Here is a 247656-nt window from a genome sequence, read left to right as displayed (position 1 = left end):
GTTGTAATCGGTGTCCATGAGTTTTTTTCCATGCAATTTTTTTTTTTAGATGCTGTTCACTTTATTTAAAATATGTGCTTGATTTGATGGCATTATATATTAAATTAATGCCATGATCAGCTATTAATTGTGACCATTGTTTGAAAAAGTTATCAAAGAGTGAATTAAACAAATAGTTTTTATTGTTTATGTTGTTCAGTCATGTTGGGTCTACAGTAAAGTAATTGAGTACACTGTCAGAAAAAAAAGGACAAAGTTGTTCCTTTTTCTGTCGCTGGGGTGGTACCCTAAAAGGTACCTGTTTTGTACCTTTATGGGTATAAAACACATTAAAATGGGGTACAATATTCCAAGGACCAATTGTGTACCGTGAGGAACAATTTTGTACCAATTAAATTTTAGGGGTACAAAACAGTTAACTGTACCTTTAAAGGTACAAAATAGATCCTTAAGGAACAGTAATGTACCCCAAAAGGTATAACATTGTATTAGGTTTATATACCTGTAAAGGTACAAAACAGTACCCCAGCGACAAATAATTTACAACTTTGTACCTTTCTTTGACAGACATGTTTATTTCATGTCGAGTCAATCAGGTGCAACCGTTCATGTACAGCCAAAGAGACTGTTATGAACTCTGTCTGTGTACCCTGTCTTGTACTCTTATTTTGAAGTCATGTCTGTGTCATCCATGTCTGTAGTTCTTTGTAGTTCTTTTGTTCATTGGTCTGTGTGATGATTGTTCCCCAGGTGTGTCTTGTTTTCCCTGATTACTCTGTGTATTTAAGCCTAGTGTTTCCAGTGTCTGAGGTCGATCGTTGCTCAATGTTATGGTGTTTTTTTCGTGTTCCTGTCTTGTTGGATTACCTGCTATGTTTTTGTTTGTTTGTTGTTATTTTTAATAAATCTCACTGCATTTGGATCCGCATCCTGTCTTACCTGGATTCAGCCGTAACAGAACGATCGACCATTAAGGATCCAGCAGCAATTCCTCGCTCCCCTGTGTGTTTCCCCTCGTGCTTCCAAGGTTTCCCTGTGTTTTGTCCGACCCCGCTCACAAGATGACTTCCGCCGTGTCTGAGCCGGTGCACAAGTCACCAGGTTATCCGGTTCATCCCGTGAAAGCCCGGGTCGGCTGCTTAATCTCCAGTGTGTTGGATTACCCGCTGATCACTGTCCGAGCGACCAGAATCCCTGGACCGCTCGTTCTCTCGAGTGAATCTTCGCCGAGTGAATCCCCGAGTGAATCCCCGAGTGAATCCCCGAGTGAGTCCTCGAGTTTGTCTTCGAGTGCGTCCTCGAGTGAATCCCCGAGTGAATCCCCGAGTGAATCCCCGATTTAGTATTACCCGAGTGAATCTTTCCCAAGTGAATCTCCGAGTGAATCTTTCCTGAGTGAATCTTCCCTGTGTAAATCTCTGAGTGAATCTTCCCTGAGTCAATCTCCGAGAGAATCGTCCCCGAGCAGATCCCCGAGTGAATCATCGGCCAGCAGGTGTGTTACATCACATGAGACAGCTACAGAGCTCTTGAAACTGTTTGTGCCCATTGATTCACTGAAGGCCTCGGAGCTCCCCGAACTTTTTAATCTGTGTGAATCATCAATGTTAGCACTGGCATTGTGCTATGTTTTTTTAGTGTGTGGCTCACCAGTTCAACGGCAGATCAACCAGACTCATGAATCTCCCGAGTCCTCTGAGCCGAGTGAATCTCCCGAGTCCTCTGAGCCGAGTGAATCTCCCGAGTCCTCTGAGCCGAGTGAATCTCCCGAGTCCTCTGAGCCGAGTGAATCTCCTGAGTCCTCTGAGCCGAGTGAATCTCCCGAGTCCTCTGAGCCGAGTGAATCTCCCGAGTCCTCTGAACCGAGTGAATCTCCCGAGTCCTCTGAGCCGAGTGAATCTCCCGAGTCCTCTGAGCCGAGTGAATCTCCCGAGTCCCCCGATTCCCATGAATCTTCTGAGTTCCCCGAGTCTTCTGATTCCCCTGAGTCTTCTGATTCCCCTGAGTCTAGTGAGTCTTCTGATTCCCCTGAGCCTAGTGAGTCTTCTGATTCCCCTGAGCCGAGTGAGTCATCTGATTCCCCTGAGCCGAGTGAGTCTTCTGATTCCCCTGAGCCGAGTGAGTCTTCTGATTCCCCTGAGCCGAGTGAGTCTTCTGATTCCCCTGAGCCGAGTGAGTCTTCTGATTCCCCTGAGCCGAGTGAGTCTTCTGAGCCGGGTGAGTCTTCTGAGCCGGGTGAGTCTTCTGAGCCGGGTGAGTCTTCTGAGCCGGGTGAGTCATCTGAGCCGAGTGAGTCATCTGAGCCGAGTGAGTCATCTGAGCCCCATTGGTCAGCTAGTGTGGTCACCGCGATGCCCCAGAGACTCTTTGTCGTCACCAAGACTATGGCCAGTGCTGAACTCTCTGCATGTCCTAAGAAGACTGTCCCCAAGCTCTTTGCCCTCACTGTCTGGTCTGAGATGTCAATATGTGAACTCACTGCCCTGTCTAACCAGGCCCAGAGGGCCTCTCTCTGTTCTCTTCTACCCAGGTTCATAATACCACCAGCACCACCCTGGTATCCAGTCCCTCTCTGGTCTCCGGCTCCGCCCTGGGTTCCCGCCCTGCCGGCTCCGCCCTGGGTTCCCGCCCTGCCGGCTCCGCCCTGGGTTCCCGCCCTGCCGGCTCCGCCCTGGGTTCCCGCCCTGCCGGCTCCGCCCTGGGTTCCCGCCCTGCCGGCTCCGCCCTGGTTGCCAGTTCTGCCGGCTCCTCCTTGGTCCCTGTCTCCGCCTGCGGCTCCTCCTTGGTCCCTGTCTCCGCCTGCGGCTCCTCCTTGGTCCCTGTCTCCGCCTGCGGCTCCTCCTTGGTCCCTGTCTCCGCCTGCGGCTCCTCCTTGGTCCCTGTCTCCGCCTGCGGCTCCTCCGTGGTCCCTGTCTCCGCCTGCGGCTCCTCCGTGGTCCCTGTCTCCGCCTGCGGCTCCTCCTTGGTCCCTGTCTCCGCCTGCGGCTCCTCCTTGGTCCCTGTCTCCGCCTGCGGCTCCTCCTTGGTCCCTGTCTCCGCCTGCGGCTCCTCCTTGGTCCCTGTCTCCGCCTGCGGCTCCTCCTTGGTCCCTGTCTCCGCCTGCGGCTCCTCCTTGGTCCCTGTCTCCGCCTGCGGCTCCTCCTTGGTCCCTGTCTCCGCCCTGGCTCCAGCCTCCGCCCGCGGCTCCGCCCTGGCTCCAGCCTCCGCCCGCGGCTCCGCCCTGGCTCCAGCCTCCGCCCGCGGCTCCGCCCTGGCTCCAGCCTCCGCCCGCGGCTCCGCCCTGGCTCCAGCCTCCGCCCGCGGCTCCGCCCTGGCTCCAGCCTCCGCCCGCGGCTCCGCCCTGGCTCCAGCCTCCGCCCGCGGCTCCGCCCTGGCTCCAGCCTCCACCCGCGGCTCCGCCTTGGTCCCTGTCTTTGCCTACGGCTCCGCCCTGGCCCTTGGACTTTCATGGCCTTGGCCCACCATCCCTCCCCCGGGTCCACCTCCATGCCACCGCCCTCCTAGACTGTTGTACTTTGGGGTTTTCTGGGGGGCGTCTGGAAGCCGCCCTTTGAGGGGGGGCTATGTTATGAACTCTGTCTGTGTACCCTGTCTTGTACTCTTATTTTGAAGTCATGTCTGTGTCATCCATGTCTGTAGTTCTTTGTAGTTCTTTTGTTCATTGGTCTGTGTGATGATTGTTCCCCAGGTGTGTCTTGTTTTCCCTGATTACTCTGTGTATTTAAGCCTAGTGTTTCCAGTGTCTGATGTCGATCGTTGCTCAATGTTATGGTGTTTTTTCGTGTTCCTGTCTTGTTGGATTACCTGCTATGTTTTTGTTTGTTTGTTGTTATTTTTAATAAATCTCACTGCATTTGGATCCGCATCCTGTCTTACCTGGATTTACCCGTAACAGAGACATTATTAAAACCGCCTCAGTTTTTGTTACCTACACAAAAAAAAGACTAACTGAGTTTAGGCAAAAAAACAAACAGCTCGGTATAAAACTGAACCTTCTGAGAGAATTAACTGTTGGTGTTTGACAGGCGATTCATTATTTTCAAGAGATTGAAATGATAAATATGTTTACCAGCAAACCAGAAACAAAAAAGTTGACAAATGGTGGTTTTAAATAAAAATGATGTTTGAATCCAATTACTGTACAGTAGAAATAGTGAGTTTTTAGGCATTAACATGCAGGAACAGTCCGATCACAAACATTACATTCACATCTTTATCTGTTATTAAAGAGACACATAATTAACTCATATATTGATTATTACAAAATTAATACAGTCTGATCATAAATGATACAACAGACAATAAACTTTACAAGTCTGCTATGATAAATAATAATATTACAATGTGCTTTTATTGTGTCAGTTTAATTAATTATCACTACAACGTTTGCAGTTTTGTGACTTCTGAAATGTCTCGTCACAGTTTTTATCATTTTATCTGGCAGTTTTCGAGTTGTGAATAATTTAAATCTGATCTCATTGCTGATGATCTTCATCTGAATCATTAGAAACACGACCAAATCACCTCAAAAACACATTTCTCATTCTTGTTTGGCTGCTGATACAGTACAGTATACAATACCAGAAACACCACAGTAAGTCTTATTATTAACCTCCTATGACCTAGATGTTCACATACGTCGACATCACATTTTTTTATGTTTGCATTCTGTGTAACTGGAACCTGTTGTACACAAACATGGACAAATACACTGCTTCATTTTCAAAGAAAAATATTTGGTTATTATTTTTATTGGTTCTTCCTAACCCCAAAATAGCTGGAAGAAATCTGAAAAAAAGACAAACCAAAGCTTGGGTCTTAGGAGGTACAATAACAATAACAATTGATTCATTTCCGAACAGATATCAGCTAAACTTTTAAACTGTTTTACACGTTTAAAGCTAAATAATGAGCTTGAGCACAGACAGTAAATGTGATGTTATTGGTCATTTAGTGACGACTACAGGAGCTCAACTTTACCTTCACTGCCATACATTCAGGTATTATTATATCTTTAACAGTACATGTACAGTATACAGTGTTCAAATTATGTCAAAAATTATGGGGGGGTCCCCTACTTAAGCCCCACCCACACCCCAGCTAAGCCCCCCATCATTATAGGGTCACCATGATTTCACAAAGAGTAAGATGTGATTTAAACAATGCATGTATACAATACAGAATCTAAATAATGAAGTCATCATTTATTCACTCATGTTGTGTTTCTGTAGCTCACTTTAGCATTGTGTAAGATTGTGGGTTCGATCTCTAGGAAACACAAACAATATTAGGATTAAAAGTAAGTTGCTTTGTAAGATGGGGTCTGAAAAATGCATAAAAGTAAATGTAAAAAGTTTATATATATATATATATATATATATATATATATATATATATATATATATATATATATATATATATATATATATATATATATATATATATATATATATATATATATATATATATATATATATATATATATATATATATATATATATGTAATAACCTGACACGCGTGAAGTCTGATTATAAATTTGACTGAAACCTAAAGATTTATATGGAGACTTGTATTGTATTGTTTGCTGTTCTGCTTTTGATCCTTGAATATTTCTTCATGTGTTTTCTAGTGAAGCAGTGAAAATGTGTTTAAATGTTCAGTTGTTTGTTTTCTCTCTGACATTAAACTGCTGTGTGTGATGAGATTTAATTACAGTAAGTACAGTAAAGCAGAGAGGTTCATTATTGAGGTGCTGATGTCAGAGAAACATTACTCAACGTAATGACCCTCCAGTAATCTCATTGAAGTAAGTGAGGGTACGAGTCGCTCCACACCATGATAGAAAGCTCAATAATGTTCTTAGTGTCCTACAAACCTGAGAGTCAACTGAGAGAAAACAAATCACAGATCCTCCCGTAGTGCCCTAACTAGTGTTAACTACAAACACTGCTAACTAACTTTATTTCACTACTGATGTCAATGTGATCACAGCGAATGTACAACGCTGTCTCATGCCAATTCCTATTTTACGAGGTGGCTAATTTTGATGAATTAGGTGTTAGGTTGGGGTTAGGTGTGGGGTTTTGTTAGTGTTTTTTTATGACCATCGTACTGTGTGTTTATTAGTACGAATGCATAAGAATTAGCCAACTAGTAAAATGCGAACAAATTCTTGTGAGATCAAACTGTAATGTAATTCAGTTCAACTCAAGAAGGTAATCACAAGTGTAACATCTTTACAATAAATACCATTTTATTTTGATATTATCTAATATACTGATATTTTCATTTCTGTTTGTGAATTCTGACGCCAGAAGTATGTCTAGTTAATGTGTATGTGTGTGTGTATGAGACAGCGGGTGTTTGTAGTTAAAGGTTTGTAAGAGCAGGTCTCAGAACAGCTGTATTGATTTGTTGCAGTGTTTTCTGGCAGACTGAAGCCTGAATAATTAACACTCCTGAGAAATATCAAATCGGGGGAAAAAACAACAATCTGTGAACTAAACGCAGCGACAATCTCACAGCATCAGAGGATCCAAAGAAATAATTTCATCTTCTCACCATCAGCTGTCTTCTGTCTCACTGCTGATGATTGTTTCACGCTAATACATAAACTGTTTCTCGTTTCAGAATTTATACATTTGGAATAACTTGTTTATAATTGTTTTAATATGTGCAATGTTTGAGGAGCTGCAGCGTACATACAACAGAAAAGTTACAAAAATAAATATTGATTTATGTTGAGTTGTGGGGTAATAAGACATTAATTAACTAGATTTCTATAACTAGCCTATACATAACATCACTATACTGTACATTGTATACAGCATTAATTAATATTATAGTTGATCCTACTGTCTGTAAAAGAAAAACATAGTCTAATCAGTTTTTAATAGTTTGATACTACGTGATATAGAAAAGGCTGCCTTATTTATGTGTGTAAGGTAATATTAATGTACCTTACTAAGAAAACTACTTAAAAACTTCAAACTACTTTTAGATTTAAACACCAGCGGTCTTATTTACAAAACTGTGCATAGGATCCTTACTAAAAGTTTACGTACATACAAAAGCCAAAAAAATATTAAGACTTATAAAACTAAGCAGATCACCTGCAAGTGTGTGTACACGAATCATCTTCAGATCCCACCCTGCAAGCCCATTCTTCTATTTTTTATAAATCACAACCTTTGCATGGGAACTGGTGTACACATGTTTCCTGCCCCGCTTTGTGCTTACGCACATTTTATAAATGAGACCCCAGATCTTCGCTAGTATTTACAACTGCCAGTGTGCCGAGTTACGTTGAGAAATGGCGTTGTTTGCAGCGATGCAATGAATTGTGGGTTATTTGCAGCATTGAAGGATTCGACTCGTGCATCCTCTGAATTTCTGTGAAATAAGGTCACATTCGGAGTGTCGTACTGGCTTTTCTGAAATGAGACAGCCTTCTGATGTATGCAGCTTTTGAATAAGACTTCCGGAGTACGCAGCCTACTGAAACGAGACACAGCTATAGTTTGAAAGGCATTTGGACATCCTATCATTGCATCAGGACCGATTGCAATGATTGGACGAACATTTTACGGTCCTGCATCTACTACAAAAGATAGATATAGACCACTTTACTTTAGCTGTTTTCACACAGACATTCCGGAAAATACATGGAAAATGCATCCTGGATTTTTCTGGGATCATTTGATTTTTGGTTCATTCACACTGCCAATGATTTGCCAGCATGCAAGGTCCTGGAAAGACACATGACCTGTAAAGTCCTGCACTATCTTCTACGCAGCGTCTGAAGTTTGCATAATATTTATTATTTCTCTCTCCAGAAACCACTCGCGTGCATTTTTGTTTATGATAAGACTATAAAGGAGCGCGTGACGCGTCGTTCTGTGCTGGTGAATGATCTCAGCTTCAGCTGCTTTAATCCAGTTTTCAGACATTTCTCATCGTGATTGTTAATATGCATTTAAATCCCTCATTTTAAACTTCATGCCATGACACGCGCGTCATTGTTTATGCGTCTCATTTATCATTTCCTGATAACTGCTTCAATCTAGTTTGCTGACATTTCTCGTGGTGAATGTTGATATGTAATCTCTCGTTTTAAAGAGCTGAACCATAACTTTTGTTGCGATGACGCTCGCATCCTCACTATGACACGCCCATTACGGCATTGTTTCAGCTTCTTGTTCACACAGAGGGTTTTTTCCGTGTATCTTGTCCTCTTTCTGGCAACGATCCCAGAAGATTTACGGGACGTGTTTGTGTTCACACAGGAGCTTGTCTGTCTACTTTACGGGTATTTTCTGGGACAAAAGGTCTGTGAGAATGGGGTTTAAGTGATTGATATCAGGATTTGAAGAGACAAACTCACCTACGCTGTCTTTAAATAGAATAAAAAAAATCCAATGAGCAAATAAGGTTAAAAACACATTACACAACACATCTGCGGGCTAAATTCTGAACTGTCTCTGAAATAAACTGATTTTAATGAGCAAAAACACATCTGTTAATTCAATTCATTTACTTGGCTTGTCAAAATAATCTGAACACTAAAAGAGACTTCTATACTTGTAAACATAACTTGTGTACTGAACTTATTGATCTAAAAGAAACTGTTCAATTCTCCCTCATTTGTAACTTGCATTGAATTAGATGAATAAATGTAAATGTTTATTAGTTGCACAATGATGTAACGCATCTCATGGTCCAACATTGACACAGATTCTCCAGCTGAAGCTCGGCTGTGTTGAGAAATAAATCAATGAGTTACAGTAGTGACCTCAAACAGCCAAACTCATTGAATGATTAAACTCAGTTCAACCAGCTGTTTATAATCTCAGGATCTCTCGCACGGACAATGGCACATTTCTGCACGAGTCCAGCAGGTGCAAACGTCTCATTAATCTCTTCTGGTCTTTCTGTGGTTTCTCAATCAATCAAATGTACATTTCATCCTCTTCTGAGGAAACCTTCATTTGTATTTCTGATGATACACTGCTATGTTTCTCAAGTTTGGACTATTTCGTGAAACATAGGGACGTGTTTGCGCTGGAATAAGAACGGGAGATTGGATTGAGCTCTGGGGAAATCTGCACTATTACATCAACACAAATTGGGAGAACGACGAAAGACAAAATCAATCGCCGAAAGCGTTCCATCTCCAATCTGCTTCGCTGCAAACTGGGCCATTTTGTCCGTCTATTAATGAGAGTAATGTGATTTTTAATTCTGAAACATCAAAGAGATTCTCATGCAGCTCTCGCTCAACCTCAATAAAATGATTACGGTTCAATTCATCAGCACATTTCCACAGAAAAAACAAAACAGAAATAGATAAAAAAAAAACGTCTGTCTGTCTCTTCACATGAGCACTGATGTTTTTATTGAAAGTTACGTCTGATTCACAAAAGAAAACTTTTAAAGCATGTGAAGCTCACGGGTCATTCAAGATCTACACATTAAAAGTCATCTGGACAGTGATTTTATTACAAAACAGACTTGATATACTTTACACTTATAAAGATGGATTGAGCACTGAAGTTGACTGAATTTTACCAGGTTCAAATCTTTCAAAGACTTCATCATTTTGTTTGAGTCAATAAAAAGTAAAACAGAGATGCACAAACAACCACAAATAATATCTTTTTGTGCTGAAATAATTTGCACTCATTCATTCTGGGTGGACATAAACGCTTCAAACATTTATTCTAATGCTATGGCATTGTTTTGGATGATGCTATTTTAACATTCATCAAATGTAAACACTTAACTGACCCCAGATCAGTGTCCTCTTCATGCATTATTCGAGTCAATTGTGTGGATGACTGTCCAGTTCAGGTCACAGCAGGTGAAATCAGATCTTCAGAACACAACAGATGGATCTGTCACATTCAGCCCGATGGGACGTCTGACCCTGAACACACCGATTCCTCCAAACCCTCAAACAAGTCACAAGCGAGACCATCAGACTGCCGACAGCATGAGAAACACTGATCTGAGAGCAGTATTCATCTATAAATGTGTTTGGGTATTATTGGCATGTATTAAAGATATGGAGTTGCCTTCCAGCTTACACAACAGATTTATGAACAATTTGCATAGAAAGGCAATTAAATCTTCAGTTTGATTTCTATTGCACTTTCACAGTGTTGGTTGTAGCAAAGCAACTTTACAGAAATCAAATTATTTTTACCACAAAATATTCCCCATTGAGCTTATTAAAGGCAACTGTGGGAATGATTTTTTTCAGCTCATTTTTCATTTTCTCAATATTCCCAAAGCATTGATATAAACGATTAAAACTGACAGGAAGATAATGCTCATAAGAAACCCTAATACAATAAAACAGCAGTGAACGGAAAAGTCCTTACAAATCTCACCTATAGGCTAGAAAACAATTACATGTTGTATTGAGATGAATCACATCAGTTTTGACAGTACGTGACCTCAGATGTGTTAAATAATGATTTTAAATAAATGATCTGACGATGACAGATAACTAACCTCTTGTGAAGAAGATGTCGTCATGTATACTAATGAGTGCATGCGGATTAACAGCACAAATAACTTTTCCATTTTCCAGGTAAAGTACACTTAATTGAAAGTATTGCGTGTGAAGCATATGAGTTTGAAATATGAAGACAAATATTCATGGCATGCTTCCCTAAAACTGAAAGTGTTTTCCTCATTTTCAACAATTAGGTCTCTCCATATCCCCAAAGAGGCCAATTAATTCTGCATTCATCATATTAGTGAACGTGAAAGAAAATCTATTTTTAGCTTCTCAATTCTCCCTCATAACAGCTCATCATGGTCTCCTTCTTCTATTTGCACCTCACAAGTGCTTCATTAACACTCTCGACCCGCTCGTGCTTCTGTCCAGTAAGTCTTCTTATAGATTTTGATTTCATTTTCACTTTGTTAGGTTTGGAGAATGATTCATTTTCATTTTCTCAAATAATACGCTTTTATTATATGAGAGTGTGAACTACAGTCGGTGCTTTCAGACCAAATGGCACACGAGTGAGATAAGAATGTAAACTGGATTTCTGCCAGACGACAGCGGCTGTGAGTTCAGACCGTCACTTGATAGATGATGAAGACTGAGGGCACGTTTAAACACATGGTGGATTTTAGTTTTAAACAGAGCGGATCGACACAGCAGTGAATTCAAATCTACAGCCCTGATCTGTGCTTGAAACACACGTAAATAAAGCTGCTGTCCCTCTCTCTCTCTTTCACACACACACACACACACACACACACACACACACACACACACACACACACACGCACGCGCACGCGCACGCGCACGCGCACGCACACGCACACGCACACGCACACACACACACACACACACACACACACACACACACACACACACACACACACACACACACACACAGTTGCCATGGTTACAGTCTCTGTGTAGCACAGGCAGAATCTCTGGATGCTGCGGATTCCTTTCAATAAAAACACTGAAGTTACTGTTAACAAACTCTTTGTTTTAAATAAATGTTTCACTTAAAAGCAAATCTATTTTTAAACACAATGACATGATTTAAAAGAGTAGAGAGAAAGACGGCTGGACACATCATCAAATGATCTTTCATAAATGAGGACTCGAGGTGCAGTGCATGCTGGCATCATTTCTGAACATCAGCAGTTTAAGATTCTGTGGACGTCTGTAGAGGTTTTGTCCTCATCCTTTGTTTTACATTTGTGTTATAACAAATAGGGACAGTTTCCTGAACAGGGTGTAGATTAATCCAGGACTATAGCCCTAGTTATATTAGAACATTTAAGAAGTTTTTACAAACAAACCTCACAAAAACAATAGTGGTGTGCATTTTGGGACAAAACAATGGCACTGAAATATGTTACGTCAGTGCGAGACGTTTTTAAATGAAGGCAGCTCAAACATGCATTTTAGTCTGGGACTATAGGATAAACCCTGTCAAGGAAACCGCCCCATAAAGTTATATCTATTAATGAAATATCTGTGGTCATTTACTCACCTTCACCAAGACTTATATACATCATTAGTGTCTACTACTTTTTTTGCTTTTTGTTGCTATGTGTGGTCATCTCACATTAAGTTTAAATATGAGTAAACTTTCAAAACAAATAAAATCTAATACTCACCTTTAAAGACAACACAAGTAGATTAGGTTCTGGTTGCCAAATTGGTGTTGTTTTAGTCCACACTGAAACATGAGCCGTTTCTCAATGTCAAGGAAGGATCCTCGGAAGCCAGAATTTCGAGAATGCTACGTTATCAACGTCTGTCGAAAGACTGTTCCAATGTCGAGGATCCTCGGAATTTCAGTCAAGGACTGAGTCCTTCGTTTGAGAAATATCCCATATACATGAAAGGATGCATATGTGTATCCTTCGCGCGCTGAAATCACCCACAATCCTATGCGCGCAGCACCGAAAGCACACCTTTCATTGACGCAATGACGTGCACTTGCTAGCCTGTTCCATTTAACGTGTTCTCCGTTAGAGCCTCATGTTCTCTTACGAGGAGCCCCGTCTAGCCTCTAAAGGAAGTGACTTGTAAGGACTAGTCCTGCCAAGGAAGTATCCTTGACATTGAGAAACAGCCATTAACTCATGAAATCCCATTCGTGTGGATTATACACTGTGAAAAATTTCCTGTAGAATTTACAGTAACTTACTGGCAGCTGGTTGCCAGCAACTTACTGTAAAATAACTTACAGTAAAAAATACTGTATACAATTTTACAGTACTATTTAAAGTACTGTATACAGTTTTACAGTACTATTTAAAATACTGTATAAAGTTTTACAGTACTATTTAAAATACTGTATACATTTTACAGTACTATTTAAAATACTGTATACATTTTTACAGTATTGTTTAACATGCTGTTACTGTTTTTACAGTATTTTATATTTTTTACTGTAAAATATACAATAATTTTACAGTCTGTTTCCCAGTAATATATACTACAATGTATATATTACAATGTGTATTTTACTGTAAAATTTCCTGTGATTCATTGTCCAATTTCTATTTACTGCAAAAAATTTAAATAGAGGTATTAAAACAGCTCTTAGTAAATAACAAAAATAAGCAATGACAACATGTTTTTAAAATTTCTTTTAGTTGTTCAAATACATGAAATCAGATTTTCATATTTTTGCACATTGAACTTTCAGCTTGCATCACAAACTGTTTTTCTCAAACCTGCAATAACATTTACTCATATCATATTACAGAATTTTAAATCAAGTCATGAACTAATTCAGTAATAATAACAATGTTCAAAACAATGTTCAAATACAAAATACTATCCAAAGTATTTTTCTGCTTTTTGCATGAGATGTCACCAGCCTCAGGTTTTTGGGGTGAGGGGATTAAACTCATCCTCTACTGATGTTCCTCACTAACACTACAATCCCAACATTAGGAAAGCTGCTGGATAATCCATTTACTGAGACTTTGAGTCTGATCAGGTCTGATGTTGTCTTGGCATCACTCTGTAGATTTCATCCAAATAGTTTAATGGTTATATAACATTTAGTTAAATAATTAAAAATGAAAATAATTGTTTACTTACCCACATGTTGTTCCAACCCTTTCTTTGTTTCTTTGTTTCTATTTTTCTTTCTTTCTTTCTTTCTTCTACAATTCTGTCAATAGTTTACAGTCTTTTTCTGCATAATCTCAGCTGATTTGACTTCAGGCATTTTATACTTATGGATGATAACACTGCTTTGCATGTTTATTGTAGATATTCATTAAAAAAATGTGCACTATTTAAAGCTGAAGTATGTTTATTTAAGAAAAGTTATTTATTTTTATCTTTAATTCATTTTCCACATTAAACAGAGAGCTATATAATAAGAGCAACAATCTTCAGTATTATTATCAGGGGAACGCTGCACTTTTATAACTCCTATATTTTAATTACTTCATAAAGACAGCAAACGGTGTGACGGTAAGCAATATTTTTGAAATACACTGTAAACTAAAAAGGTTCATTTCTCATAAAGATAATACACTTTCTTCCTCAGGAGACAATGAGCTATTCACTGATCATCCTGAGTGATTTAAAGCTCTCAGATGGATTATAATAATATGATATTTAAGTTTATACCTTTAATGTGTTTCTTCCATCCATTTATTGTTGAGAAATCAGGCAAAAGCTGATCAATGGAGCAATAAAACAGATGATATAGTAATCACAATAGACCTTGTTTATGCTCATACTGCATTGCAACCTGCATTTGCACAAGCAGAAAATACAAAAAATCTGCAACATCTTTTATGTTGTTATATATTTATAACTTCTATTTTTCTTTCTTAGTTACTGCCTGCACTTGCTTATTAACTAAACACATTTGTTATTTTTATTAAAAATCAATCACAATAAATTCATTTCAAGCAGATGAATATACAGTAGATTAGATTTGATGTTGACTTGTTTTTCAGATCTCTTTAAAAGCTATGAAGGTCTCATATTAAGCTAAAAGTTTGTGTCTGTCTGTGATTCACCTTCAGATGCTTTTACAATTCAATGAAAGCATTAAGAGGTAATTGCTCTACGTTTAGATAATTGATTGTTTTAAGTCAGCCTGAAGGTTTTTCTATTATCAATGCTGTGCAGTTTAATAAAAGAGTCAATAAAAACATTCATGCTGAACGCAACCACTAAAACTGCTGTAGAAAAACACAAAAATACAAAATAATGATTTCATAACCAATTAAAGTCAATATGAAACAGAGTTATTACTCTTACCCAACTTATAAACAACTTTTAAAAGCAGAGGATCTGTTTTTTCATTTGATATATTTGTATGTTTATAGAAGAACATTTTGTGAAACTTTTGTGAAAATCACAAAACATGCTGGCGAGCAACTTAAAAAAAAAGGCTGGCTGGGAATGAGTTAATATAACCATAATATGATATATATTGTGTCATGTAATAAGATAATTAAAATTAAAGAAGTGAAAGACATTTAAAAAGATAAGGTGTTTTAATAATCTATGCTTATGCTTCCCATTATTTTCGGGCATACAGTATAAACAGCGACAAAAATACTCCATATAAAGGGTTTCTGGTGGCAACATTTACAAGTTTTTTTGTTTTTGACAAATTCACTTTATTTTTCGATTTTTAAATAAAAGGCAACACAGCGCACACATCACTACAGCAAGCACCGGTGTTTCACTTGACGGGTCCGTCTTCAACTCCTTCCTCATTTGCAAGCGGTAAACCTCGCCGATCGGTCTGCACAGTGCCGCTTTGCATTTCTTATTAAAGATTTTAAGGGCATATTAATTTTTTTAAATAATGAAGCTCACAGATAAGTCATTTGTAAAAAAAATCACATATTCCAAAACAAATGAAAGTTTTTCAATACAACAATCTTTTGAAAAACAACTTTAACGAAACTTTTACATTTACATAATCTTCATGTTCAATTTCGTTTCATGTCATCAGATGACTGACCATCACCCGGGTAAAGTACAAGTAAACTTAACTAAAGTCACAAATTTTTATCTCATCTCATCTGTCTCTCACATACTAACAGAAAAGATTCATTGCACTTAGATGAGCTCATTAAAACTAATTATTATATAAGAATTATTCGACGCTGACAAATAAAGTGAGAATTTCTCATAACAGGACACATTTATTTACAAGTGTAAAATACAGCGTTAACAGTGAGTTCTGTTGTTCCCTGTTAACCAAAAGCCTGATATACACAGAAGATCAGAGTTATAACATCAAACAGAGTCACATGAGAGATCTTACTTAAATTATGCATAGAACAGAAATTCATTAGAATGATGTGTGTGAGTGTTTATGATACAATGAATATGAATATATAATATATCAGAATGATTGTTTTCAAATGTTCAGAAAATAAAATCTTATTAATTCAGCTGAAGGAACTGAAATGTATAAATATCTTCTACCTGCAACAAACTGTGTTTTACATCATTCTTTATTATAAATATAATATATGTTTGATTTTATGACAACTGAATTGAGTTTTTCTTTGCAGTGACCAAAACTACAGGGTGATTATTATCATGTCAGATGATTCAGTCTCTCTGTCACACAAACAACATTTACTTCATTGATTTGTTTTGGCCGCCTAATGTGAGACAATTCCAGTTTAGTTTAACTTGATACACGTTTCCTCTTGATTTTTCGGCATAGAGACACGGATCAAATACAGAATACATAAGAGATGTTTCTCACATCTGTTAAAAGTGCAAATTAACAACACATTACTAACTTAACTTCCAGTGTTAAACCAGCGCACATACTGTCATCTCTTGCCAGGGTTGTCATACTACAAGTTTAATCTTATCGAAATAAATCCCACAAAATATTATAATTATTAATAATAGGCAAGTAAAAATGCATGAATTTTTTGCATTCAATATCTTAATACAGATAAGGTTTTAACAATAAATGTTCAGATTTGCTCAGTGATGCCTTTATGAATCTTACAGAAAAGAGTTGACCTGATCTTTATTTGATTTTCATGAACACTTGTTATACATTAAGACTACAACAAACTCATGTATGTACAAACAGATATAAACTATAGTAAAATATAATAAATATAATAACTCAAGTGCACGGTTCAGCTGGCAAACAGTGACCAGAAACATATTGCACATCATCACTCAAATACACACCGCAAATAATGACTTTCTTTGTATTTTTGTCTTGTTTTCAGTAGAAAAAAATATCAAAATATTCTTAAATCAAGATGTGCAAAATGACCTAAGAAAATGAGTCTAGTTTTAGACAAAAAACCATACAATTTAAGTAAATTTGTTCTTATAACAAGCAAAAAATATCTGCCAATGGGGTGAGAAAACGTTTCTTGAATTAAGTGACTAAGAAAAAAAGTAAACTTATTTTAAGATTTCTTTTTCTCACCCCATTGGCAGATTTTTTTACTTGTTTAGTGATGCTCAAGATACTGAGTTTATTAATCCATCTTCAACAAAGTTTACATCATTTTAAGTGATTTATAGTCCAGGGTCACTTGTAGTAATAAATCTACCTCATCGTCCGTCTACACAAGACTGATCGATGCTTTTGTTGTCTTGATTGTTTGTATTTATCGCTCTGTAGAAGAATGGGTATGTGCGGAGGCGTGTAGTGTTTCTTTACAAAGTAACATCGCCATCTACTGGCCTGCCACATTTAATACTATTTGTTTTTGCATATTTGTGTAAACATGTATCTTTCTGACTTTGTTGTCATACAGAAAAAAATGCAAAGAGAAAACTCAGTATTGACTACATCCTTGTCATGTAAACGTAGCTTAAAACTGCACATTGCAATGCCTTGTCTAAGTGTTCATGTCTTGATTTGTGTGGAGTACAGTATATTTCTGGCCATACTCACATACACACTCATGCATACAGTTAACTAGATTTCACCTGACGTCATGGCAGTCAAAGTTGAAACTATCAACTCAATTTACAACTGAAAGTTTTGCCAGGATTTCGCTTTGACTCCTCTGTGTTTCTTCAAAGATCACAGCTGCTACAAACACTTGATGAAGAAGTCTGAAGGATGTGACGGCCAGCAGATGAAATTATCAAGAGTATATAAGAAAACCCAATAGAGATGTTCGGTCTCAGAGGGCTGAAAAACCGAATAAAGGCAGGCTGTGAATTCAAACCATAATTTCATCGGGTGAAATTCTCCACACTTCTAGAAAAACACTGAAAGACCGACACGTAGCTGAAGATGGCCAGAATCTGAAAGAATCAAGACTTTATAAGACGACATAGTCAGACATCTCAGTGGACTCGATTTTTACTCGACATGCCTGGAAAAGAGAAGAAAAATCTTTAAATCCGTTGGGTTGTGTCAGGACGCCGCTGCAGGAGATCTTCATGATGCCATCAAAACACGAAAAAAAGGCCAAAGACAAAAACGGCAACCCAAAGTGCTGGAGCCTTGAATACAAAGACCATCATAGATTTATCACAAAAAACTCAACTCTGTCCCTTTCAACATATTTACACGCCCATATCTTCATTATTCATCCAATCTGAAGGATTCTCTTTTCATATTTTTTCTTTTCTGGTTTTGTTCTTAGTTTGAATGGGCTGGGAATGTTCAGCACGGCCTCCATTATGCTTTACTGTCGTCGTGTTTTGTGTGAAGGCTGTTGTCACCGCGCACTTTGATCTCGATTAAATCCGGCTTCAGGACGTCTTTACCATTTTCTTCCTTTAGTGGGAGTTTCCTGCGTTAGAGAAGCGAGAAGACGATGTTCAAACGTGTTTGCTGTGATGGCCGTGATGTGAATGTGTAACAACACAGATGCAGAGAAAAACAAACATGCATTACTTTAATATGCAACTGTTCAATATTCAACAACAATAAATACAAACAATAAACAACTGACTGACTGACCAACCAACCGATCAATGAAATATAATCCAACTCAATTTCTCACCAATTAGTGGACCTCTACAGACAACCAACCAGCCAGAACAAACTTTGAAGTGGGCTTGAAAAACTTTCATTGTTTGAAAGTTGGAAAAATATTTTTCTTTTATGATTTTATGGTCTTGTTTTCCACTACAGTCCTTAAAAGCAGATATTTTTACGTCTAAAGCAAAATTATAGAAAATGTTATGTCTTGCAGAAAAATCTAACAAATAATCTTAATGCTTTTGCTTAAAAAAAGAACAAACTGTTTGGGTAAGAAAGATAATTACATTCAAAAGCAAAAACAAGATTATTTTTCTTGCCCTGCAAACATCTCGGTTCTTGTTTTAAAACATAAACTTCACAAAATTCTGTTAGATTTTTCTGAAATAAAGACAAAAAGGCTTTTGGTTCTTATGGAAATCAATTTTGTTTTAAGGATGTTTATAGATAATTGGCAAACAAGACTAAATAAAATTAGGATTTAGACTTATGGCTGCATCCAAAAGTTTTGGCGGCTGACTTTTTGCCACTTTGCAGTCTTATCACAGTAGAAAAGAAGTAAAGCAAACATTGCATTCAGATACCTTCCTATCTTTGTACTGTATTGTACTGTATTTTGACAACTTTCAGTACTGGATGTACCTGCATTGCAAATCTGTTGCAAACATTTTTTTTTGTTGTTGCTAGGGCGTAGATAAGAGACTATTAATCTGCTCTTGGCTGTGTCAAAAATAACTCTCTATACCCTTATATACTGCACTGAATTCTCCTCATGATTTGCTCTGGCCTCCTGTGGCCACCATATTAACATTTTCTGAAGGCACGACTGGTTATGAGATACACTAAACTGAGTTTAATTCCTGTCTTAATGTTATTTCTATATACAATTGACTGTCCTTAAAAGGCACCCCCCCAAAAAAACTAATCTAGACCAGCTGAAAAATACCTAAATCTCATCTAAAACCACTGTGCCATGTGACTGGTTCAAAACCAGCTTCAGGTCCAGCTAAACCCAGCATTCTGAGATTTGTTTAATGAAGAAATATAGGTCTGTTTAAGATGAATAAGATTCACACAACTCTTCACAAGCAAAACAAAGAGTTCAGGCATAAAGATGCAGAGACAATGCAAACCCAGTAACATAACATACAAGAAGCAGTGAAAAACTCACAGATAAGCTGCTTTTCCCTCCTCCATCTCTTTGCTCTTGCCGCTGGTGGTTGTTTTCTTGCTGCAGAACTTGCGACTGATGCACATGAGAAGTCCACACTGACGCAGGAAAAAACAACTGACGTCCACCAACACCAGCAGCAGAAGAAGACCGGCTACACCCAAACCCACCACAGCGCCCAGACCGAGACCACTGAACAGTGAATCTGCTGAGACCACAGGTGACATAAACACACTCGGTAAATGCTATCTGATCTCAGACCTGTAGATCTTAAAACACATCATAAACATTCAGCAGGTCAGATGTTTGTGTAATATCATCATAAAAACATCATACTTATCAATCTTAGATATAAAACATCTGTCTGGATTTGCTTTAGTGAAGTTTTGATGACCTGTTATCAGTTAAGCAACTACATTTATTAGTATATTTTTATACTGTGTAATATCTTTTGTGTAAAAGAGCCTACCCCCATGTCTCTACAATGTTATGATGCTGAAAAATAGGAGTTGTAAAATGGTTGCTAGGGTACTCTGTTTGGTTGCTAGGGAGTGAGTTGGCATCCACCAATGATTATACTCCAAGCCACAAAAGGAATCATGCATGATGAGTCACAATTTTTTTACAGTTTTGGAGTAGTTTTAAAGCAAAATAGCAATTTTTCATATCGAGACCCCTAGGTGGTGCTATAATGAAACGTGAATGGAACCTCAGATCATTCACACTTTAGTTTTGCGAAGATACAGCTGTTTTGTTCACTAATTAAGGCCAACTAGTGGCGCAGACACACCATCTTTTTTTAGTGGCCTCAGACTCTACATTAGTGTATCAAATCTGGTAAAAATATCTCATTTCGTTGAGCAGTTATAACCATATGTCTAAAAACAGAAACATTAATAATAACTCTTAGTTTTTTTGCTAATTTCGTCCATTTCCGATGTGAATTTTGCAGTGTCCTTATTAGCTTATAGTCCAGCAGTTATATGAATATGGGAAAAAACTGTCTTTGAGTCGGTCGGAATATTCTCGATTGTTTTATTAGGCGCTACTTTGCAGCGTTGGACTAGGCGTAAAGCAAAACCTGGCATGTTTTGTATCGTTGGACTTGGCAACAATTCAGGACTCTAATGAATCAAATCCAATGAAAATACAGTATGTCAATTGCTGTGAAAGTTCTGCATGTAAAAAATTCTGACCACTAGATTTAATGAAACCTTGTATGCATCCTCAGTTCCTGACTGCCATCACAAGAACCAAGTGTTGTGTAAATACACACAAGTTTGGCAAAAACACAGCCTCAAATCAGTTTTTTTCACACTCTACATAAAATTCGTTGAGGTGGTATCCAAAAAAGGATTTGCACATCAACATGATTTCCATGATTTCCATAACTGACTTCCATTTTGCTCTGAGTGTGTCTAAATGCTACACACAAATTTTCACTCAAATCGAACAATAGGTCTAGGATGAGTTTGAAAAAGTAGTTTTCAAAATGGCGGAAAAGTTTTCATGATGAAAAATGTTGTTTCTACGACTTGTGCATCAGAAGTTATAAGCAAAAATGTAAGTGAGACTTATGACTGTTGGTGGTGCTAGCAGGTTTGAGATAGAGACTCTAACGCCGCATTCAGACAGCCAGCGATGTCATCGCTGTGTGTCGCCCGTCTCTTGAGGCGTTTCTAAATCTGCTTGTCATACACAAATGAGTACCATCCACGCCAATAACTGACGAGAGAACGATGACGTGAACTCCACTGCTTTGTTCTCATTGGTAGTTGCTCCCGAAATTCGCTCGACATTTGCATAAAGTTAAACTTTTCTTAACTTTCTCGCGTCGCTGGACACGCCCATACGGTCGCCAACGGTCACTTTCACTCATACCGCCGGAAGTCGCCCGGTTTCCATTGAAATGAATGAGATCGCGTCGCTCTGCTAGTGCTGGTCGCTGGCTGTCTGAATGGGGGGTTAATTTGGTATGGTAACTTTTAGGACTGACCTCTATCTGTGTGCAAAATTGGTTAGGGTTAGGTTAACCGTAACTTTCCTACGTACGCTTCTGTGGGCAGCCATAGACGCAATGGTGGAAGAAGAAAAATAATAAGACGACTAACAATTACAAATAATAATTAACAGGAGGTTAACTTAACCCAATCACTTGTAACAGCTTTACTAAAGCAAACTAAATGCATCAAAACAAACCTTTTAAGTGACTTTTTAAAAAAAGTTTCTAGATGTGATGCTATTTCGAATGTGTGTCTAGTTCACATGTACACCGGTCTTAAACTCTTTCAAGTGTATAGTGATATAAATGAAGCTCTGAGGTTTGAGTTCTTCGAGCTGTTTGCGTCACATGTAAAGATGAAAACACAAATATAAACACAAACGGATGTCTGAGATGCTGACAGATTCAGACACTATCAATATGTTCAGTTTACATGAAGCGACCTGCAGCGTAAACACAATGTTCTTCTGTAAGGAGTTTAATGTGTGGAGAATCTCCTGAAGCCTGCAATGATTAGAGGGAAACTCTTAAATATGAGACGCCTGGAGTCGGTACGGATGCTGAAACATCTGAGGTTTTATTGATTCTTATCACCACAGAGCCCCAAATGTACGAATGCAAAGAGAAATCATAAGAACATGGATATAAGAGTTCAAAGCGGTTCAAAGCCTCAGTATTCACCGCATGCATCTGGACTTTGACTTTGAGGGTCTCTCTGGTTTACACTTTTAAAAAGGTGTTAAAGTAAGTGCCACCAAACCAGATATTCATTAAACCATCTCCATTTGTGCTCTTAGAAGAAAGATGTATGCGAGTGGCTGAACTTTAAATGCAATATTGTTAAAACTATGGCTGCGTCCGAAACCTACTTCCCTACTATATAGTAGGCAAAAAGCAGTAGTCGAGGTGAGTAGTTGGGAAATTTATGGTATTTGAAAAACAGCATACGAAGTGTGTATTCGATGGCCAATTTACTATATCGTGGACTCCCGTCATCCAACAAAGAAGAAGGAGAGGCGTCGTCATAATCAAAAACATTGGAAAGGGGTAACACGGCTCTATTCAAATTCAAATATATATAGGGAACAAGTCTTTTTTACGTGTTTTACGTCTCACCTGTGGTAATGACGATGTATGTCACGTGATGTATTTTAAAGGTTGATGAGTAGATACTTCATCTCATTCCCCATATAGCAAAAAAGTACATTTATCTGGCCAAAATATGTTTTAAATATATGCTAAATGCATTTTGTAGAAAGTGATGCTTAACTAAATATATTTTTGAAGGGCAAAATATATTTCATATATTTTTTTATTTCAAGGGCAAACAAATACATTTATATTTTTAAAACCCATATGGCAAAAATGTATTCTTGGCCAAAATATATTTTAAATATATGCTAAATACAAGTTAATTTTAATAAAGTATATTTTTGAAGTTGAAAATAGATTTAATTTTAACCTATTCAAACCTATTCAATCCTGAAGTTTTTTTTGTGATATGTTCTTTGGTTTGAATTAGGGTGATATATATATTAAATGCTTTCAAATATATTTATTTTTAAAATATATTTCAAAATATACAAAAAGATTGCAAAAAAATATTTGGTGAAAAATATATTTGTAAACTTATTTTAAACTACATTTCAGCAAATATATATTTTAACCATATTTCAAAATATATTTACAAATATATTTTTTAGCCATGTGGGTCAGTATACGTATACAGTATACAACATGCGGTTTCAGACACATGTTATGTCTGTGGTATGTTTGTATAGCCTGAAAAACAACTAAACAAGAAGAACTTTCATTCGAGTCCTATAAGTGTACGTCTGTATTGTTTTTCTCATTCAGAAAGGAGACTCTCACTATCGCTATCTGCCGATAAAGCACTAAATGACCCGAAAAACGCTCTCTCCGACAGCTCTTAGAGGCCGCGGCTACAATATGAAACACTATTATATAGAGCCAAATGTCCATAACAGCACATTTATGAGCAGAGAGTGTTGAAGAGCTGCTGTCAAAGCTTTACAGCACTGATGTCAACCTTTCTTCATGTCAAAGCACGACTCAAAAACTACAAATCTGCGCAATGAAACTGATACTCAATGTCAGAAGAGACCAAACGGAGTGCTCAATATACACTGTAATAAAAAAGATTAAAATAGATTTAATGAAATAAAAGGAGTAAACTATAAAATATTCATGCAAAAGTTTGCAAAATAAAAATTAGTTAAATTCTCCTTATTGTTTTTTCAGTGTAGACAGCAACTCATAACAGTACAGATTACAATAGTTTGACATTTAATACTTACTCAAGTATTCATAAAAATGTATAACACACAAATATTTAAAATGAGATTGAACTGTTTTCCCGGTTTGGTTTCTTCAGTATTTAATGAACTCTATTTATTGATGTTTCATGTTACTGCATACCGTTGGGAACAGACTTTGCAATTCCTTTGGGATTGATGATGACTTAAAATACTGCCTATGTATGCAGCTCACTTAGTGTTGGAGGAGAGCCCAAGAGCTGTGCATGATGAAATATCAGATGAGTGATTGAATGAAGCTATAAAACACAAAATCACCACCTACCAATCACAATAGATAGCTGATGTGTACATGCACGCAAGCACACACACACACACACACACACACACGCACGCACGCACGCACACACACACACACACACACGCACACACGCACACACACGCACACGCATGCACTGACTTTTGCATTGTAACATGCAAATAATAAATGCATTATTGTGAAAAATCACAGCAGTATGTTTGTACTGCTTTAATGCTAAATGTGTGTTCCTGTAACTTAGCTGGTGGAGGATTGCATTAGCAACATAAAAGGTCATGGGTTCAATTCCCAGGGAACACACATATTGATACAGTATACTGAGAAATAATGTATTGATTAATAAAACGTCTGCTTAATGCATACATTCACATGAAAAAATCATATTATCATTGAGTTTGTATGTAAGTCAAAGCAGAATATGAAAAAAATCTACAGTGACAACATCAAAGTTACACGAGAATCATAAAACTAACTTAAAGGTCAGATTTATTCTCTCCAGCGAGTGAAAGTCAAACTTCACATTCACTTTACTTTCACAATCAGATTTATCTGCCTGATGTTTTGCCTCAGGGTTTTTTCAGACATTTTTATATCTGCTTTAGGTTAATGGCTTCATATGTGTGCGTGGTTATTGGCTGGGAGCTACACATCCATTAGTCAAAGTTTTCCTCACAAGCACCCCAAAAATATACAGAAACAAGAAAACACAGGCAGAGGACACAAACACTTGTAATGCATCATAAGTAAAGTCCTGCATGTGTCCATATTTCACAATCCTGCATCTTATTCCTTTCAAAAAAAAAAAAAAAAAAAATATATATATATATATATATATGTGACCGGCAGTGTCTTGACTAGTTTGTGACTTTAAAGCATAAGTTTGTTTTGATAAGTCGGGTCAGGGCAGTAGATGAGTAACTGTTGGCTATTTCTCTTTAAACAACATCAGAGATTAAACTCCAGTAAGTCTCTCCGCTGGATTTGATGATCTTTATTTACTCTAAAGTCTCAGACACAGAGGTTCAGATTTGCTGGAGGCGTCTCATCTCTCACTACCTGGAGACCTGATATGTGGTGTGACATCATTTCAACATTTCTGTTTTTATCTAACACATGAGCCACAGCGAACATCTCCCAGCGTCGGCTTTTTGAGAAGGCCTTGAATATGAATAAGTTTTCTAAAGTTTAAATCCCCCAAGATGTATATCACATGTGCCAATATTGTGCACGAACAGTATTAGTGAAGGGAACGTAAATACGTTTGTGTATGCACTAATATAGAGAGATTGAGTGAGTGTGTGAAGATCTGTGTGTACCTGTGATGTCAGGTTTCTGAGGCATGAGGAACTGAAAGAAAGTGGGTTCTGACAGGCCTTTCAGATTGCGTGCTGTGATCTCCACGTTGTAGCGCGTGTTCCACTGAAGCGGCTGTAAAACGGCATAGTCGTTCAGACCGGGAACCAACTTAGTCATCCACTGTTCCTCCTTATCCTACAGAAACAACACAGAAACATTGATGTTTAATATACAGATTATTAACATACATGGTGTGAACATCCATGCTGGTCTTGGAAAGATACTGCTGCTGGTTACTGCTAGTATAGTTAGTGAATTAATACAGACTAAACAGCTTTGGAATGACATATGTAAGCAATAAGGTACGAGAGGCTGTGCTGTATCGTGAATAAGTAACGGCTGAAGGGCGTTGTTAGGCACGACGCGAAGCGGAGTGCCTGCAACCCCTTCAGCCGTTACTTATTCACGATACAGCACTTGCCTCGAGTACCTTATTGCTTTAATAAAACGGTTACCACACAATATTAAAGTAAAAAAAATATTAGTGCAACTTTCATGAAGTTAAATCAATAAAAGCATTCCTTCCGCTAGAAAAATAGTCCCTGACTGCGAACAACAACATGAAAGCTCAAATAAAAACAACAAACTGTTCTCAGACTTTGTCTCATTATATGTTTATGTGTTGCTAAGGGTGTTGCTAAGGGCGCAGTGATATTAAATAGAACCGTTGGGTGAAGCGGTCATAGCAGTGTTTTATCGTGAATAAAGCACACCTATTGACCAATCAGAATCAAGGATTGGAACTAACCGTTTTATAAGGGTAAATAAATAATGACAGTGTTTCCAATTTTAAGCTAAGAAGTCTATTATACTAATATCTTGTGCTCGTAATCACATCAAACATAATAACTACACTATAAAAAAATCACTTTCTTACACGGCAAAAAATGATTTTCAAGAAAAAATCCTTAGTATTTTTGTCTTGTTTCTCACTAAAAATATCAAAAAATTCTTAAATGAAGATGCTTTTCTTGATGAGCAAAGCAACCCAAGAAAATACGTTTTTAGTCCAAAAATAAAAAATGTAAGTGATTTTGTGCGTAAAACAAGCAATCTTAAAAAAAAAAATCTTAAACACAATTCAAGAAAAAGTGCTTACACCATTTGGGGTAGTTATTTTGCTTGTTTTATGCACAAAATCACTTAAATTTAATTTTTTTTTTTGGCTAAAAACTAGATTTATTTTCTTGGGTTGTTTTGCTCATCAAGAAAAAGCATCTTAATTTAAGAATTTTTAGATATTTTTTACTGAAAATAAGACAAAAATACTAAGATTTTTTTTCTTTGAAATGATTTTTTGCAGTGTACTTAGTTTTTTTGTTGTTTTCAGTACAAACATCTAAAAAATGCTTAAATTAAGATGTATTTTCTTAATGAGCAAAATGAGCTTAGAAAATAAGTGTAGTTTTTAGACAAAAAAAATCATATGTAAGTGAATTTGTCCAAAAAAATAATAATTTGTCTAAGACTTATTTTCTTAGGTTGTTTTGCTCATCAAGAAAAAGCATCTTAATTTAATCTTTAGATATTGTTTACTGAAAACAAAACAAAAACACTAAAAACATTTTTTCTTGAAAATCATTTTTGCTGTGTAGTACTGTAGGGTGAGAAATTTGTATTTAAATGTATTATTTTAAGTGTTTAGGACAAAAGTTAAGATTTTTTTTGCTTGTTTTATGCACAAATTCACTTAAACTTGATTTTTTTTTGTCTAAAAACTAGATTTATTTAGGTCATTTTGCTCAACAAGGAAATGCATCATGATTGTGAGAATATTTAAATATTTGTACTGAAAATAAGACGCAGGTGGATTAAAGAGAAAAGTAAATCATTTCAGTCATCTTCATTTTAGTCGTTCTGGCTCTTGATAAACACTCACAGCTCACGATCTGTCTGTATGACCTAATATGATGGATTTATTTTCTGAAAATCTTTAATTCCTTTTATCATTGGGTTTGCTCACAGGAGAACTCAAAAGCAAAACAATCAAATCTCCAATCTGCTTTTCTCTCGCTGCATTTAAGCAAAGCACTTTAAAGAGATTTCATTTCACAGAATTGTTTAAAGGTTTTGAGAAGTTCTTATACAAATCCCAGAAACTTTCTAAAGAGATTGCAGAAACAAACTTTCATTGTTTTGGATGATACTCTACTTTCATCTTCTTTTGTGAGTATTTTAAACACAACATTGCTGCCTTGTGGCCTGAATTTCTCCTGATTTTTCCCTCCAAGGGAATCGGGTCCTGGACCTCAATCGGTTCTGATGTCCGGCCGTCCCGATCATATAAACATGTTTGATATTTAGTAATGATTACATCATTACTTTCACAATGGCCAATGAGAGAGAGGGAGGTAAATGACAGACCTTTTGAAATAGTGAGGAGCCATTTGTACACTTAAATCTTTACAGAATACAACTATAAAATAACAGCCTCATGCAAAGCATTCTGGGAACCAGAAATCCTCGTCAACCTTTTTCTGTTTTTTCCTTCAGATTTTATTTCCCAGAATGCTTTGCATGAGGCTGTTATTTTATAGTTTTAGATAAAGATAAAGACTTGTTAATGTTTAATGTATTTCGGAAATAACATAAATTTAAATCTACAGTAGGTTAATGGCAAACAGCTGCAGTAATATTATAATTTCTACAGTAATATTTAACAGTGTATTGAAACAAGTTGCTGTACGGAGCCTCATTTTCTTTCTTTAGGGAAAACAATTTTTTTATTTTGAATTGGGGATGAAATGTGACCTGGATGTGTTTCTGACAGGTTCTCTTTCAGGTGTATCTGTAAACGTGTTCATTATTAATGTTAGCATGTGTGTATTCAGATAAACAAACACACACACACACACACACACACACACACACACACACACACACACACACACACACACACACACACACACACACACACACACACACACACACACACACACACACAGGTCAGGCTTCTCTGTTCTGTGACAAGAGGTGAATTTCTCCTGAAATCTGTAGAAAACAGAAGAACTTCAAAGCATTTTTTTTCTTTAAAGCATCTTTATTCTTCAGGCAAATGAGGTCACAGCTTGAGATCTTTCTTAGCCCACAGATTCACTGTAGACACCAAAGTAGGAGGAAGACATTTTCATGAGGACATTTCAGATTCAGCCACCCACAACACTGAAAGATATACAACTCAAGATTAACACTGACTGACTTTACCGCATGAATTACTGCAGTCAGCAAGGCAAATACAGTCCTTTATAATCTGATATAATCTCAGCTGAAATAACTACTTTAACACAACTCAATCAGAGGTAAACAACCAGGATATTAGAACAGTGCATCACGCACTCCTTTACAATCTTATCATAATCTAAAATGCACGAGAGTGGCTTCCGGAGGGAAAATAAGCACAGATAATAAGCAAATTTCAGACGCTGCGGAGGAAAAATACCAGGTGCAGGACTTTAAATATGTCACGTGTCTTTACGGGATCTTTACTGTATGTCTGTGAACGCACGCACAGATTCTGGAAAATCACTGGCAGTGTGAATGAACCAAAAAATTACATAATCACAGATAAATCCTGGATGCATTTTCCGTGTATTTCCCTGTATGAAAAGAGCTTTAGTGACTACATCATCAGACAGCTGAAAGCTTTGTTCTCTGCTGACAGATAACAGGAGTTTAAAGGAGTCATGTTATCTGACTAAACACATCTTTCACAAGTAACACATCATTCTGCTACTAGAGTTTAGTTGAACACTGCAAAAACGTCAGCAGATCTAAATTATGTATTTGTTTTTATTATTTATTTAATTAATTGAAAGCACATCATTTTAATTAAAAATTAGCCTATGTTAGTTAATGTCAATCCAATCCGTGTTAGTTCATGCATTAATTAATGTTAACAGTTATAATGCTTGATTTTATAAATGTATAAGTAAATGCCAAAATTAACATGAACTGAGATTAACAAATGCTGTAGAATTATTGAGCATTTTTAGTTAATTTTAATGCATTAACTAATTGCTAACAAATACAACTTTATTGTAAAATGTTATCTAGATAAAATTATTATAGGAATACATTTTTGCATCATATTTGACCAGAGCACATAATGATTGTGCGCCCCATCTAGATATACTGTAAACATTAAGAAATGGACTTTGAACTATCATCTTTGTACAGTTAATCCACGACCGTGCACAATGATGGTACAAGTGCTGTTATGTCTGGGTTTGAAATTTATTAACAATTCTTTGTGCCCACAATAAAGCATGTGATTAAAACGAAAAGAAAAGTGAAGATCTGATCATATTTTGCCTTTTCACAAAGTAACAGATATGCTTAGTTAAATGAGTTTGCCTACGATCTCTCTCAGTTACCAACCCAGATGATTAAAGCACCAGTACTCATGTCCTTCATCACTGGTAACTGCTCTCACCGTTTTATATTTGACGATGTACTCGACGATGGGCATTCCACCATCATCCTGTTTCATTAGACCGAGTCTGTACGCTTTCCCGACACCTCTCTGTCCGTGTACTGTAGGAGGACTCGGCTCACCTGCAGGAACACAAAACATCACTTTATGAGAACATAACCTTTAAACTATAAACCAGCATTATAATAAGCAAGAAGCTTTTTATACTTTATAATAAAACACATTCACAGTTCTGGATGAATTCACACACGGGCAAACTAAACAAAATGCATCCAGTCGACAGTGGCGATGCAGAACGAGTGAAGATTATAAGGAGGAGAAGGTTCTTACGGATGGGTAACGTCTGGAAGACGTCCGATCGACTGAACTCTCCTTGACCTTTTCCGTTCACCGCCGCCACTCTCACCTCATATGTGGTGTTGGGCTCCAGGTTCGCCAGAACCACCATAGTCTGAAACAGAACAAAGACAATCACACATCCAGTTTTATTACACCTGAAGTTTTCCACAGACTAACATATGCCCTCGACTCCCTTTCATGTACGAGCTTTAAAGTAAAAAATGTAACGTGTCATAATTTATTCAGTTTGGTGTCATGTTGGAAAGTGAGTTCTTTCATTTTTGTGATCTATATACTCATAGTTCTATAAACTCAATCTGTTCATGCTTTACAAGCATTGCTAGTTAAGTCATACCATACAACCATACCAGTATCACATACTAGACACCAATATCCAGAAATGAAAACATAATGGTTTCTGTAAAAAGATGGACAACATGTCTTGTTTGTCTTGTTTTCAGAACAAATATCTAAAAATTCTTAAATCATGATGCATTTTCTTGATGAGTAAAATGACATAAGGCAATAATTCTAAAAATATACAATTAAAGTGAATATGTGCTTAAAACAAGAAAAAAACATCTGCCAATCAGGGTAATTAAGTACCGAGCCCCTGAGGTGACATTGGAGTAAAAAAATCTAAAGTTTGTGAAACGCAAAAGTTTCACGTAAGCACAAAACTAAATTTTATTGATTTTTTGCTCAAATGTCCCCTTAGAGGCACCGTAATTACGTTTTTAAGAAAAAAGTAAACTTATTTCGAGATTTTTTTCCTTACCCCATTGGTATTAGATTTCTTTACTTGTTTTATGCACAAATTCACTTAAATTTTATATTTTTACTCTAATAACTAGACTTATTTTCTTAAGTCATTTTGCTCATCAGGAAAATGCATCATGATTTAAGAACTTTTATATATATGTACTGAAAACAAGACAAAAATGCTAAGTAAGAAATACATTTTTGGCAGTGTTTGTGCATAAAACAAGCGGGTAAGAAAAAAAAAAACATTCAAAGAAAAATTTTTTTACCCCATTGACAGATTTTCCCCCTTGTTTAAAGCACAATTTTTTTCTAAAAGCTAGACTTATTTTCTAGACTAGACTAGACTTAGAAAAAGCATCTTGATTTAAGAATTTTTAGACACTTGTACTAAAAATCAAGACAAAAAAACTAAGTAAGAAAGATATTTTTTTTGCAGTATGATGACGACATTCAGAGCTAGAGTCTGCATAGTAGTGATCGAGAGGTGAAGCAAAATGGTATCAAAGACCGTTTTCATATTAATATGAGTATGCATGCTTTATAAACTATAGTGTTGTAGTCAAGACCACCTAAACCGAGACCAAGTCATGACCAAGACCAAGACATGCCGAGACCGAGACAAGACCAAGACTTTAAAGGGTTGAGACCAAGTTAAGACCAAGACAGGCCGAGACCAAGTCAAGATCAAGACCATTCAAGTGACTACATTAAAACACTTATGATAAAATGTGGAATATGCAAATGATTAGGCACTTCTTGTCTGTTTGTGTGTGTGCCATCAGAAAACCTGAATAAACTGCATAAAATCAATGATAAAAAATTAATTTGTGATGTGCCATTTTGGTCTTGACCGGTCTTGAAATAAAATGCGAGACCAAGACCTTTAAAAAGTGGTCTTGAGACCGGTCTTGAGAACTACAACACTAATAATCGAGTCCCCAGGTTTTGTGTTACACTGTTGTGTTTTCAGAGTTCAGTATTATACAGTGTGTATCTCAATGCTAATAATTCACTAATCGGTTTTAAATTTATAAGGAAGTCTAGAGTTTTACATCACAGTATTATGACAGCACATCTCAGACCGTGACCTCTGTATGTGATTATAATGAGTGATTTACATGAGAAGGCAGTAACAGAAATGAACACTCAATAGCCGCTATTATTGTAACTTAATAAATGCAGTCAGTCACAGAACACTGAGCTCTTAATTAAAAATCCACAAAGAATATTTAGATGTAATTGTAATAATTACGCTGTGAATTTGAATAAATCCAGCACAAAATGTTTAATTCCTTCATCTGAAGGTCTGCTTTTGACCTCATGGCTTTATTTGATCAAAGCTTTGCCTGAAGCCCAACAGGACTGTGATTCAAAGTTCAGCCATATAACTTCTCATGCTTGAAGGTTTTTTATTTGTTATTTGATTTTTGTTACGTTTAGCCAAACGAACGTTATTTAAAAGCGCTGTTCGATGTCCTGCCTAATGGCCTTCTAATGCACAGAGAGAAATCATTGAGCGCCGACTCGAAGACAAAACTCTGAGTAGTTTAATGAACAAACTGCTTAAACTCATTATCTCTAGTGTGCCTTTAGCAAACCAAATGTGCTTTAGTTGCACCACACAAACCAAAATGATACTCGACACAATACAGCAAAAAGTGCTCGTTTCAATAAACCATAATGGATTTTAGAGGAAAAATGGCATTAGCAGAGACACAGCCTGTTTTTATTTCCATAAGTGTTTTACTCGTGCAGCTGGCAAAGAAAATATTGAGCTTATTGTTTTTCTAAAACAACAACGAGAATTAAATGAAGAGCAAAGTCAGAGACTCTAATACAAACTTAAATATTTCTCATTAAATTCCTCTCCAAATTATTTTATAGGTTTAAAGGTGCCAAAGAATGCAATATGTTAAATTGTTCTCTGAAATTTAAAAGGTATATCTGGATATATATCCTACAGAAACCATTTACAACACTAGGATTTGCCTTTAGAATGAAATGGTCTAATGTTGAGCTCTGCTCTGATTGGCTGTTTCTCCTTCAGTAGCTCTGTGTGTGTGTAAACATCTTTTGCTTGAGTCTGTATCAGATTTTGAGGAATAATTAATTGTTTAGAGATTGTTAATAGACGTTTCTGAGTGATAAGTTTGTGTTTTTTTCAGTATGGACCTGCAAAACGTAACTGTAACGTCAATAGTAGAACTTCAGCCTAAACGCTAGGATATAGCATTAACTAGCATATAGCATTAACTAGCATATAGCATTAATTAGCATATAGCATTAACTAGCATATAGCACTAACTAGCATATAGCGCTAAGTCAGCAGTCACAACTTTGTTTTTATCATTGTAACAACATTGTAATTAATTTAATGTGTAATTTAATGTTGTGTGTGTATATCTGGACTGTGACGTCACAGTTGGTGTTATGTTGAGATTGGTCTGTTTTCCAGCAGTTGGTCTTTTGCGTGCACGGGTTTTACATAAGAAGGAGGAAATAATCGTGTTTGAGGCTCATCATATGTTATTACCATGTACACAACTCTTATTATTCATTCATGCCTACATAAATACAATTTGACATTCTACAGCACCTTTACCTCTTACTGTATGCCAAAAATGGACTTGTTTCTATTTCTGATATCAATAATATTTTTCCTATGATACTTACTCTGAACACCATGTGATCTCACTGTCCTCCAATCAGGTGAGCTCGTGTCTCTGTAGTTGATGATGTAATAACTGATGGGCACGCCTCCATGTGAGTCAGGCTTTATGAAGGTGACGGTAGCGAGACGCTGAGATACAGCGGTCAACCTGACAGAGGTCGGGTTTGAAGGAACATCTGTAACAGAACAAACATCACATTTAATCAACAGCGACCACAAAACTGTGACCTTGCTCATATCTACTATGATAGCTATTTACTGAACTATACTATAGAAATATTTAAGTATTATGTTCAATCTTTACTTTGGCACAAAAAGATGTCATTTAGTTGAGCTTTGGACACAAACATTCATGATTTTCTCTCTTTTTAATTCAAAGACTCACAGAACAACCCAAATATAAGACAGGACATTATATTCATCATCACTCCTCATCACGAGTCTAACCTGACAAAACACATAAATGTCATCTCTCTCTCTTTCTCTCTCTCTCTCTCTCTCTCTCTCTCTCTCTCTCTCAAACACAACACTTCAGTACGTGAGTAGAGTCTTAATGCATCAGTTTATTTGATGTATACAGTTTCTGAGGAAAAAGTGTGTTGTGTTGATCTGACTTCTGGTTTCTATGGTAAAATTTTGTCATGCATAAAAAATTACCATACTTTGACCTTAAGCCTTTTGATGTTGAAAATTGCGTCATGCAGACTGTACGGGGACCCTCGCGTACACGTTAAAAACAGCCTGATCTCACAAAGTACCGTGAATTTTTTGCAAATGTTTCCGTGCCATTCTCACGGATCTCCGCTTTTTTCTGTGGCCCTGCCACGGACTGTCTTTTTCCGTGGCATTCTCATGGATCGTTACTCAACTGCTTTTTCCTATTTTCAAACCATTGTCGCTTCGGTTTAGGGTTAGATTTGGTGTTTGCGTTAGTATGTCACTTTAAGTATTGGTTTATACTATTTTTCTGCTTTATTATTTTATATTTTCTAAACTTTAATCAATTGTCGCTTGGCGTTGGGGTTAGAGTTGGGTTTGGGTAAGGATGTCATTTTATGTAAATCTAACCCTTAAAGGAATAGTCTACTCATTTTCAATATTAAAATATATTATTACCTTAACTAAGAACTGTTGAATCATCCCTCTATCATCTGTGTGTGTGCACGTAAGCGCTGAAGCGCGCTGCGACGCTACGATAGCATTTAGCTTAGCCCCATTCATTCAATGCTGCCATTTAGAGATAAAGTTAATAGTGACCAAACACATCAACGTTTTTCCTGTTTGGGACGAGTAGTTGTGCGAAAAAGTTTGGTGGTACAAAATAAAACATAGCGCTTTTCTAAGCGGATTTAAAAGAGTAACTATATTTTATGGCGTAATAGCACTTTTGGGAGTACTTCGACTCGGCGCAGTAACACCCTCCCTCTCCCATTATGAGAGTGAGAAGGGGAGCGGACTATTCAGGCGAGTCGAAGTACTCCCAAAAGTGCTATTACGCCATAAAATATAGTTACTCTTTTAAATCCGCTTAGAAAAGCGCTACGTTTTATTTTGTACCACCAAACTTGCTCGTATAACTACTCGTCTTAAATAGGAAAAACGTTGATGTGTTTGGTCACTTCTAACTTTATCTCTAAATGGTACCATTGAATGAATGGGGCTAAGCTAAATGCTATCGTAGTGTCGCAGCGCGCTCCAGCGCTTACGTGCACGCGCGCGGATGGTGGAGGGATGATTCAGCGGTTCTTAGTTGGGGTGGTGACATATTTTGGTATTGAAAATGAGTAGACTATTCCTTTAACCGAAGTGACAATGGTAAGAAAATAGGGTTAGGTAACCAATCCATAAGAATGCCACGGAAAAATTAGCAAAAAATTCTGTGACTATCCCAACAGAAATTCATGAGATCAGGTTGGTAAAAAATGGAATATACATTGGCCTTAAGTCTAGTCCCAGACTAAAATGCATGTCTGAGCTTAACTGACATATCTTTAAATAATATATAAGTGCCATTGTTTTGTTTTAAGATGCACATCAGTAATATTTTCATATTCATAAATATTTAACTAAGACTTCATCTTGATTAAATCTTAACCATGTATGTAAAACCAGGTTTTTGAGTCTGAGTACGTACATCTTAAATTTAGGGTTTAGTGTTTATATGTTATTTGTGCATGCATGTGTGTTAAGAGAGATGTGTGTGTGTGCGTGCGTGCATGCGTGTGTGTGTGTGTGTGCGTGTGTGTGTGTGTGCGTGTGTGCATGTGTGCGTGTGTGTGTGTTCTCTTGGGCTTAATGAAGCTCTGTATAAACTACATCTTTATGGCATATTAAACAGCTAGAGTAAATGAAGACTGTACTCTGGTATATTAGTGGAGTTAAATTAGTAATGGCCACATGTGAAGGATAAATCATTACAGAAGATTTTAATAAACATTAATGTTTAATGCATACCTACAGTTTTATAGCCACGATTCAATTATGTTAATTTGAAGAAGAACATTAAATAGAATAAAATCTGCAGCTCAGGCATCATATAGTATGTCTTAAACATCCCTAAAGTCATGAAAACATGAAAACTATTACATCCATAATATGATAATAAGATATAGGGGAGAGCGGGACACAACCTAAAGCTTTTTGACTTTGGCTGTATCATTCAAAAAATATTTAAATTAGATGAATCTTTTTTTAGACAATCAACAAAATGTTTTCATTTCATGTATCATTACAAGACAGTGATTAAAATAATATAAGGTTGGATTTGATGACTTGCATACTCAACTCAAAAAAGATGAAGAAATTTACTTCCATGTTTCCAAATCACTCTTTGTTCAACATCTTAACCAAAACACATCAAAACTTCACAGGAGATTTTCTGACAGTAAGAGAAATAGACCTAAAGCAAAGATTACTCGGCCCTGTAGAAATATGTCAAGAATTCATGCTACAATTAACCCTGCGTTAGTTTGTGCCCCACTCACCCCTATAATAAGAATAAATGTTAATGGTAGACTTGGTTTAGTGAGTATCTCTATATGAAAGATGATGGAGGTGAGGATTGTAAGAATTGAATTTTAAGTGAAGTTTAAAGATCAGGTAGAGAGTGTGAGTTCAACTAGACTTGTTCAGTATCTCCTGAGGTTTACTGAAGGTGAACACATACCTGCCTGTGCTAATATAAACTCCTGATATCGAGCGCCGATGTTGTTTCTGGCTGTGCAGTTGTAGCGTCCAAAATCCCTGTCGGACACTGGAGTGACCTGTGGATAAACAACAAGATATTTCAGCTGAATTTTAAAAGAGAGGCAAGAATAATGTGAAACACACACACACATATACACTTCTAAAGTTTTTTCCTTTTCAGCTGGCTTATACAGAAACAAATATTAATCAGTATGACATTTTGGATGCAAATTGTCAACCAGCTCTAATAGAATACACTTTTTTTGCTAAACCAGCAGTTAACTAACTCAAACAAATCTAAAACAAGACTTAATCTCTTTCATGGATGTTCGTTTTATGTGAGCAAAGGCTATGTTTACACAACACCAATATAGTAAAAAACTGAAACGTTTTCCTTAGCGTCTTAAACAAATTTCACAAACACACGACAATACTGTCAAAAAGATCCACGTGGTAGGCCAGCAGATGGCGATGTTACCTTGTAAAGATACACCTGCACATATACACGTTCTTATTAGGGATGCACCGAATCCAGATTTTTTAGGTTCGGCCGAATCCCGAATCCACCGTTTAAGATTCGGCCGAATCCGAAACCAAATACCGAATCCTACTCGCATCCTTATTCCAACACAGTAAAACACATTAATGAAGTAAAAAACGTCCACAGCAGTGTATTTTTCATTTTATTTAATTTTAACTGTACATTATGCCAGGATGACAAGTTGGAAAAACTATTTTGACAATTACCATAAGTCTATGCATAATGAAAGCGATGCGTTGCGACACGCTCGTTTTTCCAATAAGCAAGCAGCTCCGCGCTGAAAACTATATTTAACTTTGAGTGAGAAGCTCCGCTCATCAATGTCAGTCTTCACACGGCCGTCCAATTACAGTGGAGGAGGGGCGGGACATTACCACAGCAACCAACCAGCTCACAGCTGAAGCATCACAGCTACCAAGCGCTCGGCTGAAAAACAGCTGGCATTTGGGGTCCTCAAGGCGTTTTCAGCCGTGTTTAAAAGTTTTGGTGTGTCCAGCTGACCGAAAGAAAAAGCTCATCTCCACATCAGCACCCGATGTGTGTAATCAACAACTGCGTGAAGTCGACCAGTGTAGCGCAAGCCTAGGGTTCGGTTCGGTGGAAAAAAAATCTAGGATTCGGCCGAACCCGAACCCCGCCAAAAAGCCCAGTATTCGGCCGAATCCGAAACCGAATCCTGGATTCGGTGCATCCCTAGTTCTTATACAGAGAGATAAATACAAACAATCACGACATCAAGCAGTTTTCTTTAGATGGACAATGAGGTAGATTTTTTACTAGCCTACAAGTGACACTGGACTATAGACGGCAAAAACAGAAACAAACGGCTTTTGTTGACTAAATGCAACTTCTGATAGACTCACACACAGAATCAATAACAACAGAGTAATTTCACAGTAGTTTATTTCTGATAACAAGGGAAATAAATGGCAGGTAAATGACCTTATGTTATCAAAAATTAATATATAAAATGTTAACTACAGGTCCTTGAATTCTTGGCTAGCTGCCTGCACACTTGTTGTCTCCCCTCATCTTTAGCAAACCAAAACATGTTATTTTAAGGGAATTGTTTAAAAAATCAGTTTAGCCACTAGCCAGACCCATAAATAAATACAGACGGGAACTTCACTTCGCAAAGACTTTGCAAGATTTCATGTGTTCACAGCAGAGACTCTGGTTGAAAATCTGTTTGTGTGTGGTGTGCTGTCTTTGACACATCATGGCACACCACACTATAGGTGCAAAACGGTTAAATTTAGGATTTTTTATCCTCTTGTTTGTGATTTATAACATTTTGAAAACTTTATAAGATGTAAAAAATCTTTTGGTGTGTAGCCAGCATTAGTTAACATTGTTGACCTTTATTGGCAAACATGTTTGAAAACGATCTTCACTTGAACACTGAGGTTTTCTCAGGCATGATAACAACATTGCTTGCAATGCGTTGTTGAAGTATCAAGCTCTGCACATGCATTCTTCTGGAGATGTACTGTATGTGCTTTCCTAAACAGTCTCAAAACTCAGGACAATTTTTTCTGTCCTTCAACACATTTACTAGAACTAAAGGCAGTTAGCGATTTAAACTTAATCTATATGTATGTAATAATATGATGTTATTAAACCTCTAGAAGTGATCGTCCCTCTGCAGTGTGGATCTGTATGTTGCTGGTGCCCTGACTGGAGATGGTAAATCGATCTCTTCTCCAAAGCATCGTCGCTGGAGGATTAGATCTCACATCACAGCTGATGTTCACTGGATTTCCCTCCCATGAGTAGAAGATCGTCTGACTGGTCTGGAACTTCGGTGCATCTAATAATAAAAAGAAAGAGTTACATGTAAAGACATTTATTCAGTCACATCATTTCATTAAGCTGACATTAAGATGGTGGATCTACCAGCTCTAACCAAGAAGGTCAAGCAGGTCACCCTTGGCTTAGGCATCCAGTATACAAGCTGATAAACCATCTAGAACAGATTGTCAAATCTAATTACACCATGTAGAAATGAGGCATAAGAAGCTGGTTTAGTGTAAGTGTTAAAGTATAAATAAAACTAACAGTTTAAGCTATTCAGAAGCTTAGGCTGGTTTTACCTGGTCTGGCAACCTGGTTAAGCAGGCTGGTTAAAGAAGGGTTTTGGCCACTTCTTTAGCTGGTTAAGCTGGTCATAGCTGGTCAAGCTGGAAGACAACTGACCCACCAGATAAAACCCACTAACTTACGAGCTAAACCAGCTTTGCCAGGCTGCACTAAATAAATGAACTTTAATTTTTGACAATTTTAATGAATTCTTTCATGTTGTGATAACTTAAAAAAAATCAATTTAACAATGTGAACTTAATTTAATCTACTTCATTCAACAAAAAGTGTGTCTTGTTAGCTTTACTTAAAACTTATTTGTTCAGCCAACATAACATTGTTGCACAAAAGTATTAAAACCAATGCAGACTTGTATCTCATTGGCTGAGGATTTTGCAGTGTATTATGGGTAATTGTTGTTCTTGCACCCTCTTGCAGGCACCATTAGATACAATGAACTTTTTCTGAAATATTTTAGAACATAACAAAACAAAACACAACGTTTTGAATGTAACATTGCATTTGAAATATGTTTGATAAACTGTAATAATAACAGGTCTATATGATGAGTTGTATTAAACAGCTGCACTTTGATTGATTGATTGATTGATTGATTGGGTGTTATGGACTTGTTAATTCCTAACTAAAGGGGTGGAGTTTATAAAATGTCATTATTTAATTTTTTTAATCATTTAATCATTTTTAGTCATCATTAACTTAAATTTTCATGTACAATTAACTAATTTTTATTTGTTGACTCTAATAAGGTTTGTTGAGTTTACTTAAACTTCTTTTGTAAAATGAACTAAACGATTGTTTGTTGAGATTACTTAAACAAATTGCGTGGAACCCGTTGACATAATATTTTTAATTAAACCCAACATTTCATTTTTTTTAAGTGTGGGAGGATATGCTTAAACCAGCTACTTCCATCTTAAACAAGACCAGCCAACCAGCTTAGCCAAGCTGGCCAGGCATCCACCCTGGTCAAGGTGGTTCAAGCTGGTCACCAGCCAGGTTTTAACTTGTCTTTCAGTAGGAAATATATTATAATAACAAGTGTTTATAGTCTCAGTGCATGTGTTGATTATGTCTGTGGTGAACAGGTGCTAGTCATAAAGATGAAATGATTTTCTCCTCAGAGTGAAAGATTCAAAGAAGAGATTCAGCAAATATATCAACAGTTATATTTTACTAGCGAATCTCTTAATCAACCTTTAAAGAGTTTTCATGTGAGAAACAAACATGAAGTTGAATCTTATTTAACGTATGAGCTCAAGTGTCTGAGGTCATCAGCAGTATGAATGCATTAATTTTGTGTTACTCTGCAGGAAGGACAACATTACAGAGATTGATACTACAGAGTCTCCATACTAAATAAATGAGTTCATTAACACAACAGTAACGCTTGGCTGGATCCTGCTGAAGCGAACCCTCTCACACCATCACATAACGCCGAGATGTCACGGTCAGAGTCCTGAGTCCTGTACGATAGCTAAGATACATGAGACGTGTAATTCAATGAGTATCGAGCATATTTAGCATTTGATGTGGAATTTGGCTTTTAAAAAATAAATGGAGCACAAGTGCAACACAGCAGTAAATCACGACACTGTTGAGACACGTACGGTATTTGAGAAAAAGAAAGTCACAAGCCTGGAAATGAAGGAGAATCTGAGCAATAAATTACGCAGAATGAATTCTTTCAATAATTGGCCCCACACTGCAGGAGGGTTTTATACGGGCCAATATAAAAATGATTCATTACTTTAAGGAAATAATTATGGTGACCACTTAAAAAAATTAAAAAAGCCCTTACGAAAATTAATCATGGTTTTACTACAGTTAAAAAAACTTGTTTCCTACAGTGTTGGGTGTAACTAGTTAATAAGTAATTAGTTAGTGTAATTTAAATAAGGGATTACTCTTATTTTTACTTCTGATGGAATTGAAGTAAATACTGTGTATGGACAGCCCAGGCTCACGAATTTTTGTTATATAGTCACATAATTTTTTGATTCTTTTTTCGTGATATTATCACAAATTTCGTATAACGAATTCCTGTTTTCATGTGATTATCACGTATTGGTTACTCAACTGTTTTGTCCTGTTTTCTTACCATTGTCGCTTCGGTTTAGGGTTAGATTTACATAAAATTACCTCCCTACCCAAACCAAACTCTAACCCCAACAACAGGCAACATATAAAAAATAAATCCGAAAAAATTGTATAAACCAATACATAAAGTGACATTCTAATGCAAGCACCCAATCTAACACTAAACCGAAGTGGCAATGGTTTAAAAATAGGAAAAAAACAGTTGAATAACCAATGCATGATAATCACACAAAAACAGGAATTCGTTATACGATCACAAAAAAGAATAAAAAATTACTTGACTATATCAGGAAACCTTGTGAGACTGGGTAGCTATGGACTCTACTGTAGATCAATGATATATAATACAATAGTGGATTTAACATCAACATTAAAGTCTAAGGTTACAATGCATGTTTTTATGTATCCTTCTCACTTTAAATACTTTGGTTAGTTAATGATAATAATGCTAACACTTGTGCTAATGCTAACTCCAGCCGTTTTAAGCCTATCTTTGTATAATTTACAAAATAAGATTTAGAAGGTATTAGATGTAAGTAATTAATTAAATACTTTGTGGATAGAGTAATTTGTTCAGTAATCTAATTAAATGATTTAAGATATCATTATTAACTAGTAATTAATTATTTTTATTAAGTAACTCAGCCAACACCATTTACTACACTTTTACCACAAAAAACATGGTTAATAGAGTAGACCATGTTAGACGTTCACATCACTTCTTACACTCGATATCCAGGAACATGCTTTTCTGATGGCCTCCGATCCTGCTGAGGGCCTCGCAGTCGAATCGACCCCAATCTGAGAGCCGTACGTTGCTGATGGTCAACATGGATTTCCCGTGCCGTCCACGCACCTCCACACGACCGTCCTGACTCTAAACAAAAACAAACAAATTCATCCATATTAGTGAAATCTAGTTGGCGCTCTCTGGCTGAACAAAAACTTATACAGTGTTATTAGCAACACCGTGAAATACAGCAAAACGTTACAATAAACAATGATAAGGACAATCTATAACATACAGTACTGTAATTTGGTTTTGGTATCTGTGGTCACAGTATGATAGGGACTTTAGTTCCTTCCCTGCCAATCACGAGTTTTTACGGCAATCCATATTTATGCTATTATCCACCAGGTGGTGCTCTTACCCAACTTATAAAACACTGGATTCAAAAACAGTAAAAACTCTGTGTATGTCTTGATCATCATTCTGAATCTGATCTCTAAAAAAAGTCCATTAGTAAAATGTAATTATCTCTGTTTGCTGAAAAATTTGTACTTTTGAAGAAACCTACCCATATTTGAGAGGTGATAATAAAAGACAACACATAAAGATAGGAAATGCAGAGGGTCTGTTCTTTCATTTTTTTATATTGTATGTTTATATATTTGAAGAAGAACATTTTCAGGAAGGCATTAAACTTTTGTGAAAATCATAAACAAAAGCTGGCGCTGGCTGGCAACTTCTTTCACAATGCTGTTGGGAAAGAGTTAAATATAAAGCTATTAGAACGAGTTCGTCCCCTAACACCCACTTTACTGATCGCTCGTCCTCTTACTCCCTGAAAAAATCAATCTCTAGCTTCAGCTTCCTTTTATTGTCTGGTGTATAAGAGCACATCGCCGGCTTTACTGATGCCAGGTGACGAAAACCATTACTGTTGTCTCAAGACCTGAAGGTTCAATTCACACTAATGCATGAGACTCATTTCTATTCAGATAGCGAGAGCTGCCCGTGGCTCTCAAACGCCTGGAGAATATCACACAAATAAACAAACAAAAACTGAAACGCATTAAATAAGACACGAAAATACATCTTCTGTAGTTCTAGTGTGTGTAAAGCTCACAGTACAACACTACAGTAATATGGGTGGTTGTCACAGTGTTACTATGGGGTTGCTCACAGAGGCAGTCTTAAGATAGAGGAATAGGTAGGCGGCTGCTTGGGGCCCCCGATCAGCGGTCATATTAGGGGGCCCCCCAACAAACCTAATAAATAAATGAATAAAACCCTTATCATCATGAACACTTCAAAAGCATTGTAAATTGTATTAATCTTCTTGAAAATACGTTGAAACTTTGAAATAGTAGTTAAAATGTCCAGTTCACTACACACATACACCCCCTTCTTTCACAATGAAATGGACTAGTCCATAACGGCGCAAAAGATAAACACAAAGTGACAGGAGGACTGGGAAAGTAAAATGGGGCTTTGGTGATTGAACCGCCTAGTTCTGCTAATAATAGCCTTAGCCCTACACGGATAAAAATTATTTTGTGGTGAAGTAAATAATGTTACTACAGAAAAAACAAATAATTTTTTTTAACCTTTTATCACAGTTTTAAAAACATTGGCTTTGATGCATTGCTTGATGCACAGTTTTTGTGCAGCATCAGATTAAATTTTTTTCTCCGTTATTTACTGTTCGTGGCTGTTTTTGCCCCATTCACTTATTCTCTATTGGTTTTGTAGTGCTACACTTTGTGTGTTCTCTGCTTTTCATCTTCATTTTGGAGTAATTTTAATTTCCTTTTTTATAGATTGGATAGGGGGGGCCCCATACATAAATTCGCCTTGGGCCCCCAATTTGCTAAATCCGCCACTGGTTGCTCAGATGCTTAAGGGGGCGTGCACACCAAAACTTTTACGCTCGCGGCCAGCACATGTTTTCAATTGTTTCCAATGGAAGCTTGGCGTTTTTCAAATAAGCCAGCAGTTAGCGGTTTGCTTCCGCGCTGAAAACCAGCGTCCAGCGTTTTTTTCCGCACTCAGCGCTGAGCGCCGAGAGTTGAAAAATATTCAAGTTTAGGTAAAAAGCTCCGCTTGTCAATGTCAGTTCTCATGCGGCCATCCAATCACAGTGGATGAAGGGCGGGACAAGTATCACAGCAACCAACCGTCTTACAGCGGACGTATCAGAAGCGCTTAGCTGATGTTTAAAAGTTTTGGTGTGCACAACCCCTAAAGCTACAATCTGTAACTTTTGCCTCTCTATCGCCATCTCAGTTTGAAACATAAAATTGCAGTTACTTGTAAAGTATTTTTTTGTATAGTTTTCTTTTGTTGTTGTTTACGAATGTGACGTAATCACGCAATAAGTTTAAAAAGTTTTATTTCCCATAAAATCCTACTCGAGCAAACCAATGATAAATCATTATTATAAACTCAACATTCTGAATCGGGCTACGGTAAGGAGAGAGTTCTTCTGTATTCACGAAATATTGATTTTTTTACTGAGAAAAGTTTAGGTTTAATGACCTTAGTTTCTTTCTATTATTCTGTCCTCCATGAAATGCAATCGTTGTGAAAAAACGTTGTGAAAAATGAAATTAAAAGATGCTCAACAATCTGCTCAACAATCTCTCTGCATGATGATGTAAGTATCCTTCATGTTTGTAGTAGGATCAGAGTAAGATGAATTATGTGCTTAAGTATAATATTTCCAGTTACGGCTTTGTTCCGTTCACTAACTATAAGGATGGGTAGTAATGCTTTCCTTAGCAAACACACCAAACACATATTATATGAATGCATTTGAACAATGCACATGAATATAAAGTACACAGCATACAAACACATCACAGCTTACTGAAAACTAAAATCTTTCTGACTGAATGAATCTAATAAACCGCTAATAAAAGCAGTTGCCAGAATCATATTTTTCATTTTGTGGTGCAAATTTAACTTCTTGTTTGATGACCTCCAAGAAACAAATTAGATTTCAGAGCAGAGTCTGTAAGAGGATACATGAAGCTGTGTGTGTGTTTGTGTGTCTTCTAGTCTGTCTGACACTATCATGCCTTTGGGCCGATGCTTTCTGACTGTCTGATATGCTACTGTGAGACAAGCACAGCACAGAGAGAAAAACGACAGAAGAACTGAGGTAAAGATTGACAGACAGAATGTGTTCTCTCTACAGTGCAGATGTAGTTGATGATGTGTTTGTGTGTTCTTCACCTTATCTCCATCTCTGAATGTTTGTCCATCACTGGCTCTTCTCCATGAGATCTCAGGCACCGGTTCACCTTCAGCCGTACAGGAGATCATAGCAGCACTGCCCTCCACCGCTGTCACGTTACGTAACTGTGTGATGTGAGGCTGAACTGAACACACAGACAAGACAGATGGACAGAGACAAAGACAGACAGACAATTCAATGTTGAGTCATTTCTTTTAAATGGCTATAGTTTGTACTTTTCCTTAGAGTTGTATTTCAGTAGATAATTGCTTTAAATACATCTCAATTTTCAGCAATCTCAGTGTTCTGCCTGACATGAGTTTCTCCTTTGACAGTGAGAGCCAAAATCAATTCAACTCTCTTTCACCTCCTCACTTTTGAAAATAAAGATAAGAAATTACCTTTTGCATAAAGAAGTTAAACCTATTTCAAAACCACTTTACAACAGATTTAAGTTATTTTTAAATTAAGGAAATGTTCTCCTCAGAGTATAACAGCAATGTGAAAACAAACGTGAAGTATTTATTTATATCAGCAGATGTTGAAGTGTCTATAAATGATGCTGATGTGTAAACATTGTTATTGAATTGCTGCTGGGTAAATGAAGAGCAACTGCATGTGCGAGTGTTTGTGTGTACAAAGATACACAGAAGACGACTCTACAATCATTCAATGTTTTACTTTCCTGAAGTGAATGATCAGTGCTGTGCAAAGATTGCCGTCATGATGCCAGGGGGTTGTGTGTGGTTGTCCAGGTGTTTTGGGAGGCTGTCAAGGTGTTTGAATGTTGCCAGGATCTTGAGGGTGGTTGGCAAGATGTTTGAGGATTGCCAGGATCTTGTGGGTGGTCGACAAGGTGTTTGAGGAATGCCAGGATCTTGTGAGTGGTTGGCAGGGTGTTGTGGGTGGTTGTCAATGTGTTTAAGGGTTGCCAGGATCTTGAGAGTGGTTGTCAAGGTGTTTAAGGGTTGCCAGGATCTTGTGGGTGGTTGGCAGGTGTTTTGTGAGGTTGTCAAGGTATTTGAGAGTTGCCAGGATCTTGAGGGTGGTTGCCAGGGTGTTTGAGAGTTGCCAGGATCTTGTGAGTGGGTGGCAGGGTGTTGTGGGTGGTTGTCAAGGTGTTTGAGGGTTGCCAGGATCTTGTGGGTGGTTGGCAGGGTGTTATGGGTGGTTTGCAAGGTTTTTAAGGGTTGCAAGGATTTTGTGAGTGGTTGGCAGGGTGTTGTGGGTGGTTGTCAATTTGTTTAAGGGTTGCCAGGATCTTGATGGTGGTGGTCAAGGTGTTTAAGGGTTGCCAGGATCTTGTGGGTGGTTGGCAGGGTGTTATAGGTGGTTGGCAACGTGTTTTGGGAGGTCGTCAAGGTATTTGAGAGTTGCCAGTATCTTGTGGGTGGTTGACAAGATGTTTGAGGGTTGCCAGAATCTTGTGAGTGGTTGGGAGCATGTTGTGGGTGGTTGTCAATGTGTTTAAGGGTTGCCAGGATCTTGAGGGTGGTTGTCAAGGTGTTTAACAATTGCCAGGATCTTGTGGGTGGTTGGCAGGGTGTTATAGGTGGTTGGCAATGTGTTTTGGGAAGTTGTCAAGGTATTTAAGAGTTGCCAGGATCTTGAGGGTGGTTGGCAGGGTGTTTGAGAGTTGCCAGTATCTTGTGGGTGGTTGACAAGATGTTTGAGAATTGCCAGAATCTTGTGGGTGGTTGGCAAAGTGGTGTGGGTGGTTGTCAAGGTGTTTAAGGGTTGCCAGGGTCTTGTTGGTGGTTGGCAGGGTGTTATAGGTGGTTGGCAAGGTGTTTTGGGAGGTTGCCAGGGTGTTTTGGAAGGTTGGCAGGGTATTTTGGGAGGTTGGCAGGGTGTTTGAGAGTTGTCAGGATCTTGTGGGTGGTCGACTAGGTGTTTGAGGATTGCCAGAATCGTGTGAGTGGTTGGCAGCATGTTGTGGGTGGTTGTCAATGTGTTTAAGGGTTGCCAGGATCTTGAGGGTGGTTGTCAAGGTGTTTAACGATTGCCAGGATCTTGTGGGTGGTTGGCAGGGTGTTGTGGGTGGTAGTTGTTGTAGGTGGTTGTTACGGTGTTTAAAGGTTGCCAGGATCTTGTGGGTGGTTGTCAAGGTGTTGTGGGTGGTTGTCAATGTGTTTGAGGGTTGTCAGGATCTTGTGGGTGGTTGGGAGGGTGTTGTGGGTAGCTGTTTAGGTGTTCTGGGTGATTGCCAGTGTGTTGTGGGTAGTTGCTGGGGTGCTGGAGGTGGTTTACAGGGTGTCAGCAGGGATGTGTAGACGTCACAATCACAGAAAATCGTCATTTAGACCTTTTAGTCATTTAAATGCTTTATAAAGTCTTAATGCCAAAGTACATTTTTTTATGTGTGACTGAACGCAAAACTTTCACAGATTTTTTTTCACAGTTCGACAAACCATACTCAGGGCTTTAGAAACCAGCAGCATTTAAACTCTTCAACTAAATTCAAACGTTCAAGTGAAACGTTTATTGTGTCACTGTGATTCACAAACACTGGGCTTCTTATAGGACAGCGATTGGCTGCAATTTCACTACTTAGACACACGTTAGACACACTTATATTTTGTAGTGTGCACTTTGTCTGACACTACTTGTTAAGTAAGCAAGTATCTCACAGATAAAAACAACGTCATGTGTCAGCAGACACAGACCCTGAAATCTTAACTTCTCTTTGCTCTTTTATCCTCCAGTCTGCCTCGTGTGCAAAACACTGAGAATATAAAACTTCACGAACTCTCAACTGTGTCGCTTCCCGAGCAATAAGACCATCATATAAATGTGCATTTTGAAGAACAAGCCGCTCTGGCTTTGGACCCTGATGGCAGTGAATAAATCTCCATACATTTCCATGCAGAAGACAGAAGGTCCAATCAGAATAATCAGTTTTCCAATGTGCACACCGGCTTCATGAAAACATCAATTGAATCCGGGTTCCATAAAGAACCTGCTGGAGTTTTTTCATAATAATTGAAGGCTCTTTTATTTTCCTGTTTGAAACCGAGGTGCATTTACTGCGCGGGTGGCATCACGCGTGTGGTGCCTTCAAAGACGCATTGCTTCATTTTCTTCAAGAGAATTTGAGTGGAAAGCAACTAAATGGAAAAATGAAAGAAAAATGGGCTGTACTGCAGCCGTGAGTAAAGACTTTCACACTCCTACCAGGAGAAAACTGTTAATACTGTAAAATGAAACACAGTTTGTATGTGTGTCAATATTATTTGTCAATACAGTCAATGCATGTGTGTGTGTGTCTGGGTGCGTGTGTGTCTGTGTGCATTTCTTACCAAAGACTTTAAGGAAGAGTTGACCCTCGATGCTCCCGGCTTTGTTGCTGGCTCTGCATGTGTAGGGTCCACCGTCCCCCTGCCGGATGTTTTTAACCATCAGTGTGCTTCTTCCTCCATCCAGAGAGTTTAACACATACTGCTCTGAGCGTTCAATCACATGACCTTTCCTATAGACACATTCAAATCATAAAGACAAACACTCATGTGATATTGCTTCAATACTGTATGTCATGTAATAGGATTTCTTCATTATTTATGCCTGCTAAGCAGAATCACATATGCAATAATTAAAGATCATTCATTCAGTAATAATTCAGTAAACATCTGCCCTGATCTGTTCATGCTGAAAGACTGATACTGATAATAATGAACTGATATGATAATAATGAGGCAGAGAGTTTATGTGATGTTTACTACACAGGTAACACACTACATTCATGTTTTAGATACTGTAGATTGCAAAGCTGTTCACCTTATGCTTGTTAGTGATCTAAAGTACAGCAAGCACACAAGGCTTTGAATCAAATCTGAACGAATCACATATGCACAACAGTAAGACTAATGCCTGACATAGCAAAATACATTTATGACCATTTTTTATTATGTTATTAATGAGTGCATTTACATGCACAGTCCTACACCGATTATGCCTAATAAACTGATAATGTGTGGGGTCATGTAAAAGTGTAAAAAGATTTTCTTTTATTGGGAGACAGCTCATAAACAGCATAAACAAAAACCGATCAGCACAGGTAGTTTTTTGCTCATTACCCCGATTTTGTGTTTCTTGCAGTTTTGTTCATGTGTGAAAGATAAACATCACACGCGGAGGAAGTAAGGGCAAAGTAATGCATAAAAGTCTGTGCTCGACTCAAGCAGTTGCCAGAGAAACTGCAAAAATAACATCTTATGTTACATGTACAGGTTCTGCAGACATGACAAGAGATACAACCGTGTAGTGCAAGATATTTCCTGTCTGCATCCTGAACAACTATACTGTATGTACTATAGGCGGTGACATCACTGCCTGCGAGAAATCGAACAAATATCCCAGAAAATGCAGTTTTCTGCGTTGCTGGTTTATTAATTTGCATGTAAATGCATGAAAATAGATTTCTACAATAAGCTGAATTTTAATAGTTATCTGCTTATTTTGTGTTGTATTCATTCCTAAACAACTGGATTATAAACACAATGTTGACTATTCCTAATATGCTGCTCACATGATTATAAATAAATCAAACCTGTAATCATCTTAAGATCGAAAAAAAGCATTGACAGCACTGTATGAAATTCACTCATCCTGATTTAAACTCATTATAGAGTTCACTTTAACATCAGGACGTCTGTTCTTTAAATGACTGTAATTTTAAAGTTGAATTAAAAGAAATCTTTGTTATATTGCTGAAAGGTGCACATGCGGGCAAAAATACATCCAATTTAATTCACTTTAATGTCAGTCAATTACTAAACTATCATGTCAATCTAAGAAAGGTTTAAATCTGTGAAAACCATAATTGTGCTCCACTTTTATCTTTCAATATCAAGTCATTTTAACTCTCTGGACACATTTAGACCCTCTGAATCTCATTCACATCAAACTAAAACCAAAATGACACAAAGTATGTTTCTTATAGACATCACTCAAACTATATGGAGAGCAAGTGGATTTTTCTTTGGTCTCCTACAGATGTTCCTCTCGAGAAAAGACCACAATAATCTCATACGTGTCTTTGCTAAAGAGATCTTAACAAGGTCTCAAACTGTGATTTTTCATAGAAGACTTTGAAATCTTTGCAAATATGAACCCAATCTGAGCTCAAGTGCTGAGACTTCAACAGTAGCTGGGTTTCCAACACACTGATTTGATGTGCATTTTAAAGTATCGCAAAAGAAATGAGTGATGGAAACCCCAAATTTTGCATAAAAGTCCCTTACTTCACAAAAAGTTTTTACGTTTGCTTGAGTGGAGTTTGAATTGCGAAAAAGAGTAAATGTGAATAATGAGAGATGGAAACATATTTGCTGAATAAACTCTGACATAGCAAACATTAAACCCACCTGACTGATCGTCTAGCTATAACAGCTGATGTTGTCTTTACCACATATGGGTCATGATTAATGTCGACACAGTTAACTATCGTGAACATTTTTCCACAATAGTGTATCAATATTTCGATCTCTACTACCGGTATAAATATATTTATTTAATAAAATCCCTCAGTGTGCATCAAACGACCTCCTTCGCTGCTGCTGTAGTTGTTGCTGTCCAGTTGTTTGTCTCAGAAGTTAGCGGGACTGAGAAAATGGCAGAAAATGTAAAAACAACTGCAGCTTTCAAAGTCGACGTGTGGAAGCACTTTGGCTTTAAAAAAGTTTTTTTTTTAAGTCAGCTCTATTTTAAAAAAGTATCGCAATGTATCGCAACATGCATTGCACCGTATCGTATCACGACCAATGTATCGCGGTATGTATCGTACCGTGAGGCCCTTGCCAATACCCAGCCCTAGTCTTGATGTTGTTGCATTGTCCTTGCTGCTCGTGCCTGCATCAAAAATGTTGCACTTCTACTTCAGTTTGGCAATGACAAACTGCACTGCTAGTAAATGTATAACTTGTTTAATCGTAACTTAATGCAATCCTGTCTCCATTTTCTAAGCGTGAATTTTTTTATTAAACTTGTTGGTTAATAGGTTACCAATACCACCGTCATTCATTTGAACAACTTGATGATAACGCACTGAATTCACATTTGTTAGTTTTTTATTTTTTGCACATTTTGAAAAGATTCGCTTGAGATTTGGATGGAAACCCAGTTAGTGTTCACAATTCAAAGTCTTTCATTTTAAATATTTCAGATGTTCAGATGAAATGGTGTTGCTGTATTGTTGTGTGTTGTTTATGTTCACATGGTGTATGTGTTGTGTCTGATTTGCTAGAGAAATAATGCACAAATAAGTCCACATTAACATCAGTCTTGAAATAAACTCCAGCAGCGCACACATTGTATGATTTTGCCATGCTTATTAAGATGCTAAAAATATAATAACACCTTCATTTAAAGGGACATTTCACAAGACTTTTTTAAAGATGTAAAATAAATCTTTGGTGTCCCCAGAGTACATATGTGAAGTTTTAGCTTAAAATACCCCACAGATCATTTATTATAAGATGTTAACATTACCACATTGTAGGTGTGAGCAAAAATGTGTTGTTTTTGTGTGCAAATGAGCTGATGAAATGGAAACACTGATCACCATAATGGTGGTTTGTTGAAATTTAAACTTTCATTTTCTCTCTCTATCTGCACTTAATGTCAGTGCCGTGGTTGGATAGTGCAGATAAAGGGGTGGTATAACTGTAATAAGATCCCCTTCTGACATCACAAGGGGAGCCAAATTTCACTGACCTATTTTTTTTACATGCTTGCAGAGAATGGTTTACCAAAACTAACTTTACATTTTCTAGGTTGATATAAAACTGGGGACCCAATTTTAGCAGTTAAACGTGGAATAAGTCAGATTTTCATTATATGTCCACTTTAAGTTTACATGACACAGCACTACACCAAGTTGTTTACACCTGGTTAAATAGACTGCAGGTGGTATGTAAGAGATGTAAGACTTTTACTAAAACAAAAGTGTAGAAGTGAAAGAGCTGAAGAATTCACTCTCTGCTCATCAGGACAGATGAATGAAGATCAATCGTTCTCCTGAGCTGATGTATAAAGTGCTTAGGACAACTAATCCATACAAAGCTTTTGGTCTTCACACAATCACAGTCGGTGGTCTGAAAGCCTCTAAAAATCCTCTTTTCCATTACATAAGACAAAGATTCCCAGGCCAAGGGTCTCACTTCATTTATCCTGAATTGTCCGGGGAAACTGACCACAGCACATCATCAGTTCTTCACCGTAGACCGAGACCGAACAGATCATTAAAGACCAGCATGACCACTGTCCTGTATCTCACATCTACACAAATAACATTTAAAACAAACCACTCAACAACCATCACAGCCCAGCTCATGAAACACAACTGAAGAAGCTATAATCCATTTCTGAATATTACACGCTCATGTCTTTAAATAAAAAAATATATATGTAATAGTCTCTCAGTCTGTCTTTAATAGACATCTCCGTCCTTCTTTCTATAATGATATACTGTTTATCTGTCTGTTAGTTACTCACCAGTACCAGGTAACCTGAGGGTCAGGTGAGCCTGATGTGATACAGGTGAAGGTGACTGACTCCTGATAATCCGCTGTGGCATTGAAGGTTTGTTGTGGTACGATCAGAACCGGAGGAACTGTGAACGACAACAAACACTTTTATCATACATACAAAATCAGTTTATCCAACATGATCTCATGAGAATACGTGTGTATTTTTATGTGAAGTGTGGTTGTGCCACAAATACATTTCCTTACGTTTTAATATCAACGTGTTGACAGGAATAATATGTTAATTATTTACAAATTAACAGCAGTACAGATTTGCACATATTTATAATTATTATAATCATATTAAGGAAATGTTTTTTACTCATTTTATTGACTTATTTATTAAAGATTAAGATTCATTTACTAATGAAATGTTCATGAATTACACGATATTAAACAAGACTACACTTTGTAATCATTTAATCATTTTGTAATATTTAGTTTGTTTGCCATGACACACAAAAGGAGTTTTCTCCTATGCAACAATAACACAAAACAAAAACACAACATAAACGTCATTTTATTTATTTTAATACAATTTTAATAATTTGCTGTAATCCACATCTTTAAAATTCATATGATTGTGAGGAACAGATCTAAATTCAGCCCTTTATCCAGCGATCATGATCGCAGTTCTCATCAGCGACCATAAACATAAAATCTTGCGTTCGTTATGAATGTTAATTCAAATATTGCGCTTCAAGAAGCTTTATGGCACATTGCTTCATGCTTTACAGCAGTGATATCAAACACTTATTGGCTCTTTCGTGTTACGTCACAGATTTGTGACATTGCCATATTAAAAGTCGATGTACTTTTAAAATTTGAAATGCGTGTCTTCAGAAAGAAGCTGGATTAACGTTTTGGTGAATTACATTTTTTACACATTTCTGTCTGTTATGTTGCATAATACATTAAGTATTTTAAAAAATGTTTGTATAAAAAGTGTTTGTGTTTAGGGTAAGGTTTGGGTGGTAACATTATTAATAAAATGGTTATAAGTGAGATTATACAGCAATCTTTATGGTATGAAAGATTTGTAAATGTATTACGTTTTGTAGCTGTAAAAACTTAATAATGCTACGATTAAATGTAAATACGTCTACATTGAATGCTTCAGCATCTATTTAAACATACAAAAATATGTTTTGTGTTAATTAATGATGTAATAATAGTATGTATTAACAGTGAGACCAGGCTGATTTTTCATACATAGATATACTGTAACACACACATACGGTCCCAGTGTTTGAGTTTTCTTCCATAAGTTACAGAAAACATGGAGTTTTGTGGATAAATACGTCCATCAAAAAACCTAAACATGTAGACAGAATCAGGATATTATCAAGAGTTAAACAAAGACAAGAAACAAAAAGAAAACTAAATAGAGAAGAGAGACAGAATCATAGAAATTGAAAAGACCAAACAGAGAAGAGATTATAATTGATCTCTCAGCCGATCGATCCTCTCCAATCGTTTTGTTGCGGCTATTTTGTCTCAGTTCATCATTTTGTAGAAATTGCTCTTAAACATTTCTGTTATTTCACAGACAAAACACAAGAAAGAGAGTCTTACAAAGCCACTTGTTAAGAGCGTACATCTCTCTATCTGTCTACCAGGTCTATATTAACTCTCTCTGTCTGTTTGTCCATCTATTAGAGATTTAACTGTTAAACTATATTAATGGTTTCTTTACATTTAACAGATGCTAAAATAACATTTTCATTTGCAAACTAATTTCTGCCAGATTGCTTTGATGGTTGAATCAAACATCATCTCTGATCGTCCTCCGCAGGCTGAATCATTATCCTCCGCTCTGTCATTGGCTCACTGTCCACTGAGTTCAAAGGGTCTGATATCACAAGTCGAGACGAGAATGATGGGATGAGATGAGATGTCCTCTATCTCAATGACATTTCCTTTAAAGGATCAAGAGGACGGAGAAAAGAAGCCAGCAGCTCAACCCGCCTGATGCTAAAAGTCAGAGTTGTGAAAACATGCAGACGAGCACGACAGTGACTCCAAACACATAGATATACAAGACAGAAACTTAACAAACAAGATTTACTGGAATGGAAATAAATCTGTGTATCTTATACGACACAAGGCCTCGGTCTTCGTCTACTCAACGTCTGCTAAGTGATTTAAGCGGCAGGTTGTTCGGTTGGGACGGCAGACGGTTCTTGCCATGTCTTCAGGATAATAGGACGCGCCTCATTGAGCGAGCTTATTGGATCTTCCTGCTCGCTATAAGTGGTGATGCTAAATTGAATGCAACACACGTGTTTTTCTTTTTTTTTCCTGCTATTACATCAGTTTAAGAAGTATGAGACACTATTGTGTCCGTTCAGGCAGAGCTCGGCACGATCGAATCTTCACGACGGCTCATTTTGCGAAACGAGGTAAATGAGCTCGTTGAAAATAAAAGGCGGTATTTTTACGAAGCGCCTTTAAAGATAAGCTGATAGTTTGCTCGGGAGTCAGGCATGCCTGAAGTGTGACATAATTGAAACATTTAGTCACAAATTCAGCCAGCAGAAAATTAAGTGTACAGACATTCAGGTGATCAACAAACACAGTTACTTCAGTCAGAACCTGACCCACATCACAACATCATTTCTATCTTGGTAAAAGTTGGTCTTTTATTGCTAGTTGATTCTGGTCAGCTGATCTATCCAATGAAGTTTTTTATTCTTTTAGCACATAACTAAGAGTTGACCAAAGTGGTTTACATGACAGGATAAAAAACAAACTACAATAAAAATTATCCAGAACAATAAAATAGCATAAAAATCCTCTATGGTAGGACATTCACTCAAGGAGGTGAGGATTAAGCTTAATTTTAAACACAGGTAAAGAGGACGCAGTTGTAATTTCGATTGGATTTTTCCGAAGTGTGGGCCCAGCAATTGCAAAACCTCGGTCACCACAGTGTTTAAGTTTTGATCTGGGGATTGAAAATTTAGGGGAGAGCGGGGCGCAAACTAATGCTTTTTGTTTGTTGGACCTACCGCTATCGTACAATTACACAGAAAATGACAGGAGTCCAAACGTTACCCCATAGGTGAGGTTCATTGTAACTAACAGAGGGTTTGTAACACCTGCTAGAAAATTTAGTTTATACACAAATAATTCAATCAAATTCAGTGGATATTGTTTATATAGCTGATTATAATAGATAGATATATACACATTCATCCATCCATCCATCATCCTTAATAGAATCATCCGCGTATTAGGCAGCAACGAATAGGCTTTTTTGAAAGGCTGCACATTTAAAATCATAATAGTGAGTTATCTCCCCTGATATTCTATTAACAGTAATCATTTTAATGAATAGTATTTGCATTATTTTCATTTCATTATCATTGTATACCTGAGACTGTGTGACAATTAACCCCGCTGTGTAAAAATGTTTTCAATACCATCTATCAGTTACTTGGAGTTGATGACATGTTACAAAATGCTGTTATGTTTTAGGTAACAAGACAGAGATTAAAATAATATAAGGTTTGATTTGGTGATGTACACACCCAACTCAGAAATCGCAAACAAAACATAGACTAAGATAAAGAAATTTACTTTCATGCCTCCCAAACACTCTTTGATCAATATCTTAACCAAAACACATACAAAATTTTCACAAATTCACAGGAGGTCTTCTGACAGTAAGAGAAAAAGCACAGATTGCACGGCCCAGTAGTAATATTTAAAGTAACCGTGTTACAATTAACTACCCAGTCTCATGAAATTACGTACCTATAGTCAAATAATTTTTTGATTCTTTTTCGTGACACCGTCACGAATTATCATGTTTTTTCGCGATCGTATCACGAATTTATGTTTATGTGTCATGTATTGGTTATTCAACTGCTTTTTCCTATTTTCAAATCATTTTCGCTTCGGTTTAGGGTTAGATTTGGTGTGTGCATTAGGATGTCACTTTAAGTATTGGTTAATACTGTTTGTTTCAGATTAATTTTTTATATTTTCTGATTTTTAAACCATTGTCGCCTGACGTTAGGGTTAGAGTTGGGTTTGGGTAAGGATGACATTTTATGTAAATCTAACCCTAAACCGAAGCGAAAATGGTAAGAAATTAGGACAAAACAGTTGAGTAACCAATACGTGACAATGACACATAAATGCGATACGATCACGAAAATACGTGGAAATTCGTGACAGTATCACGAAAAAAAATTATAAAATTATGTGACTATAGGTACGTAATTTCGTGTGACTGGGCTGCAATTAACCCTGCGTTAGTTTGTGCCCCACTCACCCCTACTGCTACCAGATTATGGACTGATTTAATAACCAACATTAAGATCTTATATTCGGCTCTAAGTTTGACAGATAGCCACTGCAATGTGGTCAAAATAGGAGTAATATGCTGAAATGAACAAGTACCTTTCAAAAGCCTGGCTGCTACATTTTGAACCAGCTGCAATCGCTCCAAGATAGGAACCATCTCCGGTTACGCATGTAACCCTTGTTCCCTGATAAGGGAAGGAGACGCTGCGTCTCCCTTGCCATACCTCCTGCATCTCTGTTATATCTCTGTTTTCTGACGTTAAGAATATGTAAGATTGCAAGGGCGTTTTCAGGTCGTCTTTTATACTTCCTTGCTCACGCATCACCCCGCCGGTGACGTTACACCCCACAATTGGTTGAATTTGATATACACATTCAGACGCACTCACGCCTGGAGGCGTTCCCAAAGCGTCACTACGGCGATAAGTCGCAAGTTCCCTCGAAAGGGAAGAGCAGGCATCACCACGACCAAACATTATTATTTAAGTTTTAGATTCATTCAGTGACAGAAAATTAATCTTTAGCCATGCTTTGAGCTCTTGGAAACATGAACTTTTCTATTGCATTTTTATCACCAGGTTCAAAAGAAATGTACAGCTGAGTATCGTTAGCATATAAATGAAATGAAATATTGTATTTTTTTAAAAAAAAGAACCCAGCTGCAACATATAAATCATAAAGAGAGTTGGAGCAAGATTAACTCTGAGGGACACCAAAAGTCAGTAGAGCATTTGAAGATGAACATGGTTGACCAAGAAAGTCTTGCAGGTTAAACTAGTTAATTGAATGTCTTGAACAAGTCATGAGATTTGTATTGGTATATTATATAACCCATTGAACAATCTTGCGTTTTAAAAGACATTTAAAAAGACGTCTAATAGCTGTCAAACGCAACACAGACGTTGAGGTTAAAACAAGACAAAATTTGGTCGTCAGTGAAAATTTTACTGTCTAACTAAAGCCCCTAAAATAAGTAAGCAATAATTGATGACGGGCCATTGAATTATAAGAAAATAATGCACACCCAAGGTGCATTGCGGCCCGACGCGACGCGAAGCGTTACACCGCAGGTGTGCATTATTTTCAAATAATTCAAAGGTCAATTATTCCTCTTATGCCACGGTTACCACAAACATTGCTCTGGTGCCTTTTTTAAAGACATTTGACAAGTTAGGTGTGCGGTTATCAGAAATTAATGCATACCCACAGAACATTTCTCAGCCAATCAGAATACAGCATTCAACAGACCCGTGGTATAAATGAAATAAAATCAATAAATAATTAAAACCCAACAGCTTGCAATCACTGTTGACTTTGGTCAAAACAACATGTGACAAAGTTCGAGTTTATTTTGGCTAGAAGTGGTTCATAGCCGGACTATAGATTGGGTCTATAGTTAACCTAAACGTTGAAATGATGACTATTGCTTGCTGGGAATTCATTCTGCTTCAAAGCAGCGCACAGCAGCAGACCTAATACTAAATAATGATTAACACTTTATAGCTGAAATAAGAAGAAGTGCTTTTACTACATTTCTGTTTTTAAACCCACCTTGCCAAATAGACTTCCCTTGTAAATCCTTTAGTGTACATGTGATTTATGCATAATTTTATAAACTGAGAGACAACAAAGTCTCTCATACAGCGCATAAAAACATTTACAGGCTGTTATACTGTAAGTTTATAGTCAGCGTCTTGATGTGATCTTTATTGAATGTACTCAATTCATGGCTCTGTACTAAACAAAGTCATTGACTGAACTGCGTTAGCTGGATCACTTTATTCTGAAACTGTGAATACTAGCTAGACTTTGAGTTAATAATCTAAAGTGTCACTCATACGTGGTGTCACGCTATAGATGAATTCAGTACATGACTTACCATTGACCAACACAACAATGTCCCGGAAATCAATCTCTCCCCGCGCCTCAACTCGCGCCTCACAGCGGTACACACCCTCATCTGCTTTGGTCACTTTCAGGATCTGGAGGTTGTTGTTGGGCAGCACTTGGAGTTTGTCTTTATTATGAGAGAGAGAGAGAGAGAGAGAGAGAGAGAGAGAGAGAGAGAGAGAGAGAATGACATTGTGAACATGTTGGTTTGATCACAGTAGTGCATTATGGGCAGTTGCTATGCAGTTGCTATGGCGTTATGATGGGTTGCCAGGCAGTTAGGTTGTTTCGAGTTGTTGTTAGTTTTGGATAGTTTGGATTGATCAGTGAAAGCGGCAGGCAGATGAATTTCCGTAAGGTGTTCAAGTCAATATGTCATGTTTAAAACTTCTGACAGAAATCAAATCCACTGTGCAGAGAAAAGAGAAATCTGATTTAATCAACGAGCTGAGCTCAATATCAGGAAAAGATTCACATCAATCCTCCAAACTACCGCTGCTTTCATTTCAAGGACATTTACGACATGAAACATCCAAAGAATAATGGACAAAAAAAAACACCTTTCGTCTGGTTTTGTCGTCTCGTACTGATGAACGCACACCTTTCTCTTCTCATCCTGGAGAGATATTTATAACCACATCTCGCTAATGAGAATAAAAATGATTGAAATCCAGAGAAATCTCCATTATTTTTATCTCTGGGGCCAATCAGATTAAATAGCTTGCCAAAGTTCTGCCTTTGAATTGCAATGAAAGGTTTAAAGCCTAAAAATGAAAGAGTGCTCTTTATATTTCCAAAGACTGAAGCTGATATCTGTTGTGCTTTAAGTGTGAAATGTAACGTACATACAGTTTACATTACCAACGTTATCTCATGAGAAACATATAATATTGACGTGTTAACAGGACTAATATGTTAATTGTTTACGTATTAACAGTTTTACAGACATGCAGACTTGTACGTATTCATATTGATAATATTAAACTCGTAGGAATTGCCGTTTCTTAGTAGTCTGGGTTTCCTCATGCTGCCTTGCACGCAAATTTATTCATGCTGCAAGTCTAGCATGGAAACCATAGCCCAAATTTCACCTGAAATAGGGAACGGGGAATGGGCAGCAAGATGATGACGACGTCTATGCGACGCACCGATTGGCTAAGAGCTACATAAAACACATTTAATAAACATTCGTAGCACCCAATAAACAGCTCTGGGCATTCGTAAACCACGCCTCAAATGCGGGAAAATGAACATGTGGTGTTAGCCAGGCTAGTTTCTAAGAGAAATTATACAGCAGTCTTTATGGTATGAAAGATTTATTAACGTAATTGCAATGTAGATGCCATGTCCGGTAATACCACCCAATGCCTGATACTACCGCAGTACTTTTATGAAAAACACTTACTGTTGGAATCAGATGTGATTTCTCTGTTCTTGTAGAACCAGGAGACAGCAGGTACAGGTGAGCTGATGACATCACAGATGACCTCGGCATCCTCATTCTGACGAAACTCCTGCGGTGTCTTCACTTCACGAAACGTCAACTTCTCTGTGTGATCAAAGACATGTCACTCCTGCCATCTGTCTCACTTACCAACATCATCTGTTAGTTTAACAGTTTGTCTGGTTTTATCAAATCTTATGTAAACTAGAATCTCAGTAAAGAAACACAAATCACATCTCTTTAATATCACACACTTCTCTTACACAGCAATGAGATTAAACGGAGATCCAATTTAAACATTTTCTAAAATATTTTGAATTCTTAGATGTTTAGATCACAATAATCTCACAAGAGAAATCTCAAACTGTGCTCAAGATATCACAAACTATAAATCAGAAATGAACTAATATACATGACATTTACACGATTGGCAGATGCTTTATCCAAAGCGACCTTCTGTACAATGTACACATTTTTAATAGTATGTGTGTTTCCTGGATTCAATCCTGTAACCTTTTCTGCTAATGCAGTCTACGCAAACATTTCTCATCATGCTATTTAAAGATCAATTGATCCCATATACTATCCACATTCATTTTATATCTCTATACACTTACTGTATGTCAACAACTGACTTATTTCTGTCACTTTATTTTGAGGATTTTAGGAGAAACTTCTCAGACAAAGATAATACATACATGCGCCGTATCTGGAAAAAAGTCATGTAAATTACAGTAACTCCTGCAGAAAACCAATACAACTGTCCACATAAACCCACTGAAGGTCAAAAACGCAAGACTGTGTAAAAAACCTGAACTGCACACAAATGACTTGACATTAATTTTGTCTTAACATCACAAAATATCTGAAGACTAAAGGGCCAATCACAATATAACAATAACTATAAACGTTTATAATAGTTTTAAAAATCTTCTTATATTAAAGAGAAAAGCAGAGTTCACAACACAACTATAACAATAAAGATACGAGAAATAATATCAATCGATATTAGATTACATTAACTACTATTCACTGTTTAGAGTTAGCAAATGCGGCTTGTTATTCCGTTTTTATTACCGAAAATATGCAATATTAGTTAATGCCATTAACGGTAAATGATTTGCATGAGTACCGCGTCTCATTAGCATAAAGTTATTGTTATCGTCCGGTGATGTGGACGCTAATATAATTATCATTATTGTTAACTTTATCGTTATAATGTGAGCGTCCCTTAACAGCCCACTCAGGAAGTAGCAGAAGCGACAGCAAAAGCATCATAAAACAGGTAAATGTTTGTCTTTCTTTCACAATGTTATTTAAGAATCAATGCGGTCTGTGTTCTGAACTTGGATGTCTGTTTCAAGCTGTTCAGATTTATTATTGCTAAAGCGTTAATTCGGCAGGCAAATGAAACCACACCGTGTCTGCTTTATAAACCGTGATTATACTATCGCTTGCATTTAAAATCAATGAAGTGCGCGCTGTGATGATGCTTGGTTCAAGATTCATAGTCAGGTTGAAATCTGCATGTCAAAAAGTTGCCCCAAAGAGATCCTGCAGACTCGTTGCATGTTGTTTTTCTAAGTCTGATATGATGCTCTGCAGAAAATAAACTCATTCAAACTCATGACAATGAGGATCCACGAGAAAGGCAACAGACATCAGAATTATAAAGTAGCACAACTTCTATCCCCATCAGAATAGACAGTCTTTGTGTCTTTGATCCAACTTTTGCTGAAATATTTTGAATTCTCATATGTTTAGATATTTATGACATAATTGGCAGATGTTTTTATCCAAAGCGACCTACTGTACCGATTCATCTTTATAAACTGAAAGGCAAGAGCAGGTAAATGTGTAATTGTCCATCTCACAGTAAAATGAAAATGTATTACACTGCAAATACCTTAAAATAATAATGAAACTAAATCTACAACAAAAATACACAGAAAATGATGCATGCACAACAACAACAACAGAATAATAGTGCGAATGTATTGTCTATATAGTATGGCTGTGTGACAATATGGTTTGTTTCTATTTATAAAACAGTTCCAGTCTTTGATTCTGATTTGTCAATAGTTGTACTTTTGTGCCTAATTAGATAAAGCAGCCTCTTTACTGCTTACTTAAAAATCTCTGTTTTACAGATTTACTATGCCTGTTTCATGCCTCTCTCATCTAAAGGGTCCCTTCCCCTGTATCAAATATAGGATCCATGTAGGATGTTATAATGACACAGATGTGATTGTTTTCATTGAGTAACTTACGGTAGATCTCTAACACGACTGTAGCCTCTTGAGTTTGTCCTGTGGCATCCGCAGCCTGACAGCGATAGATCCCAGCATCCTCGATGATAGCGTTATAGACGGTTAGTCGAGATCGCACACCTTCTGTATGCACAACCACTCGCTGGTTTGAGATGACTCGCTCACCTTGAGGGTTAAACCAGTTTATGCTCACTGGCTCACCGATGGCTGAGGAAACATAACCAAGAATGATGTGTTATATATAGATATCAAACAATGACCTTGGTGTTGTAAGCAGCATGCTCTACAGTAAAATTAAACTGTTAACATTTTTTATGGTCTCACACCCAGAATAATACAGAATGAGATGTGATTTTACACAGACTATAATTTGGGATGGTCTTTATCTGGAGCTGGTGGTGATTTTAATGAGCGACCGCATGCAGAATCATCAAGCGGTGTGTGCTAACATCTGTAAAACCTTTTCCTCTCAGAAGGTCATGAAGCTGTGGAGTGGGATGTGATATTTCTGCTCCTTTGCAATCAGAGAAGCTGAACTTTTAAAATTCCCCTCTTAAAACTTCATCTCAGGGTCAGGAGGAACGGTGGGGAAACGCTTATACTGTATGTGATCCTAAAGGATGATTGTGTAGTAAAAACCATACGGACAAGAGACATTAAAGCAATGAATGGAGGGAGTTTAGGAGCTCAGCGGAGGTAAGAAAAAACTAAAAAACTATAACAGTGAAACAAACAGAACTAAAGCATATGGAGCAAGATCTTACATTTGGATTAAAAGTACAAGAAATTTATATAAAAAATTATACATTTGTGCAGTTATCCAATTTACATATGCAATCATTCACCTGTCATGACCGTGTAAAGCTGTTAAAAACTCAAAACTCTACAGAACTTTTATAAACAACAGTAGAAGAAGCTGAAATGTAACTTCGCTGTACTTTTGACAGTGTTTTCATGGAGCAAACTAAATATTTAAACACCACTTAAATTTAAATTCAACCTATCTGTCATCTCAGATAACATTTAAAGGTAGCATAAGTTGAAATAAACCTTTGTATCAGAATCACACTTGATGATGACAGAAGATAAGGCGGCTCACAAGATGTTGAAACACAGCCGTATAGTAAAATAACACAATTCAGTAATGACTATACAGCAACAGAAGAAAAATAAGAGACCATTTCAATGATCTTGTTCACTTTATAGGTAAGTGTGTTTAGAGGTGCCAAAGAATGCATTGTAATAATCTGTTAAATTGATCTCTGATATCTACATAGAAGGTTTGTTGCTTTATTTAGTGCAAAATGATCCAGAGTCAGTTTTACTGTACATGTCCATTTACAACATTTGTCTTTATAATGAAATGGTCTATTATTATCTTATTTGAAAGGCTCATGAATAATAATGTTGAGCTCTGCTCTGATTGGCTGTTTCTCCTTCAGTAGCTCTGTGTGTGTGTAAACAGATCTTATGTTTGAGTCTGTATCAGATTTTGAGGAATAATCAATTGTTTGGAGATTGTTAATGGACGTTTCTGAGTGCTAAGTTTGTGTTTTCTTTCAGTATGGAACTGCAAAACATAACTGTAACGTCAATAGTAGAACTAAACGCTAACATATAGCATTAACTAGCATATAGCATTAACTAGCATTGTAACAACATTGTAATTAATTAATATAATGTGTAATTTAATGTTGTGGTGTATATCTGGACTGTAACGTCACAGTTGGTGTTATGTTGAGATTGGTCTGTTTTCCAGCAGTCTTTTGCATGCAAAAGGTTTACATGATATCAAAATACACCTAGAAATGATCATTAAAGTCAAAACTGGAGTGATCTCTTCATTTTTTCCATAGCTGTACATGTTTGTGTATGGTGGTTTATTTTTACGTGGATATTCCACAGATGTTCAGATGTGTAAAACATCACACCAGCACAAGAAGATTTATCTGCTAACCTCAGATGACCTCAAGTGAGTTAAAGCCCCAGATTGCTCGCTGTTTTACAGGGAAGTGAAGGAGAGATGAAAGTGTTGGAGTATTGTGTGATTAGAGAATGATTTATTGTGTTCTTATGTCCTCAGGGTAGAGAGAAAGGAAGAGAGAGAGAGAGAGAGAAAAGAGAGGGAAAGAAAGCGAGAGATCATCTCAATCTCCCATCACTCCTGCTGTCTGATCAATCTCTTCATCTTCCTCAGGCTATATTCTCATCATATTGGCTGTGTTGAGGAAAAGTTGCTTAAAAAAACTATTAATTACAAATGACATTGTCAGTGTTGTATTTAACAAAAGTTATTCCTTTACTTATTACTAATTGCGTTTTAAAAAAAAGATATTAACCTTGACCACGTAGTTGGTAGAAATTAAACTCTTTTTTCATTCTTTTACAGAGATGAAATAGTTTGTTATTGCCTGCTATTAATATATGCATTAATATGTGTGACGATAGAAGAAAAGCGATGTTTGTGACAAGTTAATCCAAACACAGGTTGGGGGAGAGACAATTTGGTATCTCCAGTTTGCCTAACTTGCTTTTTTTGGCCTGTGGGAGGAAAGCACTTGGGTTAGGACTTGGGTTTAGGTTGTTTGAAGAAAGTTTAGATGAAGACACCCAGAAAAAGTTGAATGAAATCTTTCTGGTTTCACCTCTAAAGTTTAATGCTGTGTTTTTCTTATATATTCATGACAATGCATTAAAAATATGGTTGATATACACACTTACGCTATTAGTAATCGCCAGCCAAAAAGTGTGTGACGGTGTCAGTGATGTGGTTGTGTAAAGCAATTTCAGGCATTGCCTTGCTCATGAAAAACACAATAAAATGCTGTTTATGTAAAACTATGTTCCTAAAAAAGTTAATTGTTTTCAATGGCGATGTTTTATTTTAATGGTAATGCATTGATAGCACAAAACACTTCTTACACAGCAGCTGTGTGTCTGATTACTGAAACACAGCATTAATTCTAAGCGTTGACATATGCTTACCTGTGCAGGTGAAGAATTTGGACTCTCCAACACTCAGTTCCACTTTATTGAGGGATATTGACACCTGAAGCACAGCTATTGAGACAGAAAGAGAACGAGAGAAAGTCATTTAACATAGAAAAGAAAGACATCAGACATCCCTGTACACAGTTAACTGAATGATTTTATTATAATACTGTCCCATGTGAGATCTCTTTCACTTCAATATTGTTTCCTTATCAATGAAATTTAATGCATATGAAATGGAGATTTTTGGCTGAAAGCCTGCATCATAGACATCTAAGGCTTTGTTAATACTTAAACAAAACATAATTGTCAGCGCTACTATGTCTCCTAAAATATCCTGATGTGAAAGATTAGATTCTGATCAACCTAATACACCTGTGAATATTCAAATACAAGAAAATATAAACCATGAAACAAACAAAAGGAGCTTTAATCTTTAATATGAATCAGTGTCTTTTGATTAAAAATGTTTTTCGTTTATATTTCATCACTAATCTTCTCCTTAGATGTCATATAACCCAAAACCCTTCAACAGTTATCTTTGTAAAGTCATTAATGCGACTCAAAGCAGTCTATAGATGGCAGTAATTCGCTGTTTAACACATTGAGTCTTGTACTGATTTATTTCTCTCAGAGAAGTGGTGTTGGTTTTTTGTGTCCAGTCTCTTCAGATTTTGCTAACTGCTAACAGGTCTAATTTAGGAACCAACGGGCTGATTAATGACCAAAACACAAAACCCTAAACTCAGAAAGAGAAGAGCAGCGCTGTCTCAGGAGTTACGCAGATGTCTGTCACCATCAGTACTCTACATCTCATCTAGCTGTGATAACCGTCTTGTGTTTTAAAGAAGCAGTTTATTAAAAAATAACAAGTCATTATTTACTCATCCTACTGTTTATACAGATGGTGAACTGTTCCTTTAAAGCAATAACATAAAGATTTAAAGATAATTTATGATCCAGATGCATTTCACAGACAATAAAACAGCAGAGACGCAACGCTTCTTTGTTGAGCTAATAGGATTAAGTTTATCCATTCAGCACATTTGGCAGATGAGAAAATAAATCTGTGATTCCACTTGAACAAAACAATAAAACATAAACCTGTGCAAGTTATTTAAACAATTTAAACTACACTGATAGAGTCATAGCCATCAACATAAATGTTTCTTTGGACTTGTGAAGAAAGTTTGCTGGTTGTCCTCTCATCCAACATCTACATGCCTGCTAATGAAGCAACTAGTGAGTTAATCTGGAGGAGTTTTACAGGTGATCAATCTCTTCAGAATGAGTACTGACATCTTTGAGACGTAACAGTCTTGCACATTGAAAACTGCATCTTTTCCATTATGAAGTGCAACATCTAGATCAGGGGTGTTAAACTCATTTCAGGTTGACGGCTGGATGGGAAATAACGTCGCCATGAGCGCTAGAAAACTTTTTCAAAACTTAGTGTGCTGATAATTGTTAATATTAACAAAACAAACTACAAAATTAAATTGCATGAAAACTAGAAAAACACACTGATCTGTGAAAAATAAATTTCATAATTAGTCCTTTACATCTGTAAAAACCCACTGGCCTTTATTTTAAATTCCTCTATATTGAACCTTAACAGAATTATAGCTTCCTGTCCTTCCTTTATTGCCAATTTATGACACAATCATTCATGAACTTTTCTTTTGAATATATTTGAGAACAGTCTTTTAGTAATAACATTGTAGATTTGTAAAGTATTACAGTACCTAGTACAGTTTGAAGTCATAAAACACAGGCATTATGCTTTTAAATTGTGCTTTCTTTCAAACACCAGTTCTGGGCCGTTACTCTCATTTCTAGACATTTCTGTTTGAGTCTTGACCAGCCATGACATTTAGGGCACACTAAAATTAGGGCTAACCCAACCAAACCGTGCCCAAACGCGAATGTGCCCCCTCCCTACTCCCCCAGAAGCTCTCGCACTGTACTTTGAGCGATCCGAGCCCGGGCACTTTCATCATTAGGATGTGATTGTTTTGAAGAAAACAGGACGTAAAGCACGATGTTTGGTGCAGAAAGTTTGGTGCACAATGAAACACAGCCCTCTCACATGCCCATCATATTAAAGGTATAGCGAAAGATTTTCCTGAATTAAAAAAAAAACCCCCCTCCACTTTTTCAGAATGATTGACAACTGGGATGACCAATAGTCTAGATGATCCACAAGGAAAAAGAAAATCTTCCACTATAACTTTAATAAGTTGATTCAGACATTCATGCATGCATCAGAAGGTTTTTAGAAAGGCAGATGAAGGTGAGTGGTCGCGCAATTGACGTCTCTCCTTTGATGCTCGGGCACGATTTGCGATCACACTGCACGTTCTGCCCCTGAGACTAAGTGAACAGCAAGCCAGCCAGCGTGCGATTAACCAAATTGTGCCCGGCATGGTACAGAGTGATCACACTAGTCAAACAAATTAGGCTTTTTGGTTAAAATATGTGTTTAATATTCAATAATCATAATGCGGGCCGGATTGGACATCTTTGTGGGCCTGCTGGCCGTATGTTTGACACCCCTTATCTATATTGTTTTAAGTTGAATGAAGTGTCCCATGTGAACAGGACTGTTTAAAAATCTGTAATTTTGTTCATCACAGCTTGAATCTGTTTAAGGTTATTTACCATCTTATTATAACTTTAGGTGTCTTTGTATTCAGAACAAGACGAGATGCGCCGCAGGGAACAGAAGCTTGACTGCAAATGCCTGTGATTTGAGTTTCAGGATCTCTCTGGACACACGAGGGTTAACAGAAGGCAGGAATGCCACTGAGACGCCGCTAAAGAATGGCAGTGCATGATGGGATGCTTTCAGAGCCGAACACACACACACTCATTGTGTCATTGTTCATTAGCATGTTTCTATTAGAAGCTCGCTGGGGTTTAAATGATCTTTAAAAATCCCACATGCACCTGCGAGAATCCATTTGCACCATCCCTGAGCTTTACTCTTTTTACTATGTTACTCTCGCCTGAAGCAGTATTGTGTCTCACTGGAACATTCAGCAGACTGCAGTTTCTCTGCTGTTTCTATCTGCAGTCTTTATTTACTCATTTGCAACCCTAATGCGGGCAATTTCTTTTATGCTGTACTAAATATACAGTAGACTTAGGGCACTATTTTAACAATCTAAGTGCATGGTCTAAAGGGCACGGCGCGAGTGCACGTAAGGCATGTCCGGATTCACTGTTGCTAGTTTAACAACGGGGAAAATTGTCTAAAAGGGTTGTTCTTGTAATGAGTAATGGGCTATAAACCAATGAGAGTCTCATCTGCCATCCCTTTTAAAAGCCAGTTATGCTTGCACCATGCTGATTCCCTATTTACATGGCAGAATTTGTAAGTGGAAAAACAGTAAACAGAGGAAGAAGACCACCAGTTTAAGGTTGATGTAAAAATGTGTTGTGTTTTATTAGTTGAAATGGTTATTTATGTAGCTTAGGTTCTCTTTTGTAGTCATTATTTCAGTTATATAGAATTAAGAAAAATAATAGCGTAGGATGCATGAAAAATTTTAAAATATGCAAAAAATGATGCATAAGTAAAAATACTTTATTTATAACAAACAGGAGATAAATTTAGAATTTACAAATGTGTGGAGAGCAGTTTCAGCACTGGGACAGTGCCATGAGTGTTTTGAAAAATATAACTTAAAGGCAGAGTGCACGATTTCTGAAAAACGCTGAAAAAGGAAGTCGGGACTACCAAAACTTGTAGCCAATCAGCAGTAAGGGGCGTGTCTACTAAACGACATAATTGCCTGGGTTGCGTATGTGTGTGTGTGTGTGTGTGTGTGTGTGTGGGGGGGGGTTATCAAAAGAAGCTGCAGATTCTATTGGGGTAGGGGCGTGATTGTTTAGGTGATTTCAAATGTCAACATTGGCTTTCAGAGATCATGCACCCCGCCTTTAAAAATGTTTCTTATCTCACCATATACAAAGTCATCATATACAATAAATCCATGGGGTAGCATTTAAAAACATTTCAAAATAAATGCATTATTTGCACTTTTTAACGAAGAAAAGTGCCAATAATGCACCTGAACATGCCTCGTTTTCTGACCAGCACACCCATGGGCGCAATAATGGGTGCAAATGCATTTGCTATTTAAACTACGTGGTGCTAGACGTAAAAATGACACCTGTGCCGGGCTGAAACTAGCAAAAAAAAAACACTTGTGTTGCACATTGTGCTGCATTGCGGTGGGTTTATGATAGGGGCCTTACATTGTATGTTATCAGTATGTACATCACTTTACCGTATATATGAAACCATGACTTTAGTATTGCTTCCTGACAGACTCTTATGATCTGGGTTATATTAAGCCACTTTTGTTTCAATGAGATGTTCTGCAGCATTCAGATTTAACACCCCAAAATAAATAAAATAAAAAAATAAATACAGGCGTGAGGTGCAACACTTCTGCAACCTCAGTTTCTTCTCAGCATCTCCAGCACACCACACCATCAGAAGTTCATAATGTAAGTGATTTGTCATGAAGACTAATAGAAGCGTGCGTCTGAAATCTGTGCTGGCGGCATTAAGCTTCCCCCGCGCTCGCTCAATGTTTACCAGCTCAAATGTCATTTGTGAAGTTTGTGACGTTGTGTTTATCCCTGCAGTGATGTGTGACAAACGATGAAACCACACAGCTGGTCTGATCGAAAACAAAAATTCATGTAACAACAAACAGACCTCATGACTTAACCGTGCTGACCCAAGATCTGTTCCCATTCAGCTCTATAATATCTGGGTTGTGATCTTTCTACAGTCGATCTCTCTCTATTGTCTAGTTGAGTGAATTAAACAACCCTAATATCTTAATGGCATGGCTTTACATGTGTGATATTCAGGAGAAAATCAATGTGTGCCGGTGTAAATGGTTGTTAGGGTATTGATGGTTGCTAAGATGATCTTAATGCACAAGGAATCATGATATTTTGGTATCTACAAAAAAACAATTCATTTTTATATATTATTCACATTGTGAAGTATTTACACAAAGTATCAATACACGGTTAAAATACTGCATTACAACAATGAAAATGAAACACACTTGTTATTGTTTGAGTTTTAAGAATAATTTATGAAAGAAACACTGATGTTGAAAAGCACCTGTTAACACATACAGTAATACTTGTATCATTTACAAACTGCAGTCATTTCACAGTTAACCGACCCGCAGAGACGATCCAAACTGTTTGTGTTACCACACACACACAACATGAGAAAGTGGGTTTCACACCGACCGGACCCCTGCAATGAGACGGACTGCTACAACTGAAGACCCTCTCAAGATCACACAGACGCTGAGAGATGGCACCTGCTGAGCAAACAGCATCACACTAAAACTATCATATCAATGTCACTGAATATTCTAGCATTAAAACACACGGGTGGAAAATGGGTGTCAACCTAATTCTGGTGTTTTACATGTAAAACTTCAGTGAAATAACATGGATAAAATACTAAAACTGTGGGTGTAAAAATGCTATTGGTCAACATGAAATCAATACCCTATTTACTTAAAAAAACATATTATTGTGCATGTTTAATAATCTTTTATCAAACATGCTCCGCCTCTGAAGTGACTTTATTGATGATGTCATCTAGACATTATGTGCTATTGGTCATCATCGCATTCATACCGTCAACCCTCCCGTTTTCCTGGGATTCTCACATATTTCTCCATTCGTTCCCGCCATCATCCTGTTGAAATAATTCCCTGTATTTCTCCTGTATTTTTAGTCTTTCTATAAAAAAATCCCACTGGCCGTATTTGATGTTTGCTACATTCACCTGCAGCAGTATCTGTAATATATCACTCGAACAACACCCGTCAATGAAACAAGAAGACAAAAACCTTCTGAGGATGTGTGGAGGATGACGAGCCACACACAAAACTACAACCGCCAGCGTACACAAACTCACACATTTGGATATGCGGGCTGATGCGTGTGTATTTTTTGTAACTGCATGTATAGGGAAACACTGCTGTTTGTGCTTTACTGCTTAACTCTGATGGTGATGAGTAATGCAACGTCTGCGACATACAGGATGTGTATAACAAATCACTTGCAGATGCAAGAGAGCCACAAACAATGATACAATGTATACACAGCAAAAAATGACTTTCTTACTTAGTACTTTTGTCTTTTTTCAGGACAAATATCTACAGATTCTTAAATCAAGATGCATTTTTCAATGAGCAGAAATCAGTATCATCCTGTTGACAGTCTCTCAGTACAGTGAAAGAAAAATATCTTGATATCTCCAAAAATAGCACACAGTGTAGAGCGACACTCCTACAAGGACAACATGACAGAAAGATGAAGTACATGTAGGAGCTGTCGACTAAAAACTAAAGACCTTCAGACTTTCTGTCCTCTTATTAAAGACACAACATGAGGTGATGTGAGGTGAAGTCAGAAAGCTTTAGATGAGACACTGATGATATTTCAATGAGATTTAAAGATATTAAACATATGAGACACTCTCTCCTTATAACATATAATCATAAATCATTGAGTGACAATGTTAAAACATTCAGTTTAAAGAGGACATTTCACAAGACTTTTTGAAGATGTCAAATAAATCGTTGGTGTCCGCAGAGTGCCTCTGTGAAATTTTATCTTTAAAAATATCATTTGGATAATTTATTATAAGATGTTAAAATTGACACTTCGTAGGTGTGGACAATAATGTGCTGTTTTGGGTGATGTCCTGTTAAATGCAAATGAGTTGATCTCGGCACTAAATGGCAGTGCCGTGGTTGGATAGTGCAGATTAAGGGGCGGTATTATTACAATAAGATCCCCTTCTGACATCACAATGTGGAGCTATTTTTTCACATGTTTGCAGAGAATGGTTTACCAAAACTAAGTTACTGGGTTGATCTTTTCACATTTTCTAGGTTAATAGAAGCACTGGGGACTCAATTATAGCACTTAAACATGGAAAAAGTCAAATTTTCATGATATGTCCCCTTTAGGATGTTTTGTATGATACTGTACTATAAATTTTGTTAAGTGTTTTATTATATATTGTACATTCAACTAAATTATCATAGTAAAAAACAAGAAATCCTTATGATGCATGAAACTAAACATTTTATTATATTAACGTTTTAAAATCTTTATTATTCAAAAGGCAAAGCATATATATGGATGCATATATTAAAATGCAGGTTTACAGTAAGAATAATGAATCTAAATTACATCAGGTTTAGTCAACTCAAGCTTTTATTGTTATGTTACATGCACCAATTTTTGTCAATCTGACTGAATTTAACCGATTAAAGGTTATGACAGTACAGTTTACATGCACCCTAAACATTGCAATCTGATTAAAATGTTTGTTTACATGCGTCTATTCAATATAATCCCAACCAAACATTTGCCAGGGTAAGCCCAAATCTGATGTCCGCAAAAAGCAGAGGACTTGGCAACCCAGCGCACATCATCACACGCTTTATCTCTTTATAAATGTACAAAGTTAAGTTGGAGAAAGTTGTTCTGAAGAAGTTTTCAGATATAGGCAAAGAAAACACACTTGTTGAAAGTGATACAACGCTATTTTATTGCTTTATGCAAAGTAGACATGAATGCAGCAGTATGTACAGCGCATGACCCCATTACCTTAATAATGTGTGTTGCCATTGTCTTGCTTTTGCATGTTTATGTGAATCACGTGATAATTAAATAAGAGATAAATATAAGACGTGAACTTAAGCACAATTCTTCTTGTATTTTTGCATCCGATTGAGGATCGGATCACAGATCGGACTACACCACCCCTTTCAATACGATCAAAATTTGCATTCGATTGATCTCAATTGTATTGATTAAAGTGTTTACATGGAGGCTTTTCAATCACAATACAATTACAAATGGATTATTTTGTTGCATGTTAACGTACTTATATACAGCTAACACAGAAATGAAACCATGTTTTTCTATGACCAAGGAGCTGAAAAATCAGGCTATAAACAAAATTACCACACAATAGCACCAATGCTATCTTGGATCTCAACAACTGAGATTTGTGTCATGTTCTTCACTTTCAGCCCATATGAGATCTCTATCATCAACCACTTGTCCTGAGGAAAGTTTCTCCTCCAGAGTTTAAGATCTCAACGGTGCATGAACTTTTGTTTTATATCTACTCCATTTGTATACTGGCAACATTGCATCATTTCAGTGAAACAAAGTTGCTTCTATAATGAATTCTTCCCTGAGAACTTAATTAAATCTCTTGAGTTATGAAAGAGCAATCTGTGAGTGATAAAATATTACTCTCGCTCTATAATGAACAAATCAAATACTATAGGAGGACAATGTTTCAGCTGGATAGGTAATACTACAGTAAGAATTATTATTGTCGTATAAATTGTTCTTGTAAACAAGCAGCATACAACAACAGAATAAATAATAATAACATTCATGTTTGGGTGATTTATACTCGAAGCTCTTTTATCTTCTTTCCTGTTTGGGGTTTATAGTAATCTCACTCAGTGTTGTAGTCGAGTCCAACTCAAGACCAAGACCAGAGATCGAGTGTTGAGTCCAGATGAAACATTTACTCACTCGCTGGTCTTGAGTTGGACTTGACTACAACACGGATGTCATTGTTAGGCGTGTGTGAAGAAGGAGATGACTGGAGACTGTAGGATAAGGAATAAGATCAACTTTAACTATAATAATAAAAAAAACAGACAAGAAACACACTTTAAATACAACGGACAACCAACAGCAGGGAGATGGGGAGCTTAAATGAAGTGGAGATGACGAGGATGATGGGTGACGGGTGAGGATGATGATGACAAACACAAAACAGGTGAGGAAGAGTGGAGGATTATGGGAACTGTAGTCCCGAGAGAAGACAGGAGAACAGACAGGGAAGGTAACAGTCACATCTTATCTTATATCGACTCAGAGACGGATCTAAACCAGAGCGTCTAGAGACAAATGAGCTCATGTGTCCATAATTCAATGATTCATTCGAGCAGTTTTCCAGGAATTCATCTGAAGCTGATCTCAGGAGATATTTTTCACATAACTGAATAAAAGGTCAAATCTGAGTCTCACGGTGTTTATAAGAATGGTTTGGCTCATGTTTCCAACAGCACAACATGCAACAACGTCTCAGAAAACCTTTCATGAAATTGCTAAATCACGGGTAAATTATGCTGAAGTTGAGGAAGAAGGATTGTTAAAGATGAGGATAATGCATGAATTTCACTATGATAACACTTTAAACACTTCACATAATTATTAAAACATGGTAATGTTAGAGGATATTAAAATGGTTCTTTCCAGGCCTAGAAGGTAAGACAATGTAGATTTCTCTAGTGACAGTTTCATGTATTTTTACAGTCTCTTGTAAAATACACCAAATCTTGTTTTTAGGTTTACAGGCTTTAGTGGTCCAATTAAAACAGTAAATATGATACCAATGTTGCTGTTTGCTGTATTACATGTTGCATTGTAAAAGGTCTCAGGTTACATATGTAACACAAGGGAACGAGACGATGCTTCTCATTTGCCATACTTCCAGCGTGCCTGTACACACCGCTTCGGCATATGTTCCTTTTCATCCTTTCTGGCTTCCGCCTATGATGTCACGCCCAACCATCGAGTGAATATGAATACATATTCATACCTCTTCTAAGCTTTCCCAAAGTGTCAGCTCTCTGACGCAGCGTGGATTTAACTGATTTAAACTAAGACATCAAACATTTCAAATAACAATCACGCTCGGGATTAAAATACATGCTTGTAACAATATTTTATCTAATGGACATTCAATACAATCAGGTATTTCCATTCAAAAGATAAGAGTTTACAGATGAGTAGATTTTAAAGTCTCTCTTCAATGTAATAACACAATAACATCACAGCTTACAGCTATTGTGCTGTTTCTAGTTAAAGACACAGAATATCTGTCTCTGTGATCTCACACTTCTGTTTAATAATCATACTGCATGACGTGATATCGGAGAGGAAGTTTGGTTGCAAAGCAACGCTTCATTATTTGGCATTTGAAAAGTTGCCTTGCTGAAAATAGCAGCATTGCTTTTTGGATGTTGTTGGTGCTATTTGTGCTCAAGCATGTGCTTGTGTGTCTCTAACAGCTTTTTTAACCAGCTAAACCAGCAAGATTTTGGCCTGATCAACACGTGCACGCTTATTTTTATAAATAGTATTTCCTCCTTAGTTTCAAAGAAAAATCTTGTCTACACAAGCACTAAAAAAAACCTCACATAAAAACGCAAAAACATGCTATGGAGCGCTGTCAAGAGCATGCCAAACCTGAAATCTCATACTGTGACAGTAGGTACTGAATTAGATGAGATACCGTTAAAACAGTAGTTAGGCCTACTATATTGTATGAATAAATTTGGATGTACTATATCCGCCATCTTGATACATCACGTTACAAACATTGTCCTAACATCAAGTTAGTCGTTAATAGGAGTGATGTTAAACTAGCGCAATTTAATCACAAGGGACAGCTGTTTAATATATTTACTGTATTTGCATATGAATAGAGCCACACTACAGCTTTTGGACATTTTTTAATAAAACAGCGCCCCTCCGTCTTCTTCTTCGTTGGATCCACTCCCGGGGGCTCACGGGATACTAAAGGGTCTATCGAATGAACACTTTGGGATCTTGGTGGAAGTAGTTGATCATCCGGGTACTTTTTGCCTACTGTTTATTGAATACTTTGAATTCGGACATACTACTCGCCCCGCCTACTGCTTTTTGTCTACTTTATAGTATGGAAGTAGGTTATTTTGGATGCAGCCTTTGTGTTGCCCGTCTTTTTGAGATTGTTAGGAGGCGTTTTTTGTGGTCCTGGTAACAACTATAAACTGAGTAACCTCTTTTCAGTAACTTACGAAACATGGATGTGAACTCCACGCTTCACTCCAATTGGTAGTTGCTTCCAAAAGTCATGTATTATTTTCATAAAATTAAATGATTTTTAACTTTGTCCCATTGCTGGACACACCCCATCCGGGTGTCAATGGTTACTGAGTGTTGCATTCCAGCATTTATATACTGTACTGGTTTTAGTTTATGACTTTGATATAACAGGTTAATATTGTTAAGCTGCACAACCATCAGGCTTACTGTACTTGTTACTCAATATCTACATTTGTAAAAATTAAGCCTAGAAGCTAAAATTTCAATAAAAGTGTAACAACTCAATATAATTTTGAATGAGTTTCGATCTAGTTTTAAGAAATTCTGTCATGTTTTCCCACACAGCCTGATTTACAATCATTGAAGTTCACTGCAGATTGCTGTAGATCTCAGGCTTCTTCTCTATCATCTACACTAACTATTGATCTCAATGAAATAGATGTTAAAGTTTCTCGGCGGTTTTATATAAATCAATAGTTTTTCCAGCAGATATAAAGCAGTACAACAAAACCTGCACATATAATGTGCAGTTTAACAATACACCAAAGAGTGAATATCTTTCGTATCACAGAGAACTAACCTTCTTCCCGTTCTCATTATAGTCAACATCATTCAATTGACACAAGACTGTAAAGAAGCATCAGAAAATCCTTCATCTTCAGTCTTACGTGCAGCACTTTGATCTGTATTCACTATTCAAAGACGTTTCAGTGAGATCTGACCTCACAATGTACACTCTTAAAATTGATGTGTTAAAATTTTACACAAAATATGTGTAAAAGGATTCCAACACATTTTTGTGTTAGAACTGACACATAATGTGTAAATATTATGCTTAACTGCTTACACAATGAATGTGTAAAACATGTTTACCAGTAATTTAATGATGATTTATATTTAAACGAAGTAACAAAATAAAATATATCTACTGTTAACCAAAATATATCTACTGTTAACCACTACTACCACATAACAGCCAGCGGGGATTTTCATAAGGACTTGCCGAGATCAAGCTGCGTTGGGCGGGGTACATTAGCGCTGAGTATCCGGTGGTTGTCTGGATCAGAACTCCGAAAGAGTCGGAGCAGATTTTTTAATAAACGCTATCTTTATTAACCGACCGCACATTTGATATTTTTATACATACATTCTCGCCTAAATAGCTTTTGAATATACATTTTGTGACACAATAAGAGTACTATTTCAAACATTATGCAGGAGTTCTCTTCCATTGGTGGCTGTTGTAAGTTCACACGAGTCAGCTGATGACGTTTCACTTGGACAGACAACCACGCATTGTTGTATATTTTTTTGCGTGTGTTATTATTATTTTATTATTATGAAATTCGTGAACATTATTATTGAGCCTTGGCAGTCTATTTTGTATTTGTTTTATTAAGGAGAAAAAAACAGACAAGAATGCATATTGTGTTGCGCCTGCGCTGTGACGTTCTTTTTTCAACCGCATTTCCAGTCAAGAGGTCAAGAATGTTCCTGTCTGCATCAGGTAAGAATTTAAATAAAAAATTACCGTTATAATATGATATCTATTTTTCATTTAGTGTAATAAACTTTAGCATTAATTGTGCAGGAGACTGTTAATTTAAACTTTATTGTGGTAACGTTAAATGCTCGCTCGTTTTGCAAAGTTACGTTTGGAGATTCATGTTAACAGTCATTGTTTAATGAAAGGCACATTGGACTACGGGTTAGTATGTGTGACACTTGCAGCACTTTAACGTAAATCTTTAACACCGTGTCATAAATAGACGTGACACGCGGTAACGGGTTTCTTTTCAGTTTATGTCCTGACGTTAATAGGACGGGATATTATAAATTATGCCTTTCGATTATCGCGACGCCTCGTCGCGTTTGGTTAAGCACATGGTGGATCAGTATGCACGTCACTGTACCTACTGTACACCTGTGAGCGGCATGACGAGACAAAAGACGGTAAAACTCATTATTATTCGGTGATGCTGTAACATACTGGATGCACCACCACATTTTATAATAATGTTTTTTATTTTCGTGTCGCGCCCTCGCGTTCAACATAACGTAGTGGTCTAAATGTAAGGAGTCAAAATTTACGAACCTTTCACTGCTTGCAGTAAGGCTGAAGTGCTAGGTAGTGAATAAAATGGGTGTAGTCTTGTGCTACTAGATGTAAATCACAATTCTTGTGTCAATGTTTGTTTGTAATCTTTTTCAGCTATCCATCTGAAAAAGAAAAGCTGGCACTCGCAAAGGAGATTGTGTTGTTGGATTATGGTCTCATTTGGTCAAAATGAGGGACATGTACTGTAAGGATGCTTTGTTTTACATACTTCATTAATGTGTATGAAATGACTTACTTGACAATGTGTATAAAAACTGTACTTGACTCTAACTTAGTGCTATTTTTGCATTGATCATGATAGGAGCATTTTTCTTTATTTTTTCTTTTTTTTTGATGGGCCATCACACAGTGGATTTATAAAAATGAGACTACAGAACATCAGACAGAAGCTTCAATGGAGTTGACGTGAGAGGACATCATCAATAAAGAATGCCATTGACCAAACCTTCAGTCATCAACGGAGATGGATACAGGTAATGACAAAATCACCAACTGTTGGTGAAATCTTTAAGGAATATCCCCAATGTCTGGACATGCCAGTCTTTGTAATATACTTAACTGCAGATAACTTTAAACAAAGTGTTTCATCATTTCAATATTAATATTTCTTATTAAATTTACTGAAGGTGGACATCAAGTTTTCCAGACTTACCGATAGGAAAGAAGACATGTTTATCAGGAAATGGGAGATGACAATTATTGAGAAACTCGGGGAAATAGCATCTTTAGAGAAGAAAATGGACATCAGACATTCATTGAAGAAAGCTGACAGTCAACATAATGGTATGATTTCCTGTCTCTGTTCCAAATTTGTTATTTGGAAAATGACATTTAAAATGTAACATTTAATGTAAGATATAAAAGTAATCCTTTTTAAAGAATTTTTTCTCATAATTTATATTTTGCATGTGACCTGCATGTTTACCACACCCAGATCTTCTGCTGTGTGAATTCTGTGTGAAGTCTCAGACCTGTGGGACTTGGTGGCGGTAAGCTTTGTGACTAAAAACTTTATATAAAATAAGTAATTTTCATGCAACAACATTTTCTAATGATGTATATTGTTTCATTTCTGTAGGCTGGTACCAGCGTGACCTCTTTGCTTACTAAATGATGAAAAGGTGTCTAAAATCAGCTCAGCCACAGTTGGTTTCCAGCGGTTCTTCAGGACATAGAGGCCACTATGTAATTGTCGCAATGAATGATTTTCTTGCCTTTCCACTTGATGTTTACAATCTGACCTGTGCGGTAGAAAGACTTTTCAAATTTACTAGCTAAGTAACCTTAAGTATCCCTGCCAACTGTCTTCAGGTTTTTTTTTTGGTGTGAATATGATCTACCCTTGTCCCAGTCCTCTTGCAAACGATCCAAGCCAATGGAGTTTCAAAATGGACCGAAAATTGCAGTCTGTTTTAACCAATGCATGCACTGTGTGGCGGTTTCCCGGACAGGGATTAGACTAGTCCTAGACTAAAACATTTTTAAGGGCTGTCCAAACTGAAAACAACTTGCACTGACATATCTTAAAATACATCAGTGCCCTTTGTTTTGCCTCAAAATGCACACAGGTAATGTTTTTAGTAAGGCATGTTTGTTAAAACCAGATATATTTCCTAATTAATCTAAGGCCTAGTCCTGGATTAAGATAATCCCTGTCCCGGAAACCGCCCCTAAATATTTTGTGATGGAAATTTCTTTGAATACACTTGTCAAGTTCATTTGAAGTATTTTTCTTAATGTAAAATAACGTGTTAATGTTTCAGGACAAGGTAAGAATTTTTGATAACTTGTATGTTGAAAACGATTTCAGACATTGTTTCAACATGTTTAACACATGTGCTTTTAAATTCAATGAATTATTTTATAAATGGTGTTTTTTTATGTATGAATGTAATGTATGTTTGAAGTGATTATACTTGCACTTAAATTTATTTAAATTAGCATACATCTTGCAGCATAAAGTACTAGCATATTTTCATGCTAGCATTAATTGTCAAATATTTATTATTATACAAATAAATGTTGTGAACAATATTTAATAGTTGTCTGCTTGATTTCATTATTTAAAGTTTACAAATCGTATGTTTTTTTTCTCTTTTATATTAAAACTAAACAATTACTGGGTAACACACAGTTGTGTTAAATTAATAGAAAGTTACACATTAATGTGTTTACTGAAGCAACACATTTTTTGTGTTGCATTTTATAACACATATTCTGTGTTAAATTTAACTCAACATGTGTTGTCCCTGCGCACACTCAGAACATGTGTAAAAAATAACACATGTTGTGTTGTTTTTAACACATTTGTTTTAAGAGTGTACCAGCGAGGAAACAATCGAAAATCTCATCAGAGACGCTGCGTTTCACTGTCTGAGGTCAGATTCTGTTGGGTCATAGTGTACAAACTCCAATGCTTACCGTCTTTATTACTGAACATCAAGGGTTACAATTTAATCTACAACACACAAAGTCTGAGGTGAGAAGAAACTGAAAAGCATAAGGATGAATTCACATCCCATAAGAAAGATGAAATCGCTTTAATATTTCAGTTGTTTCTCACAAGACAGCAATAATATTAAATAGAGAGCAAATAAAAACTAAGAGCAAAAGTCTCCTGAGGAAAAAGACTTCACACATCTCAAAATTTCAGGAGATCTCAGGAGCATCACAAGCACTTCTCATTTAATTGATTTAAAAAAGTTTATTTTATATAGACAATCTACTGTTTTATAGCTCCATACTCTATAGATCTTAACATTATTGTGTAAACTTTCCTAAATTTCGGAAAACATCCAAGACAAAGTTGGTAATAAAATTTAATTTAATTGGTAGTTAAATTTTCATCAAAATCAATGTGTGCAGATTTGTGTGTGTGTGTGTGTGTGTGTGTGTGTGTGTAATGCAGGTATCCAGAGCTGAAGGGAAGACACCTAAATTTGGTTTAGATTGCTTTACAAGCCTTAAGCGTGTGGGGTAAGTTGCCATGGAGACGAGAAAGTTAAAGCCAAAGGAGCTGCTAATGAAGTGTAAGCACACACACACATGCACACGCACACACACGCACACACACACACACACACACACACACACACACACACACACACACACACCAATGTTGAGAGGATTATTTTTTCAAGTATGACAACTTACAGACCACATCATCACGGTCTAATACAAAACATTTCTTTACAAAACCTGTCAAAAATCAAAACCTTCTTTATTATTATTGACATGCAAACACATCTCATTCTTTTTACTATGACAAAAAAACTGATTATGTAAAATATTATCTAAAACATTATACATAATCGCACATTATACATTAAATGTATGCTGTTTAAAATACATTAGACATAAGAGTGCACTTTACAGATTTAAAGGTGCAACAAAGATGATCTGTATTGTAGACAGAATACAATTTGTTTGACATTGAATGATGAACAATGAATTGATTTTATTACAGCTTAATATAATTATTAAAACAACATTGTTGTCAGGAATGCGGACGAGAACCCAAACGCAGACGATGAGGGGTTAAACAAAAAACACTTTATTAGAACAAAACACGAAAACAAAGCCCACGTCGGGTCATAACAACATGAAACACGGTAACTACACAAAAGACTGACTTAACACTAAACTTGGGTAGACTTTGATATTTAAACAGGAAGGCACACGACTAGACTGAGGAACAATACAAAATGATCCAGCACAGGACAAAAGACAAGAAGGGCATTAAATAGGAAAAACTAAACAGATAACGAGGAAAAACAGGTGAGGGGACTGAACGAATGATTACAATGAACCGAGAGAACAAGGGGGCGGAGACAAGAGACGAGACACCAAAGGCACATGACTCGATACACAAGAACATGGGACTGCCAGAACCCTGCCATCATGACAAGACATAAATATAAAACAAGACTCTATGGCTGGATCCTTACAATTGTTAGATTTATGTTTTTAAAACTTTGACATATGGCGGCAGTTAAATATTATTTTCATAATCGATTAATTGACTTGTTATGTTCCAGTTAATCGACTAATCGGATAAAAACATAAACATCTATTTAACAAAACAAATAAGCTAGACATGAAAATGATATACATGTGTTTTTGCAGAAATAAACAAAGACCTGGATTTCCCCCTTATTTTAAACAGATACTTGTTTGTGGTTCAAACTCACTTATATTTAAGAGGTGGTTTAATGGTATTTCATGCATTCTGACTTATTAACACGGTTATAGAGTTGTTTCCTCATGCTAAACGTCGGCAAAGTGTCAAAAAAGCAGTTGTGCGTGTTACAGAGTATTTCTGTGCCGAATGCACTTCACCAGGGTTCCTACAAGTTTCGGAAAGTTATTTTTCGATTACAGGTCCAGCTGACATTTCAGGGGTTTCTATACGTATCACTTCTTTATATGGGCACTTCACCCGGAACACCCCGCCCACCCGTCAATCAGCGGAAGACGCTAGAACTTACAAACATCACATCACAGCTTTGTTTAATTTCAAAACTCAACAATTGCACAAAAGATGAAGTGTGTTTTTGGATGTAAGGAGAAGAAATCCAGCCTTATGGAAATAATGGATATAGTTTATTATCCGGGGTAGCAGCGAGTTTTGCGTGTGTGTTTGATGTGCTGGATTTTCCCAACTGGGTCATAAGTTGCATACCATAAGTAAGACTTCTGTCTTATGTTGGAAATAGTCGCGTGCATATTATATAAATGACACAAACATGTAGTAAATCATAAGTTAAACAGTGTTGTGTAGTGTTGCTTGCTCCTCCCGCGGTAGTAACTCCCCCTTCTTCGTTTTTTCGTACGTTATCGGAAAGATTCAGTAAAGCTGATCTGATTCTGATCTGATTAAATTAAAGACTCTTCAGAGATATAAAGGATGTAATACTATACTCCAGATTAACATCAGAAATGCAGAAACAGTGTGTGTTACGTGAGCTTTAAAAGAAGAAAGTAAACATTTATTAACAAGCATTGCACCTTTGCTTTTTAAAATGTACCTTTTCAACCGTTGAATCAATAATAAGGATCTTCTTAAACCTCACAACTATACACAACTTACAGTAAGTTAGATTAATTAACTAAAACTACCACTAACAATCAGAAAGTCACCAGACGCCACCAAATCATAACCATTTCTGCTACAAAAAAAAAAACAATAGTGTGCTGCATATATTCATAAAGTTATAAATAGCATGAGTCGAGGGTTTAAATGCTGATGCTACACTTGCTGTGATGTTGTGTGAGATGTAGTTTGTTCTAGAAGATCTCATGGGCCGTTCATAAAGAGCTGCTATTAAAGACAGAGTCGGCAAACTGCCAACGCTCCATCAGTAATATCACCATGTAAACAAAAGAAGAGCGTTGACAACAGATGATAATACATGAACAATTAAAATGTCCTGAATAACCTCAAAGATACATCACATCTCTGGATCTCTGTTCCCATGTGAACTGAATGAAGTCAATCACTCAAACTAATGTGAGATTTAGTCATGGACACAATGAAAAATCACTTCAACTCTATGAGAAACACTTCAAACCCCAAAACAACTTAAAGGGATAGTTCAGTGAAACATCAATATTACCCCATCTGAGATTCACATGTCTATAATCCTTTAGGTAAATGCAATTTAAGTCTTTTTAGTGAATGTCCTGGATCTTTCAAGCTTTATAATAGTAGTAAACCGGGGCCAGGGAACAGCAAGACAAAAAAGTGAATCCATCTTCCACACATGGGATTGAAGACTTCTGAGGGCAATCAGTGTAATTCTCCTCACCATTTTTAAAAAAAATATAGTTTTTTACAGACGCTAGGACACATTTCTCAATTCTTAGGTCACTTTTGCAAAACTCTTCACACAGTAAGCACAACAGAAGTCTATGTGGCCTAAACTGAGGATCAATCATTGCTTTGGCACAAAATTTCGCAAATTTCATGAATTATTTTCTCACTCAGACACAACAACTGCCAAAACTCTTTATACATACAGGCCAGAAAATTAAAACAAACTACATAAAATATTGAAGAATTCTGCATCATGTCTGATTCATTCCAGTAACATATATTGCAGTGAATTATAAACAAAGATGTGTCCTTGCTTTACACAAGAAAACCTTGTATAATGCTACACTGTAAAAAATTCAGTAGAAATTTCAATGTTATTGCAGCTGGGTTGCCAGTAAATTACCGTAGATTTAAATTTATGTTATTTACTGGCAAGAGTTTGTTCAAAGTTAAATAAATGTTAAATATTAACAAATCTTTATCTTTACAGAATAAAACTATACAATAACAGCCTCATGCAAAGCATTCTGGGAACCAGAAGTCATCATCAACCTTTTTTTGTTTTTTGCTTCAGATTTTGTTTCCCATAATGTTTTGCTTGATGCTGTTTTTTTTAGTTTTAGTAAGACAAAGACTTGTAAATTTAAATCTACTGTAATTTACCGGCAACCCAGCTGCAAATTTCTATGGAATTTTTTACAGTGTTCATGTTGTTAGTGTTTTTAGCTCATTGTTTTGTGGGTGACAAAGTGTGTTTGTCGGCTGTTAAACTTTGCTAGTGTTCTGGAAGAATGGGTTGATTTGAGACCTAAATAAAGTGTTTTGGTAGTTGTAGTGCATTTTGAATGTGAAATGAACTGCTTTGCCAATCTGAAAGTTTGTTAGGAGAACTGTGTGAAGAGTTTTCCAAAAGTGACCTAAGTATTGAGAAATGTGTCCTAGCATCTGTACAAATCTGTGCAGAAGCAGCAAACATATTTCCAACAAATGACCCCAAAACAAATCTAAATGAAATGAAACATTAATCAAGTCTTTGCAATTGACAGAAGACACGGGGAGCTGTCAATCAAACTCAAAGTGAAGTATGGTTTGGTGGTCATTAGTTGTAATGAGACAGTCTTCTGTATGTCTCACACTTTTATGGATCTTCTTCAGTTAATTTACAGCACTGAGTTTGTTAGCATCTCTCTCTCACTTCATTAAACTGTCTCTCTCTCTCTGTGTCTATGTGCTTGAAATGCATTCAGTATTCTCACCATATTACTGAAAATGAATTCCAGCATCTGGCACCAAAATTTATCACGAGCAGTGGGGCTTTTTCCTCATCTGCTGAAAATCAAAGCGGAGGTGTTCAGAGTCCCACTAGCGAGGAGAACACATCGAAAATACTGCACGGGTGGCAATGCATTTATTCAACAGCAATCTGCAGCCCTGTACATAACCAAAGAGTGTATTAACACAACCATATCTATCTATCTATCTATCTATCTATCTATCTATCTATCTATCTATCTATCTATCTATCTATCTATCTATCTATCTATCTATCTATCTATCTATCTATCTATCTATCTATCTATCTATCTATCTATCTATCTATCTATCTATCTATCTATCTATCTTTTGCAAACGACACATAACTGTCCAGTGTGAAAACACTGAACACAAAACAAAAAATGAAATCCTGATGCTGCCTCAGGGAATTAAAGAGGAAAGACTGATGGTTGTCTGATCTTTAGAAAAGGCTCAGCGTGCAGAACAAAAAGCACAGCGTTAGAGATGATGTAGAAAAACACGTCGATCAGAGTTAAGCATGCGCTCTCCCCCCTGCAGAAACGCATGCCCTGCGGCCCTGTACCACCGCATGACAGAACCCCTGCCAGTCTGTACTTGATACCATCAGTAAGAGGAGAAACCACATCAGATGAGTTTAAGTCCAGAAGAGACAAACCTCTCAACACAAGCACACACCTGCGCGCTTTGACCTTCATGTGTTAAAATCTGAGACACATGCATCATTTCACAGGGTTTGAGATTGAAATCATTGCATAGTGAATGCAAATAAAGTGATTATTCTGACAAATGGAATAATTGAAAAACATAATACATGATGTGAAATGTCCAGTGATCATTTGATGGTTTAAAAGGTCAGAGCCAAATAAAGTCAAATAGTTTTGAACTATTCAGTGCTTGACACACAAACCCGCGCGCACACACACACACTTTTTCAAAGTGGACGGAGGTAAAAGTGGCACCAGTGTGTATGGCGAGCCCTCAGAGACACAAACAATACAGTACACTCATATATCTTCCTCTCACTTTCTGACAGATTCTTGTATATGTGGAGTATTTTCAGGACACTTGCATTCCCACTGTAAACTCTCTTATAATGTCACAATTTTCCCACACGGAGTTGTTGAAAAGCAGATCATACTGAAGATATTCTTCCCCAGCACCAGAAGTCTCTTTCAAACATATAACATGAGTTCATACCTAAAGTCAGTACTAAATCCAGACAAATCTTGCTTTTCAGTACAGAAAAACGTGCTAAATGAAAAGACAGCATTGCATAGCACAAAGAAAAAACAAAAGTAGAAATGTGAACATAGGACAATCTCTTCAGGGAAAACTGTACATGCAGTCCTGTAGGAATTACTCCTGATGTTTCTGTCTGTTAGAGGAAGTCAAGATTCACTTGGGAGCAATTTACCAATTCAGGACAGATTTAGAATAAAAGTCTAATGTATAATGTAATGTAATGTATAGAAATATGCTTGACATATTATGACAACTTTTGCTTGTAAAGACTTATGCTATAAATTGATGCCTAAATGTCAGTATCAGAATGGCAATCGTGAGATTCTGGATTTTTCTCTGTGGGCAGGTAGTCTTTTGAGGCCACGAGGGCCGATCTGATAATAGTTATTCATTGCAAGTTATATAGCAACACAGTCAAACTGTGCAGCGCTGCCTCTCTGCTCAACACAGTATATAAAAGTGCAGTAGGTCCAACCATGTCTAGGATTTTCAAAAATATAGTGGGATCTGTGAGCAGCCCCTCCCCAAACGGCATAGCCTGTTGGCCTTTGATGTAAAAAACCCCCGAATGCCTTTTAATTGCAGTAGGCTATACGGTCAGAATCGCCAAGCACCCGTTGTGCTTTCACACATACTTAGACATCAAGTACAAAATGTATTTGTTGCTGAAAGATTTTAGCAGCTACCGTAGCTTCTCTACCTGTGTGTTTCCAAAATGAGGGCTGTTACTACCTGTAGATGCCATCACATCCAAATAGAAAATGTTCCCCAATTATTTGGCAGCTGCCTGGCCTGTAGGTATTATTTCTTATTAATCTGTTGGCTTCATTCACAGTTTGCCTTCCTCTTGAAATCTTGGTTGAGCAATTGGCCAATAGCCTGCCTGATTTGTCTTCTCATAATATAAACAGAGCGATGGCATTAGTTCACGGTTTATTCGCTGAAACAATACTTCATGACCTCATTTCAACATGTTGACACTGTTGATAACCATTGGGTCTGTGTGCATTGATATAATCATTCATATGTACCTGCTGGGATCCGAGAGGTCGTATTTGAAAACATTTTGGTTGAAATGAAATCATTTTGGTGTGAATATTGAGTATGCTTCAGTGTGTAATTATATTGAACTGCACTCCATCGATCTTCCTAGGATTTGTTGCAGGTGTTAAATGTATTTGTATCCACAAATGTGTGTTTATGTTTCAAATAATTTGTCCTCTATTAGATTAATAGAAAAGCTTTGGAAACACACCTCACCTGTAAACACAGCAGGGCTCTGGATGTCATGCATGCAAATCCATCCAAACATGTCCATCTACCTTACAGGTCTCCATCAGGCGACATCATATCTCAGCGAGACCCTATGACTGATTCTGTTCCACTAAGCTGCACAAAGTTAGTCGGGCAAATAGAGAGCTAATGAAACATCGTGGCGGTTCTCGCTGATCGATGTAAGAGGAGTCGGGCAGCAGATGGTACAGTATGTCTGCTTAATCATTCATGAGGAAAACCAGAGCTGAACCTCACGCTAGACCTGCTTCAGTCCCTGAAGAACCACATCTACATCACCACAGTCTCACTCAACCAGACTTACACAACCAGTGCAGGTATATTAAAACATTACATCACTATAGACTTTACTCTGCATTACAGTGTCTTTACTATAGTAAAGAGATATTGTTTAACACAACATGGTAAAATCATGGTAAAACTCGGCAGGTCCGGAGTAAATTATTCTGCTTATACCATGTTTACATTGCTCTGGTGTTTATTTTCAGACATTTGTGCGTTTATCGAAAAATTATGCATACGCAACTGACACCTCTATCAGCCAAAATAAAGCATTCAACATGCCCGTGGTAGGCTATAATAGTTAACGTTCAGTGGACACACATACACCCGTCTAGCACAAATGAATCAAACCCCACGTCCATCGCATGAGCACTGAGATCAAGCAGGACAGCAGGAGTTTGGTCTGAAGCCTCAGGGTATGAATATACACTACAGTACATCTATTCTGTCACAGTCACATAACCCACATTTAATTAATTAGCCTGAGAAAATATGTGTTGAACGCTGCAGGGTCTGACCGCTCGTAAATCAAACCGAATGTACAGGGACGACTTTTAATAACACTGCTGTGACACTGTGAGGATCTCTCTGACATTACACTGCCATGGGCATTAAGTGTCAACTGATTTATAATGGAACAGACCTGCAAGCTAGTTTAAGCTGGTTCATCTCAAATACTTATAAACAAGCAAATGAAACTTAGCAACTAAGGTGTAATATAAACACTGAGTCCTGAAACTGACCAGAGATTCTAGAAAGACAAACTCACAAAACCCACAGAAAATAAATCTCTGGTACTGCCGCAGATGTGTTTGTGTGGAGGAATAAACTGTGATGAGTCTCTTTACTGCCACACTAATGCAATAACACATCAAGTACTGTACTGTATGTACAACTAAATTATGGCTGTATGGAGGATGATTCTGACCTAATGATATTATACATGTATATTAATGTTCTCTTAATCTGTGTCAGAGAAAATTACAATTACTTACAATCAGATGACAGATTATAAAAACAAACATTCTACACATTACAATAATGTACAGTGATGAGATATATGACCAACGACATTAATAAAGTAATTTACATTTAATATTCTTTAAAGGTGCCAAAGAATGCATTGTAAATATCTGTATAATAGTTCTCTGATATTTGCATAGAAGGTTTGTGAGATACTTTTCCATGTCCATTTACAACCTTAGGATTTGTCTTTATAATGAAATGGTCTATTATTACCTTATTTGAAAGGGTCATGAATAATAATGTTGAGCTCTGCTCTGATTGGCTGTTTCTCCTTCAGTAGCTCTGTGTGTGTGTAAACAGATCTTTTGTTTGAGTCTGTATCAGGTTTTGAGGAATAATCAATTGTTTGGAGAAGTTTGTGTTTTTTATCAGTATGGACCAGCAAAACGTAACTCTAACGTCAATAGTAGAACTTCAGCCTAAATGTTAGCATATAGCATTAACTAGCATATAGCATTAACTAGTATATAGCATTATTTAGCATATAGCATTAACTAGTAGGCTACACAGTATAGCATCAACTATAGCATTAAATAGCATATTGCATGAAATAGCATATACCATTAGCATATAGCATTAACTATCATTTAGCATTAACTAGCATATAGCATTATCTAGCATATAGCATTAACTACCATATAGCATTAACTAGCATATAGCATTAAATAGCATATACCATTAGCATATAGCATTAACTAGCATATAGCATTAACTACCATATAGCATTAACTAGCATATAGCATTAAATAGCATATAGCATTAACTAGCATATAGCATTAACTAGCATATACCATTAAGCAGCATATAACATTAACTAGCATTTAGTATTAACTAGCATATAGCATTAACTAGCATATAGCATTACCTAGCATATAGCATTAACTAGCATAGAACGCTAACTCGACAGTCACAACTTTATTTTTGTCATTGTAACAACATTGTAATTAATTTAATGTTGGGGGTGTAGATCTGGACTGTAACGTTACAGTTGGTGTTATGTTGAGATTGGTTTGTTTTCCAGTGGTCAATCTTTGGCATGCACGAGGTTTACATAAGAATGAGAAAACAATCGTGTTTGAGACTCATGATATTTCATTACAATGTTTGCAACTCTTATTAGGCACACACAAGCGCGCACACACATAGACAATCTTTTTGTGTTTCTGTTTCTTTTCTAATCAGAAGCACACAGTCGATGTGTTATCATTGATTCCTCTATCAACACGACACTGAATGTGTTTGATAATGCAGCTCACACCAGTGAGAAGATTTAAGATTTCATAGACGTCTCATTAACATTTCATTACCATAACTTGTCATCCAAACTGCAGGGCGCCAGGCAACATTCGTCCGTTTCAGTCGAACATGTTTTGGGTGCAGGCAGGACGGACGGTCAATAAGATAAAGTCAGACCCAACAGAACCACCACAGTACACGAAGGAGATACACTTTCAGTATCATGTTGGGTTTTCTGTTGAGCAGCATTTAGTGTCTCTAAACTCTTCAGCTCAGTCAAATAATGACCTATTTCATATAAAAGTGCAAATACAAACATGTGTCATAAAATATTTCAATCACTGAAGTTATATGAATCATTATATGCAAAGCAAACTGTCTGTTTCATTGTCAAATTCTTGCAATAAAATTCATAGTCCTAACGTTTTACTATGTGGAGGTAAGTGTTGTTTATATTGTGATGGTTAATGTTTACTTAACTATGATAATCATTTCTCTGTGCTGACAGACTTATAAAAACAACAGAAATATATACTACATAGATAGCACATTAAAAGTCAAAAATATTGTCATTTTAATCAGTGTTTTAGCTACAGTATACTGCCCAGCCACGTATAATGTTAAATAGTCAATCTGTTATTATCTCTGTATAAACTTGTGCACCATTAGATTTGCTCAAAAAACTTTTAAGAGGTGGTTTCCTGGATAGTGGCATAAAAATATATTTATGATGCCAGTGCAAGAGTGCTCAAACATATATTTTGGTCAGAGACAAGACTTAAACCTTGTCTGGGAAACCTCCCATATTTATAACAAACCCAATTCATATCCAGTACTTAACAGAAGCATGACCCTCGGTCCCACTGTCTCATTTTGATTCAGAAAATACAAAGCCAGACCACATTTGGCAGACATTTGTTTTGGCATCAACAGCGCAGACCAATACAGTTTCACAATGCATGCTGGTTATTACTGTCTATTCACAGTACACTACACTTTACTGAAACATTACACAATGGGTCCTGTCTGCAAATATTCACTGTTCTTCAATTTACTCTTATAATTAAAACAACAAGCTCCATTCTAAACCTTTTAAAGACACAAACAGTGGTGAAGAAAATGTGGCACTCTTACCCAACTTATAAAACACAAAATTAATTCAGACACATAGGCTATGTTTACATGCACACAACACGACAGAATTTGATACAATTGAAGGTTACGACGATACAGTTTACATGCACCCTAAACATTGCAATCTGATTTCAGTGTTTGTTTACATGTACATTCTATAGAATCCGAACCAAACGTCAGCGCAAGCGCACAGCCAGGGTTGCCAGATTCGCGTATCGAAACCATCCGAATGGACGTTCAAAACTATCCCAAAAGCATCCCAATGACTATTCACAACCCAAATACCAATAACTAATAAACTAAATCCTTTAATCTTTAACCCGCATAAAAAAAGCAACGCTTGGAAACAGTTTAAACGGTATCCCAAATCTAAACTTGAAAAAAGCAGAGGACATGGCAACGCCTCGCTGCGGACAGCATCTCTCGTTAAGTTCATGCTTTATCACTGGATTAAAGTCAAAACTGAGTTGAAGAAAGTTGTAAGTTTTCAGATAAAGGTAATGAAAATACACTTTTCAAAAGGCACAACACTATTTTATTGCTTTAAGTAGCCTAATCTTTTAAAAGTGCAAATAAACACTGCAGAATGTACAGCGCGTGTACAGTGCGTGACCCCATTTACACTATCTTACAGTTTTTTTCGATTGCTAAACGACAGTGGGCACAACTAGAGTCACATGTTCAAAACTCTAACTACAGTCTGCACAGCAGCAGTTCATGTGGACCAAACTCTAGTTAGTTTTTCATTGCTTGAACACAGTTTTCAAAACTCTACACACTTATCCCATGACTTTAAACACAACCTGCACAACACTGGGGATTTACAGCACTTTGTTCAAATGCTAACACACTGCTGTCAAAACTATCAACCACACATTCAAAACAGAATTGATTTCAGACTTGTGCCTTTTAAACACTGATGATTGCAATTTCATATATATATATATATATATATATATATATATATATATACATGGCCGTAGCCAGGGTTTGAAAATTACCGAGGTCCAGGGTGGGGTCTTAAGAGTTAACAAATGCTATCCCAGGTGAAAAAGTGCACTTGAATAAAATACACTTTTTAAGTACACTTAGTAAATTTACTATTTTCGTGCACTCATTTTGTGGCTTATATATCATATCTGTTTTTGGTACTTCTTAAAATTAAGTTAAGAACATCTAAATGTTATTTTGAGACATCATTTATTTCAATAAAAATCTAGTTGGTACTGGTATTCTTACATTTTCAGTTAAACTGAAGTACTGCTAAAGAAGAACTTTACTTTTAATTAGTATATTTGTACCGTTTTACGCATATTTGGCATATTTTTATTTAAACCCAATTCTTCTACATCTTCGCAGAGTTATTTTCTGTTTTTCGATAGTGTTGTTGATACTCTTACAGACACAATTATGATGACTACTGCTTTTATCTTACGGAATGTAGTATCAGCAATAACCTGCTCGCGCTGAATGATGCGTCTTATTAGATAACTTTCAGTTTCCATGTTGCCAGATATTAGTACGAAAAACAAGCAAAAATAATTGGCCTTAAAAAACAAAGTTCGTCCAAACCTTGTATTTCAGAAGTAAATCAGAGAAATCGCTAATACTAACCTACACCTAACAATCACTTTATAGATAATGTCAAAGTGTCACATTAATTGATAAAACACTACGTCTAAAGAGAATTTTTAACAATGGGATCTGGCAACACTGCAAATTCTGTACCCATGCTGTCGCAGCTTAAGCCAATCTTCGTCATTTTACAATAAACTATACAGTAAACTGTCCAAACTTAATTATATATGCTGATTCGTTTTGAAAAACGAATTAGTCATTTAGAGAACTTAGAATTTTATTTTTTATATGAAAAAATTACCGAGGTCCGGACCTCTGTGACCTCATAGCTGGCTACGGCCATGTATATATATATATATATATATATATATATATATATACACACACACACACACACACACACACACACACACACACACACACACATATACATATATAAATATACATATACATATAGAGAGTTAGAGTTTTGCACATGTAGCTCCAGTTGTGCTCACTGTCGTTTAGCAATCAAAAAAAAAAACCACAACTGTAATAATACGTGATGAATTACTGTTCCTTTGTTGTTGCGTGTTTCTGTGACGAGAATCATGTGATATAAGAGTTTAATATAAGACGTGAACTTGAGCACAAATGTTCTGCGCATGTGCACAATGTATTTTTGCATGCGATTGAAAAAATACTACGATTCACGCATTTACATGCATCACAGATCGGAGTACACCACCCCCTTCAATACGATCCAAATTCGCATCCGATCGTCCTCAATCGTATTGATTAAGATGTTTACATAAAGACTTTTCAATACGATTGAGCCATCAATACGATTACAAACAGTAAACACGATTATTTGGTTGCATGTAAACGTACATAGAAAACTCAGTGTATGTTTTGAATCTGATCTCTAACAAAAGTCCTTAAAAATAATTATTTCAGCTTTGTGCTTAAAATTTGGTATTTTTGAAGAAACCTACCCAAATTTGAGAGGTAATAAAAAGAGAACAAATGATACGATACAATGAATTTTTTCTGTTATTTTTTATTTGTTTGTCTGTTCTTTCATTTGATATATTATATGTGTATATATTTATAGACACAATTTATTTTCATAAATAAAAACACTGAAAACAAATCGCACCCTGGTTACATATACAAGTCTCCGGTTTACCAGCTTTTCCATGTCATCCAGTGTAACCGACTGAAGTCCTCTGCATGAGTTGCTGGTTGTCTGTGGTGATTTTTCTGGCCTGAGGCAGTGAATGAAGAGCTGTCATGGCTCAGTGCTTCACTGTAACACTCATTATCACTGCCAAACCATGTGTGTGTGTGTGTGTGTGTGTGTGTGTGTGTGTGTGTGTGTGTGTGTGTGTGTGCGCGCGTATGTGCAGAACGTCTACAGGTACAACACTGTATTCACTAAAGTCCCATTAAAGACTCTGGACTTCAGCATCAGCACACAGAGGAGTACAGCACGGTAAAAACAAGGTGAAAGTTTGTGCTGCCATCATATCTATCACATTCCAATGGGAATCTGTGCTGAGATACCAAAGTCTGCAATCAAAGTCTAAGATCACCTCAAACTTTTCTCACCAAAATCTTCCCAAATCAACTGATCTGCTCTCCATCCCTACATCTATGAAGCGTAACTGAGAACTCCACGAAGTCTCTTATAGTGAAAGTGTTGACTCTCCAGGACAAAATGATTGAAAATCGAATATTAAAGCAGCACCAGTCATGACCCCATCAGGTTTTCATTGCCTTGTTGTAACATCAAATGACTCACGGATCTCTCTCACTCATCAAAGCTCTGTGAGATGTCATCTAGGAAAATAAGATTCGGCACGCGGAGGTTTGCATCATCCATCATCCAGGCGTGCCGCGCTCACATTTGACTCCACGGTCCACGAGGTTCAGCAATTAATAGAAAGCATCATTCTGCATGCTTCTTAAATGCCAAACCTGAATGTAAATGTTAATGTCAGTTCAGTGTGACAACGATCAGGGCATTTCTGTCTTTCTCTACCCTGAGTTTATTTATTTCCAAACACAAAAACATCGCCTATTAACGCTACGCTAATCCAGATGCCCTGGCGTGAAATAAGACTGGGTGGATCTGAGCCAGACAAACACACAGAGCTCAATATCCCATGTTTTGTCTCTCTGTCAGATTCTATTTGCATAAAATCCAATTTTCCCACGTGGAAAGCTTAGCGCTATATAATGGACGCTCAGGGCTGATATTGCGGTGAATAGGAGCGCTGATTTCATTTATCCTAATACAGAGTCGAAGAATTAAAAAGATGTCAAATTTAGATTGGAATGGTTTAGTTACAAAAAAACTGCGGTTGGATGTCTGGACAAAAGTTTAAAGTTCATGATGGGTATGAAAAATGAGTCCATGCTGCATCTCAAACTCTTAATTAATGTAGATCTACTACAATTCATAAAGACGCCCTTTAAACTAATCCAATGAGATTTAAGTGTGCAGCGTAAGCATGAACAAGGTGATGTTTTCTCAGTTTATTTATCTCCCGCGAGACGACTAATCCTCACGGAGGCCGTCCTCTCCTACACGCTCATCTAAAATTAAAGCAAAACCTTGGCATGGAGGTCAAACCTAACATCCCATGAGCAATAAACAAAATCTACTGTAGTGCAGTTACAAACCTTAGCATCTTTGCTTCATTAGAGAAAGTACAGAGCTTATCATACACAAAAATAAAGTAGAAGAAGCATCTGAAAAACCTTTCTCTTTTTCAGGTTTTCTTCTACAGTAAGATCTGTTGGCTGAATGGTTCTTTAGGGAACCAAAAATGGTTCTTTATGGCATCGTTAAGGGGAACCTTTATGAGTGTAATGTAAACGTAGAATGTAAAATAATAAATGTCACTCATGCAGAAAGTTAAGGTAGATTAAATAATACTAATAGTCCCACACTAATGGACATTAGAGATACAAGCAGCTTTTGGAGGCAGGCGTAGTCCCACAGGTGGATGTAAACAATCCATGAAAAGATAAATGAGCCACAGACTGTTTGATCAGTGATCATTTATCAAGCGAAATCCTGCAGTTGTCTGTATTGTGTGCTGTGCAAAAATCTCATTCACAAAGTGAAGACGCTGCACCTGTGCACCAGGCTGAAGAATCTTGAGTTCGTAAGAGACCTAAAACTCAAGACTTTCCCACACAATAGTTCTCTTTCAAAACTTAAAAAGCAGCCTAAGGGACCGTTCACATTTGGCATCTAAAAAACGCACAGAAAACATAAGTGAGTTTGCTTTTCTCTTTTCCAAACCACTGGGCAATTGCGCCCCCATAGCATCTACCGTGAGATAAACTCTCCGTATTTGTGTCAAAATATTAGTCGCTTGACATATCACATATTACTGTGCAGCTATGATCAGCTGTTTCTTCATCTTAAAGGGGTGGTTCAATAAAGGAATAAGCCCCAAGAAGCAGTGGGGTTACCAGTGCATTTTATTACAGCTAAGGGGTGTTGTTAGGGCCTAAAACCCCCTTAGCTGTTATAAAATGCACTGTAACCCCACTGCTTCGCGGGGCTTATTGCTTTTATAAAACTGTTAATTCATATGCATATAGCAGGATTTCATAAAGTAAAACACAGACAAGTTGTAATTATATTAGTACAAATATTACTCTTCCACCAAACAAAGTAGTTCCTCAGAATCAACTGTGACTGCAACAGAGCGCAATTCTCAAGCAACACAGATGCAGCAAAGACACAATGAAAATATGACTAAAGACTGTGGTGTTTATTTTCATAAACATTCATCTAATTTATACATTAACAATTTATATTGTGCAACTGTTGAAATGATGATCACATATGCTTGGAAGCATGCTTAACTCTTTCCCCGTCAGCATTTTCTTTACGTTGCCACCCAGTTTTAGTTTAATGCTTTACAGAAGGTACATAGGTAAAGGGTGAAGCTGATTGGCTGGTTCTTGTCACATGACCTGTAGTGCAGACTAGGCTTTCTGAAACAGCTTATCATGCAAAAAATAGCACACCTTTAAAAAGCTGTGCAATGCATTTGACAAATTTCAATTTTGCATGCATATGCCAGCACTTCCTGTTTACTTACAACACATCTTTTTTATGTATTGTTTTTTACCATTGTCACTTGGGGTTGGGGTTAAAACAACTTTCTGTTATATTTTAGACATCCTAACCCAAACCCCAAGCGACAGTTGTTTGAAAAACAGAAAGTGAACGAGAAGGCCTGGCGTATCATATGCACACAAAATTGAAATTTGGCGAATGCATTGCACAACTTTTCAAAGGTGTGCTATTTATATGCAATTTATGAAAGCTGGTAGAAATAACATACCATTTTGTCAACTAGCTAAATATATTTTTATCCATATCATGCCCTTTATCTTAACAAATGACTAACTTCAATTGATGCTGATTGTAAGTCAAGTCTTGCACACACTTCACATGAGGAGCACTGTTTGTGTGATGCCTACAGAGGGTTTCAAATCGCTCACTTCTGAGGGTTCATTTCAGCTACATTTAAAGAAATCACTTCTTTCTAGACAGCAAAGAGCAAAGCAGCTCAGTGGGTTTTGAAACATGGCTAAATTACGAATAGGACAAATAAACAACGATAGGAACTTCAAAGCATAAGGTTGATAAAACTGTAATTCTTTTGTTTTTTAAAGTCCCATGACAAACTGCTTTGTAAGTCACTACAAACGTCTGACATCTTAAGTCATGAGAACTGTAAATGGACAGGTCAAGCGAGCATTAATGTTAATGTGAAGACCGCGAGGACTCAGAGAGGAGAAAGCCTGGCAGACACGGCTTTGTTAAATAACACAGTAGGAGGAGACTGCAAGAAACTGAAGCCTCCTCGCTGCAGGAGTGCAGGGGATCTGTGGAGAACGGGAAGCGCCAGCTGGTGCATATTATTTTTTGATAAGCAGCGGGAAAACTGGAGGGCAAAGTTACTTCATTGCGGTGGATTTTTCTCCGTCCCATTCAGAAACTTCCAGAAAGGCAGCAGAGAGTAAATCTCCCACAATCCACTGCAAACTCACGTTCAGATCTGAATATTCAATCAATTCCCGAGGAATCTACATTGTTGTTGTTATTGATTTTGTCTTTCTAATAGTAAACAGCGCTACATACGGAGAAGGCAAGGGTTTATTCAAAGAGTTCTTATAAAGCAGATCTGTGCTGTTGGCGAGGCTTTGCTGTTCTGTGAAATGATTATCTTGAAATAATCTCCTATATCAGACCATCTGTATGCAAGGGCTGTTGAAATATCTTGGTATTATATTAAAGTCTGCCTGCTTAAGCTTGAGATATTATGTGTAAAGCATATTCATCTGTTAAAGCATATTTTCTGCAGAACGAGATTACAGATAAGAAGATTTGTAGTTTCTGGAGTTTTATGTGGCAAACATACGAACGTTTATTTTTCTCCCGAATGAATCCAAACATTTACTGACATTTCACGCTGGAGCTCAGAAGTGTGTGTTCAGTTTCCTTTTCGATTTCCTACTTTTACTGGGTTTAATCTTTTTAATGGGTTTTGGTTTGGCAGGGTAAAATCAAATAAATTACACAGAAGCAAGCATGAAAATCTGACAAGTTCACAAAAAGCAGCATGATACACACACACAGATGTGTATGCAGCCTGGACTCATGGTTAATACACAATAATAATCAGTGTTGTGCCTGAACGAGTTCATCTAACGAAAGTTGGATATGAAGATGAAATCATGACGCATTTAGCTTCAGTATTAAAACTGATAAAATAATTGCTGTCTGTGGTTCTATATGGGCTATAATGGCAATCATTTAAAAAATAATAATATGGGAAAAAGTAAACTATAAATTAGCTCATTTTTGGAACTGTGAACTAGTTAAAAATTTTGAAATATGAACTGAACTAGTTTATTTTAAAATTTGTTAACTGTGAACTGAACTAGTTCACGTAGAAAGTGAACTTTCCCAACACTGGTAATAATACACAACTTTCAAAAATACAAAACATACTTTTATGTACTTTTAAACGGGTGAAAATCATGCAATACATATATGCCAAATACGCCAGTCCTTCCCATTCACTTAAATGGCACATCTTTTTTGTCGTTTTATTTATTGGTTTCTCAATTTTTTCTGTTTTTTAAACCATTTTCCCTTGGGTTTAGGGTTAGATTTGAGATTTGCTAGAGCAAATTATTTAATAGGGTTTCTCTATGTTTTTGTTTAAGCCATGATCGCTTGGAGTTGGGGTTAGAGTTGGGATTTGGGTTAGGATGACATTTTTATATAACAAAAAGTTGTTCTAACCCTAAACCCAAGCAAAAATGGTAAAAATAAGCAAAAAATTTGAGAAACCAATAAATAAAAAAACAAAAAAAGATGCGCCGTTTAAGTGAATGGGAAGGACTTGCGTATCATATGCACGTCAATATGGAATTTGGCTTATGTACTGCACGATTTTCACACTTTATACGCTATTTATACGCAACTACGTGAGACTGGGTTGTGTGTTTTGGTTTAATTTTTGTTGAGAAAACATCTTTTACTAAATGGTAAAATGATTACAGAAATTGTATTAATTTTAAGTTTTAAAGTGTAGTCTTGTTTTATATTGTGTAAATCTCTGAAAGTCATAAACATTTCATTAAATAAATGAGTAAACTGTCTTAAATAAATGAGTCAGAAAATACAACTGAAAACATATCATTAATATGAGTAAGAAACGCCAATGCCCATGATTTTAATATTTATGAATAAATACAAATCTGCACGTCTGTAAAGCTGTTAATACGTCAATAATGAACATATTACTGTGGGTGCACACCAGACGCGAGTTCAACGATTTGCGTGAGTAGATTACATACAAAGTCAATGCAAAGACGCGATCCGATATGTCCTTGCGCGGGGCGATGCGAATGACGCGATATGGGCGGCGCGTTTGCTGCGAAAACATGTGCTATTCACCTCAAACGCGTCTTCTCTCTAGTTGAAAATATTCAACTCAAGCGAAAAATTTGCATGACACGAAGTTAAACCCTGCGAGTAATCTAGTGTGAGTAACGCGTTTGGTGTGTATAGCATTAGTCCTGTGAACACGTCGATATTAAATGGTTCAGTGTGTATGAAAAACGTAAGTAAATGTATATGTGGTACATCCACACTTTATGTAAAAATTAGGGATGCACCGAATCCAGGATTCGGATTCGGCCGAATACTGGGCTTTTTGACGGGGTTCGGGTTCGGCCGAATCCAAGATTTTTTTTCCACCGAACCGAACCCTTGGCTTGCGCTACGCTGGTCGATGTCACGCGGCCGTTGATTACACACATCGGGTGCTGACGTGGAGATGAACTTTTTCTTTCGGTGAGCCTTAGGAGCTGGACACATCAAAACTTTTAAACACGGCTGAAAACGCCTTGAGGACGCCAAATGCCAGCTGTTTATCAGCCGAGCGCTTGGTAGCTCTGATGCTTCAGCTGTGAGCCGGTTGGTTGCTGTGGTAATGTCCCGCCCCTCCTCCACTGTAATTGGATGGCCGTGTGAAAACTGACATTGACGAGCGGAGCTTCTCACTCAAAGTTAAATACAGTTTTCAGGGCGGAGCTGCTTGCTTATTGGAAAAACGAGCGTGTCGCAACGCATCGCTTTCATTATGCATAGGCTTATGGTAATTGTCAAAATCGTTTTTCCAACTTGTCATCCTGGCATAATGTACAGTTAAAATTAAATAAAATGAAAAATTCACTGCTGTGGATGTTGTTTACTTCATTAATGTGTTTTACTGTGTTAATGGAATAAGGATGCAAGTAGGATTCGGTATTCGGTTTCGGATTCGGCCGAATCTTAAACGGTGGATTCGGGATTCGGCCGAACCTAAAAAAATCTGGATTCGGTGCATCCCTAGTAAAAATACACACATATTCTCATAATTCTCATTGGTATTTCATATAAATGCTGCACAAAACCTCTCAGATATTTAAAACACTACACACATAACAGTGCATGTACTACAAAAGCAAGTGTGTTATTTTTAGCATTTAGCCCCTTCTTCATATTAAAAGATAGTATCTCTGTGGATGTAGGGCTTTAGATCAATATTTTATGCTAGTGTGCGATATGTAGTGGAATTTTATCTGTAAGCATAAAATACTGTATCCCATAATACCATGACTTAGATTTGATCTGCTATTGACTCAGAAGTGATCTGATGAAAGAAGAGGTCTGACATTTCTACCAAAAACGGCATTTAAACTATAAAGTAACTGCATTTATGTCTGAGATGACAAACAGACTGCACTGAAGTGTAATAAGATCACGTGGCAGCAGTCCAACATACTACTCTAGGAAATGTTTAGCATCACATTATGCATACAGCTGGTAAAATAATACACTAGTGTTCCTGTCTCACTGTTTCCCATCACTTATAGACCTACAGTAATTAATACTTCACATAGACATAAGAAAATGTCTCACTCGATGTCAGGAGACATTTTAATAATAGTGAATGTGAGCAAGGTGCTAACAGCGTATGATTTTCACATCACTAGGGCACGCCACCTCACCTTTCTGTGTGACAGAAGTGACAGTAAAGCTGATGTGTCTCCATGTTTCTCTTCCAGATGAGCTGATATGACATTAATGTTTCATACCTCACTGAGTAAAACCATCTCTGACGCTGAAAACTTTATCTATAAGACCAGAGACTCAGAAAGTTTAGTCCACCTCCACTCTGAGCTCTTTAATCACAATACTTTTTTTATTATAATATACTGAAGATGCCCACACACCAGCTGGGTTTGAGACCAGAATAACACAACAGCAGTTGTGTTTCTGTGGCTTAATGGCAAGGGCATTGTGTTAGCAACGCAAAGGTCATGAATTCAATTCCAGTATCACATACTGATACAAGAAAATTTATATGCATTATAAGTGGCTTTGGATAAAAGGGTTTGCATAAAAATCTAAATTTAAAGTCTCTACAAAAACACCAGACACATCTAAGCTTCAGTGCATCCAAAATACCGATTTCACAGGTAAAACTAAAACATAAACTTGACTCAAATCTCATTATATCAGCCGTGCAAGGCCAATTGGTCCCCGGGCCACACAGCATTCTGGGATATTTGTCATGTGGATGGGTGTGTGTCAGACCCTGTGACAGCGGGTGTAGGATTCAGTGAAGAATGAATCTATTAACACCAGCAGGAGGTGTCAGGGTTAAAACAGTGTGATGTCTGTTCAACACCAACTACACATAAACACATTCAGTGGGCGAGTGATGTTCACAGAGAGTTGACTTGTGAAGATATGCAACATATCTTGGCATTTAATAAACTACACATTGAGTTACACAATGCACATTAAAAAAGATAGATCGTGAAGTTGCTCTTATGTTCACATTAGATTCAAACACATTTGGTTTCTATCAGTAAAGAGACTCTCATGGGTGGACAGATATTAGCTGAATTAAGTACAGCAGAATTTACTCAGGAAATTATTTTTATTGCAAAGCCAAAGTCCTTAAAAATCTCCCACAGAGCAACTGACAAGCAGATTTGAGTTTGACATCACACATCAGTGATTTATATAAAACCTTTTAACAATATCACAACATGGCAAAGCAGACTTTAGTAATCATATATGTCTATATAGCTCAATATGTGTAGAAAGCTCTTACTTGCACATTAAAGCAGACACATTTCAAATCTATTTTTTTTTGCACTACATTCATGGATGAAAAATAATCTCAGAAACCATTTAAAGTGTCAAAGTCACCACACTTTCATCAAAGTTATTCAAACATAAAGACTTATGGGTAATTCTCCAGATACACATTTATTTTAATAACAGCTGATTGTTTTCACAATTTCTTCAGACAGACAGCTATTCACGTGATCAGACAGACAGCTATTCATGTGATCAGACAGACAGCCCTTCACGCAATAAGACAGACAGTTCTTTACGTGATAAGACAGACAGTTCTTTACGTGATTAGACAGACAGCTCTTCATATGATCAGACAGACAGTTCTTTATGTGATCATACAGACAGCTCCTTGTGCGATCAGACAGACAGCTATTCACATGATCAGACAGACAGCTCTTCATGTGATCAGACAGACAGCTATTCACTTGATCAGACAGACAGCTCTTCATGTGATCAGACAGACAGCTATTCACATGATCAGACAGACAGCTCTTCATGTGATCAGACAGACAGCCCTTCATGCGATAAGACAGACAGCTATTCATGCGAGCAGACAGATAGCTATTCACGCGATGAGACAGACAGCTATTCACACGATCAGACAGACAGCTATTCACATGATCAGACAGACAGCTCTTCACAGGATCAGAGAAGCCCTTCACGCAATCAGACAGACAGCTATTCACGTGATAAGACAGACAGCTATTCACGTGATCAGACAGACAGCTATTCACGCGATCAGACAGACAGCTATTCACGCGATCAGACAGACAGCTATTCACATGTTCAGACAGACAGCTCTTCATGTGATCAGACAGACAGCTATTCACGTGATCAGACAGACAGCTATTCAAGCGATCAGACAGACAGCTATTCACGCGATCAGACAGACAGCTATTCACATGTTCAGACAGACAGCTCTTCATGTGATCAGACAGACAGGTATTCACGTGATCAGACAGACAGCTCTTCATGCGATTAGACAGACAGTTCTTTATGTGTTCAGACAGACAGCTCCTTGTGCGATCAGACAGACAGCTATTCACGTGATCAGACAAACAGTTCTTCACGTGATCAGACAAACAGTTCTTCACGTGATCAGACAGACAGCTCTTCACATGATCAGACAGACAGCTCTTCACGTGATCAGACAGACAGCCCTTCACATGATAAGAGAGACAGCTTTACATGTTATCAGACAGACAGCTCTTCACATGATCAGACAGACAGTCCTTCACACAATCAGACAGACAGCTCTTCATGTGATCAGACAGACTTCATGCGATAAGACAGACAGCTATTAACGCAATCAGACAGACAGCTATTCACGCGATCAGACAGACAGCTCTTCATGTGATCAGACAGACAGCTATTCACGCAATCAGACAGACACCTCTTCACATGATCAGACAGACAGTCCTTCATGTGATTAGACAGACAGTTCTTCACGTGATCACACAGACAGCTCTTCACGTGATCAGACAGACAGTTCTTCACGTGATCAGACAAACAGTTCTTCACGTGATCAGACAGACAGCCCTTCACATGATAAGAGAGACAGCTTTACATGTTATCAGACAGACAGCTCTTCACATGATCAGACAGACAGTCCTTCACACAATCAGAAAGACAGCTCTTCATGCGAATAGAAAGACAGACAGCTCTTTACGTGATCAGACAGACAGCTCTTCACACGATCAGACAGACAGCTTTTTACGTGATCAGACAGATGTTTATGTGAGTTGTGTGTTTGTTTGTGCTCTAGTGTACCTCACACACGTGTGTGTGTGTGTGTGTGTGTGTGTGTGTGTGTGTGTGTGTGTGTATCTGTGATTTGGATTAATTGCTGGTTGTAAGTGCAGGTGTTTGATCCTCTCAGCTCTGAACACTTCAATCCACTTAACACACAGAGTCACTAACCCACCAATGAAATCACTAAACACAGCCTCTCATTTAGTTTGTTTCAGGAGGAACATTTGGATGAGGAGCGATTGTTTAATTCAATATTTTATTTGTATAGCACTTTCACAATTGCACAATTGAACCAAAGCAGTTTTACATTAATAAAAACCAGAAAAAACACAGCTCAGAGATCTACACTAACTCAAAGTCATTTACTGTCAATAAGAAATGATTCATTCAGACGATACCTGTAAGAGCGCCACCATGTAATGTAGTGCAGGATGACTTACTGATGTTATTTATTCATTTAACTACATCATATAAAAGATGGCATCAATATTTGTGCTCTGTTTTCCATAATGAGAAAGACATTTTATACTGGTACACTTGTAAATCTTTATTATTCTGTTTTAATATAACTAGAGGTCTTTATGGGTCAACTTAGATATGAAAACCTGAGGTCCGACCCAAGACTTGAGTGAGTTTGGGTCTAAAAGTTTCACATGTGCCTGGGACACGGGTCAGGTATAATAATAGCGGCATCGGGTCTTGAGTAATTTAAAACAAATGTGTTTTGCAGAACAGACCCTAGATGACCCAAACTATCTTGCTTGTGTGCATTGAGTCCTTTCCCAACCCCTCCTTTGTTTGCCAAGAGCGCTTGTGACATCGTGTGGCTGGCGGTAGGTTAATTTTCATTCTGACAGACCTGTCAATCAATTTTGAATGAACATTTTAGCGGTTACTTTGGTGTCGTTGTCAAATAACAAATGAAAGTGGAGCTGAAGGCTAACAGGGTTTCTTTCTGTCTGAATGGTGCGTACAGGGCTGAAGACAGCACACACGTCGGTGCCGTTTACATGCAGGTCCAGTCTTGTTAAATCATATTGCCACTGGTTCGGTCATTTTGGCTCGAGTACATTTTTTTGGACCCGAGAAGACCTCTAAAGAGAACATCAGCATATAAACAACAAAACTAACAGACTAAAATCAACAAACCTCCATATTTTAGCATTCAGCTGATGTGCAGTCACAGGTGTGTGTGTGTGTGTGTGTAATGACTATGTATAATGGCTCATCCAATCAGATTTTGTGTTTTATAAGAAGTGTTCTTGCCCTCATTTCAGAGGTTGATGCTGATTGGTCAGAGTCACTGGGGCACATCAATCCTCCGATGTGTTTCATCTCTCATCAGCGTGTCGCTAACAGCGCATCATGCGGGCTGTCGCTACATCACATCCATTACAGCGGCCAATTAGGGGGTTAGTGATCGTCTGTCGACTAACAGCTGTGTCGACCCTGTGCTTGTTATCAAAAGAGGCGACGATTGACCCTCCTGTAGCAGAACCTGTTATTACCCAACATCATATTCAGTTCTGCCTTTATATGATGAGGATTTTGCTCATATCTGTCAATTAAACACAAATGCATCTAGTATCTGTCCATTTACTAGGTCAATAATAACATACGCTGGTAAAATATGTACATGTTAGAGTTCTGTAGATAATCTGTAGTGCGACACAATAAAGCTGAAGAAAATGTTTAAGACATGACGGGGGGTCTGTGTGCCCTTATATTAATAAAAGGATAGAAACGCCTCCGGCACATACTTGAAATGTCACCAACATTTAGATTTTTCTCCCAAAGGCCATTCTTCCAAAATGAACATTTGGACAGGTTTCACATTCGTCTGCTAACCTGCCGGATGGTTTCGAAAAGCGTTCACATTTGAAGCAGAAAGCAAAAGGATTTTTGATCTGTGGCCTCAGCGTGACATCTGCCGTATCACTTCATGAAAGATATAAAACGAATATCTGAGGATGCTTACAAAATTTTACTACAGTACAGATGGTCACAGGATTTCATCACTTTGTCAATCTGCTGAAATTAGATTTTTTTATAAATGACACATCCATCAGTGAATATAGTGACATATACTGACAAGATTGTCAATGTTGGGTTGAAAGAAATCAAAACAAAATTGCCTGTCATGATATTTCATGGTATATAAAATATATATTATTGTATGTACACTAGTTCTTGTATTGCTTGGCTCATTCGATAACAAAACAATATTTGATCATGTCATCACATTGGTAAACACAACATAAACTAAACTAATATGACACATTTAACAGTTATATATCTATATCATATTATAACTCTCTAAAGTCTGTTTCTTTAACCGGCACATCTTGATCATTTTGATTTTAAGGATTTCCAGAGAGTTTTCCATAAATTCAATCTGTTTAATAAAGATGTCACATTGCAAACTTGTGTGAATAATGTGTTAATTAAAGAGGACATTTTACAAAACTTTTTTAAGATGTCAAATAAATATCCTTGTGAAATTGCTTTTCTTTTTTTAAACGTTGTGATAAGTTTCTGTTGCTTTAAAGCCATTCAGATGTTTTATGTTCTTCATGAAAAAAAAATGAAAAAACACTGAAAAAAAATGATTCATTCAATTTACTCAATTTTTTTAAGGTAGGTGGTTGCAATCAATTTATTTAAGGTACATTTAAACAATTTTTTTGTTTTGTATTTCTAATTTTAATTTTTTTCTTTTTGTTTAAAATGTAGCTTAAATAATTTGATTGAGTAGCCTAGAAATCTAGACGCACCCTAGCGGCCGCAAAATATATTTGCTGCCAGGGTTTAGTCTAGGCACTCACAATACACTTAACAGCTCCAAAAACCAAAATTTGGTCAGGCCAATCACATCGTGTGTAGCGTCTGTGGGGCGGGCTTAACATGATGACGACAGAGCTGCCTGCGACGGTTCCTACTTGAAAAGAATGGCTGCTGCTGCTGGCGAACAGCTTTCTTTTGAAGCGGCTTTGGCCGCGACTCTGGAGGACTTAGACTTATGTTTTTCTTTGAGAGAAGAGCAAATAACCCTACTGAAGTCCTTTTTAAGCAAGAAAGATGTGTTTGGAGTTTTGCCGACTGGTTACGGTAAAAGTTTGATATACCAATTAGCTCCACCGGTGGGGAAACGCAGGGGACTCATACGTCACCTTCTTCGTTGCTCTGATTGGTCATAGCGCTATCCTATTGCGTACAGAGGCATTTTGAGGGACAACCTTATATCCCGCCCCTTGCATTGAGCCGTTTGTGTGAAGAGTTGCCAGACCTTACATCTTGATGTAGGTCTGGCTAACCAGGCTATTGATTGAGACCACTTACCTTAAAATTTGAGTAAATTGAATGAATCATTTTTAGATTAAATGTCTGTGGCATATTCCTTTATTAGAAACATCAAGGGGTGGTTTCCCAGACAGGGATTAGTTTAAGACATGACTGGACCTTAGTTTAATTAACAAAAATTACTAGTTTTAACAAACATGCCTTACTATAAACATTACTGGCGTGCACTTTGAGGCAAAACAAAGGGCACCGATGTATTTTAAGATATGTCAGTGCAAGTTGTTTTCAGTTTGGAGAGCTCTTACATTTATTTTAGTTTAGTACTAGTCTAATCACTGTCTGGGAAACCACCCCTAAGACTTTTACACTTGTAAATTGATGATAAATTATATCTGTTTTTGTAGTTTGAATGATTTTGAATGTATTACAATAATGAGAATTTAGAAAAGGAAATGAGCTCATTCATCAAGACAAATGTTACAAAAGTTTGAAAAACAAGCTTACTTTTGAAAACATACAAATATCATTATTTTTCTTATATTTTGCAATGAAATATAATCCAGACATTTCTTCATGACTCGCCCTATCAATCTTATCAGTTTTTATTTGAATGTGAATGCATTTTAATGTTAAAAGTCTAAACAGCTTTAAAACTTGACGAGAGAAACTCTAATAGGCAAATAAATAAAGTGTCCTTACAAACATGACGTGACCGGACGCACTGCACATCTGACTCAATCGAGTTTGCAAAGATGAGGACAAACAGTATTTTTACAACCATTTAACATATTTCAGGTAAAGCTGTATGACTTTTAGTTAAACAACATGACCCATCAGCCCAATATGTCACATCATCTAAAGATCACTCAATGAACACGATGAAGTTTATTACTGACTGCAAAGCACAGAAAAAAATGCTTTCACACAGACACACATAAACTGATAAAGATCTCTGAAGACTGATGGAGATTTAATAATCAGACAAACTTTATAGAAACTGGTTGCCAAATTAAATGCTAGTAACTTTCACCCAGACAGTTTTTACTGGCAAACTGCAGTTAACGGATAAGGTAACAGTTCTGGTAAATCACTGCTGCCAATTTACCAGTAAGAGAGGTTGTAAGATCACCAGTAATTTACCGGTAAGAGCTATGTGTGAATGGATAATAAGGATTACTGGCATTTCAAAAACAGATGACATCAAAATGTACTGACAGCTTCGAGCCATCATAACGTTTTGATAAAGACAACGCGTTTACTCCCGCATTATTTACTGCCGTTTTTCACCACACGCATGCTGTGCCTAAAGACGAGCACACCTGAAGTTAAAGTCCACATCTCTATTTAAAACAGCTTACCATATATTTGTCGAATTGCCCAGACTCTCTGTGAACACGTCTGTGAAGCCTAATGTGTAAACATTACTCCTGTTCAAGACGCAGATTGTTACTCTTCCCCAGTTCAGTTTTGTTTAAAGTCATCCTAATACAATGTTGTTTGGTCACAAGCACTGTCAGCGTTTGCAACAGAAGTGAAAACAACAGAATGCAGGCCATGAAGTTATAATCCATCATTGTTTACAAATACAACACTGACCTCGCCGCACGCCACAGGTAACTTCCAAACGTTACTGCATGTGTGAACAAAACATTTTTATATTTACTGGTAAAGTCATTCTGGTAAATTCATGTTAATTTACAGAAATTACTGTGTGAAAGAGGCTGATGATTGACAGATGCCAGTCAGTCAAAAACAGCAGGTTCATCATTTCTGCAATTTTGCAGAAAACTTATTTTTGTTGTATGTTTGTTATAATTTTGTATCTTAATTATGAAAGAAAATAATGTAACACGATTTTTGACCACATTATAAGTTTTGTGGAAAGTCTTTATCAAAATTTCCTTTGTATAATTAGCATTTTAATTTTAACATCAAACATTAATTGTAATATAAAATATGCCATGGAGAGTATCAACATCCCAAATGTGATCTCTTGAATGTTAGCGCAGTTCTCCTGCTTCTCACATCTAAACAGTAGCTGCGTTGCCATTACCTTTCAAATTGCAAAAATTGACATTGTGAATTAAAAATATGGCCATTTGACATACGGCATTGACGCAAAAATCCTATATATTGGCAAAAACTGTTTACACTCGCATAAGGTGGTTTTTCAAGCAAATTTGAAAAGTTGTAGTTCACAAAACTGCAATAGAAAGAGTTTATTTGCACATGATGCAAGTAAGTCACAAAATTATTATGTGGGACTAAAACCTCCCAGAAACCCCTCAATACGTGTCTGCTCACAAGTATACAAGTCTTTCTCTGCCAATAATATTTGGATAACACTTCTACATCTCTTTTGATTTAAAATAATTTACTATTACCTCCATGAAACACCTATACCTGGCCGCTCCTAAATATAAACGGCTTTCCTTGGCATTAATGTTTGGATAATACTCCTATATCTCCTTCGGTTAAAAATAATGCCTAGTGCGATGGATGTGATATTAGTAAACCTACCAACATCAGTCGACGTTATGTTTGGAATGACTTGTCACGAGAGGAAAAAAACAAGTTTTAGACGCATATCATCCCTTAATGAAAACACCGTTATTTCGCAGTAAGGTTGTGTCAACATTTAGTAAATAATGCTAAAGTTTTGCGCAAATCTGCAATGGAAATGCAGCTAATGATTTACCAAAATATAAAAACCAATTGATCAATTCATACTCATTTTGACTGAGAACATCAATAATTTCTGTCTATACACTGATAAATGCATTAAAAACATCATGTAAACAGAGCAACATGCAGCGCCCAATACCGCAGTATTCATAAGCAATCCTAGCAAAACAAAACCCCATTACTGTAAATCATGAAAACACAGTATAACAACATCTCACTGGCACATTTCTCTCTCTCTAATAACATTGGGTTGTCTGAAAAGACATTTATAGCTGCACTCAATGCACAAACAATATCACAGCAATAACTTAACACTAATGTTCTTACGCCGCTCAAGGCGACACGATGAAACGCACGTCATCAAACTTAATTTAGCGCGCATGCAAACATTTAGTCTCGCCAATTTACTGCAGGCTTTTCATAGCTGTCAATTACAGCGTCCAGCAGGTGAGATAATGCCGGACAATTGCACGGTCATTATGCTAAATTAAATTATTCCAATCCAATGAGATCCTCAGGCTGTCTTACAATGAATAATGATGTAACCCCTGAGGGTGGGCAGGCTGAAGTCAACAGTAATGACTCGGGATTGGAATAATCAGCCATGCGCACATGACTTCCCCAGTGTCCGCGTGCACTGCCGATGTGATTTATGGATGCTGGATTTTATTTCAGAGCGGCATCATCTCAACCGCCTGTGTTCTGGTGGATCACAGATGATGCTTTTTAAGTTGAGTTTAAGAGCAGCGATATATGATTTGGTAAATGCATGGAGGACACTATAGTTATAATAAAATGATCTTGCTTCATGGAGTTTAAGTGGAGTTCCACCATACGCTTTATGAGAACCAGTGATGGGAATAACGGTGTTATAAATAAATGGTGTTTACTAAAGACTTTGCTTTTTTCAGTAACGAGTCAAATACAGTAAATGACTGTTTCCACTGTTGTAACACCATTACTGACAATAAAATGCTGTGAGTTACTTTAATTGATCTCACTGTTCTATACGGGCTCACTTTATAGATCCGAAAACCCGAGGTGTGTTAAAAAAATGCCACTGCTTCTAGTCGGGTCTTATTTTCTCTTTCTCAGGTCGGGTTTTTCTTTAAAAAATATTTATGCACGACGGGTTCGAGTATAAAGTGATTTGGGTCATTTCAGGTCGGGTACATTTCTTTGGACCAGTGAAGACCTCTAGTTTAGATGTTAAAAGTAAGATGTAATATGTAAGGGATAATGTAGAGGCAGCCGGTAGTTATTGGGAAATAAGCCCCGACAGTGTGATCAGGACCCGACGCGAAGCGGAGGGTCTTGTATCACACTGAAGGGGCTTATTTCCCAATAACTACCGGCTGCCTCTACATTATCCCGCTTATTACACGGCTACTTGCCACATAAGAAAAAAAACTGGACATGAATATGAATTTGAAACATTTTATTGGCATATTTGTTTTAAATTAACATTTTTATCCTTCCGCGAAACTTTGCACAGATGCATAAAATGATCGCAATACCTTATAAAGATCCTCTGCTTCATACTTGTCTCCATTTTTTCTCTTTGAGAAGTTTTAATCCCCATTCTGTATTTTTTTGTGTGTTGGCTTCGTAGCTGTCATGCTCTATTTTGTCAAGTTCAGTCTCAGTAAGCTGTCTGTGTCTTGTCGTGGTTGTCGAGTGTTTGTCACAAGATGGCGCCACACAGACAGTAATCTTTATTGATCTTTATTGGCGCGGAGCGATATTACTCGTGCAAGTAGTCCGGCTATGCGTTATTAATTTGAAGCGGTTATTATTTGAAAAGAACGAACCTGCAAATGTCTCAACTGACCAATCAGAATCAAGCATTCCAGAGAGCCGTGTAATAAGTAAGGAATAATTGACGATGGGCCATTATAATAAAATAATGCATACCCAAGGTGGTAAATTATTCCCCTTATACCACGGTTACCATAAACATTGCTCTGGTGCCTATTTAAGATTTGACAAGTTAGGTGTGCGGTTATCAAAAAATAATGCATACCCACGGAACATGTCTCAACCAATCAGAATACAGCATTCAACAGACCATTGGTATAAGTACATTTAATATATGAAAAATGTGCACACTAGAAACAATACAGACACTGTAAAGAAGTATTGTATGGTTGTATGCTATTCCAAACAAAGCCCATTACATCTTAAAGGATTGTGTTTGGTGTAACCGCATTTATAATGAAGGTCAACTACAAGAACAAACTTGTTTGAGTTATGATGCAGGCCATTTTATTTTATTGGATTAATGTTTGGTTAATGAACAAATAATCCTTTTGTCTGCAGGCATACCGTCATTTTGTTTTCCGGTTGAGAGAAAAGGTGATTACAAATGTGACTATTTCAAAAATCCTGAAGCCACAAAAATAAACTTGCTAATAGGATTAATGCCACACCTTTCTGAACACAAATCTGAGTTCATCTGTGACTCCCACAGCACGTTTAAAGATACGTTTGCTATTTGTCTGTGTCACCCATAGTTTGTTACAGAAAAATCGAAAGCCTAGGTCGGCTGAAGTCTATTATTTATGGTGAGAATCAAACAGATTCATTTTTCAGTATCTTGTCGTCTTCCAAAGAGCTCTTATAAAAATAAAGGTGCTTCATGAACCATTTTTATCTGAATGTTTCCATAAAAAAAACCTGGAGAACATCTAAAGAATCTTTCTGTTTCATAATGGGTTCTTTTACACTTTGACTGAATGGTTCTTCTATGGCATCGCTTTGAGCTTTTGCTATTAATCTGACAGTTGTTTGGTGTTTGTGTACATGTCACACATTGATTTCACATCAAGACATTAAAGAATCTGATGTGAAGTCTTACACAGACTCGCTAAACTTTCATGTTTGGTCTATTTATTCTCATGAAAATATTTCTGTATTACAGTACATCTATAAGATTTGATATTGTTCTTTGGTTTATACATCACTTTCAAGATCAGATTGGCTAAATGAGAGTATCTGGAAATTTTCCAGTCGGGCGGTCAGTTTTTATGGCCTTGAGGGTCGTGTTGTCATGCCACCGAGTTAAAGGTTGTGTCCCTAGGCTGCCTGCACTCACAGCATTCACGTAGCCCCATTCACGTAATTTTTGGGTGAAAGATGTATCCATCGCTTTATGCACAAGTTGATTGAGTCCCAACCACTTATTAAAAGAAATGTAAAAAAAATCTTGCTGTAGGTTTGTATTTGGGTCCATTAACATTTAAAATGCATGAAAAGCTTTCTTCTGCTTTTCAAAGGGCCGTCTGCCTTTGCTAGCGGTTCCACATGTTGTGAACATGGGTTTTTGTTTCAGACGCGTCTATATTTGAGTGCACTTAAGTGACATGATGCATCGGCCACTAAAAGGAAAAGGTCTACAAATTAATTCTTTAAAAGTCATAGATGTAACAATATATTGTCTATTAATTGTCCTTATCGTTTCTTGCAAGAGTAACAAAAATCTATTTGATTCAAAACTCATCTTAGTTTATTGAATTTAAAGTAAGTTTCATATGTATATGCATATTTTGACAAAAAGTACTTCATGGTATCTGTCAATATGCATGATCTAAGTAATACAATTAAGAAAATGAATTTATTTCTCAGTCATAAACTAAAGTGTGCCGGTCTAAGTCATGAAACTGCAGGGCTGAATACTTCTCCCATATTTCAAATACTGTAAGCCTTAAGGTTTCTGTTTGACAGAAATTCTAATTTTTCGCAGTACTGTGGTACATTTTGACTGCTTTTAGTTAAATAATATTAACAGGTTTTTCTTATATATTTTTCTTATATAATTTATTTATTATAACTCAGCTATAAATTCAATGCTTATACTCATCTTTCCCTAATTCTGTTATTATATATTATATTATATTATTTAAATGTGTATGTTTTTCATATTCTGTTTCCTTCAGCATCATTAAACCTGTCGAGTGCAATCTGTTGTTTTTGTTTTGTTGTACAGAGACTCGTTGTTTTGTCCCTTCTGAAAGCAGTGAATGTTTAAAAGCAAGCGTGTTCTCGTGTGGAGATAATTGTGTCGTCAGATCACGGGTTTTGTGGATGGAACCGTGTTGCCCGCGTGTTCCCTCGTGACCGCCGGCTTTTATTTCGGTTCCCATCGGTCTGTTAATTCTCTGCTTTAGAAGCGACGCCTCACAGACTTCATTACAGAAACAATGTTGAATCTGAGGGATAACACAGATTGAGTTTGAGAGCGATGCATACTGATGTTTGGATTTAGGAGAATAACAGAAAATGAATTTTATTCCGTCTGTTCATCGATGAATATGTGCAGCCACTGTTTCAATAAATATTATAAATCTTTCAGTTTTTAATGATAAGATATTCCCCACTTGGACACTTCAGTCAAAGCTGAAATTAATATACACCCATATGATGCCGGTTTTAAAGGTGCAATATTCACTCAAGTACTTCATGACTGATGCTTGTGTGCTGAATTAACACAGACAAAGATGAGGAAAAAGCATTTCTTAAGCACTGTCCAATTCCCTTGAATGAACCTGAGCCCTGCCATAAATGCATTCTCGCTGAATATCAAGTCTCATATGTCATTACAAGAAAGAAAAACAAGAAATTTTAATTCAGTTGGATGACACACATCATAAAACATTAACCCGATTAATGTCATTCAACAACTATAATTATGAACTAAATGAGCTCTCACAACAAACTGTACAGCCTACCGGTAAACTCATGTATGACTTCATAAAAAATACGACTGGCTGAGGGATTGTGTGCGTGGTTGGATGTGAACTCGTCTTGTTATGAGCTGGAGTTGTGACATGATCCCGTCCCAGCAGAATGAATTATGGGATTGAGTTCTGTGCTAATTATGCCATTGGGCCGCAGTAAAGGTTCATAATCTCCCCGATCGTCAGTGCTTACCGGACCGAATCTGCTTTCACTGCCCCTCCGTTCCTCTGGGCATCCGGTGAGACCCAGCCGACAGATTCGGTTATCATGGGGCTGAGATTATGCTTGTGGCAATGTCATACATGCTTTCAAACATCGACCCATAATGCAATTATAATGCTGGAGATACTTCATTCTAGGGCTGCACATATATCATTGTAGCATCCACATCGCAGTGTGAAGATCTGCAATAGTCACATACATTTTTTTTTTTTTTAAAGAAAAAGGATGCCTTTCTCCATGAGAACAGTTTCAAATGGCACAGAGAAATGCAAGAAATGCAAGGCAGAAGTAATTTTTTCTCAAACAGAGCTTTTCAAGTCATATGGTGAAGTCATTCAGTATTTCTCATATTGCAATTTACAAAACATACCAGAAAAATATGATTTTTTCTCAGACGTTGCACAATAAACTTGACACCCGAATGTAGCCTTAGAAACCGTGAATGAAAAGTGAGAGTCGAACGAATGTCCATTAGTGAACTAACTGTTTACAGTATTTATATAATTCGGTCAGATACGTCAAGATTGTGAAGTAAACAAATCGTTTTGGATTTATTAACTATTTGTTTTGGACAATTTCACCGAAGCGGATAAAGGGAAGATTTTGAAGGTAAGTAAATAACCTTAATTGGCACCACCCGGTTCAGGTAACTAACAACTAGATTACAGTTTTATGACTGCTATAAATCATATTATGCTTTGTGTGCGCTTAATGGAATCCTGAGAGTCTAAGCTTTCCAAGAATGTGCCACATGACCGTATATTTTAAAGATTTAATGCTTCAAAGTTACAATGACGTTTATGCAGCTTCACATGCGAGGGAGGGGGTGTACCGTGTACGGCACAGTGATCCTTATCAGGTTAATTAATGCTATAAAAAGGGTGGTGTCATGATTGACAGCTGTGATATCGTGTGATATGCGTATTCAGCGAGAGCGAGGGTGGAGCCTTAATTTGGTAATTTTACTTCCTGCTCACTAATGCGCAAGATGGGTCCCAAAAATGCTACTGCGCAGACTCAGCGCCGTATCGGGACACTGGTGGGTTCACTTTTCACCAACGGTAAAGAGTGAATGGGCGTCGTCCATCATTTTTTGCAGTCTATGTTCAATACACATAGACAAAAGGGTTTTCTGTCATTCTGGCCTTCAAATCCGTGGTGGAAGAAAGTAGTTCCCCAACAAAGAGGCTTTAAAAATCACTCTGTTGTTGTTTTCAGTTTTAAACTTGTGCCGTCGGACCTTTATAAACCTGTATAAAAGTGATTTCGCTGTGATTGCCTCCGGCACGAGGCCGCTCTGTCTGAATCACAGCCGTGATGATATAAAGCCATATCACACTCCTACTCCAGGGATATTGCTTAAGTAGCATTTGATACTATCATTGGTGTTAACACTTTATACAAAGCACAAAACAGAAGATATCTCAATATCATCATCATTGTTAAATAAAAGGGTGCTAACAAAAACTACCATAATAACCTACTCAAACACCAGTAAAAATGTGATAAAATCACCTTGACACAGTGCAGAAAAGTGCTATCTAACGTGAACATGTGCACACATCCGATCAGCATTTTTAAAGGTTATTTTTATGAGCTTACGACAAACATCTGGCAATATTCAAAGTAGTGTCACATCGCTGTATGTTTTTGCTAAGGTTTGTGAATTTGTCTTTGAGGGACACGACTGGATTTGAAGCGGTTACAGGCGGATGAAAGGTTGTCTGGCAGGAACACAATCAGGCCGACTGCCAGCGTCTCTTCGAAGAAGTCATGAATCTCACGCTCTTCACTTAAACTCCAGACACAAAGGTTAATTCCAGATTATAAAAGGTCACAGTTTTTGCCTCAGCACAACCTTCATGACCTGCTCTCATTTCAGCAAGAGTCTGTGAATATCTGCTTCCATAATGAGGACAAATCTTTCTTGCTCACACCGGTGATAATATTCATGATACTGCTGATAATATGAACATGCTTTGATCTGTCTCACCTTCAAGTCGTATAAAACTGAATATTTAGCTGTGACCCAAACCTGTTACTACATCATATAAACAATTCAATAAACCCATCATCTGAATCTCCTCTACATCACAATGGAAAGTTAGTGTAAAATTGATTACTAACCAAGCAGCACAATTTCACAGGAATTTGAAGCATTTTATGAGTCGACACTGTTCAGAAAAGTGTAAGTGAAAAAGTGTCGGTGTCGAATGTGAACATGTGCACACATCCGATCAGCATCTTTTGTGTTAAAGATTATTTGCACAAGCTTACATACAAAAAACATACGATTGATATAAGAAAAAAGAATGAAACCCAACCCCTGACCCCAACGCTACAGGGGGAAAGCAAATCATACAAAAACACACAAATGTGGTCATAAAAATGTATCCCACCTCATAAAATACATTTGTGTTGAACCAAGAGTTAGTTTCAATCGACCTTTTGTTAAAAAAAAGAAATCTATTTTAAGCCCTATTTTGTCCGCCATATGGATAAATCAATGTCATCCTTTTATCTGTTGAAGTCCAGATGTGTCATTGAAACAGATTAAAACTGATTGACAGAAGTCAGAACACAACACCGAGTTTCACCTGGTTAATAAAGATGGTAGTGGAGAGTAAAGATGGTCTTTAAAGCCTGAGACACACCAAAAGGTAATCGGGATGAATTTGGACCGATTTACCCCCCTTACGCCAATCCTAGGTAAAGTCCCAATATTCTTAGTGGTTGAAACAATTATCTCATCAGATTATCCTGTGGTACGTGATGTTTTAAGAGCATTTGAATCTGATGGGAAGCACTTCGGAGGCGCTCCACTCGCCAATTGGAAATATGTTATATTTACAATCAGAAATGCTGTTGTGTGGGGGGAACGACGAGGACAAATGCACACGCATGCTGTATATTGTCATGTGAAACAAAATGATACCTAATCAGAAAGCAAGCTAATGATAGACAAACCCATAACAACCGAAGTCATGGCGCATCAGGCACAGTCCAAAATGAGATGGACACAGGGCCGTCGCCAGAACATACAAAACGGGAGGCATTTTGTTTTCATGGGGGGGCACACTTCATAAAGTAAAAAACAGACTGAACAAACTCATTTGAAATAGACCAATACAAGTCCAGTCTACAATAACAACAAAACACTTAAATTACCTCACGTCTATAAGATATAACGTCAGAGTCTTCAGTTCCACCAACAACACAATAATAATAATGTAATAATGTAAATGCAATACATACCAGGTAGCAATTAAACAAATGTAGATTTTGTGCGTGAGTTTTTCTCAGACAGAACCGCTAAAAATTGATTTTTAGACTAATGCTTACAATGGCCGCTGCGCCGAAGGAAAAATAAGTGATTTATAAACCAACAATACTGTATGCTTCCTGTATAACCATCTTATATCATTTATATCTACTATGTACCATACAACCCAGTCTCACCCCATGTCGTCAACACCTGACGACACTTGACCATTCGTCAATATGTGACGCGGAGGGTATACCTTTCGCATCATTTTTTGACGAACTGGGGACTTCAATACTATTATGTCCGTTGCATTCTCTTCTCCTATTTTCTTACCATTTTCGCGTCGGTTTAGGGTTAGATTTACATAATGACATCCCTACCCAAACCTAACTCTAACCCCAACGCCAGGTGACAACTGTTTCTAACCCCAACGCCAGGTGACAACTGTTTAATTTCGCGTACACTGTTTAATTTCGCGTACACTGTTTAATTTTGCGTAATCTGGCCCTGGGCCGACGCGAGAATGGTAAGAAAATAGGAGAAGAGAATGCAACGGACATAATAGTATTGAAGAGAGCATTCATTGACCGAGAGAGAGTCCGAGTGTGTACACGTTAAGTTCACTTAATCTTTTTGTCTTAAATAATACGTTTGACTATATGATTAGGGGGGCACGCTGTATCATCTGGGGGGGCACTGCCCCTTTAATGCCCTCGCTTGGCGATGGGCCTGGATCAGAAACATAAAAAGCAGTCCAAAGTATTATTGACATTTCTTTATGCCCGTCACCCATCGTGTTTGTTTACTGTGAAGTCACTTTTGACCACAAAAGACTTTCTGCCAGATTGCCTGTGTTCTCCATCGAGACTCGTGTTGTTTGTGAACTTATTTGAAGGGAATTTGAAGATGTGTGGTGTGATGACCACCAAGCGGAAATGCACACACTACAGGAACAAAACTGGTAAATTGTAGATTTTATGTTTGTGGTCTTTTGGTGTGGCCCCATAGCTTTAGACAAATGCTGCTTACTTTATTCTGACACATGGGCTGTAATGTTTACATTGTAAATAGTGTTTTGTGAGGTTGTTTGTGATCTTAACTGTGTTCTGTGAGGTGCGTACGTGAACTGCAGGAATAAAAGCACAACAGATAAACAGACAAAAGAGCCGGTAACAGGATTAACCACTGCAACGTCTTCAAACATCTGCCCAGAGGCAAAAGAGAAAACACGGCGAGCTCTCGTCAGAGGAATTCAACTTAAACCCTCTCTGTACCTCGACTCAGAAGACAGGTTTGAGGAATATTGTTGTTTTCTGAACCAGAAGGGAACTTTTGTAGTCGAGCTGTATAATTCATTTTGAAAAGAGCCGACTGTTTCCAACCTTCGATTCGTGCCAGGACGAGCTTTGGGAATTACTATTAAATGAACTTGATTTATAAATCATGGAAATACTAAAGGAATGAGAAGAGAAGTGTTGGTGGGCAGTAGAGGCGAAGTAAATCTCAGTTCGTTTCTTATCAGAAGTGAAAAGGCATCGGTGTGGAAATCAAATCTCTTACCTGATGAAGTGGAAGAGTTGAGTTGGGTTCAGTGGATCAGGAAGAGCAGATGAGATGCGATTGATGATGAAGATGATGAACATCATATCCAGCACCGAAACATGATAAAGAAGAAGAAACACACACAAAATAAACTATTTAGCAGAAGATATTACATATAAGATGCACAAGATTCAGTACATTTTACTGTTGCTTTTATTGCTTTATTAAGACAATATTACAAACACATACAGTACTATAAGGCGAATGTTTTGATACTGTAAGCAGAAATACTAAAAGTTTGATGTGATCATTGCTAGAAATAGGAGAAAGACTATAAAATATAATTTCAGATATTTGGCTCATAATGCAGCAAACTTTTGCTGTGTCCCCATACTGACACTGACAGAGCACATTTCTAACAACAGCAGTCCAGTCTAATGATTTTATTAATTAATAAACTGAATATGTCATCATAGATCACCTCATACAAAAAAATGTCTAGAGAAGGGAATGAGACGCTGCCATCACTACAGCAATGCACACCAGTTCCCTCAAAAGGGAACTGAGATTTTATCACATGTTAAACGTCTATATGTTTACTGTGACTGGTGCACAGATCTCAAAACAGACATTAAATGCTTTATTTCGGTGTGTATGAAGCAAAATAGACTCACAGTGTCTGTTTGTCTGTCTCAAACATTTTAATATGACAGAAATCAAACTTAAGAACAGTGATGAATGGACCAAATAAAATCTCTACAAATCTTTCTCCTTTAAAGAGAGATCTCAGAATTCAGATCTTTCAGTATAAACTTTAATGTGTTTAAATAACTCATTTTTTTTATCATATGAACGTAAATAACTCTATTAAGTCTTGTGAGTTGTGACTCAGATCAGAGCGTTCAGAAGACAGACAATAATGACTGAAGATTGACATTTATGTGACACAGTGGCATTTAGCTGAACTGATGGACATCTCTGACATTTGTATTTTCTTCCAAACAGTCACAGAATGAAGAGGGAGAAAAAACAGACCTGACATTGTGTTTTATCTATTTTGCAGGTCACATCATGCATGCACGCACACATACATACACATACACACGAGCACACATCATATATCTTGATATCTTTAATATTGACTGAGTGAGATCATATCAACGATTAAAATCAATATGAAATCAAACTTTGATGCTCCTGATCATTAGATGATGAAACTTTAGTCTGGATTTCACAGACAGGGTCACATACTGTTACAAAAATTCCTCTTTTTCCTTTCTCTCACATTTCAACTCTTGACTACATTTATAAATAATAACGTTACTCAACTTTTTAAAGGTCAGTGAAAATGCTTACCTTCTCTTTAGTTTTTTGTTTAAAGTTTAAGGCCATGTGTCAAATCAATCTACAACACTTCTGTGCAAACTCCCTCTATAAGGGATTCTTGTGAATTTATAACAAAATATGATATATATATTCTATTGAAATATACTAGAGAAAAGTGCAACCATGTTTTTGGCTACAAATACTATAGTAAATCATGGTAAATTTAGCAAGTGATGTGTTTTATTGAGTTGTTATTGGTAAAACTACTGTTTGGCCATTGGGCCAAATGACCACAGGGTTAGTGTTTGGTTGGCCGGCGAGAGTTTTACTTTTGCGCAGTAAAAAGCACAAAAGAAGAACTGCCCGTCATTGTCTCGACTCTTATTTGTGTTTATGTAATCATTACAAACACAACAAGGGACGAGTGTGCTCAACTTATCAATACTCCGTGTTTGTTTATAGATGCCATTACTAGGGTGGCCATTCGTGCCAGTTCCGCCGGACACGTCCCGAACATGTTTTCAGGTGCGTTCTCCGGAAGTCGCAATGCTCGACCACATACGTCATTGAGGTTCTCACATTTCAGTTAAAATACGATTTATTTCTTTTAAGACATACAATCATTGTAGTTTTATTCTTACCTTGAAATGTAACAGTTGCTTTTCTGAAATTGAACCCGAAATATTAAACCTTGATGACGTATGCGGTCGACCAACGCGACTTCCGGAGAGCGCACCTGAAAACATGTTCGGGACATGTCCGGCGGAACTGGCACGAATGGTCACCCTAGCCATTACTCCGTCCGTGTTGATTGAAAGCAGCACAAAGGAATGCCTGAACATGCGCGTGATTAAATAAACTTGCTGTACAAAGATAGACGCGAGGAAATAAGAATTTAGATGTCGTGTTTATAATCACGTTTTTACAGTATAAGATACCATCTCATATCATTTCAGTAATGAGGAAACAGAAGAAAGACAGTACCTATCCTTCTTCTCTTTACACCGAATGAGAATATTTGTTTTCAATTTCACTTACATCATTTAAAAGTAGACATTCCAAGACATTGTTTGTGTGAGAAGTATTCGTTAAGTTACAGTTAATTTTGTGACGTGTTTCCAAAAGGGAAAGAGAGAACAGAATGCACATCATGTTAATTTTCTTAATTTTTTTCTGGAATGGACACACACAAAAAAAACGACTTTAAAGTTTTAAATGATGTATAAATCATATCTGTATGTCTAAAATCAGCAGAGTAATCTAAGTCAGATATATAAATAAGACAGATATCCTTAGAACTGGACAATGTTCATTCACTACATGACTTTTATTATGAAATCTGATTCATACATTACATTTGTGCATTTGGCTGACGCTTTTATCCAAAGTGACTTATGGTATGTTCACACCAGACGCAGATAAGCGCTAAACGCAAGATATTTACATGTCAAGTCAATGCAAAGACGCAATTAAACATCATGTGATGCAAATGACGCAATTCATTTCAGGTGTTTGACGAGATGAAAAATAAGAACTTTGGTGAATATTCGCACTGCGTTTACCAGTCAGGAGTGCTGTATGTGGACATCCGCTGTACAACACATCTTCGTACTTTTATAGAAACAGGAATAAAAAGGATCTTGCTTATTGTCTGGTAAGTTGTAAATAACTACATTTTATATATATATATATATATATATATATATATATATATATATATATATATATATATATATAAAATTTAAACTTAATCACATCTTAATTTCATGCATGAATGTCATGAGCGAATGAAGCGAGTTAACTCAAAATGTTCATGTATCCAACTATGCACGAATAACATGATTTAAATGCTTCATTCGTGTCTGGTTACAGTGCTATATAGGGTACACTATTTGTTTCATCAGCATGTTCTTGTATGTTCCTTGGGTTCAAACCCATGATCTTTTAAACTGCAAACACAATGCTCTACCACTGAGCTATAGTGTAAGCGCAGCAATATAAATATAAATGATGTAAGATGATCAGATCTAAAGCTGAGAGTCGCTGACATGAATTATGTAGACAATACAGTGAGCCCTACATAGACAGCAGTTTGTGTGTACTTTTGTATACTACTAATAAATCCACAGCTGTAAGATCACTGAGATATGAGATACAGGTTACTGAGGCCAGCGCTTCTTCATCTTCCTTCTACTGTTTATCATCAGGTCAGTAAACCCAACGGTGACGCCTCTTTAGACGACATTTGTGCTGTTATGAGTGTGATATCTGGCAACAGTCTGCTGGTTTAACAGCCAGCTTCACATCGCTCTGTAATGATTCTCACTTTAATTAAACTCATATTCAATCTTAATCTGGCCTGTAGGAAAGACAAATGTCACGTGGGATCTCTTTAATGTCTCAATTGTTCCTCCTAAACACCCGTAAGAAAAACTGTGAAGGACATTTCTGTCTGTTCTGGAGTTTCACAAATCTGCAATGAGATCTCAATACAAGCTCAAACACTATAAAGATTAGATTAGTAGTGTAATTGTAATGTAGGAAAACATAGCTATGTGTAAGATAAAAGAAACTGCATTTACTGTCCATTTTCTGTTTCATTTCCCCTGAAAAACACCACACTGTGCACACCGAGAGACATACACAGATAGACAGAGAGCAAAAACAGTCCTTATATTCATGAGATTCAAAGTTAAGAATTCCTTTAACAAGTAAAATGTGTTTGAAAGACATCAGATATATGGGACAGAGAGAGAGAAAGAGATGATGGAGCGGTACACGAGACACAGGTCAATGATCAGAGTCTCTGGTGTCCTGCAGTGATATTCCTGCTTACAGAATGACCCCAGAGATGAATAACCTCACCATCATCTTCATCGTCATCATCATCATCTCACAGCATGAATGTCAAGGAGATAAAGACTGAAAGTGTCCTGCAACCCCCTCAACTGTCAAGGTCAGACACAAAGTTTAACACAGGAGAGAATAAAGTTTGAGAAAGAACAAAGAGGAAAAGTGATATCGACTGTAATATTGAAAATAATCAAGTGAGATTTTTGTATAAACAAGGAGTCTTACAACAGAGAGTCTGTCAGCACAGAGATGTTTAGCCTAATGATCTTCACCCGATGTGCACATACTAATATTATTAATAATATTGTTCAATGATTAATTAAATGTTTCAATCATTTGTGCCATGTGAAATAATATTTTTGATATTTAGTTAGGACCCATTGTGCAATGCCTTTTCCAGTTTAAACTATTATTATTATTTGTTTATATTAATATGTTAGGAATTTTCGATTACTCCAGAGCACTCCTAGATCTACAACGTCCTACCTAATTCTCCGCCATCCTTTTTTGAAAAGTTGCCCACCAGCATTTTTTTTGTGATTTTCACAAATGTTTCACAAAATGCCTTCAATGAAAATTTTCTTCAAAAAATATACAAACATTAAATGAAAGAACAGACCCTCTGCTTTCAAACAAACAATAAACAAACAAAACGAAAAAAAAAATATATATATATATATATATATATATAAAAGTATATATAAATACTCTTAAATATAAAAGCTGAAAAATTGCATTTTTTGTGAAGAAATTTTGTTAGAGCTCAGATTCAGAATGATTATCAAAACATACAGAGAATTTAAAAATTTGTAAATAATGTTTTGGCTTCAGTTTTTTTTCATAATTTGGGTAAGTGCGCATCTAGTGGATAATCATGGTATTACAGATTAACATAAAAACTCATCAGAAACACGTTTTTTTTTTACATGAAAATGTCTTCTCTTAATTGACAACATAACTTGTCAATGGCAGGGAAAGAGTTAAGTTACAATGCTTTTGGGAAATGGCCCATAGGTCTAAGATGATTCATATGATCGCTTTTACGATCTACTAAGCTTTATGATGCTTTTGGAAAACACATCCCATAACGGTTCAACTTTATGCCAATGAAGGGTGACTTTTGGGAATGACTACCAATGGGAATGAAGCAGTGGTTCAATGTCTTTCATCATTTACTAAGAGGACGGAAAATGACAAAAGTTAGCAATGCATCCTAACGACATCATTGATAGAGACGGGCGACATAAAGTTTCTTAATAACCTAAAATATTCTCACATTTTTGTAGGACGTAGGTTCATTTATCGAGCACATTTTAGATCTTGTTCTAATGGATGATGTACTATAATTTGAGCTATTTCTTCATATGACTGTTATTTTATTATATGACCATTTTTGTTTCATTGTGTTAAATTCCCCTAAACACAATCATTTTTTATTAAATAATCTCTCAATTATAATAAAATCTCATCATTATGAACCAAAGATGTGATATCCGTTGTTTTACTAACATTCAGGTTAATTTCAAGGTTGAAAGAGGAATCTTGGATCTTGTTCATTATGAAGCAATTAAACACGATGAGAGGACAGTGAGCTGCAAATAAGCCCATTATTGGTTTGAAAAACACCAAATACAAAGCAGGATTCAGAATTACTGCCAATATGACATTATTTATGTTGCTTTGTTGTGAAGACGCCTTTCACAGTGCTGCTAACAGAAGTGACTGATGTGATTGGTTAATATATTGTAATTTTATAAAACAAAATGTAGTAATGAGATGCATTTCTTGGTGAAATATGTGATGTCATAAGTCTGTGATAAACTGAAGTATAATGTCCATCGTAACACGTAGAGATCTTTCACAGTCCCAGCAGAACCGAGTGGTTAAAAATAAATTTGATGGGCTGAATCTAGACGTTTAGGGAAAACACGAAACCAAGAGAAAATATGCATGACAGAAGCAATTTACCCATCTGTCATTTCAGTCATTTGCGCAGCGACAACCGGCCCACAACTTCATAAAGTGTGAGAGCGAATGAAAGAGTGGATTCTCCTCCTACAGTCGATGTCTGTGCTCGTGGATGAGCTTTACACGCCTGGTTGTTTAGAGTAACCGCTCATAATCCACCTACACACCGCATACAAAATGAAGAAAACATCTGCAGACGATTAGATGAAGATGAGCGGAGGAATGGCTCTGGAGGAGACACGAGCGTTTTCATTACACCTGATGAGAGCTGAACGGTGAATACACAAGAGACTCACAAGAGACTTCCTGGTGTTTCATAGCAAGACATCGACTGGAGCCCCGGAGCTTCTTTGATTCATGCTTTCAAAGACCTCGCTGAGTCAATGCACCCACATACAGTATTTGTGTGGAGACTATGAATTGATTGAAGTGTGCATGTATTATACCTGGAAACAGTTTGCTGTTAGCATTCTCATTCATGCAAAAATGAATAGAGAGATACTTCAGGCTGTCAAAAGAGACAAAGCTACTCAAACAAATCTTGATCACCTGTTTGTAAAGACACTGAGTCAAAATCTAATGCTACATTATGTGAACTAAAATTGAACGAACCAGTAAAAATATCCAATTCAATTCATAGGTTTTTAGATGCTAGAAGGGAAAAATACCATGAGCTTTATTTTATTCGACTTCAAAAGGCGCTTTCAGAGAAGATATATGAGGTATTTATTTAATAAATGGATAAATGGTTAATAATGTATACTTAATCTGAACTACCAGTTTTGCATCATCAAGATTCATTAAAACTGTGCTAATGAAGCTGTGTTTGAAACACAGAGACCAAAGGAAAAGACTCATGAGATCTTGTGTCCCACCTCCAAACATTTCTAATAACACTAAAACCTCATGAGACCGGAGACAAACACATCGGGATACAATTGATTTATGTGTAGAATAATGATCAATACAGCTTCTTCCTAAACTGTATAAACTTTAAATGAGATATACCAAGGCCAGTTTAAAGCTCTCATAACACACGCTGTTTCTGCTTAAGTTGAGTACCTATAGAGTAGTATTGAATTCTTCTTTATTTTTATAAGATTTATAAAAGACAGATCAGCTGATTCTTTCTGAATAAACCCGACCACCTCGAATCACGAGCAAGCAACACACACAAAACATTATCCCACTATCTATGGATAACTTATGATTCACTTCATGCGTGTCGTTTACAACCTGCAAAATTCCGTGAATATCCCACGGAACTTTGTGAGATCATGTTGGTCATTTACATTATATGCACACATACCCGCTGATTGCAAATAAAACACAGACATTTGATGCAGTTTTACTTACCGCCTGCGACTCATGACACAAAATCTAGCGTTAAACAAACATTGGAATCCAACTCTGTAACTGTGTTAGTTAGTAAGAACGAAAGTCTATCTTTAGACCCCCCCCCCCCCCAATGCATTACCTGAAGAGAAGAGATAACAATAACAATAAACTTTTGAAACGTTTCACACTTAACCTCCTCAGACCCGACCTTTGGTTTGTCTTTTTTCAGATTTCTTCCAGCTGTTTGTTGTTAGGAAGAATCAATAAATATAATAACCAAATATTATTATGGTGCACAAAACAAAAAATGACCAAGTGTTGGGTCAAAAAGGGACGAACCCAACCTGTTGGGTTGCTTAATTTAACTTATGCTGGATTGTTTTTTTCCCATTGTTGGGTCAAATATCAACATTTCCTTGTTTAATTTAACCCAACAGCTGGGTTTGTAAATGGATCTGCTTTTTAGATATTTCTTAGATGTTTCAGCGGTAACAACATAAACAAACAGCTTTTGTAACTTCTGGTATACTTCTGCATATAATCAATAACATCAGAGTCCCTCTGGACTAGATTTGATTATTTCTGACAGGCTAAATAATTAATCAGTAAATTAGTTTAAAGCTGCAGTCCGGCACTTATTTGGGTTTAAAAATATCCAAAAAAACATTTTTGAGAAAATACATAACCTGCCAGTGTTCAAAACTATCTGCTTGCCTTAGCTCGATTCAAAACGGTAAGCTTGTAATAATGATTTTAATTCCAGTAGTACTGGTGGATTTCTAGCACATGTGTAATAAGAATATTACATGACAGCAAATATAAATGAAAATAAATGACTTACTTCAGGAATATTATCCTCCTCCAGTCAATCTTCCATTTTCTGTAAAGTTTTCCACTGGGATAAAGTATCTAACTATGATGAATGCTTCTTTACTTTTCCTCATTGTCCAGACATAACTGAAGATCTTACTCACGTGTGTATATGGCGTCAATATTTGACGCACTTGACCATGCGTCAATATGTGACGCGGAGGGTATACCTTTCGCGTCATTTTTTGAAGAACTGGGGACTTCAATACTATTACGTCTGTTGCATTCTCTTTCCTATTTTCTTAACATTTTCGCGTCGGTTTAGAGTTAGATTACGCGAAATTAAACAGTTGTCACCTGGCGTTGGGGTTAGAGTTAGGTATGACAGTTGTCACCTGGCGTTGGGGTTAGAGTTAGGTTTGGGTAGGGATGTCATTATGTAAATCTAACCCTAAACCGACGCGAAAATGGTAAGAAAATAGGAAAGAGAATGCAACGGACGTAATAGTATTGAAGTCCCCAGTTCGTCAAAAAATGACGCGAAAGGTATACCCTCCGCGTCACATATTGACGCATGGTCAAGTGCGTCAAATATTGACGCCATGGGGTGAGAATGTGTTGCTATATAAAGTTTATCATCCAAATAGGCAGTATTTAGTCTTTAAATTGGATTAAAAAATCAGATAATGAAGTTAGCCAGGATGACAGTATCCCTGCATTTCATGCTGATGTACAACCCACGTAAAGTTGATTATTTTGCGAATAGCTGCAATTGCAGATTTCGAACAGAGATGGTGACAAAGAGCCGGATTGCAGCTTTAAATCATATCTAAAGCATATAAACCATTACACTGAGCTAACATTACTGTGTAAAATAAATGTATACTAAATATGTTAACTAAAGACCCTTAAATTCTTGCCTGGCTGCCAAATCCGCACAGCAGTGATCTACGCTCACCGTCTCCTCTCGTCTTTTGAAAACTGAAACGTTTTTATTTACCACAACGTATTTGTTTCAGATATGAGTTTAGTCGCTAGCCAGACCGATAAACAAGCAGACTGGAGGTTAACTCCGGGCCAAGCGCATAACAGCAGTAATGTCTGTGCGCCATATTAAACCATCTATTAAAACACCAGTACTCATTCAGCAATATTTATTTTTTTATTTTTGTTATGTTGTGTTCAGTTCATCTAAACTTCTGGCTTGATTTTTTTCTCCTCTGTCTTTGCTGGTGTGCAGCTGGTCATCACGTCTGAGGAGAAATCAGAGGAATGATGGCCATTACTTCTGAGTGCTTTCTGTGAGTGAATCTGGCTTCGAGACGTGTTTGTCCTCTCATGCATGCAGCAGTCACTTCTTCACTCTTATCAGCACACGCTTCAGACCGCTGTTTACACGCTTGCACAAAATCCTGCAAAGCTGGGGAATGTACAGCTACAGCATCCAAGCATATGAACCAAACAAACTCAACTTTAAACAGATTTCTAAAGCCATTATCATGAGCTAGTGGACAAACTTTTCCAGTTCAGCAAAATACACTTAAGACAAAAGCATTAACTAAAAGTATTTTGTCATTTTCTAATTTTTAAGTACTGCCTATCATTCTAACCCCCAAAATGATTTTTTTTTCAGAAATCTAGCTTAATGGTAAAGATTTCCTGTGTATTTTGAATAGGTGAGAGTATCTACAAATCTTAAGATTTCTTGTAAGTGCACACAAGTGCTGCATTAAAACCTAAGTGTACTGTATAAGTAGACTCTTAAACATAAAAGGCACTTGGTCAGGCTGTGTGGTGCTTTAAAAAAACCTTTACCATCCACAGAACTGCACTGTTCTACAAATGACTCTTTATAATGGAAAGAAATAGTTTTTTTAAAGCCACAATATGTAAGATTTTTGTAATAAAATATTTAAAAAACACTTGTGATATATGTAATGCAGTTGTGTACTTTATCCGAAATGGATTTGTAAATCCAGAGAAATTCCTATTTTAAATGTCTTGTTGCTTGCAATTGTCGTCCTTTAAGTGACTTAATGTCCGTGCTATACTCAGTTTTCGGTTGTAGAAACTATGGCAACACGAGTGGACAATAAAGCAATAAACCCCAAGAAGCAGTGGGTTACCAGTGCATTTTATAACAGCTAAGGGGCGTTGTTAGGCACGACGCAAAGCGCAAAAAAAAACCTTAGCTGTTATAAAATGCACTGGTAACCCAGTCGCTTCGAGGGGTTTATTGCGTTTATAAAACGGTTACTTCATATGCATAACGTTAGCAGGATTTTATAAAATAAAACACACATAAGTTGTAATTATATTAGTACAAATATTACTCTCAGAGCCGGCGCCAGACCATAACTAACAGGGGGGCACTCGGCTTCCAACGGGGGGCACGCAATAGCAACAATAACTTGCAAAAACAAGACATTAAAACAACAAATACAGCAAGCACACATTCATACAACTAGTACAGACTGTCAGCTCATTTCCCGTATAAAGTGCAAAAGACCACAAACTATGCGCAAAACTTTTGAACTTCGACCGCGGCGTGAGCGCAAGCTGAGCTCCGCTGCGCTCGCGCTTGGCTTGACGCAACAACAAACCGCCCTCGCGAGGCGCAAGTCATTGAAATGAATGGGTTTCATAGCGCAGCGCACACCGCGTCCTAGCTTTAAAAAGCCGCTTTACCATAATCACGTCGTAATGCTGTTAACGGTCTATAGCCACACTTCACATTTAAGCTTACGTAATTTAAAACAACCCTAACTTACCTTTAAAATAGCTGAAGACGGCATGTAAGAACATTAAACTTCCTTAAAACAGTGTCCTGTAGATTTGTAAATTCCACCTCTAATCTCTGAGTTTGAGCCAGTCTATGTTTGCATGAAGATGAAGCAGGCGGTGCTGGTTCGTTTTAAATGTTCTAATATCCATATTTTACACGATCCATAAAATGCCACGAAAAAACATGTTGCTAGTATCAAGTCACAAATATGCTAAAGACGTAAGATGGGTGAGACGCGGCAATACATCCAATCAGAGAAACTGGTCTATTTTAATTAAAGAAAACATATATCAACTACATTGTCCTCATTTGATTACATTACAAGTCATGAAACATTCAATGTTTAATTTATTTTAATTATTCTTGATATATATTAAAGTAATAAAAAACTTTGTAGGGGGGGCACAACAACCTGTTCTGGGGGGCACTGCCCGCGAATGCCCCCCCCTTGACGCCGGCCCTGATTACTCTTCCGCCAAACAAAGTAGTTCCTCAGAATCAAGTGTGACTGAAACAGAGCGCAGTTCACAACCAACAGAGATGCAGCAAAGACACAATGAAAATATGATTTAAGACTGTGGTGTTTATTTTCATAAATCAGTACGCAGCAACAGTGGCGCAGTGCTACTTATGTAATGTGGTCTGAACTGTGAGGTTACCGGTGTATTTTATCACGGCTTTGAACGTGTTTCAACCAATCAGAATGAAGAACCAGAACTGCCCATTTTATAATTAAGATTATACAGCACCTAACACGCATGCATCTGTTGTGCCTTGCAGCTAATTCATTACGATGGCATAAAATAATGTGATCAAATGTACAGATAATAAAACATTAATTTATTACCTCATCCGTGAACATGATGAGCAAATTCAGTATGTCTCTCATTTTGCTCTCCTTCATAACATCATTAAGCTGTCACCTTTATAGCACACACTGTATAAGGAACCATTCATGAAAATGATTTTAAAGTCGAAATGAAATTAAAATGAAAAACTCATTTGTTTTGGAATATTGTGATTTTTTTTTTGGAATATTGTGATATATATTTTAAAGGTGTTTAACATCTTCAACACTATCTCATGGCAATTTGTATGTAATTTCCGGGGTGGCTAATTTGAATTCATTGTAAATGTCACGGTTAATCCGTGTCATGTCTTGTCTCTGTTCCGATTGTTATCACCTGGACATTCATTGATTAATTACCTGCCTCATCACACCTGTTTGTCATTTAGTCTGTGTGTATATATACCCCTGTCTTCTGTTTGCTCACTGCTGGATCATTGTCATTGATACCCTGTCTGTTCCTGTGTTAATGTTCCTGTGTTCATGTTCCTGTGTTCCTGCGTTCATGTTCCTGTGTTCCTGCCTTCACCATGTCTGCCCTCGTGTTTTTATTATTAAATGTTATTTATTCATCTGAACCTTGCGTTTGCGTCCTGTCCTTACAACCCTGTCGTGACAGAATGATCCGGCCACATTGGACGCAGCAGGTTCACGGAGGGCGGCTCCCCCAGGAGTTTCGTCGAGGGGGAGTAGTGACATCGGGGTTCATTCCCCATCAGCCCCGATGTCTCTTGGGGACCACCGTGAGCGATCGCTCGCTCCTGCGGGAGGAGGATCGGCCCAGGCGGTCCCCCAACGGTTGAGTCGTCGTCGACGGTCCCTCGGAGGACCACCATCCTGCTCGCAGGGGGATCCGGAACGGACCACGCCCGATCATTTCCCCGGGGTGGCTACCGAGGGTCTCCGGTTCCGCGAGGGGATGGGAGATGATTTCCGGGGGCATCTGATCGTCGACGATTCCCAGGAGGGGGGTAATTCGTCTGCCTCGGTTCTCGGAGCGATCGCTCCGGTTCTCCTGGCGCAGTCCGGCCAACCGTCCTGTTGGTCTCATCCCGGCGGCTGCCGGCTTCGCCAGGGTCCCCAAGCCCTCCACCCCTCCCTTGGACTCTCGCTACCAGACTTTGTTTTTGTTGTGTTTTATGTGAGTGTCTGGTAGCCACTCGTAGAGGGGAGGGTAATGTCACGGTTAATCCGTGTCATGTCTTGTCTCTGTTCCGATTGTTATCACCTGGACATTCATTGATTAATTACCTGCCTCATCACACCTGTTTGTCATTTAGTCTGTGTGTATATATACCCCTGTCTTCTGTTTGCTCACTGCTGGATCATTGTCATTGATACCCTGTCTGTTCCTGTGTTAATGTTCCTGTGTTCCTGCCTTCACCATGTCTGCCCTCGTGTTTTTATTATTAAATGTTATTTATTTTGAACCTTGCGTTTGCGTCCTGTCCTTACAACCCTTCAGTGTCGTGACAGTAAATGTATGTACGATTTGCTTTAGCCCTTGATGTTGGGATTAGGGGTGAGGTTTCACCATAGATTTTTGATGATAATCGTATGGTTTTCTACGATTCACCAACTCGTAAAATACGTACAAATTCTCCTGAGATCAGGCTGGCATCTTACAGACAAAAAGATGCTTCAGGAGAACTTGTGAACACATTTTAGACTATATGTTATTCGTCAGCGGCATCAATAGCTCATCTAAGAGAAAACGTGTAAAAGAGAGACTTTCTGTGAGAAAGATGACGGTCAGATTAATGATGGCCATTGAGTAGAAATGAAAGAACAAATTGTCTCTAAAAGTACTTCTCTCACAAAGGAAAGAACTGAGGGTTATTTGGATGTCTATCATGTGCGTTCACTTACTGATCTTCACAGACGACTTAAACACGGTCTTCAAAATAACTCTCTAACAAACAAAATAGCTCTCTGCCAATTACAGTCCTTTACTACTTCTTGTGCAACAGATGACTATGTTTATATGTACACAAAAAATACAACTCAAACAAAACTATTAGATGGTACACAAATACAAAAATAAGCTTGGTTTTCGACTGAAAAAAGAAAGACAAATTTGGATGACATGGGGGTGAGTAAATTATCAGAAAGTTTTCTTATGAAAGTGGTGTAATCATTTAACTATGGCAAAAGAGTAAACTGAAGTTTATATACATTATTTATGTGCAAGAATATGAAATATTGCACATCACAAACCACAATCACCAAATGCACATCTGACAAAGTCCTAAAATAACTCTTTTTCTAACAATATATGTTCAAAAACAAGTTTAATGAGACAAATGAAGGTGAGATTTGACACCCTTCTGATGCGAAAATCCACATCATTATGAACACAACACATTCAAGATTGACACTAATGCTGAATTAAACACGTATGACATCCAGATGCTCATGAGAGAAGATCTCATTTGTTTTTAATGGAAAAGTGCCTAAATAAATACAAAGTCTAGTGGATAAAACAGCACTAAACATGAAACTATTTTAGGTCAAATAATCATGGCAAGTTTTAGATATTAAACTCATGTTTGTAAGTTTACAAAAAGTTAAACGTAAAGTTACACATCGTCTCAACTACTTGTGAGTTGAAACAGCATATATTCAAGTTTATTTAACTTTAATTTTGAGGCAGCAGGTGAACTTTCTTTTATTCAGCTTAAAGTTTTACAGTGAACAGACAATCTGATGTGCCTTTAATCTTCGGTGTAAAAATCTTTTCTTAAATCCACACATCTTTTCACATCACAGGTCTGGTAATATTATTCACCAATTACATGTATCCTAAAAAATAAATGGTAACAACACGGTGACTGTGTCCTGCATGATGCATAAAGTGATCGATTTATCTTGATGTGATTTACAGCGACCAGCACTCGAACCTTTCGTTGCTAAATTCAACCTATTAAAGTTTTGGCTTGTGACAAGTTGATATGAAATTGTTAAGTTAAAGTAACATAAAATATATGTTGATATGATTTTTTTTACAGTCAATACAAACCTTTTCACACATACTGTACAAAATGTAAAAAAAGGTTTTCTTTCTAAAGATGGATCATCAATTTGTAAATATAAATAAGATGAATTGGAAATTAATTAAATATATCAAATTAAAATGAATATGCTTGGTTTAAAGAGCTATAGTTTAGTATAGCAGAATGAGTTTGTGAAGTTTCATTTGTTTGCTACATTATTGTTGTAAATTGATACAATCAATTTCTGTTGTAGGAAAACACCTGAATATTTACAAAACATTTTGACCATATAAATAACAATTTAATCCATAAGAATAATCAAGCATATGTCATTACATTTAAGAGGCAGCATGCAGATTAAAAAATAAATGTGTAAAAACATGGTAACATGTTACATAGTTTTACAAAAAGGAATTAGTCAATGTTGAAACATCAAATCTTAACTAAGATTAATAACTGCTTTATTCATCGTACGCTAATGCATTAACTAATGTTAACAAATACAACCTTGTGTTATACTAAAACACGTTTCCAATCTGAATCAGATTTCAGAGCAGGTTTTATAACAAGATTTTATTTGATTTAAAAACCTTGTTATTTAAGAATCCTCAGAAGAAACTTTTCTTTGCCTGCAGAGGAAAAAGTTGAAGTTATTTTCTTCTCTCAGGTGCAGGTTATAGCACCGCACTACATTTTCTAATGAGAAATCTTCCAGCTGGTTTTATCACTGTGAAAACAGCTGTGAGTGTACAGATGAATAAAGAAAATTACAGCAATTAAAATGTTAATTAACACCCAGTGGTTTTCTTTCATGATAGCGTCCTGTACTCACAGCAGGCACTGCAGGTCTTTTATCTTAATGTTTTAACCTGTTTAATGGACTTAGATTATCTATCACAACAGTTATATGTCTTATTGACCTTAATAACGTTTTAAATTTAAAATAAATCATCAGTGTTTTATTTCATTGGTGTTTGATTCATCATCTAAAATTACATGTTTGTACACTTTTAAACAACAGAAACAAAATCTGTAAGCACACCTTTGTACTTAACATCATCAACATTATAATCTATTGCAAAATTGAAAAACAATGATTGTAATTGACAGAGAGATATTTGTTCCTCTGAAGACTGTGTTTGAAGATCAGTAAGTGAACGCACATGATAGACATCCAAATAACGCTCAGTTCTTTCCATTGTGAGAGAAGTACTTTTGGAGACAATTTGGTCTTCCATTTCTTCTCAATTGCTGTCATTAATGTGACCATCATCTTTCTCACATGCATTTACTCTAGAAAGCGTCTTGCTTTATATGTACATGAAGAGACTGACGAAACGAAAGAACTGAAGATGGGTCATGAGTGATTAGGTGAGATTGACAGGTGCATCTCACCTGTCTGCTAGCTCCGCCCACCTTCATTAAACATATTTATTCACTAAACATGTGTGTTTATTCACATCAGGCTGTGTGGTGATGCTGACAGATGATCTGAACACTGAAATCTCACACAGCTTTCACACCAAGATACGCTTCAGCGCGTCAACACTGACACTTTATTAGAAAAGCTGTTGATCCGTGTTTGCATGTCACCTCCTGTTTAGTCGGACTGATATATCTATAGAGACACACGTCTGAAATCACCCAGCTACTCGTGATTTACACTAAACTAGTCAAGATGCTCTTTTAAACGTGAACAGACACTAATTAGTTTATAATATCAAATGCAACCAACAATTAATGACATCTCTTTCAATTTTGTTTTTACACACAAAATTATTTTGTTTATGTTTCATAAATGAGACGCAAACTATCTGAAGAAACTGATTCGGGTCTCTGTAAAACTCTGCAATTTAACGTGACACATAATAAAGCAGTAATGTTGTGTTTTATTGAGCTACTCTAATATTCAGCGGAGGGAAAATGAGCTTATTACTGTTAAATAAAATGTTTGTGTATGAGATGTGCTGTATAAATAAACCTGCCTTCCTGTCATGCTACAGAGAAACACAATTAATGAGTTTCTATCCAACACCAAGAAACAGATATTCAGAGACAAAACATCAATGCGGAAGTTTTGCTATGCGATAATTGCCAAACCGTTTCATCAGAAACAAAGTGAAGTTAAATACTCGATTCACAACTTGCACAAACGCTCTGCCATTAAAACAGCGAAGACACGGCAATTAAAATACATCTTGAAAAAAGAAAGATTGAGATTATTTCTGTAACATCTGCATGGAGACCAAATCCATTTAATAAAACCTTATCAGCCAGCACTTACCAACAACTAATTAACAAATCAACATAATGCGTTTTATTATTCAGAAAACAAATCTAATGAAATGTTACACTAATGGCCTAGTCGACATGAATCATCCTCATTTAACAGCGCTGGTCATTAGTTTGCTTGTGTAGGTTATTGTCATAAATGCAGAAGTGAAGATAATTACAAAACTACATTCACAAAGCATAGCAATAAAAGAAAGCCTCACACACACACATTTTATTTATATTTTCTCATATGCATGCAACTTGGGTCAGGAAGGAACAAACCCAACTGTTGGGTTAAATTAACTTGGAAAATGTATATATTTGACCCAACTATGTTGAAACAAGCCAGCATAGATTGAAGCACAATGACACTGACATTTGTGACCCATGCTGGCAAATTTAGTCAGAATAAGCTCTGTCTAATTTTGAGCTACAGGCAAAAGAAAGTATACATTTAGATTGAAATTGAGGTCAATTTAATAAAAAATAAGTACATTAAGCCCTCGTGTAGCGATCTCAATTCTCTAAATAGTCACTAAACATCTAAAATGATCTTTATTTGTATGTTTTCTGAGATGTGTATCATCCTAAATGCTTAATCTAATACAAAGAATGCGTCTCCATCCACATGCAAATTGAGTTTACTTAAAAAAATGAAGCCCTAAAAAATGTAAGTAATGATTACTTGAACAACTTGAGTGAAGTTTACTTAAACATATAAGCTGTTCTAACAACAAATTTAAGTTGAATAGACTTAAAACTCTTAACCTGGATTAGTTGACATTACTAGAAATTTGCGAGGAAACCCGTTGCAATAACTAACATTAGTTTTTACACAGGGTAAAACTAAACGTGTTAAGTTGTATTAACATAGAACATTTAGTTGGTGTAGCAGACAAATCCAGTTGGCATTTTTTTTATCCTTTATATTAGTTTTGGTGTTATAAATAGTATTATAACACAAAATTCATGACTTTAAGTCAATCATTGAGTAAATGTGATTCTCCACAGAAGCACCAAACATTCATTGTCAATACTGTGGAGAGAAACACAATAAAATGTTCTGAACAGGGTTCATGTATAGAAACAATGTTCACCTGAATGGTGACTTCACAGATGTATATTTACAACAAAACAACATCAACAATATAAAGTTTAAACCTATATGACATTTTATTAAGTAGTGAAACTTTTTATCAGTTTTTATTCTGTTAAAAAGCTGAAAATAATCAAAATATTCAGGCGCAAAGGATTATGGGTATTCCTCACAACATGAATTAATAATTTTAAGTTCAGTGTACTTGAATGATTTAGTTTAATGGATTTTGTATGTTTAAAAGTTAAATGAACTATACTTTTTAAGTATTTGGCCCAAAACTCAAAATATTAAGTGATGTTTACTTCATCGTTTAAGTAAAGACTTTGTGTGCTTAATCTATTAGTTTTATCAGTGATTATAAGGTATGGATGCAGTGATTTTGCTTTTGAACCTTTTTTTTTCGAAATTGACTTTGACATTTTTTTGCAGATTCAAATGAATCATACATTGTTTAATACGTTTTTTAAGGATAATGTCAAAATATGAATAACTTATTTTTCCAGCACGGGTTATTAAGATAAAGATGTTGTTTCGGCCGCATGTCTCACTTTATCACAAGCGTCGCGAGCCAGTAATGGTGGGGGGGGGGGGGTTGGGATGCACATTCAAGCAAACTTAAACTTGAAACAAAATAGGATCTTCTATCCTTCTAAAAGGCTACAACTTAAATACCTAAATCAACTGTGTATGCACATATCCGTGTAAATGTAAACAAAAGGCTTCAATCTTCTTTAGTAGGTGGTTGCGTGATTTCATGGTCATAAAACTATATTGCTCCCAACTGTGACTAGCGCTTCTTTTCTAATGTGGTCACCTCCTGGGCCTCACTTTCTTTCTCCATACATAGAGTTCTTGGAGGTGTCATAAGGCAACGTAAAGTGCAAGCAGGGAAAGGTAAATTTTAATAAAATAAACTGAAGATTAAATTGGCCCCAACAGATGTTTTAAAATGAATGCAGCTCAAACTAGCATTTTAGTCTGGGACTAGGATAACCCCGGTCTGGAAAACCGCCCCTATAATCATCACTAAATTCTGTGTAAACGTTCACAGTTATTCCTCCTGTAGGGAGAAGAAATACAATCAGATGTTCAATGTTGCATCCCTGTAAACATCTTTTATTTCAGTCCACAGCATGAACTGATTTGTTTTGTATTAGTGTAGTTGAGATGAGAGTCTTATATAAGAGGCACACTAGATGACAGAAGACTAGTGTACGTGTAAGTCTATTAACTGAACTAACCAGCAGCCCGAGGCTCAGTTTATAATCAGGTTGGTGGGTTCAGTGAGATGATAATCACATCACACACAACAACAGAGACATACTGATGCAGGGGATTTGATCTAGATGTAATATATTTGAAAACATGACTACATTCAACTAGAATCCTACTGGAAGGCAAAAACTGTATGCAATGCTTTCTGTCACCTTATTACTTTATACATTTCAATCAGCAAGCGCTGTTCACTTCACAGAAATAAACATCTTTCATTTTAATTTATGGCAAATAGGAAATGTAAGGTCGAGTTGAGTGCATTGCATTGTGGGATAGAATATGTAAAAATGTTTAATTTCTGTTTTCAGATCTGCATACTGTGCAGCCTAAATACACTACACTTCAATATGTTAGTATGCAAATCCTCGTGTTTCTGTCCCGCTTATCTCTCTGAGGAGTATTTGTGTTTCTCAGCTTTATTCATTAACAAAGACACGATCTTGTGAATGATCTTCCCCAGACATCATTAAGGCAAAACAAACATTAGAAACGTTAAATAAAGCACCTGTTGTTTATGTATCATACAACACTGTGTCATTCAGGGATTTTCAAACGTATGGAAAGAAAAGATGAAGTTGTATTGATGTGGTGCAGGTTGTGTAAGGAGATGATGTTCTTACTCGCCTTTCATCTGCATTTAATTCACCTAAAACTGGCAGTCAGTGTAATAAACCTGATTTATCTCAGACACCGTGTATAAAATGAGTTATTTACAGAGCGATGGCGTTCCTTACAGAAAAACAACATTCAGTTTCAATCTAAAGCACTCTTATGCTTGACTGATTCTGTTGAGATATCAACTTTAAACACTTCTCTTAATCACATCAAGCTGTTTGTATTGACAGCAATCAGTTCTCATTCACACTCATTAAATAGATGTCCTGCTAAAGATAAAACACAAATAACACACACACAAAGCCACTGAAGGAACAGCCAATCAGAGCACAGCTCAACATTATTATTCATGACCCTTTCAAATAAGGTAATAATAGACCATTCCATTCTAAAGGCAAATCCTAGGGTTGTAAATGGACATGTAAAACTGACTCTGGATCATTTTTGCTCTTAATAAAGACACAAACCTTCTATTTAGATATCAGAGAACAATTTAACAGATTATTGCAATGCATTCTTTGGCAACTTTAAACACAGAGACAAGACAACACACTCCTTTAGTACAAACATTTAAGCTTCTTCTTGCCAATTTTACTACATTTGTTTGCAAAGTAACACAACACTTTTACCAAATATGCAAATATAACCAACTACCTGAATATATTTATGTGTACATCAAACAAATCTATACTGTGCTCCTGTAGCTCAACTGGTACAGCGTTGTTTTAGAAGTTCATGAGTTCAATTGCAAGGGACCACACATATCTATGAAGTGTAGATTGAATGCACTTAATAAAAATACTGGTATGAGTTGGTTAAGCTTGTGAGTGTGCTGGTTTTAGACGGTTTTGGACACTTTTTACCTGGGAGACCAGCTGACCCACCAGTCTAAACCAGCTTGACAAGGCTGGAAGCTTGGCCAACTTAGCTAAGCTGGTTGGCTGGTCTTAGCTGTTTCAAGATGAAAGTAGCTGGTTTATGCTGGTCCTCCTTGTCTGGTCAAGCTGGTACTGTAGATGAGCTGGTTTTAGCAGATGGGTCAACTGGTCTCCCAACCTGACCAGCTAAAAGAAATCCTCTAAAACAAGCTAAAACCAGACAACAAGCTAAGGCTGGTTTAAGCTGTTCTTTTTTTATTACGGAAAACGCCTTCAAACCTTCAGCTCAGCTCATGATCTTCCTGATATCATTGTCAGCTACTAGAGACAGAGGACATGAGAAGGATATTTTAGTCTTACCTATGTCCCCCAAACACTCATGGTGTTTTTAATTTTTGGGCAGATGATCATTTTTAACCATGTTTTTACTGCAGTTACCAGCCAACAACCTACAGTAAATCTGTTTTATTGACTCAACAGAGTCATTTCTGTTCACAGACACAGAACACATCTTCACCCATGCAGGACAAATAAATAACAAGAATGATAAATAAAACAGCACCGAGTTGAGAGAAAGTTTGCACCTTTAAATATCAACTCGCATAAATCCATCGAGTTATAATGAAATAAAGCAGAGAAGATGTCATGAGATACTTTATTATTACTATTTGGGGATTGATCATTACAGTTATGAAGTGATTTTAATGTTATTAAAACACAAGATCCTGAATGTGTTTTTTCCAAATAATGAAGTGTATGAAATCTGTGTCACAGGCAGCAACAAATGAAGAAATAATAATACAGAGAATAAACACAAATCTTTCTGATGGTTAACGCGTGACTGATGAAACAGATTAAAGCAGTAGTGAAGATGAATAACAGGTGAATATTGATGTATCTGTCACTGCTGACATTAAATAAGTCCTCATATATACAGAGATGAATAAACGCACAGCTTCATCATGCCACAAAATCATCTTTCTGCAATGCATCAGTTGATGTAAAATATTGCTAACTAAATAAATGTCTTTAGACACCGAATACAATGTTTAATTATAAAACAGATATTATTTTACAATATTTGTGTTTTCTATCTTGTTAAATTGTTGATAAGTCATAGATTGAGGAGTACTATGTCTAACTTGAATACGGGGAAGGTAGTGAATGATGCCAGGGGGCAATAAAGACCCGAGGTATGCATTTAAGGGTTAAACTGAAAATAAAATGAATTTGAATGACTTTAATCATTATTTATTATATTATCTATTTAATTATTAATATAAATAGTACAAATTAAATCAGTGCTCAGTTGTATTTCTATCCAGTGGTTTGTTTTGATAAATACATTTTACAATGTTTCTGAAATATTTGTCCCCTGAATTACCAACAAAAACTGCACAAGCACAGAAAGACACTTCAGTTTTGTGATTATAAGTAAAGATGCTGCTTCTTAACTCATTCCCCGCCAGCCTTTTTTTTTTAAGTTGCCCGCCGGCATTTTTTATGATTTTCACAAAACTTTTACAAAATGTCTTCCAGGAAAATTCTCTTCTATAAATATATAAACATACAAATATATCAAATGAAAGAACAGACACTCTGCTTTCAAACAAGCAAACAAACAGGAATAAACTATTCATCCTGTCTTCATTTGTTCCCTTTTTATAACCTCTTAAATTTGGGTAGGTTTCTTCAAAATTACCAAATTTTGAGCAAAAAGCTGAAATAATTGCATTTTTGTAAAGGAATTTTGTTAGCGATCAGATTTAGAACGATTATCAAAACATACACAGAGTTTAATTTTTTTTTGCTTCAGTTTTTTTTAAATTGGGTAAGAGCGTCATCTAGTGGATAATAGTGGATATACAGATTACTGTAAAAACTTTAAAATAAAAATGTAAAAATGTTTTCTCTTAAAGAGCACCTATTTCATTGTTAAAAAAACAACATTATTTTGTGTATTTGGTATAATAAAATGCGTTTGCGTGGTTTATGGTTCAAAAAACACGTTATTTTCCACATACCGTTCATTTTGTAGTCCAAGAAAAGAGATTTACATTGGAGATGATAACTCGCATCATTGTTTACTTGGATTTGTACCTTTTGCATATTGTTAACATCACCAAAGGAAATGTAAAAGCGTGAATCAGACAATTGGTGCTCTTGAATTGACAAGATAACTCGTCAATGGCGGAGAAAGAGTTAAATTGCAGTGAAAGCGTATTCTATTCACAAGAGCTGAATCTCTATTCATCCTTATCAATGGCACTCACTGATACGATTTACCAATGCTCACTATAGTTTACAAAACTGCTTTCAAAACAACTAAACAAAACACAACTTTCACTAAGTGTCTACAACTGATTCTCATGTTTCTTGTGAAAAGCATAAACTTATGTTTCAATGCTGCAATATTTCTTCTTGTAATGTAACTGATACTGTAATTTCATGGATAAATGCATGGGTAGTTTCAACTCTAAATTCTGATAGGATGAGCTTCGTAATGCAAATAAATGTTTACACAAGTGAACTACATAACTTACCAGAAGATTCATTTGTTTTGATTATTGTTAATATTAGTATGAATGATTGTGCCTCTCTACTGTGTGTGTGTGTGCGTGTGTGTGTGCGTACGTGTGCGTGTGTGTGTGTAGTGGGCTTGAGTCCATCTGTCTGCAGTGAGTTTGTGTTTGTAGGTGCAGGTACACCAGCGTGTTCACAGGTGTGGCCCTAACATCTCTCTGGAGATCGTCCACCTGCTGAACGCATTTGAACCCTGAGACAGCTGCGTGATTCCCGCTTCACTGACTTCTAACACTTACAGAGTCCATATCAGGAGTCCCAGAGCAGCGGCGGTCGGCCGGTAGATGACCCGACACCTGCCACCGCAGATGTTCTGCATCCTTATACACCGACAGCCGCAGAGCGTGACACTTTAAAGAGAATCTGTGGACCGCCGGTGACCACCTGAGCCTCTGTACACTGTCAACGCATATTACTCTGCCTTTACATTTATAGATTAAAACAAACTCAGACATATCAGCCTGATCTCATTAGAATTTTTGTCTAATTAAATAAAACATACCCCAACGCCAGGGGCAAAAAAAAAAAACGTACAAAAATTTACAAATATGATTGTACTACTTAGAATATGTACGAGATGGCGTTCGACACATTTTGAGCTCGTCCACTTTTGAACACATTCAGCGGCTGCTCTTACATTTTTGTTTCACTTTGCGAGTGTGTAAAAGTTGCACGAGCTTATTTCATCGATTGCTATGAAATCTCTGAGAAAGCCCTTACATATACATGTACAAAACATTGTGCAGCATGTTTACAAACAATACAAGCAGTGTTTCTGTGAGATAATATTAGGGCCAGGGCCGGCGTCAAGAGCGGGCATTCGCGGGCAGTGCCCCCCCGAACAGGTTGTTGTGCCCCCCCTACAAAGTTTTTTATTACTTTAATATATATCAAGAATAAGTAAAATAAATTAAACATTGAATGTTTCATGACTTGTAATGTAATCAAATGAGGAAAATATAGTTGATATATGTTTTCTTTAATTAAAATAGACCAGTTTCTCTGATTGGATGTATTGCCGCGTCTCACCCGTCTTACGTCTTTAGCATATTTGTGACTTGATACTAGCAACGTGTTTTTTCGCGGCATTTTATGGATCGTGTAAAATATGGATATTAGAACATTTAGAACAAACTAGCACCGTCTGCTTCATCTTCATGCAAACACAGACTGGCTCAAACTCAGCGATTAGAGGTCGAGGTGGAATTTACAAATCTACAGGACACTGTTTTAAGGAAGTTTAATGTTCTTACACGCCGTCTTCAGCTATTTTAAAGGTAAGTTAGGGTTGTTTTAAATTACGTAAGCTTAAATGTGAAGTGTGGCTATAGACAGCATTAAGACGTGATTATGGTAAAGCGGCTTTTTTAAAGCTAGGATGCGGTGTACGCTGCGCTATGAAACCCATTAATTTCAATGACTTGCGCCTCGCGAGGGCGGTTTGTTGTTGCGTCGAGCCAAGCGCGAGCGCAGCGGAGCTCAGCTTGCGCTCACGCCGCGGTCGAAGTTCAATAGTTTTGCGCATAGTTTGTGGTCTTTTGCACTTTATACGGGAAATGAGCTGACAGTCTGTACTAGTTTGTACGAGTGTGTGCTTGCTGTATTTGTTATTTTAATGTCTTGTTCTTGCAAGTTATTGTTGTTATTGCGTGCCCCCCTGCTGGAAGCCGAGTGCCCCCCTGTTAGTTATGGTCTGGCGCCGGCTCTGATTAGGGCGCGTGTTAACGTCAATTTTTGCCCGTAGTCCATCCCCTTAAAGTAATCAGGACAGATGTGGTCAAAACTGGACAAAAGAGGTGTAAACATAAATGCGTCTCTCATCCACTTGTAATCGACCAAAACGCATCTTAACACCAGGTCCATAACCAGTGTGAATATGAAGAGAAGTGACTTCATTTTCATTGCATGATTGTGCATGTTTATATCTACATATGTCTGCTGTGTGCATGAGCACATTAATATTTTTTTCAAGACACATTATCGCTATTAAACGAATAACAAGCCACATTAGCATTTCTGTTGATCACACTTATGTGTAAATATGTGAGTCAATTATCTGTGCTAATGAAATGCACAACATAAAGCCCAGGACAAACAAACAAATCAGACACAGTTAACACTGCCGTGTGAAAATGAAATGCTGCGTCACAGTAAATGATGGCTGATTTATTCAAGGACTTGAGTTACTAAACTCTGCTGTGGGATGTACAGTAGTTGTGTATTGGATCATCTGATATAAACTGCACACAAAACCCACAAGAGTCTTCTCAAAAGCAAGTTTCGATCTACTGACTGGCTTCAGTTTCACTGCGATAGGTAAGGCAGACTAAAAGCTTCACGGGCAAAATATGATCTACTGAAGATTTTGTCTTTAGATTCATACTGTATGCTGCTTTGAATAAAGGAAAAAAGGTAAAGAGGAAATCAAAATATACAATTAAAGCTTCACTAATGCTTCACAAGTCATTAAAAATGTAATTTATTATTAAAACTGGTTTATTGTTAATGTGACAAACTATAGATCTAATAAAGAAGTGTTATGGAGGATAAACTTGACATTTAACATTAAAGGGGACATATCATGAAAATCATGTTTTTTTTTCACGTTTAAGTGATATAATTGGGTCTCCAATGTTTCTATCAAATTCGAAAATATGACAAAGATCAACCCAGTAACTTAGTTTTGCTAAACCTGCAAGCACATGAAAAATAGCTTATTGAAAGTTGGCTCCCCGTGTGATGTCAGAAGGGGATTTTATAATAACAATACCGCCCTTTAATCTGCACTACCATTGCAAGTTTTTCAACAAGCCTCCATTATGGTGATCAGTTTTTGCATGTCATCAGCTCATTTGCATATTAAAGGACACATTTTTGCTCAGATCTACAAAGTGGCAATTTTAACATGTTATAATAAATTATCTAGATGATATTTTGAGCTAAAACTTTACATATACACTCTTGTGACAACAAAGGCTTATTTTACATCTTTAAAGGTGCAGTGTGTAAATTTTAGCGGCATCTAGTGGTGAGGTTGCGAATTGCAACCAACGGCTCAGTTCACAGCTCACCCCTCGCTTTTGCAACACATAGAGAAGCTATGGTAGCTGCCACTGGAAAAACTTGTCATCGTCCTAGACAACTTAGTGAAAAACGTTTGTCTGTTAAGAGCTTCTGTAGAAACATGGCGGCACAAAATGGCGACTTCCACGTCAGGGGACCCTCGGTGTATGTAGATAAAAATGCCTCCTTCTAAGGTAATTAAAACGGTTCATTATAAAAAATCTTTATACACCCCTATATATAATAGAGTTTTGAATATTATTTTGCATTTCTGTCAAGAGATCCTTCTAAATATTACACACTGCACCTTTAAAAAATCTCATTAAATGTCCCCTTTAGTGCACCAGTCAGAAAACTTTTGCTGGTGTTTCGGGAAAAAAAGTCAATTTCCTGCAATCCACTACAACACGCAGACCTGATTTCATTCTCCAGCCAAACAATTTATGATAGACAAAAGAGTTGATTTTATCATAAACACATACACTGTACTGAAGTATAATGTTTCATGTTGCATAAAAATGCATGTATTAGTCAGGAGAATAAATAAATATTGAAGATGGACAGCAACACGACACGGACTGAATTTATACCCAGAATGCCGTGCGGTTCTCACTGTTAAAGCACAAGAGCGGCAGATTAAAGTCTAAGTGAAGAACGGCAGAAGAAGAAACTGAGAGGAGGATGAAGGAAATGAGAAACAGAGACACAGTACATTGCTTTTGTTAAAGTGTAATGACTGCGTACGGAGCGAGCGGTGCTGCAGTATTTTCACAGCAATTGAAGTGGTTTGTTTGTGTGTGAGTTTCTTCTGAGAGACTATTGGAGCATCTACAAGAGGCGTAATAAAGTTGGACAGCTTTAATCATTTCACAGCACGAGCTCCACCGAATCTGCCCATCTCACCGACAAACATCCTCCAGAGAGACATGGAGGAAAACAGAGAGAGAGACTAAGAAAAAGACATCTATGTGTCTCTCGCCCGTTATACAAATGGTACCGGGTGGACCGCATGACATTGGTGACGGGTACGAGTTCAATGAAAAAACGGAGACGAGGTGGACAACAGACCTCAAACTCTCTGCAGATGGGTTCAGGTGAATCACACTTTCATTGTGTGCTTTCTATTCTGTCGTCTATGTTTTTTTTTTGCACAAAACTAAATTACAGAGCAAATTACAAAAACTACTGTGAGAAAACCTCAATCTGTCTTTGTGCACAAATGCATTTTTATTATAAATTCAGAACGCTTTGCTAAATCTCTGTATAATGTTAAATGAAATAAAATGAGTCTGATCCCTGAATGAACAAAACATGCACTTAAATCTTCATCCTAACTAATTCATCTCTTAATTATATGCATATTGCTATAAAAATATCACATCATTCATCCAGCACACACTGACATCCAGACAATCAGAGATACTGATCCTGAATCAGTACATGAATCACAATAATGATACAGTATAAAAGAGAACAGTTTCTGTAAAAAACGTTTTTTTTTTCATTTATCCTTCTCTTATCACTTTAATTTCTCAACACTTTCTCCCAAAAAACAATGAAGTTCAACTGAGGACCAATGAAAGGAGGAAATTAGATGTCATGAGTGCCACGTAATTGCTTTTAGAGACATAAAAAATCACTTTCTCATATCTTGTTTGTTTTTAATTCTCGCATGTTTCCCCTTGTTAATCTCTCATGTGTCTCATCTAGAGTTTGAAAAAAGGGTCTCTAAAATGTCTCAAACACTGATAAAGCCTGCAATATAACTCCTGATATTGGGGCTAAAAGGGCAAAATCCACTTTTCAAAGTGTTTGGACATCTACTCACCTAAAGGATTATTAGGAACACCATATTAATACTGTGTTTGACCCCCTTTCACCTTCAGAACTGCCTTAGTTCTACATGGCATTGATTCAACAAGGTGCTGAAAGCATTCTTTAGAAATGTTGGCCCATATTGATAGGATAGCATCTTGCAGTTGATGGAGATTTGTGGGATGCACATCCAGGGCACGAATGGATGTTTTTCCCTTTTCACACCATTCTTTATAAATCCTAGAAATAGTTGTGCGTGAAAATTCCAGTAACTGAGCAGATTGTGAAATACTCAGACCGACCCGTCTGGCACCAACAACCATGCCACGCTCAAAATTACTTAAATCACCTTTCTTTCCCATTCTGACATTCAGTTTGGAGTTCAGGAGATTGTCTTGACCGGGACCACACCACTAAATGCATTGAAGCAACTGGCATGTGATTGGTTGATTAGATAATTGCATTCATGAGAAATTGAACAGGTGTTTCCAATAATCCTTTAGGTGAGTGTAAATGTGTGTTGGCAGTGTGTAAACACAACCACCCTAAAATGAAAAAAGTCCACCAGCCCCATTAAACGTCTCATTAAAAGAATTGTTTTGATTCTCTTATCAATGTGATGTCACACGAACAAAGCCCCGCCCATGGCCATTGACTGACAGTCCTGCATTACCATAGTTTCAATCTCAGGCTATATTCACAGGAATCAGATCCATTTTTAACCAAACGTGCTCACTGCCTTTTTTGGTAAGGATGTGAGGAGCTTTAGCTCATTTGCATTTAAAGGTACAGACATGAAAACAGCACTTTTTTGCTCTCACCCAAAAAGGGTCATTTTGGATGTTATAATAATAATCTGTGGCGTATTTTGAGCTGAAACTTCACAGACAAATTCTAGGCACACCTGAGACTTGTATTACATCTTGTAAAATGTATAAAATAGGTGCCCTTAAAACTTAAAACATGAATGATTTTATTTTCACTCATAAATTCACTCATGCAGGCTTTTTACACCGTGGTTTATGTTAGAAAAACAACAGATGAAATAAATGCCCTCGCTAACAGCGAGAGACCACAAAGTAGTCGACTTTATTAGGTTATGAAAACAGCACTGGGAATTAGATTATACTCAAGTCAATAATGATGATTCTTGATAAGAAAGACACCATTGGGCATTTCAATTAAACGAAACAACAAATAAGATATGAGAAAGTCATCCTTTACGGCACTAAAAGCAATTACGTCCAGAAAACTTGGTGGCACTAAGGACGTGTAATTTCCTCATCCGAACCGACTGGATGTGGCCATTCATTTAAGAGTGATTTCCAAAAGAAGCTGTTTTCTTTTATGAGCGCTGTTTGAGTCTGAGCAGGACACCAGCGCAGGTTAATGTAGCGTAACACAGCTATTGTCACTGACGCGTGAGATGGGCTCATTTCCACCCAATTAATGAGAAGATTTGCCCACTGAGCAAAGACTCAATGTTAGGAAGTTATCAAAACCAGCCTACACGTGTCTTTATTTCAATGTGATATATTAAGCAGATAGTACGAACGTTTCGCCTGAAATCAAGCTTTTAATAAAAAAGTCTTGCAGTGATGCAGAAACCTGCAGGTGGGCGGGACTACTTGTTTGATTGACGAGATAATTAAAGACACAAAACTGCCATACTGTGCTATTAAATTAGGGTTTAAAACTACTTTATACTGTACAGCAAGCTTCATCATTATCCCCCCCCCTGATAATATTCAATAAGATTTCTACGATGAATACTAAATTAAGAGATTCATATCTTATAGATATATGATTGCAGTTATTAAAGTGTTTTAATGAAGTTCTTGAAGGCTAATGTTAAGCAAGAGTTTACATTAAATCCCCAGCGACAGTTGACATCTACCTCCATATGAACACCTTTATGTCTTTTTAATCCATCAGAGACCGCAAGTCAGATTAATCATTATGTAGCATAATATAAAACTGTGAAATTTAATTTAACACTTTTAATTCAATTTTGCTTTGGCATTTTTAACACAAACTACTAAACTAAAATCTAATTGACCGGAAAGACATGATAAGCCACACTTAGATGCATCTATGCATGGAGATTCATCACTGTGATCAACATCAAGTCTATGAACATTATTGCTAAATACCGGCAGAAAAGATCTGAGCCGTATCCATTATTAACGTCAGCTTTACACTCGAATGCCATCTCACATATGGGGTAAATCGAGCTATCAAAGTCTACTGCCAATAAAGCTCTTAATGAAGATATTTCAACACCCCCATCACATTATTACACACAACAGTACACATCATAATGGAGAACTCCAGAACAAAAACGAATTCTCCAATGGGATTCTCACGTTAACACAGCTGTCGATTTCCATTAACACTAAAACTATAACAAAGCCCAACTGTTAAGAAAGTTTGAGAGAGAAAGTTATGTGAACAGATCATCCTTACTAGGGATATATTAACCTGGTTAATACCGCAGCGGATTACTTCACTGAGCTCAATTACACTTAAAACAAAAATAAGACAGGTTGAATAATAATTGTGCAGATAGCAAGCCAAACATAACTACTCTTGATCCACACTATAGACAGACAGAATAGACAGACAGACAGACAGACAGATAGATGGACAGATAGACAGATAGATGGACAGACAGACAGACAGACAGAGTAGATCGATGGACAGAATAGACAGAATAGACAGACAGACAGATAGACAGATAGATGGACAGGTAGATACACACAAATAGATGGACAGATGGATGGACAGACAGATGGACAGATAAACAAACAGAGTAGATCGATGGACAGAATAGACAGAATAGACAGACAGACAGACAGACAGACAGACAGATAGATGGACAGGTAGATGCACACAGATAGATGGACAGAATAGACAGACAGACAGATGGACAGACAGACAGACAGAGAAGATAGATGGACAGAATAGACAGACAGACAGACAGGGAAGAAAGACAAACATACGGACAGATATATGGACAGACAGATAGATGGACAGATGGACGGACAGACAGACAGACAGACAGACAGACAGATATATAGACAAAAGGACAGATGGATGGACAGAAAGACAGACAGATTGATGGACAGACAGACAGACAAAATAAACAGACAGACAGACAGAGAAGATAGATGGACAGAATAGACAGAGAGACAGACAGACAGACTAGACAGATAACAGACATAGTTGAATAGATAGACAGAAAAGACAGACAGATTGATGGACAGACTAGATAGACAAACAGATAGACAGATACTGTAGATGGACAGAATAGACAGACAGACAGACAGACAGACAGACAGACGGATGGATGGATCAAATAGACAGACAGACAGACAGACAGATGGACGGACAGACAGACAGACAGATGGACAGACAGACAGACAGACAGACAGAGTAGATAGATAACAGACAGAGTTGAATAGATAGACAGAATAGACAGACAGATTGATGGACAGACAGACAGACAAAATAAACAGACAGACAGAAAGACAGACAGACAGACAGACAGACAGACAGACAGACAGACAGACAGACTAGACAGATAACAGACATAGTTGAATAGATTGACAGAATAGACAGACAGATTAATGGACAGAAAAGACAGACAGACAGAAGAAATAAACAAACAGACAGACAGACAAACGGATGGACAGACAGACAGACAGACAGACAAATGGATGGATGGACAGACAGACAGACAGACAGACAGACAGATGGACGGACAGACAGACAGACAGACAGGTGGACAGACAGACAGACAGACAGACAGACAGACAGGCAGACAGACAGACAGAGTAGATAGATAACAGACAGAGTAGATAGACGGACAGACATACAGACAGTCAGCTATAGAAGATGTGTAATGTTCCTCATTATTCTGATCTACTGGATTCATTCACAAACAGCAGATGTTCTTCACAAACAGTACATTAGTGTTGAGATGGTCCACATTAATGAGCTCAATCACTCAGCACGACACCACGGATCTCAAGCTGATATCCAGACATTCCCAGAGGAAGTCACACAGCTGCTCTGGGATCAGTCGAGGAAATAAATACAACAAACATGATCCAAATATTGTAAGAGCTTTCCTGCTGCTGTTGAACCACAAACACGCTAAAATAACAGTTTTACTTCAAAAACCAAACACACAGAGAACAGAACGAGTCTGTGCTGAATCAAACATGTTGATGTGATGATGATGATGATGATGAAGTCTTTGTGAGGATTATGAGTTAAGATTATATCTGTTTATTGTGGCAAATAATCTGTAAGTATATTGATCAAAGAGCATTACAACCCAACTGTGACTTTTCTAAGATTCTGTTATAATCAAATGCTAGACAATTGCAAGACAATACGCTTATATCTGTAGAAGACTGTATGTTTATATGTGTAAGATACAGTAATGGGCATTCAGATAAAAAGTGTTAAAAGTGTACAGTAATTTTCATCCCACTGGACACAGGATTTAAAGCAGAAATAGAAACAAACAAAACATTTGTCAGTAGGTTCTTCTGCAGTGTACTATATGAAAAATGGTGATTTTCCCAAAACAGAAAATGTACTAACATTATAAGTGTATATAAATGTATGATATGAGTTAATCTGATGTCTGGAGTTTACTGCTGTACTGACTGCATCATATTCACATGAGCACAGTGTTCCCATAGAGGATGAGATGTGCATGACCAGACACTGAAACAAGGACAAAGACATGATGAATCACAAACACTCAAGGACAACGCCACACAAATAAACTCTGTGTGTGTCTGTGTGTGTGTGTGTGTGCGCGCGTGTTGCATCACTTCACTACATCGCAAGTAAATAAACACTCTGTATAGAGTACACACATTATTATGGGGTGGTTTCCCGAACAGGGCTTATCTTAGTCCCAGACTAAAATGCATGTTTGAGCTGCCTTCATTGTAAACCACATATATATCAGTGTCATTGTTTTGTATAAAAATCCACATCAGTAATATATTTTTGTAAGGTATGTTTGTAAAACTACTTAAATGCACTTATATAACTAAGGCCCAGTCCTGGAGAGTGTTGTGAGTACTGCATTACAGAAGTAATGCAATTACAGTAGTATTACTTTTTGCTGTGATGCAGTAATATAACACATTACTAATAACATTTTGGTTATATTATACCCGTTAAAATCTTCAGTAATGTGCATAACAACAAAGCATTTTAAAATTAGGTGTTATTTTTATAGACAAGCACAGCGCCAGCTACGGGTAAAATAGTCCGTTTGTTTCCAGTTGCTTTATACAGCACATCCGTTTTTACTTTCATTTTTGTATTTGTACTGTGACTTGGATGTGGTGCAGTAATATATACATGTCGTATTTAAGCAATATCGCTCGAGTAGGAGTGCGATATAGCTCTATATCATCACGGCTGTGATTAGGCCAGAGGCACGAGGCCGCAGGCCGAGTGCCGGAGGCAATCACAGCCGTGATGATATAGAGCTATATCACACGACTCGGAGAGCGATATTGCTTTTATACAACAGTTCGACGGCACACGTTTGAAAAACGAAAACTAGAAAACAACAACGGAGTTATTTTAAAAGCCTCTTTGTTTGAGAACTACTTCTTCCGCCACGGATTTGAGGGCGGCCAGAATGACAGGTAAAACTTTCGGCTGCTTTGAAGCTCATAACAACTCAATGGACGGAAAAGCCGTTACTTTATATTACCGTTTCTTGGTCACAAAGTGTAGTTTTAAGATTAGTTCAGTCGAGAATGTATATGTATTATATTTAAATCTGCAGTCGATTAATAAAGATAGCGCCTGTTTGAACGTTTGCTTAGTGAGATTCGGTACGAATGAGAACCAAAGCATGAGCGGACGTCAGTGTTCACTCGCCCCGCTGACCACCGCTCTCTCTGGGCTACATCTCTGACAGGATTCCCTGGCTCTCATGTTGGCCTTGTTTGTTTATGATCGTCAAAATGAGATCAAATCAGCAGTATTTGGTGTCATGATCAAACTATTACTTGTTTTTTTTTAATTCATATTTAGTGTCTTTTGTGTTGTTATTGTTTTGGCGCGAGGTAAAAGTTAATAAAACTATTTGTATAACGTTACTATTGCTTTCTCATTTATTCTTAACGTGATACGAGCACTCGATTATTATTATTAAACGTTGTTCTTGTCAGTACTATATAAAACGGTTTTTTATAAGTGTCAGAGATATGTTTTTGCATGCTGCTTATAAATATACCAGTGGCAATATCTCATAACATGTTTTAATAGTCAGGTCACGATAAAGTAAATGATCAATGTCCACATTTAAAAGCTGCGGTGCTTACCTGCAGTTTCACGGTGTTTTCGCGTTCTGATAAGAAATATAGCTCCAGAAAAAAAACGAGTGTTTATATTCCTCTTTCCAAGTGTTAATAATCCACACGATGTGACAAGACATTTCTCCCATTAACTGTAACGTAACATCCAAGAGCGCCGATCTTTGACTAATAACTTCCGATTGGGGATTCAGACTGATTTATGAGCTAGTAAACTAATGAGACACACACACGGAGAGTGATTCAAACAGCGCGTCTGTGTTTTTCCCTTCAGAGATGAGCCTGCTTAGGACCTCCATTCACTAGGTGGCGGAATAATACTAAAGGTGAAGCGGCTACAGTGCTGTTATCAGCACAATATCGTATGGCTCTTAGCCAATCAGATTCGAGAACCAGAAAGAACTGTTGTATAAAAGCCAATAATTCTGAATCATATGTAAAAGAATTCTTGTTTTCAATGGCAAAGTTTCCATACTTTAAGAGTGTTAGATAAAGAGTATATGCAATGTTTTGCAAGGATTGATCAAAGAGATATATCACAGGCTTGGCTGCCCGGAGAGAATCGCCTCGAGGTCGGTCATTTTTGGATGCAGAGCTGCGCTTGTGCAGTTACAAAAATTGGCATGCACACCTCCATGCGAAATAAGGTCCCGCACGACCGCTCTGCATTGATGTCAACAAGCTTATGTGGACGTGTCAAGTATAAACAAAGATTTACAGTTCAGAGACAGTAATATTGTATTGTAACCACTTTCAAGTGACAGTAATACTGTATATAATGTATTACATTTTGGAAGTAACTTGCCCAAGTCTGGTCCTGGATTAATCTAAACCCTGTCTGGAAAACTGCCCCAATATGTGTGGACAGACACAAAAGATAATAAAGTAACAAACACCACAACTACCTAAATATAAACATATTTGTTTCTGTATCTCTCTTTGTCTCTCTGGATTCTTTCTCTCAAAGAAAAATCTCTGTCTTTCTCTCTGCTGTGTGCTGGTATCATTGCAACAGCTGGCATAGTTTCAGGCGCAATGACTCCAGCTTGCAAATACACTGTGTTTAAGACTCATTGCCTCTCGGCAATAGCCAAGACCTGTCACTCACCCAACAGGGGCGGAGCCAGCAGAAGAGGATTGTGTTAAATAGCCTATCAGCTATAGATCACAATATGTAAATAACAAGAGATAGACGTTTTATCAGTATGGGAACATGAACCCCTGACCTGTATACCTTGTATTAAAATCGCTTTGGATAGATTTTTATTGCACATTCATTGTCAATGTGCTTGTGACTAGTGTGTATTTCCTCTGAAGTAATTGTTAATTGTATCAGACTCATACTCTTGTTAACACAACTGTTTCCCAACAGGCTTTTGTTCTCCTAACAAACTTGTTTCCCCGTGTGCTGTTTTCAGACAGTTTACACCACAGTACAGTATGTTGTGTTATTTATTCAGTAATTATTTTGATAATCAGTTGTAGTAGACAGAAGCCTGTTGATCACCTCAGCTTAATATCAATACAACTTGAACAGATGTGAGACGTTTCTAGTTTGAGCAACTTTTGATTTAGTATGATCTTTCTCTTTTACTAACGGTTCATGTTTGCATCAGTAAACTTTATTGAAGACCCTTTTCACCTCAATTTCACCCATTATAGTACATCATTCACTGCATCTCTTAAAACATCAGACTCTACCGACTGCTTCAGATGAACAAGACGAACAGATAAAGTTTGGTCTCTTTTAACCATCAGAGTCGGTAAGATACGAGGTAAGAATAGTAAGACGTCAGACACGTAAGACAAGATAGACAAGAGCAGTCACTTCGCTCGCTACTTCTCTCTGATCGCAGTCACTTTCCAAATATCACTGCCGTGTCTCACAGATCTTCACTCACATAACCTGAACACAGCGGCCAAATTAACACCAGTCCAATGAAAGTAAAAATTGACTTTATAATGCGAGTAGTGCGAGTAACAACACAGACTCACAATCTGAAGATTGCTAAAAAAAATTAAATTGAGCTGTAAGGAAACATATCATTATCAAATAAAAATATATGATAGATAAAAATTGTCAATGATTTTAGTGTGACAGATGGCGATTCACTGAGAGATAAATCATGTGACAAAATGAAGAATACCTTAATTGATTTTATTATATATATTAAAAATTTGTCTAATTCTTCTAACATATAAACATTTATTTTCTAATTGATAAAAAAGTGAATCTTAGTTTGTGTCTTTGTGTTCCCATATGGCAAAAATACATTTCTTTAACCAAATATAGCCTATTTTTTTTAATATATGCTAAATACATTTTGTTAAAAGTGAAGCTTAATTAAAAATATATTTTTGAATGTGAAAATATATTTAGTTTTAACCTTCATATATTACATTTTTAATTTTACAACCCATACTGCATAGGCCTATATATATATTAAGTATTAAATGTATAAGTATGTATAAATTATATATTTTAAGTATAAATATGTATACATATTTTGCAGTTGAAAATATATTGAATTTTAATATTTTCAAACCTGTTATCTTTACTCTTTAAGTATTTCTTCCAATGTGACATAAATATAAATGCTTTAATATATTTATTTTAAATATATATTTCAAAATATACAAAAAATGGCAAAAATATATTGATAAAAAAACAGATTTGTAAACAGATTTTAAAATATATTTTTTGGCATTTTTTGTATATTTCGAAATATATTTTAAATTATATTTTAACATATCTTTTTGCCGTATGTGTTAGTAGCTAAATGATTGTAAAAATCAACTAAAAGTATAAAGAGCACAGAAGTGCAGACGCTGGTTAATGTCAGTAGGGTTAAATTTTCTCATGGCCACTTAATGAACAAGTGATTTTTTTAACACTTAAATGTTTTATGCTCTGATAAACCAGCAAGCATTAATGGAGGTCACAGCCATTTGTTCACAGTCCATCTGTTTGACATATCACACATTCTCAAATCATTTAGAAACTAAAGACTAAAATAACACACACATACAGTATACATTTAACATATCATTATTTGAGCAAAGCATAGTGATTTTACATCCAAACAAAACAAAAGTTGACAAATAAGCCTGCTGGTTCTGCGAGTTTGCCTGCTGCTGAAGTGTGTCGTGTAGAGAGATTGTATTCATATGTGTGTATCTGTGTGTAAATGAGATGAAATGAGGAAATATGGAGGTTCAGTCTGACAGCAGGGCATGCGGGAGAACCAGCATGTCATCTTGTTGACAACCTCTGAGCCTGAGGAACCTCTCAAAGGTCTGTCATCATCTGATACTACACACCATCTGCCTCCATTAGTTACCCACAATGCACTGCGTTCATTACCTTCTCTTCACTTCTGCAGCCATTTTCACTGTTAGCGAGACAGAAGCTCTGTCGGGAACACGGCACGTTCACAGGAATAATTACGACAGCCTGTTAAGGTTTTAATATGATGAAACGCTAGATGGATGTAGCTGCTAAGAACCAGGTTGGCCTGAACCCCAAAGGCACTGAGAGATACATCAGTTATTGCTCTGGACGTTTTATTTATGTATTCATTTTAAGGGATACTGTAGTTCAACCAAAAATAACAATTCTGTCATCATTTACTCGCTCTCATGTTGTTAAAGATTTGAATACACTGTAAAAAAATTCCGTAGAAATTTCAATGTCATTGCAGCTGGGTTGCCGGTAATTTACTGTAGATTTAAATTTGTTATTTACTGGCCAGAGTTTGTTCAAAGTTAAATAAATTTTAAATATTAACAAGTCTTTATCTTTACAGAATAAAACTATACAATAACAGCCTCATGCAAAGCATTCTGGGAACCAGAAATCATCATCAACCTTTTTCTGTTTTTGCTTCAGATTTTGTTTCCCAGAATGTTTTGCTTGATGCTGTTTTTTTAGTTTTACTCTGTAAAGACAAAGACTTGTAAATGTTTAATGTTCATTTAACTTTGAACAAACTCTTGCCAGTAAATAACATAAATGTAAATTTACGGTAAATTACCGGCAACCCAGCTGCAATTTCTACGGAATTTTTTTACAGTGTACATTTATTTGTTCTGCTGAATACAAAGGAATGTTTGTTTATAACTAAACCGTTTCTGAGCACCATGAGTATTTGAAGAGTTTCGTTGCAAAACGAGATAACCACCGTTTTTTTAATTGTTCAGAAATCTCGTTTTTTGGTTGTGCATTCCAATTAGTTTCAATGCAACTGAAGTTGGTTTGTTTTGATTTACACCTTCATAACTTAAAAAATACAGCTAGGTAGAACCATAAAACAAAATAATAACATGATAACATAATAATAAACGTTTTGACAAAAATGTTAAAAAATGGATTTATCTCATTTTGCAACGAAACTCTTCATTTGTTTTCCTTCTATGGAAGTCAATGGTGCTCCTGTCAATCCTTTGTGTTCAGCAGAACAAAGACATTTATACAGGTCTGTAACAAGTTAAGGATGAGTAAATGATGACAGAATTTACATTTTTTGGGTAAATGTCAACATATATCGCAGGAGATATTATTAGAAAGATTATTTTAGCTATACAATCTACATTCATTTTATAGCTCCATATACTTATTTGAATCATTTCAACAAGTGTCACATTTGTATCAGTTTTTATTTCTATGCCATTTTTAGGAGAAACATCTGAGACCAAGTTGAAACTGAAATCACTACTAAAAATGTAATCATTTATCATAAGCTACAAAAAGACAACATCTGCACTTCAAAAAATTACTTTCTTAGATTTTTTTTCATGTTTTCAGTACAAATATCAAAAAATTCTAAAATCAGGATGCATTTTCTTGATGAGCAAAATTACCTACAAAAATAAGATTTTTTATGCATAGCTTGCAGATTTTTTTGGCACAAATTCAATTAAATGTAATATATATTTTGTCTAAAACCTAGACTTATTTTAGGTCATTTTACTCATCAAGAAAATGCATCATGATTTAAGAATTTTTTGATATTTGTACTGAAAACAAGACAAAAATACACTGCAAAAATGATTTTCAAGAAGTATTTTTGTCTTGTTTTCAGTAAAAATATCTAAAAATTCTTAAATTAAGATGCTTTTTCTTGATAAGCAAAACAACCCAAGATAATAAGTCTACTTTCTAGACCAAAAATATCAAATTTAAGTGATTTTGTGCATAAAACAAGCAAATGGGGTAAGCCAATTTTTCTTGAATTTAGTGTTTTACAAAAATGTTTTTTTTTTTTTTTTGCTTACCCCATTGGTAGATTTTTTGCTTGTTTTATGCACAAAATCACTTCAATTTGATATTTTTGGTCTAAAAACTAGACTTATTTTCTTGGGTCGTTTTGCTCATCAAGAAAAAGCATCTTCATTTAAGAATTTTTTGATATTTTTACAAAACAAAAATACTAAGAATTTTTTTTCTTTTCTTTTTTTTGCAGTGTACCAAGTAAGAAAGTAATTTTTTTGCAGTGTGAGAAATAACTTTTTCTAATGTTTGAATGTCTTTCCTCCAATGTCTTTGAAGAAATAAAAATATTCACAGCTAAGACGATTGTTCCCTTTTGAGATAATTCAATGGTGCATCATGAAATGACATTTTGAGATGCAGCGTCTCGTTCCCTATCTCAGGGAACCGAGGTTACAGTCATAACTAAGACTTTTTCAAGCCGGGCACAGTTGAAAATATTGCTCTGAAACAAAACAGTATCTCAGAGAAATCTGTGGGGAAATCTTTAATTGTTCTCTATTTAATCTCAAACGAATCGAGACATTAAGAAAATATTTTTTCTGTACATTTTAACTGCGGTTATTGGTCAAGTGGTACAGAACCAAAGACAGAAATGTTTTGTTCACAGCGGTCTAAAGGCAAATCTTCTACCCTACTGTGCCCCACATGAAGAACGAGCGCTGTGGGTAAATTGGGAACATAAAGATCTTCGACCTTTAAAACCTAATGAAAATTAATGTTTGGTGCAAACACAGTAGCAGCTTCCTGCTCCGCTATTATATCATGATTTACATTCACTCCCTACAAGCTTGAGCTAATGAGAGTCTAAAGCCAACCATTACAGGCAACGTGACAACATACAAGTATCTGTGCTCCTACATCATTACACTGAAAACCAGCGGTCTGTACTAAATACTACATCACTAACATTAACTCTTCTGTACACAGAAATGAGCTGCCGTTTCCAGACCAGGAGTCACCGAAGTGCCAGCTTCATTTATTTATATTGTTAATCACTGCGCAACGCTCTTATAACCAGTTTTTTCCATGAAAAAAATATAACTTAAAAATAATATTTGGGCCAAAGGGTCAGCGGTTTTAATCATGCAAACAGAAGCCATTTATACTCTAATGGTAAAATATATCAAATATAATTCAAGATATGTCTTATAGAGGGCTCTTTAAAGAGTGTATTAGATTTATATCTTAACGTATCATAGATTACTTTAGATTGCACTACAAAATTTCAGATCTGTTTTCTTGGTTCAAAATTTTTTGCCCTATTTTTTCTATGACTTTAATGTAGCTTTACACAAATAGACAGTTCTGCTCTCTATTGGGTCATGGTCTGAAATTGCTTACTTCCATACTACATAGTAGGTGAAAATCAGTATGCAAGGCGAGTAGTACAGTATGTAAGAATTCATAATATTCAAAAAACAGTGGGTTCTCGGATGACCTACTACTTTGATTGATTTCTAAGTGTGCATTCGATGGGCACTTTACTATCCTGTGAAGCTGATGAGCTACCAAATATCAATACACAACTTCGCCTGCCCATTCACTCTTAATAATTAATGGTAAACAAACTTGGCTTGTTGTCCTCCAATGGAGCTCAGAGTCCCAAAGTTCAGCCCGCCTATAACAGAACCACACAGAGGAAGAAAGAAAGCAGTGATGGAGGAGATGGGGAGGAGGAGGGATGCTGGAAGAATTACTGCTGGGTGTGGAGTGGCAGAGACTTCTTTTATATATTCTCTAAATGCTGTTTGACAGGCTTAAATGATTAGGCTCCTCCCAAACCTACATTTAAAACTTCATAAAGTATCTATGAACCAGACGGCTCTTTAAGTAATTTTCATACCAATAAATGAATTTCTTGTGATTCAATTGTACTTGTTAAACATTGCATGCATAAATTTTGGTTGCAGTTGTTGTGATTACATCATAGGTCAAAGGACATGCATGTCACATGACAATGAAAACATGGTGAATGCAGTATGTCCGAAATACACTGTAGAGCGTACTCTTAAATTATAAAGCAGTATACTTCATCGTAGCATTTGATATTACTCTGCTATAGCTCTCTTCTGCTGCCTGCCTGTCATATAGCGATACTTTTCATGACTTCTTCCTCATTGCATCTTATCATGTTACTGGAGTCAAAAACTTTTTTTAACATGTTTTATGATGACTTAACCACTAAAATCGGCTTGTCAGAAAATGAACAGTATGGTAATGTTCAAGGACCATCCAAATATTTTCCAATTGTAAGATTATTTTCACATATTTCTAAATCTTAGACACAGAAGACTTCAGTATGTCTGATATCAGTGCATGCGCTCTGTCTGACGCATGCTGGGATCACAGAGATGTGAAGCTCATCTGAAGTTCAGTAGCTGTTCAGGTATTTCATTGAAATCTCTCTCAGATCAAGCAAGACAAATGTTAACAGCGAATCTGAACAAGGCCAATGGCACAGTTTATTTTCACACAGAATATAATCTTATTTGAGATCACAATATTTTCAGGTGTTGTTCACCTCTGCTGTTCTCTCTCTCTCTCTCTCTCTCTCTCTCTCTCTCTCTCTCTCTCTCTCTCTCTCCATACAGACTGCGTGTGGCTCGTCCCATTTCCTCATCTCAAGGGACAAATCTCACTTCATGAGAATGCTGTCACCATTCGGACTGATCTTACTGTTTATCTGCTATTCTCTTTAAAAGTCAGAAACGCTTCCCTACAGCTATAATACAGCTATAAAAGAGGACGAAACATCACAACCAAAACACAAAAACACCAGCTGACCACAAGTATGCCGGGGATTCTGGGTAAAAAACCAACAGAGTGACTCTGACAAGACAACTCTTCACAATGAAATACTATACTGCGGTATATTTCTTTTGTTTACGCCATTAATGTTGTCACATGACCTCATTACATTCCATGTTAGTGATTTCCAGATATTATTTTGGAAATAGATACAGTTATTTAAGATTACATATAATAAATAACAATTAATATTGATTTAAAAAAAAAAGAAATGCTGACTAAGAATAAAAACAAGCATTGCATTATGTGATACACAGTCCAGTCATATACTGCATACTTTGATAAATGTTGTAGGTCATATGAGTGTTCCCTGAATAAAGTAAATGTGCATACAGTGCACGGTAAACATAAAGCAGAGATAATAAAATAGGATGTAAGTAAACTATTCCATACATAGCCGCAGACTGATCTCAGGTCAGTGATAAAGCAAATGGAAGAAACAAATCTTTATTTTTCTGAGAGATTACTACCCAGTCTCCTGAGTTTGCGTATAAATAGCACGAAGTGTAAAACTCGTGCAATACATTCGCCAAATTCCACTTTGGCGTGCATATGATACGCATGTCCTTCCCATTCACTTAAACGGGCATCTTTTTTGTCATTTTATTTATTGGTTTCTCAATTTTTTTCTGTTTTTTAAACCATTTTCACTTGGGTTTAGGGTTAGATTTTAGATTTGCTTAATAAGGTTATTTAATATACAGGTTTCTCTATGTTTTTGTCCATATTTAAGCCATGGTCGCTTGGAGTTAGGGTTAGAATTGGCATTTGGGTTAGGATGTCATTTTTAAATAACAAAAAGTTGTTCTAACTCTAAACAAAAGCGAAAATGGTAAAAAAAAAGCAAAAAAAAAAAAGAAACCAATAAATAAAATGACAAAAAAAGATGCCCCGTTTAAGTGAATGGGAAGGACTTGCGTATGCACGCCAAAGTGGAATTTGGCGCATGTATTGCACGAGTTTTACACTTCGTGCTATTTATACGCATTTTCAGGAGACTGGGTTGGAGATTAACACTTGAGACGTTAGCATAAAATACTAGCTGAGACTGAGATGTTTTACATAATTGATGAAATAAAGGCAGGCTGACAACATCGTAAGGTTTCAAAGGTGCCAAGTGAAAAGTCTGAGGCATTGAAAGAGATTTTTCAGATCTGAGATTTCCCAAACTCAATGAGCCAACCACAGACGCAAATCTCTTGTGAACCTCCAGATTGCATGATACAAAATACAAACATTATAAAGACAACACAAATAATATAAAACTATCTAATAAAGTAACTAAAGTAACACTAGTGGATAATGAGTCATCTCTTTTTATCTCCCTCAAGCTCACTGTGTTTTCACTGTGGTCCTGTAGCATGTGAATGTGAGGGAGGCAAATAATACAGTAAAAAAAAACTCCTGTTAAAACTAAAATAATATGACAGTCATGTGAGGTTAAGCTCAGATAAAACTGTAATGTATTAAAAATGAGTTACTTATTGCTCTTCAACATTATGGCTTTAAAGCTCACGTAACACACGCTGTTTCTGCATTTCTGATGTTAATCTGGAGTACCTATAGAGTAGTATGACATCCTTTATATCTCTGAAGAGTCTTTAGTTTAATCAGATTCATAAAAGAAAGATTAGCTTTACCGAATCTTTCCGATAACGTACGAAAAAATGAAGAAGGAGGAGTTACTACCGCAGGAGGAGCGAGTACGAGTCATGCAACACTATACAACACTGATTTAACTTATGATTCACTACATGTTCGTGTCATTTATATAATATACACGCGCCTATTTCCAACATAAGACAGAAGTCTTACTTACCACGTGTAACTCGTCATGACCCGGTTCTGAAAATCCACAGCATCAAACACACACGCAAAACTCCGCTGCTAATCCGGATAATAAACTATATCCATTGTTTCCATAAGGCTGGATGTCTTCTCCTTACATCCAAAAACACACTTCTTGTTGTGCCATTGTTGACTTTTGAAATTAAACAAAGCTGAGTGGCGTGATAAGCTGGCTCTAGCGTCTCCCGCTGACTGACGGCTGGGCGGGGTTTTCCGGGGGAAGTTTTCCGGTGGAAGCCCATATAAAGAAGTGATACGTATCGAAAACCCCTGAAACGTCAGTTAGAACTGTAATCGAAAAAAACTAGCCGAAACTTGTACGAACCCTGGCGAAGTGCATTCGGCACAGAAATACTCTGAAACACGCCCAACTGCGGTTTTGACACTTTGCCTACATTTAGCATGAGGAAACAACTCTATAACTGTGTTAATAAGTCAGAATGCTTGAAATACCATTAAACCCCCCCTTTAACACTGGACCCACAAACCTAAATCATTTTAAAAGAAACACACCGCATAAAAGAATTTCCCTTATTTATTTACTATATAAGTTTCTTCTTGAAAGATCTAAGCTTTGATTTGAAGTAAAACAAGTATTTGACAGTCAGTAACAAAGACAAAAGTGTAATTAATACTAAATAAAGTGAAAATTAGCAATAAAAAGGTGTGAACATGGTGTAGTTATTTTGCGACTGATCTTATTGCAAATGCAAAATAAAGTTGTTTCCCTTTCAAACACAAAATTCATGACAGAAGAGTATTTAAAGTCCATGTAAATTCATTTCAGAGAATTGTTTCTAAACACATTATAAATGTTAGAAATTCATTATTCAAACACCTTGCAAAGAGTTAAGTGAATTATGTAGTACTGAATTATGGAGTTACACCGTTATTAACATTTTTTGTGTTCAGGATTATTTGGGCGGAGTTAAAACAGTGACTTAATGACACACTGGAGTATCCATTCAGGTTTGTGGGTGTGGTTTCAGCACCATCAGAGGACACACCCCCAGCGCTTGAGAGCAGAGAGAATCCTGCCTGTTTTCCAAGATTTGGGATGTATTTTATTTATTTGCCATTTTATCATTTATTCAAATGTGGATGGGTGGTTAAAAACACATTTAAAAAAGTCTGAGTTAGTTAAACTACAAACACTTATGTAGTGTATAGAAATTTAACTTTATGATGTCATTCACAATTCTTCATGGATGTTGGTCACGTCTTATGACCCTATAAAGACTGCATGGCCTCCCCAACAACTTTCATGAATACCGTTCATCTCTGCCAACCAATCAGACATTAAGTCTTATATCACAACAAATCAGATCAGGTCCTGTGTGAATACAGACTTCAATTCTGGAATCAAGCCTGTTGGATACGATCTGACACCAGCGACACATTGAGACTTCAATATTTCAATACATATGAGGTTTACTTTTAAAAATGAAAGATTTAAACATCTTCTTCAGTACAAGACCCTTTCCTTTATTCATTTATTAATCGAATTTGGTTGTGCAAAAGTAATGAGCCATCAACATTCATTCATTTATTCCATTGAAACTGACCGTAGAATTCAAACCTTATAGCGACTTTGAAGTGTTCGTCCAGCCAGGACAAAGCTGTTCCTCTTATCATCTACTTGTCTTCTTATCTAACCCTCACCTGAACATCTATTCAGAATTAATGAGCTGCTTTAGCTTTCAGCCAATATTCCCATCACCTGTATCTCCCCGCACATCCGAAAGATTCAGTCCTAAAGGACACGACTCCAGACACCTTTGTTTAACCGTCCAGCTGACATTTTCTGTTTATGGGATTATTGTCTTGAAAAGACCTGAAATTGTGCACCTGCTAGAAGAAGAAGCTTTTATGAAAGTAAATGAAATGAAAGAAACTCACTACAGGAAGATTAAAGAGGAAAAACCAATGACATTGTTAAACCAATGAAGAATCCACTAATGCAAAAGATTTCCCAAGCACATTTGCCACATAACTGAATCAAATTCTAGACATTTCATCATTTATTTCTTATAAACAACATTTAAATCTCACATAACATACACTGTTTCTGCTCATCTCATGTTAATCTTGAGTACCTATAGAGTAATATTACATCCTTCATATCTCAGAAGAGTCTTTAGTTTGATCAGATTAATAAAAGACAGATCAAGACTAGCGATTGTTTCTGAAAAAAAACAAGAGATCCCGGAGTTGTCCAGCGGGAGGAGCGAATCAAGAGCAAGCACACACACAAAACATTATCCCACATCTCTGGATAACTTATGATTCACTACATGTTCATGCCGTTTACATTATATGCACTTACATGCCAATTACCAACATAACACAGACATTTAATGCAGTTTTACTTACAGCCTGTGACTCATGACCCGGTTGGGTCCGCCCCATTTCAACTAAATCCAGTGTTAAACAAACAAATACGCAAAACTCTGCTGCTATCCCCGATAAACAAACTATATCCACTGTTTATATAAAGCTGACTTACTTGGAAAGCTGAACAATGCTTTCTTCTCCTTACATTTAAAACACACTTCTTCTTCTTTCGTGCCATTGTGAAGTTATAATATAAAACAAAGCTGTCGCATGCAGTGATGTCTGTGATTCTACTGGAAGGATCAATGCTAATGAGCATCCTCGTTATTCTCGCTCTCACTGTGATTGACGTGTGGGCGTGCTTTCCAGGGGAAGTGCCCATAAAAGGAATAAGAGGTCACTGATATGTAACAGGTACCCATGTTCGAAAAAAACTTTCAGAAACTTGTAGGCGTGAGTTTGGCCAAGAAATACTCTTTACTAATTTTTTGACACTTTGCATTTGTTTAGGATGAAGATTATAACTCTTTAACTGTGTTAATAAGTCAGAATGCATGAAATAGCATCACCCCCCCCCCCCCCCAATATAATACTGATCAATAGTTTGAGAACATGCTATAGAGAAGCCACTTTTAATTGTAAACCAAATAAATGGATACTTTTGTTTTTTAGTCAAGGCGGCAATGAGCAATTTTCTATCAGTGCAGTTTTGACAGAAAATAATGGATCTCTTTACATCTGCCAAAAAGCAGCTTGCCAATGTTTCCATCAAACTAACTATACTTCCATTCACGGTGATGACTGCTTGCCAAACACATATTCACTTCATTTGCCACCGTCCTTAATATCGCTGTTAAAGATCTCTTTAAAAAGCTGGCATTTCATAAAGGTACAAAACACACACTAGAGAGTTTTAATGCAAAGAGCTGACGCAGCCATTATTAGAGACTTCAACACGCCCTAACACTTACAGAGCCGTTTCATACAGCTACTCCAAAGTTTAAGCCCAAATGATTGAGAAAAGTAGTAAAAAAGGCACTTAACTGGGTAATGTGTGGTCTTTGGGCATAAAAGGCAACCTTTCACACTCCCGCGAAATAAAATTACAGTGCAGGAATATAAATTCTTCAGCCGTGTATTCTTGAGGCCATTTCAGACTTTGAATGCTATTAAAGTTCGCACAAAGATCCCTTTTGGCTTTTGCTAGATTGAATTATTGAAAGCCTCGCTGAATGTCCTGAGGGGCTTTTCGTCAGATCATCGTGAGATTCAAAAACCAGGACGGAGTTGAACAAGGTTCACAGCGAAACAGAATGAATCTGATCGATGTATTAAGTTGAAGAAATGACTAGTTTACACTACCATCAAACTAGTCTAGTCTGTGAGGCTCTAATGCACGATGACCCACAAAATAAAGAAGCTGTCAGCACTCGAAGACCACAGGGCGAATAAACGTGAAAGCTTTATATCTTCAGAGAGCCGACACAGGACATACAGTAAAATCCTCTCTGAAGAGCCGTGACCTCTTTTGTAGAGTTATAATTTATGGTAACCCACTTACAGGACTCACTTTTAAATCGCATAGTTTGCCAAACAAAGTTATTTACAGATTTCAGGCAGCTGTGACGTGCGGCTGAATGCTACATAAAGATTCCTTTGGAGTTGGGAAAGATTTGTTTGTTTGTTTTTCTTTACTTCCTCCATCGCTAAACATTCATCTGCATGCATCTCTCACTTATAGCCATCAATGATTTATGAACATCATAATCACTCAACGTCAAACAGAAAACAAACACATCTAAAACGCATTATCGCACATCCGCCGCATTTATCTTCATTTCTCGTCTGATCATTTTCATTCCTGCCGCTCACAGACAGCGTTCACGTACGATTGACAACGGACGACAACAAACGTCGCCATTAGGGCTGTGATGAGAATAACAAGTGAACGACTGTTGATTTATCTATGACGCCTATAGCAAACACTGTACAGCCAAGAAGAAAGAGAGAGAATTAGTTGTCAGATATTCAATTCGGCGCTGCAGTTCTTTATTTTCTTCACTGCACAAACAACGTGAGAAGACAAACAACTCGTATCACTGCCAAGATATTATAATGAGCTGCAATGATAAAGCAAGGTAAACACAAAACGTTAAACACTTTCTCATTTGGAAGTCATTTCGGATAAAAGCAACTTCTAAATGAATAAATGTAAATGTAAGCAAAATGCTTTCAGAGGGTAGAACATCACTATTGCTCATATTAAGTGTTTGGGGTGAAACAAAAGCACAAATGCACTAAAACCTTGCACAGATCCACACAATCAGACACTACAGTATTATTTATAAATTAAAGTACTTTACCTCCAAAGCTTCACATTAGGCACCACAATACCAACGCCAATTTGACCTTCCCTTTATCTTAGAGATGTGGAGGACTTTAAAGCATGCACACTTTTAGCCAGTATGATCTAACGTTTAGAAAGATCCGGAATAGCCATTCGGAGGCAGAAAATGTGATTTTCTTTTTGCCTGGATTGGCAGAATGGTTCAGTAATCATAATTTAAGTGTCTAATGGATTTTGGGGTTGAATAACTGGTCAAGTGGCTCTGAAGTGCAATTAAGACTTAAGTGGCTCTGTCAGGAGAATTTCTCTAAAATTTCGCAAATCTACAGCGGGACTCATTACGGTCAATGTTAGTGACTTAGCAAGCCCATTAGCGTATTGCTGGAAAGAATTTCATTTAACAGAAATTAATAACATGGAAAGAAAGCCACAGACCTCTCAGATGAATTTATTTTGCGTTATGGATGGATATGCCGCAAATATGATACAGACAGCTAAAGAAACATTCATGATGTTAGGTTGTAGTAATGTTCGCAGGAGATACTGAAAAACAAAGATATAAGAGCAACAATGCAAATGTATTAATATGATAAAGTACCACAGGACAAACAGTCATTATTGAGAAAACAGGCACTTTATTTTCTAAATAGTTTCCTTTAAAAAATGATATAATTTGTGCACCAGCTGTGTGTTATCTGACACCGATTCTTACACATTTCCAGTTCAAGACGCTAAATTATTAGCTCACATTCGCCCTTTAACCTGCTGTCACTATTTCTGTCGCACCTGACCACCATCCATAAAAATAAAACAATCTGACCATTTAATCAAATCAAACTTGCCTGAAAATACAGCCTATATTGGCAGCTCACTGTAGTCTGAAACAAAGCCGACATATGCTGATTTTGTTTTTGCAGAAAAATTATATTTTTAGATCCATTTTTTGGCATCTCTAATTCTACCATCTGGAGAAAGAGTTTTTATTAATAATAAGGAAAGGAAAAGTTTGTGTGCGGGTGTTGCAGTCGGTGTAAATAAATGAGTAAAAGTTGCATGAGGCACAAGAAGCGATTGCACGGCCTGCATCTCTGCCTCGCATGCAAATCACCCACAACGCTACTATGCAAATCAGGTAGAGTCCTATGCAAATGAAAAGAAGTGAGGGAGAATTATGTCTTTTTGCTTTACCGGCAAGATTCTGATCCCGCGTCTGTGCAAATGTTTTATGAATCCTCATTAGTGAAGCGAATATCACCCAACAGGTAAAGATGAAAAATGATTTTTGATAAAAAGCATCAAAGTACGACGATCACTAGTTGCATATTATTTTATTTTTCCCATAAATTGTACAAAACATCATTTTGTACAGACATACTCTATGTGTCATAATTCAAATCACATCAGTAGTAAAGTTTGAAAGCTGAAATTACTTATTACTCAATACACTAATACAAAACTACTGAATTATAAAAATAACTATTTATTTTTTATGTGCAATAGTCAGATAGACACAAGTAGTTTGCAGGTTTATAAAGTTAATCAGAATACTATAAGTCACTAGAAGTGTCTGTGAAAATCTGCTGTATATGACTTCTCCTTCAGTAGTCTATAAAGATGAATAAATGCTTTGGGGTTGTTCAATTTCCTAACCCACAGCAATGGTGATGCTTGTCATAGTCAATATTAATATTTAATGTACATTGTATATAAATAATGAATGTATGCTTTAAATTTAGAAGTCACACTTGTGTTGTAAAAAAAGGAGTGCATCCATTGAGACATAAATAGGCACTGATACTGTATATTTTAAGCCTTGTCAGTACAAGTTACAGTTGTTTTTTGTTAAAACAGGTAAAACATGTATTTTAGTCTGGAACTAGAATTGAGCCTGAATCTGGGCCTGAATAGGTATATTCTACTCTTTTGAGTTTTAACAAAGATTGTTTGGATCTTGAATGCTGTTCAGAGATCAGTAGGAAGAGTTTTTCCTCTCATGGGATTTTCCTCTTATGGGATGCTTATGACTACAATTAAATCTTCTCAATACAACCCATACTCAATATGTCTTATAGTTGAAGCAGAATATCTAAAAAGTAGCCAGTTTAACTTCAATACGTGACCCATGCTCGCAAAATGAGTTGGAATAAAAAATATATATATTTTGACATTCTCTACTAAAAAACTTCAAAATGACAGACAGGGTTCCCACACCTTAGTTAACTTCAAATTCAAGGATTTTTCAAGGACTTTCCAGGTCCAATACCTCTTAAATTCAAGGACTAAATGTGGGGACACATTTCAAATGCGAGCAAGGTTACATTGTGTTACCTTTTAAGAAAAATTGTTACAGTTCCCTTTCGAGGGAACTTGCACTGCGTCACTCATCAAGTTAAAGATTTTTGAAGGGTCTAAAGCAAAATCATCCCATTCATAACTTAAAATCACTGTAAATTGATTTAACACACACAAAGTCAAACACAATATCTATAGGGAAAATATATGTTTTACTTTCTTTTATTATTTGATTGACATTGAGACGGATAGCTTTAAGATCTACTGTATAATGCAAGGATCTAATATAATGTTACACATCAGATATTTTTCCTCAACAGTTAACCAAACATTCACTTAAGACATAACAGATTAAATTAAATTAATCAAAACAGATACTCATAAAACTGTATTTCTGTGTATATATCTGTGTGCATGCTTCAGATATATCAGTCAGCACGAGGAAGATCGTTTTCATGTCTTATCTCTTAATAACTCTATTAACATATATCAGGTCCCAACTTGATCCTTCTTAATAACTATTTTAACATCAAGGCAAGACAAGACAAGACAACTCCTGAACTTTATTTTCTCATTTCTGCCCATTTTAAAACCAAAACCAAAATGTCAGACGTGCATGTGGGTGGAGACACATAATTGTATTGGAAGCATTTAGGATTGTGCACCTGTCAGAAAACATACAAATAAAGATCAGTTTAGATATTTAATGACTATGGGATTGCTAGACGAGGGCTTAATGTACTTTATTTTTATGAAATTGACCTAAATTTTGACCAAAATCTGCATTTATACTTTCTTTTGGCTCTAGCTAAAAATTAGATGGTGCGCATTCAGACATTAATTTTGCCAGCATGGGTCACATAAATGTATTGACCACATTACAGTATATACATTTAACTATGATAAAAATGTGTTTCATTTCATTTTTTTATTTATAGTATAGAGAACTAATACAGATACAGTAAAAATACATCTAAAATGGCCCGTTTATCAAACGCAAGCTCATTAGATTAGTATGCATACTAATGGCTTTAATTGAAGAGTAAACAGGCATGTGGTAAATGTGCAGTATTATCTCTCATGAAATGTAATTAAAGAGCATTAGAGTTAAATGTGTCCTGCACACATTACCACTTCATTTCATACATGCAGTATTTCTGTATGCGGCCTAATGAGATTACACCAAATATAAACATTCAGCACCTTACACATTTCAGATGCAATTGACACGCCTACTGATTCAGTTTCCAACACATCCAGCTTTTCTCTCCCTGCTTATCATCAGAAAACCAAACCGGTTAAAGTATAAAGTAGGACGAGAGCCGGCCGACAGATGCTTCAATCCCAAACATATCGGAGAAAAAAACATCAAATGCATTTGTGTGAAACCAATATCCCGCGTGGCATTTAGCTGTAGAGTTAGATTAGTACAAGTTGAGTCTTTTAAGCAGTGATGACTTTGGCATTTACTATAACTTCATATCATCTGAGAATTTCTTGTCCATACACAGCGATTGATCGATAACAGCAGATGATTCATCTTTGTTAATGGCTTTGATTCAGACACTGTTGAGAAGATCAACGGCAGTCCAGGGACTCGACTGTGGGCCAAAAAAACCACATATGACAGTTCTGCTTTAAATCAAGAGCACTAATCATTACGTGCTTATATTATTAAAACAGGATTCCATGGCACCTTAAAGTCAATCAAACCATCCTAAACAAACTCAAGTGATTGAGTTAAAATGCAACCAAGTAAAATGAGACAAATATGTAGAAATTAATAATGACAAAATGGATGTTAAAAGTTTATTTTATGAGTTTTTTGTTAAATGATGAAGGGGATTTTTAGGCACTATACTGTTAAGCTGCCTTTACACTGCACATGACCTTCGGACACGACTGTCGGAGTGCGCCTCCTAGTTGCAGTCATAACAAAATTTCAGTCAGATGACAGTTTTTTCCGCTATAAACTAGACCGTTAATAAAAGAAACCAAAGTTTTTACTTTAGTGTATACGTGTGTATTACTACTATGTTACGATATGCGAAAGGTACAAATCCCAAAGTAAACGATACCGCAAATTATTATATTTAACGTAAATGTCTTTTCTTCAACAAACACATGGATTGTAGGCAACAGTCATTATCATAACTCCCATTATCATAAAAATGCAGACATGGTTTTATGTTTTAGTATCCTTAACTTTACCAATATGTTATGTTCTGCTCAAGCCATGCTGGTAAAGTTGATTGATCAGCTTGGTTATCTGCATTTACTGGATCAGATTTGGCTCGTATTGATAAGGTAGTACAGACGATATTAACTCCTGTCAGTATTGCATTGGGAGCTAATATTAAAAATACGTTAAGGGGCGTCACATTTCTGGCTGAAGTCAGAGGTATTTAGGCCAATCACAATGTTCTGGTTAGCTGGCCAATCGGAGGACACGGCACTTTTCAGAATGATGAGCTTTGTAAAAAAATCAATGTTTCATGTTAATGAATGTTTGCTACGTCAGAATGTATGCGGCATACGTGTTTCCATCTCAATAATATCTAACTCTTTCGCACAAAACATAAACCACCTCAAGTGAGTGTAAATACTTTTTTTTATTTGGATCTCCATCACTCGTTTCAGTTGGGATACTTTAAAATGAGCATAAAAGCAGGGAAAATACTGATAAAGTTAAACAAAACTGATTAATATTTTTCACATCGCACACAGTGTTTGGATTGGAATACGTAAGGAATAATTGATTGCGGGCCATTGAATTATAAGAAAATAATGCACACCAATGTGGTAATGCGGCACGACGTGAAGCGGAGTGGCGTTACACCGCAGGTGTGCATTATTTTCAAATAATTCAAAGGACCGGAGTCAATTATTCTGCTTATACCACGGTTACCACAAACATTGCTCTGGTGCCTATTTTTAAGACATTTGACAAGTTAGCTGTGCGGTTTACACAAAAATAATCAACACCCATAGAACATCTCTCAGCCAATCAGAATGCAGCATTCAACAGACCCCCGAAATAAATCACTTCCGGTTGGCAGGTTGCATGCGGTGTAATCGCTCAAGTTTAATTTTCTAACGCATAAAAAGTTTGCATCACATCTGAAAATTTTGCATCGACAGATAATCGCAACCCCATGAGGCCTTTTGCGACTCTCCGTAGGAAATTATTTAAACAAATTAATTAATAGCAATAAATAGTTAAAAAATTAGTTACTATGACAACAAATCCAAGAACAGTGCTTGTGAAGGTGTGAAAGAAAAATATAACCACATGAGGTTAAAAAGGCATTGTTAAAACTTATTAACAGTTGATTTCCTTGCGTGATTTTAGTTGATGTGTATACGCAGAAGCAGCACATGTCGTGTGAGACAGTCTAAACACTTATTGATTTACAAACTCGACAGGGATCATGACATGGTAACCTGACATTAAACTAAACACCTGTCAAAGAAATGTGTGCTTAAGCACTATTAACACACATATTTATCATTCTGCCTTCATTTAACACATTCACACATTCCTAAAAACTACAGTACAGATATTTCACTTAACACTTAAAAACTTCACTGAAGGTTTTCACAAACCACATCATTCAATGAAATGTTGCCTTCATTGTTCCCCTTGATTGTTTTCCAAATCAAAGTTTAATAACATACAACAATGACTAAGAAAAGATCTTGAAACAACACTTGTGAAAACAATAACTATGGAAGATGATTATAGAGAGATTGATTCTCATATACGCCGGACTGCATGAGATGTGAGATATTTGCCATGTCATTTCTTAGTGAAATGGAAAATCACAAAAGAAACTGCAGTTTCCTTAAATGACTCACATTTTGTAAATTTCATGAATAACGCTCTAGACGTCCATTTAAAGATGAATCCTATATACATAGTTATCAAAAGTGCACTCTAACCCTAAATCATGCCAATGAAAGTCATTTTCACAGCAATTCTCATAAAGATGTATTTTACAGAGAATGGCTCCGTACCAACCTCAGAAAAACTGATCAGAAGTGTCTGAAGAGATCTCAGTTACTGTTCATCATACTGTACAGTTACATTTAATAACATTTAACTTCCTCATGCTTTAATCCTTCATTGCTGGTCACCAGTATACCACCGTGCTTTAGATTCTAGTTTACCAGCAGGCTTCTTAACCAGCCTAACAATCAAAACATCCCTAAGCAACATGTTTTGGTGAACAGTATGGATATCTTGTCCATCTGCTAGACCAGAATAGACCACCATAAACCACCATGTGGAGTCTTTTAGCAGGAGTCCTGTCAGTGTGGTTTAAATGATGAATTATGTGCATGTGAATTATGAATTTTAAACCAGCAGTGATATGATTAAATTCATAATGCACATGCAAGTCATGTTCCTGAATAAAACAACATTTAAGTTGTTCTCTATTAAGTTGCTTTCATTATTTATGTGGTTTAAAAGCAAACAATGAGAAGCAGGAATCTTGTTCTGTGTAGACATAAAAAACACATTCACACCGATGCGTTTAGGCTGGCGGCCAGCACATGTTTGTAATTGTTAACAATGGAAGAGCTACGCTTCTCAAAAACGCTAGCAGGGTTTTTTTGCGCGCCGAGAGTTGAAAAATGTTCAACTATTGGTTAAAATGCTCAGCTCGTCAATGTCACATCTCACTCAGCCACCCAATCACAGTGGAGAAAAAGGCGGGACAAATAACTTGCAGATAACCAAAAATGGGTAAAGAGGCGGGACGAGGGTGAAGCTGAGGGGGCTGGCTACTGAAACCATGCCCACCTAGCTTGCCGTTAGTGACAGCTATGGCAGTTCAAACATCGCTCAAGTGGCCAAGCCCTTAATTATGCTAAACTTAAGGCTTAATATAATTTAAACGGATGAGTTACAAAAAAATCACCCTCCTCACAGTTGTCATGAAGGGTAAAATCAACTACATTGACCAAAACATATGCCCCAATATATACTTCAGTATATCTCAGCTGAGATCTGTCAGTGGTAAAAACATGTTTATTACGGCCGATGTGAGCAATATCTCTTTATTCAGCTTCTCATCTTCAGTGTCCTTGAACCACGATCGCTGAAGGTAATAGAGGATAGACACTCATTTGTGTCCACTACAAATACACCAACCAGAGTCAGGTCACCAGTGCAGTGCTATCAACGGATTCAATCTTTACTGAAGCACAGATGATGTTTGTTGTCTTGTGAACTATTACTGAACCGATTCAATTCCAGTCCCAACATTTACACCTGTACTCTCTTTGATTTGGTTTACAGTCTGGTTAAATGTCTCAATAAAATCATTCTCAAATGTGATGCTATTTCAACCCGTTCTTATGATTTGCGTATAAATAGCATGCAGTGTGAAAAGTCGTGCAATTTTGCATGCATATGACACACCAGTTCCTTCCTAACCCTAACTTAATACAGTGCTTCTTTTTGTGCCGTTTTTTGTATTCTGCCCCCCAAAGGCTAAGTGCAGTAACTACACAAACACTGGAACTGAGAAAAATTCCCTTAAAGTTTTTAAACCAGGCAGGCAAACATGTTACTGCAATTCTGGCACACATGTTTCTCTGAAATGGGACAAAATTGAACCAGGAGACTTTACAAAGCCCATTTTAACCCTTAACTCAATTTTGACCAAATGCGTAGATACTGCACTTTGGCTTTTTAGGGCAGTATCGGTTTCTTTTTCTTTTCAGTTTTTTGTCACTTGGGTTTGGGGTTAGAACAACTTTTTGTTACATAAAAAGACATCATAACCCAAGCCCCAATTCTAACCCCAACTCCAAGTGACCATGGTTTAAAAATAGACAAAAACATGAAGAAACCTACATATTAAATAACACCCTAAACCAAATCCCAAATCTAACCCCAAAGCCAAGCGACAAAGGTAAAAAAAACTGTAAAATATGATAAACCAATACATAAAACGACACAAAATGATGCGCCATATAAGTGAACAGGAAGGACTGGTGTATAATATGCATGAAAATTGGAATTTGATGTATGTATTGTACAACTTTCACACTGCGTGCTATTTATACGCAAATCATGAAATCTTCATGATCTTTCATCTAAAAATTCTTAAATCAAGATGTATTTTCTTGATGAGTAAAATGACCTAAGAAAATAAGTCTAGTTTTTTAAACAAAGTAAATTTGTGCTTAACTCATTCCCCGCCAGCCTTTTTCAAAAAAGTTGCCCACCAGCATTTTTTGTCATTTTCACAAAGGTTTCACAAAACACTTTCCAGGAAAATGTTCTTCTGTAAATATATAAACATGCAAATATATCAAATAAAAGAACAGACCCTCAGCTTTCAAACAAACAAAAGGTCTCATATTATCTTCATTTGTTCTCTTTTTATATCCTCTCAAATATGGGCAGGTTTCTTCAAAAATACCAATTTTTGAGCAAAAAGCTGAAATAGTTGCATTTTTGTAAAGGGATTTTGTTAAAGATCAGATTCAGAACGATGACGAAAACATACACAGAGTTTAAAATTATTAATTTGTTTTTGCTTCAGTTTTTTTGTCAAGGAAATGTTTTCTCTTAATTGACGAGATAACTCGTCAATAGCGGCGAAAGAGTTAAAGCAAGCAAAAAAAATCTGCCAATGGGGTAAGAAAAAAAATCTTAACTTTATTCAAGTAAAAATCAAGAAATAATTAGCATATGGCACTGGTAGATTTATTTGCTTGCTTTAAGCACTAAATTGTATATTTTTGTCTAAAAACTAGACTTATTTTCTTAGGTCATTTTGCACATGAAGAAAATACATCTTACTTCTTAGAATTTTTAGATTTGTGCTGAATTTGTACAAGACATTAATACTAAGTAAGAAAGTCATTTTTGCAGTGAACCAATGAGCCAACAACCACATTTACAAACTTAAGACATAAGTACGCTTTTAATGTCATCACGATCAGTTTGATTCTGTCTGAATTATAAATGGAGGTGCGTATTGCTCTCTGTATTGAGAGTAAAACAGCTCAGTCGTCTTGGGAGTGCGACAAAGTGAATCGCACACGCACACACACACGCACACACACACACACGCACACACACACACACACACACACACACACACACACACACACACACACACACACACACACACACACACACACACACACACACACACACACACACAGCTGATCTGATTATTTTAATGATAACAGCAAAAATAACACTGGTATAATAGAGGTCAACCGCTGTAAACATATTCACAAGAACCCATCGGTTTTATTCAAAACACAAGGCCAAATTCTGACGCAGAGGTTTTGAAATATTCATCATGACTTCATTTCCATATGTAGATGAATCTCTCAACGCTTAGAGATGACCGATCCCCCGCTGACCCAATGAACTGGGTAATGTCTACTTAACTTAAAGGACATATTATGATCACACAAAGGTCAGGATTCATTTCTTTTCACTGGTCTATTTATATACATGTACCGGTCAGCACATCTCTGTGAAGAGGATCGTCTAATGTTTTCTGTCCTCTAAAGCGGCCTTGAGGCATGAAAAGGTGCTGTATAAATAAAATAAAACTTCTAAAGAGCTCATAAGACCTCACAAGCTGGGTTTCCATCCAAACATGAAGCAAATCTTTTCCATGTTCGCAAAAAAGGAAAAACAAACAAATGCGAATTCGGTGCGTTTCCATTAAGTTGTTTGAGCGAATGACCGCGGTATTGGTAAGCTAGTAACCAACAGTAAACAAAACACAAGGCACACTTAGAAAATGGAGACATGACTGCATTTAGTTACAATTGGGTAAGTTACAAATGTACTAGCAGTGCAGCTTGTAATCGCCAAACTAAATGCTGTGCACAGAAAAAGTAATGCAGAATTTTAGATGCAGGCACTAGCAGCAAGAGCATTATCCATATACATGTATGCTAAAGATCAGCTGATACAGCTAGATGACCTGCTACATCAGAATTTATTCTGCAAATGTGTTTCTATCTCCAAGTATTCGCATTTATTTATCGCCAAAAGTCAAAAACCACCTCAAGCAAGCATAAAAACACAATTTTTATTTGAAATTTGCCATTTCCATCACTTGTTTCTTATGCGATACTTCAAAATGTGCATAAAATCAGTGTGATGGAAACCCAGCTACAAAGATCAATCATAAAAACAGTTTTTCACACTTAAAACACTTGTTTTATTAGAAACACAGTTAAATGATCTACAGTAGTAAGGATTATTTTGATATTTTACCGGGGGAAAACAAAACATAAATTGCAATTTTAAACACGCAATTTATTATTGAAAATCTGCAATCCAGCCTGACATCACACATGAGGATCACAGCTAAAACAGGTGACAGGTGAGATCAGACAGGTCCGATCATCACATCTGATACTGCTGCTTTAAATTCTGTCCATGGTTATAAAATGACAATAACGCTGTCTTTTCTATATGCCTATAATCACACCATTATCTGATATTTACTATGAAACTCAAATCGCAAAGATTGGTATCAAACTCTTTATGGAGAAAACAAAATGGACTTTTACTGCTGAGCTCCCATATCAGCAGTGATGCTTACAAAAACATAACTGAAGAGATTTTGATCAATGATGTCAACACAACATCTTACTGTTTCTACGAATAGATGAATGAAGTAAACATCTTCTGATATACACTGACATGTTTCCCCTTTTAAACATCTAATAATATTAGGGTGGAAAAGAGCATATTGGCACAACACTTCATTTATGTGAAGATGATGTTGCATAAAGCAAATCAATATTTGAGTTGTCATGCCATTATGTGATATTGTGGTCTGTTTGAGTCACATTTACAAGTGTTATTTCACGCTCACACACACAGAGATACACAGTTGCGGTCGGGCAATATCTCAGCATGTCCCAGAAGGTTGCGTTGTTTGTGTTTTGTGCTGATGGTGTAAACCTCAGGTGTGTTTCAAAGGCGCTGACTCTGGGATCAGAGCGATGCCACCGGGGCATGTGGGGTAATTGCAATGGGATGCACAGACAGACATTTGCCTTCTGTTCTTGGATCTCTGACAATAAAAGCTCATGGGGAGGTTACATACACACACAATTAACAGCTACATTTACTCAACACAAACCGAGTGCCAGATGACAACAGGTAGGACTGCGTGCAACCACCATAAAGTTTTGGCTGGCAGTAAAATGTCACGCAAATAATTGTGATTAATGATTCAATCGTGTGGTTCGTTTAAGTGATTGAATCAGAGAATAAAACGCTGTTGCTTCAAGGCTTTGTAAACAAACACTGCGCATAGCTGAAATGCCAAGAATAACGAACATTAAAAGATTAAATGTGTAAATTATTTCTCCTTGGATCCCTCTTTACATCTACAGTCATCCTCCTGGAAGCCAGGGATTCTAAATATTATATGACAGTAATGTAATATTAATTCCTCTCTTTTTATTGTTTTTTGTTGCTGCTGATATGAATATTAAAATATTACGCAACATTTCTGTCTTCAGTTCTTTAGGACCTGTAACAGACAAACATCTTGTGTGACGTTGCAGGCATTTCTATATTTATATTGTATGTGGGTTTTTCACTGTACTAAATAATAAAAAATACTATAATATATTTAATCTTAATCGCGATTAATCACATACAAAATAAAAGTTTGTGTGTATACGGTGTGTAATTATTTTGTATTTATAAATACACACATACATGTATACATTTAAGGAAAAAAATATTAATATACAAAATTGTTTATTTATAAAAAATAAAATACTTAAAAATATAAATATACACAATGTTTTTACATGAATGTTTGTGTATTTATATATACATAATAATTACACACACACACACACACACACCATGCTCCATGATGCCTATAAGCACATATTTATATCACTGTTTTTCAAAACTTTTCATGTATTTTCACGATAATAAAGAATATGTATAATCATTATGTTGTAAACAACTCAAACTCACAGTGATTTTAGATTGATAAGGACTTTCGACTTATCAAAGAGCCATAGCGCATGAAAAAGCTGTGCATAATATCGCCTAAAGGTGATTCTCATGAAATCTAGACTAAAAATGTGTCCAGCATCTGATTTTTTAAAAAACACTTGAAGTCAATTTTCTTTTTTTGCACATATAGATTAAGGTCTGAACTTACTATAACAATTATTTTTAGAGGATTTAAAACATATTTCCTATAGAATTATTTACATTTTTTAGACAATCATTATCAAAAATTATAATTACCGCAACATGATTTTTCATCAAATATATGCATTTACATACTCGTGTTTCGGTAATGAGCACTAAAAAGTTGTAAACTTTTATCTGGAGAGAAAAAATAAGAACTGCTTACCTGGTAGCCATCTTGAGTGTCACAGTCAATTATTTCCCTTCCAACTTTTTTTTTTTTTTGAAAATGTTAGTTCCCTGAGTGCTTAAACAATGATTGAAAATTGTTGCAGAGGATGAGAAATTTTTTCTTGGACACATTTATATTCCTTAATATAGTCTCTACATTTACCAATGATCACCAAATGCCACATGTTTCTTTACTGTAAATGTTTATAGTATAACATGCACTGAAGCTTTTTATTTTTTAGATTTTTTAATTATAAATATTTCCATGTCAAAATCCAGTAATGAACATGTTGCGGTAATGAAAATTTTCCCCTTAAATGTGGAAAAAACAACAAAATTTGTCTGATGTCATTTGAAATCATGTGCTAAATAGTACATGAAGAGATGTTGGTAACTTTATGCTTCTTATTTTGATACTCCTACTTTGCATTTACTTTTTTATCAAAATGTTTAATGACACCTCATAAGTCTAATTTCGCGAGAATCACCCCTTTGCTACTTATTATAGGCAGTTTTTTAAAAATGTGTCTTCCATGTCTGTCATGTTTTGTTTTGGTCTGTGTGATCCTGCCCACTGCCAATTTACCCAACAGCTGGGTTGCTAGTTATCATGGTTGCTTAAATGAGACCACAATAACCCATAAATGTGACCTCCGGTGGATGCAGCCTGCAAAATGATCCGCACACAACGAAAAGCATTGCAAACGTAAAAATAAGCAGAAAAACTTACACTTTCCATAATCAGTTGTGCTTCTGTGTGTATCTGGTAACTTGAGGCAGGGACATCTTCAATATTTTGAATTAAGACAGCTAGGAGACAACATTACATACAACTCCTTTAAAATGTCTTTTATTTAGATGAAATTTCTCACCTAAATTTAAAGTCCCAATCTCAATCTCAACAGCTCTAAAGACAGAAACTGAAGATGAAGATACTAAAAAAGTCAAGAGATCATAAGTGTGAGATGTGAAGATGAGACTCAGGGCAGATGTTTCTCAGTAGCGAACTCTCTGATATTGAGACAGTTCAGTGGTTCCCCAACATGAAACTCAGCTTACGAGTCCATACAACATCTGTGCTGTGCTAAAACTCACATCCCTGCAGAGAACAGAGCCAAATCCCAAGGCACCATCACAAGGAGACACTCGTGAGCTCTGTGCCAAACCCCCATGAGCTGACTACCTAAACACCCTCATTAGACTACATACAGTACAGTAGGTGTGCACCACAAGCATCTGCCGTTCCAAACAGCAAAACTATGCTGGCCAAACTCTGAAAGCTAAAATTACAGTTTACCACGTGTCCAGCAACAACAATTCAGTTTCATATGTTGTGTTTAGAAGTGCACACCCAATAATGAACATCAGCATAAACCGTTCTCGTTACAGGTCACATGCAGTCAAGAGAAACTTGCTGAGTTTATTGTCAGTTCTGTGCTGCATTGGCACAGACATTCAAAGGTAAGCACGTTAGGTCCACAATGAGACTACACACTCCTCGTAATGTGTTATCCAAGCATTTGCATTTGCACCAAGCTTGTTTTTGGCACAAATCCCCAATCCCAGAATGCATTGTGATGCGCTCAGTGAAGATGAGAGTCTATTAAAGTCAGCTGTTATAATGAATCAAGTCTTTGTGTGAAGACTGCTAATGGTGTGCCAAAACTCAAAGACCGACACTGGCTGACCATGTAGTGTGTTTTAATTCAGTGCATCATTCACTTATAAGAGTCTATTCAGACTACAGAGCTACAGTGCCGTACGTCTTGAGCCGTTCAGGAGGATCAGTGGCTCTATCCAAACTGTTGCCAAACAACCAAAGCAGCTTCTTCTGTTTATCAATCTGAAATCAACTTATCAAAGCTAAACCTTAAGGGGCTGTCCACACGGAGACGCGTATCACTGCATACGTATAAATTTGTTATCGTATTGGCGTTTCATCCATACGGATCCGGCGTTTTGGGAGACTGAATCTGCTATTTTTTTAAACCGGGTCCTAAAGTGGATAAATCTGGAACCGACACCCTTGCGGTTTCGTCTGTACAGCTAATCCGTATATTTTGTGAAGCGAAAACGTCATCACATCACGTGTCGGAAGCGTCACACGTAACAGCAACAACAATAACGGCAGACTACGTGATTGTGTTTGTGCTACAGAAGCTCCTAAAGCCTACTAGCTTTATAACAGCAAAATCTATTGCTTCTATGCAATTGTGGTGACCAACAAGCGATAATGGACAACACCATACGTTGGTTATGCGCGTGCTCAAAGTCTTCTTCTCCGTGTATAGTGTATATCTGTGGCAGAATTACAGCGCCCCATACTGGTCCGGCATATATACTACACTGCTTTCAGTCGGTTTCAGTGGTTTCGTGTTTACGGATTATTTTTTTAGAGCAAGGAAAAAAAATGATTGGATAGGGAATGCACCGGCTTCGTGTGGACATAGCCTAAATGTGCCAAAAAATGTATTGTAATACACTGCAAAAAATTATTTTCAAGAAAAACATTTCTTAGTATTTTTGTCTTGTTTTCAGTAAAAATATCTAAACATTCTTAAATTAAGATGGTTTATCTTGATGAGCAAAACAACCCAAGAAAATAAGTCTAGTTTTTAGAACAAAAATAGCATAAAAAAGCAAAAGAAATCTGCCAATGGGGTAAGAAAGTTCTTATTGAATTTTTCTTTAATTTAGTGTTCATGAAAAATTTTCAAGCTTGTTTTGATTGTTTTATGCACAAAATCACTTAAATTTGATATTTTTGGTCTAAAAACTAGACTTATTTTCTTGGGTCGTTTTGCTCATCAAGATAAAGCATCTTAATTTAAGAATTTTTTGATATTTTTTACTGAAAACAAGACAAAAATACTAAGAATTTTTTTCTTGAAAATCATTTTTTGCAGTGTAATCTGTTAAATCATTCTCTGATATCTGCATAGAAGGTTTGTGGCTTTATTAAGTGCACAAATGATCCAGAGTCAGTTTTCCATGTCCATTTACAACCCTAGGATTTGCCTTTAGAATGAAATGATCTATTATTACCTTGTTTGAAAGGGTCATGAATAATAATGTTGAGCTCTGCTCTAATTGGCTGTTTCTCCTTCAGTAGCTCTGTGTGTGTGTTTAAACAGATTTTATGTTTGAGTCTGTATCAAATGAAGACTCAAGTGGTCCTGACTGAACTATTAATGGTGTTTAAAACGTTTCAAAGATGTCGAAGAGACAATAGTTGAAAAATCAGCCACAGTCAATACAACAAACATACAGTGAGATAAAGCAACAAAGATGTCAACAACACAAACAGAGATGAAAACGCTAATAATAAGACGTTTACCTCAATGATCCATTAAACATGAAAATCATAACTGAAAATCAATGAGCGTTTCGATCAGTTAAATGCCAGACAAGCAACAAGGTCATCTGTCTGTATTATGATTCATGAACATCTGAGAAGTCTGTAAAACTTTCTGTGTCCGTCTGTGAAACTACATCAAGTTTCTTTTGGATCATGCGGTGCAGATCAATCCGGTCTCGCTGTGTAATTGAAGTTTGACAATTTCAGCACGTCATGTCCAATGAGAACTTGATCACTGTAGACGTGCAATTATGAGACTATTCAAATGTAATCTTTCTTGTAATTGACCTGCCATATAGTCTCTCTGAATGACAGTCATTCATACAGTATAACTTCAATCTCAGATCTGGTGAGTTTATTCGTTTTCAAAGACTTTTAATCATTATTTTAGCGAATGTCTATCATTTGATGTGGAAATAAACAGGACAAAATAATAAATGATATTTTTCCTGTAATGATACTGTAATAATGAAAACACGAGTTGTAAACAAGCTGTTGAGGTGCGAAAAACAAATTGAGACTTAATGAGAATACAGAGGTTAAACAAAAAAAACTTTGTTTATACAAAAAAGGTTGAAAGAAATAATTCAGGTGTTAAGCTATTAAAGGGATAGTTCCTAATCCTCATGTTGTTAAAAACACAAAAGAAGATATTTTGATAAATGATGATAAGCACACATTTGAACATTGACTTCCATAGTACTTCTTGTTCCTACTATGGGTACCATCAACTGTGTGGTTATCATCAAATCAATTTGCGATTGAATTTGTAGCAGTGTGCATTTGCCTGGTCTGGTAATTTACCTGTAGTTTTAATTTGTTGTTTTTTATATTTTTATGAAAATGAGTAATTCCAGCATAAAAAAAATGTGAATTTGCATTCAAAACTTGAAATATAATTTCTCAGAGAATGCATTTATTATCAGTATATTGAACCATCTTTTTTATTTTCATAAATCACTGATAATAGTGTCCAGACATCAGAAAACTATAAGCCTATATGCAGGTTTTTTTGAGATGATGAAACAACAACAACAAAAAGGTTTTATGGAGACAACTAACTTTTTAGGAATTCTTTGAATTAAAATGCACAAACCAGAAGCAATAATGCACAACAAATGGAGAAAGGGTGGTTCTTCAAAGACCATTTAATATTTATTTTATTTCTGTATGCGCATTCATGAGAGAAACAGCGTTATGGACATTATGGACGTGACAATTCTGAAATTTGCCCTTACTTAACTATGGGACATAATAATAAAAAATGCTTTATATAAAATTATACAAATTTATACAAAATTGGTATTTAAACCACCAAGTGTTGACATCTGAAATGTCATATGGTTAAAAAACATGAACACTTTATTTTTAATATTTGTATGCAATGCATGTTTATTTTATGTAAACGAAAAAGCTGGATTGATTCTTAATTATTAAACTATTAAATATATTTGGGATTTTTAAATTGAGTATATAATGCATTGAATGTGTCTTGTCATTTCATCCAAGGGAAAATAGCAAACCAGTTAGATAAAATTTCCACTGTATTAAATGCAGAGACAGGCGTGAGTGAAAACAAGTGATTGAGAGACAAGATTTTATAATCTCAACGTTTCAATTCACGATTCAATTTCAATGAATCACTCAGCTCTAGTGGAAATGATATCTTCTCAAAACATCCTACTATTGCATTTATTTTCGACATGTTAGAGTTAAAAAATCACCATGACCGAACGCAGTATAGGACTTAACACCATGTAATAGGGGTTATAGGATAAAGATACAGAAACATATGGTTGATTTACGAGTTCAAAAAGTATATCGTTCTAGTACCTTAGGCATATATCAATATTGTGTCCAACCCATCCATCTGTAACAAGAAACAAATCATTCCTGTGGTTTCATTACTGTTAGTAAATGACATCTGCCATCATGGTGCGCTGCAGCCAATTCAATTAACCGTGACATTTCTCTGAGCGTTTAATACCCAACAGCCCCTGGTTATACTGTATGTGTGCGTGTACCAATCCTGTATACGAACAACTCACATCAGACACAAATGACAGCAATTATAGGTCACTTCATAGGTCAATATTTCCATCTATATTCCATTATACTAAACAGTACTAAGCAGTATACAGTAAGCAGAATTATCAAGTCAGAAATATTTTTGTAGTGTCTATCTGCCTTGATGTGTGCACTAGAAAGACAGCACACTGTGAAGCACTTGTTTTATATGATAAACGCAGCAGAAATGGCAAACACCTGCGTGAAGCGTCTCGTCGCAGGAACCCTAAGAGGCAAACATAGACACCATTGACGAGCAAAACACAGCTTGCCAAACACAAGAAGAGCTGTGACCCTAAACAAGACTGTAAAACAATACAACAAACTGGATTAAACTGAACAAAAACAGAAGAGCTTAGGGACCTTTCACATCAGTCTGTCTATATCTATGGTAACATTAGGTCAGCCTGGCACGATTCAACATTTATGGTGCATCTTATGTTTGTAAAATCTCCCAGACACTCAGAACGAGTTTGAGATTTATTCCTATTCATGTTAGAACCAAATCCAGACACAATTAAAGACCTAAATCAGACAACTGTGGGGAAATGCTGTTAACAACAACATTTACTTTAAAATGTATGCGTATTAAGAGAAGTGGTTAGCCATTGAACAAATGATGGGACACAGCGAAGCAAAGCCAGACGACAGGAGACATCACAACTCTTATTTTTTAATAACGCCTAACGCTAAAGAGATCAGGGTGATGCAAGATTGATGTAATATCTTCAGTGTTAGTGAACAACAACACGTTTGGGAGCATTTGTGGCTTTCTTGCAGAAACGCAAAAGCCAACTTTATCATCGCATGAGCTCAAAGCAGAGCGACAGAACATGTCAATAAAAAACAGAGTAAGAACTTAAAGACCACCTATTATTCGATTCAAGATTTTACATTTCCTTTGGTATGTAAGTGTGTATTAGTTCATGTTAACGATATGAAGAAGTACAAATCCCAAATAAACGATGACGTGAGTTATTGTCTCCAACTTAAATCTCTTTTCTTGAACTACAACAAACACGCATATTGTAGGCAACAGTTTACTTCCTCGCTCATTATCATAATTCGCTTCAGACTCAAAGTCTGTAAGTAGTCTTAATATTTAAAAAATGTACTCATGACTAAACCATGAAGTTTTGTGCAGCGCATTTTTGTCATTTCTACGATCAAAAATGCAGACGTTCTGCTCAAGCTGCACTAGTAAAGTTGATCTTAACTTAGTCATCTGCATTTTCTGGATCAGATTCGGCTCGTATTAATAAGGTAGTAAAGACGATATTAACCCCTGTCAGCATTTCATTGTGAGCTGACCTTTCAAACATGGTAAGGAGACATCAGAGGTATTCAGGCCAATCACAATGTACAGATTAGCTGGCCAATCAGAAGACAGCGCTTTTTAGAATGATGAGGTTTGTACAAAATCAATGTGTTTTAGGGAGGCAGGACATAGAGGATCAACAATAATGTACAATATGTGGAAAATAATGTGTTTTTTGAACCACAAACCACACAAACACATTGCATTACAGCAAATACACAAAACAATGTTGTTTTTATCAATGTAATTTTAACCATAATCCCGTTTACTTTAGTCAATGTACTACTGTATAGACGGTTTCAGCAGTAACAACATAAACAAGCGGCTGTCGTGGTCCGCACGTAACTTCCGGTAAACTCCGCTAATAATAAATAACAAAAAAGTACTTTAAACTAGGGATCGACCGATATGGATTTTTTTGTGCCGATGCCGATACCGATTTTTTTCCATCAGCTTTAGCCGATGACCGATACAGGCTGCCGATTTTCTTTAGCCGATATTTGGAGCCGATACTGCTTTTTCTCATTCAGTTTATATCATAAAAATGACACAATGATAAAACCAAATGTTACAGCTCTTAATTTAAAAAAGGAACATTTATTGAACTATATTTAACAAATAGTAAAAACAGGTGAGGTAGAACAAGTAAGAAAATTCAGTGCTGCTTAAAATACATAAATAAAATAATAATTACACCATTGCACACAGTAGCAACAACCAAGCAGCATAACAAGGGGAACACTTTACTTTATCCATGAAAGTAACCAACTATTTACAACCTATTTAATGCTTAGGTCTAAGTTTTAGTGCACTTAACTTAATCTCTTGTAGAGCAAATGTCTTTAATAAGAAGACAAGGAAAATGTAAACAGCAATACTGATAAAAAAACAACTTAAAAAGAATTCTCACACACCCTCTTGCCCTATAATAAATGCGAGGGATAGTTAGTTTGCCTCAGCTCGCTTAAAACCCATAAAACTGAACAAATACATGAGGATTTGTGTACGGACTTCGGTCAGATAGTAGAGCGCGTGCACGTGGGAGAGGTGCAGTGAGACATGGATGAGAGAGTGCATGTATCTTTGCTCTCCCAGTGAACAGAAATGTTGACAAAACTTACAAAAAAACACTTCTCCGGTCACATAAAAGTCATGTGGGAACTGTTTGGAACTAAGTGCTTTGGGTCATATTTCTTATTTTTTTTCGCTGACGAAAATTCCGCGAAACTCCGTGTTAACAACCATAAACGTATGCAACCATGAACTGCGCTCTCCACAATGACGAGAAACTATCAGCAATGGATATTAATTTTTAGCCTTTTACTACTACATATATTTATGGAGATGAAAATTATAAACCCAGCATGTCCAGCTATGATCTGCTGTTCGGCTGATGACCTGCGTTCGCTTGCGGCATTATGAGCACGCGTCGCGTCCAAACGTCAGACTGGTGGTCACTGAATAAAACTCCTATAAATACCACGAAATCACGGAACAACAACGTCAGCATTATTTAATCCTATGATGTTCGTAACAGCTGCCGTATGCAAGGCTATTTGAAGCTCCCTAAATACAATGGCAAGCAGTTTTATAGGCATTCGCGTTTTCCATTATGGCCACCAAACTTTCTAAGCTATGATTGCACGCACATATAGAGCAACGTGCTTACACTTTCAAAGTATATGGCAATATTTCAGTCAAACAGTTAAAAGATGCTTTGAAGTTTAAAACTTACCAGAGCACTGAGCAGGCTTGGAGCGCTCCGCTCTGCTAGTGGGGGGAGGGGCAATGCACGGGCTGCAGGCAGCCTCCAAGAACACAGAGCTGCCTGTGGGCGCCTGTCTGTAATTAATGCCGGGGAAAAGCTATCGGCGAACGCAAGCCGCGAATCGGCCGATGCCGATACACCTAAAACCTGCTAAAATCGGCCCGATGTATCGGCCGGCCGATTTATCGGTCGATCACTACTTTAAACGTAGTTTGTTTATATAACAAGCAAAAAACAACACATAGATTACATAGGAAACCAAATCATTTGTTATTTTCGATGAGGCATTTGTTCAAGAGATCAGTTTAGCAACTAGTCAAAACGAAACCGGAAGTAAAGTTCGGATCCAGACGTGTATCACGTGCATCCGATGAAACCGTCTATAAACTACAGCTGTGATGCCATCACATTTAAGATGATAAACAAAAGTAAAAAGTTGGATCATCTTAAAGTGCCCATATTATGAAAAACTCACTTTTTCTGGGTTTTGGGGTGTTATTTTGTGTCTCTGATGCTCCCACACGCATACAAACTTGGAAAAAAATCCATCCATGCTGTTTTGAGTGAGATACACGTTTCTGAATGTCCTCTGCCTTGAGTCTCAGATTGCGCGAGTTCAAACTCAGCTCCGTTGTGACGTCACAAACCGTTTCGTCACCTTCAGTTTGAATTTTCCCGCCCACCACCCCACTCGCTGGTCCCCACCCACCAGGGAGCTAGAGAGAGCACAGAGAGCAGTCAGTCACTTCGCTCGCTGATACCCTGCTGTTATCATGTCTCACTGAAATAACAGCGCTATTTGGATATTATGGATTATACTCCCGCCTACTTTTAAAAACAAAGTTGTAATGCGTGGTTATTGGAACCCGGAGTATTCTTATATACAGTGTGTTACGACGCAAATAGTCATCAGATTGTAGGCGATAAGACCTTCATGCGAAATCTGATGTAAACAACAGACTATGTAGCTCCCACGGATTATACGCATTTGTGGACAAAAATGGATGTGTTTTTTATTTGTATTGTATTTTACTGGACTTTCATGGATCATTCACACATCTGAAACAGACTGGATTCGATTCGCGATCTTTGTATCAAACACAAAAGGTAAGAAGTCACGTTATATTTTGCATGTTGTCATCTTCTATCACAAAATACTACATTTATGATGCTAGAGCTAAATTTTTTTTGCCAAACTAACCGAGACCGGGCCTTACGCACCGGCTTTTCTGACGAGGCTAAGTTAACCCCTGAGCCTCTAATAACTGTACGGTCCGGAGCTCCCGCTAGCTTCTAGCAATTAGCACGCGGTCCACAAGCAGTATACATCCCCTACCGGGTCTTAATTTCTGTAATTTGCAAAAATAATGCGTTTGAAAATGTTTATAACAGGAATATGTTAGTATTGTCCAGAGAAAACGAGTGTATTGTTGAGACTGCTCATCACAATTTACGCTGGAATCTTTGTGTCATGATTAGTTTGACACACCGAGACCGGGCCTTACCGCCCCGGCTTTTCTGACGTGGCTAACCCCCGAGCCTCTTATAACTTTACGGTCCGGACCTCCCGCTAGCTTTTAGCAATTAGCACGCGGTCCACAAGCAGTATACATCCCCCGCCGGGTCTTAATTTCTGTAATTTGCGAAAATAATGTGTTTGAAAATGTTTTATAACGGGAATATGTTAGTATTGTCCAGGGAAAACGAGTTTATTGTTGAGACTACTAACGTTACATCACAATTGACTCTGGAATCATTGTGTGTCATGAGTTTCTTCTCCTGGAGTGTACTTATTAGTGATACTTTTCTGCATGATTTGTCTGTTGGCAACATAAACCGTTAATAATAATATATAAAATAATAACACAGTATGGTCTGTACTGCTCACGATACCACTGAGCATGCGCACGGGCACATGACGTTAGTAGTGGGGCGTGATCAAAGGAGCAGCAACTCATAAATATGTAATGACTGGCTCAAAACGGCACAATCTGAACTGCCTTGAAACAGAGGCTCCTAGAGATGGGTAACAATCTTTTCCTACAAGCTATTTCGAGCAAAAAATTTTTGAAACATGCTTTATGGAACTCATACACCTATATAACTTGTGGAAAAGCAGTCATAAGATGGGCACTTTAAATTTTACTTTAGTTTCACTTTTGGTGAAAAAATTAAGTTGAATAAACGTTTAACTTTTTACAGTGTTGTTGCACTACAAATAATTATGGCTTGCAGATCAAGTCCATTAAATTTTTATCTTCAATTTCATCATTTCAATTTCCAAACTCATAAGTAGGATCTTCCCTGTAAAAACATGAAGGCAGCATTAAATTAAAGATCAAATTGTATTTGTATTTTCTTTGTATATTTGTATGAGTCTTTTTAAATGGTAAATGGACTGCATTTATATAGTGCTTTCATAGACCAATGGCCATCCAAAGGGCTTTATATATTGCCTCACATTCACCCATTCACTCACACATTCATACAACGACAGTGGTGTCAGCCATGAAAGGCGTCATCCAGCTCATCGGGATTTGTAGACAACCTACAAGGGAATTTTTATGGAACATTAATGTTGTGGATCTAGCAATGTTTCACTAAAACGATCTCACCTCTTTATAAATAAAGCCAGCTTTAATGACTTGGATTAATGGTAATGCCAATTGTCCCATAATTATTTCAATCTTTGTCTGTTATAGCGTGTAAACAAGCAAGTCAAACAAGCCAATGAATTCATATTCATACAATACCATGTTAAACTAAACAAACTGATGTTTGTGTTGTGATGTTAGTGTGCAGAATTAATTATTATCACGTCAAACTGTTTCCCATTCCTAGAAAAATAGTAGGCAAGATATAAGAAGTAATTTTCTGCATGCAGAAAGCTGGATTTGGAGTTTGGAGTTTGGGCTGATACAGAATACAAGCTGCTAAATAATGCGAGAGAGATAAAAGTCTTTATACTCCATGTTACAGACCATGATAAAGTGCATGTAGAGGCTGAGAAGAAATATTTCTGGGAATACAGCTTTAAAATCACCCAGCACTGCCTGAAATGTATCTTGTAAAGCTGGAGATATAGCAGGCAGGTGCACCTGCAGATAAACATGTTTACTCGCTGTTATCTACCAACCCTTTCCAAACACACACATACCTGAGGCTAATTATCTAAGGTTATCACTAAAACCTCTCTAGGGACCAGAAAGAGGGATATTAAAGTAGGTCCTAACCTGCTTTCACCAACGCTTCGCTGGCACCATCTCTAGACCAATCTGACACAGAATCCCTGACCATTACATCGCAGACAAACAACAACAGGACAACATGAGCCATGATAGCAGCACTCAGGCTTTAAGCAAACAAAGACATCATCTCTATTTCCTCCATCCAACCTCATCATCAGAGAGAGAGAGAGAAACAGAATCAGGTGGAAACATCAAAGTCTGTTCATTGAGAGTTAAACACATTGAGTTTAAAGTTGAGCTGGAGGGCTAGAAAACGCCTTCTAGTTTATTTTCTCTGCATGAAATGAGATATTTCATGGTGCTAATCCTACGACTGCGAGATAAAATAATGGCACGGCTGTGTGCTTTAACACACAAGATTGAGAGGCAAGTAAAGGCCAGAATCAATCTCCTGCTGTTTATCTTAACGGCTGTTCAAAGGGTTTAACACAAAGTCTCTTTAAAAAAAGAACCTGTTATTGTATTTAAGTAATAGTTGGCCCAGAAATTAATATTCTGTCCTTGTTCGTTCGGCCACGAGTCATTTAAAACCTTTATGACCTTCTTTACTCTATAGACAACGTAACATGAGAATGTTCTGATCCATACAGTCAAGGTGAATCACATCAGGGTCTGTCAAACAAAGAGCATTATATTAAAATATCCTAAAAGTGGGTCATATGCAGTCGTCGAGCTGCTAAACGCACTGCTACACCACTCAACATCTCCTCTGAAATGCAAGTTATACTCATGTGTAAGGTCTACGCCGAAGGTTATCCGTAGCATGATGCGCACCTCTCCAAAATTGTAACTCTTTCCCCGCCACTGACGAGTTATCTCGTCAATTAAGAGAAAACATTTGCATGAAAAAAACGTGTTCCTGGTGAGTTTTTATGTAAATCTTTAATAATGAGAGTATCCATTAGATGGTGCACTTACACAATTTATAAAAATCTGAAGCAAAAAATTATTCCCTTTCGAGGACCTCAAGCTGCGTCACCATAGCAATGCTTTGGGAAACGCCTCGGCTTAACTGATCTGAAGCACGTGTAACACCAATAATTTGATGATTGGATAAAAGGCATACCACGCAAACACACAAACATCAGGGCATACGCTCACCCGTTGCTGTGAGGGCCGACTCTACCCTCTAAGGCCTTAGGATCAGGCGCTTCGCTCCAGGACGTATGTGATGCGGCCGGTGGTCTTCACCGCTCACCTTCGTCAGATTTTATAATTTAGACCTAGACCCCTCTTTAGGGTCCCAGGTTTTTTTTTTTGCCTTGACTGTGTTCAGTTATACATGCTACAGGCATTTGGTTGTATGGAGGAGTGGGCATCTCGTTCCCCAAAGCATTGGTATGGCAACGCAGCTCAAGTTCCTCGAAAGGGAACGTCTCAGGTTACTTATGTAACCCTGGTTCCCTGAGAAGGGAACGAGACACTGCGTCTCCATGCCATACTCTCTGCATCCCTGTAGGCACTTGCTTCAGCACTTGGTAGCATGTGTGTTTGTGTCGGATGCCTTCTTATACCCCTGGTCCGCACGGCATCCAGCCTATATCCAATCATCAGATTATTGATTATGTGTTACACGTGCTTCAGATCAGTCAGGCCGAGGCGTTTCCTAAAGCATTGATATGGTGACGCAGCGTCTCGTTCCCTTCTCTGGGAACCAGGGTTACATACGTAACCTGAGACGTTTACTAATTTTAAACTCTGTGTATGTTTTGATAATCGCTCTGAATCTGATTTCTAACAAAATTCCTTCACATAAATGCAATTATTTCTTTTATTTTTTTTTTTTTAGAAAAATACCCATATTTAAGAGTTTGTAAGCAGAGAAAAAAAATAGGATGAAAAAAAAATCCCGTTTTGTTTGTTTGTAAGCAGATGGTCTGTTCTTTTATTTTTATATGTTTGTATGTTTATATATTCTTAGAATAAAATTTTGGAAGGCATTTTGTGAAACGTTTGTGAAAATCACTAGCTAACAGCAAGCGCTGTGATTGGTCCACTAGAACTTTGTGGGTTTACTGGCCAAGCTGCTTCTTCTTTGGCGGTTTAGCTGCTACTGTGGTTACACGCGTGCCTACCACATCAAAAAACTGGCACATCTAATCAGCATTAAACAGTTGATGTACATAAACATAACTGCCATTTTAAAAGTAGCTTCTGCCAATGTGTCCATATTTTGACTTCCTTTTCATCTGTGCCCCCTTAAAAAACTTTGTTGCATGACACCCCTGCCTGAGGAACATTCTGAAATCTTGAGTTTCAAAAGCTGATTGGAAAAGATCTCCATCAAAGTGACTCCAGATAATCAGAAAGTTGAGATAGATGAGTGATTTCAGAAGAATCTCCTCTGTGAGCTGTTGATCTATAATACACACACACACACACTGAGTGTTTCCAATCATATGGTGTTTTTTCTTCAAAGGGGTCTGATGAGCCGCTCTCGTGTGGATCTCATTTGAATATCAATAGAGCTGAGGAAGTGATTAGGTTTTTTGATGACTATCACTGTGATCATTCTTTTACTCTGATTACACTGTCAAACACCCCAACCTCTTCACATCTCCCAAACCCATACACAACCTAATGTCACCTTCACACATACAGAGCTTGTGTCTCTGGAGGTCGCTGTATACTGCTGGACATTAGTGGATGTTCCTAAACCTGAAGGTTTTAATGATATTCGAAGCAACCATTTGATCACAGATGAGAGGAATTCCTGGTAAACATATGGCAGTGAATATTGACATTGACTCTAAAATGCATCATTCTGAAGGTAAAAATTTGTCACTGTGTTGTTTTCTTCACTTGAATGAAAAAAATTATTTGGACAAAAGCATCTGGTAACACTCCTAATAAAAATACCTAAGCTGGTTTTAGCTGGTCACCAAGGCTGGTATTAGTTGGTTAAGCTGGTGTAGCATGTTGGTTTTAAAGGGGTTTCGCACACTTTTAGCTGGTCTTGGCTTGTCATACTGAAAAACCAGCTGTCCCACCAGCCTAAACCAGCTTGACCAGGCTGTAAGCTTGGCCAGCTTGGCTAAGCTGGTTGGCTGGGTTTAGATGGTCTCCCAGGCTGGTTTTAGCTGGATAAGCTAGTGTAGCATGTTGGTTTTGCACACTTTTAGCTGGTCTTGGCTGGTCAGGCTGAAAGACCCCTACTGAAAAATCCAGCTATGACTAGCATAAGCTGGTTAAAGCTGGTTTAAGAGGGCAGTAGCTGGTTTAAGATGGTCTTCCCAACCTGGCAAAGCTGGTCAAGCTGGCGAGTCAGCTGGTCTCCCAGCATGACCAGCAAAGTCCAGCTAGACCAGCTTAAAAAGTGAACAAAACACAGCTAGTGACTAAAACCCAACTCATCAGCTTATTCTGGTCTTAGCTGGATTTTTCAGTAGGGACAAGCTGTCTCACCAGCCTAAACCAGCTTGACCAGACTGTAAGCTTGGTTAAGCTGGTTGGCTGGCCTTAGCTGGTTTAAGATAGTAGTAACTGGTCATCACAGCCTGTCAAAGCTTCCAGCCTGATCAAGCTGAGGGGTCCAACAGCTAAAACAAGTTTGGGAAGTAAAAATAGCCAACCATCTTAGGCTGGTTTTAACTGGTCTTTTCAGTAGGAAAGTGCTTAAATATAAATGTAAATGAAAGTATTTAGATGTGTTTCTATAGCTCAAATGGTCAAGCACTTTGTAAGCAGCGCAAAAGGTTGTGCATTACATCCCAGACGTACCGATTAAATGTATAGCTTAAATGCACTCAGAGTTGCTTTGGATAAAAGTGTCGGCCAGATGCATAAATGTAACTGCAAATGTAAATCACAGCAAAATACATAAACATGAACAAGATGAATTATTACTGCATGAATCAAACTCACTTGAAATTTGTGACACTGTTCTCCATGCATCATTTTATAGAAAGTAAATCTGTGCATGTTCTTATGAACAAATAAAGAAGATTGGCATCACTTGCAGTAGCATGGACTTCATCATTTACTTGACAACAATATCTCAAAGTCGATGGTTCGCATCTGTTTCAATGTCTTTACTCCTATTGGTAGCCATCGCGCCACTGCTCAAAGTTGTGTGAGGACTGTTGATTTGTGAGACCCAGCACTCGTGTCACAGAAATCTCCAAAACTAACTGAAGATAAATGCCTGCCAGCAACACTTTTGGTATAATACTGATGGGATTTGATTAGTAGTTGAAATCACAATATATACACTACACTTACACATCTATGCTGGCAATGTCAACAAGTAGCCCAATTATCAAGTGCATGTCCCAACAGCAATATTCTCATGCCTGCAGATGTGATTTCTCTTCTTTATTGCGATGGATCCTGAGCTGATGGCACGTTCACAGCCAGTAAAACATGAGAATGATGGATTCATGGCTGTGTTGAGAATGAAGAGAAGATGAGCTGGGAATGAATGAGACTTCTGCTGAGCGCCAATAAGAACAGAATGAATGAGGACGTGCCGAGCGTGTGTCTGGTTTACGTGAGCTTGTGCTGAATCATCACATGGCTGAAGTTGGGAGGAGTTACTGTACGAGTGGCTGGGGTGCAGTTGATGTTATTGTTTACTCTAGAAATGGAGAAATTAAGTAGATGAGCAAGTTGATGTCCTTTAAGCATGTTTGTTACTGCGGTTATCTGAATGTTGTGTAACTGAAGCATTTGTCCTCCTGGATACACTACTAAAACATTACAGCCAGGTACAAACGACAGCTGAGTTTGCACTGTGAGAAATGCATGCAGACAAATAATTAATATTTATGCTTAACCTGATTTCACGAATTTCCGTGGTATAGTCACAGAATATTTAGCAAATTTAATTTTCTGTGTCATTGTCACGGATTGGTTACTCAACTGTTTTGTACTAGTTTCTTACCATTGTTGCTTCAGTTTAGGGTTAGATTTACATAAAATGACATCCTTACCCAAACCCAACTCTAACCCTAACACCAGGCGACAATGGTTTAAAAATTCAGAAAATATAAAAGAATAAATCAGAAAAAAATTGTATAAACCAATACGCAAACACCAAATCTAACCCTAAACCAAAGCGACAAAGGTTTGAAAATAGGGAAAAGCAGTTGAGTACCCAATCCGTGACAATGACACGGAAAAGAAAGTCCATTGTATGGCCAGGGAAAATTGCAGAGATCCGTGACAATGCCACGGAAAAATGCTTAACTCTTTCCCCGCCATTGACGAATTATCTTGTCAATTAAGACAAAACATTTTCCTGCCAATGACGCTTTCCTGACGAGTTTTTTTAAAAATCAGTATCCTATCCTCTATGTCCATACTGATGTCCCAGATGACAAAACAGTGATTCATCTTAAATAAATCATTAACCTGTTATTGTTCGGTATGCCTTGAGTCCGGAGAATGTAGTGTCCACCATTAGTTGATATAATCTTAGCATAATCGCATGATATGAATGAACAAATCATAAATGACTGTTTAGATTGTAGTCTCTCTTGAAATCAGTGGACCTCAAGCTTGGACCGGGAAACTTAACTTAACAAGCGTTTATCAGTTCACTAACACAAGTTTAGCCCAAGCACACACAGAAAAAATGCATTCACAGTAAATCAAATATTAGGATAACAAATAGAAAAGCAAAAGCTCCAGGGTGAAAATGACCTTACCAGCTCATGTCCCTACACTTCGTCCTCTCTTATTTTGTAGATGTATATATTCCACATTTTTGATTTGATGGCTGCGATCAATCGTCAAAGCTATTTTATGGATGTTTCCATTAAGAACCTGTCAACTATAATGTTGTAATGATTGATTCAGAGTCGTTGAACGTCACCACTCAGCACATAAAACCATGTGCCAACATCCCTTTCTCAAGATCACTTCTCTTCCCAGCAAATGTGCTCTTCGAGGCCAGACAAACACTTCAGATTCAGGAAAGGATGGACGAGGGCTCTACAGTAAACACGCTTTACAAGTAAACATAAATGATACATGAAAGAGGAGACGGATCACACATAAAGAAATGATGGATAGAAATCATAATGCTCAGAATAGTGCCTGTACGCAAGTCTGGCCTTTTGTAAGAAAAGCCAACAACATCTTTAATAGATGCATCACCTGCTTAAAAATAAGTCTAGTCCTAGACTAAAACACATGTTTGAGTTGTCTCAACTGAAAATAACTTGCAGTGACAGATTTTAAATTAAGCCAGCGCCATTGATTTGTCTCTAGATACACAACAGTAACATCTTTTTCTAAGGCATTTTTATTAAAGATATTTAAAGGAATATTCCACTTTTACTCACAAATTTACTCACAAGAATTTTTTTACTTTTAAACCACAACTTCTCATCTTGCACTAGACGTGTGACGCGACAGCGTGACCTTGTGTATTACAAAATAATGTCAAGAGGTCATGGATGATGTATGTGAGAAAGAGGAGCGTTCAGATGTTGTTGTATGTGGAATGAAACAAATTTATGTGTTTGTGTCAGTTTATTTTTAAAATGGTCTGCAAGTGTGCATTTCACAACGCGTGACCTTTCAACGTGATTACACAATACATGAGGCCGCGCTGGGGTGTTATACATCTAGTGCAAGATTAGATGTTGTGTTTTTTATTTTTTTATTTATTAGTGAAAATGAGGATGGTTTCTCTAGATGAGAGCCTTATGCCTCGGTTGAGATCATTTAAAGCTCCTTTGAAGCTTTATTGAAACTGCAAACTGTTGAGGTCCATTAAAGCACACTATATGGAGAAAAATCCTGGAATGTTTTCCTCAAAAAACTTTCTTTTTGACTGAACAAATAAAGACATAATTATCTTGGATGACATGGGGGTGAGTAAATTATTGGGATTTTTTATGAAAGTGGAATATTCCTTTAAACATCTTAATTTAACCAAGGCCTGGTCTTGGCTTTAGCTAAGGTTTGAAACCATGCCTAAAATACTCTAGTGTGTATGAACTGAACCAGTCTACAATACATGGGCTTTTAAAGTCTTATACTGGGACACAAATATTTAGGGAAGTCTATGAACAGCAGGCTTGTGCACAATTCAGAATTTCAGAATTGGCCTCCATTCAATTCATGAATTGGAATTTGAATTGAATTGACTCCGCCCTACAGGAAGTTGAATTTGAATTGGAATTGGAATGACAGGAAGTGGAATTAAATTCATGGCAATTCAAAGAAATTCCACAGTCACACAACAGAAAGAATCTCACATACATTCAGTGTTAGGAAAGTTACTTTGGAAAATTGTTTGCCAACCATTTTAAATACTTGGTAAAATTAAAGCATTCTGAGAAATGAAGTCATGTTACATCGTGTTCCATAAAATTACAATTGCAAAAAAATCAAACTTAATTATTTGTTATGTGACTAGAGTTTTTAAAATTAATTGCTAGGGGAAAACATTTCCTGTTAATATAATCTGTACAAACGAATATATTTATAGAATATGTAAGGCAAACATATATGACATATACTGAAAGCTTCATTTTTAACACTTCACTTACTGTATAATATGTATAAGAATTTCTTTGAATTTCCATTGAATTGCAATTCCGCTTCCCTTAATTCAAACTCGAATTGTAATTCCACATCCTGTTTTTGACATAAATTCAAATTCAATTCAAATTCAAGAATTGAATTGGAATTTAGGAGTCATTCTCAATTCAATTCTGAATTCTGCACAAGCCTGATGTCTAGTGTACCTCAGCGGATGATGTGAAATAAACTCTTACTGTTACAGATATAGTTATTGCTTAAACTACTTATTTGCCTGTAAGAAAATGATTAAGCAGAATATACGCATACATTTTGTCAAGTTTTCATCAATTAAGAGAAAACATTTCCCTGCCAATGACGCTTTCCTGACGAGTTTTTACGGTAATCTGTAATTCCACTAGTATCCACTAGATATCCCAATTTATAAAAAAAACTGAAGCAAAAACATATTTTACAAATTTTAAACTCTGTGTATGTTTCGATAATCGTTCTGAACCTATGCAATTATTTCAGATTTTGGCTCAAAATTTGGTATTAAACTTATTATTTACAAATGAAGAATGATTTTTTTCCCCATTTTGTTTGTTTGTTTGAAATGAGAGGATTTGTTCTTTTATTTGATATATTTGTTTATTCATTTATAAAAAAAAAAGCTGACGGGAAATCAGTTAAACAATTGTGAAAAGAGCTATATAAATAAAATTGGATTGAATATATATATATATATATATATATATATATATATATATATATATATATATATATATATATATATATATATATATATATATATATATATATATATATATATATATATATATATATATATATATATATATATAGTTACGGCAACTGAGAGAAAAGGCTAACTACTAAAGCTAACCATACAAAACCTAGGCGCCTGATGTGACTTTGACTCAGAGCCCAAAGATTCACAACTGACAGGCCAATGCATGATTTATACATAAAGTCTCTGCCCATGAAAGTTGGCATCTATCCGTCTCATTGCAAAGTTTTCACAGCTTCAGTAAGTACATTTTTTTTTTTTGATGTACTCAATAATTACAGTTTTTAAGAAGCATAGACGTCTTAGGAAGCAAAATGTGTTTATGCATTTGAAGCGTGGCTTTATTGCTTCAAAGTATTCTAGCAGTCATGGAAACATTCATAAGCTTCCCATCTCCTAATCTCAGTACAACGGCTCGTCTGTGTTTCACCAATCATTGTTATTAGCAAAGCATCTTGTATTGGTTTGATCCTCTTGAATCGCAGACCGGATTTGAGGCTTAAGATAATGAAAAGGATGCTAATAGCAGCTAATCTGATCTACTGGGAATAAACAGGAAAATCATGGAGAGGTCTTGGGCAACGGAGACGGAGATTATTACTATTGTCAACTCTTTCACACTCATACGCTTAAGCCTTTATCTGGCTCTTACTTGCGCTATGTTCGTGTGCCAGAAATAGTGCGTACGTGCCTCACAAATGTTGTCTTCGTGGTGTGCGGTTGATAGTCTTACGTGAAAAACACTAATCCGGGGACTTGGGAAGGGAATGTGAAATCGACCCCAACACCCTGGGGTCAATCCTCTGGATAAAGGGACCATCAGGAACCGATAGGAAAAGCAAAATAGAAAACATCCCATAAACTGACCCCATAAGGGTGAGGAAAACAAAAACCATTTCCAAAGAAGGGCTTTTGTCCACGGTGATAGAGGCTGCCCGGGGTGAGCTGCGGAGAGTATTATCCATGGTGTCTATCAAGGGACAGCAGTAAGTCCAGTGTTATTTTCAGACTGTGCTGGTGGTTAGTTTGGCCCTGGAGGGAGAAACTTGCTCATACTGGAGTTTATGTAGCATGACTGTCCTAAATGAAGCTGCCGAGCGTTGTGGGTCGGCCAATTAATCTGTGGATTGTACTCATTTCCAGCTGCATGAACGCCTTCCTGTCAGCAGCACCTGAGTTTATGGGTGTAGGAAAACCACGTCCAAGGTTTTGCTTCGCTTACTAACTCTACCTGCGCCAACACACTATGGTTCTGGAAGGGTCTGATGTGGTCCAGACAGGGTTCTGGTTTCTCTTTGCTTTTAACTAAAGCTAAAAAGACAATCGTCTGCGTTGTCTCCTCTTACTTCTCCACTGACCTTCAGCATCTACGCTCAAACAAACAACGACCTCGGGTTAATTTACAGCAGCAGGACATCAACACAGATAAAGTTACATAGGGATGCAGATTATCCTTGACCAGAAAAGCATTCGTTCTGACCCCTGAATTTAAAGTCAGCCCTAAATACACTTCTGAGAATAGGTGCCTGTTTACCGCCGGCACTACTGTGTCCTACAGTAAAGTCTTATTTTTACACATGTGAAATACACTCACCTAAAGGATTATTAGGAACACCTGTTCAATTTCTCATTAATGCAATGGTGTAATGGTGTGGGGGATGTTTTCTTGGCACACTTTAGGCCAATTAGTGCCAATTGGGAATCGTTTAAATGCCACGGCCTACCTGAGCATTGTTTCTGACCATGTCCATCCCTTTATGACAACCATGTACTCATCCTCTGATGGCTACTTCCAGCAGGATAATGCACCATGTCACAAAGCTCAAATCATTTCAAATTGGTTTCTTATACATGACAATGAGTTCACTTTACTAAAATGGCCCCCACAGTCACCAGATCTCAACCCAATAGAGCATCTTTGGGATGTGGTGGAATGGGAGCTTCGTGCCCTGGATGTGCATCCCACACATCTCCATCAACTGCAAGATGCTATCCTATCAATATGGGCCAACATTTCTAAAGAATACTTTCAGCACGTTGTTGAATCAATGTCATGTAGAACTAAGGCAGTTCTAAAGGCAAAAGGGGGTCAAACACAGTATTAGTATGGTGTTCCTAATAATCCTTTAGGTGAGTGTATAAGATCACTGCAAAAATGATTTCCTTAATCTGTATTTTTGTCATTTTCACAGAAAAATTATCTAAACATACCTAAAACATATACCTAGTGAAAAATGCATAATATGTTACAGTATTTATAGTAAGATAATGTTTTAAATCAACTTTATTTTTCTTACCCCGCTGGCAAATCAAATCATTTTCTACTTACTTTAAGCATAAATCAAACTAAATATATTATTTAAGATATTCTATTATAGATGAATGAGGTTTATGCTGAAAACAAGAAAGTGATATGAATGAACCCCAAACACTTCAGTAAATAAAAACTTCAATTTGTGCTACATTAAAAAAACGTCATTCATGATTTGCAATAATACCGTATATTATATACTACATATTTCATAATTTCCCATTTTCTGTGCTTTCTTTTCTTCTTTCATGTGAAGGTGCTTGCAACAGTGTAATAAAGTGTAATAAATCTGAATTGAATGACGGTTGTTGATGGAAATGTGCTATTATTTTTCCACACGATTAAATATGCATTTCCCGAGATAATATATAAAGCAATATAAATGTACATGTGCTAAAAAATAAACCAAACTATATTTGCATTAGAGGTCTTCTCGGGTCCAAAGAAATGTACCCAACCCAAAATAACCCGACGTGCATAAATCGTGCATAAGAAAGACCCGACCTGAGACAAAACCAAGAAAATGAAACTGACCCAAGCCTATAACAATTTTTTAACCCGAATGTAAACGGCACCGATGTGCGTGCAATCGGCATCCCCGCACCTATCAGTCAGACAAAAAGAAACCCCATTGGTCCGCTGCTTCATTTATTTTCCTTTGTTATCTGACGGCGACACCAAGGTCACCGCAAAAATGTGCATTCAAAACTGATTGACAGGTCTGTCTTGACGAAAATGAACCTATCGCCAGCAACATCATGTCGAAAGCTTTATTATCAGAAGTACTCAGGGAACCTTAAAGGAATCTGTCTTTTTCTCAAAAGCACTGCTTTCCATCATCTTGCATCATCGTATTTAGATACTTCTTCTGCATTTATGTTTTGTGGAGTAGCTCATCTCCCCATAGTCCCATTACACATCTCTGAAGACCAGCAGAAGATCTGGATCAGCAGCCCTCCAGTTTCTGTAACTCCTCTGTCTTTGCTTTCATTATTCACTCGTCTCACTTTGGTGACTGCTAGCATCACTTAGATGGGACGCTGAGAGCCGTGCTCGCCTATGAGACCATAAATGCTTGGATTAGAGACAGCAGTTTTGTCCATAGATTTACTGGAAGAGATTTGTCTGGTACTGAAGGACTTGATGCGGTTAGGAGACGAATCGACCCTGGGACTATACTGTAAGATAACACCATAGTATTTTACCACACTTCCCACACTTCATAAATATAGGCTTATCTTATCTTACACTGTACCTTATTCTTAAACAGCCAAATACACTGCAAGATAACTAAAGTTTTGCAAGGATGCAGCACAGGTGTCTTAGCTTGGGTGTGCTATTAACAGGTGTCGAAAAGGACGTACCACCTGTAGTAGAAATTCAAAATCATATCAGGATATTAACATATAAATATTGAGTGATTCTTGTGTTACATAAAGCTGCCGGTAAAAATGCATTTCGATAAATGTAAAAACTGCTAAATCTAACCCTAATACATATTTTTAGGATGCTAAAATACTTTCATAAGGCTGTCAAAAGACTTTGTAACTAACATAGCTGTCAGAAACGGGCATTAACACTTCTCATAACACCTATTAGCCAATTGCCAAAACCTTGAAATGGACAAGTATATCATTGCTGTCCAAGACATTAGCGTTTGCTATAAACACATTATGAAGATTTGTGTTTCTTGACTGCCTCTGAAAGGGGATAACCTGAAACTGATGTTAACAGCAAATGTAAATAGGGCTTCAATTCATCAAAGACAGAAATAAAAACACACAAACACACTCACTAAATCCCTAGCAGTACACAGGAGCTGAAATTGGGGACCGTTTTAGTAGTACCAACCCCTAGCTCCAACACTGACTGTAGGATTATGGGAAATGTAGTAGCATAGTAAATGAGGTTTATGCCCTTCATCAGACAATGAAGACAGGGTGCTGTGTGTTTTGTGCCTCACTGCAGCAGCTGTGATAAATGAAGCTATCCACTCATTGTGTACTGATAACCTGAACGCTCGTTTCCCACCGCAGTATTGCAGCTCAGTCAGAAACAAACACCATTCCCTCGCTCTAGCAAACTTCACAGCTTCTGATAACAAACACCATTACCTTATTTTAACAAACTCGACAGGATTTGATAACAAACACCATTACCTTATTTTAACAAACTCCACAGGATCTGATAACAAACACTATTACTTTATTTTAACAAACTCCTCAGGATCTGATAACAAACACCATTACCAACTTTAAAAAAAACTCCACAGGATCTGATAACAAACACCATTACCAACTTTTAACAAACTCCACAGGATCTGATAACAAACACCATTACCAACTTTTAACAAACTCTACAAGATCTGATAACAAACACCATTACCAACTTTTAACAAACTCCACAGCGTCTGATCACAAACACCATTACCTTATTTTAACAAACTCCACAGGATCTGATAACAAACACTATTACTTTATTTTAACAAACTCCACAGCATCTGATAACAAACACCATTATCTCATTTTAACAAACTCCCCAGCGTCTGATAACAAACACCATTATCTCATTTTAACAAACTCCACAGTGTCTGATAACAAACACCATTATCTCATTTTAACAAACTCCACAGCATCTAATAAGAAACACCATTATCTCATTTTAACAAACTCCACAGCATCTGATAGCAAACACTATTACCTTGTTCTTACAAACTCCCCAGCGTTTGATAACAAACACCATTCCCTTGTTCTTACAAACTCCCCAGCGTCTGATAACAAACACCATTATCTCATTTTAACAAACACCACAGCATCTGATAACAAACACCCCTATCTCATTTTAACAAACCCCACAGCGTTTGATAACAAACACCATTATATCATTTTAACAAACTCGACAGCGTCTGATAACAAACACCATTATATAATTTTAACAAACTCGACAGCGTCTGATAACAAACACCATTATCTCATTTTAACAAACTCCCGAGCCTCTGATAACACCATTATCTCATTTTAACAAACTCCCCAGCGTCTGATAACAAACACCATTATCTCATTTTAACAAACTCCACAGCGTCTAATAACAAACACCATTATCTAATTTTAACAAACTCCCCAGCATCTGATAACAAACACCATTATCTAATTTTAACAAACTCCACAGCGTCTGATAGCAAACACTATTACCTTGTTCTTACAAACTCCCCAGCATCTGATAACAAACACCATTATCTAATTTTAACAAACTCCACAGCATCTGATAGTAAACACCATCATCTCATTTTAACAAACCCCACAGCGTCTAATAACAAACACCATTATCTAATTTTAACAAACTCCACAGCGTCTAATAACAAACACCATTATCTAATTTTAACAAACTCCCCAGCATCTGATAACAAACACCATTATCTAATTTTAACAAACTCCACAGCGTCTGATAGCAAACACTATTACCTTGTTCTTACAAACTCCCCAGCGTCTGATAACAAACACCATTATCTCATTTTAACAAACCCACAGCGTCTGATAACACCATTATCTCATTTTAACAAACTCCCCGGCGTCTGATAACAAACACCATTATCTCATTTTAACAAACTCCACAGCGTCTAATAACAAACACCATTATCTAATTTTAACAAACTCCCCAGCGTCTGATAACAAAACACCATTATCTAATTTTAACAAACTCCACAGCGTCTGATAGCAAACACTATTACCTTGTTCTTACAAACTCCCCAGCATCTGATAACAAACACCATTATCTAATTTTAACAAACTCCACAGCATCTGATAGTAAACACCATCATCTCATTTTAACAAACCCCACAGCGTCTAATAACAAACACCATTATCTAATTTTAACAAACTCCACAGCGTCTAATAACAAACACCATTATCTAATTTTAACAAACTCCCCAGCATCTGATAACAAACACCATTATCTAATTTTAACAAACTCCACAGCGTCTGATAGCAAACACTATTACCTTGTTCTTACAAACTCCCCAGCGTCTGATAACAAACACCATTATCTCATTTTAACAAACCCACAGCGTCTGATAACACCATTATCTCATTTTAACAAACTCCCCGGCGTCTGATAACAAACACCATTATCTCATTTTAACAAACTCCACAGCGTCTAATAACAAACACCATTATCTAATTTTAACAAACTCCCCAGCGTCTGATAACAAAACACCATTATCTAATTTTAACAAACTCCACAGCGTCTGATAGCAAACACTATTACCTTGTTCTTACAAACTCCCCAGCATCTGATAACAAACACCATTAGCTCTGTTTAGCAAACATCACAACAGTTTGAAAAGCATGCCAATGACTTAGCGCTTACACTATCATTATTTAACCAGTAACCAGTAAGAGCAAACATCGGTGTCTGACAGAAAGAAAGCATCATTACTCCTTACAACACAAACATCATTAAATGGTTTTAAGAAAACAGTGCAACATACGCTTTCAAATGATGTGATGTATATCTAGGCTGAAATGCATTTCAACTCATTACCTCTAAACACAACTACCATACCATAAATTACAATAAAGTGACAAGGGCAGTTGAATTTCAATGACTTTGGCAAAATAATAGTTGAAGAGAACAGAAAGAAATGAGAAAAAGAGAAACCCACAAAAAACCTCCAAAGAGATCTCTTTATCTCAATGTTTCAGAAGTTTCTCCTGAATAAAACCCAACTTACTTTTATTGTTTTTCTCACTGTATCACGGATAAAATCATCTAGTAAATGTCTAAATGTAAACGTCATCTGTCTAAGCAACATCTCATCTGAGCACACAGTTACAAAGATACTAAAGTCTGCAATTAAAAGCAAGAGAAATTATTATAAACCTGAAGACCTTAAACATTTCTTAATAAATTCTTATAAGACCAAATGAGCTGAGATATACACATGCTATTTTTATTTCTTTAAAATAAATTTAGGAAAAACATCTAAGACAAAGCTGATTTATATACTGTAGAGGATAAATTAATAAAAAATTACAAGACATAAAACATAAGCAAAAAAAACAACAAAAAACATTTCCTTTGGAGAGACAGACACTACTGGGTCAGCACAAAAGCTCTAGAAGATGTTTCTGAAGTTCTGTGGAACATCTCAAGAGGTTTGTCTTGTTTTGGCACAACGTCAGTTTCATAAGTCATGAAAGATCTTGGGTTCTGTCTTGGAATTAAAGACGAGCGACTGAAGTTTAAAGTCCTGCAGACAAATCTTTCTTTCAGGAAACATCTGTGAGTTGGTAGTCTTTTATCACCTTAATTACACTCATCCTCACTTAATATTAAAAGAGTTTTCTAGATCTCTACTTAATTTGCTGTTTATGATATAAATAACAACACAACAAATGACACTTCAGTTTAGACCAGCACAAAAGCATTGACATACTGACATTTTGTGCAACAACCTATGGCCTAACAACTACTGTAGGTCTACACAACCTGGCAACCATATGATGAAAACCAGTCTAGCATAAAGGATGTGATTTTAACTAGTGATGGGCGATTTTGAAGCATTGCTTCATGAATCCTCAAAACATTTACAAATCTTTTGTTTTGAAATCAAAGCTTGTTTCAAACTGCCCAAGTCAAGTGATTTTAAAAAATGAGACTTATTTCCTCATACTAGTTTTGAAAGTTTCGAAATCTGATGGTTCACCACTAGGGGGAGTTGATCACAATTGACCCGTGTGTCTAATATGGTTGGTTGAACTAAAAATAGGTCAGTTTTATTATGCAAATTTATAAAACATTCATCCTTCTGACTGATAACATTTTGTTTATATACAGATTTTATGACAAAGATCTGCACAATTAAAAGGGGGGTTAAAGTGGTAATGATCCGTTTGCCCTAAATAAAACTAAAATCACAGAATACCCTTTTACTTAATAGCTTTAAGTTAAGTGAAATACTTTATTTTTACTCAAAACATATTTTTAGGAAAATCTTGCAATTATTATGTAAAAAGTGTCAAATGTTTCGACCAGTGATCTCCAACATGGTGCCCACGGAGAGTCTGTGAGTTGCTAGGCTACATACCTGCATACAAATAGGAAGTGATGCTTATGAAACAAGAACTTAACAACATAAAAGTCCCACATTACAAATCTTTACAACAGTGTTATGAAAATGCTGTCAGTAAAGCACAGTTGTTTATTAGACAAATAGTGCAGAAAGTACATTCATTACAAAACAAATGATATAAAATGCCTAACATTGTTAATTTACAGCAGGGTTTTTTTACCCCTTTGTCCTACATTATTTATTTGAGGTACCCTCAGAGTTTTTAGGTAAATATTTCAATAATTTAATAGCACATTTGCATGTTTAATATCAAAAACATTTTTTTAAATACTTTTTTCATCCGTATTTTACATAATAATTGTCCTTTTCATTTATTAGTATATTACACCTAGCCTAGAGTTGCGCAATGGTCACATGACATGCAGATTAAACAAGTAAAATATATATTTTGTTAGTGTTTTATTTAGATTTTTTACATTTTGAAAGAATTAATTTACATTTTATGATGTAATTGTAATTAATAATTTTTCATCAACTCACAAACCCTCTTACCATGCCATTCCCCCAGTTTGGAAAACCCTGATTTGCAACCATGATTATACAAAATAAACACTATCACATGGTTACTATAAACTGCTTTTTTATTAGATTTTGTGTAACAATTACTATATACTGATATATATATATATATATATATATATATATATATATATATATATATATATATATATATATATATATATATATATATATATATTTCTTTAGTGGTAATAATATTCACATTATGATATAATATTTATAACATTTATCTAGCTACACACAGCTACACACAGGTTCTACATGTTTATGGGTTTTAGGCTATAAATCGTTTTAGGATGAATGGGATATTTAAGGATTTCGACTAGCGTCACATTCTCATCTGTGCACCTATAGAGCTGAAGCAGTGATTTATTACATCTGTACTGAATGATTATTCTGTACAGCTCTCATTACTGTCACCTACTGCAGTTATTGTTGTTATTGTTCAATCACATCATTTATCTCTGCAATGAAACTCAACACTTTTCCTCTGACTAATGAAACCCCCACTGATAAATCGGTGATTTTACAACAAAGAACAAAAAACAAGGCTGGTAGCAATTTAAATATATGGCAAAAACAATAAATAATGAAGCACACGTTTTTATCCTTCACTAATTTTAATTACAGTGGTAAACTCATTACTGAATTATTCTTAAAAAAAAGATTACTCGATAATAGGGCTGCACAAATCATCGAAAAACTAATCAAAATTACAATTACGGGTAAAACAATTACATAATCGCCAAACGCCTTAATTACAGCTGCCCATTTGTGCCATGTCTGTGTGTTTCACTAGTACAGTATGTTTGAGAACCAAATACTAGGGGTGTAACAATACATGGATATGGACGTCATGTCAAAGAATGAGGACACGGAGGATTAGTCAAAATAAAGGTAACTCATATCGATATTTAATGTGTGGCACCGAGGCATCGTATCGTTAGAAATTTAATAGATGCATTGATGCCATACATACTGTAAAATATTGATATGATTTACCTTTATTTTGGCTTATCCTCCGTGTCCTCATTCCTTGATGTAACGTCCATCTACGCATTTCCGCCAAAGCGTACATTTTCATTTATTTTCATGTGTCAGCAAGTGAATGCAATGCAGCAACAAAGCGGTTGTAGCAGCGAAAACACAGAAAAAGAGCCAGAAGACGTTGTGTCTACTATCAGACGCAAATCATGGGTTTGAAAATTTGTATTTGGAAAATGGGATTGGACAAACAAAACCGGTAACACTTTATTATGATGTTCATTAGTTAACATTAGTTAACTATATTAGTTAACATGAACTAATGATGAACTGCACTTGTGCAGCATTTATTAATCTTTATTAATGTTAATTTCAACAATTACTAATACTTTATTAAAATTTGGTTAACGTTAGTTAATGCACCGTGAACTAACATGAACAAACAATAAACAGCTTTATTTCTATTAACTAACATCAACAAAGATGAATAAATACTGTAACAAATGTATTGCTCATGGTTTGTTCATGTTTGTTAATACATTAACTAATGTTAACTAATGAACATTATAATAAAGTGTTACCACAAAACCTTTGCCAGCACCAGCTGAAACACTAAAGACTTGGATTGTTGCCATCATAACCTTGATTTTATGTGTCATTTTTTCCTCATTATTTATTTTTCTTTATTTTAAAAGTGTATTTTATATTTAAATATAAATATTTTTATACTTTTATATTTTATATAAAAGTGTATTTTTATATATTTTTTAGTTTGTCGTTGTAAATGTCCCAGTTGGGTCAGAGATTGTGTCTTTTTTGCGTCGAAGAAACGTTTGATGTATCAGCAAATACCGCATCGCTGGCGGAGATAATCAATATGGTATCGTATCGCAATGTGCTGTTTGATTTACAGCCCTACCAAATACAGTGTTGAATCAGAGATTTTAAAATTGATAAGTTGATGTGAGCTTTAGCCTTTTGTTTTGGATTTGTTATTTACATTTCATTATTTAGTTTTGGATATTTAGAATGTACCATGCAGCAGCTTCACGGAGAGTTATAAAACATTTCAAAACTTAAATGTAAAATCTATTAATCAGCAATAATAATCGCAATTACAATATCATGGTGAATACACGATAATATTGCAATAATAGTAAAATTATAGATTTTGTTTTTAATCACTATAAATTAGAAACAGCAGAAAGGCCTACTATATTTGAGTAATGATGAGAATGGTCATGTTTTGCATTAGCGAGGAGACTTTGTGAGGTTATCGTAAAATGTATTTTAGTTTGATTGACAGATTAGATGAACACACCCCTCACAAATGTTCATTTATAAGTCCGTATTAAAATGAATTCACTTGTGAATATTCTTCCCGTGGGAAGTGACCGAGAGTAAAACTGTAAGATATCTTCACAGACACTGGCTGCCTCCTCTGTGTCTTTGAAATCTGGCCCGTGTGCCCACTCACAGCTGTCTCTGGAGTCTTACGGTGGGCTGCAGGAACTGGGTTTGTGAATCTGCTTATCACTGCTGTAGTGGCTGAAACTATGAGACGAGGATGAAACGGATGGACTCGTAAACACAGACGCTTGAGTCATGCCGGTGGCACGAAAAATGCTGGAGCACGACTAGATACCAACCATCCATATCTCTTACTTCAAAACTCAATTCATATATGAATGTTTACATGCAACCAAATAATCTGTTTGTAAACGTATTGATGGCTCAAATGAAAAGCCTTTATGTACACACCATAATCAATATGATTGAGGCCGATCAGATGCAAATTTTGATCATATTTAAAGGGGTGGTGTAGTCCAATCTGTAATCTGATCAAAAAGTTGTAACTCATGGTATTTTCTCAAACAGATGCAAAATACCTTGTGCACAAGCGCAGAAGAACTGTGCTTAAATTCATGTCTTATATTTACCGCTTATTTAAGGCAATGGCAACATGCATTATTAGTTTTAAAAGGGTTCCCACGGGTCTTTGAAATCCTTGAAAGAATCTGGGGGGAAATTTCAAGGCCCTGGGAAGTTTTTGAAAATATACATACATAGATACAGGTCATTGAAAGTGCTTGAATCTATTTTATGCAAGAAGTTTTCTGGAAAAATCCATATTATTCCCTGTGTAGTGTAGGATAATATCATAAAAATTCTAGACTTTTTAATCACACGTGCTAAACTGTTCACTTTAAATGCTTATATCTTCTGTATGCAAATGATGATTCATACCAAAATGCTTTTTTGCATAGTTGTGTTTGACACATGAAAACGTCTCGGGTTACGTATGTAGCTGTTGTTCACTGAGAAGGGAACGAGACGCTGCGTCTCTCTTGCCATACTTCCTGTGTCCCTGTAACGCTGTCTTCGGCAATATTTCAGATAGTGATATACTCCCTGGCTCCCGTGTCACCCTGTCTTTGTCGTTAAGCCTCATCATTGGTTGAATTTGATATACACATTCAGATGCATGATGCTGAAAACGTCTTAAGAACAACTTTCTCCAACTCAACTTTGACTTTGTACATTTATCCAGAGATAAAGCGTGAACTCGATGAGAGATGCTGTGCGCTGCATTGCCAAGTCCTCTGCTTTTGGCAGGGATTCATATCTGGGCTACTGTTTAAACTGATTCAGTGAGTTATTTGTTTTCTGCATGTTAAAGATGAAAGGATATTGTTGAGTTATTAGTATTTAGGCTATTAATAGTCATTGGGATCCTTTTGGGCTATTTTTGGGTGTCCATTGGGCTGGTTTTGATACGTGAATCTGGCAACCCTGGCTGTGCACTTGCGCAGACGTTTGGATCGGATTATAGAGAATGTACATGTAAACAAACATTTTAATCAGTAATGAAGTAAATGATAACAGATTTTGGGAGATTACAGTACATTTATTACAACATCTACAGTAGCAATTAAAAGATCAGCAAACTTTATCTGAAGAACTGTCTCTATCTTAATAAAAGTTGGGTAAGTTATTTGCAAATGTAAACTTTTTCAAGTATTTTATGTAAATGTAAAATCTATTCCGATTCAACAGCCCATTAAAATCTGTTCATGTCCATTTTAGTACTTATACTGATGAGATAAAAGCATACATGCAGCATTGAATATCATAAAAGTAATCCATCTATTCAGCTCGGAGGACACAGTGTTTAAATATATTTTCTAAGTGCTCTGATACAGCTTTGTTTTTTAATAACTACAGTATGTCTATGAAGCTGTACTTCTCTCTACTTAATAATCAAACAATAAAGCAATTTTTATATTATTAAACTCAGATGTAGTGATAGACCGATATATCGGCCGGCCGATATATCGGGCCGATATTTGCGAGTTTTATGTGTATCGGCATCGGCTGGTATGTGGCTGCTGTGTTCGCCGTTTTTTTCCGGCATTATTTACAGACAGAGTGCTGAAAGCCACAAGCTCTTGCAGGTCATGTGACTAAAAGCAACCAACCTTTCCATGACAACTTCGAAAGCTCGGCCTAACAACTGATCATAGCTGGACAAAGCGAGTTTTTATTTCTCATCTCTCTATATATTTGTAGTAGTAAAGTGCTAGAAATTAATATCCTTTCATATGCTGATAGTTCCTCGTCATTTTAGAGAGTGCAGTTCATGGTTCCATAGCACCCTCAGCAGTTTTTACTATTTGTTAAATACAATTTTTTTAAGTTCAATACATGTTGCTTTTATTAAATTGAGACTTGTAGCATTTGCAACATGATCTCACAAAGTTCCGTGGCATGGTCACGGAGTTTTGTGCTCATTTTTCCGTGACGTTCTCACGGATCTCCGCATTTTTCCGTCAACCCTAAACTGAAGCGAAAATGGTAAGAAAATAGGACAAAACAGTTGAGTAACCAATCCGTGAGAATGCCACGGAAAAAGACAGTCCATAGCAGGGCCACGGAAAAATGCGGAGATCCGTGAGAATGCAACGGAACAATTAGCACAAAATTCTGTGACTATGCCACGGAAATTCGTGAGATCAGGTTGAGCATTTGGCATCATCGTGTCATTTTTATGATGTAAATTGAGTGAGTAAAAGCAGTATCGGCTCCAAATATCAGCTCAAGAAAATCGGCAGCCTGTATCGGTCATCGGCTAAGGCTGATGAAACAAAAATCGGTATCGGCACTTAAAAATCCATATCGGTCGATCCCTACTCAGATGTAGGTTTTCTTGTATGTTAGTAATTGCAAAAACCAAACCTACATCAATTCATTTATTAATATTGCTTTTTATGACAAACATCAATATTGTTATTGATGTTCATTGAGTTTGTTTAAATCTCTAACTTCTGTTTGTAAGTTGTTTTGTATCGTTTGAAGTCTGAGGGCTGATACCTAAAATCATGTGGGTTGTTGAGGAGATATCTTGGAAATCTCATTTGTGTTTTGCCTGACATACAATTACAAAGTTTGAATAAATTTCATAGACCTACAGTGAACAAAGGACTGAGCCCTACAGTATATCTAGAGACAAGAATATGACTGACCCCATAAAGTGAGCTCTTGACCAAGAAGACAAGCACCCAAAGATTTACATTAAGCAAAAAATCTTACACTACAGCATAGCAACCCACCTTGGCAACCACCAAAAATTCCTTCTTGCATACTGTATATTTTCGCTGTACCGCTTTTGTTTTCCCCTCACGTAAAGGGCAATAAACAGGGATTACTTACTAATCTTTATTTATCTATGTGTATGTATGAGTCTACCACATGCGGTTTATACAAGCACGACTATTACTCTGACTGTCTCCCGCTTTGCTTTGCATTTTTTCCCAGTCCCCAGCGAGCAGGTTGTGCATGCATCTCTGCGGAGATGTTCTTCAGACGTATACCCTCCACACGGCACGCCACATAAATCTTTTAATACGGTACTCCCACCACTGAGATTCCTCCTCACAACTCAAAGAAATCTCTTAATTATGGCACTTAACATAGCACACGATAGCTGCAGTCGACGCCGCAGAGCGCATAATTCACTGCGCCGAGAGCCCAGACCTCAAAAACAGCGTAAAGACGGAATGAAGATGGAAGGTTTTTATACCCGTGACACTCGCTAAGAAGGACTCTTGAGAAACCCCTTTAGCAAACAGTTTCTACACTAAAATAAAATGAAATAAAACAGAATTTGGAGAGCTTCAATGTCCACATTCAACATGCAGTGCAGAAATTAAGAGTAACAAGACTTCAAGTTAAATATCTTACAGTGTCTTATCTGAACTTGTGCATAAACATTCTTATATATGAAAATATGCACATGTTGTGTTCTCTGCTCTGGGACACTTTATTAATGCCAACTCTTTAGTGCACTAAAGCAGATTTTACACACACTTGCAGAAATCTTTAGAAGCTGTATTAATGAGGACATCTCACGGTCAAAGTAGTTTTCATATTATAATAATGTTTAAACCTGTTGGATTGGATTTTAAGCAAAACATATGAACCTTTCAAAAAGTGAGGATGACATTAAATGCCTGAACATGCTCCATTATATTTTTAGAGATGTTTATAGTCCAACACACCGATTTATCCATCAATGTGAGGACTTTCTGCTTCTTGTATATATGCATTTGGCAGATGCCTTAATCCGAACGCAATTTACAGCATGCACTGCTAACATAACCCTTCATTAATTTAGCAACCAGAACACAAGCCTACTTTTATATTTAGCTAAACCTTTGGCTGGCAAATGTAAGCAAAACCTACATCCACACAAGGAGAAATGTGTAAATAAATCACACAATGTAATGTAATGTTGATTTGAATTCTGGCCTTTTCCCATTATTCACAAATGGAAAGACCGCCATAGATCATAACAAGCACTTCACAGCTTAAACGCACGCGTCAACTGATTTATTCCGACCTTCTACATTAAGGCAGGACATAACATGTTTGTAATGGGATTAATGGACTACTAAAAACAAAATACTGCACTATTCTATATGGTTCTGGTTTGATCAGCATTGTACATTGTGTAATTATTAACACACCTACATTGAACACAGAAACACCATTACTACTAAAACAAAAATCCCTCTCATTGCATCTTCTCACAGATATGCTGAACTTACTTCTATGGTAGAACCCAGAAGGTTGGTTAACAAAACAAAACAGAACAGAACAGGACCCAGTGAGACTGGACCAGGACTTTGGTCCTCTACTCCCACCTGTCGTTCTGGCACAGAAACTAGTCTCGACGCAACAAAACTACTGAGTTATGATCCGCGTTTTAACGCGCGTACTGATAGCGGATTATAACCAAAGCGCATAAGATTTCGCGTTTTGATTGTCGCATTGCAACTCTCGTGCACCGTTACTTTGATCTACATGAGCTCTGTCATGAGAGACCAGAAATAAATAAATAAATGAAATTATCTGCACCATAAATAAACGCGAATAAATTTCATCTCAGAGCGCGCACCAGGCAGGCGCGTGTCAAGATTTTATATGCGCCGTTTGCACTTTACAGACGTTGTTAAACATTATAGCGCACGAATCCGTCAAGTTGCGCGGACAAAACGAATTAAACAGGCGCAGAACAAGGCGATGTAAAACTGTGAACTGAGAGCAAAGGAATGCAGGGGTGTTGGTTACCTAACAAAAACTGATTAAACACACGCATACATTTATAAAAGTCTCTAATGATCGCACAGTCCATGTTTAAAACACATGCCAAGCGCTGAGAGACGCAGATCTTATCGATAACAGTCAGCATCAGCCTCTCAGAAACCGCGCGGTTTACATCAGTCATGATGTTTCAAGCATCAGTAAAGAGTAAATTTGGGTAAACCTCTAAATGCCATATCTCTCCTCTCACAAGTCAACAGTAAACAGTGCTGACACATATTTATTCTCATCACAGTCTCAACTGTTCTCCTCCATCTCATCAATAAAGCACCCAAACGAGGATCGAGGCATTGAGCGCGTGGAGATGTTAAATTGTTTTACCTTGAGTGCCGCACACCAGCAATCCGAGCAGACAGGTGAGCATCATCATCATCATCTTCATCAGGTAACAGATGACAGATAGATAGACAGACCGACTCTCGTGCTGCGAGATGAAACCTCAGTGAGCCGAATGAAAGTAGCGAATCTCTCTCTTTCTCAAAGTCTCTCTCTCTCTCTCTCTCTCGCTCTCACTCTCGCACACACACACACACACACACACACACACACACACACACACACACACACACACACACACACACACACACACACACACACACACACACACACACACACACACACACACACTCACACACACACAAACTCACTCAAATCAGTTTTTTAAAGTACCTTTATTGGCATGATTGTGTTTAGTTACAATTTCTCTCTGTCTCTCTGTCTCTCTCTCTCTCTCTCTCTCTCTCTCTCACACACACACACTCACACACACACACACACACACACACACACACACACACACACACACATGCTGTCTCACTCACTCACTCATGGCTGTAGATCTCTATGACTGTGAAATCTCATGAAACCTGTCAAATGAGCAATTAAGCACATTTTACCCTTGAGATCTCATTACCGTAGTACAAATAATGTCATCCTCATTACTTTAATACAGTTTAGTTTTTATGTAAATTAGTCTATAGACAGTCCAACAAATACTACCCATTTGTAACCCAAATGCCCCAAATCTTTCATAATAGTATTCATGTATTTATATAATATGTCAGGGCTGTTGTCCCAAAACCTGATCAGGTTTAATATTTGCGTTCCCACAGCAGGATGTGAGTTTACCTGCATGATTAAATCCGACAGTCTTTCATTGTTCTCCTCAAGTAATGTCAACAATAATTTTGGGGTTAAATGTGACCTGGACATATTTTGTTAAATTGTTCATGTTAATTTTGCATTCATAAATAAACAAAGGAACATGACACTAATTTAGTTTACTCTTCACTGGCTGAAAGTATGGCAATGGTGTTTTTATTTAACTCTTCCAGTATCTGATATCATTGCCACAATCATACCATGGCACCCCCACAGTATCCAGTTTTATATAGAGTACAAAAGAAAAAAACTTAACACATAAACTATGTCTACATTTAGGCATCAAAGCATTTATTAATACAAAATCATCAATGAATTCACTCAATTTAATTTCTTTCATCTATAACACGGACAGAGTTGCTTTATTATTACTACATACTTTTAATGTTATGTTCTGTTTTTGTGTCTTAGGGCAGAACTAATTTACCAAACCATGTTATCCCTTAACCAATTTAACAGTCTCATGTAACACAAATCAACAACCTTGTTCATCTCAATACATTACTTTTTAGGATTTCATTCACTTCATGGGCTTTTATGTACTTTGTTTCATTCAGTTTAACCAGCGCAATCTTTTTTTGTTTTGCGACCAGCACACAGTTAGAGATCACCTGTGGATTCAAAAGCTATCATTAGAAAGAAAATTTTTTTAAAACTCTGTGAGTGATAAACAAGAGTTTCTAGAAAGCTTAAAGAGGAACTCAAACAAAAAGCAACAGTGTCATTTACTAAACTACAGATGAATAAAGTTTTGAGTGTTGAAACATAAACACAGAGTTCAAACTGTCAACGTTATAAGACATCGTAAGACAGGGACAGTTTGAGTCAAACTGGGGTGCATTTCCCAAAAGCAACTATGGTTGCAAGTGTTAACAACGACTATGGTTAACTAGCGATGCTTTTGGGAAATGCATACAGTACAGAGATATGGCCCTTGTGACAACTTGCCCCAGTTTCCCCTATATAGGGTTGCAAAGTGAATTTCTGGAAACTTTTCATGGGAAAGTAATCTAGGAAATTTTGGAAATATTCCAAATTGGAAACTTAACAGGAATTTATGTGAATAATTTGGGAAATGTGTATAAACTATATCATATACAAACATAAATAAATATTTAGTTTGCTAGCTTACATTTATGTATCTGATTAACTGTTTAGCTATACATCTATAAACACATTTTGGTAATTGCTAGATAAACTGTTAAAATACAGAAAGTTTGGCTTCTGTGGTAGTCAAGGCCTGGACAACACTTAAGTGATATATGGAGGATTTTTTTTATTTCAGGGGGATTTATGTGAATGCATGCAAAGATGGACATTTTGACATTATTTTGTGTGCAGGATTGAAGAAATGATCTGTGCTGTGCATGTTATGTAAGAATGCAAGTACATGCAGGGGGTGTGGCCTCAATGTCCCTTCAGTAAGCAGTGTGCTGTGTGCATGTGACTGATGAATGTGCAGGGGAGAAATTCAACTAAAATTGCATTAAATCATATTGTTTTAAACAAAATTATGCTGCAAGACATACATTTACGTTCCCTGTTATAGGCAACTCTGCAATTTTTCCGATTGCCAGTTTAATCCCAATAATTCTCATGCAAAGTTTTCAGCCTTGAAAATTCCTGGAATTTTGACACATATTTGCCCAAGTTCCATGCTCCCTTCATTGCGTATGCTATGAATACAACTGTAATTTGTTTTGTAGGGTGTGTATAGTGACAAAATAATTAAGGTTTGTCCCTCTGGGTACCACATTGCAGGATGGAGCCAAATATCAAGACACTTCAAGAAAAATAAAGAGAATGTCAGCAAGATTCAGCAGGATGCAACATCTCATTTTGGATACACGACTTTAGGCTTTTTTTGGTGTCACAGCAGTTATAGCAAATATCATTGCATATTAATAATATTTTCATTCATTTCTTTATACCTGTTCTTATTTATAATGCACATCCCCATGGGCTTTGGCAATAACAGTGTTTTGTGGTAACAGCATGTGAATTACTATAATGACAAGAAAACACAGCTGCCATTACATTTCAAAACCTTTTCTAAATCCCGATGGTTGAATATCAGTGTGTTTGAATAAAAAAATCCTCTGTTCAAAATGATTGAATGAAGCCCTGAGCAAATAGTACACTGATGTCCTCTAAAATCCAGCATACAGTGAAATATTACAGTCTATTGTAACCCAGAGATCTTTAGTTAACCTACAAAGTCACACAAAAATGGATGAATATACTTCCGTTTAAAAAAGATGAATTTCATTCATAGATGTTCACCAGCTCCAGCGTCATTTGTTCAAATGGCACTTATGTGAATATTTTGTTATTTAATGCAATGATTGTAAATCAACAACCTGCGCATCACTAATAAGGTAAACATGTCTGTCTGATGCCAACATCATTTTCCATTAGTGACCATCTGATTGATGATATTTGTAGTCTATCAGTTTTCAATCATTCTCCTTTACTTAATGAATATTGGGATTATTCTCTTTAATAAAAGCCCGGCAGTATCATTGCCACATATATACAGGAGTACAGCAGCTGTTCTGTCAGTTATAGGCATCTGTCCAATTCAATCTGAGTCTCCATCTCCATCTGCTTAGAGGCAAAAAGACTCATTGAAGTGTTTGTTTGAGAAGATTTATTTTCCCCAGTGTCAGCAAGAAGGAGAATTGTTTTTCATTATGTCCAGCTGATTACTATTTATATAATGTATTTTTATTATTTCACATTGTCCTGATTCCTTAACCAGATGTTTTGAGTATGATATTCTTCAGGCTATGATCTCAGTAAACATCATTTACAATAATCATGTCTCTATAGCTACACTGATGTTTACTGTTTAGTCCATTAATGAGTCAACACAATGCATTTCACTTTTAAAAACATCACATATGTCTCAGTGCAACAGGATATTTGAAAAATGAAAATAAAACTTCATTTCAATGCTTAAAGCAATTTATTGTTACAAACATGCTGTATTCCAGTCAGGTATATTACATATTTACATTTACGCATGTGGCAAACGCTTTTATCCAAAGCAACTTACAATCCTTTACAAGGTATACACTTTTGATTAGTATGTGTGTTTCCTGCATTCGAACCCATGACCTTCATGCTGCTAATGCAATGCTCTACCACTGACCTATACATGAGCAACCATAATCATTGAAAGGATGTTGCATCTTGTTAACTTATTTTAATGTGTATGATATCTTTAGAAAAGTCAACTGTATTTGTCCATGTGATACATTTCCTTTAATGTAACCTGCTTTATTTGTGTGGTTTATAGGAAATGTGAGATATTTTGTTTTAAGCTTTATAAAGTCTGACATTAAATTACTAAAGCACCAAACATCTGAACCAACAGCAGTCCAACCAAAGAGATTGTTTTGTAAGTTGAAACAACCAAGAGAAATGAGTCACAATCTTTATTTTCTTTAAACCTGAGCTTTGGTTTGTCTTTGTTTTCAGATTTCTTTCAGCTATTTGGGGGTTAGGAAGAACCAATAAATATAATAACCAAATATTTTTCTTTGAACATAAAGCAGTGTATTGGTCCATGTTTGTGCTATGTGGTGTGCAATACATACAGAAAATTACAATTTTATGTGCATATGATTCGCCATCCTTCACGTTCACTTATACTGCACATCAATTTCTGTCACTTTATTTGTGTTTTTCTATTTTTTTACCATTGTTGCTTGGGTTTTTGATACAGAAAATGACATCCTAACCCAAACCCAAATTCTAACTCCAACTCCAAGCGACCATGGTTTAAAAATATACATGAAGACACATGAAGAAACCTATATATTTAATGATCTAAAGCAAATCCAAAATCTAACCCCAAACCCAAGCGACAATGGTTTAAAAAACAGAAGAAAAAAGAGAAACCAATACATAAAACGACATGAAAAGATGCACCGTATAAGTGAACGGGAAGGACTGGTGTCATATGCATGCAAAATTGGAATTTGGTTTATATACTGGACGACTTTTCACACTGCGTGCTATTTATACACAAATCATGAGGATGGGTTGGTTACAAACCTCATACAACGTACAGTGCATTTAAGCTATACATTTTATTAGTATGTGTGAATTACACATTAAAGCTGTAAACAAAAGTGTATACTAAAAGATGCAAATGCTACAAATTCATTCATAAATAAATGTAATCTCTTCTTTATTTAATTTCCACCAGCTACTGTTCTGCATGCACAGGATTATGGGATATCATAGCCAGTGATGAACAACTTTGTGTTGACTAGATGAAAGCATCTCAGCAGATATAATGTGACAGAAAGATTGAATTTACTTGTGCTTTGTTGCTTTCCTGCATTCTGTAAGAGCAGATGTATTAAACTTCTGGAAGCATCTTTGGATGCGGTTGGTTGGTTAGTCAGCAGGTGTAACTGTTGGGTGTTTGTAGCAACATATAAGAGCGGGTAGATAAAGATGTTTCAGAACATTTACTGAGCTGTACTATATTGCAGAATATAAATGTATTACTACTTTTGATAAAAACACGTGTGACCTTCTGTGTGTATTTCCCAAAACCGTTAACCATAGAATCTGGACCTCCTTTTGATAGACCCACCCCACACATCCACAACTCAGGCAATGATGTCGGTTAGTGGACACGCCCCTTACTGCTGATTGGCTAGTGTGTTTTGGTAGTCCCTTTTCAAAAGTGTTTTTCAAAATCATGCACCCTGCCTTTAAAGTATATTTTTTTCCACATGAATGTCTCAACTAGCAATTAAAATAACTCCTAAACACCTCTTACCCTTTTCTCTGTGTAGTCCATGAGAATATGGCCTATAAAAAGGTTTTATTGTATTTTATTAATAGATGATAATAATAAGGTATACGATATGAGATATGAAGTGTGCAAACTGTGCCCCCTTAAAAAACTTTCCCCTGGTGGTACCACACTTACTCTTTATATGTGGTTGAGTGATAGTTGTGTGTATGAGTCCATATATGTCTCTGTAGATCCAGGTATACTTCAGCTTTGCAGTCAATCTGAGGTCACATCAGAACAAGTTTGAATCAGTACGCAGAAGGAACTCTTGTGAAACTATGAAGAGTCCATCCACATGAATTCATCTCTCTCTCTCTCTCTCTCTCTCTCTCTCTCTCTCTCTCTCTCTCTCTTTCTCTGTCTTCAGGGTGAAATTTTCATTCTTCTTCAAGAACAGCAAAAACTGTTGATGCCAAATAATGTGTTATTTCTTCTATGACCCAGACATTTCATTTGTATTTCATTTCTCTTCTTTATTTTGTTTTATTGGAAGATTTTCACTGGGATAAGTAAGCAATATCTTCTGTTCCAGGTTGAAACTGCTTCAGGATTCTTCTGCTGTAGCTCCAGTGGGACAGAATCAGAAATCTGGAGTGATATCACAGTGACACAATTAAACTCTGGGGCTCAGATGTCATTACGGTGAAGCAGATCTCATTCAACATCTACGTGACCTTCAGCGGCCGTCCGGCCTGATGCATCGCCGCAGAAACCTGACCTTTCTCTGCCTCTTCTCATTCTCTTATCTTTAATATTATGTGGCAAAACCCGTATCTTTTCAAACTCATCTTGTCTGGCTTCAATAACAAAATGTAATTGTCACATGAGCTGCAGAGGAAGACGGAGCTGAAGTAACCTGATAGATGATGTGTTCTCATCTACTGACAGCGACAAGCTTTAATGTCAACCAGTGATAATAGAGGAAACTTTGACAGCTCTTTAGTGTGGTTAGCACACATTTCCCGGGGTTTTAAAACCTTAAATCTCACTTAAGGCATAAAAGGCCAGATTTACTAAACAGGGCAAATTAGCGCAATTCTGAAAAAAGTAATGGGAGTGGTAATCTGTGTGTTATTTACTAAAAAAAGATGCAAATTAAATAACACAGGCACAACAGGTGATTATAGTGACCAACAACACAATCTACTAAGAGCAGCGTAAATTAATTCAATTTATTGTGTACTGTCTTAAATGCTTAACTAATACAAAGAAAGCGTGTCCATCCACTTGCACGTCTGACATTTTGGTTTTAAGACATGCAGGAATTAATGTTTGGATAACTGTTGGGGATCTGATGTGTAAGATTATATTAGATCCTTGCATTACAGTAAAGCTGTCTGTCTCAATGTCAATCAAACAATAAGAGAAAGAAAAAAGTTGAACTTATATTTTCCCTATAGATATTGTTTTTGACTTTGTGTGTGTTGAATCTATTAGTTTTACTGTGATTTTAAGATATGGATGTGCTGATTTTGTTTTTCAAACCTTCAAAAATCGTTAACTATTTTTTTTTTCAAAATTGACTTTGCTGACTCGATCAACTTCAAACAGATGATGTCAAAAGATAATTTTTTTTTTTTAAATTTGCTCATTCCGACTCAATTTGCCATCATGGCTCACATTTGCTTGCATGTGCAAAACTCACCTGAATGATGCTCAGTGATGCTAAAGTGATTTCCAGCTTTGAGTAATCTTTAGTATGTGCTTACTTCTGCAGGTTGCTTCTGGTGCCTACAGTAGATGATTGATTTATAAAAAATATAAAATATACAGCAAATATAAATAAGTATAAAACTTTTATTTCTGAATCCTTTTAATTTGCAGAAAACCGACGGCAACATTTGGAAAGACAAACAGTCTGGAGTAAGTAATGATGACTTGTTGACGTGAGATATAATTAAAGTTTCCATTCGAGCCGTCAGGGCTGAAAAACATGCAGTTTCTTATTCATATCACAGCTTGTGCTGACAGCTGATTTTCACAAATGTGAAAAAAATCCTGACAGAAAATAAGACTGAAAATGAAAAGAATATAAGAAGCGGTGACTTGTAAAATCATCATAATTATTATGGTGGATATAGGTTAGGATTTAATAAAAAAATTGCTGACAGAAAACTCAATGAGGATATTTTGTTGATGTATTTTCTCTTAGACATCAATGAGATCAAACAGAGAGATAAGCAATAGCAGCTAACAAGGTTTTTGGACATAAATGTGTGTTGGCAATGTGTGAACACAACAATCCTACAATAAAAAACACCCATTCTTTCTTTTTTTAATCTACATTAAACCAAAGCAGTTTTATTAGACATGCTGTTTTGATTCTCTTGTTAATGTGACATCACACTGATAAAGCCCCTCCCATGGCCACTGACTGACAGTATTACCTTAGTTTCCACTCTCTGTGAGTTGTATGCTGTTCTTCATATCTCAATGGTGAGATACTTTTGTCTAAGACTGTATTCACAGGAATCAGATCTATTTTATCTGAAAGTGCTCACTGTCTTTTGTAAGAAAGTGATGAGCTGTAGTTCATTTGCATTTAAACGGACATACATGTACAGGGGCATTTTGGACATGCTATAATACATGATCTGTGGGCTATTTTGAGCTGAAACTTCACAGACAAATTCTGGGTACACCTGAGACTTATATTACATTTTGTAAAAGTGGCCATAATGTGTGCTCTTTAACTGAGCAAAGTACAACCCATTTAATGTATTACATTTCAACATTTTTGTCCTGTACTGTTTGTGCTGATGGCTCTTGAAGATATTTACGTGCTAACTTTTTTTTCTAAACAACTGCATGTAACATTTTCACCCAGCAGATGATAAAACGCATGAAATATCACAAACATTTTGAAGAAGCAACAATCCATATCTAAAGACCAGAATATAGATATGAGGCTGAACAACCACTTCAAAACCACACAGATTATTGTTTTTCTGTCAAAACTGGTTTATGATGTTCTGTTTTCTATAGTTTGGGTTACAAAACCTGAATAATAAAACTCATGTTAGTCTGGAATTGAGACTTTATGCTGTACACCAAGCTCATACTATTGCTTACATACTTTATTGTGTTAGACCCCTTTAAAAATACAATTATTATGTGAATGCATGATTATTAATGTAACTAATCCTGAGAATGAGAAATACAATATGATAACAATTAATCGGCACTACAAATTAATACAAGATATAGAAGAACAGAAATATTATTCAATAATCAACGTGTAAATGATGAAAGGTTATGTAAGCTACTAGCACATTATTGTCTATAAACATATGAAGTACTCGACTAAATGGTCCGAATCATTTGCATTTCTCATAATATGCACATGATTTGGCAAAAAGTTAAATGCATCTGATGAAACTAGATTAAATGTTGATATATTTAACACTATATTATAATAATGACAGCACATTGAAAGATTGTTACATACAGTCAGAAAAATCATGTGAGAATTTAAAGAGATGCTCATTTTAATCTGCTATATATGGCCAATGCTTTTGGGTATTTTAGGTGTCAGATTGGTATCCAGACATTTTTAATTTCCTGGACAGAAAGAAATGACTCTGTGTCCTCTCATAGATGGTTTAGTCTGAGATTTTTCATCTTTACTCGGATGAATCAGTCACATAAGACCTTCAGCAATTTTTTTTAAATATGATAAAATGTTATTACAAAGTAACAAAAACACATTTGCTGAGGAAAATGATTCATTAAAATTAATACATTAGCACGCGTTGCAGAATAAAGCACACATGCAGGAGATTTGAACACACATCTGAATAATTAAACAAGAAGCAAGAATATGAAGGACTCACAACTTTAAACTTTAAATGCATAAATAAAAACCTCTAAGTCATTAACAGAGAATAAATTACCACTTTAGGAGATAAAGTGTGCAATTAATATTTTTTATTTGACTTTTATATAACACAGATCTCTGCTGAATACAAAAACAGCCTAATCTTAATGACAGGTTAAAGACAACATTACTAACCAGTGACAGTCAGAAACGGTTTAATGATCTTTTTGGTTGTGACCTATTATGGCTAAACTAGTCTACACTGAAAAAAGTAATACGCTAGATTTACTAAAAAAATTAATATATAATGCACAATTTTTGCACCCACTTTTTAAAGTAAGTTTTACATGGAATTTTAAGCAGTTTAAGCAACTGAAATTTTTAAAGTAACTTTTTCATGGAATTTTAAGCAGTTTAAGCTTAAAAAAAATTAAGCAATTGCTTAAAATTCCATGTGAAACTTGCTTAAAAAGAGGGACGCAAAAATGATGCACTATATTTTTTAGTAAATTCAGCGTAATATTTTTTTACAGTGTAGCTAGTCAATGCAACAGTAACCAGCTAAAAATAATATTACTAAAATGTAAACATGTTCCTCTGTATAGATAGTCAATATTCTTACCTGTCATTGAGTAACTCAACTACATGTATTCAGATTGGACTGTGAACAGTTTATTTTATATTGAAATCTAAAAGAAGAGAAGTTAATAGTAACTACTACAGAATAAAAGCTTTTCATTTTAACTACAGAAACAAAGCTTTAATCTCCAGCAGTTAAACGCAAGACCAAACTAGATCCTTTTTAATGGCATGTTAATGAATCACACAGTCTAAAATAGTTTTAGATTTGTTTTTAACCAATGATTGGGTAAATATTGGACAGAACCAGTTTTGAGTGAACACAATCTTATGGGAATTTGTTTGTAATTTTGGAGGTACGTTTTTGTTAATTTTTCTTTCACCCCTGTGACGTTGGGGTTAGGGGCGGTGTTAGGTTTGAGGTGTCATTATTGTTTATTCTTTAAGTTTTTGTATGATTTAGTTAGCTGAATTAGCAAACTCATAAAATACGTGCAAATCGCACTGAAATAACACAACCTAGATGCTGGGCAACCAATTATAGGTTAATTTATCCCAAAAGTTGGTTTTGTCCAATATTCACCCAACAATGGGTTAAACCAACCCCAGATTGTTTTAGATACTGGATGCTATTTGCAGTTTTAAATATGGATATTTTTATTACAAGATTACATCGATCACCATCAGGAGCCGTATGGATTACTTCTGTGAAGGGTGAATGGACTTTTTTGGTCACCATTTACAAGCTTGGAAGAGCCAGGACATTTATATCGAATATAACTCTGATTGTGTTCGTCTGAAAGAAGATAATCATATATATTGAGGATAGCTTGAGGGTGAGTAAATTATGGGGTAAGTTTCATTTTCACTCAACATTTATTTAAAAGAAATATAATCATGGTGCATTGTTTAAAATAAATAGAAAAACTATTGTGACAAAATTGGTGACTGCTGCAGGGTCGTCTGTGTGAAGAACAGGAGAACAAAATGCATACACTTAAAATAATGGTTGGGTAAATATGGATACCCCCAACAGCTGGGTTAGATTAAACTAGAAAATGTTCAAATTTTACTTAACCATGGGTTGAAACCACACATCATTTTTAAACGATGACATTTGTTAAAAGTTCAAGTCAGTTTTGAAAGCAGTCCCATTAACATCTGCTTTAAGGTTTATTACAGTGACATTCAGATTTATTATAAAGTGTCGGGTTGGAGTCACTGTAACATTCGTGTGCTCATGTGATGATAATCTAAAAGCAGAAACCCTACAGACGCCTCTGGAAACACCAGATAACATGAAGTCAAACAGAGATTAATTACACAATTAAAAAACTCACAAAACAGCCAGCAGGCAAATTAATTCACAATCTCTTCTGCTTCCTGCCATCATATTAGTTTTAAGAATATTAAGAATATAGAGCTATAAACACATGCAGATATCAGCTAAAGACACATTCTTTCTACAAACCGTGTTGTCGTTTTGTTTATTTTTACTGATATATTTACAAATGTTAGATTTTATATATATATATTAACAGACTGATGGGAAACACTTTACAGTAAGGATGTACTTGTTAACATAAACAAACAATGTACAATCCTTCCACAACATGTTAAATCCAAAAGTTGAAACTGTTAACAGTAGTTAATGATATGCTATGGGGCTGTTGAATGCTTTATTCTGATTGGATAAGAAATGTTTTATGGGTATGATAATTGACTCTTGAATAATTGGTCTGGTGCCGCATTACCACATTCGGTGTGCATTATTTTTAAAAAATTGAACGCCCTGTCATCAATTATTCCTTACATAATCATGAACAATTGTATTGATATTAACTAACATTACCAAAGATTAACAAATGCTGAAAAACTTGCTTATTGTTAGTTCATGTTGGTTAATACATTTACTACTTATTTAGATATAGATTGTGGTAAGACTAAATTTTTTGGTGAAAACTGTAACCCAAGAGCACTAAACTAATGGTTAGAGGAATCAATAAGGTAGGTTAAGTGAAATACAGATACACTTAAACCACAGACACATATAAGAGACTGCACTTAAACTTTAATTCTTCTGTTTGCCTGTGTGGGATTACAGAGATCAAGAGTCTGTCTCTGAAGAATCATTACACACAGATTTGTGGAGGTAGATTGAAACCGAAGCCACAAATAATAGTCTGATCATATTTTCCCTTCTCATTAGCAGAAAAGGAGAACGCTGCAATTACTTTGATAGAGTGGCACTGTCTGGACCAAGAGCCAGAGCCGGCATCACAAGATCTCCATCTCTCTCTTTCTCTCTCTCTCTCTCTCTCTCTCTCTCTCTCTCTCTCTCTTTCTGTGTTTCTTCACCCACACGACTGAATTTAATTTAATGAAAGAGCTGGGCATGAGTGAGAAACACAGACAGACAGATTACTTTTCATGCTCACGTTTTTACGTATACTGAAGATTTAAACATAACATAAAATCAACAGAAATTACACAAACTGCTGCTGTATAAATGACAACTACATGTCAATCATTTTTAGCGACAGCTGTCATTGGTGACGGGTGTCAGCGGATGTCCAACAATGCACTCTGAAAGGAGTAATATGAGGAATATGTTTTCATATCTACAGAATTTTCTACTGACTTCATGAGTTTTGTGCAGTGTAGTTTTTAAGTGTTCTTTTGAAAAATTAAGTTAAACAATTTCAATTTGATTTTATAAGTTATGTCAACTTATCATAATCCAAAACTTAAAATAGTAGAATTTACTTGCAAAACCAAGTTGTTTTAACTTCATGCTGTATTTTTTTACAGCGTTCAGATAAAAATAATATTATAATCTAAAAATACAAGGCACATTGCAGATACAGGGCTCTATCAAACAATGTGTGACACAAGTGTCTTTTTCACAATTTTTTGCAATTATCATTTTCACGTTTAGCGCCACGTTGTTTAAATAGCAAATATATTTGGGCCCAATTTTGCACCCATGGGCGTTCTGGTCTGAAAACGAGGTGTGTTCAGGTGCATTGTTGGTGCTTTGCTATTTTGAGGCAACTAAAATAGACTACGCCATTGACCAACAAAAACCTGCTCTAAAGTCTAAAGTCAATGGCGCAATATGTTTTTTTCTTATTTAATGAGCGCGTTGGTAATATGTGCCTATAAATGGGACGACAACGCAGGTTTGCTTATCACATACATGAGTGCGCAGCAGCACAAAAACGCTTTTAAATATGAAAGATTAAAGGATTGAATGTAAAAGATTATTGTTGAGTCTCTTGGACATAAATAAGGAATGATTATGAGACGTTAGAAGGCACAAAGAGCTGCTTCACCTTTAGCCTCGTAAGTAAATTAATGCATTGCTTTAAACAAATGCATGTATTTTTAAATGTTTTTAAATGCTACCTTACGGATTTATTGTATATGATGACTCTGTATCTGTGGATATGATGAGATGAGAAACATTTTAAGTAATGCTTTGTAAAAAATCCCATGGCGTTGTTCTAGTGCTGAAACTCTTTGGCTCTCTGCACATTTGTAAATCCTTTTTCTCTTGTTTGTATTTTTAAGAGTACAAACCTTTTCTTGCATATTTGCAAATTATTTTATGAGATTACAATGATTATGTAGGATATCAATACATTTACAGCAATTAAAAGCCTATTTGTACTTCTATGACTGAAAGAAAAAGGCTTTTAAAGGTTTTAATCAAAAAAAATAAAATTTCAATAAAAATGAAAACAACACATTTTTTAACATTATTCTTAAACTGGGGGCCTTCTTCCTCCACTTAGTTTTTCAGTTTACAAAGTCCATCATATAAATAGGGATTAAACATAGCGCCAACCCCAGGTTTTTAAAGGGATGAGAGATAAGACTCTTATTGGTTTATTGCACGTTACGCCCAAAACACACCCATTACTCATTAGGAGAATATGAACAACTCTTTTCGACCGTGCGCTCGGTGCACAAACTATTGTTAAATTAGCAAAAGTGGCATCGGACATGCCCATTTAGACCATGTGCCGTGCGCTTTTGCCAATGCGCTTAGATCGTTAAAATAGGGCCCATAGTGTCAATAAGTAACAGTGTAAATATAATGGGTATGGTGCAGGGAAAAAATGATCTGGATCTGGTGATCTCTTTCTGTCTAACCGGTCTGTTTTGGCTATGATAAGTTGTGATTTGGAGCAGATTTCATGCTTAAATTCAAAAGTCTTACAAACAGAAATGAATCTCTAATAAGCAGAATGATATATGAATGTCTTCTCCTCCAGGACTCTGCATTATAAATGCTAATGTATCCCTGAAGCACAGACTCTCTTTGCTACTAATTGCCGTATGAATGCATTGAGGGAAAAAGTCTGCGAGAGAGTATTAAGAGAGAAAAATGGCAAAAAGTTGTTGCCGGATATGCCATCTGTTTCTCAAGGTCGATTGTCAGGCCGTGTACACATCCATCATGTCTCAGATATACTCCACTGTTTCTTATATTCTTACAAGCATCTTTACAAGCGCTCATGAAATAATCCTGTCTAATATCATCGAGAGTCCTCAATCAAACATTGTTAGTTAGATTCTCATTCTGTTTGTGTTGCTAATGGAAGTCTTGCATGAAAATGATTTCATATTTGCATTTAATATTAACAGGAGCTGTGATGTCGCTACACAAGGGAATATTTTACTGTTAGTTAAACTCTATTGTTTGCACGCCTGATGAGCACTTACCATCAGCGAGGTGTTTATGGAGAATATTTTTACCCTGAAATAATCATCACCTTGACAACATAATGTCATTTACATAATAACACTACAAGCACCTTTCATTTAGATTTACCGCTTCCCCTCTGTGCTTTACTTTTTTTGGTCAAATAAATCCATCTTCACCTCAACTTTTCTGCATAATTCATATTAATGTAATACTTTTATTCTGTTATGAATGCAAATAGATAAACCCTCTTACTAAGACTCTGCCTACATTTCTGCACAATCTGAAATACATTCCTCAAATCACTGCATCTTTTGATGTAATGTCCACTAGAAGTGTTTCGCTTTTTTGTAAGAATTTTATAAATTACAAAGCAGACACAAATTTAAACCTTTGTTATAAAGCTGCACAATTATCACAAAAATCATAATTGATGATTATTTATCATGATATTACAATTATTATTGCAGATTAATACATTTTACATTTAAGTTTTGAGCTGTTTTATAACTTTCTGTGAAGCAGCTTGCATGGTAAACATCTAAAACTAAATAATAATGTAAAAAACAAATAATTCTGGAAGTTATGTTGTAAGTAAACAATCTAAAATGATTAGTTTATAACACATCAACACATCAGTTTGAAAATCTCTGATTCATCACTGTATGGTGCTCAAACATACTGCAGAAATACAAATAGACAGCTGTAAATTAGTCGATTATGTATTTTTTACCCATAATTGCATGGGTGTAGATCACGCAGGGGACACGGGGGACATGTCCCCCCTAGTTTTCAACTTGCTGTTACCCTTCCGCCCATTTATTTTGGTTTGTCACTTTGAATAAAGTAACATTAACCCAATCACAAGTAAGCAAGCATCTTTCATGCACGCTCAAAACGCTTCATTCAGCTTCAAAAGAGTGAAACAGGACAGAAATGTCACTTGGCTGATCAGGTCAGTCATGCGTCATCACAAATGACTATTTCACATGCTTTTAGGCGTTGCAAATTTAAGCATTTAAGCCCAAGAATACACGAAACAGATTTACTCGCAAAAAACTATGTTCATGTTATCTTGCACCAAAACGTGCATATTTAAACTATTTAAAAATGCCGTAATTATCCTTGTAAACACAGTCTATATTTAGTTGAATGAAATTAAAAGCATAGTAGCCTATTGGGTCCATGCACTTCCTCTCAAGGTAAAAGTATGCTGTCTGTTTCAAATGCATGACATTCCTAAGTGATTTATGCTGTGCTTGCGGATAAATTTTGCATATGAAACTGTCTATGTATTGTAATAATGTATTAATTCAATAAAGAATCACTTATTTGTTACGTCTCAATGTAAGGAACCTAATACTTAATTGAACAGTATGAGTAGAAATATGTCTTGAAGTCAATGCAAACCATCATCATCAAATCATCTCTGAAGATCATTCGTACTTTCTCAAATGAGCTGAAGTTGCCTCAGGAGTTTGAATCAGAATATAAACTCCAGCGTTGTAAGAGACGTTCACCAATGCAAAAACAACGTCTTTTATCTTCTGCCCATCTGCTCTGTTGTGTTGAAATCATTTAGGGTGTCATGACTTAGAGCGAAGTACATCTTAACTTTCTTATTTTGCCGTTTGACATCATTATGTTTCTCTGAAATCGTGTAAAAGATGGAATGATGATGACAGGTCACTAAAAAGTCAGTGAATGCCAGCAAGTCAAGAAAGACAAAGCGCTTCCCAGTTTTGCCAAAAACGCTTCACTTTATAGAGCATTTGACGTTAACTTAATATTGTGAGAGACATTTAGAGCGTCATCAAGACTAAACTTGTTCAGAAACAGAGAAGATATCAGCAGCTATAATATCCTGACTTATCTGATGACTGTTTCATATTCAAAAAAGTCATGCATTCTGACTTTAATATATCTCTTACAAGAAAACAACATATTTTAGAAACATGCATCTTCATTATTAGTAAAGAGAAAGGTCAAATTAATTACGGGTGGATGATTGATATTAAGATATTTGCCAGCAAAATTATTTTTCAAGTGACACTATGATGAATGATATAAGGATTTGGTGAGAAAAATCATTCCTATGCCCAAACAAGACACTGTATGCATCTTGTGGTGTACGTTGCCTGTTTAAGGTTGTTAAGCTTTTAGCTTGGGGGATTACAGAATCACATCTTTACAGAATAGGGATCTTATAAACATGTCTTGAGATATAATAATGTTAGTCTATTTAAATCTATGGGTTCGACACACTCAGTGAGTTTGTATTACAGCAGAAGATCAACAGGTAATAGATGGAGTTGTGGTCGGGTGCAGGACCTCCTGACTCCAGCTTTATTGATTTTCAACATTCACATGTGATGCTATCACTGCTATACTTACATTACACAGCACTCCACTGTTGCTTGGCAACTGCTTAACAAGACAAAAAAGTCTTTTTAGAAAAAAAAACAACAACATGTCAAATAAAAACAAATTAAAACTCTTAATATCTCAAGAATAGAATGGAATTATTATGATTTAAAGGGACAGTTCACCCAAAAATGTAAATTCTGTCATCATTTACTCACTCTCATGTTGTTACAAACATGTATACATTTTTTGTTTTGTTTTAATAAACATAAAGGAAGATTTGATGAATGTTTGTAACCAAACAGTTCATGAGCCCTATTCACTTCCATAGTATTATTTTTGTCCTGCTATGGAAGTAAATGGGAGTCATGAATGCTTTGGTTATAATGAATTTGTGGAAAAAAATTAACCACCCAAACAAATTTCACTAATGGAAAAAAGGCCAAGTAAATAAAATAAATAAAAATATACAGAATTTTATGCTGCCAGTGGTGGAGGCGTGCCCGCTTTTGGGGCTGAAACCACGCCCACTTGCGGGAAAGCTGTTGTCTCTCTAAACTTTTAAATACCACCAACCTGAAGAGATGTTCGCGATTGTGTTGGGGCGGGGCCATGTGCGGTGGATCAAGTGCGTCATTAAGTCACCGTTTTATAAAAAAACCTGAACTTAGAAATGATGAAAAACTGTTTAACTCTTTCACCACTGACGAGTTATCTCGTCAATTAAAAAAAACACTTCCCTGCCAATGACGAGTTTTTACGTCAATCCACATTTCCGCTATTATCCACTAGGTGGCACTCTTACACAACTAATAAAACACTACATCATCTACAGATCCAAAAACAGTAAAAACTATGTGTATGTTTTGATCATCGCTCTGAATCTGATCTCTTACAAAAGCCCTTTACAAAAATGCAATTATCTCAACTTTTGAAAAAAATGGTGTTTTTGAAGATTAAACAAATTTTTAAACATTTTGTGTTTTAAATAAAGTTAAATAAACCATTATACAATTGTAATACTGTACAAACATAATATAGCCAAGTCAGATACACATGAAGAGTTCATTTGACATGTTTTCTTGTAAATTTGTATTTTTTTATTAGGATATTATGTTTAGGTTCACAAATGTCTTTTGGGCAGAAAAATCCACTTCTACAAATGTGTCAGTCTTCACTGTCCCTTTTGAAAAAAGTTAAAAGGCTCAAAAGTTCAACCCATATCCTAATATATTCTGTAAACCTCCTTATACCGAGTAAAAAACTGTATTTCTGAATGGCCTGAGGCTGGGATTAAATGGATTTGAAGTGAATGTATTTGATGCACGCATAATACATGCTGAGAGTATTCAGTATATCATTATCTCATTTTTGACAGTGGTGGCATTTAATGGCTTTTGCATCTGAAGTCTTTTTCAACTTTCAACGTTTTTAAGAATATTTAAGCTGGAAAAACATATACATTTTTAGGTGGTACCAATTGAAGTAATTTTTTAAATGAATCCAATTTTTAATTTTTATAGTTGCAGATTTAAATAAATGCAACCAGATATCCACATTTTTGTCCAGTTATCTAGATAAAGATGAAAGTTTTGTAAAAACATCAAAACAGGACAGAAAAGCCATGTGGTTTTAACGTGTAACATACAAAAAGCAATAAACATTGGGGCTAAAGATGTATTTTATGTCCCAAAAAAATCCTTTTTTGATCAATTCAAGTTGCCAAGACCCCCAAAATGTAGCAGAGCAGGACAGATGGTGTGAAGGAGAGGAATCTGTCCCATTACCGATGCCGGCTGTCCAGTTTAACAGTCACACAGTTGGCATGAAGAGATTCCAGTGTGTCATTCACCTCAAATCTGTCTTAATGACAAGCGACCCAGTTCGGCTCAGCGCCCGCATCCACACGCTCGGAGAGGACGGACACGACTAACCTCCACCCAACAAGCACCTTCATTATAATAAACCTCGCCGTCGCTTCTCTTAATTAAATTAAGATCATTTTTATTGACTTAATTGTTTGAGACAAGTCATTTTCTGAGGCTTAGACTGCCATACTGACAGCACAAATGGTAGAGGTGCTGTTATTAATGTGTTTTTTAATTGGAGTGGATGTCTGGAGAAGGCGAGGGTTATACGCGACCGCATCCACCGAGCACTCTGCAGTGTTAGATTTTCAGCTTTTTATTCATCTCAGGAGTTTAAAGCATCGGTGGTGATGATTATCACAGTATTTGTAGTGAAAATGTGAATGCAGGCATGTCGGGTGAAATTGTTCTGTACGCTAGATGTGTGACACAAAACATTTGTCTAAAGTTGCAATTAATGACCCCAATTTATTGCTTCAGCAAGAGAGATTTAAAACACAACGAGGTTTCACGATGCAGAATAAAACATTGCGTGTCAGCAGGGTGAGATGTGAGCGAGATCACATTCATTTCTGTCTTTTATATTTCTTCTTGCATTTAATAAAAGACATATTGTGAATAAAGGCTTATGTAAGATATTTCATACCTTAGTAGTCTATACTTCACATTACAGTACATAATACATAACGTTCAATATGTCTGTCTGAATGAAACTTGAACAATACATTTGAAAGTTTCTAATATGGGTCAAATAATAAAATGCACATTATCATGTAATGTAAGTTTTATTTAATTTTACCCCAGATACTGCAACACCAAATCAGCTTCTTCATGTTGACGAAAAAAGAATAAGAAGCACTCTTATTGCAAATTATTAATAAAATATGTATAAAAGACAAAGTTAAAATGATTTTAGGGCTGTCAATCAATTAAAATATTTAATCTAGATTAATCACAATTTAATTGCACATTTTTTCTGTTTTAAATTTACCTTAATTTAACACTTTTCAAGTTTTTAATATTCTAATCAACATGGGCATGGACAAATATGGATGATTTATGCAAATGTATGTTTATTAGTGAAAGATTCAAGTTCAAAAACAAAATCACTGCATACATACCTTAAAATCACTGCTATCAGATTTGGCACACACAAAGTCAAAAACAATATCTATAGGAAAATACATGCTCATTTTTTTTTTTTGCAAGGATCTAATATAATCTTACACATCAGATCTCCAACAGTTAACCAAACAGAACACAAGACATAACAGATTATATCTGCATGAATTCTTGTCAAAACAGATATTTATAAAACTGTAATTTTGTCTATGTGTGTATATATATTAGGGTTGCACACCTATATACATGCTTCAGATCTGTCAGTCAGCGCAAGGAAGATCGTTTCCAATTCTTATCTCTCTTAATAACTCTTTTAACATCAAAGCAAGTCCTGCACCTTATTTTCTCTTTCCTGCATGTTTTAAAACCAAAACCAAAAAGTTAGACGTGCAAATGGATGGACACGCATCATTTGTATAAGCATTTAGGACGGTACACCTCTAAGAAAACGTACAAAAAAAAATCTTTTTAGCAGCTACAACCAAACACATTCACAAAGAAAGAGCGCAACATACAAAACATTACATGCAGCGTGTCAGAGGACCTGTTTGAAGACATGACACAATACAATGACACATGTAAGGGTTAACCGGTTTGCATGATCTTCCTCCCATGTGACATTCATCTTTATAGGAATCTTGTGGCGTCTGTCCTTGTAGTACAACACCCGAACAACAGTTTTAATTAAACAATTACCATAAAGGGCATCTAAGTAGAGGAGTTTAATCACAGAGGGGAATTAGTTATTAAAATCCAATTGTTTTTTTAATGCTGTAATGAGCCGATCCAATTTCACCCGAGTGATAAAGATCAACCCAAGTTCTGCTTCATTGACGTGTCTGCTCACCATCGACTCCTTACGGATTCTTAAGTAACCATGTTGTTGTTTGGCAAGGTAAAGTGGTGAGGTAAGTTATGTTAATTCATTCGTTTATCGTAACGCCGCTCTGTAATTGCTACTGTGAAACGACTCTTCATTGTGTTGAGAATATCAAGATGCAGAATCAATTCAGGTGTTTTCAAGAGGACTACATGCTTCAATATACAAGATGATTCTTCAAGACTTCTACTACTGTAGATGTTTTATCAATGCATTATTGGGAGAGGGAAGACAATGAGAAACAATAATAACTCTTTCCTGGGAGTGTTTAAAAAATTGCAGATAATTGCAGAGATAATAGAAGATTTGTAAAGGACTTTTATTAGAGATTAGATCCAGAGCGATAAGCAAAACATACAGGAGTATTACCTGCTTTTAAAACCAAACATGCTTGTGGATAATAACAGAAATATAGATTGCTGTAAAAACTCGTCATTGGCAGGGAAGCCTTTTCTCTTAATTAATGAGATAACTCATCGATGGCAAGGAATAAGATTTCCAATAAGCAATTTGGCATTTAAAAGACGTCTAAGCTGTCCAAACACAGCCGTATAGCCTAAAATGTGGCAAAATTTCATCATCAGTAGCTGCGTTTCCATTGCATATTTGCACAAAATTTCAGCGTTATTTTCTAAATGTCGACAAAAGACTATTGCAAAATGATCTGTATCCATTAAAAAAGATATGCAACTTAATTTTATTTTTCCTCTCGTGATAAGTCATTCCAAACATCACGTTAACTGATGTTGGTAGGTTTACTAATATTACATCTACCACACTAGGCATTATTGTTAACCGAAGGAGACATTGTTGGCAAGGAAAGTCTCTTATACTTGGAAGCAAACACGTATTGAGGGGTTTCTGGGAGGTTTTAGTTCATACCACATATAAATTATAATAAATTATAAAATAATAATTACATACATCAGGTGACCTGAAAATACAAATAAACTGTTTCCATTGCAGTTTTGCAAAATACACCTCTTCCGAATTGCTTGAAAAACCACCTCATGTTAGCTTAAAAACTTTTTTGCGATATAGAGCGTTTCATCAGACGCACGTGCGGTGACGCGATTATGCGTCTGGTCCGAACGGTTTCAATCTTTAATTGTTTGACTAGTTAAACTGAACCTTTGAACAAATACCTCATCGAAAATAACAAATGTTTAGGTTTCCTAGTTAATCCACGTGTTGTTTATTTTTCTTGTTATATAAATAAACTACGTTTAAAGTACTTTTTGTTATTTATTCTTAGCGGAGTTTAACGGAAGTTACGTGTTGACCACGAAAGCCGCTTGTTTATGTTGTTACTGCGAAAGTGAGGTGTTTCCATTAGCCATATTTTCAATTTGCAATGTCAAAAGAAATCATTAAATGAAAGCAAACACCTTTTCATCACTGTTGACTTTACTTACATGAAGTTATTTTGGCAAAATGATATGTAACCACCAAAGCTTATTTTAGCTATAGAAGAGGGTTACTCACAGCTGGATTATATCGGGTAACCTAGACGACATTTAGTGAAATGACGTCTAGTGCTTGCTGGGTTGTAGTGTTATAATATTTTATCCATCATAAGTAAAATGATAGTGCTTTTGCTTTATAATCATCATTACTTTAATTGAAGATTCACCTGCAGATAGTTTATTGGATAGTTTCATCATGTATCGCCCTCATCATTTTAGGATGGTGAGGTTGTTGGGTCATTGCTGTGAGGTTACTGTAGGTTACGTCTCGGTTATAGAATGAACACAGCGCTGGGAAATAAATGAAACAGTAACTGGGGTTAAAGATTCAATCTCTTAATGGATAATGTGTTCACGGTGCTCTTGAAAGACGCGCTCAACCTTAAATTGCTCCAGCGGTGCAGAAAAGCTTCTCTTAAACTTAATCTAATTGGTCTCTGCACAATGCCGTTCGTCCTATAGACTTAACTATACACTTAAGATTGAGGATTGAGGCTTAACCGGTTACTGCGGTAAACAAATCTCAAATAAAAAATCACGTTTGGTTCGGTTGATGAATTACCAATCCACATCGATCAGCTTCATTGTTTGTAGGACAGATATCCAGACGAGAGAGGTTCAGAGGTCATAAACACTGAGATAAACTTATACAGATTGAGATGATGAAGTACACGGCTCAGTTTATCTCACCGTGGCCATTTCAGGTCTTCAGCTTTCAAATGAAAAGAAATAAAATAATTTACTCACCATTGTGTCATTGTGATCTTGATGTCGGTTTTCTTCTGTGCAGAACAGATGAAGGTGCGGGCAGAAAACCTTCAGTATTATAACAGCAAACATGAGAAAGATTGCCTTTAACATTACAAAAAAAATTGATTCTTAGCCTCATAGATAATTCATGGCTTCATAACTTTACCCATTTATATCTGTAACAGTATTAATATTGCCCTAATCAATAAATATTGATGATATTGCTACTGCAAACAGTATATGTGTAACATGAATTGCAGACGTTTAAAAAGCGCTTTCTATTGTTTTCCAGTAAACTGCTCTTCTCAGCATCTTCTCATTTCAGTCTGATGTAAAATGAGGTACAACGTTGACTTTAAGAGGGACGATTAAGATTTCCCCCTCGACCTCCAGCTATCAGTCATTTCTAACAATGAAAAATGATTCGACTCATTTCGAGCTTGAAGCACTTTGTAAATGAATCACTGTGTCATAATTGCTTTGACACTTGTTCAGGAGATCAGCTCTTCATTTATCATGGCTGGAAGACTCGGCTGAAGGGACGGTAAGTAATTGTTGAAAAGTGGGTCTGACTTCAGGCACTCGGTTAACTCAATAAAACAGACATGTTAATGTCTTCAACCTGTTTTATAGATGACACGTGAGACTGCAGATGAGAACTGGATAAAATTAACACCTGTGTCAGGTTAACCTGTTGACTTTCATCATATACACAAACAAAATGCTTGTAGACGGTGAAATGTTATTGTATATTTGATATAAATCACACAGCAACAACTTAAGAGTTTAAAGTAGAGGTCAGGCCAAGGATTTACATATTTTGTTATGATGGTTACAATACAAAGACATTAAAATAATCACTTACTCACAGTCACATACTGTTAATTAACATACTAACATTTTAATTTTACTGAACAGATTTTAAACTGGGAACATAAAGCTCTTCATTTTAATCAAGTTGTAATTTTCATGATTGGACTATTAATGCATTTTTGCTTGATGCCTTAATAAAAAAAATCATGATTTTGAATTCAAACAATATTTGGAGGACCCCTGTAATATCACCACAGACCCCCTGTTGAAGACCAATGGCATAAAGATTAATAAAAACATCTTCAGTTTGACTGAAAATGACATCCTCAGAAGTTGTCATTTTGATGTTACCTTTAAAAAAGATCTGACAGCAGCAATGCCAGTGTTCTTAATAAGACAAAGTAAGTGTTTTGATTAATGCCATTAATGTTTATTTTTATTAATCAATGTATACCACTAGTCAACTAAATAAATATAACATGACAAAGATGAATGGACATTTATATATTGATTCAATAGATTTATAGCATTTTGTGGAAAAAAAACAATTCGTTTTTATAATAAATCCTTGAAAATCAAATTATGGATTTGAATTTTTAATGTTATTATAACCTAAAGATGCTGTGTGAAAGTTTTTAACAGAAAATAGTGGTTTTCATCTTGCCACTTTCTTGGTATAGAAAACAAATTTTTATCCAAATGAGTCAAAATGTATTTATTGCGTTTTGGAACCAAACTCTTCATATATTTACTGGCGTTATAGTTATATATTACAGTCATTCTTATATATTGTACAGTCAGTATTAAAGTATCTTAACTTTCTGCACTTCTTTGAAGAAACATTTAATTTTCTTTATACTCTGAGAAAAATCTATCTTACTATTTTTGTGTTTTTAAAATATTTTTGCATTTATTTATTTGGGAGATGCTTTTCAGTGTGATTTAGAAAAGATGAAGTCATAAATCATTTGCAGACCATATTACTGTAGCTGTACTGTATGACATACATCATAAACATACAGCAACGTTTAACTGCTTTAAAGAGACTACTGCAGGTTATTATAAATAAGATTTTAAATAAATGGTTATGAATTGTGTTCACAGAAAATCTGTAGTTTATGCAGGTGAGGTTTTTTAATCAAAGTATAAAAATATAAACACTTTTCATTCTGCTTTTTTGTTTGTTATAACGCATAATCCTGAATCCACTGTACTATACTGTATGTAGTCTACTTTAAGCTGTTATGTAAACATGCATGACATCTGTATGTACATACACAAACACAGAATTGATATTGATATTCTTATGAAATAACTTTCTCATAAAACATTCAATGTTAAGTTGTTCGTCCTGAATCTGTATGGAGGTTTAAGTAGCCTGACACTGATGGTTTGGGATAGTGAGCTGAGACATTGGTGTCGATATCAATGTCAAATAGGACTGAAGTGTCAGTATGTCGGCTAATGAAGCGTGAGGTTTAATGAAGCAATGAGCTGATTGAGATTCTCTGAACAGAAGTGAACGTGTGAATCAAGACTCAAGCAGAGCTTTAGATATAGAGACGAATCTTAACCAGCGGTCCATAGGAAATCAATATTGATGTTCTCAATTACAAGAGCGCTTAAAAGCTAAACGAGCTTTCTAACCAGACATTTAATCCAGAGAAGAGTCAGAGACTGATAATGGGGACGGGTGAGAAAAACACGGCAAGTGTCGGATCATTATTGATGAGGCGGATACTTCAGGTCAAATGGACGTTCTGCTGTATTATTGTGAAGTTGTGTTTGTGTTGAGAACCATTAAAATAATCACTGCCTACATTTTTTGTATTTATCACATAAATTATCTCTAATAGGAATTACATCAGGAAAAACTTTGTGAACTTTTATACTTTTACAATTGGTCTGAAAGAGAGTAAACTTATCATAACAATTACACATTCATTACTAACTTCATTCAGGGGTGGAGCAGGGGGTGGCTTCAGCTCCAAAATGTGTTTTTTTTAAAAGCCCCGCATTTGATCATGTTTCTAAAATGAATTAATTCAGTAAGCTATAGGACAGTGTTGTTATGTTCTTTTTTAAATGTCTCCTTACATAAAAACACCTGATTCAACTCATCAGCCTCTTCCAAGATGTCTGAAATAGGTCTGTTCGACTTCATGACAGGAGGATGATATCCATGTACCGCAAAAGTAATTCGACAGCAGACTCCATATGATTTCACGAATTGCTATCGCTGTACTTTGAAAAAAAACTTTATATAGCTGCCGTGAACGGAAGACACCCTAAATTTAGGCAAAGCTCCCAGTGTTTACAAAGTCTGTCTCCGCCCTTGACTTTATTATGGTTCAGTGAAGTATTTATCTTTAACATGACATCTTTACCTTCTTTACTCTTCTGTTTGAATTTGTCAGTGAGTCTCAGTCATGTGTGATGAATCTCATGTCAATGATCCAGCAACTTCATTTCACGTCTTTACTGAAGATCCACTTTGTGGAAAAAAACCTATATAAATATATAGGTTTTAATATAGGCTTTGATATAGGTTTTGATATATGTGACATATATAAAATTGGCAGTTTTCCTATATTATATGTACATATATTCTCCTATACATTCACCTTTATATTAGTAAAATTATTAAAATCCATAGCTGCTAGGCAACATAAATAAAAATCCAACCAATGACAGCCTGCACCTGCACCTTCCATCTGCACCACTGTCGGGATTCAAACACCCAACCTTCCGCTCTACCATCTAAGCCAAAACCGTCAAATTGGTTTTAACCGTAGCCAATAACCATTTTGTTTTACATGTCCTTCTTTTCCACTATCTTCATACAAGAAAGAATTGTGCTTGTAAATGTTTCAGGAAAATGTGTAGACATCAAAGCTTTTCATTTCCTGTAATTGGCATGTCCATAATAACATGCCAATCAGATGTGATACAAATTCCACGTGTTTGCACATACATAAGTTCTTGCATATTTTTTTTGTTAGTTCTTAGTTATTGCCTTGATAATAGAAAATACGAGCTATGACAGTGAGATAAGAGCTACAAAATGACCAGATCCTGCCATGAACTATGTTGTAGACATATCTTGTACAGTATGTATAGGGCTTATATGTGGTTTTTAAGAAGCAATACAGGA

The 247656-nt window shown here is 36.5% G+C and overlaps 1 protein-coding gene and 1 long non-coding RNA gene across 3 annotated transcripts; one reads left to right on the top strand and one right to left on the bottom strand.

The window, feature by feature from the left end:
- Nucleotides 1–15585: 15585 nt before the first annotated feature.
- On the bottom strand, nt 15586–220633 carry LOC129445116 (neural cell adhesion molecule 2). Of its 2 annotated transcripts, none has more exons than XM_073866293.1 (17): nt 220474–220633; nt 66109–66183; nt 63124–63330; nt 60815–60958; nt 59399–59536; nt 53174–53291; nt 48982–49151; nt 45682–45827; nt 42447–42597; nt 39146–39333; nt 36963–37059; nt 33805–33972; nt 30352–30477; nt 30022–30143; nt 25550–25724; nt 19637–19844; nt 15586–18274 (listed from the first exon to the last, which is right to left on the bottom strand). In XM_073866293.1, the coding sequence occupies exons 1-17, from the start codon at nt 220532–220534 to the stop codon at nt 18160–18162; spliced, it is 2409 nt and encodes an 802-aa protein (XP_073722394.1). In that variant the 5' UTR covers nt 220535–220633; the 3' UTR covers nt 15586–18159. The 2 variants fall into 2 exon arrangements, with proteins under 2 accessions (XP_073722394.1, XP_073722395.1); XM_073866294.1 differs by having other exon boundaries at nt 15588–18274; nt 19637–19841.
- LOC129451530 (uncharacterized) lies at nt 78600–81235 on the top strand. The gene is made up of 5 exons (XR_012369063.1): nt 78600–79385; nt 79503–79674; nt 79828–79984; nt 80136–80190; nt 80280–81235. It is a non-coding gene; the product is annotated as an uncharacterized lncRNA (long non-coding RNA).
- Nucleotides 220634–247656: the final 27023 nt, after the last annotated feature.

This window comes from Misgurnus anguillicaudatus, chromosome 3 (assembly GCF_027580225.2).
Source record: "Misgurnus anguillicaudatus chromosome 3, ASM2758022v2, whole genome shotgun sequence".
Lineage (NCBI taxonomy): Eukaryota > Metazoa > Chordata > Actinopteri > Cypriniformes > Cobitidae > Misgurnus > Misgurnus anguillicaudatus.
The sequence above is the reverse complement of the archived record's forward strand: the minus strand, read 5'-3'. Positions and strand labels throughout refer to the sequence as shown.

Excerpts from the sequence above, each read along its gene's own strand:
- LOC129445116 (XM_073866293.1), bottom strand. The coding sequence starts at position 220,534 with ATGAAGATGATGATGATGATGCTCACCTGTCTGCTCGGATTGCTGGTG. Across the intron at positions 63,331-66,108 it reads CAAATTCTTCACCTGCACAG|CCATCGGTGAGCCAGTGAGC; the intron begins GTAAGCATATGT and ends ATGTTTCCTCAG. Across the intron at positions 25,725-30,021 it reads ACATCGTCAAATATAAAACG|GATAAGGAGGAACAGTGGAT; the intron begins GTGAGAGCAGTT and ends TTGTTTCTGTAG.